This window comes from Idiotropiscis lumnitzeri, chromosome 5, assembly GCF_059441095.1.
Source record: "Idiotropiscis lumnitzeri isolate Australia: NSW breed Sydney's pygmy pipehorse chromosome 5, RoL_Ilum_1.0, whole genome shotgun sequence".
In the NCBI taxonomy this organism is placed as follows: Eukaryota; Metazoa; Chordata; class Actinopteri; order Syngnathiformes; family Syngnathidae; genus Idiotropiscis; species Idiotropiscis lumnitzeri.
In genome coordinates, this window is record NC_142395.1 from 18,261,628 (window position 1) to 18,531,892 (window position 270,265).

General features: G+C 41.0%; 8 protein-coding genes across 22 annotated transcripts; 3 read left to right on the plus strand and 5 right to left on the minus strand.

Annotated features, from left to right (window-relative positions):
• Window positions 1-2,968: 2,968 nt before the first annotated feature.
• On the minus strand, window positions 2,969-39,407 carry prmt3 (protein arginine methyltransferase 3). The gene is made up of 16 exons (XM_088296941.1): window positions 39,299-39,407; window positions 39,038-39,158; window positions 37,529-37,611; window positions 37,383-37,432; window positions 37,205-37,310; window positions 36,667-36,811; window positions 36,101-36,242; window positions 34,016-34,081; window positions 31,368-31,489; window positions 28,137-28,236; window positions 19,967-20,045; window positions 15,984-16,171; window positions 15,069-15,155; window positions 9,423-9,473; window positions 8,860-8,947; window positions 2,969-3,204 (listed from the first exon to the last, which is right to left on the minus strand). Exons 1-16 carry the CDS (start codon window positions 39,318-39,320, stop codon window positions 3,095-3,097), a joined length of 1,560 nt encoding a protein of 519 aa, XP_088153067.1. The 5' UTR covers window positions 39,321-39,407; the 3' UTR covers window positions 2,969-3,094.
• A 1,081-nt stretch (window positions 39,408-40,488) lies between these two features.
• Window positions 40,489-76,969, minus strand: htatip2 (HIV-1 Tat interactive protein 2). Of its 4 annotated transcripts, none has more exons than XM_088297340.1 (9): window positions 76,579-76,969; window positions 75,444-75,584; window positions 60,163-60,234; window positions 43,657-43,846; window positions 43,459-43,566; window positions 42,898-43,035; window positions 42,558-42,619; window positions 41,347-41,570; window positions 40,489-41,114 (listed from the first exon to the last, which is right to left on the minus strand). In XM_088297340.1, the coding sequence occupies exons 4-8, from the start codon at window positions 43,843-43,845 to the stop codon at window positions 41,354-41,356; spliced, it is 714 nt and encodes a 237-aa protein (XP_088153466.1). In that variant the 5' UTR covers window position 43,846; window positions 60,163-60,234; window positions 75,444-75,584; window positions 76,579-76,969; the 3' UTR covers window positions 40,489-41,114; window positions 41,347-41,353. The 4 variants fall into 4 exon arrangements, with proteins under 4 accessions (XP_088153466.1, XP_088153464.1, XP_088153465.1 ...); XM_088297338.1 differs by having other exon boundaries at window positions 76,574-76,969; XM_088297339.1 differs by lacking the exon at window positions 60,163-60,234 and having other exon boundaries at window positions 76,574-76,969.
• On the plus strand, window positions 73,143-77,231 carry dbx1a (developing brain homeobox 1a). Its single transcript, XM_088297335.1, has 4 exons — window positions 73,143-73,549; window positions 73,620-73,724; window positions 75,474-75,673; window positions 76,593-77,231. The coding sequence occupies exons 1-4, from the start codon at window positions 73,207-73,209 to the stop codon at window positions 76,869-76,871; spliced, it is 927 nt and encodes a 308-aa protein (XP_088153461.1). The 5' UTR covers window positions 73,143-73,206; the 3' UTR covers window positions 76,872-77,231.
• Window positions 77,232-77,306: 75 nt separating this feature from the next.
• Window positions 77,307-220,635, minus strand: nav2a (neuron navigator 2a). 8 transcript variants are annotated; one of them, XM_088297331.1, is made up of 41 exons: window positions 220,505-220,635; window positions 218,855-219,497; window positions 136,515-136,632; window positions 133,103-133,155; window positions 128,313-128,385; window positions 127,186-127,432; window positions 126,912-126,968; window positions 125,187-125,320; window positions 118,291-119,506; window positions 117,036-117,145; window positions 116,859-116,973; window positions 114,949-115,353; window positions 111,304-111,426; window positions 99,665-99,794; window positions 98,515-98,833; window positions 97,747-98,416; window positions 96,483-96,702; window positions 95,419-95,699; window positions 94,469-94,534; window positions 93,992-94,036; window positions 93,351-93,511; window positions 93,024-93,206; window positions 91,532-91,584; window positions 88,980-89,003; window positions 88,603-88,677; window positions 86,959-87,042; window positions 86,766-86,889; window positions 86,473-86,660; window positions 84,218-84,390; window positions 83,928-84,081; window positions 83,654-83,843; window positions 82,919-83,019; window positions 82,716-82,811; window positions 82,451-82,628; window positions 81,767-82,002; window positions 81,512-81,663; window positions 81,325-81,396; window positions 81,045-81,241; window positions 80,847-80,965; window positions 79,599-79,799; window positions 77,307-79,281 (listed from the first exon to the last, which is right to left on the minus strand). In XM_088297331.1, exons 2-41 carry the CDS (start codon window positions 218,933-218,935, stop codon window positions 79,156-79,158), a joined length of 7,350 nt encoding a protein of 2,449 aa, XP_088153457.1. In that variant the 5' UTR covers window positions 218,936-219,497; window positions 220,505-220,635; the 3' UTR covers window positions 77,307-79,155. The 8 variants fall into 8 exon arrangements, with proteins under 8 accessions (XP_088153457.1, XP_088153453.1, XP_088153452.1 ...); XM_088297327.1 differs by lacking the exons at window positions 218,855-219,497; window positions 220,505-220,635 and adding an exon at window positions 156,076-156,785 and having other exon boundaries at window positions 116,859-116,967; XM_088297326.1 differs by lacking the exons at window positions 218,855-219,497; window positions 220,505-220,635 and adding an exon at window positions 156,076-156,785.
• Window positions 220,636-222,939: 2,304 nt separating this feature from the next.
• Window positions 222,940-234,753, minus strand: LOC148337128 (ileal sodium/bile acid cotransporter-like). 5 transcript variants are annotated; one of them, XM_088297160.1, is made up of 8 exons: window positions 234,433-234,753; window positions 232,117-232,205; window positions 226,327-226,415; window positions 226,014-226,129; window positions 225,764-225,852; window positions 225,511-225,686; window positions 224,422-224,579; window positions 222,940-223,312 (listed from the first exon to the last, which is right to left on the minus strand). In XM_088297160.1, the coding sequence occupies exons 3-8, from the start codon at window positions 226,350-226,352 to the stop codon at window positions 223,179-223,181; spliced, it is 699 nt and encodes a 232-aa protein (XP_088153286.1). In that variant the 5' UTR covers window positions 226,353-226,415; window positions 232,117-232,205; window positions 234,433-234,753; the 3' UTR covers window positions 222,940-223,178. The 5 variants fall into 5 exon arrangements, 4 of the variants coding, with proteins under 4 accessions (XP_088153286.1, XP_088153284.1, XP_088153283.1 ...); XM_088297158.1 differs by having other exon boundaries at window positions 226,327-227,307; XM_088297157.1 differs by having other exon boundaries at window positions 226,327-227,312.
• On the plus strand, window positions 227,944-235,527 carry e2f8 (E2F transcription factor 8). The gene is made up of 14 exons (XM_088297156.1): window positions 227,944-228,074; window positions 228,160-228,229; window positions 229,436-229,681; window positions 229,774-229,927; window positions 230,037-230,351; window positions 230,479-230,640; window positions 230,730-230,867; window positions 231,044-231,262; window positions 231,344-231,416; window positions 232,384-232,885; window positions 233,571-233,837; window positions 233,916-234,048; window positions 234,442-234,761; window positions 234,863-235,527. The coding sequence occupies exons 3-14, from the start codon at window positions 229,511-229,513 to the stop codon at window positions 235,019-235,021; spliced, it is 2,613 nt and encodes an 870-aa protein (XP_088153282.1). The 5' UTR covers window positions 227,944-228,074; window positions 228,160-228,229; window positions 229,436-229,510; the 3' UTR covers window positions 235,022-235,527.
• A 953-nt stretch (window positions 235,528-236,480) lies between these two features.
• csrp3 (cysteine and glycine-rich protein 3 (cardiac LIM protein)) lies at window positions 236,481-240,716 on the plus strand. The gene is made up of 6 exons (XM_088296713.1): window positions 236,481-236,687; window positions 237,498-237,609; window positions 239,001-239,172; window positions 240,008-240,128; window positions 240,354-240,447; window positions 240,527-240,716. The coding sequence occupies exons 2-6, from the start codon at window positions 237,498-237,500 to the stop codon at window positions 240,589-240,591; spliced, it is 564 nt and encodes a 187-aa protein (XP_088152839.1). The 5' UTR covers window positions 236,481-236,687; the 3' UTR covers window positions 240,592-240,716.
• Window positions 240,717-241,846: 1,130 nt separating this feature from the next.
• On the minus strand, window positions 241,847-249,547 carry zdhhc13 (zDHHC palmitoyltransferase 13). Its single transcript, XM_088296712.1, has 17 exons — window positions 249,414-249,547; window positions 247,972-248,195; window positions 246,921-247,043; window positions 246,595-246,672; window positions 246,326-246,470; window positions 246,177-246,241; window positions 245,748-245,910; window positions 245,393-245,518; window positions 245,171-245,304; window positions 244,629-244,731; window positions 244,319-244,441; window positions 244,168-244,230; window positions 243,994-244,087; window positions 243,765-243,848; window positions 242,631-242,788; window positions 242,450-242,547; window positions 241,847-242,365 (listed from the first exon to the last, which is right to left on the minus strand). The coding sequence occupies exons 1-17, from the start codon at window positions 249,435-249,437 to the stop codon at window positions 242,227-242,229; spliced, it is 1,944 nt and encodes a 647-aa protein (XP_088152838.1). The 5' UTR covers window positions 249,438-249,547; the 3' UTR covers window positions 241,847-242,226.
• Window positions 249,548-270,265: the final 20,718 nt, after the last annotated feature.

Below are 270,265 nucleotides of genomic sequence, written 5' to 3' on the forward strand. Positions count from 1 at the left end.
GTGGGGGGTTGGAAAACATGAGGGTTGTACGAACGAACTCGACAAAACTGTTGAAATTGTCCAGTTTGGATCTCACTTTGTTAAATAAGTAAATGTGACAAAATTCCAAATTATCTTAAATCTGCGCGGAGATGAGCAGTGGAGTCAAGTCCGACTGCATGGCACATTTCAGCACTACCGACAGCGCAAAGAAAAGTCCAACACCGTGACAAAGTCAAAAGTGTTCAAAAAGAATGTGCAACCACACGCAAGGAGGGAAAAACAGGCAGTTTGGGAACACTTACCATTCCGCGGAGTTCTCCGAACAGGCTCAAAGTGTTGACGGTGGAAATGACGAGTGGTGCGAGCGAGCTGACTTGCTCGTGTGCGCGCCAAACCTGAGCGTGCACCGATTTTCTTTCTCCGACTCCGTGCGTCAGTGCAGAGCAAGGTGCCCTTGGCGGGACATTTTCTTGATAATAGCAGTTTGATAAATCATTTGGCCTCGTGGATTGGGAGTTTTTTTTAAGGGACACGCCGCGGCAAGAGGACAGGATGTGCGTGTACACGCGTGGATTCGACGCGTTTGTTACGCACGCAGCTATGATACGTGGACGCCAGGCGCGTGCATTTAAACGTGTCACAAGCACGTACATACGCGCACTCCACTATTGCCATGGTATTTTTCCGCGTACACGTGAATACGCATCTACGCTCACAGCATGAGGCGATGTGGTTCAAATTCTACATATAAAAAAAAGCTGCTTTATGAGGATGACTTATGAACACTAGTCATATATAGGACTAAATATATTGCTCCAAAACATGGAACTGTTTTTAAACACACTATAGGCCCCTTTCTGGGTCCAACGGCCACGTTTGTCAACTTTGGGGGGCTAAATATGGACAAGTCTTGTACAAGAGGGGTGGGGGTGGTATCCTAAATCAAGCTGAAAAAGTGGAGCTTGTGCGTAAGACTGACGAGGGAAAACTACTCGCTTAAATCCTTAAATGCTGCATTGCGCATGTAGTCTCCAAACGTTCGTTTAAACAAGGAACACAATTTTCATGAATAGCAAATCTTTCATTTTTTTGACTACGGATTTTTTTTAAACAACCGTCGTACATTTAACAAACATTATGTTGTAAAACCCTTCCTGTAGCAGCGTGGGATTTATTCGTTAATATCTCAGCTAAAATACATTTGTACCCGTGCACCGTTGCCTAGCGACCAAGTGAAGCTATTGTCGCAAACTAATGACGGGGAAAATAAAAACGGGGCATTTGTCTTGATAATCGTTGATATATTTAGACCTAATCGCTATTTAATCTGAAGTAGGATAGTGATTTGAATCACTGGCCTTCAAGATTATATATTTTAAAATTTTAAATTAAACTATTTGGGATTCCAATGCAGCACGGAACTGTCATCGATTTGAAATATATCAATATATTTTCATTTCCAATGATTAAGTTTACCCCGCCGAGTGCCCGAAGAAGGCTGGGATAGGCTCCAGCCCGCCCGCGACCCGCGTGAGGAGAAGCAGAACAGATAATGGAGGGAGGAATTAATTTAACATATCGTGCACAAAATACGACATGTTACAATAGATGAACCAAAATTTGTGTGAACAATTCTCAGTTGTTTGACACTGTCGCGTTTTAATAGCTTTAACCCAGCTATAATAAAGACAACATATAAGATACACGATTTCAACTTTACATTTCAACAACTTCAACAAACTTTTTTTTAAGTTTAGTAGTCTTACCTCTCATCGAACCACACATTATCTTTGTAAACTTTATCACATACGTTTTGATCACCCACTTGCATAGCGAACCACACCGGAGTCAAGATTTTCTTGCAATAGGCAAAGCGAAAACAAAAGCTCATAATCAACGAGCATGAGTAGAGGGAAAGTGGTTGTGGTATTTTATTACAAAAATAATTTTAAGACAGTGGCTTCACTCTGCTTGTTCTTTACATTTCACATTTAACACTGTTGGGTCGTTATGATAAATTGACGTGGAACCCAAAATGGAATTTTCAAAAGTCTATACCCTATTGCTCGGAATCGAAAAATCAGTTTATAGAAATTGCGACTTTTGCAAGCATTTCTAAACCCGCTTACGTTCGATGCGGTAACTGCAAGACTTTAATATGCGCACTGCGCTCCTTCCAAATCTGTCTCCGTTCCAGATAAGAGACTGGAATCGCTATATTAGCCTTGACTTTAATTACATTGTCAACTGGGAATAATTGTAATTGATTTGTGGCCTTCTAACACACACACACACACACACACACACGCGCGCCACACTATGTACACGCCTTACAAAACGGTTCACGTCTCAAAGCCCTATTTGCATTTATGTATAAATAATTGTTGCAAAAATATTTATTTAGAATTACCGAATGTGAACGAGTCAATATCTTTTGAGAATTACGAGGTGTTGCTTGACTACGTTTGGGTTGGTGCCGGTTAATTACACGTGCGTCTATAATTAATGGTTCACTCCCACTGTCGCGTGGGTGATAAGCAGCCGCATCCATCCGATGCGTCTGCAAACTAGTGATTCAGTGGTGGAGGTCACCCAGAGGCCCGCGACTCCCATCACCATCGTCATCATCACTCTCGGCTGACAGGGACCCTCACTTAAAACACTCTTTGCTCTGCTCTCCTCACAAAATGCAGACGACTAAAAGCGTGAAAAAGCTCTGACAACCTTTTTGGAATTGGAACGGTTTTCATCATTCAGGTGATGAACACATTTTATAATATCATCTATCAGAGAAATGTTGCATCATTCTGGTGGAATTTTACAGCTTCAATAACTTGCGCCAGGGGCAGAGCTTTGTGGGGGCCAGGAGTGGCAATGCCCACCCCGGTGGGCATGGCCCCTTGTGGGATTTGACCCATTTTATCAGTTTGTGAAAAAATATTCAAACGTTAATGTGAAAAACATTGACAAGGAGAATATTTTGATGTTAAGATACATTGTGTTCTTTATTACAAAAAAGTAAAACATCAGAAATGGCTGAATCCATTTTCAATTTCCATAGTAACAACGATAAAGTATCATTTGTTGTTTTCATCATTTCAGTTACATGACATCATTGCACGTTGTAGGTCAACTTCCGATCTCGGAGTTCAAAGGTGACCAACAGCGAACGGGGGTCCTTTTTGTTCTTGCGTAACGTGATCTTTCCTTGAAGCTCCTCCCCTACAAAAGTATGGGAACCATATTAGAAGACTTAGTTCATTTTCAATTGAACATTTAATTGTTAAAGTGGAAGTCAACCCCAAAAAATGTAACAAAACTATGTTCTATGCAGCCCCACTAGCCGAAACATGGCATTCTGATCATATATATATATATATATATATATATATATATATATATATATATATATATTGCTAATAAAAAAATATTAACAGCCCTGCGGCCATGCTGATCTTAGTCCTCTGCAGTATGAGCACAAATTCACTGCTCACAGGAAATATGATGTGCGTGTACAGCAAATGTGGTTTAATATATGTTAATAAGCACCACTGCCTTGTGCCTATATTTGTGCACGGACGCAGACCCTCCACGCGCTACGCTACACGCTTTTCGTCGCTGGAGGTTACAAGAGGACGTGGGGAGAAAATGCTGAGCGTGGAGATTTCGCCTGTGTTTGCCATCATTTCTGTCACGTCTCAGCCGTGCCATACCAATGCTCCTGTTACACAGTCCTTGCTGCTGGCGCCGCACTCTGGGTTTGTCACTTCACTGCAGAGAGTTTGAGCAGCTGTAGGAGTTAACCTTGCTTGACAAAAACTAAAAATAAAAATCACCAGTAATGTTATCTAGGAGAAGACTAAGAACAATTGCCCGATGAATAATTATTTTGACTATGGTGACCATCAGTGCATTTGAAAGAGGGTTGTTGTGCAGTATAATTGAATAACCATCCCTGTGGATGAAAATGCCCGTCAGCATGACTCTACAGGTTAAATGTACGTAAAGATCCACTGGACATTTCACATGAACTCCGAACATTTGGATTTTTTTCCCAAATTGATTTCTTGCTAAGACATACAATTCTCAATACTCATTGCCATCCAAAGATTTCTGCGTGCAATGAAGAGGACTTAGGTTGAGTAGCAGTACAAAATTATGTTATAGAATAAACATACATAAACTAGACCGCTTGAGAGAACAGTCCATTCGGAATTACACGCAAAACATTTTTGGGTTGAGTTTCCATTGACCATTTTAGCTTTTCTTTGGTTAACTGATTGTTAACTAACCAAGGACCAAAAACATCAATTGAGATCGATAGAGTTGCCAAACTTGTTCCGTACGTGTTATGTGCATGCACAAAACGGATTAACACCATGCGCATAACATCATATCAAAATCCATAAGAACACAAATCCATCATTCATCTGAAACTCAGTAGATGCAAGATGCAATGTTCTGCTTGTTTGGACTACAGAATCAAAGATGTGTCATTGTCTTATGGCCACTGCACTGTCATCTGACACCATCCACCCAATATACACCAAAAGGACACAAAAGCACACTTCTAACTCAGCATAATGGGTCCTAGTAATCACACCACCGGCTCCTTATCTAAAACCAACAGTCTCGAACTTGAGCCTTAAACTGGACAGTGTTTTTAATTAGACCGCCAAATTGGTGCTGTTGTGCTAGATTACTACAATGCACAATCCTCCATCACGTGTCTCCAGTTGCTCCATAATGCTGCTGCGCGCCTCTTGACTGGTACTTGTAAGAGGGAGCCCTGGCATCCCTTCACTGGCTCTCTGTAAATTTTAGAGTTCTTTTTAAGATTAATTTATTTGTTTTCAAATGGTCTCGCCCCGCCTCCACCTGCTCGGTGCCTCAGGTCTGCGGAGCAGATGCCATTCGAGGTACGGAGGACTAAGCGAAGGCTCAGAGGCGATCAAGCCTTTTCAGTTGGCTTTTCACACAGCATTGTGAAAAGTTGGTTTTTGGTTTTACAGTTTTGTGCTTTTTACTATCTTCATTAATTTGTTAAAATCGTTTGTCGTACTATGACTTCTTTTTGCTACATACGCAGTACTTTGTATACAGCGTGGTTGTTTTATAAATATCGCTTTATAAATATAATAGAGTTGACTCAAATGAAGATCAGAGTCATATTGTAGTTTCGACTCAAGTCCAATTGTACGTCCTTCGCCTCTACATTTTGAAGGAGCTCATGTGCATTCCAGCCGTCAGCTTGACTCAATGCTAAAGCTAAAAGACCACCACAGTTCAGATAAAGAGTCCTGGGAAGACTAGGTGGGACATGAAAGCATTCTTTGTCCAAGGTCAGTTGAATAGTGTACAGTATACCTGACAAGGACAAGAATAGAATTGAAATTGCACAAGTGACTCTTAAGCACATCGAAATAGTCCGCCGCCTTCACACAAGTGTCACAAACAAAACAAGTGTCTTTCTCTGGTTAACACAAAGTAGGTAAAACCATGAAAGAACGACCCTCCTCTTCAATAGCTGATCCGCACAAACACACCGGAGCATGACAAATGATTTGCTGTTTAATTTATTACGCTGCCAGCCAAAAGGATTTGCAGGGATGTTTGGTTCCAGCCTGCTGCATGCTCTCACTGGCGCTGGCGCCGACGCCTCGCACAGAAACACAGCCTGAGAGTTAATTACTGTTGCACTTGTAGCAAACGCATCAAAACAGATTCGCCTTCCGCCGTGATAAATCACCAGACAGTCGGTACAAACCGCCGGAATGTTTACGCCTGGCCCTTACTACAGCCAATCGGAGCTGAAGGCCATCGCAGCCAAAACACATAGGAGGTCACGACGTGTTTTTGTGTCGTATGTACACTCACGTCAACTTCAAGGTGACTTCAGGGACTTCCTTTTCCATCGCCAGAGCATTGCTCAGTATAGAACCACGCAGGAACTCTTTTGAATTTGAGTGTAAAAAAGAAGCAGTGTGTGTGTGTGTGTGTGTGTGTGTGTGTTATAAAGTATACCATGGACCCTATCAAGTGAACAGAGAATGCTGTTAAAAACTCAATTTCTGGTTTACGGCCCCTGGAGGAGGTTGAGGACCGTCTGGGTGGCGAGCTGGAGAGAACACATCAATAACCTGCTGCTCTCTCCCTTGCTCACCTACTACTGGGCTGATTCTCATCCGTCTATATGCATTCGCAAGGCAGACACTTTTTTTTAGGTACACCTGTACATTGGAATGTGATCAAGTCCAAATGCTTCATCAAAAATTCATTTTTATGAAATATACTGCACAGTTTTCATTGACGCAATCTAATTTAATGAGCGAAACTAAATGGGAATGTATTGCAGCATTGCGGATTTACAGTACGAGTAGCTACATCCACATTTACAAATTTGAGGATTTTACTTAAGACTCTGCATGCCATCGACGGCTGTGGGCGTTCCTCAAACAAGTAAAGAGTATGCCGCAAATCGCCATCAAACATGACATCATGGTGTTTCGTGCAAACACAATTTGACCTGATTTGCATTTCAAACATCGCCTAAAAAGAGGTTTGGCAATAAACCCATGTGAGCGCGTATAATTGGAAATGTTTTCGAGGGACGTGAATGTTGTCTTTACGTCGGAGTTCGTTCACTTTTGCAAATGTTCGGCCAATTGCATCCCTGAACGAATCCTGACTTGAACTCGCATTTTTCTACCTTTGCTAACAGGAGCTTTACCGCTATTATCAAGCGATACGGTCATAAGTACATTCAGTTACTAAATTAATTCAAAATTACTGCGCAACAAATACATTTTTTTTCACACATCGAAACTGCGAGACTCGCAATCCTATTTCTATATTTAAAAGAATAAGAAAAATCCTCCTCCAAAATGTAGCAAGGGCAGAAAAAGGCACTAAACGAGGGTGACACGACTTTGGAGCCCTCAGGCAGTGCCGCAGTAATAGCAAAAATGAATTCATAAAGCGTATTACTACTCAAGCTCGGTAAAGCCGTTGCCAATAATTGCAGCATCTGCAAATACAATTTGAGACACTGCCATGTGACGAACAAGTCCCACTAAAACCAAACTGTATAAAAACACGTCACATTTCTAAAATTGCTATTACGTTCGTGTGCAAACCAGATCGGGTTGTAAACCTTTCAATTCCAGTGCGTTCACAGACTGTCAAGCAAAACTGCATTCATAGATCATCATTTGACCAAATCGAATCGGTTCTGCTCTGCACATTCCTATTGCGGCATGGCGCGATCATATGGTCGTCCGCCGCCCTCACATTCAGCTTGCTGCGATCTGACCAATGAGAACAAGAGTCTCCAAGAGTGCTTGAAGTGCTCCAGAGGCTTTGGAGTTTTTATCACGGTGTTTGCTGCCAGAGCGTAGCCAAGGGCCAACGGACATGGAGTGTATGTGTTCCCCCACGGGTCATTTATTACAGTAGGCTCCATCAGATATCCAGTCAGTAAGTGGACAGTTTGTCCCCGCAGTCCATTCATCCCCACATCACCAGACACATCCGTGATTCCCATTTTGATAGAGTACACAGAACGCAAGAGCTTGTACGGTGGAGAAAATAACATACATACATAAAGACAATACTGGGCTCAAGCTATGATTTCCAGCAGTGTATCATGCTTGAAAAACAGGGTAGCAGTGGAAAGTAGCTGTTTTTTTTTTGGTAACCGCAATTGGAGTGAATCGGATTGCATTGGTATGTTTCTTAAATGTGCAGTCCATATAGGCCTGAGATGGAGATCCAAATCCCTCATATCAATGCCCCCCTACCCCAAAAAAATTGCGGCAAGTGACCACAGGGAACATGTTTTTTTTTTTGCCGTACAAGAATGAAGTCCAATTGCACATCCATAACAGTAGGTTGCAGCGGCGCTCTCCTTGTCACAGCAAATAGTATTAGTGCCACCGTAGAGTTGTACTTAAAACAATTTCATAGACAAATGACAGAATTAATTGTCACGGCAGAGAGTCGGAGTGGCGTGGAATTTTTCCCTGTCCTTGGGGTGAAATTATTTAAGAAGCACTGTCCTAGTTCAACTATATGGAAGCAAGAGTAAGTTAGGAGTGTGGAAAAAAAGAATAAAATTCAAAACAGTGTTTAACAATAGCTATAATGTAATGAATATTGATCTATAAATTCAACAATCATTTGCTTTTAGTATTTGTTTATTGCAGCAGCTGAAGGCAAGTTCAGGTATGTGGTACAAAAAATGTAATGGATGAATGGATTTGTTTACAACATTTGAATCCTTGCGTCCTAAAGTTGTGCACTTACAATTTTGGACCAAAAATCTTGATGGGTAATTATATGATCAAATTTGCTCTTCATAGCCAAACTGATGGCTCGGCTAATGATGAATTGTCATACCAATGCACAATATTTGTATATTGTATACAAGTCTTTTGTAAAAAAAAAAATAAAAAGAAATTAAGCGAGAGTTGAATAAAACCAAACAAATAAATGCATAAATAAATAAATAAACAAGAAGTCAAATTATAAAAAATAGACGACTGTTTGGAGTAATTTTTGTTTCTAATATTAACATGCGCCATTTTTCATTGGTCAGTAACAAAGCTCCTCTCTCTCAACGCGCCATGAATCAAGGCGTGCCAGCGGTTATCGGATGAGTTTCACATGCCGTCTCTGACAGCTGAATGTGATTTGTTTGGATCCCTTGCTGTCTCTCGCCGTGACAGATAACGAGTGTCAAGCAGTCTGAGGACATCACCAGCGGAGACGGATTACCTGACAGCACGCTGCCGAGCACCATTAAGGCCCCGATACCGTCGCACACACACACACACCGACGCAATTTCAAAACAATATCGGACAACGGTTCATACTAACCAGCCTGCACCGTGAACGGTCTCTCCAGTTGGAAGACTGTCTGTTTCCAGTGGGTCGCTGTGACCTGAGGACCCGTGGAGAACATCACCTGACCAAAACAGTAACGTTGAGCACTTTAGAATGGATACATTCAAAATTAAATTCAAATGAGAGAATGCAGAATAAAAAGTGTACTGAATACATTTTGATGGGACATGCAACGATACAATTCCAGTTCCAAATGGTTTGCTTACCATGTCAGGATGTATTGCGTACAACCTTTTGGAATTAATAAATTTATGAAAGGATATTTCACGGTCATTCATGAAGTGAATTGTCATGAGATTAACAACATGGAAACCGAGCCTCGAATTTCAGGCAGAACACAGTGAGCACTTGGAAGGTTAGATGAGCTTGACATTTTGTTTTCCAACTGGCCGCCTGTGCTGGATAAGTGCTTATATCAGCAATCGGCTCGGTTGCGCGTCGATTGCCGACAAACGCCTCGAGGAGGAGGAATAAGCCAAAGCGTGAACATAATTGACTTTCGGTTAAATGGCTTTCCTGTTGTCAACGCTGCTTACCTTGTTGCAGCAGCCTTTGTCAAAGAAAACGTCAAAGTAGCCGACGATTGCCTGCAATGAAATATGAGAGCCGAGTTAGAAGGTGTGCCATAAACACCTGGACACGAATGGGCTCACTGCAAAGGACTAAGAAGGTTGCTTTTTTTTTTTTTTTTTAAATGAGTAATGCAAAGCGCTGTTGATTACACGGTATACTTAATGCTCAACATTGACAGAATTTTGTAAATGTGTTACTGCGAACACTATGCTAGCAATTCTTCTTTTTTTTTTTTGTGTAAAATATCCTTCCTCTCAATTTCAACTTGGTTTCGCATTTGGGCTGAGTCAACAACATATCCCACGTGCTCCCTCTAACCTCATCAGAGAGGGTTGTCATCACACAAAAGAAATATGTTATGAAGTGGCGACCAACTCCGTGCTGGAAATATAGCTGACGATTTAAAAAAAAAAAAAAAAATCCATTTGAGAACATGAAATTAGCAAATGTTGCTATATTGACTGTAGTGCAAGCAATGGATGGGTTGCTAATACTGCACTTTTGACAAACTTAAGCTTTGGACTTGAACCGAGAAAAAAAACAAAGCAAGTCATTTAAATGAAAGGATTGCAGGATTTTGTGTAAACAACTACAACACAGAGGAGGGACAGTCCATGGGCAGACTGCCTTCAGATCGCCCCCCCCCCCAAAAAAATAAAATAAAAAATAAAAAACAACCCCCAGGATGATTTTGCTTCCATTTCTCCCCCCACTGGAGGAACAGAGGTACTCTATCAATCTCGGGAGCACACTTGTAGTGGCAATGATGCAGAACTAATAGCTTTTAATCCTGACACAGCTGACAACTTGGCGTCCAGCTTGCAGAGACAAAGAACTAAATCGATGCAGCAAAGAGAAGGGAGATTCCTATTTAAGGAGACTTTTTGTTGGTGTACAATGAAACAGTGCAGTAAACAACATCTATAGAGGAGTCTTTTTTTTTTTTTTCAAGATTCTGGCGAGAGTGGCAGCAGAAAAGGAGAAAATAGAAAAGAAGAGCATGTCACCTCAATACAATTAAGGCTTGTAATGAACGGAGCAGAGATGCTCAGAGCTGTGGTAATTGGGAAATTTGCTCTAATTAGTCGGCAGGCCGAGCGGATTCACTTCTCTCAAAACGGAGACGATCGTCACTTTGTAGATGACAACCTTTCATAAGCGAGATTGATTGTCACTTGCGTTGCGTAACTTTCAAACCGAAGTGAAAGACTGGGACTTTGCCGGGAGTTATTTGTTATATTGCTGTGACTGTGACTTTTTAAAATTTTTTTTTAACTAAAATGAAAAAGACGGATCTAATTCAGGAGTTGCCTAAAGCAGGGGTCTCCAACCATAGGGCCGCGGACCGGTGCCGGGCCACGGCCACTTGGAGGGGACCGCAGAGATGAAACAAAAAAAAAGCTTGCTATACTTTCGGTTAATTTATTATTTGAGGTTGAAAAATATTGTAAAGTCTTCCAAAGACACGACGTCAGACGTTGGTTTAGTTATCTCCCTTTTATTATTAAAAGAAAAAACGTTTTTAGTCAAAACTCACACTGAACTTCCTCTCAACGCGTGATGCATTCAGAAAACTCGGAAATAACATTTCTCAGCAAAACACACAAAACCCAATTCGTTACAATATTTTAGTTTGAAAAGTGACCGGCTTCCCTGCGTTACTTGGGACTTTTGACGCATGTCAAGATGCTAATTATCGTAGTCGCCCTACTCTGATTTTAAACCCACAAGCTAGCAAAAATTCATAAAAAACGGACCAATAGAACCTCCCATTTTTTTTAAGCAGCCAATTTGTCCTCCTATCACATCACTGTCATTAAAAAAATGCTCATTTACCAAAGTTGAAGGCAAGGAAGTAGTCATGCTTGTCACAAACACACCCGCGCACCAAAAACAGGACAACGCGCAATGAGTGCATTTCATTTTCATCAGTATTTCGCCCCGGGCCCCAAACGTGTCCGCGATAAGTGATGACAGTGGGCTTCGTGATGGCCCATGGAGGACGCTCTGCGACGCTGCGAGCGCTCCAGCCAAGTCTCTAGGAAGAGCGGAGGGAGAATTAATAATTATCATCAAGGATAACACCAACAGGGAGCAATTCATCATTGCTCCCCTTTCGCCTGGCTATGTGTCAGTTAGCCGAGTGGCCCGGCCAGATACTATTATACAACATTGGGGGGGCTAAGGGAGGAGGCATGCAGAGGAGGGGAAACGGAGGATTGCTGACGGGGACTTGGAGGGGTGGGGGGTGTGAGCGGAGAGGTCTAATGCACTTTTGATAGGGTTTACCCAGGCGTGGAGGCTTCAAGCATGACCACCTCACAAGCGCATTGGTGTGAATTACCTCCCGTGCACCTCCTGTGCCTCTCCTCTCTGCCTCCGCCAGATTGCTGTTGTTCCAGTGAGCTGGCGTTCGAACCGTCCTCGCCTGTACACTACCTCTCACCTGAGCTTCTCGCGTAGAATCTCCTCAGACAACACATAACTAAGTGCAACTGAACAGCTGGAGGTCTTCCTGTTTCCAGTGGTGCAAACGGGACTTTTGCTGGTTCCAAACACCAGAATATAATTTGTTTCTTACGCGCCTAAAAGTAACATCTTATTTGAAGACAAAGAAAGGAGATTTAAACTAAGGGTGAGCAACACATTTAGGGTTAAAAAAAAAAACAAACAAAAAAAGAAACAGACTAAATGGTATAAACGGGTTCGAATTGTCACTTTGAAGTTGAGGACATTTGACTTGCCTTTTGATATGAATTTATTTCTTGACATTGGCACCAATACTTTGTCTTATCCCAAATCTTTTTTTTGATCATCTACATGGCATAGATTCGTGTAAAGAAATGGACTGAAATGAAGCTATTTATTCTAACAACGTATTCGGACTACGAGACACACTTAAAATCCTTTAATTTGCCCAAAAATCGACAGTGAGCCTTATAATCGGGTGCGTATTGTGTGTGCATGTTGACTGGACGTGGAATGAAGTTTGATTTCTTTGATGTTCAAGTTTGTTTCCCTTAATGTGCAGTAATGCGCTTTAGAACACGGTGCGCCTTATATCGAATATGGAACTTTCCAAAACCAGACCTGTTCATTGAGGCTACCTACGCCTTATAATCCATCTTACAGTATGAAAAATACGGTACTTATTTTAACTTTTGGTTTAACGGATAACCGATACAGAGCTCAAGTCAACTAATTCTCAGAGACATTGTCATACAAAGGTGCAGTACAATTAACACATTGTTTTATTCTATATACAGCAACTAAAAAACTAACACGGACATTTTCGGCTTCTTGTACACCATGTGTGTGGCTTCACGGAATTTAAAACGAACAATAAACATAAGCATGTAAATGTAAAGACGGGTAAAGAAAGGGTGGCTGAAAAAAAAGAGAATGAGAGGATTTATCTTGCGTGTGAGCGGCACAGACGCAGGGGTTGTGCTGTTCATTTAATGCAAGGTTAGGCAGGCTGAGCTGATGAATGGACTGTCGACAGGAGAACAAAAGCAGGCGCTCCATCATAGGGCGAGAGGCACAGCAGCTCTCCCTCACCAATCCCCGAGCGCTGGTCCAGGAGCAGTTTACCCTTCACACATCCTAACCTTAACTACCACTGAAGATCTGCAGACAAGACTGACTCCAGATCGGTATCTTTATGACAACAGAGCAGCCAGCCCTCGTGCAGGTCAATAATCATCTGTAAATCCCAACACAAGCAGCTTTGATGCCGAAGGAGAGTAGAAAGGAACGATTTAGACTGCCGATAACTTCTTTACAGAATACCTGCATTATATAAGCTTGGCTTTGATTAAAAAAAATGGTCCCATCCCATTGTATCATAAAACATTCCAAAACACGGGCGCACTTTGCGCTCTAAATGAATGATTCTGCTTGGCAATATAAAAATCCAAGAGAAAAGCAATTTGCAACGAGAAAAAGGAGCCAAAAGAGGAAAAGGGATTCTCCTTATTTTGCAGCATTGCGTAAGACTTTGACGGATTGAAATAGAAACTATGTAAATAAAATTGTGTGTGTATTTATATATATATATATATATATATATATATATATATATATATATATATATATATATATATATATATATATATATATATATATATATTGTCTCTTCCGGGACTAAGGACAGCGCGATGCCTGTTTTTTTTTTTTTTTTTTAAAAAAAAAAAAAAAAAAAAAAATCTGTCTTGCGTGGCCTGCTTTGTGAACGTTTGGCACAAACCGCAGCTTTGACGACTTTGAAATCGCGTTGCCTGCGATCGCGATTTTGGTGCCAAAATGATCAATCATTTAGCCCTAATATATACATATACACATATACATACACAAACACACCCCCACACACTTCCCATTAGCAAACATACACACAATGTGCCCAGGCCAGATTGATTATCCGTTAAACCATTCCACCAAATTATGTAGCACTGCACCAAAACACAAAAGGTCTGCAACACTACTCGCGTCACAATGCAGAGCATCCCACGATATTAAAGTGAGGCGATTCTGCTGCAGGCTGCTCACAACACAGTGAAATGTGGCTTAGCCGTTGGAGGAAGTTCAGGTGAGGGATGCGGTGGCAGAGAAAATAGGCTCATAAAGCATTTCATACGCTTTTGTGTTTTTAGCCAACACTCACTGAGGACACAACTTTAATTGATGTGTTGCGGTTGACCTGCGCCTCAGCTTTTTGCTTCAAACTTTTCTTTTCTCCACTATTTCTATCTTTTTATTTTGAGAGTTGAAAACCGTTTCCTGTGCAAAGAAAAGCCACCACTGGCTGCTGTTTAATCTGACTAGAATAGTCAATGTGACTGTTCTCAGTGCACAAACGTGCACATGTTCAGAGAAGCCACAAGGAGAAGTGGACCTGGAAGAATATGCTTCAACCGGACTCTGCTTCATCTCAAAATGTGATCATGATATCTCCACCGCCAAGACCTGAACCAGAAGTCCTGACAGAATGCAGATAGAAGTCAGACTCGGGATGCTGCCTTAAGGGCACGTGAAGCATCAGCACTCAGGGCAACAAGAAGAGCGCTGGCTGCCGGCATCAAGAGGGCTCAATACTCTTATGCTCAGAAACTCCAGGGCCACGTCATTTCCATGACCCTCATGAGCATGCGGAAAGAAATAAAGCGATGTTTACCGAGTATGTCTCAGGCGAGTGCATTGGACAATGCGGTATAAACGCTTGCTTCAATTTCTTGCATTCTGCTTAATATAAATAAAGTTGTAAGGATTCACTGTTTGATCAACCCCCCAAAAACCCTTTAAATCACTGAATGGTTTTAGTTTTAATTAAATAAATGCTAATGGAATAAAAACCCAGTTGGGCTCTGACATCTGCAGACTCGGGTCAATTAGTGGAACCCAATTTTCAAAGTAAAAATGGTATTGGTATGGTCAAAATGTTGTCAACGAACGTTCACTTTGTAAGTTTTGTGAGATACTTCTTTTTATGTTGTGCTTTTGTTTTGTGTGATGCACTTTGATTAGCCTCGTGTAGGAAATGTGCAATATCAATAAAGCTGCTTTGCCTCAGTGTGTGATTGGCTCATTGTGTGCGTGTGCGTGTTTGTTACCGTGCAATCGGTGGTTTTGGTAATCTTCAAGCAAAAGTCGCACGTAAACTCCAGCTCTGACAGACACACTTTGTTGCAGTCGATTGTCTGTCAAGTGGGGAAAAAAAAAAGAAATATTCATGTTTTTGTATAGTCAGCTTTTTCGAGGGGGTTCGAGAGTGTTTTCAATGCGCACTTTACTATGATAAAATAATTACAAACAACAAGGAACATTCATAATAAAATTCCAGCGTTTAATTGGCACAGATTATGCATTGCGCCTTCATGAGGCAAAATGTAGGCCTCCGAAAATGAAAAGCACTGCAGAGCTCTCGTTCAGTGCAGCTTGAAATGGTTTCGAATTTAACTTTCCTCAATTTGTCCTACTTGTTCTCACTGAGGATAAAAAAAAGAAAGAAAAGTAATCAGGTTTGCAGAATATATAATTCCAAGAGCGGGCTCTCAATTTTACGGAGTAGCAGTCAGCCTTAATAGAATGTTATTGGATTGTATCAATGAGACGCAATGGATGAGAGTCGGCGTAATTTGGGGAGCGGGGCTGTCTATTTGTCACTGGAGGAGACAAACTATCGATTAGCGGATTCAAATTCCATTACATCAAGTTCGGCTCTCATTCATCACGTCCACACATGGGCGGAGGACATGCTACTTAGCAAACAGGCCAACCGGAGATGGAAAGGCAGAATGGTATTTGAGATGAGAGGAGGCGAGTGCACTGCAACACACTAAAGAGCTAACTATGTTTCTGAGTGGAACTGCTTTTGACTTTCTTTAATCTCAGCGCTCGACTTTCAGCATAGTGAGTGCTTTGTTCGCAACATGCTCGGGGTGGAGTATAAAAGTTTCTAGAGCACAAAATGGCCACTCCCATTCTAGTGCACCTTATACCCGTAATGCATTTTAAAAAATATTTACCTGTACGACTGTAGGTTCGGAGATGAGCGTGTCCGCATTCAACACTCGCACCGCAGCCTCCGGCACGACAACCTTCTTCATGCATGACATGTTGAAGCCGTACACGTCATCCCAGAATGCAATGCAGTCTTGGTGCTTCTGTTTATCTCCCACAGCTGCCAGGCTGATGTTACAAAGGTCTGGGTAGACTGAGGGAGACCAAAGGAACAAACAGTTGAAAAGACAAATGCTGATTCATTAGCAGTTGAAATTCAAAAGCAAGAAAAAGGGGAAGAAATGAGCATCTGGACCAAATATTTTCCTCTTCGTATTTCTCACAAGTCAGTCAATTAAGATAAACGACAGATTCATGAAGACCAAAAGGACAATCTTAAGAGTAGGCAAGCTTGATGTCATCAATTTTGAAGGTTTCCAACGCATTAAAGCACTAATTAGAGAACGCCTCAAAGTCCCGTGGGCGTGGTATGTTCCATCAATTTCCTAAAGCAAGTGCAATGTCAAAATACGCTTTGGCCTGGTTTTTGTCCTACTTACAAAGTCCATACGACGGCATGACATTACCGAACTCTGCCTATTTAAGGAGCAGTAGTTTGTATTAAACGTCTTTTAATGTGTTCTTACACATGATATATCGGTATGGTCTCGCTTCTGGGTGATAATGTTACAGCGATGAGGATGGCACTCCCACTGTGAACCGGCATTAGCCAAGAAAGAGGCCGAGGGCCAAACATACAGGGAAAAAAAAATAAATACAACTTCCTCATGTACGATATGCTGATTTGAGCCAACACTACAATGGCCCTAAAGTGTATAACTGAAAACAAAATGCCTTAAAGAGGAAACAATCACTCGAGTTACAGGAGTTTTTATGCATTTTTAGCCCTTCAAAAACTTCAAGAAAAAAAAACCCTCAAAGTACTTGGTAGTGACGTCTTAATTAAAACAATGGCTTGCTAGTTTTGGACAGAACCTTGTAATGTTGGTGTTAAGACAGCCAACGCTAAATTACAACTCAGTGACGCTAGATGTGCGCAATTTACAAGGTGAACCAAGATGAAAGCATTTTTTTTTTTCATTAGTCCCCCCTCCATCAACTGCCTTGAAAGATTATTGTACTAATTCTGTAATTAAACTGACTAAATTCAACGCCAAGATCGTCCTAGAAACGAGGTACACAACAAAAATGAGCAGAGTTAAGAAACAAAAAACAAAAAAAGCCACATATTGCCGTCTGTTCTGTGCTCTGCACTGGTTGCGTTACATTTGATGTCTTTTTATTCATAGAAAATCTAAAATATCCTCTGGTAATGATTATGCAGAAGTATGTTTTAATGCCCAGCTATTATAAGCTATAAGCCTTCATTTCTGTAGCCTTATAAAGAGGCTAATAAAGAGCTTTATGGGGGGGAAAAAATAATTGAGCAGGAAAAAAGCAGTGCAGACAACTTTGGCTTTAGGTGTCTATCTACATTTTCTATCATTTGAAAAATATCACCCGTGTGGTAGGCATGTTCAATTTATTTTGCCCGGCATATGGCTTGCCGTTCAGCCTCACATAACCTTCAATACATCGGGCCATAAATTGCGAGAATGAATGGTGACAGCGCAGCGATGGGCATGTCATGGTCTCTCATTATTAGCTGACGCCTTCTCATGACCATGCGAGTGTCACCATACCTAATGATGGCGTTTGCACTCCTGCAAACAAAGAAACATCGTTTTACTCCGATTACTGAAGCAAGTGAGTGATCATGAAGACCAGAGTGGGAGTAGGCTTTTGCTGATTTGGCAAAAGTTGGACAGGCTTTGCTGAAAAATGCAAAAAAAGTTGAGCATGCGAAAGTTGGGGGGGGGGTTACTGTACTGCAAATGCAAAGGGGGGGAGACTAAAAGGAAGGACCACACTGGTGTCCCCAGATTCATGGCTTTGACATCTGCGTCCTTCTCGACTCGCTGCTCTCAGCACATTTGTCATGCCCCCCCCCCCTACTACGCTTGCTCTCTTGAGCCCCCTCATTGGTCGGCTGTGAACGAGGAGATGGTGAGGGAGGGAGTGGGGTGAAAAACAGATCCCTTTTCCCAGGACACTGTGCTGCGCAAGGCATGCTGAGACGCGTAAGGGTGAAGGAAAGTTGAGTTCTGTGAGTTCTGTTCTGTATAAAATTGGATGCAATAAGAAGAAATGCCGGACCAAACCTTGTCTTACTAGCGAGGGCATATTGATTTGGGGAATAGCAAAGTCAAATGTTCGTGGTGCAGTAACAAAAACAAAATGTAACTGTAAATGTAATGGAACGTGTTGGCTACAGATCAAAAAGTACCGAAGCCTCAATGAGAGGCCATTAAAAATCCAGATATTTAAATTTATTGTCATTTGATAACTACATTAGATTCCAATTTTCTAATTCGATAGTCTCTAAAGCATTTTCTTTTGTTTACCAATGCACAACTTTCTGCGTTATGAATTATTTTAGCGGTGCAATAATTCATCAACTAATTGATAACTAAAAAAATGATCAAATAAATTGATAATTAAAATAATCTTTTAGAAATCTCGCTCCAAATCCTCTCATGTCAGTTTTTTGACAGTAAATATTGCCAGATTTACATAGTGCTCTATGCAAGCAGACTTTGTTTGGAATGAAAACAAAACTTTTGCAAACATCTGCTTTGATGTTCAATCAACATTTTTGTCATTTTCTAGACATCTAAAATACAAAATCAATCATATTTCAATTTTTTTTATGCTTTCTGCAACATTACAGGACATTTTAAGGGGGCAAAATTTTAGAAATGATTCACGTCAGTCACATCACAAAAGCAGGCATTTGAACAGGGGTGTGTAGACTTTTTATAACTACATGAAGTTAAGGGAATAAAATATTTGTTTTCCATAAGGCTACAGCACGCAGAAACAAATTGTCTATTCACAAGTTTTTAAACTAAAGCATTCAATGTCTTTCAAGTATGTTCCAGAACGGTTTGAGGAATTATGGGCACTCCAAAAATGTTACGGGGAGGAAAACAAAACAAAAAAAAGAATATTATAAAAATACTAAAAAAAAAAAAAATTAATTAAATGAAACATTTCTGATATTTTTCTTGAATCAAATAAAATTACATCAGTTCTGGAACTAATTATTGTTCATGCCATTTTTTTTTTAATTGTGTACATTAATTTTTTTTAGTTATATACATGAGGTTATAGACATTTGTCTATTCATATTGTTCATTTAAAGCCTAAACTATTGCAAGAAAAATGATGGCAGATAACCAAAAAACAAATGCCAGACTGTGAGCATGTTTCTCTTCCTTCCTTCCACAGAAGACATGAATTGAATAGCCACGAGTGGACATAATGATGGCCTTCACAATGCATTCCCAGTGGACTGAATTGTTCCCCTTCAGCTGTTTGGTGCAACTCCTATTAGTCTCAAACTGATTAGTGGGCGGGCTCATTATTGTGTACAAGTCATGCACGAGTGCATTTTCATACAGACATGAATAAAATCTAGAAGAAGTAATAAGGAAATTTTGAAGAATTGTCATGGCAGAATTTTTGCTTTTTAGTTTAAAATGGCTTGAATCCTACGTCGCAATGTTACCGTGACTACTTCTACTTCTTCCTCCATTTCTTCTACTTTCTTTTGGCGGTTGGCAAATACTTTTGGTGCTTTACCACCCCCTTCTACATGGACTAGCTATTTACAGCTATGGCCACAATGCAAAAAGCGATTCTAGTTAAGATAAGCCATTTTCAACTAAAAAGCTAAACTTTTCCATAGATAGAAGTGAATGTGTAGAAACAAAAAGGTGCTTGTTCGCTGCCGTCAACACAAAGAGCTACTGTTCATGGTTTCAGTTTTATGAAATAAAACCGAAAAAAAAAAAACAAATTTATTATTGACAAGGTTGACATAAAAATGCCTCACTTAAACAGTTTAAGATACGTGCATGTGTCTTATCATGTGTGTAAGGTCTACCTGAACCACCATCATCCAAATAGAGGTCTCTGGCCACCAAGACGGAGTCCAACATGGACTCAAATAGCAAAAAGTAACCCTGTGAAAGACAAAATAACAGGAATTAAAACCATGTCACACTCTCAGTACTAAAGCTCAAATATTTGCACACACAAAAAAGAGCTTCCACCATTTTGCTATAAACTGGGGTCAATGTGTTATTACCACATACCTATAAAAAAAAAAAAAATACATGTATGACTGAATATAGCGATGTAAATACTGAAAAATCCAGTAATTATTTGTACTTAGGAGCAATGGAAACCTGGATTCACTCTGACCATGAAAGCCACAACATTTCTCGACACCCAAATTTGACCCTGAGACGACGTACTGTTCTGCTCCAGCAGATAATACATTAAGCGTGGTATTATTTCATTAATGCTGAAATTGCGTTTTTGTCTACATCATGTCGCTTTCTGCAGACAAATGGATTTTTCTACCCGTTATCCCACTAACCAGCAGATTGGCCAACAATCTAATTCACTACATTATGTTTCAGTTCAATAATTGAGGTGCTCAGCCAAATGGAGAGGGAGTGGTTGGGAAACTTAGTCTGTTAACCAATTTAACTCATTTTGAAAGTTAAGTACGACAGCACAAGACTTGTAGCTTCTATTTAATTTCTTTCGTACCTCTGTGGAACATCATCCTTTCACATTATGCACAATAACAGCTTTTTGTACCTTTTTTTCCTCATTAATATTTCATGTTGTTGCATGAGCAGTAAATATTTTTAGCTATAGGCACCAACAAGTAGCAACCTCAAATTTTGTTGCATTGTAAACAATGACGGACGATTCGGATTCGGAGCAAAACAACCTTTTTTTTCTTCCCTTTTTAAGGCCATAAGGAAGAATATAATGATTAAATAAATTATATTGTTTAGTGAAAAAAGGCATCCCATTTATTGCTGTCTTTTTAAAATACTTTTAATAATTATTAATAATAATAATAATTTTAAACATGAATAAATTTTATTCCTGATTTCATGATAGTGGACCATCAATAATATTGAAAACTACATCTACTGGACTATTCCTTTTTTATGAGGGTACAAAAGAACAGGATTAGATGAGGGCCAGGACGGCAAACATGAACAGGACAGGACAAGTATTTGAGGGCGCGATCTGATGACAATGCTTTTTAATATGAGACGAAGAATGGCCGGACAAGAAGGGGAAGCTTAGAATTGCTTGGTTGGGGACAGCTAAATAGTACTCAACTGAGTTAAGCGATAGCAGCATTATTATTGAAAGGGGGAGGAACAAACAATGATTTATAACTGTGACCCACAATCCCCACCTTCAGCTTCAAGGTTCAAACTACGATGATGATGATGCAACCTGAAGCAACCAGAATGCTACATTTCTCGTTTGTCGATGCCGTCTTGGTCCCGATCCAAAGTCAGATACCCTCATTGTTGCTGACGACGGTCCACTCACTGACCTTAACGCTGTACCGTTTTTAAAACCCTCGCACAGCGTACACCGGCCTCATAATTTAGTGCCAATTTCACGGGACACTGCTTCACTTGAAGGAAAAGGGATATGAGACAGAGGCCTGTGAGAAGAGTCACACCTTTATGGTCAATGATGGGCCAGGATTACAGCCCCCACGACCTCCTACCTTCACAATGGTCCACACCCAACAAGTTTAGGAATTAAAAAATTAATTAGCGAGCGTTACAGCCACTTCATTACATATACTTGATGTACTTTACGTGTTGCATAATATGATTTGAGGTTGCAAACACACACACACACACGCATGAAGTGAAAGTAGCTAATGCGTGACTCCAGCAGCGTTGTGATGCTAATATGACAATGTGTGAAGCAAGAGCTAAGTTCACAAAGCCAGGGTTGCACGAGTGACATCCAGCAGTATAGCCACTTTGCATTTACATAAGAGACTAATGAAAACCCTAATGAGAATGGGCTGAAACAGCTTATACACATTAACAAAATTAGCATATAAAACACATCTCCCTGTGGCCTCACACACAGAGCTCAAGCACGTCTGAGGTTGCACCAACACAAAAATAAAAATAGCAAACACTCTTTTACAGATTTGGTACATTTGTCCGGATGCTTTTTCTGCCACAAACTCAACCTTGACACAGAAGGCTCTTAGTCTTCTACAGTATTCTTTTAAAACGCACCGGATTACTCTTTTCAACCAAGGTAAGTCAATGAGCCAGCAAAAACTACCAGGCCTCGGGGAAAACATCTGAGGTGATAGTGAAGGGTGAGGATCTTAAAAAAAAAATAAAAAAATACTAATTAAAAAGGCTATGTTGTGATTTTGGAGAAAAAAAAAAGATGCAGAAAGGCACAAGAGACTTGCATTATTTTTCTGGTACGGTTGTGACCTTTTGAAAACTTGGTTGTAGCGACGAAGACGTGTTACAAGAGACAATCTGCATCAGCACTTTGCACTCTCGTCTTCTGCATTCCAAACACATCTGCCTCAATTACTGCAGATCATCATCACTCACAGTCCCAGGAGTGCCGCCGTAAAATAAAGGAGAAGGCCTGCGTGCATGGATCTGTGTGTCTGGAAGTGTGTAAGGGAGGGCCGGCATGCTTCATTGAATAGAGGGCAGGACCTCCATGTCAGCGAGGCTCTTCGATAGGACTCTGTGGTCAGATGACACCAAATTAACATAAACATATCATACAAAGAACTGTGATAGATTCCGGGTGTAATCGCTTGGTAACTGAATATTGAACGGGTTCCAATAAGAGATTTAATTTCCGTTTGAATCCAAGCAAATGAGAAAGACGCACGGAAAATAGCGTTAGAGACATTTCATTTCCAGTATAGCCACAAGGAAATTAAAGTAGTATTGTATTATGAAATCAATGATATGGATTTAATGCTATACAGTAAAAGGTGAATAAAGTACTGTTTGTTTATTGAGGGAATTGCTTTTTCCACTTGAGTAATTTTAATTCAAGGTTAACTCCAAGAGTATGCAAATATGACCGATATAAAGTACCATATAATTTTTAGTTAACGAGGAGAGCAGCCATCTTATATCACAGATGCAGCATTATTTGCATGGGTTATACAGCAACTTGTTAGCTCATAAAACAATGAGGAGTTTGTTCCTGCAGCACGTTTTAGCTTGCCCAATGTACTGATTGGACGATTTGGATTTACAAAAAAAAAAAAAAAAAAAAAAAAAAAAAAGTGATCCGATACTACTAGTGACCCGTAAAAAAAACCCAATGTGTTTAATAACAATTCAAGCATCATAAAATAACTCAATTATCTTCGATTATTTCACGATGACGACAATATGAACTAAGACAATACAGACAAATTAAAATAAAATAATAAGATATTTTCTTTCTTATGTTGAGTTAAACCATAGCCAGAAAATACTTTCTACGAATTATATATATTTTCTTACTTATATTGAGCACACACTGGTAGTGACTTAAATAATGACACCCATTGAGCTCATTTAAAAGAAAATAATCTATCGTTACGGCGCCACAGCCATGTTGGTCTCGGCGAGGAACTGTCAGATGTACAGGGCAGCATTGTGAGGAGGTGCATTGTCACGGGAAAGCCGCCGTGAGCTGTTCTGCCACAACTCTTGCCTCTTCTCGAGCACTGAACGAATCAAACGCCACAAGATCCCGCTGCAGACATGCTGGTTGATCATTTGGTCATGATTGAAGTGGAAAACTCATAGTTTGGGCTTGAAATACATCTTGCGATAAAATTCTTGAAACTTTTGATGGACCGTGAATACAAGCTGCAATAAACCTTCTGAAGAGTCACAATCGATAAATCAACATTTTCCATAAGACACACTTATGAACCTATCAAGTGAGTGCGTGTGATGTGAGTGATTGACAGTGGGATCGACAAAAGAAGAGAATGACTGATGACTTCCATTCTCTTGCGAGGCAAGTAATGCGCTCAGTACCGATAATGAGGCTAAAGGAGGGACAGCAATTAATTTACCTGCTGACACACGCACACTCAACTGACTTGATGAATTGTGACATGTTGGAATTTGTGCATTTAAAGTTTTAGAGTTGCACTGTAACATTTGATCAAGAAGAGACGACTTAATCCTTCAAAATGACTGAATTTAACAATCAATTTTAGAATTAAAGGCCTTCCCCGGATTATTATGCAGAATTTGTACGACAATAGTTGGGTTTCTAAAGTCCCTGCACAGGAATATGGAGGATGGCGTAAACAGTGGATAATTTGCATAAGACAAAACCAATTATAAAAAGGCCGCTGTAATTCTTGATTTTGATTTCTTGTATTTTGATTTGAAGAATGACATAAAGGAAGCAAACTGGATTGGGTGGAAAAACAAGTGCCAGGTGTCTTATCTGATATAGAGTCTGACAGCGGCAAAACAGGAAGCAGAACTGACGGAAAAAAAGAGGTTGAGGTTTTCGTCAGGAGTGACCGAGTGGCGTAGAAATGAGGTCGCCGGAGGGACAGCAAAGCTGAGACGTATTGGTGACAAAAAGAAAAGAACAAAGGGGAAAAGGAGAAACATTTCACACGGTAAACCATGGTCAACTTTCCAACAAATGTGATACCCAGTAGAGCACAGACATCTGCCAAAGCCAAACATTCCTGTTTGTGGTAATGTCGCATCGGAATGGTCACCTGCCGGAAATTGTGGCGCCCAAATGGAATTGTAAAATATGCTCGGCATGCCCAATCGGAAAGACTGCAATGCATACAAACACTTTGCAAAATGACTCCAGTTGTGTCATTTCTTAGAAAAACATGAGCATAAACATTTATCACGAGAAAAGAGCATTACTTACAGGCATTCATTGATTCAAACAACTGTACTGATTACGCCTGTTCTCAATGTAGAACCAGCGATGTTTATTGTGCGTCAAACTGTTAGGTGCGCCATATAAATCAGGATGTTGAGCAATCCGCTCTTAATGCCTCGTGTATGCCTTGCACTTGAGTTGTTTTTATTCGAACATCTGTTCATTTTCCAACACAATGCGTTTAAAAAATGTTCGCCGAATTGATAAAATATCAGCAAACATTTAGTTCTGCAAGCGAGCAGGCCCATCGCCTGTGATTGATCTTGCCGTGAGTCTTTATTTCGTCTTTTGGGACCTCATGATCGCCACCAGCCCTCTGGCCTCTTATCTGATTCGTTTGTTTTTCAGCGATCAATGGTGTGAGTTATGAAATGACAGCGCTGCTCCTCAAAACAGTTTTTCAAACACGACCGAGACAGACAGACAGACAGACACTCATCTGCCTCCTCCTCCTCCATCACCATCACGAGTGACACGGCGCATTCATCACGCACCTCTGTCCATTAGTCCTGTTAACACTGTCCCCTTGTGCACATTAACGACACAGACAACTGGAAATGAACTGTACAATTCCCTTTGCGCCATAACTGACCGTCTTGACAAAATGGTCACATTATTTCACAACAGCCTGTGCCATTCGACTCTATAAAGCAACACAATCCTTTTTTTGGATGACAAAATCTTGTGTGAACGTTTGTCATAGCTGATAGCATCCACTCATCAAACCAACTTCATAAGTAATGTTGTCAACAAATCACCAGATTATATACACATGTTGTGAATCCAAAACGTAGATTATCGGCCAGGCCGCTATTTGGTATTTTGCCGATTTTGGGCAGCTGCCTTTTTTTTAACTTTCAAGGCCGATGAATTAAATCTATTTTGGCTCGCTGCAGGACACTTGTCGCTATCTCTCTCTGCTGTGCTGGTGGACCTGCCTGCAAAAGCAAATTGGCCAGCCCACAGCACCATGTGATTGGTTCTTTGTAGTAGCCAATCAGCAGTAAGCTGCCTGTTTGCTTTTTCACCACGAGTCACACGCACTACGGGAGACGTCCCGCGAGCAGAGGAAGTAAAGGCAACAGACTTTCCCAAAATTGTCATAAATGTCAGTCTACTACAACTCTCAATTAATAGAAAACTATTTGCAGTTATAAACTTTAAAGAGATGTTTGTTTTCATTGAACTATAAAACTGGGAGCTCTGTTCACTTTTTGTTAAACTTTTAAAACTAAGTTGTCGATTTTCTCAGATCTAAAAAAGCTTTAACCTGTTGTAAATGAAAGTACTAAAGTTGTTTAATAAACGTGCTTAAAGGCATTTAAACTAAGTCGAGTTTTGGAGTGTTTATTTTCAAAATTTTGACACCATTTTACTCCTTTTTTCCAACACATGAATATCTGTTTCAAATATCGGAAATTGGCCTCCCTGACTACCAATAATCTGTATCGTATCAACCCTGAAAAAAGCATATCGGTCTATCACTACCAAAAGGTTCCGGGAATGCTGTCACAAAAATATCTAGCCTTTCAAATGCAAAGTACAGCTTTTCCCTTTCAAAGTGGGCCAGATGATCAATGCACACATCTCTTAAGAGCTTCAAAAGAAAATAATCTTGTCATGCTTGACCCAACGATGTCCCTCAGTCATGTAGCTCGCTGCTCATTTTGACTAATAATAATTTCTGCCCTTGTGACAGCCAGTTGTGTCGTGCCAACACCAGTTATCTGATGATGTGTGAAGACGGCACCATTTGTCAGGACCAAAGTAAGAAAACAACAAATTACAAATTATGATGAGGTCAATTCGGGACCGTTTTCATTTTGGTGACCCTTGGGAGATTTGCACATTTTTCCAAATGGTTCTTACATTTTTCAGTGACTAATGAAAGAAATTTAATGATCAGTTTATCAGCAAGCTTTGCAGAAGCATGATAAAGATGCCGATCAGTGCTCGTGAGGACTGGAGTTGTGCACCACTGATCTACATTTACGAGTTGTGTTTATAATTAATGGCTACTCCATCATTGAAAACTCTCCTCACTGAGGTCATCCAAAATATTATTCAGTCCTTTAAAAAATCCAAGAAGTCCATCGAAGTCCATTCTAATTCTTTACATTTTGTAAAAGCAAACTAGACGGCAACCTTTGAAATCTTGTTGTCCCTGAGACCCGTCTACCACTGCAGCCTTGATGAGAAGTGACGAGAAGATTCTTCGATATATTAGCGCTCCGTGAGCCAGTGTCATTCGATATTATGCCCCCTATCCTTCACCGTTCCACGAGCGTGTCACTTGCCGACTTTCAATTTCCCCAGCGAAGAGGATGGGCAGGCTCTGGCTGACGACCCCTGATCGTGACCCTGGGGTTCCACGATGGATTGGGGGAGGGAGGTGGAGCGGACAGACAGATACAGGAGGCTCATGAATTAGGGATGACTTCAGCGGTGCGTTCAACTTTGGCCGCCCCCGCCTGTATCGCCATACAGAATCTCGCTGATAAATGGGCATCACGTCAAAATAAGACTGCTCGTGCTGGTTGGGTATTCAGAGGACGTTACGGTTTAAGTCCCATTTAAGGCATGTACTAAAAATGTAGAACAGATGTTGACACGTTGGGATTCCGGAGGTGTGGTTGATGGCAAAACAAACCAAGGTTGACTGGAGACTGGAGTAGCCTCAATTATTTGATTACTATAAATATTAGATTTCATGGACACGGTCATGCTAAAAAATAAAAAGGACCTTCCACCAGACAATTAAGAAGGTGAGAAATTTAGATAACGGTGATCGAGGGGGTCAGGCCCTCTTCTAAGCGATTTGTAACTGGATTAAGTCGATTGATTGATTTTTGGATAAGAGGGGTGTCTACAGGGTATTCAATTTACATGCTGTATGTTCACTTGCAAATGTGACAAGTCAACTAAGGCAGGAGTAGTTTACAATAAGTATATACAGTGATCCTTCGCACTTTTATGCTTCACTTTTCGATGCTTCAGTGTTTCAGGAATTTTTCGAACCTAAAAAAAAAAAAAAAAAGCGAAAACACAGCCATATTGCGGAAAGCCGAATTGATGAGTCGACACAAAGGCTTTGTGCTTCGGGCACTCATATGAGGCGCGTGATTGGTTAAGAGCCGCAAGATCGACCAATGAGAGCACGAGTGGATTTATCCCGTGCGCTGATTGGCACCCCAGCATCGACACAGGTTATTCGAATGTGCCGGTCAGTTCGTCAGAGTCGAGCCGCGGGGGGTTCCAGTCCTAATTAAACCCCAAAAAATTAGGCATTATTGTCCACTGACCATCCATTCCGAGATGATGATGTCCACTTTCTTCACAGGGAGGTTGACGTCTTCTATGCGGCCTTTGAGCAAAGTGATCTTGTCCTCTAGCTTGTTGGACCTACCGTAAAAAAAAAAAAATTGAAGCTTTAAAAAAACTTGCAACAAACTTGGCGACCAGTTCCAATATTAAACTCAAGAAACCCAAATCTCAAATGTCGACATATTTCATTACAAGGCTGCTTGCCTCTCTCACAGAGGGAAAGACTTTCTGCCCTCGGTTTGAGTGCAGTGGGATGGAATAGCAGCGAGCTACAGAATAAGTTCAGGGAGGTGGTCTAAGTTCTGCAGCATTGTTTTTTGTTTTCAAGAAAGATTGTTGGGGGGGGGGGGGGAACTTTGCATTAAGGGCAGCAAAACAAAATTGTGAGCAGATAAATGGATCGATGACTGCTGGGACATCGATTTTTAGGTTTAATTATTTTTTTTAAAGAATAATTTGAGTTATGCAAGGTCAAGTTACCAGAGTACGCCGACTGAACCAATTCAGACTGACTTTGTGGAGAAAGTGAACAGAACGAAGTCCAAATCGACCCAAGTGTTGGAAATTTCCACCCCAACCATGGCTGTATCATGGATGTAAAGTGAAAAAGTGCAATTGAGGGGGCCACATTATGAGGAAGGAACTGTATTTTCACCTGTCCCGTTTGAATGATCCCTGCCTTCAGTCCGGCCATTCTGGGTATCAATCTCTGTGAATATTCCATTATCATGACACCTAATGTTACAGAGGACAGAACAATTACTCATAGCGGCCCAGAGTGCATTTCTGTAGCAGCGATGCTTATCTTGAACTGTCTTCCCCCTCTCTACCTCTCTGCCCGGGCCACTATCACATCCTCACAGATTCCGGCACCCCCCCAAGCCCCCACAATGCCGTCTTCATAACAGGGAAACACTGTAAACTCATTATTGTGGTAATTTAGAGGACAATGTCAGGGCTCAGAAAAGAATCAGTGTCTGCCTTGTAGGGAAATGCATATGTGCCAGGGTGAGGCTAACGCAGACAAAGGTTGTGCATTTAATCTTTTAAATGTGAGGGATATTGGTTCCTGGGCAAGAACATGTGTTTTGACAGAAATTTACCAGAAAGCTTGAAGTAAAACTGGAATAAAGATTTAATGGTATCATTTTCAACTCGACCCTAAAGTCATCAATTCAAATTGAAAGACAAGTACACCAAGTCACGCTCGATCAGGGGGTGGGCAAACATTTTGATTGGCAGGTCACAATGGGTTCTAAAATTTGACAGAAGGGCCGGACCAGGAGCAGATAGATGGAGTGTTTTGGTAACCTCACCTCATCGGAGAAAAAAATAATACATTTAATTTGAAATGAAAGTCAACAAAAGCATTACAACAATATATATGTCTTTAGTCATTTAATTTTTTTCAGGTTCGGCGGGCCCGATTAAAACGCTTAACGGGCCACATGTGGCCCCCCCGGGCCATAGTTTGCTCACCTCTGTGCTAGATCCTTAAAAAAAATAAAAAATTATATTGTGCTTAGCAGGACCATGGGCAGGATGCAATCAGCGAAATGAGAAGCTTATTTTGGATGGTCGAGTTATTGCTTTAGTCAGCACAAAAGCTTATTGGTTCGGAAATTTGGACATTTTCCTGTGAGATCAATAGAGAGAAAATGCACAGAAAACAAAGACCGTGGTAAGTACATCTTGATGGACGGCCCGAGCCGCGCGGGGAGCAGAACTGGGCTGCGAAGTATGTTCCAAGTGTGGATGATTAATGTTTCCTAAAATTCACATGAGTTCATGTCGCTAGCTTTGTTCTTCATCCAAGAACAAAGTAGAAGAGATCCACCATTAAAGGTTGTCACAGATTGGTTGGGTCAGGCGCTTTTGGTCTTGAAAAATGTAAAATATACTGCTGTCTCCAATTCTCTAAAACACTTGTACCTCAATAAGAACAAAAAGGACTTAGCATCTCTTTGCTAGTCCAACAAGGTCAGAGCACAGCACATACGCGTCTAAATGGGTATTTTCTAGTCTTGAAAGCTTTTTCATCTCTGCAACAGTATCTAAAAATGATTTGTAGTAGCTATTGGACCAATGAAGTGGGTTGAAAAAACCCTGATATCTTTATAACTAGTTAACGTTACGTTTCAAACATCCACAAGGCACAGCATTTTATTGGACAATCCATCAATTCCAGCCATTAAAAAAAAACTATCCAGACATTATCCATTAACGAAGTGACTGTGAAGGAAGAAATTCAGCCTTTCATTTAAACTTCAGCCACGGCGAGGAGGCAGGAGATGGATGCTTCTGTGCAACCAACAGAAGCCACTTTAATTACAATCCTGATATTAGCAGCGAGGGGGAAGTGAGAGAGACATGCAGAAATAAGAGCGATTAAAGTCACAAGCAAAGCAGAACCTCTTTGCCATGCGTGTTCCTTAGAGGGCGGAGCTCGGTTTTCACCGCTGGCAAACCTGAGATGCACCCTGCATGCCAACTCTTACTCCCACAGCGAGCCAGTGGGCTGTAAAATTAAAATGTCCTTTTCCTTCAGCAAACCCTGTTGTTCTGCTTATAGGAAGCCCTTACATAACTGTGATAATGGCAGTCGTAAAGGCTTTTAAGTAAAAAATGTTATAAGAGGCAGAGGTGTGAAGAAGGACGGCGCCGTCTCTGGTGCGGCTAAATGGATTGGAAGAACCCAAGCATACGTTGGACACATGCAAATAACGACGCAATCTAAATGGGGTCATTCTCAAAAGATGTGTGGATGCAAGCCAATCTCAACGGCAGGAGCAAGCGAGGCAGAATCAGTCAGACCGCCAGTGTAAATAAATATATGAATAAAATAGGGGGCAAACTAAAGAGACCCAGAAGAAACACATCCACCTCACATAGGGGAGACACTCGTGAAGGCGGGAATATAACTCGCAATGGAAAACAAAAAATTGCTACCAAGCTAATCAACATACTGTCACTCAAGTTCTCTAATAAACCACTGACGAATTTGCAGGACTTGTTCATTTATTCTGAGGGTAAATGACACACAAAGTAAACTCCATTTAGAAATTAGGAAGACAATGAAATGCACTGGATTGTTTTTAGGGGTATCAGAGTACAGATGCACGTCACCAAGATACACAAGTTAACGACAATGTGAAAACGTTGAAGGGGTGTGTGTAATTGCTCAAAAAAACTGTAAAAATTCCTCTTACCTTACGATATCCATAGCTTGGTAGATCATTTCGGATTGGTCCACAGCAATGACGTGTTTGGCTCCAGCCCTGGCAGCAAACATCGATAATATGCAAGTCCCACAGCCGACATCTAAAACAACCTATTAAAAAGGAAAAAAAAAAAAAAAACAGTACTTTATAAATGCGAAAGAAAAGAATGCATAAACCCCAGCCTGTGTTATCAAGACTCGGCTGGCAAACGGTCAGATAAGGCACGGCAGGAAGAAAGATGCAACCCGGTCAGAGAACGAGAGCTGGCCATCAATCCTTCAGCCTTGCTTAGGATGTAGAGGCACGTATGTTGGTTGATATTGAACAGATCGGGTAGTTGTAAGGCTTTACAAACAACATGAAAAGTTAATGAGATGACAAGTAAAGATTTAAAAGGGGCACAACAATGTGTCGGTGTTCCTGTCACTCAGGGACAACAGGATGATATTCCGTCTCCGAGTATAAAGTCGACGTTGCACGCAAACTGCAAGAAGGGTATAGTTTATACTTCTTCCTACTCCCTTTCGAACATGTAATGTATGCATGCCCAAAATACTACCAATGGGTCAACCACTGTCTCTTTCTCTTGTAGCTCTCATTTGATGATTACGTAGTTCTGTTTGTGTTTGTTTGAATTTTTTGTTGATTTTCTTGTACTTTGAACATTTTTTTTCCATTTCACTTTTATTTTATGTTTGAAATAAATTAAAAAAAAAAAAAAAAGGTTCCAGGGGGAGGTTCCATGATAAACAATTCTATATATATTTATGGGATTCAGTGGTCTCTTTTGGAGGAAAACAAATCCCACAAAGACAAAAAGAATGAACAATTAATACAAATGTAGTGTAACGCCCTAACGCTACAATGGGTCACGTTTTTTTGAACCACTGTCATCAGATTTTTTTCTTTTATAAATCTGACCCCTAAAGCCACCCTTCCACTGCTATTGGCTTCTTAATCACATTTATTTGGGGGCTTCGGGCTAATTTGCTCACGTATGCCACCACTACGGTTAAATGCCTGCCACCAGCTGTAGTGAGCACGCACCCATCTGTACCTAACACTTCCTATCTGTGTCCCTATTTGAAGCGGCAGTGCCTGCAGGTATCCCGCTGCCTGCCGGCATGCGCCTCGAACGCAGCATAAACAACACCTCTGTGCTCACCACCAGCCACATTTCCGTGCACTCTACCAATACGATCTATGCGGCACTGTAAAAAGAAAACCCTCTTGTTTTCAATCTCCTCCTCTTTGCCAAACGCTCGGCTCTGACAGGAATAACGGATATTCCCCATCAACGCAACCTGCCTCTCACACTTCCACATACTTATCCCAGAGCTTTACCAGCAGTCCCCTATATAATGGATGGCCATGATATGGACCACCGCTTCCTGGGACTAACGGCAACCGTCTATATGGGGAAAGGGTTATGTGTTTTGTTAGTTGAAGCCTGCGTTTGTTATCAGCGCTCTGCAGTCGACATTTGAGTGCACTAATAAAGTCCCCCGTGGGTTTAAATCAGACACTATCGCGTTCAATGCTTTACCTGAAAAATGTGCGGTGTTGTTTGTGTTTAAAGATTGGCTGTGCTTTAACAAGCTAATCGGCACATTTGAACTCACAGGCACCTTGATGACAGTAATTGCACATTTATTCACATTACATTACCGAGAATTGCACATTTTCAGCAAGGGAATATTGCGCAAATATTGCGGGGAGACGGAGTGTTGGAACAAAGGCTTTCTTGTCACACATTCTCAGTTTGAGCAACTATTAATACGGTCCATTTCCACTTACAAATTGAGCTCACTGGTGTTTCATGTTGCAAGTTTCATGCCTCTGAGTTTAAATCTATTGGTGTTTCATGTTGCAAGTTTCATGCCTCCAAGTGCAAATCCATCTGTTCTGCAGCCCCCGCCCCCAAAAAAGATTTTTCAGGTAGAAAATAAAAATGTTTATCCCAAATATTTTTGTATAGTGTCCATTCTGTTTTAGACACAATGTTTTTTCTTACATCTTACAAGTAGTAGTTCCTCTAGTTTAATTTGACGTGATGCATTACAGCTAGCTTTGAAGGATGGCCGAGTGGCTGCCAGGATGGCCGAGTGGTCTAAGGCGCCGCGTTCCGGACCCAGTCTCCCCAGGAGGCCTGGGTTCGAATCTCGTGGCTGCCAGGATGGCCGAGTGGTCTAAGGCGCCGCGTTCAGGACCCAGTCTCCCCAGGAGGCCTGGGTTTGAATCTCGAATTTCCCCATTGTGGGACTAATAAAGGCATTATTATTATTAAATACTAACTTAATCCGAATGCTGTGTTTCGACCAGCGGAGGCACATAGAACATATTATAGTAAAGATATTTTGGGGGTTGACTTCCCCTTTAAGCCCATTAATATAATTGTTACATCTATCCTTGGATAGTATTCCAACTGGGGTAGGTTGCAACAACATATCGCTTGATATTTTACGTTAAATTACATAATCTGTGAAGGTGTAGTACAAGTTCAAGTGCATGGCATTTATAGCAGACAAATATGGGAAACCACATGGCAAAATTTGAGAACTGCAGCACAAAGAACCATCGAGTTAAACGTTCTCAAACAAACAGTGTTACTATGTACGCATGGAGAATCGGCTCACCTTGTCTCTGAACACTTCAGGGTTATTGTACATGAAGTCACGGTAACTCTCTGTGCGCACTTTGTCCTAAAAAAAAAAAAAAAGGAATGAAAAATCCTGCATTTAAATTTGAGTGAGGCATTGTTTGCATGCATGATTGTGTAATCTGCAGTGGATTATAAACTTCTCCAACTTGGGTAACTCCTCAATTTCACTTGGTTCACGATAGTTGTGAAAGTTGTCATTTTAAAGGTTCCAACTAAAGTGTCTACTTGTAAATTTATGTATCGCATGTTTTTAAGGGAAGAGTTTGGTCCAAATGTATTTTTCACTGTTCGATTAGTCAGTGTGAAAAAGAATAAAAGTGCAAACATCAGTGGCATTGGATTTCCTGGAAAAAAAAAAAAAAAAAAAAAAAAGGTTGACGTATCAAAACAACGCTGGACTGTTCATTTCGGACTTGTTTAGCGGTTTATTGTGCTACAAAAAGGCCTGATAACATTGTCGATATCATTCCTACTGTTGGGTTTTATGTTCTTCCTGGGAGAAAGGTGGGGGGAAAAAAACAAGACATTAACAGCGCAATGGCTGACAATGCAGTCAGCCTGCGAGCCTTCAATGCAACTTTTATTACAACACTAACAAAAGCCATTCTCACCAAAGTGTGTGGTGGCATGTGATAATCATTCTATGAAAATATTAGAACAAAACTTGCATAATTTGGGACAATAATCCCAGGGTTAGGTTGTCTGTCCATATTTGCCTTGTTGATCCACAACAGTTTTTCGCTTTTTTGAACAATAAAACTTGGACGATTGTTACCAAAATTCGTTTGCAATTTCATCAGATTTGAGGCGTGTCCAAAATGTTCCAGGACTGGTGTCACAAAAGATATATTTGGAATCCAAACTATAAACCACTCTTGTGCTCATGTATCACGACCTGACATGATGCACATAAAAGCACGTCAGGGGAAAAAGTTGGATCATTACAGAGAGCTGAGGTCAGTTACTGCCTAAACTCCAGGTTGATTACATTGCAGAGGAAGACATCATTTTACTTTAAAGTATGTTTTTCCTGACATACCTGCAATAAAATAGAAATCACCTGTCTGGCCAGGACAGACTAATTACACTGCCAATCAAATCTACAGAGCCGCAGTAACTTGTCTCTTGTGGGTAGGGCTATTACATATATTGTTCAATTAGAAACAAAAGTGTGATCTTATATATATATATATATATATATATATATATATATATATATATATATATATATTTTTTATCATTATACCCCTCAGCCAGAAAATTACGTATGCAGAATTCCATCTAAAACTGTAACTGCGCAAGGAAAACAATGTCCTAAAAAACGTATAAGATGGTTATAATGCAGATCATTGATAAGAGTCATGACAATGTCAAAAGAACCACAAGCACAATTGATAAATAAAAACTATACTACAGCACTTGAATGTCGATTTCCTACAAGCCCTTCTAGAGATTAGTGGTGTAGTTTAATTTCCTTTTAAACAAGCGTCTCTTAACAGCGCACTTTACCGAAACCTTTCATCTGAAACTAACCTCTTCTATTTATTACTAATTGGTAAATATCTATAAAACTGGGGGTAATCGAAAAGTTTTGGAAAGTAAGAAAAAGAATCACACCTGGTTTTTCTTACTTTCCTTAAGTCTCTCGCACCGCCTACACAGTGCGTCAGAGGCACGCATCAGTTTGACGTGCAACAAACATAAAACGTAAACCCGCTCTAAGGTCCAATCAGGATCGTCGCCCAGGATATGTGAAAGTACTGCAGTACGAAACAGGTCCACGCACAAAGACATACATCATAGCTGTCTACATTTGGGCACTTGGAGTGCTTAAGCAGGGTAAAAAAAATAAATAATTAAATGTAGCGGCAATGCTGTCTCACATGTCAGCTTATTGCTGACTTGCCACTTTGAATAAAAACGTCTCATCCAAAGCACGTATACTGAAAGATAGCGTACATGACACTTGAAAACGGCAGCCAAGTCACCCACTGCAGAGCGTGCTGTGCTGCAGCAAAGCGGCTCACAACATGTACGTGTATTCATTGCAAGCTCACACCTTGAGCATCTTCTCGTGAATGCCATAATGACCGTAGGAGCTGAAGTAGGCTTCATCCTCATCCTCACGAAGCTCGGCAACACTGCACAGGTTAGCGGGCCTTCCGGTTTCTGTGTTCAGCACCAAACCCTGGACGAGCAGCCTAAGAGTATGCAAGATAAATTTGAGTTTTATGTATCATATATTAGGACGCACAGCGAACGCAGTGAGCAGAAAGCACACTCAACCTTTAAAGCATACAGGACGTCGCGGTAAATGGAGCAGCTGAGATGCATTTATCTTCTCCCTGCCCCTTCCTCACTCTTTCTGTAATTTTCCTTAACTGCCCCCTCTTGCAGCACCCCCCCCCCCCCCACTTTACCCTCAGTGCGGCAGTGGAATTTTCCCTCCCTTTAAAACTTCTTCCACGTGGTAGCTTTGGCAGTTAAGGTATCTGATATTGTGTCCCCCTGCTGGTCGGTCTGGTGTATTGCAAACGTTACTCACATGGCCCGTCAGGCATCACACACAAGCATCAAAACAAATCTCTAAAATTAAAAAGTCTACAAACCCGAAACATGACTGACTTTAATTTTTGCAGATCTTCAAAGGATCGAGCAAGCGCCTCCTCAGCAGAAGACGTCCTCAGCAACAGTGCATAATTGGTGTCCGCCCCCAATGGCCTGCATGTTGATGCAACCGTGCCCTGGCGACCACACAGGTCCTCAGGGTCTGCAAAGAACAAATGATATTTTAAACTGTTGTGTTCCACCTTGTTTCAAGTCATCCTTTTACTTAAGTCTCATCATTTGGGATCAGTTCAAATCAATTCTGGTGGCTTAAAATGTTTTTATATCAGTACTGTACGGGATATACCAAAGTTCTAGAGTGGTACGTTGTACATCAGTGGCCAAGTATTTAGCACGTTCGGCTCAAAGTTCTGAGTGTGTGGAGTTTGTATGTTCTCTTGCTGACGCGTGCTGCTGGACATTTTCCTTTTTCAAGCGAGTAGTCTCCACATGCCAAAGATTTGCATGCTAGGTTAACCTTTTTCTGTACCACGTACATTTCGTAAAAAGTACAGCTGTAATTACAAAACAACAGACAGGGAAAAATAGTAAGTACCAGTTTGCAATAAGGGGTCATCCTGTATAACTGGCCGGAGGAAGTCTTCACTCTCCCACGGTAAGGGATCATCTGGCAGTCCCATGAGATGTGATGGCTCACATTTCTGAAAAAAATAAAAGTGTATTATGCACTGACCCAGTATTCAAATAATACATTCAGAGACATGAATACTCACTGTTGAGCGTATGAAGTTGATCAGCTTTATGTAACTGTAGTCGTCTAAATCTAACGGAAGAAGTTTTCAGTGAAACAATGTAATTAGAAGTTGGATATACATCGTTGAGCTTTCCGTTTATTCAGAGTCTTTCTGTGTGTACTTACTGTGTTTCTTGATTACATCGATAAGGTTCACGTGGTGCTCAACTGTGCAGTGCTGCAGGGTGTCAGGCACCGAATTTAATAATCTAGGGGGGGAAGGATGGCACACATTAACAGCCTAATAATAAAACACTGAATTTCTTTTGTAAGTTTTAATCAACCTGTTTTATTCTGAGTCCAAACAATCCATCCTAAACTGGCTTTCTTTAGGAAATGACTACAACTGCAAATGACTACTGGCCACTATTGGGCTATCATGAAACCAGAAAAGACACTTTTCTCATCGGGTGCTCGAAGCTAGACTAACTAACAGATGACTGCGTGCAGTCCCTCTGTGATCAACAAAATAAAATAAAATTAACTTCCTGAAAAATGCTGCAAGCAGACCACTGACAAAAACGTGTACCAAATGATCATTGAGCCCAGCGCCGCAAGCTACTACATTCGGATAGCATTCGAAATCAATTCTAAAAAGTGTTAGAAACTGTTCGGAATTGCTGTTAATATGAAGAGATACCAATTTTCTACACACTTCTGAAACAGATCTGTTCAAACAACCTTTAATGACACTACATTTTATTTCAAAAACTTAATGACAGTCATTTATGATGACAAACATTATTTTAATGATTATGACTTCCAAGAAATGCTGTAGAAATTTTCATTTGAAAAAGTACATGATTGTAGAGATTTCTAAAAATTGTGTTTTGTAGCGACATTTATGATTGCTACCTTGTTAAAGTCATTATGATCGGTGTCTTCTTGTTGATCACAGGTGTCAAACTAACGGTCAAGGGGCCAGATAGTGCCCGTGAAAAAAAAGTTCTTTATCTGACTATGTTTCTTCCAAAAATGTGAAAATGGCAAATTGTCTTCACTTTAAAAAAATAAAAGATATATTGCAATCATTTTTATTCCAATAACTCATTTTATAATAAATGTAATATTTGAACAAATGTCTCATTTAAAAAATATTTTATTATTATTCATCAATATGTTGGGTTTATGTCATATGAGGCTATAACATACTTTATGTTCAGTCATAGAAATTTAAATAGACTAACTACGATGTGGCCAGCAATAAAAATAAGTTTGATAATTGACATGAATGAATACAATCAATTATTAATAACATGAATACAGATAATTTGAGCAAATTACTTATTTCAGAAGTGTGTGTCAAACTGGTAGCCCTTTGCACATAGCTCACAAAGGTTGGTGCCCCCTGATGTGCACGATATAAAAATCGGAATATTTTAACTGAATGCAAACAATTCCAAAGCAAAATTAAAGTGTGGGCTACATTAGTAGAAAGCCATTTTTTCGTTTGCCTGTATATTTTTTTTAACAAAGTGCTGTAGCACATGTTTTGACGTTGACTAAGTATCACCCATGAAAATCGGTTGAGAAACGATCAAGAAATTATTTTCAATATGCATGCATTGCCTTTGTTGGGAAGGTTGCCGACGTATTAAACTCGTCGTCAGGGATGCCAGAGCGGATTGCCCTCACCTGTCACAAAACAAACAGGTAACCTGTTGACTGTCCTCGTCCATCCACTGCTCTTGGTCATCAGCGGAGTCGCTATCAGCGTCCGATAGCTCGGGCATGTCCTCGGCATCAGCACAAGGTTCTAATCAAATTCAAATGATGAAACTTTACTCGTTAAGAATTGCCACCCCTGTTTTCGTATGTAAAATTCGCAAGTAGCAGAAACCATTAGCTAGATCCTGTTATCATCTCGTATATGCATTGATCGTTTCAAAGACTCACGTGTGCCAGTGCATTCCGCCATGATGCCGTTTTGTTTCCCGATTACTTCCTGGTGACGTCACGCACACGAGGGTGACACTTCCGGAAAACACTTCACAATACATAAATGTACATTTTTGAAGTCCACACTGCTATTTAAATTCTTTTTGATTGAGGTAGATAATTATTTTAAACCGCTTAACGTAATAACAAATGAAAATGCAATTCCATAATCGATATACATTCCGAAATCTTTAAAATGCGGCTCACGGATATCCCTGCTTTGAAAGGTGATTTTTCCCCCCCCTCATTACTATTATACTTATTTAATTACAAAACTGCCTTTGTTATGTTGGTGTGCGTATATCTTAAACACGTGAATTGGATTGCCTGATTGTTATGTAGTGGATTGTCAATAAAAAAAACGCCACAAGATGTCGCTGCACACCCAAGATTTAATTCAATATAGAAAAGCCAAGCCATTTCTGTTATTTGAAGTTTGTTAGAAGAGTTATTTTATTCGTACTAGGTAAATATTGCACTGTGAAGAAAGGATGTGCAATTAATCGAAATTCTATTACGAGTGCGATTATTACGTTCAACGATTACAAAATTGGCATTGAAAAACAACTTATATAACGTTGTTAAATTAGTACTCATTTTACACTACCTAATATACTACCGCTAGTATACTTTACTTAAAAATTTGACCATTCTATTGAAATTGTTTATTTAAATGTTACAAAAGTTCTATAGCAATTTATGTAAATAGCAAATAAACTCCAATGCACAAGGAAACCATAGTCAAATGTATACATTTCTACCTTTTTTTTTACTTTGAAAAAACTAGTTTTATTAAAAAAACTGCCCGCAAGGAACTTACATATAGTGTTTCAAATAATTTGCTTTGTGTTAATATCGTTTACGTTTAAACATTGTTTTGCTCCCCACAAAATAATCATGATTTCAATTACTAATAATAATAACAATTACTAATTAATAATCGTGATTCATGTTTTTTTTTCCATAATTGAGCAGGCCAACTGTGAAGCATAGATACATGCTTAGTTAAAACTGTGTCAGTCAACAAAGCATGCAAATACCTTCTGTACATTTTTAATGTAAAAATATAAATATTTGTTAATTTCCTTCTACACAGCAAAGTAATACAAAGGACTTGTGGGAAGAATGGAGGAATTATTTCTCATCAGTTGAGTTCAATGCAGTTTACTGAAAAAGTTTAACATACAAAATGTGCAATATCAATGTTTTTTTTTTTGCAAACAACTCAAATTAACATTTCAAATTCACATAGACATTTGCTTAATATACTCATTGTCATCCTAAAGACTTGTGCCAACAGTGTTGTTTTTCGAACCCTTTCCGCTGTAACGTGTAACCAATTGAGTCACACGGGGGCGCTACAACATAAAAGACGAGCGACAAAATAGTTCATTCTCCTTACGAGGCAATTAGCATATAATAAAAAAAAATGGATTCAAAGTCAATACAAAAAAAAAAATAAACAGAAACAACATTCAATGAAAAATCATTGACCCAAGTCAATTATTTATATTTAAACCAAGACTACGCCAAACATTCAACACATGCGTGTAAGAAAGCAACGAGCATGTAAGGCAGTGGTTTTCACAATGTACGATGAGTGAAAAGTCTGGGTTAAAATCCTGGCACTTAATATGTTACATCAGGACATACAAATATACTTCCAGTTGCAAGAGTAAGTGAGAAATTTAATTAAAAAAAAAGACAATAATGACACCTTTAACATGATACGATGACCCTGAGCCATAACATGCCAGCTTCCGATGGCATCCACCTAAAAATGAGAAATTATAAATTGAATTTACTTCACAGTCATAAAATGTAAATGCCAAAATAGCATTGACTGGTGTCATTACAAAAAGCTGCAGTTGTAAATCCATCAACAGAAAAACAAATCCATTAGGAATAATATATTATTTGAAGTAAGTACACAAGGACCCAAGTCAACAAAAAGTTATTCCAATAGGTTTTAAAAAGTCACTCAGTTGTAAAAACACAAAACTCACTCTTGAGTTACTTCTTGTCACTCTTTCCCAGAGTGCTGATGGCTTTATTTTCCAAAATCTCAAGCTTGTGTTCAGGCTGAAGCACGGTGTTTGACACCATCGCCTTCGCCACAGTTTGGATGGGGATGGACATGGATGTGGAGCAAACAGCAGAGACGGCACTGAAGAACTGCCTGGCCAACCATTCGCTAGGACGACTTTCTTGTCGGTCCACCAGCAGTACCCTGTTGAAGATCATTACAACTATAAATAAGGCAGATTAGATATGTAACTGTTGCGGCTTTTGTGAACATTTGATGTGAAATTTCAGACCTCTGACAAAAGTTTGAAAGCCTAATAATTGCAAACTCCAGTTTCATTGAAATGAACAATTCTGGCGTCACACAATGGCAGCAATCATCATGAATGTCAAAGTGTCAACACAGACTGAATTGCAAAACTGAAAAACCACGACCCTCAAGGGCATGCTGCCACATGCAGAGCATACTGAACATTACTCGGTTAGTACGCGCCAACAATCCAAAATTGAAATATCCTCTCGGTGTGAAGACATTTTGTAAAATACAGTACAGGAAAATGTACCGCTCATTCTAAATGTGTCAATATTCCCAATCATGATTTTTTTTGTTTACATTCATGGAGAACATGCCTCGGAAGTTCCGAGCGGGATGTTGACAACTTTGTGTCAGCAGTCTTTAGTGAGACATGCGTCTCAAGGAAAAAAAACTAAACCCTCAGACACAAGTTGACACAATTAGGTTGCAGTCAATACCTGGAAAACACAGCTGAAAATGTATTACATAAAATGTTTTGTGCATTAAAAACAACTGCAATTCAGCCTTTTCCTAACTTGGACCTTCAAAATAAAACATGTTTTGGGTGAATTTTCTACTCAACTTGTCAATAGAAAAAGCAATAAGCTACTTTTGTTGTCAAACAAACATTTTCTTGAAAATGGATTTTTATTCACATTTGTTATGTTTATTATTTTGTGTAGCGTTAAACATACGTTCCTGTTACAGAAATAAATACAGTTAGTGCTCCTGCTCTATATTTGGTATTGACTGTTTTAATTGCAGTTTTACACCATTGTGATTAAATAGGATTGATTTCTCAAAGCAATTTCAAATCCTTAAATAAAACGACAGAATGCCGCTTTCCAAACATTATGCTTTTCTTGTTTTTTGTTTTTTTTCCACAAGATTACTTACCCAGGTCTGTAAACAGCATATCTGTCAAAATCCAATGCTTGTATGTCTGCTTCCACTTGTCCCTGAAACAAATCAATTGCTTTTAGTGCCGCTCCAAAGCATTGATTCTCAACTGTTGGCAAACTACCTACTGTAGCTAATTTGCAACCCACTTAAATAGACCTTATAAAAACAGGTGTATCATATTTTAACTACAGATTTTTGCTTCCTCCACGATCAAGCCAAAATGGCTGCGCAACCCACCATTTCAAAAGCATTGGTCTAACATCAGGCTTAATGGACATAAATCATATTTAAAGTAAATTAAAAAAAAAAAAAAATGCGCGTTAAGTAGAAGCACCTTCACTTTAAGGTAGAGGAAGTTGCTGCTCTTATCCGCTCCTCTTGAAGACTCGAGGTGGAATTGTGCGCAGCCTCCAGCTTTGGCGAGCTCAGCAGATTTCAAGACATAGTCATGATCAACTCGGATGAATCCTTGCTGAAATGAAACATACATACACATACACACATATATATATACATACACCAGACGAATTAGCAATACTAATAGTGATTGTTAAGCAGAGAAATGGTTCGATTTTAACGTTTAACATCATGGCCCTGAAGTTTGTGACTTGGCCCAAACTGCACAAGAAACAGGTTTATCATTCCGAATTTTCTGAGATCGGAATTAGAATTAGTCAGGCGAGCTATATTCAAACCCCATGTGTGAATAGTATTTAATTGTTCACATACAGTTGCCACTTGTTCTGATCATTGCATGTGATTCAAATATGGACACTTGGATATTTAGTGACTTATTCTAGTGTGTATCTTCCTCTCCACTTTGCGGTAATAGTAAAATTCCCCCATTGCGGGAGCAATAAAGGCATTCTCTTATCTGCTGTTTTTTTTAACTCACAGCCCCAGCTTTTGCTCTGGTTGTTCCCAGACAGCAGTAGCCAACATCGTGCCCCTGGAAAGCAGCAGCATAGTCCTCAAGTTTTTCAAAGTCCACCACTTCTTGAACCTGGAGGGAGAAAAGATTAAAAAAAAAGTGGAGAAAAATATTAATACCTCACCGAGGGGTGTCAAATGGCTTTACAGTTGGCCCACTGACCAGGTTTTCAAAGGCTTTGCCCTCAAACTTGAGTTGTCTTCTCCCAATGAGGGTAATCTTGGAGAAGATGTTGCGCTGCAGTAACTCATGAAGCAGCACCTTGCCAGTCTCCCCAGATGCCCCGAGGATGAAACAACTCTGATTCTTCTGCCTGAAATTTTCCTCCAGAGTTTTCATGTCTGACGTCATTCTGTATACAAAAAAACCAATGCTCTGACCATCATGCACATCTTCTTGTTGTTCACAAATCACATCGCACAGGAATGCATAAACATAAAAGAAGTTGTTGGTTCTATGAATGTATGCAATTGATCTGTATTTGATGCTGTTCATTTTTATTTATTTATTTTTTTACAGGACAAAAGAAACCAGCGGACTTTGTACTCAATCGGTTTAAGAACATATGCAAGATCCAAACTTAACACAATGCCTTTTCTGAAATAAGAAGAAAAAGGCCCAGACTGACAGAGAATTAATTAACATTGTGAATGTGGTTATATGGTTGGCCACTGTTATGTGCAGTTTTCTAAATTACTCAACCCCCATTGAAACCTTTTTCTTACCAGAACAATAATTTGCAATGAACCAATCGATCCGATTTTTATTATATTCACTATTATTATTATTTGTCCATCTATTAAATGTTTGTAAGTAAATGTTAAAAAAAAAAAATGAATAAAGAATTATTTTCCAATGGGGGTTGAATACATTTGAGCGGAAGCTACTTCAGGGAACGAAAATGAAATCAGTCCACAATTTTATGCGGGGCAGTTATATACTTCGACAAAACACAATAATGACTGCTTGTGTTTAAAAGAGCTGATTTTCCCTTACGTAAACTCACCATGAGTGTGCACATTTAGCTTTAGCACATATAGAACAGCACCACCGGTGTAAAGCAGCAACTTTACCTGGCGAGGTCAGTCGGCTCAGGGTCGTCTAACCCCTTGAAAACCAATGCGACGATGACGATCGAGAAGGCAAAGAAGCTTGTTGCTTTCCCTAAAGTGACGCCCAGCAGTCTGCTAAAAGGCATCACTCGGAACAAGGACGACACTGACAGAACACTTCCTAGTTGCCTTATCTTCCCTGTTCGCTGATTGGTTGCGGAATGCGGAAGAAGCCACTGTCACAGTTCTGCGTGGCGCTCTTTAAACGTGTTATTTATTTTTGTGCTCTACGTTGAGTCTTTTTCAATCTGTGCAGTGCAGCAATAAAGTAAAGATCGGTTGTCTTTTTTTCCCCTTGTACTTTGCAATGCGGAGCCGTCAGTAGTGAGTTTGTTAAATGAAACCTGAACAAAGACCTCATCATGTGTCAGTAGTATTTCAACAAGTAAACAAACCCCTCACACGTCATTCGCTTTCATCTCTACCACCGTAGTTTGACTGTGTGACGTCACTCGAATTTTTTTTTTGATACATTTTAATAGGTGAGTTGATTCAATAATAGACTTGGTGGTACTTCAAACATAGTTAATGTGATCAAAAAGGGAGTCTGGCCCCCTTTGAGGCAACTGATGTCTCCAAAGACACCATAATATATATATATATATATATATATATATATATATATATGTTAAAACATGTTTTTTCTCTATGACAATATACTGGAAGTATGTCTCCTTCAAGCCAGGTTCAATAACATTTAAGGTGGATGCCAGACTACAATGCAAGTACTTTTAAAACATGTTTTTTAAGTGTTGCAACAACTGTATCATAGTGTGTGACCTAAAGTCTTCAGAGTACGAATCAAACCCTCAAAAGGCCTTTCACTTTCCTCAGACCTTCGGGGGGTTTCATTAGGCAAAAGTTCCACACAAAGAAGGCAAGTCCAGTCACATGCAATGAATTCATCAACTCCACATGTTTGGAACACCCCTACCATTTGGAACACAAGGAATCGACCCAATCTAATAGAATATGATGGCGCCAGGGATGATCCTTTAAAGATGTCAGCAGTAAGAGACAGAAAGAAAAGAGGCCTTAAACTGGCACTCTGCTCAAATGAAATGTCGCGTCTTTGTTCCTGAGCCGCAGGTGCTAATTGGGCCTAGCGGTGGGGAGGAAAGCCGCTGCTGGGCTCCTGTCTGTCGCACCTGTCGGGTCATTGTCTCAAGCATTGATCGGACAGGAAGTCGCAGTAAGAAGGCTTATGGCTCACTGGGTACGAGGCAGAAACGTGGTTCAATTTCCTTTTTAGAGCCTCGCTGCTGGAGGTGGAAATACCAATGGTGGTCAGTGGTCAACCACGTTTGACCATTGTTGGTCTTTTACTAAAGGATTTATAGAATTCACGTTGCACCACTTCATTCATGGTTGTTTCTGGATTTTCTCAACTTTTCATGTACAGTTGACGAAAAGAATTCAGAGTTCACTTGCACACATCAGACACTAGACAGCTGTATTGATATGGCAGGGACGTGGCTTTTTATATTTAATCGTTAACATTTGTTAAAAATTGTCCAATAGCGTGCTTCTCTGGCCATTGGCACATTATAATTTGCATCTTTGGAGTGTATCATAAACAAAGGCCTGTAGTTGAATCACAATATGAAAATAAATTCTATTACATCATTTTAATGTTTGTTCGTTTGTGTTGTGAAAGCTGTAAATTACTCTTTTGTACATTTTAATAGATGTATATGTTATTTTATTTGGGGAAAAGCCTATATTAAAGTATCCATCCATTTTCCATAGTGCTTATCTACAATTAGAGTTGTGGGTGAGTTGGAGTTCATACTAGCTGACTCTGGGCGAACACCTTAGACTAGTCAGCAGCGGGGCTAAAGTAATGATTTCATAGGCATCAGGATATTTCACCCACAGTTTGATAAATGACTCGATTTGATGCATAAAGCAACTCACGTGTCGAAAATCCAGGCCCTTCCGCAGCATTAGCGATATTTCAAGCATTGCCAAATGATCACAGCGCATTTGGTGGACGACGTTTGCAACCTGTCAGTTGTGCAGTGATACCGTGTGTGATTATAGTCATGTAAATGTGTGCGGCACAAGGTCCACAATTTTAGGATTTATTAGAAGTATCATGGACGGCATGGTGAGTGACTGGTTAGCACGATGGCCTCACAGTTCAGAGGCGCAGGGTTCGATTCCGGCTCGGACCTTCCTGTGTGGAGTTTGCATGCCTGCGTGTAATCCGGTTTCTGCCCACATTCCAAAAACATGGATGGTAGGTTGATTGAACACTCTAAATTGGCACTAGGTGTGAGTGTGAGCATGAGCGCCCTCTGCGATTGGCTGGCAACCAGTTCAGGGTGTACCCCGCCTACTGCCCGACGACAGCTGGGATAGACTCCAGCACGCCCCTGACCTTCGTAACGAGAAGCGGAACAGATAATGGATGGATGGATAATAATATTTCAATTATATTAGGTCAGGTCATATTGTGAGTTTATGTGGCTGTATGTGGAATGGAGGCACAAAGTCTGGAAGTTGAAAGGGTTGATGCAGGGTTGATGTAAACCACAATTTGGGTTTTGACACAGAATCATAACAGACCACCGACCAATTGAGAAATATAAAACATTCCGATTTAAAATTCAATTTCGACTTTAGTTGTTCACCCCAAACTAAACAGTTAAACACAATCACTGTCAAGTTAACATTATGAATCAATGACTTTACGCTGTTGAGCATTTCCATAACTTTTCAATACACTTTTTTTTTTTTTTTATTCATTGCTTTTGGCATAAAACAATCCAGACAAACAGACAAGCCCGCCTACACGTGAGCGCACGCTGTACATGGCACACACGAAGACGTCGAGATCCAAACGCAGCTTAAGGTTTCACAGCGCTGTTCACAGACTCCGAAGTGTGATGCTAATGATGGTAATTAATCGAGCCTGACAGCACAATCTGCTGCCCATTGTCTCGCAATAAACAGCCTTACAGTCCACATGAGCCACAGAGGGGACAGCGCTTTGACAAGCAGCGAGAGCAGCAGACTGCGTCTTGGGTGGAGGGTCGCACCTCAGGGGACAGTCCTGATCCTCAAGTGGGGATTAACTCAATTAGAGAGGCCCCGCTTGATCAAGACAGCGAAGGATGCGGGCCTATATGAGGGATGTGTGTGTGTGTGTTTGTACGTTACTGTTGCCATTATTTGTTGCTGTGTGTTCTGATGCAGCTGGTGTCAAGAAGATGCCTTTTTTTCTTTTTTTTTTTTTGACTCTGACCCTCTGTGATATTTTATTGTCATGCATCTCAATAGTAATTAAGTTCCACCGCGGGTCATCATGCATTTGATACACGATCAATTAATGTTCAATGCACGGAGGGATCCGTTTTGCCTTCAGAAATAGAAAGTGATGTTTTCTATCAAGACAATGCAGCTTTGTCACAAAGACGTAGTTTTTAGTACAAATGCATGTTTGGCTGCTGCGGACACTGGAAACATTTTTTTTCTCAGAGAACAATACTTCCATGATAAGCATATTTTTTTGGTCAATCAATTAAACAAATCAATTAAGTGAACATTTTTTCAGAGATTAAATTTGTGTCTGGAAGCTACAATAGTAGCAGTATTGTGTCTTCCTCAGCTTTGTTCTCAGTTTAGACCTCCAGCCAAACACGGTATCAGTGGTGCTCAGCGCAGCTTTCTCGCTCAAAGGGCCGCGGCTAAGCAGTGATGAGACCTACTTTTCGTCCTCTGAGGAACAATGAGCTCATTAAAGGAGCAAACAGATTATATGTGTGTTTCTATAGGCTGCCCCAAAAAAAAGAGCCCGGGGGACCTGGCAGCTCCCAGCAGGTTGAGTTAAGAACACACTTGCTCATCTGGATAACCACCTGACTTCCTGGAATGCTGTCTGAGAATGTACCTTTAATAAAATTTGGATATGCAACTAAAAGAATTGTGACTAGTGTCAGACATGAAGAAAGCAAGAGTTGAATGTGGGACGTATATGAGAATGTGCATTTTTTTTTTTAGTGGAAGTGTAAAAAAAAAAAGAACATGCATAGTGATCAAATGTCCGCTGTACAGGACCACACAGAATTGAAAAGAAGCAACATGCAAATACAGTTAAGCACTGCCTTTCAAGGAAAAGTGACGAGATTCCAATAGAATTTACTGAAGTCCATCGTGTGGCGTTTTCCCAAAATGAATTGATTGACTCGTGTCAAAATGTGTTTTGATTTGTTGCACTGAAAGTGTCTTCTCAGTGGAATTCATTTTGAGTAATGCTGCCAAACGGCGTAATCTCAGTGGGATTCTGTCGTGGATTTGCCACCGTTTCATCACAATGGCTTTAAGTCAATCATGGTAACTACTTGTTACTCCCCTTTCTCTGTCAATCAGACCTCATTAAACGGATTTTTCATCCAGAAATATATTTTAGGAGTGTAATTACACACGACCACACACACTATTTTAAAGACCTCCATGGCTTCACAAAGTGCCCAAATTTTGGATCTGCTGTGATGTTCTGGTAAGCTTCTCAATAGATAGCAAGCGAAAGGAGGATGAAATGATCGTTACGATGGGACGTTCCCAGGAAGGCACCAAAGTTGAAACAGTTGAATCTGCATGTTCTTGTATGACGTAATAATAGCATAATGCAGCAAAGCCTCTTAGCGAAAACTCAAAGCCAAACAGAAATATCCATGATCAGATCTATTTGCGGTCTCAAATCTCCTCTTTGTGGAAGGAGCGGCGAGGCTTAATGACTCCTTTGAACTGGCGGCATCTTTAACAGAGTGGCTTTGGGAATGTCATCCAACTAACCTTTAAACTCGTTCCCACATCGAGCGAGAGTGAGCAACATGTAATACCCATCTTTCAATTTTTGTCTACCTCTAGTTGTTTGTTTTATCATTTTCTCCATCCCACATGCAAATATGGAGCTATTATGGCAATAAATGCAAAGACTATGTGAGCTGAAATGTGTTCAAGATTGGAAATTCTTTTTCTTTGTGGAGCAATTTTGCTAATCAATGACTTATTTTGAGGAGCACATTTCTAATTTTGAGGAACATTTACTTGCAGATTCATCCCAGGGACTCGGAGCAAGGGTTTTACTAGCCAATATTATTCTGACAATATAATTATTTTCATATATATATATATATATATATATAGAGAGAGAGAGAGAGAAACAAAGAGAGAGAAAGAGAGGAGAGAGGGAGAGAGAGAGAGAGAGAGATTTTCTTGCCATAGTAGAGACACTAATTTGCTTCCTATTTTGTCATGCACAATTGAATACATTCCACGATCAACCGAGCACTTACAGTAATTCCGCTCTCTCACAATTACGAGTCAATCTGAGGTTATTTTAGCAATTTGCATGGCTTTCCGCTTTCTTGTCAAAAGTGTCGGTTAATCGCCAACACAGAGGCAATAATCACAGATATAAGAGCGACTCTGCAACTTGTTTGTTGACTAGTAGCCAGTTGAAGCTCGTCGCTAGTTATCTGGTGCGGCATAAGTAACACACCGTTTGACTTGACCTCCGACTACCCGTGGTAGATGACGTGAGCCCAGGTGCGTGCGAGAAACTTTTTGGAACAGCCTCCGCGATGGATCAGTATTGTTATTCATTGTGTGAATTGCATATTTTCAGTCACGATATTAAACAAACAAAAAAAAGAATTGGCTTCAGAGACGGCACCATTATTACATCATTATGGAAAATATTTGTTTTTTGTCCTTAATGTGGACGGCAAATCATAGGCCTGCATTAAAATGCGCTTCACAACACCTCTCTAGTCATCATCTGCTAATTTGTGTATTGATGGGGGACAGACATGTCACGTTCATCCCACAGTCCGCGTCTCAGTGTGAAATCTCTCTGTTTTGCCTGCTCTTCCTCATTAAAGCCATTTGAGCCTGTGTCTGAGATGGAATGGGCAAGAAGGGAGATCATGTCAGATCATGACAGACCCACCACAGCACAGAGACCTCCCTGCTGATGAGCAAACACGACTACAAATGGCAGAGCCTGCCGGACAATCACTTGGTGAATGGAGGCTAATTAGCTGGAGGCTAATGCCAGTTTACTAACACCTGTATTAGCGCGCTCGCTCGGCAGGGAGTCGGAGATGGCCAATAAGCGCTAATCCCTCATAAACCCAAAGTACTCCTCCCTCGAGCTGACATTAGCATATCCTCCTGGTTGAGACAGCTGTTGCTGAAGCAAATGTGGAATGAGACATTATACTGTACATGAATTTAAGAACTCTTCCATTATTTGTTTACCTGTGTCTATTTGAAACAACACAATCTTCAAGCACGACCACTGTCCATTCCAACAGGTTCTACGTGCAATGAACCGGCAAAGTTGATGAGATCACATGAGAGATCTGGATGCAAATGAATACAAAATGCTGGATTTTAATTTATGATGGCATAGTCAGAGAGGTTTATTTGATTTATTTTTTTATTTGAGGCATCCCAAATGAAATATGAGAACCATGGCACGATGCGATGAACCAAGAACAAACACAATAATAATTTCCCAAGTGGACGGGCCTCATGGTAGTGATGGTTTCCCTCAGAGGGTGATTATGACTGTGAACCCATATAAATGTATGATCATCTTACGTCATCACATGGACACAACAATTTGATGGAAAGTCAGTTTGGCATTCAGAATCCAGTAAGTAATTGTTTGTTCAACAATTTTCAATTTATTTTAAAAGGGGAGGATGGTAACAAATAAATGGCAGTATCTCAGAGTGGCGAAAATGCGCTAAAAGCAGGAAGTTGACGCACATGATTTGCCACATAAAATGAGGTTGCGCGCCAGATCTGGCCCCCAGGGCCTTGAGTTTGACACCAGTGATCTAGATAAAAGCAGAATCATAGGACCCGCATGCCACACCACAACACACAAAAGGGCTCATGGGTACGTCTGTGTATGCACCGTGAGTCTCATTTCTGTTCTACTCTCGCGTTCCCATTCCCTCCGAAAGCACTGCCTGGGTGGTGTGGAGATTACACGTTCCCTGTGTGTGCATCAAGAAGAGTGCAAGGCCAATGTGTGTGTTAGGGATTAGCAAGCTTTAGCATTATCACCAGGACCGGACTGGCTACATTCCCTAACTCTACCAATAATTTGAAGGGAGGAGAAAGCAGCTGGACCATTAGCGCACAGTCTGTTTGCTCAGCCACCGGCCCTCTCTGATCCCCTAATTTCTTCCCCTGATTCCAAGAGGATCTCTGGCTTTTGTGACTGAGGGATGGCGAGATAAAGGATGCGACTGAGAGGCACATTGATTCAGAGATCACAGTCCTTGGAACATTCTTGCACACTTACCAAACTAATCAGTGTGTGTAAACAGAGTGAGACTTGTTAAGGGCTGCTGGTTGAAAAGTGCGGGGCACCGGGGTTGATTAGGAGGAGCTGTTCATGGACCACACTTGGTGTCTCCAGAGGCACTGAGCACTTGTTACTCTCTTGTAACTGAGAACGGAAACGCTGGTGGTTTTTGGTGATTTAGACAAGCAAATATGGTAAACGTGAAAAGACTTTTGGAATAAAGGTGATTTTAGCGATAGATATTCATCGATTAACACGTTTTCAAGAATGCCCAGTATTGCATCGGAAATTGTATTTGAGACTCCGGAGCTCTAGACTGTGAATATGAACAAATGAAATTGAAACAATAAATGCATTGCGACAATGTATTCTTACGTCGTCGCGCAAACTATTTCACCTCAAACATTGTGAAGTCAGCTCTCGGTCACTGAGAACCCTCCAGCTCAGGTTCTGAACCGAACAAAGAGATCACCATTTAACACTCCAGTCCTAAATCCTTTACATTGGCTTTCAGTCAGCCATAGAATGGATTTCAAAATTCTGCCACCGGACTATAAATTGCTGGATTGTGTAGGTCCTGATTACCTGAAAGGGGAAGTCAACCCAAAAATGCAAGACTTTCAGGTCTGCAGACTCCGGTCAGTTAGTGGAACCCAGAGTTCAAATCAAAAATGGTGATGCAAAATTTAGAAGTTATGCTGCAGAAGGAATGAGATGCCAATAGAAGTGTACCAAGTGTATATGATTTTAAATCCACGTTAAATACTTTGCTCATTTCCCATACCTATGATTAAGGGCTTTTAAAGTTTTTTATTTATTTTTTATTTTTTTTAAATCATGCTTTCCAAAATCTTGCACTTGGACTGTTCTTTACTTTGCTCTTAAATGTCATTTAAAGGCTTTTAAATGTTATACGTTTTATAACGTAAAAGCACATTAAGTTATGAAATGTGCTATAGAAATAAAGCTGCCTTGCCTTACAGGGAGATCAATAGACTCATGCACACCAGATGGTGACAACTGCGTGCAAATGTAAGTATAAGGAAGTTTTTCACCAGAAAACCTAAATCTTAAGCAAACTTGAGAGCCGTACCGGTTTGATGCGGGGGATGGCAAACATTTTGGCTTCCAGACAAGATGGTTTGAAGGATTTAATTGGGCTGTGGACAAAGAAAAATATGTAACAAAAGTCAGTTATTTGGAAATGATTTTGAAAGTGTTTATTGGTTTTGGATAGGAGATTTTTATTTCATTAGGATCGGGGATTAAATCAAATACAATCAAGGTTCTGGTGATATTATGAAGTAAAAAAAGTGCCAGTAGTGTGTTATATGCGGATATGAGTCATAAGAAATCATACATGAGGAAGTTGAAAAATTTCATACTATAACAGTAAAATAACACTTATCAGAAAATGACCTTTCCAAAATCCATGTTAAAATGCCATTCACTATTAAATGCAACATCACCTTGGACAAGAGGAAAGCCAATGTAAAATGTGTTTCCGCAAAGGGGTTTGTATTATAATAAGCCATCAATCATCAGATCTTAAGCCGTACCCCAAAGGAAAACTCTTCTTTAAGCACTCAGTAACTCAATGACGTCCTTATTTTAAGTGGACATCAGATCAGATGTCACTATTAATTCCCCATAGTCAGGACCTCTTCTAATACCCCTCACAGCCAATTAGGGCATATAATGGCAGCAAAGATACAATGACAGAGCAGAGGAGTTAAGAGAAGCTACACATGTGACCCTGCTAGTTGTCAATGGGGACAGGAGGGTAAGGTTGCAAATCAGTCCACATCCGTACGTGGGACTCTACTGGGGATTCCTGTCCAGCTCGGACTGAATGTGCATCTTATGATCCAGTAATGACTGCTTTGGTGCTAATCCGAGAGGCACCTGAGGGAATTCGGTGTCAGGCAAACTCGGACTAAAAGGAGCTTTGATAGGCAAAGTGGCTTGGTGGTGGCGACATGGAGGAACAGGTTCTAGCTAATAGGATATGTCACCACTGATGTGTAGACAAGCACCTGGCTACCCCACCTTCAACTACAACAAGAAAAAAGATGGAATTTTATATATATACATAATAGATAATATTACTGAGTGGAACATTAAAATGAAAAAGCCCAAATGGTGAAAAGTTCGGGAAGCGGTCTGTAGGAGGGTTTCCCCTCTTTATAGTTGCATAGTAAGTATGTAAATTAGTATATATTTAAATTCAATTAAGTGGGGTCCATGTTTGGAAAAAAAGACTTTAGTTAGACTAAGAAATTATGTATATTTTTCTGGGCCATCCTGAAAGAACAAAGCCTGACTTCATCATTTAATGTAACTAAAGTAAAAATAAGATAAATAAATATCTTATTTAAATTTTATTAATTCATTGTTGTTATCTGATAAATTTGAATGTTCACTTTTTTGGGGTTATTTTATTTTATTTTTTTAAGTATATGAAATAAGGCTCAAGAGCTTTCGGTCTCCGTGGGTGTGTCCGCTGCCTGCGGTGAAAACACAATGCACTCGATCTTCACCTGTCAATCAATTACGTTGATATTGTACGTGCTCAAATGGTGGTCAGTGCCATCCACTGTGTTAGCTTTGTGTAATAAGTGTTTAATTAACTGTCCTTGAAGAGTCTCTGTTATGAGTACACACATACGGACACAACACATAGTGAGGCAGTGACGTATTGGACCAACCGGGTCAATTAGTGGAACTCAGACTTCAAAACAAACATGGTGAAGCAGCATTTAGCTGTTACGAAACACACAAATTAAGTGAAATCAGCCCTCATACATATGACTAAGGACTTTTTTCCTGGCTCTTGCACTGCACATTATTTTCGTAATTGAATGTCTTTAACCTTTTTTTTTTTTTTTTTTAATAAATGCTTTTAAATGTTGCGTTTGTAATTATGTGAAGCACATTGAGTTATCTTCTGTATGAATTGCACGATATGCAGTAAAGAAACCTGCCATGGCTTGTTGGAGCAAGAACTTCAACAAAGCTAAGCACTACATTTGACCCATTCAAGCCAATAACACATGCATCACTGCACTCAGGTGAGCTGCATTTGAAAAATATTTCGCGATAATTTTAAAGGTGGTTAGTGCTGAATGGTCATTTTTAATAACAGAAGTTTTAAAAACAAATCTAGACAAATACAAAAAACTGCATTTTTATGTATACGAATTTCGACTAAAATCTTGAAAGAACAGGCAGAAATTAGTCAGCAAATCAGCAAGTATCCTAACTATAAAAAAATATATTAAAAAGTGCATCAGCCAGCCTGCTCCTTATTTAAAGACAATAGTTAAGTAGTCACATGTGTCTGCCCTGTTAAGACTGAGTCCAACAGTGACAAGATGGAGACTTGGACAATGATCATCTCTCATTGCTCTTTATCGATTGTTATAATCCTCTAAAGGGAGCACCAGTGCTGTCAGTGTGTGTGTGTGTGTGTGTGTGCGTGTGTGTGCATACACGTGTAAAGAGGGGCGTTGCTGCTGAGTTACGGGGTTTTATTCCGTCTGCTGGTCTTGTCAGCGACTGGCTGGTTGCGTGGTGAAGAATGATGAAGGCAGGTGGCGTGACTAAAGCGAGAACAGGACCAAATTGGGCGGATGCAAGTCTTTAGCATAGGGAGGAGGAGATGGACCAGGGGTGTCACCAGTCGCAAACAGCGCCGCGCACCACACCCACCCAACTGTTCCTCTTTCAGCACCCTTCTGCCCGTTTCTCCCTCTCTCCTTCGCTCACTCTCTCCATGGCTTTATTTCTGTCCTCTCCTCCTCTTTTCTTCTCCAAATGCATTATTAACAAAACGGTTTACAAACCCTGGCTGGTACATTATCCACGACCGCCTCCTGTGAGATTGATTTAGGCAAATGGATTCAGAAAGGGAAGAAGGGGGAGGCCGCGTGGAAAGGACGGAAAAGGGGGAAACCAAAAGGGGTGTGTGGCGGCTTTACAAATCCACCACATGGGCCACGTTGAATATTCCTTTTCACTTGCATTTTGAGCAGCCATACATTAAACGCTCATTATACAGCCTTTATGTGCAAGAGGAGCCTCCGTCTCTGGGAGGGCAAATCGGCTAAAGATGCACTATGATCTCCTTGCATATGCATGCATGGAGCATCTTTACAGGCTTTCAGATCGCTGTGCTATCACTATGACGGCGGGACTTTGAAAAAGGGCTGCTGCAATGCTCGCAGCCTTGACTTTGCCGCAAAACGAATGTCATGCTATAAAAAAAAAAAGAGTATTTTCACCCTCCTTTTTTTAGTGGTTAAAAATCAGAATAGAAGCGTCAGTTAGTAGCCATAAACTTGCTAGCAAAAAAAAAACGTGCCGCGTTGAAATCTCCATTTCATTTGACTTTTTAACTATATTATTTTACTTTCAACACCACTTTCACAAAACTCTCCCTTTTCCACGACAATAGAATCATTTTCTAGAGGTGTGTGTGCGCAAGGGGAGGGGGCAAAGGTTGACCTGGGCATCCCATCATGATAAATCACTGCTTAATGAGGAGTCTATTGTGTCTTCACATATTGTGTCGCCCTCCGCGGCCTCCCCTCCGCCGCCACCTCCTCCTTGTGTCCCTTCGAGCGCTACCTTTGGGTTGTTAAGCTGACACAGATAATGAACTGGCCGCTTTGAACTGTCCTCACAATATTGACTGGTTGCACACAGCAGATGTCTCCCTGGCAGAAAGCAACTGGTAAAAGCACATTAGGTTAACAAAGAGAGCTTTGCTTTGCAGGGGTGGGGAGTTGAGAGGAGGTGGCAGCGGGTTCGTGTGGGTGTGTTGCGAGGGATGGTGTGTGTGTGAGTGTTTGTGTGTGTGTGTGTGTGGGGGGGGGGGGCAGAGGGCAAGCTTCGGAGTTGACAGATCTGGGTGATTATATCAAAACAACACATTTGCCAATTATATGACAAAGAGTGGGCACGTTTCCAATGGGAATATCTGCGCTTTCATGGTGTTATGAGCGTGTGGCTCAACTACGTTTGTTTATTATTTAAATGCATAGAAAATGAATCTAGAGTTTTGAATTTTCAAAAAGAGCCCAGGTTTTAACAGAGAAACAGTATTTGGTAACTTTTAGAGGGTGTTTAAATTGAAGGTCACACGCAGTAGAATCAGAGCTGAAAATAAATCAATATCAATATGAAAACACTTATAGAGGTTGATTTTCCTCAACTTGTCATCTTAATTTTGTATGTGATTTTGTATGCTTTACAAATGCATATTTTATTAACACACTATTCGAGAAAATCCATTTTCAAATCAGTGCCATTAAAAAGCATTAAGACATATAAATATATACCTATATAAATATATAAATATATATGTATAAAAATACAAGAATATAAGAATATAAAAATATTTTACAAATGTCTACAGAACACCAATTAACATTCAAAATAAGAAAATAATGGGAAAATTAGGGGAAAATACCAGAAAAAAAGAAAAATCCAAAATATGAAAAAATATTGACAAATCTGTGACTGTGCAAATAAGCAGGTGCCAAATTGTGAACATGCATGGGTTGACTGCCGTTTTAAGTTGCAATATCACCACTTGATGGCAGACATATCTTGCAGTTGCGTTTACACTTGGCTGATACTGCCCTATACTACATCTAGAGTAGGACTAATATGACTTTTTTGTACAGGTTTGGAATGATATACCGGAAAAAAATAGCATTTCTATAATCCAGCCATTATCCAAGCTGCTTATCCTCGCCAGGCTAAAAAAAGTGTGAGTTGATTTTTGTGAAGAAAATGCACAAAATTACTTCTTGCATTTAGTGTTATCTTCTCCAGGAGTTTTGCGTCATCCATGAATGGTAATTGTTATACAAGACAGCCCTTTTGCGTGGGGAAAAAAAAAATCACTTTGCAGCTATTTTTTTTGTTTCATATCCTTTGCTGATTTGTTAGCATAGTGGGTCTGACGTACATTCATTGAAAAAAATAAATATATTAAGAGAAAGTACATTGCACGTAAGCTTGCATTTTATCCATATTTAAAATAAAATTTCTGTGATACATCTGGTTCGGAATAGCAGATAAAAAAATGTGGCCCACATCAGCATTTAAGTTAATCATCCCTGCATTAGAACATTAAGATTGCTTGAGTGTGTACCATAAAAAGTGTAAATTCAAGTCACTTAGTGTATTGGTTGCAATGGTTAAAATCCTAGCGCACATAATCAATTACCGGTGCTTGTATATTTTACAACATACATATAGTCGGAATTGCGATTTAAATTTAGGACCGATATGTTTATTATCTTTTCCCACATGAATATACGAAAAGATCCCATTCATTTCCACTTTCATTTGTATGAGGGTGAGTGCAATGCGGTCTGCGAGGCGACAAGCTTCTTTCTGCCAGAGGGACGGCTTTCTAATGGGTCAATAATAAGCCGTGACTAAACGTCCCCCCGAGGGGCAGCTTGGCCAGACATACGCTTGCAGAAAGCAGCAGAAAGGTATGAGCCACCAACACTGATTACCATATAATTGCAGCCATTGTATTTGACATGGAGAATTAGTAGCACGCTAGGTGGCTAACTGGCCTTTTATTCTGCCTCCGACGGGACAAAAACACACAGACGTACACAATGTACCAAGTTATCCGAATGCAAAACAAAATGCGGGCCGTTTCGATCGTTAATTTAAAAAACAATTGGAGAATATTTCATTAAATGGTGTATGAAGTTTCCGTATAGCAATAGAGCAAAAATGATCTTACAACACATTACGATCCGTAAAAAGCTTCAACGTAATGAATGGATTTCCCTCAATATAAGTTAAAGTCACAAGAAGCCGGTTTCTATTGAAACAAGATGTAGAGCACCCATTTAAACATAATCTGCCATGGTCAATTCGACACTCATCTACTTGAAAAAGTGCACACGCTGCCTGTGGTTGTGAGGTTGTGAGCTCTCCCCACAAGAAGTGACTCCTTGTCCTCTTTGCTTTTGAAGGATGGAACAATTTGATTTGGTTTGTGGCACGCAGCTTGTAAAGTTGAACAAGACCCGCCGCCACGGAGTCCCTTCACCCAACGTGTGGCTAAACGATCACTTCCCTGCATGCCTCACATCGCAACAAATCTCCTTTCATGATCACTTTTCACTCTTTGGGCTTTCTTGCCTGACTGGCTCTTTTCTAAACAGAGAGAGAGAATCCGAGCAAGAATTTCTTTTCCTCTGAAGGGTTTTGTGTGATGATGGCTGAGTGAGCGTCCATTATAGAAGGCCCAGACCACCACTGGATGACCCTGCTTGGAGTGACAAAACCCAATTGGTCACGGCCGCCAGCAGCTAATGGGCCAGAGAGGAATAGCCCTGGGTGGGTAATGACTGTATTCTGCGCTTTTCTCTTTTCGCCCTTCTGTTGCCCTCGTACCCCCACCTTAGCCCTTACGGCCACCAGCCCGTGCTCTGCCTGTACCACTTTGCATCCACCCCGCATGCCTCCCCTGGCCTTAGTGTCATTTACACTGCATGTTCACAAGGCTATTTGTCACAGCGTCTGAGTGGCCCACTCGACAACAGATGCTGTCGACAGATCAGGCGAAGGCAATCACAGGACCATATGCTTCAATGAGTCATGGCCCTTGACGGCACCGTCTCTGCCAACAGAAATTAGGACCTCACTTCAACTCAACTAAACAGTTGCATGAACGAGAGCTTAATGTGTGCTTGCAAAGGAGCCGCTCGGCTGTGTTTTGTATCATTAAAAAAAATCCCGACAAAAGCCTGTCACTCGTTCTTACGTGAAGCCAAATTCCATTGCGTTTTTGTTTTTAATACTCAGAGTCAAAAGAAATTACTAAGATGAATGATCAAACAAATATAATAGTACAGTATCATCAAGAAGTGTTTCCCAACCTTTATATTTGGCGTGAAGAAAAATCTCACAAGAAGACGACAATATTTTAAAATAAAACATGATCATGACTCAATTCATTTAAAAATGGTCCTACCGTTATTTTCAGACTATTTCACACTTTTTCTCATAGTGTTTCTCGTTCTGTGACATCTACTCAGGTGTAACTTTTATTTAGTCAAATTTGAGCTCAGGCTGGCACCCCGAGCCTTAATCGTGTTGATGACAGCGAACAAGTATAGATGGATCAAAAACTTCTCCCTCTCACAACAGAAAAGTTTTTCGTTTTAGATTAAAATATCTTACCTTAACTCGCATCCCGCTTTGCATTGTGGCCAAAGGGAGATCCTGGTTGCTTATCGCGCCTTTTGGTTGGTTCTGTGAATAGTAAATCATTGCTATGGTATATGCTGCATGTATTACCAAATCATTGGAAAACAATTATCATGCTCTTTTGCAAAAAAAATAATGAATTAAATAAATAAATAAATAATTTTATTTTATTTTATTTTCCCGGTATACATTGAACCCCTGCATAGCTATCCAAGATAGTTGAAAATCTATGAAAGCGACTATAATAATAATAATAATAAATAAGCCCTCCCACAAACTTTAATCACATTTAATTAAATCACACTTAATCTTGTTATCACAGCCTTGTAAAAAATCTTTCTTAACAGCACTGAAAGAGACATCGATTCCATTATTAATTGAAATGAAAGTTGATGACGTGGCCATATTCCCAAAGCTTGTTTGGGATGAGTTGGCAGCAGATAGAAGGGGTGGATGGAGCCAAAAGCAGGAGAAGAGGAGGAGGAGGAGGGTGATGGTGGGGAGGTCACAGCAGCTCTATTGAAGGCCTAAGACAACAGCACACAGAATGATAGACTCCTCAGGATTGTTTGTGCCTCACGAGCCATTCTCCCTCAATGGCACCCTTAATCGCACATGAGAGACTTTCACAGGTACCAGTGTGTGCGTGTATGTGTGTGTGAGTGAGTGCGCGCTGGAAGGGTGGAGCTCAGTGGTGGTGGTGTTGTATTTTAGAGATAAAGCCTCCTGGTCCTATGCTTGATTGCCCCGCTATAGACACTCTCTCCGTGGCTCTGAATGGCTCCCTTAGACAGCAGTGAATAAACTCTTACTCGGACGCTTCCATACATCACCCTCCACCCGGCTTCCCTGGCAGATCCTCCCCCTCCTCTCTTACTTTGAATTTTCCATAGAGTTGAGCACAAGCCTTCAAATCGTCTTCCCCCCCCAAAAAAGGTCCTCACACTTCTTTGGGAGTCCTTTTGCGAAACCTTTTCATGGTCACAAATTCATGACTCACAAATGCGTAGTGAGAATTTCCGTATTGCCACTGCAGTGTTGTTGCTCCCGCGTGTATGCTTGAGAACACAAATAAAACGGGAGATTTTGTGAGTTATATTAGATTTATATGAAATATCTATTTTTTCGGTCTTTTACAGCATGTGGTTGTCACTCACAACAATGCAGTTTCAAACACAGCCCGACATCAGAGCTGTTGTCGTTCAAATTTAATGGAGGGGTAATTCCCAAAGAATTTAACATTAATCCCTTCGGGGATGTGGCCAAAATGTTTTTTTTGTACTCCCTGTATATCCACACCATGCACATAATATTCGAGGAATGAAAAAAAAAAAAAGCAGTCTGTCAGTTTCCTTCCTTCTAGTTGGCATCTGAAAGAGATTCTGAGATGGCGATGCTTTTCTGACGAGCTTACCATTAGCCTGCATGTCGAAAGGCATTCCTTCGTAATGATGTGACTAATGTCAGCAGTTTCCTATTTAACAACTCTTAGTTCAACAGGATTAGCCTAAATAGTACTTCAGTCACACTGTTTTGGATTGTTTTCTTTAAAGGGGAAGTCAACACCCAAAAATTATTTGCAATAATATATTCAATGTGCCTTTAGTAGTCTAAACATATCATTCAGATTAATATAGTCTTAGTGGAAAATGAGTTCAGCAGCAAAATCTACCTGTTTTTAGACATCTCAAGGGGTGGCCATTTTGGCACTTTTGTTGAGTTGCGCAGGGCTCAGGCAACAACCAATCATGGCTGGGCCCTGCGTAACTGGGATGTCATTTTCAGTCAACAGCAAGTGGAAAAAATGGCCACCTCCAGAGATGGCTAACAGCGGGTGGATTTTGCTGCATTACTCATCTTCCACAAATGCAATATTAATCAGAATGCCGTGTTTCGACTAGTGGGACTGCACTAAATTTATGTTAAGACATTTTTTTGAGTTGACTTCCCCTTTAACATTCACTGCCATTGACGGGTATAGAAGCCAAATCATTCATTCATTTTCCAGAGGCTGGCAGTGAATGAGTTAAACACACTTTCTATTTTTCATGTAACAGTTGCGTGTCACAAGTCTTAAACACTAATAAATGAAACAATAATGGGTTTGTTTGTTTGATTTAAAACGTGAATTACCCTCAGTCTTTCCCCAACAATACACAATGCAAACTTGCGTTTCCATTCTTAAACCTTTCCTAGGACAGCCACTACCATACATTTACATTGTCTAAGCTTTATATGTAAAACCAAGTGAAAAAGGTTGGTGAATGTTGCCTCCTTCTGGTGCAGCCTAGTTGAAACCATTCAAATTCATCTTGCAGAGCGGAGTTGCAAAGCTTTGCATATTCCTCAGTCCTCAGGGACCTGAGCCCAGGCTGGCCTACCTTTGTGTGGCCCTCAGCCATGTGGACCTTGGGGAGTTTGTAGCTCTGATCAGGCCACTATTTAAACAAATGATACAAAAACAGCATTTACACTAACTTGGTTCTCCCCATCAGATTTACCTCCAAGCTGTTACCCTTCTGCTTCTATTGTGAACGCTAATTCCTCAAGTCTTAACATTACTTGGGTTTCCTTATTTACTAGATCACATTTATGATACATTTTCGGGGGGAAAAACTCACAGATGGTGGGGTATTGAAGTGTATTATTTTTTTAGGGGGTGAAATTTTATTGAGAGAAAGAAAGCCGGCAGATTAGTAGTTTTCCCCCTCAAACATTATTTTCTTTTTAATGGCATATTCGGGCACTTCAAAATCACCTCGGACAAAAGATCTAATATAGCCTCCCGTAAAAAAAAAAAGATACTTTGAGGCCCCGCGACCCTTGCCCTCATCACTGTTTCAATCATCTCATGCACTTGTGAGGAACTGTGGCTAAATTAGTCAGCTTAGAAACCCACGAGTGCCTTAATTAAAACTTCATCCTCGTTCCAAATCCTCTTCTGTTCTTAATTCTCTGCCACTCATCCATCCTCGGCCAGAGCTGCGTCTCATCCAGCAGACAGAAAGGGGGGGTGCATCGTTGACTTGCACTCCAACACTTTTACTTGATCATCGGCCTCAAAAGAAAGTCCTGCTTAGATACAATGACAGTGCAAATTAAAAGGAATGACTGTCCAAATGAAATCAAGCAAGGCAGGCCCATAGAGCTTGGCCCTCAATCGGAGCTAAGATCGCTCCCCGCTCACCCTCCCCTTCCCCTGAAACACTTCAAGACATTCTCATAAGCGAGAGGTGAGCACAGAGAATGAATGGAGGTTTTCTTCACAGTCCTCCTTGAGATGCTACTTCTTGCTAATTAACTGGGCCTCTTTTGTCCTGTCCTGTAAAGACGGAGAACCTCGGCGCGCTCAAAAGCGCTTTCTGAATCGGCGAACCCTCGCCAACTGTCTTCTGCTCTCATGCCCGCTTCAATCTCCTCTTTGTCACATGTTGCAATAGTGCATGAATTGATACCGCTTTTAATTAATTAGATCATTGTGCCTCATCAATGCCATTATTTCGACTCAGCTCTTGGAGTTCTTGGAGGGAAGCGGATGGTGATTATCAACATTCCTTTTTTGTACTTTACAGGCTTCTTTATATGAATTTTCATTTGAAAGCGGAGTAAAAACATTGGTTTCACAGAGTGTCTGTGAATGGGAATGCAGCTGTGAGGTACTCTGGCATTTCCAAATCCCTAAAATATAGCCCGAGTGATGAATGTACGTAGTAAAATTCGATTATATGTTTACTTCACACTCTGTGAATACAGTACAGTCGTTTCACAGCTCCATTTTTTTCTGACCTTGACCTTCTCAGAGTGCATGCGTGACTGCCGAGGATTTATATCAAAGAGAAGCCTTGAATTAACCACGCATCCCATCCTCCAACAACTGGTAGCTATAATTCATATTCCATCTGTTGCCATTTTGGACATTGTCGGAGATTTTGGACACATGTCGTAAAGCTAATCGGGTTTGGGCTCAGCGACTGTGACGATGAGATCTGCGTCTGTCGTGATCAATTAGTTGCCGTTCATCCACCAGTGAAGTCAAGCAGAAGGAAAAACGATGGGAAAAGGAATCTTCAATCTTTCTGGAAAAGGTTTGAAGTCAACCAAGTGGAACCCAAGCAGGTACCAGTGGCGTTAATAAGTCACACTCATGAAGCACTTTGTTCAAGGAAAGTGAAGGCAAGGCGAATCTTTCATCTTTGAATTGTATTCGACCACTTGCAAAATACTAATGACTCCCCTCAAATTTCTTAAGTGAAATTTTCACATTCTGTCTCCGCGGCTTGGTGGTTATCTTTGGAGTGGATTCTCTCAAACCATTGTTCTCTTCTTGACCTTAAATGTCCTCTCTACAGAGCAGAGGTCACGCAGCAATCGGTGACCTTTACCCTTGCCCGCTCTGTTGAGCTTTTGTACAAGAGCAAGTGCTCTGTTGGACTAGGCAGCTAAAAATAATATACTGAAAGTATTCTGGAATAAATATCTCTCAGTATTAAACAACTGTGAGTAGGAGAGGGTTCGAAATTCCCCGACAGTGATTTTCCAGAGCAGCTGTTTTGGGAGAAGAGGCCTTTCTGCATTTCTATTGCCGGGTTTACACAGAGCCACGGAATAAAAATACTCAATTTAAACACCTCAATCGGAATAAAAAGGCCGAATCTGAATGGACGTTTATTTGAATGTATTGGAGTGGTATGTTCCTTTTGCCAATTTGACCGAGGGTCATGTAAACAGTGGAATCGGAATAGCCAGGCTGCGTCCGGTCTGCGCATGCTCTGTCTTGACCTTAAATGCGTCGTGACATCATACACGCGCTGCGACGCGACAAGTGGTTTCATAGTACTGATAACTTGATTTTAATCAAGACACTGCTTTAATAAAAATGTTAAAACAATCATGAATACTGTGCCAAATAGATGAACGAAGTCCATCTTGATAAATCACGTGGCGTTTACATCGTGTTACGAGGCTGTAAAATGGCTGATTTGATTAACAGTGTGAAGGAAAAGATCACGTCACATCTAATCAGGTGATCAGAAATCTTCATTCGGAATGAAAAAAAAAAGTCGCCACGTAAACTCGATTTATAATAATCCTTAAACCCTTGTCATTATCTGTATCGCAAGAGTGATGGTTGAGAGAAATCAAGTACTACATTGACTCTGATCAGTCATTTCTTGCCCATTATGTTCCAAATAGTCTTGAGATCTGCGAGCTGAAAAAGGAGGTATCAGATGGAAGAAGACGAGAGAATGGGGCATCGGCTTGATGGTTGGTAGAATTGACAAGCCAAAAGGGGAGAGTTAAGACCTGTTCAAGCTGAGGGCACCTCACCTATGGCTTATTAGAGTCCCTATAAGGCAATGAGGGGATAAATTACAGGCCACAGTGAAAGAGATAATCAGCACAGGCCACTAGTCCATTATGTGGCATTCAAATGAAGTTTAGGACGGCTGCAGGAATCAGACCTGGGGGGTCTGCTGAGTGCAAAGTCAGTCACAACGCATTATTGCTGTTTGTCTGACCAAAGACCTCGATGGTCATCATGCCTCACAGAGTTTCAACAGGTTCAATGGACCAGCTGATGGTCCACATCCGGGTTGAGGAAAAACCCAAAATCGCTGTGTCGGCTCTGCTGCAAGGCTCCCAAAGAACGGCCAGCCACCTCTGAGACTCAACGACAACTATTTCTCAGCCTGAAACTGGCAATCAAAGAGCCATTACTGTACAATCGCTAATAACTGTGTGTGGTATTGCACTATGAAAATGTTGAGAAATGTAATTTTGAAGTGATACCAAGTAGAAGAAAAATATAACCTCGTCATTTTCAAAATCTGCAGTGAAGAGAAAGAACGGCTAATTTCAGGAATTAAAGGCAACTTGTTTTTTTTTTTGTACCCAGACATCTCTTTACTGGACCAGGAAAGTTGTGGTGCTGAATAAATGAGATGAGACATGCTGAGAAGTATGTAAAGTACCAGGGAAATAAGCGAGAGGATAGGGTCACCAATTTGGTCAAATTCTGAAAAAAAACGTTAATGTTCTGAATTTTTATTAGTAAGGATTTAGAACATTAGATTCTTTGTACTTTTTTTTTTTTTTTAAGATACTGGAACCCATTTTTCATGGAAAACTTGCAGCCCAGACACACCCAAGGCACTAAGATTTTTGTAAAGGCTGCTTCATTTCTTTATATTTACTGAACTTAGCTTACGCCCCAAAACGCCTTTTTAATTTCCGAATTACGGACTCGACTGTTGGAACAGTTGTATGATTTCAGTGATTGTCCAGCTACATCATTTTGCACAGAACAAAACACCAATCCAAATGCATCCTTTTTTCCTATTTTTTTTTTTTTAATGTAGAGATCTAGTTTTTTATGTTAATGTACTGTTCATAACTGCCAAAATCCGGTAAGTTACTTGAATGTGTTAAATGCCTATTCATGACCACATAAATGTTGTAGAAACCCTGCACACGACTTGTATTTGTACAAAAGCCAAATAGAGCGGTCCAGGTCAAAGGTCACTTTCTGCAAACCTGTGCCAACACGAAGCGAGAAGGTATACATGGAAATAAGCCAAATGTTTTGTTGTGGACCTTCGATTAAACACGAGAGGCCAAGTGCAAGAACTGTGCCCGGCCCTTTTTATGCTCAACTAGGAGCCTTTCGAATGCATGCAGACACACGCACACACGCACACACGCACACACACACACACACACACACACACACACACACAACAGCGCACGCAAACAGACACTTGTGCAGTAGGAGCAGCAGCAGCCGTGAAAAGATCACTGGTTTCCTGCTGTTATGCAAATGCATCAAAACGCTTGAGTGAGAATTATATATGAATCCAATGAGGCTTTCTCTCTCTTTTAGGAATGCTTAGCCACAAGTACTGAGAAGGCTCAATGGCAAGCGTCCGCTTCACTCCCTGGCCATGCGTATTATTCAGCTTGACGAGACGCAAACTGACATAAGCACCCGGGCTCACTTTCACCCACCGGCAATCCGATTATATGGCCAACACGGCATCAATGCTGCAGGGCCAACAGGCAGTGAAGTCCGTCAAGCATCCCCTCCTCCACCCAAGCGCCGTCTTTCCCCATTCATACCTCCTTCTTCAACTGCCCCGTACCGCTACCCCTCCTACACGCGCGCACACACACACCTTCAGACCCTAGTAGGCAAGCGACCACTGTTGTTTTTTTTTTTCATTGCCAAAGTTAGTTTCTTCCTCCGAAAAATACAAGTTGAAGCTCTGCTCATTTTAAGGAATTTACCCCCCCTGCACTCACGATCAATGGCACACACACACTCAGCTAAAGAATGCTCAAATCTTGCACACAAGCATATATTAAAACATCTTTCAAACATTTCCAGCTAACAAAGACAGTATTAGGCAGCTGCATGCGGTGGCCTCCTGAACCCTGTCTCAGGCCTGTTCATTCCATATTACTCAGATATATCTATATCAAATAAGTGCTGCAGGTTGGCCTGACGAGAGTCATGGCTAATGTCACCATGGGCCTTCGAAACTAAACCAGTCTTGACAACCACACAAGTCGGGCTTCTTGAACGTGTCGCGTAGTGACGCTTGGGTGCTCAGACGGGGCACCCGTTGAGCCAGCGGGTGTTTACATGACGCTATAGCCGAAAAAGGCTGCCCGCAGGTGCTGAAAGCGGGGGGGGGGTGCTGCTTGCAAATCGCCCTGCGCCCGTGAAACTAATGTAGAGATGAGATTAAACTTGCGGAGGGGCGCATTTGCATTTGGCAATTGATTCACACCGTGTCACTGTGGCAAATTGTGAGCATGTGTGTATGTGGGTGTGTGTGTGTTCGTGTGTGTGCAGTGCTCATCAAGGCACCTCACAAGGGCTTAATGGACTATCACTGTCGGATTATTGTTAAAACTAGAAGGCTTTCTTTAACATCAGCACACCTGACACAGACTCCTCCTGATTTTATGTGATTTGACGGAAGGGAATTTAAATATTCATATTGCATTCTATTGATTACATTATTGGAAGGTGAGGTTTAATGTTTGCTTCTCACTTCACAAGGATTTAGAGTCAGCGGACAACTATGCTTCCTCTGCACCCCTCTGTTTTGTCTGGTATTAATGAGCAATTAACTCTGCATACATGGTCATGGACAATGGTTTTGGTTGTCAGATTATGCTAATGATGGTGGATGTGCCTGCAGCGTGTGAATAGGGCCGGTTGTGGTCTCCCTCTGAGATGGGAAAATGATATGCAAACTGTAGCAACATGGATTAGGACACCGCTCAACATCTTTTCTGGTGATAACTATTTGACATCCTTCAAGTAGGGAATTATAATCCCACTTTGGGATTGAAAAGGGGAAACAAAATAAACAGTTATGCTTTGGTTGTTTGAGGGGAAAAAAAATGTAGCTCACAATAATGGCCGTCTGGAAAAGCCCAACTGAAATCAGTGAAGTTGGATGAGAGTGAAAGAAAAAAAAAAAAAAGTTCAACTCCCCTGGCCAAGTCAGAGAGAACAGGTGCAGCGTGAGTTCATACAGAGCGCTTTGTGCACTGACATGGCACCGGTCCATTTGGTGAGAAGGGGAGGGAGGGAGCATGTTTAATACAAAGTTAATATCAATTTAATGCTTGTCACTGCGCCTGGGAGTCTCGGGGCTTTGCTAATTCACTCGTGTTGTGAGAGGCTTTTGCGCCTCCTGCGCCAGATGCTGCGAGACCTTGGGCGCTGCCCGTGAAGCGAGGTGAAGACGCGGCCAAAACACCCCGAGTGGGAATCCATGTTAAGGTGAAACCAGGGGGACAAAATGGAATGAACCGAAAGAGAGATTTAGTTCACTTTGCGCAGCATTCGACAAAATCGAATCATTAAGTTTTGGGATCGAGATCCGAAATATGTTTCATTCTTCAAGGAACGTTTTCACATTTTCTGCTCGATGGCTAGATGGGCTATCATCTTGAAAAGTTGTTACATCATCCAGAAAAGTGTTTTCAATTGAAAAGATAAGTGTCTAACATGTTGGCGTAAACGAGCATTAATTAATGATGTAATAAGAGCCATCTTCCCTCCGCTTGGTCTATAAAAAGAAAAAACTGAGTACCACTTGTTTTTCTTAATTTCTTTTAGTATTGCTCAAAGTCAGAATGATGCCATTTGAAATGACTTTTGCGTCATGTCTGCGAATCACTTTTTTCCTACAAATTTAAACAGTTCAATCAACATCCACGGAGACATATGAGTCCACATTTTTTAATTGAATGCTATTTTATTTTACCGGTCAAATATCAACTAGTAGTGACAAATGAACAGCTTGAAACAAACCCACCAGGTGCCTTATTTGGAGAATGCTGAATCAAGCAATACTTTAAAAAGTGCCTTTTAATAAGTTTACGTATTTTAATGAATTCAAACATGTCCAAAGTGTGTGGGTGGGGTAAAACTAAATACTGACTGGTGTGGTGTCACAAGAGACTGCAACCAGTCAGCACAATCTGTCGCACCGCGGCCTGCTGAAAAGACGGGGGGAGTTCCCGCTCCTCGCTGCGCCCACGTCACCAATAAATAATGAAGGAATAATAAACAGTAACCACCTGTCGGACTCACAGCACAATGGGACGACCCATGGAGGGGCTCTCATGCATGGGTAACATACTCAGCCCTCTTTTCACTTAATGCAGCAGAAACACACACAACACAATAGTGCAGTTCATCTATTTACCAAACGAGACCAGCGGCCTTTTCTGCAAAAGAATGCAGCCGTCTGATGGAAAATATTGGTAAATTTATTCTATTTACCTGACGCCTTGTTTGGCACACTTGGACCTCAACCGGCTGAACTGTGAACAGACAGAAAATGTCGTCTTAGAGTGTCAAACATTTAAGTTTGTTTGTTGATCTCATTTTTAGCTAACAAGCTAGATGATTGTTCGAGCATTATGACCTCAGGGTCATTATACCAATGGTGAAATGTTAGCGGGGAAAACTTCTTGAGCTACACTTGTGCTATTGCTAATTCGTTTTTTCTAGTTTGTCCACCACTTATGCATTTTAAAAAAATGTATTGTGGTCAACAATTTATTAATCAGAGATGAAAGGAAACTATTCTAGATTTTTTTTTGGTACCAATTCTGAATTTGCCCTATTTCTTTTCGCTAGCACATCTGGTTTTATATAAATAAGAAGAAGAAGAAGAAGAAGAAGAGGAAAAAGAATAATAATAATACAATAAATATATAACAAAATAATATATGGAGTAATATTTATGAATTCAATGTCAGGAGCAGCAACAGGTGGATTTTTTTTCCTGAAACGTCAAAGCTACAAATCACAATGCGTGGTAAAATCCATATTGAGCAAGCTTCTATCGGTCAAATTTAAAAAAAAAAAAAAAAAAAGAAAAGAAAATATCCCTAAAAACTGGAGTGCTAGGGAAAAAAAAGAAATAACTTTTAAAAAAAAAAAGCGTCAAAGCTACATTTACGGGCACATAAAGCCTTCTCTGATTAAAATTTGGGGTTTACCAGCGTAATTATTATAATACACCATATATACACACGTTTTAATTGTCATGGGTCGTATATGATAAATTACCTTTGTGTTACTCAATTTTGAGTGAGGAGTCCCAATTAATTAGCTATTACGCTGTTTATTATTAATATAATTATCTCATTGCACTCTCTAATGAGATGTCTTCATGTATGACAGAAAGGTTTTTGTGAAATTACTCAATTTCATTATATCAGATCTATACAATTACTTAAAAAAATATGCATCTGGATCCAGAGGATTTTATTTTGTTCATCCACTAAGAGTAAATACAACGCACCATTTTTTTTTCAGTGAAAGGAAGAAGCACGCGACTGCAGAGTATGATAACGTCGTAGTATGAATTTCAATCTATGCATATGGTATCATATGGTTTCTTGCACGCACATTAGCATCACTGTCGGGAGCCATGTTTCGAAAGTCAGGCACTTATTCCAAGAAGAAATGATTCCTAGATTGAAGCTGATACGTCAGATTTGTGGGAGGTGGGCGTTAAGAAGAGTGGACTTGGTGGGCACTATAGGAGCTCGAGGCGTTGTTAATATGTCCGCGATGTGCTTTTAATGGCTCTAATTGAGCCTCGGGCAGCTGTTTCAAGAAAGCAGGTTGGACGAGGCAAGCCAGCAAAGCTCATAGAAATTCGTCTCGGTCAGGCCGGGCCGCCCATGCTTCCTGCTAACCATCTGCTTAGCTCGTACAAAAGGAGGATTTTGGGGAGCCAAGTAAAGGAATATGGGCTAATAAAAAAAAAAAAGGCTTTGAAGGGGTGCTCGCTTCTCGGAGGTGTCTGTGCTGCGCGTCGTGCGCGTGCACGCTGTTCAGGACGCGCCCCTGATAGGCGTTGAGTGACGTGCAAAGGATCATTTCACGGGGGGCGTTCCCTCGGAATGATTACACTGTTGGCCACTTTCAAAGTGACTGATGTTAGACCACTCGTCATTTATTTTGACTTGATCCTACTGACCGGTTACTGCTTTGTGTCACGTATGTTAGTCGCAGTATCAAGACTGATCTAAACTTCTATCTGAAAACATGCAATAAAAGTGTACCTTATTCACAGAATTTCATTTAAAATGAAAGCCGCCTTTATAATGGAGAAAGTATATTTGTATTCGATTTTTACGCACACGATGTATTGAAAATAATTATATTTTAAATCATAATTAAATTATTACATATTAATATTTGTACTATAATAATGTTTAAGTGAGAATTTAAGATAATACATTTTCTTGGTTTCCAGTAAGGAATATAAAATTAAAATGAACCTTTTTAATGTTAAAACCAAAATAATGAGACTTGTTATTGTGAAATGTTTTCCAATGGCAATTGTCATGCATTTTGTGTGCGTGCGGTGTATTTTTTTTGCGCCGATTTTTCGGACTAAAGCTGACAGAACACGGCGATCAGGCCCCAAGTGGCATTAATACGAGTTTTATTTGAGCGCTCAGCGTCCACTCATATGAATGCGTTTTAAATCAAATCACAGATGCACTTTTATTCAGCCGGTTAAAATAGCAGAACAAAACCGTCTTTAGAAATACTGCTTTTTTTCTCTTCTCTCTTGGAAGCGGGGAGAGGGAGGCAGAGAAAGGCCGTCCGAGGGGCGCCTCCTGCGCAGCTGAGGCTGACAGTTAAAGTTCATGCTCCTAACAGGATCAGCAGCGCACACTTCTCCTGTTGTGCGCGGCGAGCCGCGCCTGTGCACAAAGTGATATTTAACACATCTGTTAAAGCGTTTTGATAGCGGCAATCCCGTTAAGACATTATTCCATGACGAGGGCCAGATTGAGTGTTGAAAATCCCATGAAATCCTAAAAAAATCATTTGCATATTGAAAGCGTCTCGAGCGGGCATGTGGAACTCTTTTTTTTTCTGATGCAAAAATAGAAAACAACGAACACGTTTGTAATTAAATATTATGAGCGTCTGATTTATCTATTTTTATAACAGGTCATCGGGGAGCAGGTACCCTGTACGATCTGCAAAGCATTTTCCATTATGAATTAAACGTGAAAGGAGTTGAGTAATGAAAAGCCCACACATAATGAGACAATAAGTAAAGATTGGTCTTTAATTAGGCAGCTTGCCTCGAATCAACACAATACGGTGAAAGGAAAGTGGTCCATATGCAAAACTGATGAGTGGACCTCCTTTGTGGTGGCCGCATTGTGTCTTGCTTGCTTATGAAGTCGAATGCAATCATAAATTGCGCCGCCCGGCCAATGGCAATGCACGAGAAGGGGCTATGAAAGCGGCCCGTGAGGAGAACTTTGTTTGGCTCCATTGTTGAGCCTGTCAGGCCCGAGAGGGGTGGGCGTCGAGGGGGTGGTGGAGGGGGGTCTGCTGCTATAAAGCTCCAGCGCCCACAGCGAGGAGACCACAGAGGACTTTGCAGACACTCGACGACAATTTCCCCTCGCTAAGACACGCGGAGTACTCCTCAGGCACGAGTCGGGACCATGATGATCCCAAGCGTCATCGCGCCCCCCGCCCTCTACCCGGGCCTCTACCGGCCAGCGGCCGCCGCTCTCCCACTTCACCACAGCTTGCCCGCCGCTTTACCGACCCACTCTAGCTTCCTAGTAGAGGACCTACTGCGGATAAGCCGACCCGCCGCCTTCCTAAACCGGACGCCGCCAACCGCCGCCACCACCATATCGTTCGCGGACGCGCGCGTGGATCGAAGCTCGCCCACCAGCGCCGTCACGCGCGAGTCGTGCTCGCCCAAGACGTCAAGCAACAAGGACGCCACTTTCCTCAAGTTTGGAGTGAGCGCCATCCTTGCGCCGTCGCCAAAGACACGTAAGTTCTCCCCACGTCACAGCACGTCACGTGCACACCTCTTTCTAACTTGTGTCACGTCCCTCCACAGCATCCTCCCCGCCGACAGTCCACAGCATGCACTCAAAGAGCTTCCACGTCCCCTGCTTTGATGGAGCATTTCAACCCATGTTCAGGACGCCTTACTTACACGCAGGTATAATTTCACCCATCACCTTCTCCCCAGAATAGAAACACTGAGAGTATGAAAAAAATGCGTGCTTCTCGAATGGCCTCTGGCCCAGACCCACCCACCTCCTAATTAACCAATTATCCCTAATCGTCACGCTCTAAATTAGAGGCGGGGTGGCCAGTTACAGCCCCCTAGCTACCCATTGAGAGGCAGTTTTTTTTAGGGGTATTTTTTTCCCACACAGCCCGGGGGGCCACCGGGCCGCAGTAGCTGCCAACAAAAGTTTTTTTTCGGCACCGTGACCAATTTGGTCAGCCCCCACTGGGGTAAACCACCCACCCCGGAGAGTGACTTTTACCAGTCATGCACTAATTTCCCCATTAGGCACCATTGAGAGATTTCTATATTCTTACATGACCACAAAGAGCAGGGGTGTCAATGTCATTTTTGTCCAGGGTCACGTTGTAGTTATGGTTTCAACATTGTGAAGCTATTTAAATTTCCGGACAAATCGACAGATGACTAGTTTTGAAATTCTAAATCAAGAAAGAGTTTTTTTTTTTTTTTTTTTTTTTACATAGTTGGATAATTTATCTTTAAAAAGCGGTTGGGTTGTACTTGGCAAAAATGCTTTGTTAAATCTCTTCACATTTAAATAAAAAAAAATTCTACACATTATCTTCTACGTGCTAAACACAGTATTCTAAATAATAAATTTGCAGCAAAATCCATTTTATATATCTCAGGAGGTGGCCATTTTGCCGCTTGATTTGCTGTTGACTGAAAATGACATCATACTGACTAAGGGATCAGGTAACGACAAATCACAGCTCACCTGTTTTCTAGGTTTGATCAAATGCTGATATACTGTGATGTCATTTTTAGTCGACAGCAAGTGGACAAATGGCCGCTCTCTTTGAATGTTAAACATCAATTTGACATTTAGCGAGAAACAGTGAAAACATGCCTTGCTTACATTACACATACCCATATAAGGACATTGGGGGCCGAATGTGCCCCCTGGCCTTAAATTTGACACATGTGACAAAAAGCGTCAAGTGCGGTGAGGGTCCAATCAGAGCCAACATGTCATCTAGGTGCTTCTTGTTTTCAAAATTGCTTTAAAAAGTCCCTGCTGAGGATGTTTTTGCTTACAAAACTCCGCACTCTCTCATTTCCCTCTCCAACCAGCCAATGGCGAGGTGAGATGAAGAATAATCTCTTAGAAAAGTCTATAAAAGTCTTTCATTCAGACTAATCATAATGGCGACCGAGTCCCTTTTATGGGTTCGGCTGAATGGGCCAACAAAGAAACTCAGCGTCCTCAATAGCTTTTCGTGTTCATTTAATGAAAATGATTTGAGGGCACCAAGAAGAAGAAGAAGGAAAAAAAAAAAGCACCCCCCCTCTTTTTGGGCATCAATATTCTGGTATGCGAGTTGTGTTTAGTTTGAAAGTGTAAATCTCCCATTGTGGCCATAATATATGGCCTTCGCCGCCTGTCCAGAGTCTTTTCTGTGTTAGTTCATTACTACACAATTACCGTTCACGCTTTATTAACTCCTCTATCCGCCCACGCAGGCCTCCTTCAAGGATACGCTGCCTCTTTAACATACCAATGCTTCCAATGTGCTAATTAGTCACCTCGTGCCATTTCACTCCAAAAATCCAAGACCCAGTGCCAACACCCTCAATGACAACAACACACGGATATGTAATTAAATTAGTTGGTTTGGTATTTACCAGTTGTTTTTTTGGATGGTCTTCCCACAGCTTCTTCCTCCGTGCCAATCCCGGGAACCTTCTCGTGGCCGCTGGCTGCACGAGGGAAGCCCCGCAGAGGAATGCTCCGGAGGGCCGTTTTCTCCGACGTGCAGCGTAAAGCTTTGGAGAAGATGTTCCAAAAACAGAAGTACATTAGCAAGCCGGACAGAAAGAAGCTGGCCTCCAAACTCGGCCTGAAAGATTCACAGGTAAAAACATCTAAATATAAAACTAAATTGGAGATAGTAATGTTAGGCTATAGGTTTTACTTCTTCTTTTTTTATTTGATTGTTTTATATTCAAGGACTTTTTATTAAAATATTTACTCGAATCATGACCTTACTGTTTGTGATTGACTGACACTTTTGAGTTATGTCGCTCCTTATATCACCTTTGCATTTCTGTTGCTACCAACATTTCAGGATATAACAACATTTGGCCAATCCCTCCAAAAAACACAGAACAACAAATTTAGCTACTTTTAAAATTAGTTGGGGAACTTTTGAAAAGTAATTTCAATGCTAAAACACACTCTCAAAACACAAACACGGCCAGTGTTTATATTTGCAAAACTGCATTGTGAGCTGCAAAATTCACTTGAAGTGTTTAAATAGTTCACTAAGCGCAGTTAAAAACAAATGAATATAGTTAAATATGAATAAAGCAAACTTTTGTTTTGAATTTGCAAATAAAACGTGATAAAAAATAGGATAATATCAATGAAAATGTTTACAATTATTTTGTTGCTCACATCAGTCAATTGATGTCTTGTTAAATATAAGCTATGATTTGCTCAAAACTATGCATGTATAATTTACAAGTCTGCACATTTTCAAGTCAACTTTTAACAACATTCTTTAAAAGCTCTCTGCAATGATTCAATTAAATTGCACGGATAGCACATATAAGTTTAATTATTATTTATAGATAAATTGCATATATATTGAACGCATTTATTTAATACAATCGAACTGCACTGATTAATTGATACCACATTTTGAGAATCACGTGTTTCCGTAGTTACGGAATGACGTCATCGCGCACGCCAGCTTCATGATTTCTTTTTTTTTTTTTAGCAACAAATATCTTGCTACAAGCGTTAAACTCACCTTACGTCTTGGTCTGCAGGTGAAGATTTGGTTCCAGAATAGGCGGATGAAGTGGAGGAACTCGAAGGAGCGCGAGTTGCTCTCGTCCGGCGGCTGCCGCGAACAGACGCTGCCCACCAAGGCCAACCCGCACCCGGACCTCAGCGACGTGGTCAAGAAGTCCGAAGACGACGAAGAAGACGAGGAGGAGACTTTCGGCAGGCAGACGACGGGCTCCTGCGGCGTCTCGTCGCCGTCGCTCTCTAGCAAGCATTCGGACTTCTCAGAGTCAGACGAAGAGGAGATCACCGTGTCGTAGTGCTTCACGCTCGCAAGACTTTATTTTTCAGGAAACATTTGGAAGAAGATACCGTCCAGACTCACGACTTCACAGACGCCATTCAGTTAAAAAAAAAAAAAAAGTTCAACGCAAGCGCATGCGCACTGGACACGATCTGCTTCTGAGCTACCATTTGCTGTTTTTGCACAGCTTCGTTCAAATGTACAGTGTTTTGTACAATTTTTGTATGGAATTTTATGCCAGTTGAGTTTATTTTACCTTCTCCTTGAATAGAGTTGTTTATTGAAAAAAAAAGTAGCTATTTCATTAATAATTTATATGAATTTGTTTAATACGTATGTTGTATTATGTGGTGTATATATGTTCATTTGACTTTTTGTACAAATACCAAATAAACATGTTCACAATATACATTCTGGTGTGTTGTAAAAAAACAGGTGATATCAAATCCAATCATAAATAATCGTTTTTTTTATTGAACCACAATAACTTAAGACTAAGACAGTGATATCAGAATCTCAGCAATGACAAAAAGCACCACAGTGCTCAGATGTAAAGAGACTGTACACAAAATACTCCTTTTCAAATACTGTAACAAATCAGCTAGAAAAGTGTAGTCCAAAATGCTGAAATATCATTAACTATTTACAAAGTTAACAGTATGTTACATTGTAAAGAAGGCTAAACATTCATTGAGCTTGTAAGTAAAAAAAAACAAAAAAAACATCTGACAATAATAGTTCAATGCTGGAACAACATCAACACCTCTCAAGTCTCTTTTTGTGCTTACTAGGACCCAGACAAACACACACTCAGCAAATGGGCCCCAAAGGTGACGTGCCTCCATGCTGCACGCCACTCTCAGCAGTCAGCAGTGCACATTCAGCTTTTGGCTTCCACTCAAGATCCAGATGAATGTTGCATAGAATTGGTGACAAAAAACAAAGACATTGGATTGACGCTGTGCTGGGCTACATGACTTTTTTTTCTTTTTAACTGCTTGTCTAAACAACCATAAAAGGCAGCTGTGAGGTTTCAAAAGAATGTACGCTAGCCTCTTACATAATCTTTAAACCCCACATATTTATGCTCCAATCAGATATATCAATACATATAAACAAAGCAGCATATACACTTGCGTCCACACTGCCCTATATGTCTGATTATAATCAAAACTGTATGTGATCAAACAGGATGGGATGAGGTATAAAAATAGCAAACCCAAGCACTCCACATTAAGAACAGCAAGCATATTCTAAAATGTACTTTAGTGGTCTTTTCGTACTTCCACCAGCTTTTCATCAGCGGGCCAAGTATGCAAATCCAACTTTACTACCCATTCACTCCGTCTCTTCATTCACTCAGTATTGATGTTGATGAATTGTCGAGACTTCTCCTCCAAAACTTTGGGGGAAAAAAAAGTCGACTCATAGCCCTCGATGTTTACAGCCTTTGAAACATTTGTTGACAACAAAACAAAGTAAGGCATTTTGTTTTCCTTTTGTTTGAAGAGCACCAAGAGATCTATGTGCTTCGAGTGACCATGTAGATATTATGGTGACCAGAGCAAGAACTTGTGTGGAGGTAAAAGTGGAACTAAACAGAACATGCAAAAGGATTTTACAGTTAACATGGAATTAATGCAAAATTCTGTCCAATGATTTGGACATTAGGCCTATTTTACTCGGTTTTAATGTTTAATCTCATTACCTTATATATATTTATTCCCCCAGGTTTAATTCTTCTTAATATTTTGTTTTTGCTACGGTGTTTGCTGGCTTCTTTGCTACATCATCATCATCATCATGCACATAAAAATAATCACTGAATGAAAAAACGGAATTTAGTGGCGTTGTTGTGTCAAGTGTTGTGCAGCTGCAACGCTGGCCAGTAAACTTTTCGGAAGAGGAGCATTTGTCGCCACCTGCAGGCCAATTTAGTGTACTGCTGCCTGATGATGTAACGTGGTGCACAGAGATTCAATGAACTGATGGCTGGTGTTGATCGCGATGATGCCTCGAACATTGTCAGGCTGTGTGCTTTTGTTCTGTCCGACGTTGATGTCAAAAGCTCCTTCACAGAGGAGCCACGGGCCACAGTGGTGAAAAACAAAAATAAAACAACAGTGCAGCAAAAACGAGAGTTGCCTTTTGTCCTCTGAAACACCTTTATAAATATTTGGGTTGCCTGCACCCAAATTAAGGTGGCTGGATTTTCTGGCGTGATAAAACAAAGTTCTCACAGTGAGAGCAGTCTGTAGGTGAAGATCATCTTGAAGACAGATCACGAGGTCGCGACTGCGTCACAAGGTGGACTCCAATGACGAGTCAAGGATGTCGTCCTGGTGACTGTTGCTGTTGGAGTCGCTGTCGTAGCTCTGAGGACTTGACGAGGTCGCTGCCTCCTTCAGCCGCATCAGCATGTTCATCTAATAGAACATGTCCAAAGTTGCTATCACTGAGTTGTACAGTCTATAAAAACACTTGTGTTTTTTTCAGACATTAGGTACTATATATTTGCAAATACATTAGCAATATGTTAGGCATTTCGGTTGAGAAATCAGAATGAACCTAGAATGCACTCTAATCTTGTTAGAAAACAGCAAGTTCTGTATAACGTACTCAAACATCACAGTTGGACATGCGCTAGTCCTCAATTTTGAAAATTCATGATTGACTTCCTGCATGAAATCCCACGTGAAGTTTCCAACGTCGAAACTTCCTGGAAGTTTGCAACCTTACTCACCAGTGGGTCTGCGTCACTGTCGCTCTGAGGCGGCTCTTTCCTGACACCTTCTCTTAGGGCCGAATAGCCATCGAATCCGACGTCCTCTGGGCGCAGCTGCAGCAACGGGGGCCAATCAGCTGGAGCAGGCGTAGCCGACCACGGGTAGGTGTCAATCACCCAGGCGGCGGGGTCCTCCCACACAGCCCTCCGGCCGTACAACTGGAGAGAGGAAGAGCACAAAGCAGCATTACATTGACAACCAAAAGGAAAGTTTTGGATTCATCTTCATGATGATAGAAACAAGTCATTCACATTATTTTTGTTTTGTTTTTTGTTTCTCTGATGAAGTTGGTTTGGACAATTGGTACCTTGGAATCAGTGCCAGTACTCAATGGTCGACAGAAGTAAAACTGAAATTGACCAATATTTTCACCCATCCATTATCTAAGTAGCTTCTCCTCATATGGGGTGCCGGGGTGCTGGAGCCTATCCCAGGTATCTTCGGGCAGTAGGTGGGGTACACCCCTGACTGGTTGCCAGACAATTGCAGGGCACACAAAGACGGACAACCATGCTCACACTCATATCTTGAGACAATTTAGAGTGTTCAATTAACCTGACATGCATGTTTTTGGAATGTGGAGGAAACCAGAGTACCCAGAGAAAACCCACACAGGCATGGGGAGAACATGCAAGCTCCACACAGGAAGGCTGGAGCCGGAATCGAACCCTGCATCTCTGTACTGTGACGCCCTCAAAATATTTTCATCAACAATAAATTAAAATGAAAATACCTAGGAAAAAAAATAAGACTAACTGAAATTACATCTTACGTTTACAAAACTAAAACAAAATTACAGCAAAAACACACTCAATAGCTTACATAAGCTTTCAAGATTGATTTTAAATGCATTAATTTCAGTACTAATGTACATCATTTGTTCAAAAATTGTTAAAACTCATTTTTTTTTCATTCTTGCACGCAACGAATACTCAATATAGAAAAAAAACTAAAACGAATAATAACACTAATAAACTAAAACTATGCATTTTTGAAAAAAAAAAAAAACCCCAACAAACTAACAAGCTTGCGCTAAAAACAATTTAACAATAATCAAATTTTAAAACACTAAAATCTAAACAAAATAAAAACAAAAAAATAAGGAAAAATTTCAAACTATTTCAACCAATTGCTACCAATTATTTGTACTATTTCATGCATGGCGTGGTAATTTTAATTTAATAATAAATATGCATGCATGTTACCTGCAGACCCTCTCGAACAGCCTCCAGCATGTAAGGAATGATGGAGTAATTCCAGAGATCAGTGAACCAAACCCTGGATCCCTCCACATCAATCGGACACGACAGGAAGAGACGAGGACCTGTCACACACCGACATGCCGCCATAAGCATCGGGTCGCCTCTCAACTTCTCTTGCTGACAAATGAGTCCAGCTCTCACCTATGGTCACGTCTGAGGAGCTGTGCGTCTCCAGGAAACGATTGAGATGGTGCCACACCCTCGGGATCCAATCGATAATCTTCACCAGCTCCATATTGCGCGTTCGACTGCCAATTTCCATCTCAATCAGTTTCCTCCTCAGGAAGCGTCCCAGGAAGCCTTTGACTGGCTCCGTGTGGTTGGCGCACAACACCCACCTGATGATAAGACACGCCGATTAAGTCAATTTCCACGTCCTGCAGATGAATTATTTTCATGGCAGCCAGAAGTTAACATTCACCTGAAGTTGTGGTGAAGCTGCAAGTTGGGCGCAGATGACGTCGCTTGACTCATGGTGCCGATGATATACGGGCTGAAGGGAGACATAAAGCGCGTCATCTTCATGGCATGATGATATCAAGTTATTCTTGTGCTAGCATATTTAAGGCACTGGCGAAGCTGAGGGAGGGGTACGGCGTGTTACCAACCTGTGCTCGTGGCTGCTATTGAAGACGCCGTTGAAGATCTCGCTGAGGGAGCTGACATGGTGCAAATTGTCCAGGATGACCACTAGAGGGCTCTCCTCACCCACCACCCTGCTGCACTGCTCGGCTAATCCTGACAGATACTGCCGAAGCTCCTACAGGGCCAGCATTTCAGATATGTAATTTACATTTTAAAACGCCGATGGTACGGTTGCATGATGAATAAGTGAAATACATGTTCGATGTTTGTGTGTTCACCTTGCTGGATTTGTGGTCCACATTGAACGTGACGACAGCGTGAGGAGTTAGCGGTCGGCCCTCTAGAAGCAGCAAGTGTTGAGAAAGCTGATTGGCCAGATATGTCTTTCCTGTGCCGCTGGGCCCCGACAGGATGACCCTCCGGTGCTCCCTCAGCAGGGAAACGTAGCGTTGTAGCATCGGCTTTGGGATAAGGGTGTCAAACACCAGCGAGTCCACGCTGTCACTGCTCACACCTGCAGAGATGGACACAAAGTGGCACGATTTAGATCTACGTTATTGCATCATTGGTGCAGAAAACCTTAATAAATGCATTAAAAAACACCCGCTGCAACTCTTAACTGAAGTTTATAGACGCCAACCAGCAATGTGGAGGGAGCCAGCTAAATGGATTTTGATGTTGACAATTTTTCATCATTAATATATTAATTTTTACTTCCATCACTACCCGTGGAGGCACTTGTGGAGTTACTCTTGTGCATTTTAGGATGGCGCAAGAAGGTTATGTTGACTATGTTCCGCCACTGGTCAGCCATACCGGACAAGTGTCAATTGAAATCTAAATGATTGAACAGTCAAAATCAGGAAATTAGAAAAAAAAAAAAAATCCTATTTGGGCACTTGAATTTTCACAGTAAGGACACATGATTTCCAGATTGTTTTTTTGGGACCGCATTTTGATACCTTTGAGCTGGATGTTGATGGTGTTGCTGTCGCCCACCAGGTAGCCGCAAGGCAGCAGCTCGGGGGTGTGGGCGGCGCTCGTGCTCCGGGGCCTGTGGATATCTCCAATGTTGTATCGCTCCACGCTGTCTGAGTTTAGACCCAGCTGGCTTATCGGGTCCACATGGGTGATATACTCCTAGTAGCCAGAGGAGAGTAAGTAGAGCAAATTCTATCACCATATCTAATCATATTATCAGCCATTACTTTTGCCGTTGTTGCTTACTTTGAAAAGGCGCCGGACCACTCCATCCAGCACATCCCATTTGGTCTTACCGCTGACACCGATGCATCCTATCAGAAAGCTAGGACAGCGAGCCTCCTACCAAGAGAAACAGCCGTGTTGATTTAAAAACCAAAAGGCCAACAGCAGCTCCTCTGTTAGCGTATAAACAATCTGAACTGGTTCACGTTCCATCAATGTCTTACCTTCCCCCACAAACCGTCCTCGTCAAGGCTGACGACGATCTTTACGAGGCGACCCTCCTTCCTCATACCCCCTTCTCCACCTGTGTCATCCAGCAGCATGTCTGACAAGAACAGAGCAGCGGCTCAATTAAGATTCTGATCTCCCACTTTTATCGCAAGCCTCCCTAGAGTGTTCAATCAACCGTGTCTTTCTTGTACAGAATCTTGTGAGATTATTCCACTTAATCTGGCGTTAAAGTGATATATCACTCAAAGGCCAGGACGGTCGAATCCATCCATCCATTTTCTTTCTACTGTTTAATTGGTCGAAGGGAGAGGGGGGTTTTCCCAGCCCCAAAATAAGGCAAAATCTAATTCAGACCATAACTGAGGGTGAAGAAAATGCACACTGACTCACAGAATATAAAAGAGAGCAGAAGCGCCAATGGGCGTATTCTGGTGAGTGAACATCGGCAATTATCGTGGCAGCCATTTTGTTTTGTTGAGAGAGGATTCGCTTTGGGGTTCAAGTTCATTGTGATATTGCATTTGATTTTGACAAATAAACATGAAAATCATGAATCATCCAAACAAAAAGTGAAATGGAAATTAGTGCCAGTTGCTCTACAGGTGATGAACGAATGTGAAAATACATACAACATATCGGACAGACAAACATACTCAACGAAAGCCAGGTAAGAGCATTTAAAAAAAAAAAAAAAAACACCAGGTTCCACGATAACAAACATATCTTACCCAAACTGGTGGATTCACTGGTGGCCAGGTTCAGACTGTGCTGTGAGATCCCCACATTGGGTCCCGAGGTCTGTTGGCTGTGTGTGTGTGGGGGAGGAGATGAAGAGATGGAGGCTTGCGAACCCGTCCTGCTGCCTTGATTCTCCAGCTTCAAGCGATCATTCTCCGCCTTCAGCTTCTCAATCTCCAGCTGTAAACACGCACGAATAGGCACGTTGAACTTGGACACGGATGTGTGGCGATGAGTGATTTGTGCGTGTCTGCGCCCTCGAACCTGCATGCGGTTCATGGCCTCTCGTAGCTGGTCGAGCTGATGGGCGGAGCTGAGCGCCTCCAAGCGGATATCTGTCAGTTTCATCTCCTTCTCCCTGAGCTCACTCCGCAGCTGCATTACCGTCTCCGCCTCACTGTCCAAACACTCCGACAACCTGGGAGTGTTTTAAAAAAAAGTAAAAAGACACTTGAGGCACAAGACCTGAGAAGCTTCATTAAACAATAAATTTGCATTTCCTTTAAAAATTGATTTTTAGATTTGGTTTAAATAACACAAAGACGTGTTCATACAGCGAGGTGGAGTGTGTGTTCCTGAGCATGTGGTTGGTAGCGGTGGTGCCGTTGTGAGGCAGTTTAGGAGAAGAGGGCAGCGAAGAATCGGTCATCTCCTCGATGTCCGAGTGGGATGACGCCGATTTGGGAGATTTCTTCTTGCTGAAGGCCTGCTTGAAGGAGCTTCGCAACTGCAGGTACAAAAAATAAACAAAGAAGAAAAACAAAAGAAAAAGTGAGAGATAGAAATGCAGTTGGAGGCCTGGACACAGTCCAAAAACAAGAGCGGGGAGGAGGTGCAGGGTCATGCCAGGAAAAGCAGTGGAAATTGGCTGTGAAAAATTGCCAGTGAGTCAGAGACTGTGTTGACGAATGCTGTTTTTCTCAAAATAATTTTAAGAGGGACGGCATTGTTTGGTATTTGACTGAAAAATGGCGGTGGTTAGTTTCCTATCTTCTTTTGAGTAGGTTTATGTTAAGTGAAAAATCACCCTGGGATACTCTCATTCCTCTCACTTGCAAATGTAATTTGTTGATTCACTTCACTCAACTACATATTCGAAGAGTCACAACTTGTCAAACTTAGTTTTAAATGACTTTAAAAAGAACAATCACCATGAGCTACTTTCCTGAAAGTAACTGCGACACCTTATGATTTTATTAACAGACATTAAAAATGTAAGAACATTTGGAGTTGAATACAAAGTCGCATTTTTGTACACAATTTTTGATGAATTTTTGACTATTCATCCAGAAGTTTGTATTTCTAGTATGCCTCTGCGGAGATTTCTTTGTGTACTGTGACACAGTTAAGCTTAAGACCTTTTTCCCACTTGTTTTGGTATCTAAAGTATTTTTTTACTCATGCCACGTGCATTTTTTTTCACTTCTCAAGGACTCCTAACCCACCAAACAGATAACATCACATTTCTGAGAGCGGTAAAGTATCTCAGGGTGTTTTTTTTTTGTTTGTTTTCTTGAAAAGGGCTCCAAGTCCTACAAGAGGAGCGTGAGTAAAGGGTAGTGCTGAGGAGAGGAAAAAAGCTCGAGGGAAGTAGCAGTTGGCAAAGGGGGGGAAAAAAAGGAAACGGGTTAGTAACCTAAAAAAGGGGGGTTCGGCTGCTTTTAGTCATCAGGATGCACTACTCTTACCTCATAGACCTGCCGCATGAAGCGAAGCAAATGAAGACAGAGAGACAAAACAGCACAGGGTGCGCGAGTGTTAATGTGTTATGGCGAGACAAACATTCAAGCCATGTCGGGTCAAAAGCGGACATGGGGGGGAGGGCGCGGGGGGGTGTCTTTAAACATGAACTCTGACACACCTTCCTATGCAGCATCTGACATAAACACACAATGCATGAGCACCTGCATGGTGGAGCCCCCAGCAAGGTCTCAGGTAAGCTTACTACACAGACATAAAGGGTGGAGGGGTTGTTTATTATCACAGCAGGAAACGTGACACAAGCTCTCGTCTTTTAACACCAGCACAAAGCACCGTAAAGGTCCACCTACAGTTCGACAACATCATGATCGGGTTCTGACCACACAGGCGGCTAACACCACATACGATGTGATGACAGAAAAGGACATTTTAGAAGTTGCATACGTCATCGTCTCCGACTTGGCCTCCGGTGCATGAGAATGTCTTCAAGTATAACCAAGATGAAAGAATTATTCACTCATGACAAATTTGTCATTGTATAATCACTACTTAAAGAATAGTTGACCAAGAAACTTACACGAGAAGCATTTGCAACCGGGAAAAAATTAGCCATGCTCCAAAAGGTGGTGTGCTAATTTGTGTTAAATCTCATCCCCAAAAATCTAAACAAAAAAAAAAAAAACACTACAGCAACTTTTGGGGGCGGGGTTTAGTACTGATGTCATTTCTACATGTTAATGTCAATCAATTGCCCTTTTAAGATATTTCAAAACTTTTTTCAGATCTAACTACAGAGGTTGTTTTCTTACTCAGCTCGAATGAAACAGACAAGCAGTTATGAATAAAATGATGTTGAAAAAAGTCACATAAGCTAAATGTTTAGAAGAGATTTGACCTGCAAATGACCAAAAACCAAAAAAAAAAAATCAAATAGTTCTTAGATGAGTCACCTTTTCCCCAGTGAAAGATGTCTGAAGAGGAAAGCCAAACATGCAAGGCCAAGACACACAAAGACAAAAAGAATAAAACAAAACAAAACATGACATGTCTGCTAGGCTGCTTGTATAAATCCGATTCTCGGGGTCCTTCACATGTTGAATCGTCTTACCCAATTCTTCTTGTTTTTCTTCTTATTTTTAGCCTCGGCGTCCATGTTGGAGCCCACGCTGGAATGGCTGGTGGCACTGGCCACACTGCTGACACTATCGGAGGAGTGTTGCCGCCTGATTCGCAGGTCTGGTTGGTGCTGTTGTTGTAGTTGATGCTGCTGGTGGTGAAGGCTGCCATTACTGCCAGCTGAAGGAGAGCAACAATATCTATTCAAAGTGGCGTTCACACTATGCAAAGACAAATCTCTTATTGTATCTTTAGAACGGGAATATAACAGATGACCGTGCGTACTTGTCCTGTCCATTTTAGCCGCGAGCTCAGGGGTGTTTATGACGCCATTGATGGCGGCCTGAGCGACAGCGTTCTGCTTTTTCAGCAGCTCGATCGTCTTCCTCAGATCATTCAGCTCAGAGTCCTGTCGCATCAAACGAAAAATGTGGATTAAAACCCCAACTCTGCTGAGTTAAATGAAACCGTTCCCCACCTTTTGCTCAGCTGTCAAGGTGAGACTCTTCAACCTGATGGTCATGTTGCCCAAACTCTGCTCAAACGCCGCCACCAGGTGAGCCTGCAGGACAGTGACAAGTTAAAGCTGGTTTTGGCACGTCCACGTTAGGTATGTGAATTGGGTGGTGAGGTGGTGTGGATAATAAAGGAAACAACTTCGACCTATCCGATTCCCGTCAAATCTCTTCTAGGGTTGGTTGAGGATTGATCAAAAAAGAGCCCATTACGTTTGATTTCGAGTTGGATATATTATTTTGATTTGACTTTTTACATTTACATTAATTTCCTGGTGAAACAGGAATTAACAAAAAGGACAAAATCCATATATATTCAAGAGTGTGAGAAAAATGATGAGAGGACGGAGTCAAGAAGTGATCTCATGCCAACAGTATGACCGTGGGATAAAATCTAAAACAGCGATTATAAAATTAATTCGTTGAAAATGATAATGTGAGTTTGACATAAAAACCGTTTGGATGCATTTGTAAACCACACGTCTCACATGCACTGAATTTACATGGAATGACAGGAGCTGCTTTGATTGGCTTTGAATCAAGTTGGCTGTGATCACTTTCATGCTCACAACGGCGCAAACGCCTATTTAAAATTGTGCCACTCTATGAAAATACCAAAAGTGAGAAATCTCAACCTCGGGCTTGGCTCAAGACTCGCCCTGGGCACGGAAATACAACCTTTGGTATCTGCAGGATGACTAAAAGTGTGTGTGACCTGACTAGGGTGCTGACTGATATCTGATTCAAGAAGAGACTGCTGGAAACAAAGATGTTCTTAAAAGTCTTTGCTTTGGGGCATCGAGGCGTGTTCAGAAAATGTGTAATCTGTTTTTGGACATTTGAGCAAAGACTGTTTCTTAAGACCATGTACTCTATCGTGAATTACGGCGCCTCCAGCTAACGCTCACACATAAGTCGACCCGATGTAACCTCGCCGCTTTTCCCGACCGCCACACACACATAACTTGGACTTGTAAATCTTCAGGGCACATCTGGGCCAGTCACACAGCAGTGTGCTAGGACACAACTTTGCTGTAATCTAAGACCTTTGCCTTTGCTGCATATCTTTCATCCCCAGTTAAAGCGGCGACGTGCTCTGACTCAGGCGGCAGATAAGCGGTGAAGCATAGCGAGACTTGTGCAACATACACTGAAAAAAAAAACGTGTTGAATTTACTCAAACTTATCTTTGTCTTGTGGTTGCACGAAATAAGATCAACTGGATCCAGATACATTTTATAATTAGACTACTACTCAACTTAAAAAGTGTATTTGGATGCAGATGTTTTTATTGTGTGAAAGTGAGTACATTCAAAAGTCCTTTTTTTTTCTTCACTTTTTTTAGGATCTTAACATGTCAAAGATAATTATTACATTCAGGCAACACACACGCCATCAGTTTGAAGAACACGCCCACCTCTTTTGCTTTTCCACAACAATAAAACGTAAAAAACACTCATTAGCAGTCAAACTACAGCACGACTATTTTTGCAAAAGGAAATTCGTGCCTGACCAAATCTCGATCACAATCGCATTATTGGAAATATTTGTGGTGTGGGACATACGGTGAAACATGAGGTACAATGTGCATTTACACGTTCACTCACGTTGGCACTCAGCTGTGTTGTTAGGGCGGAAACTTTCTCCTGGGAGGCATCCAGCTCCCGCCGTAACTTGCGTATCTGTGAACATGGAAAAAAAAAAAATCTCTAATATAAAAAAACAAAACAGACATAAAAGCACTTGCAATTTGCACACATGTGTAAAAACTGCAGTGGTGATATATGACAGGGACCTCCAGCGTGGAGCAATGTGCATGAAGTGGTCTACACAGGTGTTCAGACAGGAACAGAAGTGCTTGTTACGTGGTCACTCTCAATGTAGACATGAAGTTGTGTAACAGGATACAACAGTGAGAATGTCCTCTAAATGTCCAACTATTAACCACGGATAATTAAAAAGAGGGAAAAACAGCTTTGCTCACCTCTGACTGAGACTTCTCCTCGTTCTGTGAAATGAGGCAAAAAAAAAAGACTCATTATGGGATGTTCTTTACTTGAAAACAAGTCAAAATCACATGGAAACTTGTGTTTTTTTTTCAGGTTGACATCATTACAAAGTCAAGGTTGTGCGGTGTACAATATCTGGAAAGCAGAGCTTTCGTCCTGAAGGCGTTTTGCTGACATATCGCGACACGAGAGCGTGCCCTATTGTTCCCATCGTAACAATATGACTTTGGAAGAATGACTAACTGCAGTCGAGGCTCACACGTACACAACACACCCTGCTGCTCTGCACCGAAACACAGAAACAAGCGACACCCATATTTACTGTACGTCCTCATAAACTCTAATTAGATTCCAAAAAGATATAGCGTTTAACATTCTTCACAACTTTATGCCAAAAGAAAAGACTACCTGTAAGCTTCATCATGATTTAATTCAACCAAAGCACAAAAAAAACAAAAAAAAACAAGACAAGGTTAATTGGCACATTTGACGAAGACAACTCTTGCTTTTAAAGTCATATTCAGTTGTGTGACCGGTTAGCTAACACGCTTGCGTGTTTAGGTAAATATTATCCAATATAATCTTGGCTGTCAAATCAGGACGTTTTATCAAAAACTAAATATAGATTTTGCAATTATTGGTTGCATTTTCCTGGGGCACATTTCAAAACCAGCGTTTACATTTTTCTTTAGACTTCACAATTTATACAGAAAATCTGGCTTGTTTGTTTCCACACGTCCAGTAACTTGAAAAAATATCGTGAAAATCGGGAAGGTTTGTAGATGAATCCTTATTTGTTATGAGTAATGATTTTTTTTCCCCTTCTGGCAACAGCCACCTACAATGACATTTTAAAATTCCAGAGAGTCTGGTCATGTGAAGTTCAGTGCGAGCACACACGCACGCACGCAAGCGCGCAAACGGAGCTGTCAATCAGGCACACATGATGTGCTGCTCCTCCATACGCAACACAACAGCCTGTCTGGCAAGGATTTTCACACACCAACGTTTTGATAAGCTTGTCAAACACAAACCGTCCTCCAAGCATCCCAGACTCAATTTCATCCACTCAAACAAACGTCTTCCCACCAAGAGCCCAAAAGATGACCTTCTCAACCCTACCGTTAGTTGAAAAGATGTGACCGTGCCTGTGAGGGAGAAAGTTGTCATCATTAGGCCGCCAGGCTGATTTCAACGCCGAACCTCAGGCTCGAGGGAAAGTACTCAAATGTGTGCTACACCTGCCCAGGTGAGTAAACCAGTCCGGAGAAGTAGGAGGGGGAGGGGCTACCTGGCGGAGCTACAACTCTGATTGGCCATAGTGTAAATGTAGGCCATCCCAGGCGAGTGTGTGCAGTTTGGGTGTTGTGGTCGGGTTAAGTGAATAACAAATACACGCACGCACATTATTTCATCATTTTTACAAACAAAAGACAAAAACACGTTGGTCTGGTTTTAACACTAACTGCTTACTGCACGCAACTGGCTGACACTGAGTCACTCGATGAATAATTGAAATGGGGAGAGCAAAACATTTTGGGAGTGACAGCCATGACTTGTGAGCAACTGTTAAAATGCAATGACAGTAACCTCTGGTGGGAGAAATCTGTAATAAGGATGTTAAGGTTGAAAATCGATTAAAACTACTTAAAATATGCATTGATGCAAAAAAAAAAAAAAAAGGAATCAAATTCGCAACGCTCTAGCATGTCTCTGCTGCATCCGCACATTGTCTTGTCGTGGTACGCTAACATATTGTAGAGTCTACTGTGGATTATGGCAAGAGTTGTCAGCGAATTGACGTTTATAAAAAAACAAAACACGGTTTTTATATACCCGTGGTGGACATCAAACAGCAAGAGAACATCGATCACGACCATGAACCGAGTGTTACGTTTATGAAATTGGACATCTCAGCAGTCAAACTAACACAACCTGATCCATTTGCCACAAGCCATTCATAAAAAAATAACCTACCTAGGTCATTAGAATATACTAATTTACAGTGCTAAACAAAATATGATCCTCCTAATCTTTAAAAGTTGCAGTGGACGGGTTCAGTTACAGACCACATTTTGAAGGTGTAAATTATGTTACTAGAGCACCAAAACAAAAAGTTTTGCATTCAGAATAAATAAAACAAAATTAAAACTCAATTGAGGTGATTATTCAGGTTTTTTTTTGGCACAGTGCATTTCCCTAATTAGAAAAAACATTTATTTCCTTTAGTATTTGTAGGTAGTCTCATCGAAATAGTGCAACTCAGCATCGTGTAAAGTAATTGGTTTCTTTTAAAACGTGCTAAACATTTACACACTTGCACCAAACATCAATGCATATTACGCTTGTGGATGGCTGCAGGGTCACACGAGCGCACAGAGACAAGCATGGCAGTGATTGAAAAAAAAATAAAATAAAAAAAATCTAATCAAATCAAAATGGGGAACTGGAAATCGAATCGGGACTTGAGTGAATCGTTACACCCCTAAATCTGTAATGCAACTAAAAATCTGGTTTGAATACTCACCGTGGAGTACATGGAGGAGGTGCTGGAGACCAGAGAGAGAGACGAGCCATGAACTGCGGAGACATGAACATAGAAAATAAAACTGAGAACAACTGTACATAGATGTGATTCCAAGCAGACAGCCGTTGAGTATAAACGAGCGCACCCAACTCTGCAGATCCTCCGGCCTGCCCCGGCACAAGTCACCTTCCCCTGACCATAAAAGATTCAAGATAAAACTCGGTGGCACAGCCTTGGCACTGGTGCGCAAATGACTCAGCTACACTTCAAAGTGTGCAGCCCACGAGCCAACCTCCTCCTGCTCGGAAGCCGATTAGACGGAACCGAGGGGTGATGTCATCGGCCATAGAAAGAAGCCCGGCAGGGCACTTTGGATTCAATCATTAACCTCTCAGTCGCAAACGATCTGGAGTTGCACTGCAACATGTACTGGATGTACACCAAATAGCAGATATGCTTCTAAATATTTCGTCTTATCAGACCAGATTGTTATTTTTTTTTTTTGTCCTTGCATAGTTCTTCCTACGCGACAGAGAACCCAAACAGACGTGAGTTGATTCCCAAGTGCTACGTTGTGGCTTCCACACAATTTCGGATACAGCCTATCACACGCCTACCTACGCTTCTACAGTGTTTTTTTTTTTTTTATAACTACATAGACACCACTGAAGGAAAACATGTATAATTTCATTGCAGGACAACATATCCACAGCTTCGGGAAAATATGGAACATCAGCCTGGGGGGGGGGGGGGGGGTGTATTTTCTTTTAATTTTTTAGGTAAGAGCATGTTTTTGGGTTGCACACAAACAGGATGGTGTTAGGTAGATGAGGGGACTTTTGTCCTGTCAATCTAGACAGCAAAAAGTCCAGTAATTCTACCCCTGCGACACGTACGTCTCCGGACACAACCGCACTTCCTTACACACAAAGAGGGAACGCTATGTTTCTTGTATCTCGTCGAGTCTCTCACGCCTCTCACTGTAATTGCAAAAGGAAGAGGAAACAATTACTACCGCGGCAACAATATAAAAGAGTTTTTCTCTTTGTTAATGTGCATTTATAATGGCACACTCATTTCCTTGTGATAGGTATCTACTTAGTGGCTGCAATGAGAAATATTATTTATACAACATTATTTTTTCATCCCATCAAGAGACCAGCTAAAAACAATGCTCCCAGTCTTTGTGTGTGTTTCCACCTCAGTCAGCCTGCAGGTCGACCCCGGCTGGATACTTTTCCCAATAAATAAGCTTATGAAAACAAAAAAGTAAGCCGATTAAAGCCGATTATGGCTTTTCTCAGGGCATAGGATTTTTCTTACAGAAGCAGTTGTAATCCGTCCTGCGGTTCTCAACACAAGTATTCATAATTGTTTTGGCACGGGTGGTGGGAAAATAAAACGAGATGGATGTATTGCGCTTTTTCAGCTAATTACAGAGTTTGTGGGTGACGCACACGCTGCACTCTTGACTATTTTGGAGTCCCCGTACCTTCTTCAAAGCCATCGCGGAAAGAGCCCGATCGGCTCATGGTGCGAGTCTTCTCATCCAAGGACATGCAAGAGTTTCTCAGGCGGTTGTCGCTACAAGGGTCAAAGGTGACATCCTGGTTGGTCAGGCTGTTGTTACGCAGGCCGGTCAGGTTGATCTGAGCTGTTGACGTCGGGCTTGATGCTGTGAGGATTCAATTGTAAGAAAAAAAAAAATTCGGTAAGAGAATGAAAACTTTGAATTTGGGTGTTGTGAGCACATGACTGTCTCTCATGGTATTTGTCAGGATTGGACTGCTCATCTGAGTAGTTACGTAGTGTGGCGTACCAAGCTGTCCAAAATTGAAGCGGGTGCCAGAGGGGGAGGTGAGGCTGGATCCAGGGGAAAAGGGGGAATTACTGGCTGATTCCTGCAGCCCACTGGTGGAGTGGGAACGTAGCCAATCACGGCCCTCCTCGTGGCCTCGCAGCTGAGGGGGCGGGCCGTACCTGCAACGAGTCCAAGATTAATGATGATGCAAGACAGGAGGACAATGAGGATTCTGTCGACTAATTTTGAAGCAGTTGATTTGATTTGGAATTTTTTTACATTTTTCGTCATTGCAACATTTTTTTCCCCCTCCAATGCAGCCAAGTTAGTCGCTGGAACCGGCAGATGAATTAGATCGGAACAAAGTATTATGACAAAAGGAACATGGATCCTTAGCGATGGGCAACCAACTGTGTGGGGGTGAAATAAGAAGCTTCCCAAATAAAACCTGTTAAATATGACATTAATATAACAAAGTGGCATTCCTCTTTGCAGAAGCACAACACAACCACGTGGGTGCCAAGTGCCAAACATAACCAAAAACAAGCCAAACGTTTGAGCACAAGCCCCAAGCAGTGAATGTGGACACAGGGAAACAGTACTGAAGACAAACTGGAGTGAAAAAGTGGAATATGTCCAGCAAGCAGGGGTGTCAGTACCTGAGTCCCTTCTTAGGCAGAGTGTTTCTGCCACAGAGTGGCCCACTGTAGGAGAGAAACACTTCAGACGGGAAAAGAAAGGGCAACATGCAGCTGCTTCTGTCCAACTAGACGTAATAAAGTTGACTACTTCTATCTCATTTTTCAGTAAGCAAGTAAATATACATTGTTTCTTTTACATTAACTGCCTAAAATTCATTACTTCATCGTGTGAACGTCACATACGATAAGGAATGCACCTCTGTATTCTCGCCACAAGGTGGCAGCATTTAACAATAAAGATCCGAGCAGACCACTCGACAAAATGCACAGACACACACAGCAGCTCTTTCAAATGACCAGACAACCACACAGAGCTGCACACTTCCACAGCTACGCTAAAACTCTACACAGATTCCTTCCTTTTTTGCATTTTAGTTGCTCTGACTACTTGTGGTGCCTCACAATAAGCCCAAATCAGCACACAGGTCCATTTACCTGTCCTGTTTCCGAGGCAGAGTGTTTCGGCTGAATTTAGGGCTAGCGGAGGGGGAGGAGAGGGGGCTGAGGGGAGATGGGGAGGAAAACGCACAACAGATACAGAGGAAGAAAGTTTAAGACAATTAAGCCCCCCAAAAACCCTCATAATCCTTTTAGAAAACAATTCAACTGTAAGACACTTGGACAGTGAAATTAATGAGAAAGCTGTGGGAAGAGGCTGATGTCACAACCTCAACGTTTTGCCTCCAGATGTTACTCGTTTCCTACTGACATACCTGACACGGAGCAGATTTAACTTCCTCTTCAATGACCACAATTACATTACTGAATACACACACCAAAGCACTTTGTCTCTCTGCTGGAGTGCAGGCAGAGGGCAAATGAAATGGGTCACTTCACCACTACAATTTGTTAAAAGTGCGGAAAACACGATTTGTTCATTTACTTCAAGAACGATACAAATAGACGTAAATATCAGGTGTGCAACATAAATCGGGGTAAATAGAAAAACGAGAAAAAAAAAATATACATTCAACAAGTACTTCATTTGTAAACTTGTACAATCTAATAAGAACCATAACAGAACCTAAATACCCCCCAAAAATATTACATTACAACGGTGTTGTCTTAATTGATGCCATCAAAGGGGTGCTAATTTAACATTTACGGTATATAATGATAGCATTATATTGAATTCTGATTCTAATGTTTTGGTTCCAATGTTTAGGTTATGTGACAATGACAATGCTGGTGTCATAAAAATCAATTCATTTTGGAATGACCAAAAATAATTGAATTAATGTCACTCTAAAAGACCGAAAACAGAAAATAGTATGGCTGCTACATTTTTAAACAGCATTTCATGTTTGACTCTGAGCAAGGATGTACCAGTCTGCATTTCTAAATGCAGCCGAAAAATGCATCCATTTTCACTCTTGCGCTCTCACCTTTCCATCTTGACGCTGCCGGTACGGCCCAAAGCGGACAGGGTGTCCTCCCTGTGGGTCCCGTGGCCTCCTCCTCCTCCCCCGGCACTGCCGAGGCTCATGTCAATGGATTCGCTGCTTGTGTGCATGCTGCTGACAGACGGGTAACCAACGCTGCCTGTTCCGCCGTGCCCACCCAGCGTGCTCTCCCGGCTTTGGGCAGATGAGCTGCTGAATGTTGTGCCCCATGTTAGACTGTTGGACGGGCCAGTGGACGAGTACACTGAGCCTGGACTGGAGGCCTGACACAGGAAAAAAGATTGTGTAAATTTCAGAAAAATAATGGTGCGAATACTATAAAAAAAAAAAAGTTCATTATGATTACGTAGAGATGATGACATTTGGAATTGCCATTTTTTTACATTTATGACGGCCACAGTTGACTCCAGGAGCTTCCACAAGCAGTGGTACTCGCGTTGCTGCAAAGCCCTTCACAAATATGTTTTATTTATGTATTACCATTTTAAATACAGGGATTAAAATTGTTACACACGGATTCCGTGAACAAACCAAAACCGACCCACCCAAAACCAGATGCTCACTAATCTCGTCACTTTATGATTCAGACAACTTCTGATGAAGCGTTATGAATCATGTAAGAATATTACAAAAGATGCATGTGCAAACTTGTCTCTTATACCTTTCAGGCAGTCAAATCAACGGCTACAATTTCCAACTAAAGTCATACCCAAGACAGTTTGGGAGATCATGTGAACAAACCCAGAAAACAGGTTAGCGGGGTTCCTGTGTGTGCCGCAATAACATGCTAGACAACGGGTTGACGACATGATTGTTTGAAATCAAGCTTGCTATAAAAAATAAAATAAAATAAAATAAAATAAATACATTTGGGTTGGTGTCATTGTGTAAATATTTTCTAGACAAATATGATATATTGTCATCTCTGGTGGCTGTGTGGTGACATGTGTTTAAAAAAAAAAAATAATAGCCACAGTAAATTTTCCACAGTTGTTGTCATGGTTGTCACTATTTAATAATCAATCTGGATTATATGGACAGCTCACCTGTTCACTGCCCAGCGTCCCTGTGCCGGAACCAGGTACTCTGCCCCCGAACATGGGGCCGATGGGCTCGCTGTCCACGCCTCCCATCCCCCCATCAGAGGATTCGACCATGGTGGTCACAGCATTCATGGTAGCATGAGGGTTGGAGATAACGGTGGAATTTTTCATGTTGTCTGCCGTGGTGACTGGAGCCTGTTTGCTGGACTTTCCACCAAACAACCTGTGGTGAAATAGAAACAAACGAGTACAGCAAATAAGTCAAACTCCCTTCCACTTCCATCGGACATCAACACATAAGGCGCGCGGTTATAAGGAGCACTGTCAATTTGAGGAAATTAAATGTGCCTTATAGTCCGAAAAATACAATGCCGGTGGTGGAGGCTTCAATTTTTCATCAGTGGTACTGGGTGGTTGGGGCACATAGGACCACACACTTCCGAAGGAGCATGACAAAAAATTCCATTTTAATTATGGGAAAAACACTGTAATCCCTTTTTTTTTTTTATTAATGGGGACCAGAACACCCTGTGATTTAAAAAAAAAAATATATATAAATACAAAATCCACAAAACATTGAGCCGCTAAAGAGAAGCACAAAGTGGCGAGGATTACTGTATTTAAATTTTCATAGGACATTTCAATACATGTATAAAAGATTCACTAACCTAACCCAACATTAAAGGTTTTGAAGCAAACAAAAAATGAAAATCAAAGGGGCCACTCGAGTGTGAGCAGCCAGTTTCCCATTCCTGACCTAATCAATATCAATAAGTTGAACTGCATTTTAAACCTTTCTTGCCCATAAACTATTAAGACAATTAAACCAAGTCTTACAAATCTTACTCCGATCTGAAACAGAGCCAGCACGGCGTCATTACTCTCGCCTGTCTGTGCTAATCCTGGGGTTAGAGTTAAAACGCAGGCTGCGAGGAGTGAGGCCGTGATGGGCAAGAACAGAAGCATGCAGCCTCTTTTGAAGAATTATCACTCCTTGACATTAATGAGGGCACAGTGATGAAGCAAGACTCCCATTACGCAGCACAACGCCCTCCTCGGACGCATCGCCAAGGCTTTGGAGGTTTGGCAGTTGATCACTTGAGCTCAAGCTGAGCCTCCCATTTAAAATGACCTCATTTGACCTTAATGGTTAGTGTGTGAGGGCATATGAAACACGTCCATTAGTACTCGCTTCGATGGCAAGAACACAAGTAGCACCCACTTAGCGTGTAGGCCGGCAAGCGGACTCGTTTGCATGAGCGCTAACCTGCGTAGTGTGGGCGACGAAACCTGCTGTCTTCCAGTTAGAGGAACAGTTGCCGATCCTCCGCTCTTGAAGTTGTCAATCTCCGAGACGCCCTTCTCCCGATCGGTCTGATTGGCCAGCAGACCTGCGGAACCGTTGGCCTTGGCGATGCTGATTGCATTTTTCCCATGTGATGTGACTGAGAGTACGGCGGCTTCAATGCTGCTGGTGGACGAGCGGTTTCCGTTGCGGGCAGCCGACCCCGAGCGGCCGGGCCTGGGGAGGCTGCGGTACTGAAGGGTGGAGCGGGCGCTCGCAGGGAGGAAGCCGTCATCGTGATGGCCAAGCAGAATCCCCCCATCCTGCCCACTTGCCTTCAATCCTACCAGTGAGCGTACCCCAGATTTGGGAATTTTCCCAAGAGTAGCGGAGCCACTGGTGACGGTGGCGCCGCTGGCGGTTACCATGGCTACCATGCCATGGGCCTGTTTCTTGAAGCCAAATGTGCTTGTTGGTGTGCGGGAGGCATGTGTCTGGGGCTCAGGAAGCATGTGTGTGAGGGAACTGGGTGTGGATGTGTGGCCGGATTGTTTCTTTGCTTCATCCGCAGCGTCAGAGGATGAGTGATTAAGGCCGTTAGAACGTGGAGAGAGACGTCCCTTTTCGGAAACCTTGACATCATCTGTTTTACCTGCAAGACACACGGATAGATGGCATCCTTTTTAAAGTAGCCAGAAAATGAGTTGTTCGGCTAAACATTGAACAAAATATCAACACGAACTATGTTACCTGAACTGTGAGTTTTAACCGTGACAGCGCTCGCAGAGCATGGGTTACTCGTGCTTTTGGTCCGGGGGGGTGTCACCCCCACCTGTGTCCTCACGCCTCTCCTCCAGGACCCCGTATGGGACACGGAAGCCGTCTTCCTTCCCGATCCGCCCTTGTCTGACTCATCGCATATGTCCGAGGGGTTGCGACGGCTCCACTTGGAGCCCGGCTCCATTTTGACTCCGCTGTCCGACCCCCCGTCTGGCCTCTTCACCTCGTCTCCTGACCAGGCCTGGTGCACCGCTGTGGACACCGAGTGCTTCTCGGCATCTGTCACAGGCTGAGATCGCACACGTGTGTGTATGTCAGATTTGTGTAATGAGAAGACAAGTTCAGCTTGTGCACATGTTGGTCTAAAAAAAATAAATGAAAAATCAAGTCTTCCATCACTTCAATCATTCCTCGCTTTGTTTCGCTGAACCATAAACGCTTCGAGTAAATAACTTAAAAATAAGTCTCAAAAGGACTTTTACAATTGACTATTTTTTTTTTTTACATGCAAATAATAATTTCAAAGTACCATGTGAAAAATAAAAGCTCACATTTGTATCTTTTAATGAGCAAAGCCACTTTGGTTTTCTGAGTGAGTCATTGAAAACACAGCAGACCCCAATGGCGAAGGTCTGTGCAGTTGATTATACTCATATTTATGACTTCACATGTTTTTTTTTTTTTAAAGTAGGTGAGTCAGTGCTCGACTAGAAATGTCATCCAATTTGACTGAAGTTGGCCTCCTCTCTGTAGTCTTTAAGTCGGTCGGACGCTGAATTACAGCTGTTTGAGGAATGACAGCTGCTTTCAAGCTGCTCCTGCTGTTGCCGAGGCAACACTATGAAAAAGCAGTAGGCTGCCGCCTTAAAAGACGATTAAAAACACACCGTGCACGGCATGAAGCCAATGTGAAATACGCATTTCCAGATGAGGCCGACTACATCAACCTGTCGTGAATAGTTTTGCTTTCTCTTCAAAGCCTTGAGAAATAAAATCACTTTGCCTGGCCGCGCAGTCATCAAAGTGGTAAAAGTTCATCTGCTTTAAATGATTTAATGCTAATGTCAACATTAGCCGGGTCACCCTGGCAGTTCAATTATATTGTTATGAAAAAAGTTACCTGTGTGCTGAGGCCCTTGCGCTGTTTTGCAGGCGTGTTGGCGTACGAGGAGATGGAGGAGCTTGTGTTGATGTCATCTGTGTCGATGTTGTCGCTGATGCCGCTGCTCACCGAGCTGCTGTCATCCCAACTGGACAAACAACACACAGGAAATGGAAATTCTTAAAGCAAATAAGTCCGAATATCAAGGCTGGAAGACATTTTTAGATTTAGATTTAGTTTTAAGAGAGCCTCTCGAGCAAAAGAACCATTTGTGTATTCATGAATTCATAATCTAACATATTTGGTTATACAATAATTGCAAAACAGGAGGGCGAAAAGAATCTGGTGGCTCTGACTGCCTGGAGATTCTTTCTTCTTTCTTTGTTTGCAATCTAAATGACCTCCGCTTGGGTGCGCACACACACACAATCATGCGCACTGGCTGAATAGGGTTGTCTATCACATGAACAAAGGCTCACTGGAGGGGTGACATCATGGTGTGCGTGTGTGTGGGTGTGTGTGTGTGTGTGGGGGGGGGGGGGGTTTTGGGGGTGTGACAAACTCAAACAGACCCATCTGAACAGAGCAAACACACAAGGAGTTGATGCAGAATAAATGCATAAATGCGTGGGTGTGTGTGTGTGTGTGGGGGTGTGTGTGTGTGTGTGTGTGTGTGCGTGCTTGTAATAGTTTGGATTCGGTGGGGAACAGGAAGTCAGGCTGGTTGGCAAACATGACTTTGAAAGAATCAGAGGGAGGCCGATGATAATGATGATGGCCATTGAAGAGTTGACAGCTCCGGAGAACACACACAGCTTTTTATTAGTAATACAAACCTCCAGAGTGATGATTCATAAACAATTCGGGCTGCAACTAATAATTATTTTTTATCGTCCATTAATCTTTCAATCTTTTTTTCCATTAATAAATAAATCGGACAAAGAAAAGTTGAGATTTCCATCCCATTATTAAAAACAGGACATTACTTCAAATTAAGAGCAGAAAATGCACAAACAGAATAAATTGATGCAGGAACTTGTTTTGGTCCATAACATATCAGAAAATATGCACAACATGTTGATCAGTACGAATTTTATTAAGTAAAAGCGGATGTTTACGGATGTCTTATTTTGATTAAACACTTTTGAACACGATTAAATAAGATCAGTCTGCTTTCATGAAGGACTCGAGAAATCAGATAAATATTTACTGGTGAGAGGCTAAAATCTGAGGATAAGGGCACATTTATGTGAGGCAGTCTAAATAGTTGTTGAATAATTGCAGATTAATATAATATAATGGATATATGTAAAACATTTTAAATTAAAAAGGCATATATATATATATATATATATATATATATATATATATATAAAAAAGCACGCACACACACACTATATTTTAAGGCAAAACATTAGGTGCTGTGAACAATAATTTGGGCCGACTGAATGCTTGGAAAAGGTGGTTTCACCAACAGGACACAGTAAATCAAAGAAGAGCAGAGCAGCAATTCAACAACCTTTGGAGTTGAAAGCTTCCATGTATGCTGAAAGGTGCTTAGAGATTTAAAGCGCCCACAGCAGCCACAGGGGAAAGTCCCACACAGCAGAATGAAAAAGACATACACAAACCCATAAAGATCAAAACACTTCCTCAACACGACTGAATCAAAGACATAGCTAGAAAGACATTCCCTCTACAAATGACTACAACTCTTCAAATTAAGTCCCCCCACCCCCACCCCTCATGCAGACACCCACACATCTACCTGTTTGGGGTGCCTTGGTTGCCGTGGGAACCAGAACGCTGCAGGAAAGTGTCAAGCTGGACAGAATGCTTCATGACTCCATGCCGCTGAGAGACAAAAGTCTCACACGCTCTTCCTGAGCTCCAAGTGTCTCTTGTGCTTCCTCTCTCTCTCTCTCTCTCTATCTCTCTCTCCCTGTCTCTCTCTCTCTCTCTCTGTCTCTCTAACCTTGGCTGTGTTCCTAGATGGGCCTCCTTTGTCACTTGCTGCAATGATGCTTCATCCCTCGGGCACTGTTTGTTTCCCTCTGGACTATCAGGGAGATACTGTTGGGGGGGGGGCAGCGAGGGGAAGGACCTGCCCTGTTGCTCGTAACATGAGCCTCCCCCAGGACTGTTAACCGGTTCACTGCTGAGGTCGTGCCACTAATAGAGAACCACGACACACGCACACAAACACAGACCAAGCCCTGAATAAGCCGCTTCAGCCAAATTCAAATCAGACGGCAACACAAGTCAAAGCCACATGATCACAGAGTGAAATTGGAGGACAATCCCCATCCCGCTGTTGCCTCACTACATTTTCCTGCTCTGGTTTATGTGTGTGTGTTCAACTGTGCAATTTCCCAGACAGATCCACCCTGACATCTCTAATTAGAGATCGGACTAAACGGCGTGGCTCAGCCCACAGCCTCCTGCTGGCGAAGCTGCCCGCCAGTTGACAAGCAACCAAGCTCTTTACGGCCAATCACGAGAGACTGGGGCATTAACTGCAAACTGCTACTGGGAGGAAGAAACACTGGGAAGAAGAGGAAATGTTCTTATTGCTTTTCCATGACATGAATTCAATGTACAAGTTTCCTGAAATCACTAAAACTAATTAGAATTCCTTGTGAACGCTCAAAGAAGTACAAACATAAAGGTATAATTTTTTTTCTTGTTCCGTTCATTTTTCTAATGGCAACGCTATCAGTTAAGAATTTTAAACTCTAATTGATGTAATCCCGTCTCAAAGGGCAACGCTCAGACTGCAAGGTAAGACGCCCAACTCAGATTTGTCTTTTTTGTGACTTGTAATGCGGATGCCCACAAAACATGACGCCGCGCGACGCAGTGTTTACAGAATTAAATTTGGCCCTGTGTATCCGTCTCTGTTATTTCAAGGATTTTATGCCCACGTATCTTGATGAATTCTAAATCAATTTATCGGCATTGACTGTCTCCCGTTTTTTTCCATCTTTTCCATGGCTTTTCGCGCCTGCTTTGTCAAACAATTGTGACGTTAGTCACCTTCCAATGACCTGACGAGAGTGACTGGAGCAGTACTGCAGTTGTATCGGATGCATATCCAAGTTCAGTACGTTCACATACAAAAGAAGCCTGAGTTGAATTTGAAAATTTACTGCTCCAGATATGAAACGTGTGCGTATGTTTTTTATTTTTTAGATTTAATCATTTTGATTGTTAAAACGTTTCTAACAGTGACAGAAGTTCTCAAAAGTCAAAAGCACGAAGAGTACATAATTGGAAGACAAAAAGTTCTGATGACGATTTTACTCTGTGTCTTTTTAGAATGTGTTCTGCTTTCCGCCACGGGTCAAAGATCAGCGGACAAACCTTGAAGTGAGGAGCAGAGTGGGGGAGGCAGCTTGCCAGCCAATAGGAGTGCCATCGTGTGTTCTGAGAAAAAGACTATTTGTTTAACTTTTGGGGTATGTTTGTGTCCCGACAGGCTGTGGCCGGTTGGTCGGCACTGGCGCATTGTAACTCCCCTCTTGAAAAACCTTGTCCGAATCTGGCACATGTACACAGGAACCCAAATATGTGCATGGCCACAACAGAGCTGCAGACCAGAAGTAAGGGGATTTCCTGTGTTGGAGAGGCCTCTGCTGGTCCAAACTGCAGCTGGCCTGCATCACCTCAGATAACCGTCTGTGTGTACCCTTGGACGGACAGCGTGACAGACGGACAGGTATAAATGCAGGCAGGCTGGCAGACAAGCGGGAGTGAAAATCAAGTTGACAGCTGGGTTGGATACATTCTACAGAAATGGCATCGAAACTGATAAGCCAGTATCCAGACGTCTGCCAAAACATATTTGTGCCAGCTGAGACTGGGATGAGGGAAACCATTTTTCTATCCTCATTATGGTCACGGGTAATTGGCGCTTATCCCAGCTGACGTCATCCAGAGAGCAGTTTTCTAGATTTTTGACTCGCATGTAGGGCTGAGTACCGATTAAAATTTCCCAAATTGATTTGATTCGATAAACAAGGGCTCGATTAGATTCGATTTTTGATTCATTATTTTTTTTCATTAATCAAATAAGTGTGGAAAAAAATTGTAAAATAATTTGCCATGTTGCAATATTGCAAAAACATTTCACGGTGTTTAGTTGAGGGACAAAAACAGAAAAGCATAAAACAATGCTGAGTGCAGCAAGGGGCATATTGTTTATATGCAAATGAGCATACTGAGACAAAAAAAAGTTTTCAGCATCTGAACCAAGCACACCTGGCAGCAGGTGTGATGTAACTGATTGGTCTCATGTTACTTTTTAATTCTTCACGCTTCAATTTGTACTTGCGTACGGAAGGAGTACGTTCAAGAGGCGAGTGAGGGACAGCTAAGATGCGACCCGACACATTCTGGGCCTGCGACCAGGAGGTGTGTGGAATGAAAATGGCGCAGACGTCCCCGCACTGACGAGAAACGACAGGATTGGACTTCACACTCAGGAATGTCTGATCCCATTGTCTCCCTCTCTTTGAGAAAAAAAACATTTGCTATCTGCCTTCATGAGCTCGAGACCCTCCGCTAGCTTCCCTTTCACGCAGACTTCCTTCTGTCTTTTGCGTTTGCTCTGTTTGCTGTGTCAACACACTCATATTCAAACGACTCGCCCCGATCCACATTATAAACAAACGCTCCGCACGTGATGTGCATAAAACCGAATACACATGCACAACACTGAATCCACTGCCACGACAACAAAGGGACATTTAAAAAGCCAACTGGTACTCATGGAATTCCGTGGACGCACACGTTTTACTTTAAAACGCAGTGCACTCAAAACAGTCAAAAGCCGCCTGATCGCGAGATCGCTGCACATCTGTGATCCATAGTTTCGGGACTCCTGAGGGTCGAACAATAAATAATAAGCAGTTGCACTGGTGTTTAGCTGCAAGATAAAAACAAACGTCGTTCTTTCATGCGCATCTGCTTTCCATGGTTCACAAATAAAAAACACTCTCACGTCTTGCGTTTTTTTGTATTAGAAAATATTGGTATCCACTAAATAAAGACCACTTGCAGTGAAGCGCGCAACAAGCAACAATGAGATTACAGGAGAAACAATTATTCGGTTTCTACTTGGTGATTTGGTTTAGATTCTAATTCTGGCTGGTGACTTGGATGCCAATCTAAAATTCTGGAAAAGGTGGTGCACATTCTTGGACAACCACAAAGTCATGGAGGTTTTCCAGTCAGGTTTCAAGAAAATGCATAGCACAGACTCCGCCCTGTTATGAGTTTTGAATGATATCCTCCTGGCAAACGACACTGGAGACTATGTGTGTCGTGTCTTGTTAAATCTAACTGCAGCGGTGGACCACAGTAGTTTTCTGGCTCGTTTACAGCACCAAGTGGGCATTAGTGGAAACGCTCTAGAGTGGTTTTGATGCTATTTGACTGGCAGGACCTTTTGCGTTCGCCTATGTTTCTCAGAGTCCCGCTCTGCCCTTCTGTCATATGGTGTTCCACAAGGTTCCATTTTGGGGCCCTTGCTGTTTTCATTGTACTCGCTGCCCCTTTTTTCCATCCTACGAAAACATGGAATTTCCTCCCATTGCTATGCGGATGACAGTCAGATCCATGTCCCGATGAGCAAAAAAGACGCTTTCTCCTTGAGACCACTTTTGTCCTGTCGAGAGGAAATCAAAATCTGGATGTCACTTAATTTCTTAAATGTCAATGAAAAGAAGACAGAAGTGATGGTGTTTGGTTCTAGTGGCCTTTCTACTTTCAACCCTGTTCCACGTGCTGCTGGAGGTACCGAGGACTTAGCACAGCCTCAGGGGGGATCGCGGCTCTTCTGTTGCCGGTCGAGCTTCCATTAAATGTGAGGCAAGCCCCCTCTCTTTCCACTTTGAAAACCCGTTTGAAGACTTTTTTATTCTCTGTTCTGCTGTTCTCCTGGTATCTATTGTTTGTGTTCTAATTTCCTGCTAATTTATATTACATCGTATGGAAAGCGCTTCGGTCCTACTAAGTCCTTTCTTGCAAAATTTCTTTCTCGATAGCCTCGTGCTCACTCTATGCCGATAATGTGGTTTGAGTGGGTGTGTGGGAGAATAGTTAACGTTTGACCTGGCAGCCTTTACTGCAATCCATATCTCGAAGACGACTGAAGGCCGCAGCGCTTCAGGCACACACATGAACATACAGAATAGAAAATGCAGCTTAAGGCCACTTAATTGGGATTCAAAAAAGTAAAAATGCTTGAGTTGCTACATTGAATCCAGGCAGACCGCAAACAACGACACGGACTGGCTGTTCGTATCTCAGAACAAATATTAACATTCAAACTCAATGACGTAGAGTTGACCAATATATAATTTAAAAAAATGGCATCAATCTGCAATGACTTGAATAGTCACCACAATATGTCACGCTGTGTGCGTCATCATCGATGTGAACGCAAAGTATAGAGCAAACACTCCAACAAACTAGCCTGATCCTTTTCACTGCGAAATATTTCATTTGCTTCATAAATGGAAATCTACCGACCCAGATAATTATACCAGAAAACAACCCGTAAAATGCTACCGACTTCACCACAGGGGTAGTTTTAAATCAACTATTTAGTAATGTCAGGTTTTAAAATGGGAAGACGGAGTGGTGCCAACGATACTGGTAAGCCAACACTGACTAACTCGTCTAGCATTATTAACCAAAAACTAATCTAGAGAAAGCAAACAACTGAGCTCAGCACACACCCACTCACTGCTGAACGGGGCACGAGTGAGCAAGGCCTCCTGAAACAGCAGCTGGGGTCTGTATTGACAGGTTGTTGCTATTTCCAAGTCGGGCCTGGAGGGAAAGCCACACATACTGCAGTTATAGTTGGACTCCTGACTCCTGTTCTACAGGGAACAGGTTTGCTCGCTCATTAAAACAAGACTAGAGGGAAGAACGAGGTAGGCAGACAGATCCAAACTAAGGGCAAGAAAATTCTCTGGTGTACAAGAAGATGGGAAGATGGAGAGGTAAGAGAGGACAGATAGGCAGAGTGGAAAGAAGGTCAGCCTCTCTCTTCCTGTACCTGAGGCCAACAGGAGACATCCGGTACTCAAGTCCAGACCAGAGAGTCAACAAACTGAGGGAAGGGGAGTGTGTGTCGAAATCAGATATGAGGTGAAGACAACTTGACCAGGCCATGTGAAGGAAGACCTTAAAACATATTCCTATCCAAGGTTTGCACAATGCTGCTTTAATTATGTACTTTTTAGATTCAGTACTGCTTTGGAATAGCAAAGGCCGGCATTTCTGTAATAACGCCACCCTGAACTCATATTTAATTGCTAATTTAAGACGCGAACAAACCGCTAGGATTACGGCTTACACCGTCATTGTATGACATGACAAGTCTACGGCGTTAGTGGCTACTACTGGCTAGCAGCTAGCTTAGCATTTGCAAAAAGTGCTAGCTCCCTCCACCCCTCATCACTGGTTGCCGGCCCGCAAAAGTTCTGAATTTGTATGAACTAGTCCGCGGCGGAAAATAAGCTGGTCACCACTACAGTACAGGTTTCCGGAAATAGAACAGTTTTTAGTTCATACAATGCACAAGATTTGGTTTTCACTTAAATACTTTGTGACCGCATGTTGACACAAAGGCGGAACATACAGTGAAAACTTCCGCCGAAGCCAAACATAACATATACTGCATAATCTTCCCGTATTCTGTTGTGGTAGATTGCGCTCCCCCAAGATAGAAGGCCAGATGAGCCAAGCGTATCAAAGACGCTTCATGCACTTGTAAACTTGCATTATGTAACTGATGATAATGTAAGACAGTCCAGACTGAGGAAATTATTCCCATTGCAAAGCGGGAAACATCTGCCAGACAAATGATATTGAAGAAACCATGTTTGCCATGTTTCCAATGTACTGGTTTCCTCCCTGCGCTCTTTTTGACATAATTGTAAGCAACATTGCCATAATTTACTACTGCAAGCAAAACAAAACATTGATTGGCAAGAACAATCTGATGACATCATCTGTAGATGATATTTGTATGGATATTTGTGCGAGATTCCGTTTACTCTAATACAAGTTGTTTTGCAGGTGTTGAGGATAAAAGCTCCACGAGGGTGAGGAAAGGGAGCTATTGGCAGGCAACCTGCACGTCTGACAATGAACCATCATTCAAGAATTATAAACAGCCGTCCTACAATAAAATGACATGTGGGCAGACATAATAATGCCAACACACCTCACCGCAATGTTAACATTTTCAGCGAAAATAGCTTTTGAACTTTGAGGCAGCTAATGTGGGACATTTAGGTTAGCCTAAACATCTGCAATTTGTTAGATCTACTCCTGAGTCAAGATGTTAAGCAGTTCTGATTGGTTATATCGGTGGTGCGTCTGGTGTTTTGCACATTTTGTTCATTATATGATCGTGTAATTTCTCATTTTTAGTTAAACTTCATACAGCAACAGCTAAGAAAAAACAGTTTCATGCCACACTCTTTTTTATCTGCTCAACAAAGAGCCCTCAAATCAGATGAGACCGTTATAGATTCCTCTTTCTCTCCAGCTGCACAGATAAATGACTCCCTCTTTCTCCCTGTTCTCGCCTGACGGCAGGACTGCCAATGGTTCTGCGCCTCCATCCAGATGTCACCTGTCTGATATATGAAGCGGCGATCTCACCGTTGTTTCTTCTGTGACACCTCACCCGCACTTGTCTTATCATCTGTTCTTTGTCTTTCAACTTGCCACTGCCTCTCTTATCTCTGAATTCAGCCACTTGGACATCATGGTCATGGCTGTTAGTGTATAACTAAATGCAACTTTATTTATATAGCACATTTCACAACAGCTGGAGCTGTAACAAAGCGCTTTCCTGATTTTGTGATATAAATTAGCAGGAAATTAGAACACAAACTAAAACACATATATAATAGCAACAAGAAGAACAGCGGCACGGCGACAGTCTTATTTTGAGTCAAAAGCTAAAGAATAAAAATGTGTCCTCAAACGAGGCTCGTCTAACATTTAATGGGAGGTCATTCAATAGGCAAGGACCGGCAACAGAAAAGGCACGATCCCTCCCAGAAGCTGCACTTTAGCTTCGGCACCTACAGCAGCATTTGGTCTGCAGAACTGAGGCAGCGGTCAGGTGTCTAGGAGTGGCGAGGCCATTTAAAGATTGAAAGACGAACAGAAGTATCTTAAAATGAACTCTAAAGTGCACGGAGCCAGTGAAGAGAAGCCAAAATTGGGGTTATGTGCACCAGTTGGAGGCGCTGAAGGAAGGACTGGCTGACTCCAAAGTAAAGTTGCTTCTCCAATTAATCGCTCATTACTGTTAACTCTAATCTGGACTGGCAATATATGTCTGGTTTGTGAGATCATCACAGCACAGAATATAGTCTGCTCTTATAAAAACAAGCAACGGTCTCCTCATGGCGGGAGACCTCAGGCTACTCTCCATACTCTTCCACCATCTCCCACACAATTCTTCAAAGGAGAGCAACATAAAAAGGCATACCTCATGAGTTTATACCTCTTCAGTCTTTCACATCCCAGCTTTTCCCTGTTACCACAGGTGTGCTCCAGGGCTCTTCCCCGGGGCCCCTCTAAATCATCATTTCAGTCCCTACTGTCATTTTCTTCCCATAAATATTACATTTTGACTGTTATGTGGATGATATCCAGCTCTATCTTTAGAGTAAGCACCATTTCACCATCCCATCTCTTTTTCCACTCTTGTTGGAAACTGATTAAACAATTTAATAGTTCTCCTCAGGTTTTTTTCATCTTTCCCATAAATCACTCAATAATCTCAGACTGGTTCAGAAGTCGGCTCACCAAAACCCCGTCCTTACGCCACACCCCCCTTTGAAAATCACCCAATTTACGGTGAAAGCCATCCATCACCTCTTCCCTCCATACTTGTCCAACTTGGTCCAAGTTGCCACCCCTTCCTTCCCCTCAGATCCTCCTCCTCTCTTCATCTCACTCTCTCTTCCACCGGCCACATTTTGGAAAACAATGTTTTACAATGTTAGTTAGTGTAAAATTTGTTATTCAACAACGCAAAAGTTACTTTGTGCGGTTGTGATAAGTGAACAGGATTCACAATCAAATGTTCCAGGTGCTGCTTCATTAGTCCACATTGGGCTTTCGTGTGAAAGCTTAAAGGGTTTTCAAACACTCTGCACTGCGAAGGCATGCCCTTTGAAGCCTGTGCCCTCCTCATCCAGGGGTCAACAAGGTCTTTGCCCCACTACCATAGCAACACCGGACACCTTTCCCCTCCCCCACATCGCGGGAGACCACATAAAAAAATTAAAAGGTTCCACACAAGTACCACACCTAGTCAGTAAATATGGGATGGAGAGACACGACACAGAAGCTCAGAACCTTCTTCACAACTACAAAACACGAACTGTAGGAAAAACTGAATTTCACAGTCCAACAATTTAAACTGGAGCGTTATATCCTTTATAACAGAAAACAGTCCATCTTTTGCTATCCTAGTTTCTGTTTAGAGTGCCAATGCATTCCCAAAGCTTCCAAATGAATCCGATTCCTGCAACAGATCAACACATTCATGCATTCTTTCAAGAGGGAAGAAAGGTAACCTCTTCGACTGCTGCTTTGGTTCATGATAGGGGGAGAGACCCCTCCCCTTAGCTTCTATGAAAACACACAGCTTGGTCAATTAGCCTTCACAGCAACATGAAAGCATAAATTTAACGAGTTAAAAAAAAACGTTAGTCTGACTTGTAGTTTTATACCATAATTGCTTTCTATGCCTTCCTCTTGTTATCACTTCTTAGATGAAGATGACAGAAAGATGAAGGCTGCATGAGAAGTCAGAGAAGCTCCTAGCAAGGAGGGCGGGCGAGATGAAAGGTGAGCTGTGGGCCACTTTGTGTTGTGGCTCAACCATGGACTGGAGGAGTTTACCGCCAAGTGTTTAAGTGTGCGTCCGTGTGTTTGTGTGTAGAAGGGTAAAAGGCAGCTCACAGGGCAGAGGTTAAAAGTCACAAAGACAGGAAATTAGCCACACCTGAGGATTTATAGAGAGGGGGAGGGGCAACTTGCAACACCTGAAACCATGACCAGAAAACATTGCCTTCGCCAGAATACAAAACAGTTTGTTTGGAAAAGTACATTATCAAGTACATTTAATAATAAACATTCTGTGTGGATGTTTTTCTCTTTTATTAATGCCTGTGATGTATGAAATGGCAGCGAGCTTAGTTGAGAACACAAACTGAAACCCAGGCCAGACTGCTGGCCTGACACAGCTTAAAAGTAACAACTCGCCTTAGCAGCACCTCGAAAGTTTAACCAATTACCACGGGTGATGACTTTGCACTGTCTAGACATCACTGTGTCGCTGCTAGGCAACCAGCAGAGACATCCCTCTTTGTGGTAAGACTAATCAAACTAACACAATTCTTGTGACTTGAGGAGCATCTCACAATCAGAATTAGAATGCCCTTTATAGTCGGCACTCAAATCAGCTGCTGGGTAGGTGGTTAAAAAAAATAGACAGGGTCCATCCTTGGCAGACCCCGTTTTAACAAGTCATATCTCAGTGCGAGAATCACGTTCTAAATATTATATGAACAAAAAGCAATCGGTCTGACGGGATGATGTCGACCTACCTGTCAGCATCTCCCTGGCCAGACGACGCGTTTCGATGCAACGTCTCTCGAACGGCGGACATGCTGTCAGGCAGTCGGTTTAAGCGCCGCGTGTAGAGTCCCAAACCTCCATCCGTCATGTAGCTGCAAAAGGCACACAAAATCCCATTCAACAGACTTTCAGAGTACACTTTGAAGACTTTGATGTGGGGTTGAGCATTCCAATTCTTCTTGTTTTCACTACTTATGTTACATTTGGGGCCTCAGCGACAGTAAAAAGAACAAACAGTCAAGTGAAGTGAATATACATTTCTCAAGTGGCTGGCAGAAAACAACAGTGGTCTGTCAATGAGATCTGGTCCATTTTGGAATATTTGAATGCAGCTAAAAATAAAAAAAAACGGTACAGTCAGCCCAACTGTAGATAATCAAGGCATTCATTTCATGTGAAGGATTTGAATTTGATCTTTTGGTTGTACAAGTTGGAGGGTGACCGTTAGCAGCGCTTACACAAACATTCCCACTCAAACTAAAACAACATTGACCCTACCCCCAAATATTGACCCATTTAGGAGACTCCTAATGGAGCTAAATATTGACCCATTTCTCCCAGGTGTAACTCAATAAAATGTTTGCTGATTTAAATCGACGCCTGACCGTTGGGTGGCTGAATGCTTTCTGTGTGGGACTGTGATGAGCTTGTTTTTACAGTTAAGTGAGGAGAAAAATAATCCCAGCGAGATTTTAAACACAAGAACCATTTCTGGTTCATCTCAGTGTGAGAGTACTCAACACGTACAGTACACAGATAAAATTAAAATACAGTCCGCATCTGAACTGCTCGGACAGAAATTAGACAACAAAGGATCGTATATCAAAGTCGATCCAAATAAACCATTTGCAGCAAACGTCAATCATAATTTCACATTTGTTGATTGAACAAAGTGAATCCAAATATTATTTCATTTAACCACTCCAATTTCTTATTATATGTAATTTTGCAACAGAGCATGACAATTTCTGAGTGCAAACAAACAGGTTTGTATTCCTTTTTGACTGCTGACAAAAAATATTACCTCGAGAAACAATAATAGGACACTAATATGAAAGCACACCACTTATTGTGCTGACTATTTGATCTTGGGAAAAAAAACATAATGCTCGAACATTAAGAATAATGTCAGCTACACAACCACATAAATACACGTACACGCGCGCACACACGCACACGCTTCTTCCAGGTCTCAGAAACCTGTTAACCTGTAACCGACTCCATGAGCAACGTGCCTAAACAAGACAGTTTATGGGCTGACTCAGCAGTACCTCTCCAAAACAAAGCTGTTAATTCAACACAAAGTAACCCAAGTTGGCATCATGATAATCAATACGCACCTTTCAGCCTCAAACATAGTTAGTCCAAATCAAGATAAACACGTCCAAGTTACTGTAATCTCCAAATCAAAAGTTGTGCCTGTTATGGATTCTGCCCTTCAATTCGATCTATCATTCTTTGCACAAACACAGCAGGTGAAGGCAAAGTGGCTCAGGGTGCTTTCACAAGTGAGTGCACAAGCGGCTAGTTCAACTCTGTGTGTCCATGTGCAGGCTGCGAGCTAAGTGTTGGTATGCAGCCACACATGCCCTGGTGTCTGTCTACGAAAGGTGGTGGGCGGGGGGTTGAGTGGGGGGGGGGCGGTGTGAGAGAGAGAGAGAGAGGGGGGGGGGGGGGGGGGAGGGGGTAAGGGATCATAGAGGTTGATCAAGCAACTTAGCCCTGAGCTAAAAAGGTTTATTTATTTATTTATTTATTTTTTTTGGTTGGGGGGGGGGCGTTCGTCAAAGGGCCAGAAAGAAGAGCTGGGAGGAGGGAGATGATTTATATGGAGTGTTATCAGTCAAGTTGTGTGCAATACACGATGTAGACAATACAAAATAAATTCAGGTATTCGTACTGTGCCTCTCACGGGCTGCTTTTACAATGCGTCGGGAGAAAAATAAATATTGGCTCATCTCTTTCCGTTAAGACACTGCAAATAATAGATTATCAAATTAATCTTTGTCTATTTTGATAATCGATTAATCGTTTAGAGATCTTTTAACTTAAAATTTTCCATTTCCTCTGAATTTTAGCCTATCAAAAGGAGATATTGATACATTTCTGTGGGCCAGAATGACAGCAGGTTGATTATTTTTGTGTTGAATCGAAAGAAGGCATTTGCAAACGTCAAATTGAAAAAGAAAATCAAAATTTTTAATAAAATAAAAGTAAAAAAATTTTTTTTTGACCTGATTCATCCATTAAACAAAAAAGTAATCAACACAATCAATTATTAAAATAATCATTAGTCGCTACAATGTTCTAAACTCTATAACATTTGTCCAGATGACTTACAATTTGAGGACAAGCATTATGTTATCGACAAAACTGCCACACACCGATTTGCTAAAACGTCTTCTTAGTTATTGTTCCTGTCCATACAAACTAAAATAGTCATAGGGCAGTATCGTAAATAATTTGCATCAGAATTGCACTTGAAGTATGTTACGAGGAAGGCACGAGTTATAAAGAGATATCCTGTACAGTCATAATCCAAAGGTTATCTCCTCCTTCCCGGGTAAACATGCCACCTCAGTGCAGAGGAACCAGTTAGTGGATGCTACCGTGCTTGTGAAATTGGTAACCGCTAAACAGCCTCCAGGCTGTAAGGGGGTGGCGGCATCCATCAGTCTGTGTCTATTCAAAGTGTCAAAGCCTCAAGGCAAAGCCACCCACCAAACAGACGCTCTGTACAGGTACACACATTGAGTTACCTGGTGCATGAAATGCACTTTATAAGTAAATCTGCCTTGAGACAAATAAACAGCGCACCAGTGAGCATCACTGCCATCAAAGAACAAAGGAGCGGGACAGCTTTGTAAAAAGTTATATATCTTTGGAAGCTATTGCAGCAGTGCACTCTGTAGTAGATTGTGAATTAGGTCTGTGCAGTCGCATTCACCACAGTTCATACGATTTGTTTTCTCCCGTCAAATGTCAACAATTGACTACAGTCATTTTTGACTGACAGATAGGTGCAGTATTCTTATACATGCCTGCCTGTTATCTTGGTTGCAACACCACTGTCAAGAATCAATAAAATTGGACACTATGTAGGCAAATTGTTTTCCCCCAATACATACGCATTGTCTTTCAAACACTTTTAAAATCATGTTCTCCAAAATAATATTCTTGCACTGTATATTCTCTTCTATTTTTCTTTTAAACGTATATATTTGTAACCATTGTGCTTTTAAAGATGTAAACAACATTGAGTATGAAATGAACTGTATAAATAAAGCAGCCTTGCCTTGTAACTCATTAACCTGCGCTGCTGTATTGAAATCTACCATTACTGGATATTTTTACAGCTGTGCTAGTAGTGTTAGTGGCTGCTTGTTCCAACACGGACACTTGACTTGAGGAAGATAAACAGTATGTCTGCCTTTTTTGGGGATTGGATACTTGTGGGATCTCAGTGATAAAGCATGAATGGATCTGTATCAGGTAGCAATTGGATCAGCAGGCAGAAACGGTGAGCAAAGTATATCACTGCCCCCTGCTGGCAACTGGTATAATCACACGCTTCTTTCGTCAGCAAGAATTTCTTCCTTTGTAAATCTACTCACCCACTCGTGACATCATCAGTGCGTGATGCATTCTTGCTCAGAACATCTCCATCGCTCATGTATCCAGTGACCTCCATGGCGAGCCCATCAAGGTCTACGTCCTCCCCGGGTCTATCGCCAAGGTCCCCGCCGCAGAGGCCCCCGCTCCGGCCAGCCAGCTGCCGTCTGAGGTGCCCTGGGTACAAGTAGCGTCCTGCTTGGCCACCTGCAACGCGGCCAGCGTATCCATTCCCTGTAGAAGGGGCATCACCCGCTTGAAGACGAGGGCTGGACTGACCCAGTCGCCACGAGGATAAGGAGGGCCTGGCGGAGGTCAGGCTGAATATGCTTCGCCCCCCTCCACTGCTGTTGCTGCCACTGCTGATGTCTGTGGTGACACTGCTGTCGAAAGTGGTTTCCAAGGTGCTGAGGAGGCAGTAGCAACGATTGAATAAAAATTGTTTTCGCAATGATAGACACATAATTTAATTTTTCCATACAGTATATAAATCCCACTGTATAAAGGTGCGACGGATTAATTAATGTATTAATTTTCCCACATTCCAAAGACATGCGTGGAAAATTAATGGGACACTCTAAATTGGCCCTCGATGTGATTGTGAGTGTAAATTGTTGTTCATCTATGTGTGTCCTGTGATTGGCTGGCAACCAGCCCAGGGTGTACATCGCCTATTGGACACTACTGTAAATGTTGGCAAAATACATGCCCTTAATATACAGTGTTTTATTTTATTTAATACATTTCTCAATGCATGTATAAAAAAAAAATCCACTATTCAACAACAGCATTTGAAGCAAACAACATAAAAAATAACCAGATACTTTGCTTTTTGCTTCCCAGTGCAAAGGGCTCTCTTAAAATAAAAATAAAAATGACCATTCAATGTGGCACAAAATCAATATTAAGAGCAAGAACTCATTTTGTGTATTTTATTTCACAAGAATGAATTCCCACAAATTTTAATATTATTGAGATTCATCCTGCATGTAATTCTAAATCTGAAAAAAATATTTAAGCCTACTCAAGCTGTAGCGCAGTGCAGCATAAGCATTGGTGCAAGCGCAACTAAGCCATGTCTGCCATCTTGTGGTGGATGGCGAAAAGACGACTTAAGTGGTTTAATAAACCCTAAATATTCGACAAAAATGCTGACAAACCTCTAACATACATTTTTATTGTATTTTGGGTTCCACAGTAGTTGACGAAGCATTAATATAAGTCTTGAAATAAATGACACACAATTTTCTAATTTTTGGAGATACAACTTCTTCCGCGTGTCCTTTCGGCGTGTCCCATTACGGGCCGCCACAGCGTGTCATTCTTTTGCCAGAATAGTTCTTAATTTCCGTGAATAGTTATATTGCTGTATCAGCTCCAATAACAACGTAACTCTTCCTTAGCTCGGGATCATGTCTGAGCTAAGTGGTCGAACTTTTTATATTCTCCAAAAACACTGTAAACCAAACCAGCACTAAACTCAATCTGGACAGCTGCGTCAACACAGAGATGTAAGGCCAGAGCAGAGGTCGAGAGTCTGCGGCAGAAAATGAGATTAGAGCTAAACCTTGAATCAAAGACAGCATGAAAGACATGCCTGGCGATCAAAGTCAAAGGTTCTTTCAGAAGAAGGCCGAAAGAACAGACACGAAAATCTAATACCTGTAAACCAGACAGTCTGTTGACCATGAAGTCAATCAGTCACTCCCTCAAACCCGTCACCTTACACGTAAGGCGCTGTTATTATTCAGAATACGATCAAGTGCATAATTGCACAATTAGTTTTTTTTTTTGTAATTGTCACCAGTAACTACAAAAAAAAAATACAATTGAATAAAAGCTTATTACTTATCCTAACAATACCCTGTAAACCTCGGATTTGTCACCTCATTAAAAACTCGCAGTGGCATACCTGTGTGTGACCTGAGTTCCTCGCAGGCTGGACATGGTCTCCTCCAAATTCTGCCGCAGGTCCGCAATGTTTTTAACAGTCCGCAACCGCCTTGTCTCTGGGTCTTCACCTGTAGCTAACAAGCACAGCACATCTAGATTCCAAAACAAAAGTGCTGCGGTGAAAGTGCTCACCAACCAGAAAGGTCCTCAACAGAGGGCTGGTTGTTCTTGCTGAAGTTAACATCGCCGCCTCTCGCTACTGAGCTGGACTCGTTACTCACGACTCCCTCGCCGTCAGTTTGGGATCTACGGGAACATGTGGAATCAAATGCACAAAATCTAGGATTCGGAATTACTGTGCATATGAGACGCCGGTATTTCACTAAAGAGGGATAAACCTGATTACGAAATAAATCTGCTGCGTTTCCCGTCTTGTGACCGGGGTCCAATATGAGACGCTTAGTCCCAAATGGCAGTCAAGTGTATCTCTGATTGATGCATCAAACCTTTGACTTTCACAAGCAGCTTAGGGGCTAATTATTCTTTCACTCGGGATGTTTGAATGACTTCATCACACATGGCTGCTAATCCCCCAAAGTGTGAAACCATCACAAAAATGGGATATAAAATGTGGAAGCCACACGAGTATTGATATTGTTCATTGTTGTTGTGACAATGAAGGTCAATAAATAGGATTCATGGATTGAATTAATTTCCAAAGAAAAGAAAAAAACATTTTCACTATAATGAGTTTTAGTTATGTACAGAGCTGGGCACTTGACCTGGGTAGCCTTCCGGCCTCGACCCTCCGGCCTCGACCTTCCGGCCTCGACCTTCCGGCCTCGACCCTCCGGCCTCGACCTTCCGGCCTCGACCCTCCGGCCTTATTCATAAAAATTGTCGGCCCCCATTTTGTCACTTGCAGTACACTGAAAATGACATCACAGTTGCTCAGGGCTCAGCTAATCACGGTTCAGTTTCAGGAAATAGGTGTGCCGTGATTGGTCGTGGAGCCCTGAGCAATTGGGATGTCATTTTCAGTGGACAGAAGTGACAAAATATTCATCAGAATGCCATGTTTGAACTATTGCAAAGATTTTTTGGGGGGGATTTGACTTCCCCTTCATCTAAAATAACCTTGGTCACACATTTGTGCACGAGCCTTTTGGGAGTACAAGGGTCAGAGTAATGGTGCTCAAGTTTTGTTGTCTCATTCATAAACAGCTTGTTCAAACCAACAAATCTTCTGAGTGAACGCAATAAATGGAATCTCAGTTCAGCTGAACCCAGCTGCACCACCCACCACGGCGCAAACCACCCGTTCCGTATCCAACTGTGTGTGCCAGCTAAAGTCCCAAAACTGCTAAGACCGCCAATGCTCATATTTACACATGCACCAGACTTAGCAGGACACAAATTTCGAGGCCAGAGTGTCCCTTGTATGAGCTCACCTGTACATGAAAGGTGCCACGGTGGCCATGTTGGGGTGGCTGTGGTGCTGTTGGGTCTGAGGTAGCTGCACGCTGACCGTGTTGCTGGCCGTGCTCTGTGTGTTGCTTCCTCCTAGCGCAGGTGTCGAGCCAGTCTTCCCTTCTGTAGCATGCAGGTTAGAGGTAGCACTTTTGCTGTCTTTTTCCGAATGACCTCGGTGCATGGCTGGACCAGCGCCGAGCCTCATGCTCCGTGGTCTCTCCCCGGCCTCTTTTGTCCCGACTGAAGAGGCTTTCCCCCCACTTCCTGGGATTTTGCCTCCTGGCTTTGGTATTCCGCTGTGTGCAGAGCTGGAGCTCTCCTTTTTGGCCACTTTACCCCCTTTCGGAATGAAGCTGGCAATTTTTGAGGTCTTTTTGTTCGAGCTGTCCATGTCTCCTCCAACAGGTGCAAGTTCCTCTTTCGGTTCCTCTCCCCTGAGTTCTGTCCTGTCCTGCATGGAGAGACGTTTCCCGACTTCCTTCCCTTTCTCTTTCTCCTTCCCCCGCTCCTTGTCCTTTTCAGGGCCTTTGGCGGAGCTCTTTTTGGCAGTCAGAGCCCTGCTGAAAGTGCGCTGGGCAATGCCTCTCAAGGCAATTTTGGGGCTGCTGGCAGTAGTGGCGACATTAGTACCTGCTGAGGGAGCGGCTCCATTAGAGGTTCCATTCATTCCGGGGCGGAGGTTACCGTCACCTACCTCAAGGGGGTCAGTGTTTGAGCCAGTCTCAGCTCTCTCCACCTGCCCGGCTACAAGCTGCATGCCGGGTGCAGCATTGTCACTCTGGGCACTTACTCCATTGGAGGAAGAGGAGGAGGAGGATTTAGAGCCTCCCTTGCTGTTAAAGAGCTTAAGCTTCTCTAGCATTGACTTTTGCGTGACAACTTTAGGAGGAGGTTCAGATCCCAAAGTAGCCTTGCAGGAGGTCTCCTTTTCCTGCTTTGTTGATTGCATGACAGACGGGGGGCTGCTAATGGAGGAGGGAGCTTGAGAGGCGTGCTTGGAGCTCATGGACTTGCTCCTCCAGGGTTTGCTGTTGCTGCTGGGGTGAGGAATGGCGGTTGAGGATGCTGAAGAGGTGGGCAGAATGAGGGCGGAGGTGGTGGGGATGCTGGTTGAGGAGCTGACAGTCACGGAAGGCAATGCCACATTCTCATTTGTTATCAGCGAAGGCTGTGAGGCCATGCCCTCCGAGGAATCTGAAAAAACAAACGTGTAACTCATAAATATAGACAGGTGGAGCTGTGGAGGATTTACATTGGAAGAATAAGTGCGGATGCGATCCTCACGAGACGAAACCAGATGCTGAAGGACAGTTTTATTTCACCCCACTCGTACTAGCCTTATAAGGTGTGGAGGTGCCCTGAGCTGGTGCTGCCAAATATGCCATTATTTTCCTTTGAGCAAGCCACCAAAACTGTTAACCCTCCCTTTACACTAACAATGACAGTATCCCATCACAAATTGTTTAAAAACACAATGAAGAGCAGTCTCAAGTGCTTTCAAGTCTGGCCAAGCAGGCTGAGTCGGAAAGCAGCCTTGCCGTCCCCTCACCAGGCTTGCACTTATATGGACTGCTTTTGTTAAGCATCTCTCCGTGCTCTGTTCGGTTTGCGCCCGATCATTTTAAAAATCTTAAGAAGATTAAAAGGACTTTCGGAAGAATGGAAAACTTTGAAATGAGTCGTGTTTATAGTGTAAACAAAGTCCAAAGTCCTGTCAACTGCTGTTGTAAATTTATCCTCTAGGAAAGAAAGATCTGCGTTACTGGATGTGGAGGGGGGGGACGGGGAGGGGGGGGGGAGGGGGGGCTACAACTCAGCTGCTCAACTTACCCACAACTGCCAGAATAAGAAAATAGCTGCAATCTCTTGGCTGAGACAACGAAGGTGTCCTGAGGCCTGCGCATGTCGTCGCTATGTGTGTGCAAAGCTGAGCTACGAGTGGCAGCAACATTTGAATATTCAAACACCAACGGAAAGCCAGAGAGAGGGAGTGCTGACTATAATCATTCAAAACAGCTGCAGCGCAGTATGCAGCAGGCTGTGGGTCTCGTTTGACGTGAATACAATTAAGTCAGCATTTGTACAGCGCACTAAACACTCGGCTTATTTCTTTACCTGCTCTTCACCTTACTCTCTTTTTATTTTTTACATTACTTTCATTCGCTCGAATTGGAAATAGGCACCCACTTAGAATCTTTCCCCCCATTGTCTGTTTAGCGTTTAGTGAGAACAGCCCAGAACAATGCAGCCATTAGGAAGTGTTTAGGGCCCAATTAGCCATGCTAGCAGTTAGCGTTAGTGAAAGTGGGTCAGGTTGCTAATCGGTGACATCCCACTGGAAGCAGCTGAATGAGAGGAGCACAAGCTGTGATTACGGAGCAGGCAGAGAGGAATACAAGGCAGTGGAAAGCCAGGTTCGGATGAGTGAAACTTTGATGTGGGTCAAATGGCTCGGTCTGCGCGCTCCATGAATGGGCTGATTTTGGAGCCGGAGTCACGGAGGAACTGTGGACATTGGGCGAAATGGCCGAAGCCAATGTCAAGGATCGCTCCAGTTAAGCAGCCAAGTATAGACAACAACACGCTTGGTCAAACGCGTATTGCATCAGAAACTGAAGCAAAAGTCAATGCCAGTGTGGATTAAAGTTTCCGGATAGGGGTCACGTGACACAAGACAACTATGGCAGTCGTGATGTGAATTATTCAATAAAATATTTGGTTGATCCCATAAAGTTTACTATCAATGGGAGGCCTAAGCAAGCTGTTTGTTTTGACAAACCAGCTTTCTATTACAAGCATAAATAAGTGTGAGGAAGCACTCGCCCGCGCCCCCCTAAAAAGAAAAACAAACAAAGAATAGCTCTAACATGCCCTAAGAATGTGTCTGTGACCTAATGACCCCGGGAAGCTTTGGGGCAAATGCTCGAAATAAACAGCTCACTGCGCAAAGACATGTTGAAAGAATTTCAACTCAACGGGTTGAATACAGCAATCATTAGAAATTAAAAGAAAGCATTCACATCCCAACATTTTGGGAAAGACGACATTTCAAAGCACCTTTCTCTGAGTACTTGTCTCACGCACTGTGTTTCCGTGTGTTAAAAGCATGTCATTTCATCTCAGGGTCAAAATGTGCATGCATGTGAATGTTATCTGTGAGGATTCACCGTGCTGTGTCCAGCGACTTCATACACTTGAATGTGTTTAATCTCCAAACCGTAACAAGGTTGGTGGCCTCGGAACAGTGACCAGTTGTTGTCAGCAATAAATGCATTAGTGTCAGCATCAGCTGACGTCAGTGGCGGCCCGGCTCCGCTCGCGGACGCGCTGGTCACTCCTGACAAACGGTAAACTACGGACTTTCAGTCATTTGCTGACCAACGCTGGTCAAAAAATTTCAGACACACTAATCACAAACAAGAAGCGGAGAAGATTTTTCACAAAATTAATCGATAAGAATAATCGACAACTAGTATATAATCAAGTTAATTGACAGCTATTTTGATCATCGTATAGAGTAATACATCTAAATTAAATTAATTCTCTAATCTCAACCTCCCCCTTAATTCTGTGATTTTAAAGGGGAAGTCAACCTAAGAATTTATTCGCAAAAAAAATTTCGAACTTCCTTCACTGGTTTAAACATGGCATTGTGATGCATATTGCATTTCTGGAATATAAGTTAAAATCCACCAGTTTTTACCCACCTCACGGAGCGGCCATTTTGTCAATTAAGTCGACTTAAAATGACATCACAGTTGCTCAGGGCTCAGCTAACGGCCAATCGTGGTTCAGCTTCAGAAAACAGGTGAGCCCTGATTGGTCGTTACCTGAGCCTTGAGCAACTGTGATGTCAATTTCAGTCGACAGAAGTTACAAAATGGCCGTCTCCTGAGATGACTAAAAAATGGGTAAAAATTATTTCACTGCTTAGCTCATATTCCGCGAATGCAATATTAATCATAATGCCATGTTTCGACTTCTGGGCCTGCATAGAACATATTCTTGTTAGAAACATTTTGGGTTGACTTCCCTTTTGAAGCAAAATACATTTGTATCCTATTAATCGAGGGACTAATTGAGTCTAAAAAAACTCGATAGTGACAGCCCCACCAGAGACATACAGGAAGTGAAAATAAAAGGAAGTGCAACAAGCCTTGCGTGTCCACTCTACAAGGAAAACTTCAAACAAGATTTTGGTGTGTCTGTGGAACATTCTTCCACACCAAATCCATCCAAGCAGAACTTCATGAACCCTGCTTGAATCACAAACTGACTGCAACACACAATTCTCCAAGCTAAAGTTGAAATCACAGCAAACTTAGAAGAAATTAAGACCCACTGAGTTATCCATCGCCGCCCCAAATCATTTGCAAACACAACCGCATTTGGACACGCATATCACAAGGCTTGAGATTGCAGGTGCTCGCTTGCTCATCACGATTCCAGATTCCTGCTCGCCCTCCCCCTCTGCTCAGTTATTGTGCCCCCAAAAGTGAGAGGGACAGGCAGCCTTTGTGTGAAGACGGAAAAACTTTGAAGAGCTTCTCCACATGAATAAACTCAAACAGTAGTGTTCCAGGCCATCAAGAAGGCTATTCATTGTGCACGGGAAACAGCTTGACAAATTAAGACACACGCACACGCATGCACAAATACATGAGCGCACATCAGCGTGCACTTACACGAACACAACACAAACTGCTCTTTGTCACCCAAGACTGTCACTTTGCGTTCATGCAGTGTGGCGAAGACTCGGACCGGCCACTTTCGCTTGTGTATAGCCACAAGGTAAGTGACTCTATTGTGGCGTCAGAGCCGATGACACGGAGCTGAAACGGACCCCCCAGTAACAAGCTGCAGGTGTCTGCATTAGCATCTTAACATGCAATATCTCATAACATCCATGTGCGGAGAATATACAGCTAGATTTTCTTTTTTCGTTTTAAACAAATATTTTGTTTCTCCCTCCCCCCCTATTTACATTTGTGAAAAGCATGCTCTTTCCACACATAAGTCACAAACATTTCAACAAACCAGTAAAACTGACTCAACCTGCTGCCAACGCTCCAAACTTAAGAACATCTGCCTCCCGAGCTTTTGGTAAGAATTTGAACTTTCTGCAAGTGTAAGTGAACCAACCTCATAAGTGCTGCAAGATGTCCAAGGAGAGCAGAGAGAGGATGGGCAGCAGAGTGCCAAACCATGGTTAGACATCCTCAGGCTGAGAGGGCTGACATGCGATGTTTAGGGGGGAGGGACTTGGCATGGTGTCAAAGTGGAGGAGCAAAGGGGTGGGGAGGGGGGGTCAAGCCCAACCAGTGATTACCATCCTACGCGCTGCCAATCAAAGCTGCTGCTCTCACAAACGCAGACATAAATTAATGGAAGATTTTCCACAACTTCAAAGTTTGATTTGAGATATTTCCACAGCCATTCTATTCTGCAATGTTTCTCACTCTAAAATGTTTGGATGACATGTTTCAGCTTCATAGCAAAGCAGCTACCTGCGCATTTAAAAAAAAAAAATTTTTTTATTAACAACTATGCATGTTGTGCCCTTTCTGTAAAAGCCTCCAACCAAGAATGTGTTCATAACCAGAAACCAGAATGAGGAAAACATTCACTAACTTTTTATGTCAATATACTGCACGATTACACAACACAATTTGACACATGTACAGACCAACATTATTCGAGTTCACGAAAACTAACCAAATAAATAAAATTAAAATAAAAAAAAATTCTATAACAAAATAAAAACCAAAAATGATTAAAAAAACAAAAAAAACAAAAAACAAACGAAAACTAACCGAAACTACATATTCCATTTAAAAAAACTAAAACTAACAATAATTGTAGCAAAAATGTACATATTCATCTTTGGCAATTAATGGGGTGATTTGAAATGTATTTATTTGGATATTACTGCACGGCTGTTAGCCGGAAGAAGAGAAAGTCGAATAGTTGTCAAGTGCAACGTCATCACGCAGCTGCTCGTCACTCCGAGGAGACGAGTTTGAATGCGGCTGACTTTGTCTCGAATGGCTCACCTGCTCTGACATTTAACTCAGCCCAAAATGCAACACAAGATAAAAAGTGGCATGCATGCATCTAACTTTAGAAGCGGTGTTATGCACTGCACTTATTGTAATTCAAAGTCGGTGGACTGTTACAAACCGTGCCCTGTATAATCAAAGCATTTTAAAATGATATTTTTGTTGAATTTTCCCTACCCGTTAGGTACCATGGTGTTGTTCTACACAAGTCAAATATATATTTTTAAAAATAAATCTAATACTAAAACTAACCCCAACTAAACTAAAACTAAGTGTTTTTGAAAAAAAAACTACAACTAATAAAAACTCAATAAAAAATTGCTATAATTAAAATTCCGAAAGTATAACCCTGGTTAAGAGACACCATCTTAACTTGACCTCATGTACAGCTAAATATTATATATTATGTACATGCATATTAGACACTTTCATTCACTGTGTTGGCCTTGTGTACAATCAGAAGCCCCGTCTAATGCAGGGTAATGCGTTTATACTGTTAACACTAACAGAGTCTATATAAAGCCTTGGCCTAGTGAGTAGCAAGGGAACCTATTTAAAGACGGGTCCAGCTGAATGAAAAACCACTCATTGCATATGCAGCAGCATAATATGTTAACCCGTGAACAAGTAAAGACGTTTGCAATCACACAATAACAGCAAAAGCAGAATATTCATGGGTGAAAGGATCTCATTTTCATGCTTGAGTTTTCTCGTGGCGTGCACTTAAATCAATATTGCAGTGTCATGACACGATCAGAGCGACTCAAAGCAAAAAGTGGACATGTCACTGCTTGTGGTTGAACGGTGACGCCTACCGTTGTTCAGCTGTGAGCTGGCTTTGGTCTTTTCATTGAAGGCCTGGCTGCGTCGGTTCCCAGCACAGCCGACCGGGCCTCGTGGAGTGATGTCACCGCCTGCAGTGGACACCCTCGCCGAGGGGCCGGGAAGTCTGACGAGGACCGAATGAGTATGAAAGAATGAGGTTAATTGGACAACAAGTTTGCAAATCTCATTATTTCTTTATAGTTGTGAGAACTGAGGCGATGCAAAACCGATAATTCAATAAATAAACTGTGATAATTTTATCAGATTTTTATATATGATGAATGGAAAAAAAACATATTTGCCTGCAAATGCAGAAAACTACACAGTTAAAAATCCCTCTAATTAAAAATTCAGGGAAGCATGTTGACTTTTTACAATTACCAATGTAGGAAATGACGCAAAAAGCAGTGCCTGTTTCAGAATCAAGCAAGAATTTTACATGGTGTATGTTTATTAGGGAAAAGTTTAATTTATAGAAAAATATAATTACAATTAGCTAGTACAATTGAAACATTTGATTATTTCTCTACACACAAAGAAAAAACAAGTTTTTATGACACATCCATATCAAAATGTAGGTGGCGCACTTATCTTCTAAATTATGCCAGCAAGAGCACACAAGAACTTAATGAAATGTTAATTCATCATGGCAATATCATTCTGACACTGTCAGGTTGATGCTGATAAGCGGTTTATACATATTAATAAAACTCATTTCCGTCTTGCCTTTCACTAGACAAAGATTGCGAGGTAATAAGCTTTATCATAAAAGGTGTCACGAGCAATCTGAAATCATTTAACGTGATCTACTGCAGGATGGAGCAATTGTTGTTTTTGTTTTTTTTGATGCATTAGATTATTTTTAATTCGGATTACATTTTACTACACAGCAAAAAACAATGATAATTTATAATAGTTTCTAAAAATTACAAATGTGTTGATAAAAATGTTACAGTGAATTACTTTAGAATGTGTTTGACGTCTTTAAGATGCTTTTAAAAATAAAACAGATTGAGAGCAAATACATCAAAATGAATTCATCTTTGTCTTGTAGTTTGAGATATGAACCACAAGATGGCGTAATTGCATGGGTAGAGGGAGCCGTTGGTTCAGGGTGCAGGTGCAATGCAAACTGAATGAGGGATGGGCAACATGCAAAACAAAACTAAAACAAAACTATTCCAATCGGGCCGAACATGCAGAGTCATTTGCCAATGCGACAACCGGAATCCGCTTTTGAATGACACACCCCATGGATGCACATTCCGAACAGTCTCTCTGTTAATTATTAACGCTGCATTATATAGGAGGGTGCTTGTGAACCCAACCACCCCCACACCAACCACCACAAGCACACACACGCAGACGCATAATTATTCAAGGGGTTATCTAAAGGTCTTCCACAGCCCATTTAACAGGCCGGCCAAATGAGGCATGCTGCTAGACAGACTGAGGAGTCCCAAAATGTTGCCCCGAGGTTCCACTTCCACCAGTTTAGCACTCGTACTCGTGCATTTTAGATGCCGCTGCTGGTAGAGACTGTCCTTCACCAGGGACAAGGAAATAAGAAAAAAAAAATCACACTGGGGGCAAAGGAATGCTCGTCTTAATTTGGAGGCAACAACCATGCTACGTTTTCCAGAAAGCGGTCAGATTAGGAGGTGAGGGAGGGGTTAAGAGAGGCTGAGCAAGGACACTGAAGAATGCAGGCTAACCTAGAAGTCTTTTTCTGACCAAGGGAAAACTTGAGTAGTTTACTCTGAGAGCCAATCCTAGAGGAGAAGAAAAGAGATATGCGAAAGAGGAAGAGAGGTCAGGTCCGCATTTGAAAAAAATGACAAGAAGTGTGAGCATGAAGAGAGTTCTGACAAAGTGATGGATTGGATAAAGACAGAGAAATTACACCCATTCACCCACTGAGAATACTACGATCACTACGTCACGCGAAGAGAATTTTGGATCGCACTGACGTGGCCCTCTAAGCCTCACCTGGACTGCATCTCGGCCTGTGCTGCTTTCTGGGCTGTGGGGGCAGGAGTCCCATGCGTAGACTGGCTGAGCTGAGGCGGGGCACTGCTCTGCTGGCTCAGGGGAGCGTGCGAGCTCCGAGGCTGGCCTGTAGGGGCGAGGGCGGGATGGGGGTTGTGCCTCTGGGACTGCTGCTGTTGCTGCTGTTTGAACCGGGACAGGCTGAAGAAGAGGCCGAGGATGGCTTTGAGATTGCCGTTACGGATCTCTGAGGGTCAGATGACAGAAAATGTGACGATGCTGCAAGATTTCATTTCGTAGATGCATTAAAAACAGTTCAGAAGTGGTCAGTGATCAGCATCATCTCAATTTGGAATGACCATACTATTTTACACGAGGCAGCCTCAACCAACATTAGCAGACAGAGTGGCTTGATCTAAAATCGCTGTGTTATTTTCCTGAATGATACCACTCCTAAAAGTGTCTATTGTTATTGCTGCATTGTAGATTTGTTGAATCATTTGAATACATTGACATCTAAGATTTATTCAGAATTAGTTATTGTTCATTAGTAAAAAACGAGAAAAGCAAAGGACCTAAACAACTACCCTGTGGCACACCACAATCAATTAATTTAACCTCTGACAAACTAAGAATGCCAGTTTTCTGCTTGCAAAATAACTCCCTAGCCATATGATTGCATTCTTAGTTAGATAGTACACAGTTCTTATGCAACAAAACTGGAGAAAACAAAAATGACGATTAAAAAATGCAAAAGGCAATGCTGTACTCATCTACCCAACTCAAAATGACTTCACTCTGGGCAGCATTGCGGCCCAATGGTTAGCACGTAAACTGAGATTTGGGATTGAAGCCTGGCTTCGGCCCTACTTTGTAGAATTTGCATATTCTTCGCAAAGTTTTTAGCTTCTAAATAAAAATCAATTAAAACCTGGGGGCTGCATTACCATTAAACTTTGATGCCAAGTAAGGGCTTCAAAATATCATCCTGCGGGCCGCAAATGGCCCCCGGGCCTCAGGGTGGAAACCCCTGCGCCAACTAATCCATTACAATCCATGAAAACAAACACTACCGAAAAGGGATGAATGCATCGGCAACTACAGCTACGTGTTCATGTCCAGCTTACCTTCTGCAGACAATCCCTGAGTGTTTACGCCTTTGGCTGCCAGGAAACTGAGGCAGACGTCAATGTTCTCAATCTGGAGACACACACATGCATAACTGTATGAAACTGCAAGCTGCATACTTTGATTTCAATGTGTACATTTTCACAGTCCCTTTTTTGTTTATTAGCACCTGGAAGGAACGATCGTCTCACATCCAATCACTTAGCAATTCAGAGAGCGGCAGTCACCGGCCAGAGGCAATCACAAAATGTGACTCTTAAACAGAAACTTTTCAAGAAACCATGTTCAAACCACTGCAGCAAACCAACTAAAGAATGGAGTGATGAAAAAATAACTCGCTGGCAAAGTAATGCGACTAGATGTTGTACACATATTCCTTAGTCTCTGCCAATGGGCAACTTCTGAAACTTTAGATTGGTTTAATTTCAAAATAAAAACACATATTTCAAAATGTATAAAAAAAATATATATATATATGACCACAGTAGATCCCATCATACATTTCTCGAAACTTATGGATTCAAATATTTGCAGATTTGTTCTGAATATTTTTCAAAGTAAAATTATTTTGGTGCTCGGCCAAACACTGAAAATCCATTTATAATGAACATTGAATTTTCACAATTCACGGGCCAGCCTGCAACATATCCCCCTACGAATAGCAAGGGGTCCACTAAACAGTGACGAAGCAAGCAGCAAAAACTACTGCAATAGCCAAATCATAAATTAACGCACACACACCCGCACCCACACGCACACACATTGCTGGCCGTTGTAATCACACAATGAACCATAAAACAAATACTGTAAGTGACAGCATGTAATCCTGGTGTGATCAAAGTTTACCAACTGTAGTTTTCACGAGTCAAAAAAAAAAAAAATAGAATAGACTTGCACAATACACTTTCAACTTATGCTCAAGTTGCGTGAGCAAATTGCCTGACGTCTGTAACATTTTAAGATGACTTACATTTTGCGTGTAGTCAGTGAGCATCTGATCTCTCTCTCTCTCTCTCTCTCTCTCTCTCTCTCTCTCTCTCTCTCTCTCTCTCTCTCTGTGTGTGTGTGTGTGACTGACTGTATAGCTGACCAGTCTGAACGCGTTATGCAAATAAACCTTTTTCTATCTTGCTGACCCAACACCAGAATCCAGGCCAACACCAATCCGGCAGCAGCAGCATGTGGCCGGCATGTCAGCAGGCTACGGAACAAGCATCTCTTCGCATCAACTCACCATTCACTGTGTGTGTAACACAAGCACACAGTGGTAGGAATGATGTTATGTGGAGCTCTGAAAGACTGTTGAGAGATGTTCAAGGGGATGTCAACCCCCAAAAATAATCATGCAATAATATGTATAATAGATGTGCCTTCACTCGTCTAAACATGGCATTCAGATTAATATTTCAGTTGTGGAATATGAGTTAGGCAGAAAATCCACCTGTTATTAGTCATCTCAAGGGGCTGCCATTTTGCTGAAAATGACATCAAGCAACTGAGCAACTGTGTTGTCATTTCTAGGCGACAGAAGTGACAAAATGGCCGCCCCAAAGATGTACAAAAATGGGTGGATTTTACGATTTAACTCACTAACCCACTAACAAAATATTAATTAGAATTCCATGTTTTGATGAGTGGGCTGCTGTGAAAATGTTCGCGTTAAGAAATATTTGGGGGCTTGACTTCCCCTTTAAGAAAAACGGTTTTCAGAAAAAAGGTTCTTTTTAGTCCAGATTAAAACATTTACTATAATCTCAATTTGGCTGACTGAGACCATGTACCCGACGATCTTTAAGGTCGACTTGTACTTGACAAAAAATTAATAATACTAAAACAAGATGTCAACATTTAAGATATTGCGACATCAACGCCTCCATTCCATTTCACTCCATCCACTGATCAGTGCTAAAAAAACAGACACAAGTAGTATGCCAACACATGGGTGGTTCACTAGTAGCCAGGATGAATTATCATTCACTCCCACACACAACATGAAGTACACCAAAAAAAAAAAAAAAAAAAAGGGAATGAGATACTTTGAAACACCTACCGGTATAAAAAGTATGAATGTCAAAGCTATGTAAGTGGAACAGTGACGAAAATTGGTTTTGTATCTCCCCTTGATACTTTTAAATCAGCATCAACCTGTAAAGTCCCTGTCATCACTTTTCAGCCATCACTGCTCTGACACCAGACAAGATAAAAAAAAAAAAACCTGCTTGTGTCGGCCAAAAAAAAAGTGTGCAGATTTAGAAAGACAGCGCACAGAAGCTAAACTCTGGTTCATTTACGTCAGCGTCACATTCCTCACCCTGACATAAAGTGAAACTCATTTATCTTCATTGCGGGTGTTTTTGTCTGTTTTTACATTTTATCAAGTCAAACAAAACAACACATTATGTTCAACCCACGTGTGTGGTTTTGGCTCAGTCCTGCACTGCTTTTCTTGCTTTCGAGGCTTGAAATAATTTGTTGCGCTGTCTCTTAGGTATACAATGCAAATAAATAAATAAATAAATAAAGCAGGTTGCAACTTTCACTCATTTATTAATACCGGCTTAAACCGTTAGATCCTTCTGCATTTCAATATTCATCCTACCATGTAATCCGACTTCCCAAATTCCAGAAACATACATGTTCGTTTCATTAAAAACTCCAAATTTCTCATCATTACCATGACCTGGATAGTGAGTAAGAATTATTGTTTGTCTAAATGCATCCTGTGACCAGTACAGGATGTGCCTTGCTTCTCTCCAAACATCACCTGCAACACGATTGAGGACAAGTGGTAATAAAATAATAATAATAATAATTCTCCGCTCATGGAAATGTCCCAATATTTTTGCTTTTATGGATTTTAATTTTTTTTCAGCACCGGCCTCGGGCAGAAGAATTAAACACTTACTGTGGGTGGCAAAGAAGCGACCCACGGATGGTGCTCCATTTAACCAAGATGTGACAATTGCAAAAACTTCACCATAACAATTATTTAGTGTACAAATGAGCTCAGAGTGAATCCGTTTATTCAATTAACTGAACATGATTCCATGTTTATTCATTTCGAGACAGAGATTAAGCGAAGTGTTGGTAATTGACAGTGGCTTTTAAAGCTTTTGAGAGCTCAAGCCCCAAAGCAATGATATCAAGTACAGCAATCGTGGCCTTCTGCACAGCGCCAATTACAGCTGCCAACGAAACCCTTGAGTTGAGCCTGTGTGCGTGCACGTGTTGGGTTCCCTCGATTTTTACAGTGGAGAGCTCTGAACCTAAATCAGACATTTGCATACAGACTGTGGTTAAAATTGTCCTCAACTTGCTTGACAAAACCCAAATCAAAAGAGGGCAAATGGAACGCTTACTGGTTACATCCAACAATCAAAATATCCGATCATGGATACTCCGAACGCATTCCCAGACTGACATAAGTACATAGTTGCAACTAAAAGTATGTTACAAAAAAAAAAAAACAAGTTGCTTACTGGTACATGAAGCATGAAAAGCCACCAAGCAATTTCTCAATGATCCTGGGGGGGTTCTATTGATGTCATATTTAACTCAAAGAGTCCAGCGGCCTCCTTATCTGAAATCTAGATCCTGATCGAGAGTTATCCACTCGCCCGTGTGCCACAGCGTTCTGTTTTTGCACAATCCTGCTAATTGTACATATCCTGTTATTTATTCTTGAATGTGTGAAAATGATTGGAGTTCAAAGGACATTGAAACGCATAAGATGGTGTTTGCCAACAACTTTTGCTCAGCTCTTTATGTATTAATTTGAGATAAGCGATATTCAGGAGTGCACGGCTCGTATGTGTTGTTGTCGTGTTTAATTACACGTTAGTTACACGGCCAGCTATCATCATTCAGGAGGGCCTTCATGGAAAGCGTCTTTAGCTTGAGGAACATTCTGCCTAGTTGAATATTTTAAATGATATTTCCACATTAAAAAGCAGGTTTGATTATCATCCAAAGTGAATAAGAGAAGACAATTCAATAGTGTATAACAAAAAAGGGGGCTTTATATAAGATGAACGAATGGATTATGTAAAAGAATTCAACTTCAGTGTTGATGTTAATTGCAATGACACAAAGGGATGGAATTCGGCTGTGACATACATAAATAGAACAACAAGTATATGAGCTCTTTGTTCCAGCTCCAGGATAACTATAGATCGGGTCACGTATGCGTGTGTGCGCATTACAATGACAAAAAGGGCAGAGGGATCAGCTGCGCTTTTTTCCCCCCTTTTCAGTTGTTAACTATGGAGGTGTGTGTGCATGTGAGCATGAGTGTGTTTGTGCTTGCCCCTCTCTGGTGCTTTGAGAGGCTTCAGTAGGCTGGCGGGTGGCCAAAAATAGCCCCCTCAGCTGGCACACTGGCCCAATTTATGACCCATCACATGCAGCCGAGGGCAGGTCTGCCTCGGGACTCCCGTATCATATCCCCCGCTGGGGACACAAAACTGCAAAAAGGCCGAAATCCGACTAGGAGCATCTTAAATGTCACTCCGCGCAAACTATAAAACTGTAGTCACGAGCATTCCTGCTGGGACTTGATCTACTAGAAACGGCAGGAATGTTCACTCCAGCGAGAACAAAACTAATCTCAACGCTACCTTCTTGTGTGAGCCTTGCCAACAACCTTGAAAAGCACAACGGATAACATTCATCAACCAATCCTAACCACTGCCAGCCACTGTGAAAGAGTCGTGTACTTTCACACAAACGCTCACACGCAAGCAGGTGAATTTCACCGTGCTCTGCCAAAACAAACGAAAGGATCACTTACCATCTGAGAGCGACTTTTGGGGCAGCCATTGATGTCATCAATCTTCTCATTGGCTGACGACAGACGGAAAGAAAGAGGAGGCAGAGACAGAGAAGTAAAAGGAGAGAATCAAAGCTGTGTTCAAGTGCTTGTAATTGTTTCTTTTATCCCTAGCAAAGATGTCCATGCGTCCCCTAGACGCTGTCTAGCCGAGTGAGGAGAGCAGAGGTGCTCCAGCTGATGACTGTGACCCCTCCTCGCCTCCCCCCCTGCCTGCTGGGACTTGAAACTCTATCTGGTCCCAGCAAATGTGAATGAGGCTGCTGAGGATGGGAGTGCTGCGCTGCCGCTTTCTCGGCGGGGGCGTGTGATGTCAGGGATTCCTCCTGTCCATTAAAAAGGCCCAGCCCACAGCAGCTGAGACGGACGGGGCCATCAGCTCAGCGTTGACAACTGTGCCAACAGCGCAGCATGCATGGGGGGGGCCACCAAAGAAAGCACGAACATGCCACCTACCCGGCGGAAGTATACGCTTTCCACCAGTCTTACGTGTGAATAGAGCGACCGTCCTTCATGTTCTGTAGACTGGCTTCAAATGTGGTTATTTTGTTGTTTGCTTAAAAATAGGGCTGAAAGATTTTAGGAAAAAAAAATTATTGCGATTTTCCTGACATTTATTGCGATTTTCTTCATAATGTTCAGTGACATTTACAAACATGACAGAAAAGGCCATTATACCATGAAAAACAATAAACGCCATTACTGTAATAATGCAAGGACACTAAAGAGGTTTTGTGAGGGGAGGCAGTTCTTTCTCAAGTTTTGGAAAATGACTTGCCGTCAAGTATAATTTTGTTTTTATGTGTAATTGCGTAATTGCGTAATTGAAAAAGCTGTTGGGCAACGACTTGTACAAATAAAGTCTGTATTGCTGCGACGCAAGCTAGCTTGGTACTTAGCATTTGAGCAGTGCCAAAATAACTTACTTCCGGGGGGTCTACGGGCGATAGCAGGACACTTTTTTTCATCACAATCTGTTATGATGCGGTATTGACACACAAGGCCCAAAATTTTGCCGCAGTCCAATTTAAATCAATTACTGTACGAAGACCTGTGCGATTGTTGAGATGCAATATGAATCTCCATTTCTTAAGATCTCATGATCACCAGATTCATGTATCTTCACATGTCTTCTTAGTCTAATGTAAACCAGTTGATAGACTGGTCCTAAAACATGCTTTTAACATTTAATACTCAATTTCTTTGCGCAGAAACACACGGGGGATGAAAGCTTGACTATCTCATCACTCACAGAATAAACTGCTACACTCTTTTAGATGCCCCCGTTTATAGACACTGACACAGTACATTTAGTGCTTCTCCTTAGTCAGCAAAAGACTGTTTGCTTTCATTTTGAGCGCAGTAAACACAGAACGTGAGCACAGCCTCGGGCCTCTTGGTGATGAGACGTGTGACTAATCGCATGATACGCGCCGAGCTCCTGTACGAATTCTATGTTAGCAAAGTGCAAACCAAAAACTCGTCACGTTCCTACCATGGAACAGGGCAAACTGTCAACTGTCACACTCAACAGCACGGTAGACTTTTGGAGCACACAAGTGAAAGATAACGATTACAAAGTCTCGTCAACAATAGCGCAGAGGAACTGAAAAATCTGCAGAGTAGGTTTGAAAATAAATATTTTAAATAGCTCAATAGGAGCCAAATCCACCTTAGGTATATCTTATGGGAGCTGTTCCAAAAACAAAAGACAGCTCCATTTTTCCCAGCATTGTGTGGTGTAAGGTTACGACAGCGGACAACAACAACAAGTGGGCAGTTGTTTTTAGTGGCTGTTGTGGAGATGGGCGGAGTTATCTTCACTAAATGTCATTAAATGTCTCTTGGTGAATTGAATTGTCTGAATTGGGCTCAATCCATTTGGGAAATCATCACTGATGAAGATTGATGGTGACCATCAATGACCATCAGATAACTTGAAACTTCCTGTTTTGATTGGCCATCATAGTTTAAGGTCCTACAAGCTGAGACAGAAATAGATTTGAGAGCTGAAGTCCAACAGATTCTTTCAGGATACAAAAAATGAATACAAGTAAACTAATCAGTATGTAAATGTAAATATTAATATTTTTACGAATGCACCAAGTTACAGTAAGAGGTTTGTACTAATTGCAGCATTGCTTCTTCCGAGAAAATAAAATCGAATTTTTGAATCGAAAATCAATCGAAGTGAATCATGAATTGAAAATCAAATTAGGCACTTATTTGACTCCTTTTCAATAACAGGGAATCCAGAAATGCAGACGGAACAACTGCATGTTGCTGTAATAGCAACGACTATATATTCTTGAAATCATCGGGATTGCTAAAACAAGAACAACAACAGGCAGACCCAGATCAAAATGATTTGTCATGCAAAGAGAAGCCTCGAAGCAAGCCACATAAAAACGCATGACGTAAACAGCGCGCACAATTCTCCGCACTCCTTGCGAGTCTGCTCAAACTCTTAAAAGAAGAATCACATGCAGACCCTCGCTAAAGAATGACACTCTTTCTTTTCTGTGTGGAATTGAGCTCAATAAATCATATTAAATATGCAATCAGTGCAACAGCTGTAAAATGCTGCGCTCCGGTCAGCTGGCGCTGGCCTACTTCAGACTGGATGCTGGCGGCAGACAAGATGACAGTCAACTGACAGATGCAGACATAGACGGGGGGGCGAAGGTCGAAAGAAGAATGCAACAACTCATTTTCGCAGACAGAAGCACCGTGTAAACACATCATGTTCATTCAAACAATGATAGATTTTAAAACGCTTCTACTGGTCTATAAATCACTAAATGCTTTGGGTCTTGAACACAAAAAGTAATGCTGACTGAAAATGAACCCAGTAAGGTTCTGAGATGTGTCATTTGGTTGAGTCCAGGTTTTAAAGCAAACATGGTGAAGCGGCATTTAGCTGTTATGCTGCATGCAAGTGGAAAAAGCTGCCAACAGGAGTTAAGTCAACCGTGAGTGAAAATGCTTAATACTTTTAGAAAGCTACTTTTGATTTCTTTAATTTGCATTTCAATATTTTGCTTGTAAATACGTTTCATTATTGTCAGTGTACGTTTTTGTAATAATTCTTCGTAAGATACTTGGATTCTCTCTGCTTTGCCTTTGAATGTCTTTAGCTGTGTGTAAACATTTTTAGATGTAGCTCTTTAGGGTGTACAAAGCACACTGAGTTACAGTGTGTATGAAATGTGATGAATAAATAAAACGGCCTTGCCTTGCGCCATCTCCAACTTTTCTTTGTGAAAAGAGAGGGCGTTAACCTTTAAAGGGCATCATTTCATCACGGCTTACAAATAGATTAAAACCAAATAAATCACATGTCTTCCAGCAATTCAAAAGTCGGCTCGCTTACCTACGACCTGTATGATCTCAGCGAGGAGCACTCCATCTGAAACATCCGTCTGAAGGTCCTTGATCAGACGCTTGTGTCCTGACTTGGCAAGGTAGTGGTTGGCCCAATCTGTGTAGATCTGCAGGCGGACACACAAGCGGCACAACTGTTCAAACGCTCCGTTATGAGCCGAGAAAAACAAACAGAAAGAACCCATACAGAGAGGGGCGCGACACCTTCAATGTCTATTAACTCTTGAAAACGACATTAGGTGTAAATGGTGGAAACAGTTTTATGATGCTAATAAAATAACTACATGGTTGAATCGAGCAGAGAGTAGCCGTCTCTCTTTTGTTTGGAGCCCGATCTGGCATATATTTGCGTGGTATTCAAATTGGGGCCATTGTGCTTAGCCAGGGCATTCATCTTGGAGCACACGGCGGCTGCTTTCAATGGGCCGCGCTGACATCACTCTCTGGGGACCAAAAGAGACCCGACACTGCTTGGGGGGAGGAGGGGAGGGGGCAAAGCAAGCATCTGAATAATCTGAATAGTGTCCTTCATAATTAGTCGCCAAATGTTCTAATTCCGTTGTTTTCCATCTATGGATGTAAGTTTTTTTTTCTAGATATTTTTTTTCCATAATTTTGGCAATTTTTAAAAACGGCAGTTTCGGCCATTTTTAAAAGTTTGACACATCGGCAAATCATCGTTAGAAAGAAAGTTCTTTTTTGTCAATGTATTACTCTGTTTTCGTGACCATCATTTTCTCCAAAGTGGAATGGGCGCCTCGTGTTTGTTATTGTGATTTTTCAAGACGGGGAGGCACCCCCCAGGTGAGTTACGCCACAATTTTTGAATGGAAGCTCAGGCTAAGTGTTAGCCGCTAATGTTTCTGCTTGCACTGTCAGAGCGTTTGCAAAAGCATCATTTCTGAGGAAATGCACGCTAATAGACTGACTGACTCTGAGAGGGAACGTGCCCAATCATAAAAGCACAACCGAACTCAGTTATGCTCCCGTTGCCTTTTTAAAAACATGCTAGCATGAATGCTAGCATACGTTTTAAGATGGCTTATGTTTTACCATGCCTGCGCCCAATAATACGGTGAGCCTTATGTATGTGTAAAATACAGGAATAGCACCCATAACTGAGACAGCGCTGATTAATTAATGAAAAATAAAATTTTGTCCAACAAAAGTACTCAAAGACTCAAATAGTGAATCCTGAAAAAAGTGGTATTCAGCATCCCTACTTTAAAATGACGACCAGTTATCAGATTATCCCATACAGGTTGAACTCGATTCCTCCCGCGAAACGCTCCCATGTCTCCGACGCCCTCGATGAACCTTAGCACAACCTAACATTTTCTGATTTCCTTCTGTAATTTAAGTCCACACAGCTGAATGAGTGCAACAATCAAAGGCCCATGCGGCCACAGAACATGCACAGCGATGCGTATGACACGATTGTGAGCCTTATTTTGCGCTGTTTACACTGTAAACAGAACCTGCTTTTCCCATCGTGTTACTCATCCGATGAATCAGTGCTGTGGCGAATGGCATGCAACAGGTGTGCACTTCAAAGCAGCTCACATGTTGCACGCACACACGCCTGTCTGGCTTTATTGAGGTACAAGACCACACGTTACACACGCAAGCCATCAGAACGACGTTTTAGTCGTAACAGCTTGTTAAAAACGACTGGAGTGGCATGCAGCGCAAGATAAATCCTTCACTGCAGGATTGAGCTCACTGCTTTCAATTCGCACACTCAAGCTTTTCATGAAGCAAAGGAAGTCCAGTGTTCACGAGCCATTGTGTGCGAGTCGGCTTCCTTTGAAGTAGGTTCAGGCCGGTAAATAGAGGGGTTGAGGTGTAATTAAAAACGAGGTGAAATGGCTAGATGGCAGTCGCTGAGGAAGAAAATAGAAGAGGGTCACATTGCCTAGGGGTGAGAAAAAGCATAGACTGGCCAACGGGTCTAAAAAAACAAAGAGGGAAGAGGGCAAGTCACAACATTTGTCAAGTATTGTCTACTTTGTGAGACGTGAGAGAAGCAGGATGTGAGATGTCTCTGGCAGGAGATGACGGAAAACATAGTGGAAGTATTACGTCATTTTTTTTACATTCATGGTTGAACACTTAATGACCACCAAGAGGAAATATGAATTGAACATAAGCCCATTAGGGATCGGAGGTCTGCCTACTCAGGTCAGCTAATGGAACAGAGTTTAAAAGCAAACATGGTGGAGCAGCATTGAGCTGTTATGCTGCAGGCAACTCTATAAACCAGTGGTGGGCAAACCTTTTGATTGGCGAGCCACAATGGGTTCTAAAATATGACAGAGGGGTCGGACCAGGAACAGATGGATGGAGTGTTTTGGTAACCTCACCTCATCGGAAAAAATAAATACATTTAATTTGAAATGAAAGTGAACAAAAGCATTACAACAATATGTATGTCTTTGGAAAACCACAGTATTTAGAAAATAAAACATTAGTAAGGTTGATTCACTCATTCAAACAGAAACATGCAAATCAACCTCACAACCAAGCAAACCCCCCGCTAACCCCGTTTGCTGAGTCACCGGGCAGTCGGTGTGAGACACAGAGACTCATGACGCATGCTTGGAGGCCCTTCACTGCGGGTCGGCCTGGCGGGAGCGAGGAAACCGAGGCAGCTCAGTCAAAGATTGCCCTTGAGTTGAAGGGCAGACTGACGCAAAAGTAGGAAAAGCGTCTTATTTAACTGCAAAATCAGTGCAGCAAAAATTGACGTCACTGCAAGCCACTACCACAAAGCACATTTAAAAATGAAGACCTCTCTATCAAAAGGTGACATTGTTAGAGCAGCCAAGTGCAAAATGTAACATTTCCACGAAACTTTGTCGCACCTGCACAAGGGCCTCAGAAGAAACCATTGAATTGTAATGCAGAGCCAAATGTCAAGTGACCCGTTAGGACAAGGAAACTTACCAGGCTGCCGCTTAAAGGCCTGGAGTCGAAACCACCGATTCACCACCAATGTTTTTTTTTAATAAATCAAATGAGTCTGACAAACATGTTGAGGGTTGCTCAGCCTTCACAGACATCTGCGCTTCACTGAAGGCAGAATGTTTGGTACAGCTCAAGTTTCGGATCTTCTCAAATTGTGGCCAGAAGGTGCATATGAATATTATAGCACACTTGTAGGCCCCGTGGAGCTTGTCTAACAATCAATGGAAGGTCATCCCAGAGAGAAGGACCGGCAACAGAGAAGGCCCGATCCCCTCTGAAGCTCCGCTTAGTCCTCGGCACCGCCTGCAGCATTTTATCGGCAAACCTGAGGCATGGAGGAGCTTGGAGAGGCACGCTGGGGCGAGGCCATTTAAAGATTTATAGACATAGAGAAGTATCTTAAAATTAACTTTAAAGTGCACTGGAAGCGAAGCAATGCTTGGGGTTCTGTGCTCCCTCTTCCGAGCTCCAGTTAAAAGGCGAGCAGCAGCATTTTGGATTAGTCGGAGGCGCTGGAGGGAGGACTGGCTGACTCCAAAGTAAAGTGCATTCCAGTAATCTAGCCGAGATAGAACGAAGGCATGGATTACTGTTTCAAAGTGCTGTCGAGAAAGATAGGGTTTCGCCTTAGCAAGCTGCTTAAGAGGAAGATGGATCAAACGACAGCACTGATTTGCCGATTTAATTGAAAATCACTGACTGATTTAAAACCCAAGTTGGAGATTGTTGGATTTCGATAAGAAGCCAGGCCTTCTGAACAATGACCAAACAAAGGATTTTTTTTGTCTTTGGTCCCATTTTAAATTCATCTACGTTGCTAGTAGCCTCATCAAAAGTCACGCCAAGTGTCTTTCAGGTCAGGCGTCCAAGTTTTGCAAACTCCCTTTCGATTGTTGCTAGCGCAACGTTAGCCTGCCAAGAGCAAAGTGGTAGCCGGCCAAATATTCCGACAAGAAGCCTACTTAAGTGACTCGAATGTTTAATGTCAGATTTGGCCTTCGTTTTCAACGGCCAATGTGCAACTCAGTTCAAGTCACCACCAATTCGGAAGTTGAGTTATTTTGTGGTTTCCTTCACTGCTGCATTACTGGATTATTGCGACTGTTTTCAAGCACTACACTCCTCTCTCGTGTTAAGAGCGCATATCTAGCAGGAAACCATTATGTTGATAAGTTTTGTGGCTAATAGTTTTACTAATTTCAAGGTCCAGTGGATTAGCTAAGAAGTTGCGCATTTAACACACCATTATGCAGCAATCTTCTAACATGAGAAGGAAGTAGACTGAAAAAAGCGGTTACTCCGGGCTTGCTCTCACGAGATGGCGAGCCAGGAAGTGTTCATTCAGCGACTCATTACTTTTCGGAGCAAATGCGCTTTAGAAACCGAACACAGACGCTCTTCCTCTCACCACCATTTGAACATTCACGAGCTTGAATCGGGTTCCATTTGAGTTTCCGTTACCTGCCGGCGTCAGATTGCTCCTATTAAAAAATTGGCTGCTCCCCAGCTGTCCCCACTCTCGATATTTCTATTTCAGGCTGACCCGTACGCTCTCTCTCGCGCTTTCAACTCCTTAATTGTTGTGAAGGCGAGCTAGCCTATCACGAAATTGTCTTAACTGAATATTCTTATTTCCGACTTTCAAATTTATAAATTATTTTAATAAATAAGTGAGCAATCCCTTCGGATAGGCTGATGACACACAAAAGCGTTCACTTGTAGCGTTCCCACCGACGCTCTGCCTTCAATTTGGCTTCCTTACCACTTTGTAGTTGTGGCAGAAGACGCGACTGCAGGTCCTGACCGGCACCTTGAGGCCATGGCAATCTGCCATGTGTCACCTGGATGAAGACAGGTTGAGGCAAAAACCACGGCTGCTCCAAGAGACATGAGTGCTTCCTCGTGAAGGTCAAGTGCAAGGAGTATATTTAGCACAGCGCCACGAAATCTCTCTCAGTGCTGCTGTTTTCGTTTCGTCATGTCTCGTCTTCACACCGTTTCATAGTTAACACTCACGCGCTCCAACACGCCAATCTCTCTCGCTCTCTCTCTCTCTCTCACTCTCTCTCTCTCTCTCTCTCTCTCTCTCTCTCTCTTTCTCTCTCTTTCTCTCCCCCTCTCTCTCACTCTCTCTCTCACTCTCTCGCTTTCTCTCTCTCTCTCTCTCTCTCTTTCTCTCTCTCTCTCCCTCCCTCCCCCCTCCAATACATCTTATTCAAATGACTAGGATTGTTTTAGGCATCTGCTGGACTTGCTGATGAGCTTATCATTTGAATCAGGTGTGTTGGATGAGGCAACCATTTAAAACAGGCAGGACAGTGGCCCCCGAGGCCCAGAGTTGACCATCTAAATCAAGTCATCCATCCAATGGTCATGAACAGTTAAATTCCACTCGTCAATTGTTAAACCTAGAGGTCATGTGTTACAAGTAAATGCTGCACACATGTGGAAGCCGCAGTGTCTTGTGAAAGTTGTCCATGCAACACTTGAGGAGCAAACTCATCACTGAATTGCTGCCAAATCAACACCGGGCTGCTAACATCAAACACCGTTGAAGATTACAACCTGGCGTAAAGCAAAGAGTGAAACTTCTATCATTGAACTCGATACGTTTCAAGATCATGTTTGTGTTCATTTTTTTCCATTCGAAAATGAGGGAATTCAAATTTAGGGTCAAACTGTTACCATCAGCAATTTTCAGTGTTTTTGTCAACTAATTGTCACGTCAGCCGTTTTGTACTGCAGTTCACAAACGTTTCGTTTCCGATTGGACAGGATTGTCATCACATTTTTCCTCTTTTCCATCAGTGACACCATTAGAAAAAAAAAATCAAAGAATTGTTTTTAATTTTGTGCTGTACAACCTCAAGGGTGTTTAACTTGAGCTCCGCAGGAGTCACATCATGAAGCAGGCAGCATCTCCTTTCTCAATACATGAAACACGTCTCATCTACTTTCCCACTAAGTCGCTGCTGCTTCTCTGTCCTCAGCAGGACGCAGCATGGTTTTCTCTGCGTGGGGCTTCTGTTTTCCATTGAACACACACATCCTTATGAAGTGGCTTCCGACCACAGAGAGCTCAAACCGTCATGTTACCGCTTGCTCTGACTTTGGCGCATGAAAAGCTGCGCGGCTTTGTGAGACATGGCGGTCAGAGTGGGCACATGGGAGACCTAACTTCTTGGCATTGCAATTTGGAATATGGGAAACATCTATCAGAAAGCTCAGAGACGAGGTTGAAAATAACTGCTGCGGTATGGAAAAGCATATCTCTTAAAATAGATGCACTTGCACCCGATACATAATTTCTTGATAGCTTCGGTTTCTCAATTTAGAGTCTTACAAAACTCCTGAATGAATATGATGTCCTCTGTTTTAGATTAGAAACACCAAGCGCTTTTTTTTTTTTCTTGTTAATTTTTTCTATTTTGGGTCACCAAAAGTCTGTTGTCATGCAAGCTGTATACAAGTACAACTAGAAGTAGAAGTCATCTGTAAATTGTCAGCAAGCTTTAAATAAAACCAGAATAGCTGAGTTGATTATAGTGACAAATTCTCTCATCATTATGGTGGTCATTATCTGAAATTTTTCAAATCGATTATTCTATCGATTAATCAGATAAAAAATGCTTTTTGCATTGAAGTGTATTACAAAACAATTTTTAACCAGTAAACAATTATTGTTTATTTGGTATTGTTTAGTGAGTTTAAAAAAAGCAACTAAACATCAATTAAACAATATCACACGAGAGGGATTGATAGTGTACTCATCATTTTTTTTTTTTTAAACTAATTCAGTTAGTGGTTCGGTCATTGTTTTCCTAAGTAAAAGCAGATGTGTGCTATTATCTTATTTTGACAAAATACAAACGATACTGAGTCTGCTTTAATGAAAGAGTACAGATATCAAATAATGATGAGAGGCTGAAATGGGAGTATTTGGACAATTGAAGTCAAACAACGGCACTAAACAATTCCCTGATTATATAAATAGTCGTCAATGAATTTGATAATCGATTCCTGTCGATTAATCGAGCCGCTTGGACACGCAGTTTAAAGGTCACAAGTAATTTTTCCTACACATTTCCCTCGACTTATGTCCTCAAAATGAGTCATCATCGACATCTGCATTGGTCACATGAGCACCATGACAGTCAATGATCAATAGGGCGGCATCGGAGCCGAAAGGATTATGGATATTGACTGCACTTCATAATAAAAAAGGAAGGTCATTTTAAATTTTGGAAGTGAGTCCACAGGTTCAAGTGTGCTGGCTTGTAAGCTCTTTGTCATGAACACACACGCACACACGCGCACACACACATACTGACCATACAGTCCACCAACCCTCCCTTCAGCCACGCCGTGCGGAAGGTTAGTGGTGTGTAATTAAAGCAGCCCTCTTATCAACTGATCTTTAGACTCTGGTAATAACCTGCTCGGCTTCCATCTCCTCTTCCTCTGTGGTCTCACAGGCAGATCCAGATAAGGACCATGTCTGAGGAACACACAGAGGGAGAGCGAGCGAGAAAAGAAATGTAAACTCAATTGGACATAGTCGCCATTAAACTTGCGATCGTACCAGTCAAACAGAGCAGCTATTGCAAATCCTTGCTTTCTCATCTACTCGCACCACAGGACAGCTTAACACCTGCCCTGCCCTGTTTTTATCACAGTGTAGCAGATCCTGCTCAATATTTAACAATGGTACAACATTGCACCGAGCAAAAAGCAAAGCAGTGCTTTTCTTTCAAATGCTTATAAAGGAAAATGCACAAACATCAAAGTGAACCACTTTCAGACACTTTTTTTTTTTATGGCACGACGACTGGCTATGGCATGCATGCAAGTTAGAAGCAAAGCTTGGAAGGTTTTGGGCTGGTGAAGTGAAAAGTTTTACTGATGTATCAACAACTTCCATTAAAAAGAAAAACTAATGCAAGGCGCCAGATCTGCAAATCATAATGTAAGCATACAATAAAATGACGGACCCCGACTAGAAAATGTCACGACTTGTTTGCGTAAAAAATTCAATGACAATCAAAATCACATCCCATAAAATGTTGAATTATTGCATTGAGTTAAGCATTCAGCCTACCAGTTTCATTGTAAGATTCTTTGATTCCAAGCGACACAGCATCAAACTCATGTTTCTTTCAGCTCCCTTCACACACGCACACACCTGCCTCACATGGAGGAAGACAGTAGCCGGGCCAAGCGGGCCCAAGCACCAACCATCACAGTGTGGTGCCAGCGCTTCATTCCAAGTGCTGAGCAAAAAAGCACCTCAGTCCGCAATGAGGGAAAGATTTGAAGATTTCAAAAGGGATCCAGTAGAAGGTTGCGGGTCTGAGCAAGGAACAATCATGAGCGAATGCACCTAAGGGAAAGGACTTCAGTGTTGGTTGCTGGAGGTGGGGAGTGGCTAAGCACCTACGGCTTCTCTCCACCCACTCCAGTCTGTGGAGGGAAAAAATAAATAGAAAAAGTGAAGGGCAAGAGGAGCGGTGTGGCCTCTGCTGCCACTCGGACAGTCGGCCAAAGCAAATTTACTCAAAGAGGAAGGAGGAGTGGATCCTTCATTCAGCACCGTGCCCCCCACCTCGCAGGACACCCACGGCAACACAATTGGACTACTGCTCTTCAATGGACCATTGCTCATATGGGAGGAGAAAGAAAGAAAGAGGGACAGACCTCTTAACCTCCTACTACCCCTCCCCCGGTGGACAAACCCCTCCAGGGCCAAAAAGTGAGAATCACGCCAAAAAAAAAAAAAAAAAAAAGGATTGGCGCACCCTTGATAACAGTGAAGAAACTGCACAGCCAGGATCACAGAAGCCAAACCTCAAAAACCTCGACAGTGTTTCCTTTCTATTTATTATTTCGTAAGCAGTCCCTTTGCTGTAGGTTGAAAAAGAGCCAAGATTTATTTTCTCTCACCAGAGACGCAGCGTCCCGCTCTCAGATCAGCCGTCACCCGCAACACACCGCAGCTGTGCCGACGCGTATTTAAGCGTATGTGAACAGGGAGCTCATAACCAAAGTATTTTCTCGATGTGTGAGTGTGTGTGTGTAAAACAGCATGGGGCGCCCTCCGTTTGAATGTATTCCAGCGCACACACACACATGTGCGCGCATGCACACCCTGCATGCTGCCAACCACAAATGACAAGCTGAATTTAAAATTTTGGGAAAGGCCCAAGATTCACTAGAAGTTCCCACACTAGGGGGACGCTTGATCACTTCCAGCAGGCTCAACCCAAAATGCGTTAAGCATCAGGAAGTCAACAATAATAGCGAAACCTTGAATAAAAGTTCAACCTGAAATGTGGAACGTTGCGTCCAACTAAAGATAGCAGACTGGAGAACCTTCACACGATCGATTACGTACCGCGCTCAAATTCACGCATTCATTCAACACACTTATGGATACAGTTTTAAGCTTTTAAAAAGTTTGTGACATAGGCCCAGGTTACAACACATGACAACCATTACGGACAACGGTAAAGGATGTTTGAAAATATCAACATATTAAAAAGCTTAATATCTTCTTGAGGTCCAGGGACTCTGTGCTACATTTCAACCATTTGGTAGTTACTGACAACCAGTTTTGTGCTGGTTAATGAAAAATAACTAATAAAACTAAATCAATTACTCTGCTGATTACTTTAACCAAAATGTAATGCGTTTGTAACTTTTTAGGTTTTTTTGAAAAAATATTCTTTAACGCTACAATTTATATGTCCTTACAGAATAGTTTATGGAACATAATACACTTTTGATTAACTCCATAGTTTCTATTAATTTGCATTTAAATCACACAAGTTTGCTTCGCATAATGGGCTAAACAAACTAACTAAACAAATTTGACTCAATAAAGTACAACCGAATTCACTTTTGCTCCTGCTGACTTTTTAAAAACGGACGCTAGCATGCACGCTAGCTTATGTTTTAGCGCACACATATGCTAAGCTAAGGTATGTTTTGACATGCCTGCGCCCAATTATACGGTGCACCCTATGTATTTGTTTAATACAGAAATAGCAACCGCGACTGGGACTGCCCCTCTAATACGGTGCGTCCTATGGTCGTGAAAAACTGTATTTTAAACAACACTTTATTTCAGTAAGACCAGCAAAACCTGAAAATATCACAAGAATTTGTGGGGGCTTAACTCTCCCTTCGAGTGTGTCCTCTGACTGCGGGTCAGCTTCAAGCTTTGTCAAGGCATGAATCTCCATGACTGCCCCACGACTGAATAAATCGATACACGCCAACGTTGCGTCTTACTCGTCTGTTTTACAGCGGCTTGCATTGCGCCCGTCAATCTGTTCTAAACAGGAAGTGATACACGGCAGCTGGCCAACATTGAATTAGGTTATCAAGTAACGGACAAACGCACCATATTGTCATGGTAACTGAGTTGCTCCATTCAAAAAGGAACGCATTAGAGCACATGTGTCAAACTTAAGGCCCGGGGGCCAGATCTGGCCCGCTAACTCATTTTATGTGGCCCTTGAATGGGAAATTATGTGTGTCAACTTCCTGCTTCCACCACATTTATTTCCCAACATTGAGATCGGAGATATTGCCATTTATTTGTCAGCAATCCTCCCCCTTTAAGATAAATAGAAAATCGTTCAACAAAAAATTATTTACTGGCTTCTGATTTCAAAACTCGCGATTCATCAGTTTGTCCCGGTACGTGGTAACGTCATAACGGCCCTCTGAGGAAACCATAACTATGATCTGGCTCATCCACAAAAATGAGTTTGACACCCCTGCATTAAAGTATTATTTAGTGTCAAAAGAAACTGTGTTATAGTAACACAGTATTAGTAATGAATTACTGCCCAACACTGCTGACAACATATTTTGACCTTGTTTTCTGGTAAATGACAAGTTAGAGGTCCAACAAAGTCTTCATCACCGTTGCAGTGCCAAATGTCCTAAGGACAGAGTAAGCTCAAGATAGGGTTTTATTTTCGGAAGTGAGGAAAATACAAATACAACAAGTAATTAATTACAAGACAAGGAAATACAATTGTACATACAAATGTATTCAGTCGTCGACACCAGATAAACACCAGTCCCCTATTGGCCCGGACCAGCGTTGATTTAAAGGCTCCAGAAGCACAAAATATGTCAGCGTTAAAGGTTTCTGTTTAACCGCTTTAGTACAGACTTGAACAAGCTCATTAAGCAGAGCCGCAGTGAATAGGACGGGAACGGTGCCTTTCACAGTCCCAGATACATCTTTGTGTTTCACCAACAAAAGGAGGGGATAACCCCGACGTGGAGGCGTCTTTGTTTTGGGGGGATCCCCTGCTCAGCTCTCCCAGGGAGTGTGGGTGTGCTGATAAGGGGGTTGGGGGTGGCCCTGCTGCCTGGCTGCTCGGCATATGGCCACGCAGAGGCCAAAGAGCAAAACACAAAAGCAAGCGGACGTGTTCACCGTCAAAGTGGACACTCACTGTGTTTTTGATTGACTTCCTCTTACTTAGATCAGATTTATTGTCACATGATGGTGATGGTACTCAAGTGGTCACATAAAGTAATGGATTAAAGAAGGTCTGTTTAAAAAAAAAAATGAATCAAACATGACTGCTAAAAAGTATACTTCAGATCAGAGTACAGTAAAGATTGTATGTTTAAAATCAAATTTTGAATCAATTTATTTAAGCTCCATCGTAATACAAATGAGCTGTCAAAAGTGCTTACTACAAAAACTTAATGAGCAAAAGACAACTTCCACATAAACATACCCAAATTAACAGCGCATTACTTTCACACGGTGCTTGCGAAAAAAATAAATAAATCATAATGCCCATTTAGTGTAATTGCTCACATCCATCAACACTCGGAATGACCTCCTCCTCCCCTGACCCAGAAACCTCAACAATGAACACATCATATTGTATTCTACGGACATCTGTGGTCCATGTAGGGCAGGAAAGCCCGAGGCAATATATGTACATTAGAGACATTGTAAAAGTTGCAGATTGAGGATATCGGGGGGTTCACTGCCCAGGGGACGTCATACACTCAATGAACAGCCATGGTAAGATCCGGTTGTCATGGCAATCGTGTTAAAGAAAATGTTCATCCTGAATGGAAGTGTAAATAAAATGAATCCCAACACCTTTTAATTGTTTTAATCAGTGGTACTCAAGGCTTTTTTTTTTTCCACTCGCTGCGCTGGTTGTCGTTGGCTGACTAATACAATGCTACAACGACAAACGCATACTAGAAGCAACTATAACGTGCATGAACGAACAACACGATAACAGCGGTATTTTGTAGATATTAAAATGAAAGATTAGCTACATTTTTATTTAACTGAATTTGCAGTATCTACCTGAAATGTGCCAACATAGAACTAGCGTATGAACAAATATAATTGACCGCAATGCTTCATTTATAAAAAAAAAAAAAAAACGCTTGCCGCATACTGTGCATAGTGGGTTTTGTACGTTGTCGTTTTTTGTACTCATTTTGCTAGCTGGAGGGTTTAATGTTAGCGTGACATGATCAAAACACTTGACATGAGTGAAGAGTCCATCATAAATGGATGGAACGGAGAAAAGCCAATCACTTTTCAAAATAAGAAAATTATCAGCCTCGAATAACAAATAAACTGGAAGTACTGCAATTTTTTTTCCTAGTCCAGAGTGGCCCGCGGCCCGGTGGTTGGGGACCACTTGTTTAAAATCACTGTCATGTTGAGTAATCGTCCACTCAATATACAATCAAAGTTGAATGTAATCATGAGCACTGACTACAAACTTGAGAGTAACTATTTGTTTCTTTTCCAGGTCAAAAGCTGTTCCAAACAAACAAAGAAACTTTTATTAACGCGCTTTGAAAATGTGTTTTTCGCTATTCCCAAGCGCGTCGCACACAATACTTAGTGCTTTGTTGCATCAAATCTCAACCGACAAACTGACATCACCGGTTCTCAGCTCACTCCAACTGCGGAGGTCATATCGGTTTACAAGTAGTCTCTTGGCCTGGGGTGACCTTGGCCACCGGCCTCTGGGGAGGATGACCTCAGCCGCCGAGCTATCCCGCCTTCGTTCACGCTGCCTCCCGCTTCCATACCGAGATGGATTTGATTGCGTTAGTTTAAGCGTCTCGGCAGTTCATTTCCCCGGTGGGCGCCTCTCACAATGACCCTCCTGTCTGCACCGAGGGGCTCCCTGCGCCAACTTAGAGCATGGAAAGCAGAGAAGGAGAGAAAGTGAAAGCGGGAAGGCACCTTGGAGTGGAGATCAATGAGAGGATGCTTGAGTCCGGAGAAGCAGATGCTGAAGCTTAATTAATATGGTTATGCTCAGCGATGACTTCACACAGGAAGGCGAGGGGACAACGACACAGGAAGTGGACTCGGATGGAGACGCATTAGGATGAGATGAGGTCACTGGAGCCAAATGTTATTGGATTGTTTGCATCCTTCAAATAAAGTGTAAATTGGATTATTGCCTTCATTTGAGTGAAGCACTCCACACTCCACTGTTTTTATAATTAAAAAGTCAATATATGTAAAAAGAAAAAAAAAATCACAGATTGCAGGGAAACAATTCTCTTATGAAGGCATGGCACAATTATCCCAAAATAAATCCATGAGTGCAAATCTGATTTATTGCCTCTGAGGTAAATCGAGATGCAACTGGATGAAACCACACATTTCCCAACAACTCTTTGTGAGAGACACTGGCCGGTCGATTTCTACGGTTGACGAAAAAGTCCATTTTGTCCTCACCATGTACAATGCATACTAATACAAATACGGTGGTGGTTCCTTATTTGCAAATTGAACACATTCTCTAACACACAACACTAATGTATCAGATCAGCTTTTCACATTGAAATGAATGCAAATGCCATGATTAATCCCTTTCAGCCTCACAAAAAAGATAAATAACTCCATAGAGTTAACAATTTGGGCCTCATGATTAATTAATTGATTGGTTTCTTCGAACGTACAAGTCTTGACCACCAGGGGCAGTATAATACCGACATACAACAGAGATGGTCACAATTGCTCAGTATCCAAACATAACATGAGCCGGAGAGGATAAAGAATATATGCCAGTGAGGATTGGAATATTTTCTGTGTCTGTGTCATATTTGCAGTGCTGATTGTAATTAAAATGCTTTGCTTGACTGGTTAGAACTCAAAGTATCAATGCTATTTGTTAGCCCATCTATGGCATTTTGCTTTGTACATTACTATTCAACTGCTGGACTTTCCAAAGGCAACATTATGTGCCAGTTTAATAAAACAATTGACTATCTACCATTAAAGAGGATCCAATACAGGACATTGGGACTCTGGCAGTCTGTTAAAAATGACACTCCAACAATGGAATCTCTATTAACTGTCAACCTTTGACTTGCTGCACTTTCTGAGGAGGCATATGTGTGGTCTTTTGTCGTGTTAATGTCATTTTAAAAATAAAAGCAGCAGACCCCCAAGTCAATCTGTCTTCCCCTGGGCAGAGATGAGAACATTAGCAATCCAATGCAGCACAGCAGTCGCAAAGCCATTCAATCTCAGCCTTCAAGAGGACCAAAGAGGCTATAAACAGTCCAGTGCCAAAACGGCTTTCATATTCCTGTTGAGTGTCATCTTTTTATCATCATGAGAGTTATTATACTGCATCTGCACATATTAAAAAAAAAACATTTTTAGTATCAAACACTGCTTTCTCCTTACATGCATTGCAAGGGGTGTCAATTCTACGCATATTTTAGTTGTTTACGGTCCGGCCCCGTCGCTACGCGGGGGTCAACTGTACTGAACTAAAGAGACACAGAAATTAGCAACCGTAAAGCATTTAAAGGATTAACGGATTATCTCAAGTACTTATCTTGTGTTTGGCGTTCGTTTCACCACAATTTAACTGATAGAATTGACCATTTTAGGTGTGGTTTAGAATGGGCTCCTTTTTAACAGATCATAATCACAGTTTTTTGCAGCTGTTCCGTTTATAGTTTTATTATAGCTTTAAAATAGCCGTTAAAATTCAAAATCATCCATATATATATATATATATATATTACTACAAATCGCTCAAATAGAAAAACTGTGATGGATCAAATATTTAAATATTTCAAGTGTCTGCCATGTTTTCACCAAATAATTAAATTTATAACAATTTACTTTGTTTAAAAAAATATGAGTTCACAAGTCACTGAATATGTACACCGAGGCGAACCTCTTCCCATGTGACATCCTGGCAAATTTAAATAATTTAAAGGAGTGGAATGGTAACGTAAGGCAATTACGCATCGCTAATAATGGAGGATGTTTTATTGATTGACCTCCGTCTCACTGTCATACAAAAAAAATTTATATGGCGGCTATAACGTGTAGGCTGTAGACCTGTCCGACCTGCTTCATTTATACAGCGATCACGTTTGGAAATAGCAAACAATGACCCCTTTCAGCTTCCCAATATATTTTATTAATGTTATTGTGAGTTTAATTTCAGCTTCCAGGCAAAGTTGAGGCTTCATTGTGACCCTAATAAAGAACATATTTACACAGGGGATGGTTTTTTCTGCAAAGATACTTATCAAGAAAGGAGCCCCTTATCAAGCTGTCACATGGCCAAATCATTCCATGTGGTAGTGTGTGTGTGTGTGTGTGTGTGCATGGGTGTGTGTGTGTGGGTGTGCGGGTGTGTGTATGTGTGTGTGTGCATGAGTGAGGGTACAAGCGTTTATTAATGATGCTGTGCTTGCAGGTGAGTTGACAGAGCTGAATGCTTCCTCACATATGTGCAAATATACAAATGTTTGTGTTGAATCTGATTTAAATAAACATTTTTTTCCTCAGAAATTGAAAAGAAATTAAACATATGAAACAACACAGTCGATAGGCAAAGAAGCAAGAAATAAATTGTTATCTTGAACAACCATGTTCAGCAAGTTTAGTATTCCGGTGCATAGAAAAACTAACACTAGAGGGCAGCAAAGCTGTAGTGCATTTTTGTATCTGGGAAAGAGGATTTCACACATGAAGCTAGAATGTAGGGTGGCCACCGAACTCAGAGTTGTGACGTGTTCACTTGCTTGTAAACACTGAGGGAATCCTGTCACAAGCTCTGGTGGCACCATGGATTAAGTGCGCCTTATACCTTACAGGTGTGGACAACATGTTGGTGTGTTTGGAGCCAAGTGGGCAGTCCAGCTGGAAGCACGCAGCACAGGCCTCCGTAACCACACCACTAATGCCTCCGCTGAGTACTGGCACGAACCATTGGGAAATTTTTAACAAATCCCTTTCTATTTTGCATTTCCCTTTTACTTTTAATATATCGCTATACATGGGCTATATTCGGTGGTTCTCAGTGAGTAAGCCTGAGAGCGTATTATGAGTGCCCAAAAAGAAACTTGCTGAAATGAGGTTCAGATTATATATGCTTTAAAAATCAAATCTTCCTGCAGTGTGCTCTGAATAAAGAAATATACTTCACTCAGCCCTTTGTTTGCAAGAGATTGGTGAATGCTGATCTTAGCCATTATTTCATATTGGAGCGCTTGGTACCTAAGCACCAAGCACGGCAGTAAAAAAAAAAAAAAAAAAAAAAAGGGAATATATATATATATATATATATATATATATATATATATATATAAATATTTATGTGTGTGTGTGTGTGCGCGTGGGTGTCAATTAACACTGAACGGTGAACCATGACCATCATATCTGTATATCTGTAACGTAACATTGGAGGCACGATATTATTCAACGTACGTCACCAATAAATCCGGACCCACGTGTTGGAAAAAAAGATAATAATAATAGTCATGAAGAGGAAGTGGTCCACAAATGACAGTCAAGTTCTTTTTTTAATCTCGGCAGTATGACATCCATTAAGATGAACTTGTTTGATTTGCTTTACCTGTTTTGAATGTGCACTTTCATTGATTTGGATTAGGTCACAGGTGAGCTGTCGTCCATCCCAACTGACCCTGGACTGGTTGCCAGCCAATAAGGGCACATGTAGAGCATTCACACTCATGAGTACACAATTTAGGGTCTTCAACTAACCTAATGCATGTCTTTGGAATATGGCAGGAAGATGCAAACTCCACTCAGTAAGGCCGCAGCTGACATTAACGCAAACATCACAACTGCTCAAATCAAGTGCACCATGCTGCTTTGCAGGCCAGCCCAAACTGCTTCAAACATATCGTTGACATTTTCAGGCAAGTTTTACCAAATTGACAAATGATTCGATGCGCGGCCCACTTGTGATTGTACTGTATCCACCACTACAGTGGGTGTTAAAAGCGTTTTCTGCTTCTTCTGCAACAGAATGACGCACAATGCACCCCCAAGCAGCTAAAAATGCTCAACTCACATACTGTAACTGATTGCTGCGTTATTGCCGCCCATCATGCCATCTGTCTATGACCATAAAGAAAATACATCATTTCTGCTCTTTGTTGCTCGGCTACAGTGATTAATACAAATATAGAATACGACGACAACAACAACACTGTATTGTGATTCTCTCAAGGGAAGGAAAAACAAACATTCACAACACAATCAGCAGCTCAGTGAGAAGCCGACTAGATGGATGGAAGTACATGATGCAATGTCAAAGGTTAACCCAGCCGAGGGTGAAAACGGCTGCTTTATCAGCACCATGGAGATGGAGAGAGGCGGTAAAGAGCGATAGAGAAAGAGAGACAGAGAGAGAGAGAGAGAGAGAGGGTCATTGAAAAATAGGTCAGCGAAAACGTGATTAGCCGTCAAAGAAGCGAAGAATCACTGCTCTCCCCTTGTTGTCATCACATGTTGGTCTCCTAAACAAAGCACAGCCGTGCTTACTGTACGTAAACATGCACTCGCTGGCTCGACAATCCACACTCACACTTCTATTCTCCTCCTCAATGCCTTACAAGGCTGCTGAGCCATCCCTTGTCCTTGCGGCCGCTTGTGTGGAGTTGCTAAGTGCAGCCAACATTTGACAAACACAGCAGAGTGCCCCGCGCTGACACATGCTGCCATCCTGGATTGTGGGGACACACACTGATAGCAGCCATGCTGGTGTTTACTTTGAATTTAATAAAAAAAAATTAAATAAATTTGGAGGGCAATATTTGCAGTTGTCCATGGAAACATTTTTATCGCATTGACAGAGAAGAACATCGTTAAAGGACGCTAAAATAGAAAAAGGAAGGTTTTTTTTTTTTAAATCATGGTAACAACGTCAATGTGAAATTATATCCATCCATCCATCCATCGATATCTAAGCCCCTTCTCCTCACGAGGCCTATCGACTCGGGACAGTAGGTCGGGTACACCCTGAACTGGTTGCCAGCCAATCGCAGGGCACAAAAAGACAAACAACCACTCGCGCTCCGAATCACACTTCAGGCCAATTTAAAGCGTTCCATCAATTTACCATGCATGTCTTTGTGGGAGGAATCAGGAGTACCCGGATAAAAGCCACAATGGCACAGGAAGAAGATACAAACTCCACACAGGGACGCTGGAGCTGTAATCGAACCATGCACCTCTGAACTGAGAGGCGGACGTGCTAACCAGTCGTGCACCGTGCCGCCCCGTGCAATTATTTCAGACTGCAATTATCCTGTGCAGGTACTGGAGCATAACAGTCACGATAAACAATTATTATTTTTTTTTAATTAACACTAATCTCCCATCCCATATTGTTAGCCTCAAAGCATAAAAGTTATTTTTAACTTGCTGTCACAATAGCAATAACAAACATTTGCGTGCTTCCTAAAATTTTTGTGACTGTATAAAAATGTGAGTGGAGATTCTTACTCATCTAGGTCACGGTTATCCGTCAAAAAAATTAAATGAGGCGAATAGAATCTTTTTGCTGTTTGAATTTATTTAGTTGTATCTTGCTTTCCAAAAATGACTTCTTTTTTTTTTATTATGAATTATTTTGTTTAGCCTAATAATTAGCAATAAGACTACTTGTCACAAGTACTCACTTTTGCCACGGGATATTACTCAATTTCAGTTCATCTGTCTGAAAAAAAAATACTGATTGATTCAAAATGTATTTAGTCATCCATCTATGCCAGCGACATATAGAGTCAGGCAGAAGGATAAAATGTTCTTAGATGGCAGAAGGCACAAAAAAAAAATCTGTGCTGCCACCTGTTGCCATTCCTGCAACAGAATAAGCCATGACTTCCTGCGATTATTTCATCTTTGAGCGCAATTAAACAAATTTCACACTGAGTGAGTCCATTTGTCAGTCAAGAGAAACGAGAGCATTATTATTGCGGTATTTACACTTTTTGTGTCATCGTTTATTTGATGAGAATTCTGTCACAAAAAATAGTTTTTTGTTTGCAGAACGCTGCGGTGAATAAAATGAACTTAACATTGTCGACATCATAAAGGGACACTGAAGAGCTGTTGCATTATAAATGGGTTTTATCTGAGGCATCCAAATAAGTGGGCCAGTGAAGGCATTGTGCTGGATGCAGTTGTTATTTGAATTCACATAATACGATTATGCAATCTCACTTTAAGAAAACAAATACATGAATTCCATTCAAATGTGAGATTTTGTCCTGACCTGAGCATTTCGCCTGATTTCTGAGATCGTCGCAGGGCCTCGCGGGCGTCCCGAGCCCAGCTGCTGGTTCAGAGATGGAATTTGGGTCTTGAGTGGCGCAGCAGACAAATTGAGAGCTGACGACCCGCTGGGGATTTGCGGGATAGGCAGCGCGCTGTGTACCGGTTTGGGGAGTCCTGACTTCATGTTAGAGGCCACGAGGATGGCTGGCATTTTATCCCCAGCTCCACTTGCGATGGTGACTGCAAAGTTGCCTTTGAAATGTCACACGTGACCTAGCAACTTTGTTAGCTCAACCGTCCCTTTATTGGCGAAGCATGCATCTGGATGTTGGCTCGGTCTGTCTAAATCGGGAGGGGAATGAGACCACCTGCTTCCCAAGTAGCTTTGGGTAGTTCCTTAGTTCATTCCTTAAATGTCAAATCTTGCTGAGTGGGGATTGTCTATATCCAGGAGAAATTCCCTTAAAGTCCAGAAAGGAAAATAAAAAAAAATCCAACTTCAAGCTCGGAGCAATCCAAATTCGACACAGTTGTTGAGTACAGTGATCGTCGCCGTCCATTTCTCTCCATTAATGAGCATCCTTAAAAGAGTGGTGGATCCTTCAAAAGGCAGAGCAGTACATCTGTTAGATTGCGGTGGAAAAGAGCTGACGGGCTGTGTAGCGCGGAGACGAGTCGAGGGAGCAGAGGCAGCGTGTGCTCGCTTGAGCGACTCCTCAGCCTATGACAACACAGGCTGGAACACGCTGGAGTTGACTGGCTCTCTCTCTCCCTGTCTGCTTGCCACTTCAGAGCAAGTGTGGCTTGCATGTGGACTGACATTTGTGAGGAGAGCAAAGACACACACACACACACAAACATGCGCACGCGCACCCCCCCCCCCCACACACACACTTGCTACCACATTCACTGCAAACCACACTTCAACTTTTTGCCATATTTGTTTTGGATAGAATTAAATGTTGCGCATTCTTGTTCATACAACAATGGACCTTATATCCTTCTGCCAATGTTAGTCTTCTTTGTAATACTGCTATTCTGTGATAACAAAATATATTTTATTTATGTATTTTATTTTATTAAAAGGTACAGCTAAATGCAAAGTCCAAATCCAAAGCAGCACAAAACTTCTTAATATGCCTTAACTTTTTTTCTCTCATTAAAAGTTTTTAACTTATTTTTACACCTACCGCCTTTCAAAAGTGTAGCAGGATTGAAACAAAGTCAGCGAATTGAAAGTTTCCACTTTAACATCGATTGTTCCGCCGTGAAATATGTTCTACCACTAATGAGGTTGGACATTGAAAATGGAATCAAGATATGCTATTTTTTAGCAGCAGTAAATTTATAGCAATTTCAAATCAACAAATGCTTCATAAAATTCAAAGAAATGTATTATTTTAAACCCGAGCACGAAACAATGTTGCAGGAGGGGGTGATGTGGTCAAAGCCAAGGACAATGACAAGGCGGTATGACAGTATGCACAACCATAAACACTTTAGATTACAAGATGTACAAACATTTTAAACACAGCCTGCAGTTGCGAAAATAGACACACGCACAACACTATAAAAAAGAAAAAGAAAATCAACGATAACACACAAAGCGCATAATTCAGTGCTGATAGTACAGGCGTAGACATATCTTTACCATTTTTTTTTCAGTTTTTAGCCAAATTTTATATTATATACACATGCACACACACATTAGATGTTAGCATTTACATAATTACGGATTATTGTAACTGGATTAGGATTAACATACTAAATGTATCATGTCTGAGATGTGAATGGATATGAGTGAAAGATGAGATAGCATCCGAAATCGGTTTATCTGATTTCCAGATCCGTTTTTCTAATTGCTGATGGAGGAAAAAAAAACAAGGGTCACACTGGAGAACTTTCTGAATATCTTAAAAGAACCATTTTGCATATTGCAAATTAATCCCTTCAGTGGCTGCGTTTACGTGGACAAAATTTCTTTCACCCAATCAGAGGTTGGATTAAGCGAATGATCTGATGCACTGTTTTCATGGACATTAACAATATTGAACCGGTTAGGACTCGTGTTCATGCATTACACTTTTGATCAGAACAAACTGTTTTTACAGTTGCAGACTGACCAAATATAGCGGAAATAGTAGTAAAAGAAGAAGAAACCATCGCAACTTCCATGTCTACTCTGTCCATTTCTACTATCATTTCACGTCTTTTTCCTGTTTAAGTTGTTTCGTCAATTTACGAAGCTGCCAATTGTGCTAGTTCAGTCTTACGCCCGCCATAACAATGTCCAGATATTTTGAGGGAAAACTTTACACAATAAACCTGATAAAATTGTTCATTGTATTAAATGCTACAGATCACACTTGAGGGGGCAAATGTGGACCTTTGAGTTCAATTCGATCAATAATCATCAACACTACAAGACTCATGAACTGAGGGCAATGCTTCTGGCGACTGGAACACGCACCCATATCCTGTGATTAACACGTGAACCGTCTGAAAGAATCACATAGGAAAGTACGTTAGCCGCCCACCAGTCTCACGTCGCTCGGAAAATGGAAAGTGGGAAAACACACGCAGCTTCATCACAGCAAGGGAAACTTCCATTATTTTCCCATGATCCACTGTAACGGTACCAAGCCTAACAAAATGACAACATAGTACTACGTGTGCAGGAAAGCAAAACAGCAGAATGTAATTTATGCAGGGATCTTTGAAGATATCTGGTGACAGTTCACTGTAGTCTATTAATAGAGACAGTTTAGCAGTAAATGGGCCTGCCGTTGACAATAGAAACGAGGACGCTCGGTGACTTTCTGCTACCCTGCTTCATGTTTATTCTGTATTCCCGCTTAGAATAATAAACATCTGTGTGGGGTGGATAGTGTGCGTGTGTGCTGCACTACGGTAACTATGGCGATATTGTCAACAGAGATTACACGGAGTATCAAATAATCCTGCATTAAAAGTTCTGAAAAGATTCGCCTTGAGTCATTTTGAGCCTCTTTCCTTTTTGGTATATGCTTGTTTCAGAGCTTTTAACGTGGGTGGGACAACACTGGAATAAAGGCCGATGCAACTGATGTGGTGGGACAATTAAATTTTTTGTTTATGTGTTGCACAAACTAAAATCACGCAACACAAGAAAATGCATGTTTTTATTAACTGAAGACTCGAAAGGGTCTTTACATGTAAATGTGTGCGTAAACGCTTGTTTGTCTATATGTGCCATAACGTTGGCTGACGGGCAGTCCAGGAGGGTTATAATAGTTAGGGAATTACATTTTTATTTCATGTTTGTAATTAGTTTTTTTTCAATTCAGGTAGTTTTCAGAGCTGCTTTTTAGTTTTTGTTTTAGTTTTTCTCAAAATTCTTCCTTTTAAATTTCTTTAGCTTTAGTTTTTTCATTTGTTATTATTTATTTCTTGAGTAAAATATCAAATAAAAGATGGAAAATATCATAAAAAGTATTTTGTAGTAAAAACTCAACATAAAATATTTGAAAAAGAACCATCCGCAAATTAAATACTGGTACTGTACGAGAGTCCATAGACTTAAGTGCGGTGCATAATACTGCTTCTCAAGTTAGATGCATCACGAAGATAACCTTAAATAAAGCTAGGATGGTCTCGCATTCCACCCCTTGTCTGCCAAGTTGCCAACTTCTAAAGTGCATTTGCGGCTTGTATTCTCATTGAGAGATTGGATAGCCAGATAGCTTGATCGATCGAGAGCTATCAGGCTGAGTGAGGTGACAAAAGTTTGGAAGCCACAAAAAAAATTGTCAACTTGTCGCAACCTTGTAATAGGACCACACCACCCAGACGACTGTTCGACCTTACGTTGGGTGGTGAACAGCAGTACTGAAAAAAAAAAAAAATAAATGAAATCAACCCCACCCAAAAAGCTCATGTATTAAAGTAACTGACATAAACAAAATTAATTATTTGTGTGATGCGTAACATTTTGTTTCAGTTAATTGTCATTAAAAAAAAAAATTTTTTTTTTTTCAATTTTAGTATAATACCCCTCCTATAACGCAAAAGTTCATCCAAAACAGTCTCCAGTTCAACCTCAAACCTAATGAGGATAAACCCTGCAGGAAATGGATTGATAGATGTTATTTATCAGCACGGCACAACAAACTAAATATTTGTTCAACCAAAACCTCTCTGACAGTGTCGATCAATTTATACTCAATGAGCTATTTATAAAGTGAGAATGGAATTAAACTACACACAGACGCGACTCTCAACTGTTTTTATTATCAAATGAGATCAAGAGGCGTCTGGGCAACACGCGCTGAGTTAACTTGAACAACTATGTGACATTTCCAGCGTGACAGCAAAGCATCTACAACTTGACCTACCCACACACTTCCAGTTGCACGCATTCTCTCTCACACACCTGCACGATTTTTCACGATAATGGATAATGGCAGTGCTCCACGTCTGAAGCGCAAGTCCGTGAAGCCCAGTAGGCCGTCGGCATGGCTTAAGTGCAAGTGATGCTAGTTCAAAATACGCATGATTCACCCAAACACATGAATAACACGGTGCAAGAGAGTAAGGTCTCCCTTTGCAGTGGAAAAATCAAGAAAGAAAAACACATAACCATGAAAAGATCGATTAAAAACTGTGACCTGACACCAGATACTGAAGAAAGAAGTGGTTGTTAGGTATTATGTGCTCAAACGGTTCACTAGTTATGAGGGTGTTGTGTGTACGCTTCTTCATGCGGGCAGGTTGGAAACATTAAAAATCGATCATACATTGAAAATCCACCATGAATGTGACCCAGAACCTGCACACCTCAATTGAAATGGAAAACAAAGGAACGTGAGAAGGGAAGTAAACGGAAGCCAATTAAAAAATTCTGAAGCACAAGTGTGTTACGCCCTCTTATAATGGAAATGTGGTTGTATTCGAGTAAAGAAATCCCATTCACACTCATGTTAGATGGGAGTCAGACAAAATTGCCACCATTTAAAGCACGTGTGTCAAACTCGAGGCCCGTGGGCCAGATCTGGCCCGCAACCTCATTTTATGTGGGCCGCAAAGGGCAAATCATGTGTCAACTTCCTGCTTCCAGCACATTATCTTCACTTTTAACAACATTGAGATATGAGATATTGCCATTTATTTGTTACCCCCCCCTTTTAAAATAATTTGAAGAATTGTTGAACAAACAATTATTGTGATTTCAAAACTGGCTTAGCATCAATTTGTTGCGTGCATGTGATAACGTAAGATGATCATACATTCATATGGGTTCACGGTCATAACGGCCCTCTGAGGGAAACCATAACTACAATGTCGCCCGTCCACAAAAATGAATTTCACACACCTAATTTAAAGTGTCTCAAATTGACACAAAATAAAGTGCTGATGTTCTTTAGGGTGTTTCAGACATTTTGAAGGGAGTCTGAAGGTTCTGTGCTTACTCCAACTGCTATTTGGAACCGTTCATAATTCCATCTACTTTAAGGACCCAGTTCCAGCTGAAGAAAAACAGATGATGCTGCCACTAACATGCTTCACTTTAGATATGGAGTTCGTTAGGAGATGAGCAGTGTTGTGTTAAAAGAGGGTGTGCACACTTGTGAAACCACATAATTTCAGTTATTACTTCCACTCTGAAAAAAACACAGAGAGTGGGAAAAGTCATGAAACAATTCATCTTGGTCTCCTTTTTGATATCACAAAAGTTCATTTCAACACTTTTGATAGGCACTGAAGTTGAAGGTAAAAGCTGATCTGACACAATGACCCCCCCTTTACCGAAATCGGCAAGTAAATTGTGGCACTTGAATAAAACTTTTAAATACCCAACGTGTTTATTTTCTTGAGTGTTTTTCTCCGGTCAACATGCACACAAACAAACACACACAAAAAGGAGACACAAGCGACAGCGGCACCCAAACAACTGTCTCTCTGCAGTAAATTGGGGTGACAGAAAACCTGGGAGGAATCCGAGTGGTGGCAGCTCTGAGTGTGCACATGCGTGTGCATGTGCGTGTGCGTGTGTCTCCACATGTGATCTGAAGACGTACTTTGTGTCACTATCGGTGAAATCAGTCTTCATGGAAAAGTGAAGCATAAAGATGAATCTGCCTTCCCGCCCACTGCTTAACACATTCTTCACTATCAGCCAACACTAATTATTATTTATTTCATTTTGCAAAGATCATGTTGGATACTGTACATGGCTCCTACTTGCAAGAGGATAAACCCCTCTTGCTTTTGTTTTGCCTCTTACTATATATATACTGTAGCAAAATCCACACTAATGAATACACCATGAGAGCACAAATAATAGCCTGAAACAAACATAGCTTCATCCAAGCCATCTGAAATATGCAAGCTTCCAATTGGCTAACAGAAGAGTGCGACATGACAAAATCATATTAAGGAAGGACGCAAAATATGTAATCCATTAGATGTATTTGTTTTTCCCAAAGTGACTCTTAGATGTGGAAGATATATGTCAGCTCCTGATGAGGGACCCTTTGTGACAGAAACACGCAAAGCAGTGCAGTGCTCGGAAAACATCACGGGGCAAGGAAGCAAAAGAAACAAAAGCATTTCTTACCTGCACCGTCAAAGGTCACATCACGGGACATGGGGGGGGGGGGGGTGAATGGGAAGAGGAAAAAGAAAGCACACAGAAGAGAAAAAGCTGTGAGCAAAAAGGAATAGCAACGAGAGATGGGAAAATGAAGCTTCAGATTTGCTTCATGAACCAGTTGTTGTATTTTGGAGTCCTGTAGATGGCACTGTTGGTTTAAATAAAAGGTTTAAAAAAAAAAAATGGCAATTCATTGTGCTGTCAGCCCAATGTTGAACAGAGAGGACTCCAAAAGTGCTCCAACTGGTTCATAAAGCAGATTTGAAGCTTCATTTGCCTATCACTAATAACAACGTACTTTGAACCATAATATGCACAACTTAGAATGGACATTAACGTAGCAGTGATTCTTAATTCTAAAAATAATTGAAGTAAAAATAAGCATGTATTAAACAGCTTCAAATAAAAGTTTTTGAGTTTAATTTCATTGCATTTTAACAAGAATCCGATGTGATTAGGGAGATTCAAAAAGATCAACAGGCATTGGGCGCAATTGTGATTTTGGCCCAAAATCGAGTGAAACCACCGAGGCAGCCACTGGTCGCGTTTACAGCCTGTTCATGCCTGCAGGGAACTGAAGCAAGAAATGCTGCCAAGTGCTGCCCACCCAGATGAGCGCCACTTACTCACAGCTTCCATTCAATAAATTCTCCTCCCTTGCACAATGACGTAAAGCCAATAAAACACAATTATAGCAGGGGAAATAAAAATAAACGTGATGTTACACACCTGCTGAAATGCCACGGTAGGAAACTGTTCAAGAATGAAAAAACACCATATTCAACAAGTAAGAGTCTTAAACAGAGCCAATTTGCTAGAGATGGGGAATTCCTTCTAAGGGTCCGTTTCCTTGCTGAATGGAATTTTATTTGGAGTTGTAAAAAAATAAATAAATCTTAAAAGCCTGAGAGCAAGTCGTTTGAATGTTCAAAGCTTGGTAAAGGGAATAAATCAGCTCTGAGATGCAAAATGGAAGCGCAATTAAAGCCTCTAATTGGGCAGATGTCGGGAATATGTCTCTATTCGAGGGGTGGCACCACAGGCTTGTGTATAATACAAACCTGTCAAGGCGTTTGAAAACTGAAGCCGGACCAAGTTTCATGGGGGAAAGGTGAATTGGGCCTGAATGTGAAGGCCCCACACATACAAATAAACCAGCGTAGAGAAACCAACAGAACAGCCAAAAACGCCACATTGCTATATTAATGCGCATTTTGGATTGGAAATAAAAGCAGATAAATATGAACTTTTGTAAAATTAAACGAGGGGGAACATTTCTAGGGGCACATCTCAATCCCAATTTCACTGACTCTCGACCATATTTGTGAATGCAGGCAGCTGGTGCCAGGAACCAAGTTACCTAGCAACCGTGGGATTTCAATGCTGTTTAATGCTTTCAATGAGGCGTTTTCTTTGGAATCAGTCTTAAAGCTAGAAGGGAAACTACTACACCCCCCAACACATAAAACCCAAAATTTGTAATTGGTTATAAAGAGATTGAGTGGTACAGTAGATACTCGCCACACCGACAGCAGTGAAAATTTCAAGAGAATCTTTTTAATAAAATCAGCCTTTTGCATTTTTAAAAGATTAGCTTTATTTGAATATCTCAGCGTGATCTCATTAATAAGAAAACATGATTATGAAACTCGAATAATCTGCATAATTTAATTGACTATAATTCCTGCCCATATTTTAATTACATTGACTCCGGCTACACACTTAACCGATGGCAATTTATCTCTCTCGCTGAGCGAGCGGCCGTGGGGTGATTTTGGTGGAGCAGATGCGCCTTTAAATGTACATCGACCGTTTCTGACAGCAGCAATCTGGAGATCAGATTAGAATGTGTGCTCCTTATCACACTAGGCAATCCTTTAAAGAGCTTAGTGAGTGGGTCCAGTCTGCCTCTGAACCAGCATGCTGGGTCAGGAAAGTACCCGTTCCATGTTGCCCACTCGTCGTCATCAGGCTAATCCTGTTTTCTGCAGCGTATTCATGCCAACCCGGCGGCAAGCAGCCCTCCGTCCGCTGCAAACACGGCGGCAAGGAGAGAGAAAGGAAGCAAGACAAAGAATGAATGAATGTCTGTGTGACAACACGGAGCAGCGAACGGGGCTGAAAAGAGCTGCTCAAGGTTACAAGCGCCGCAGATTTTTTTTTTTTCTTTTGGATTCATACACCTTTTCCAAGGCCACGTTGTATTGCTTCACAAGCTCTTTTGACATGAAATAAAGATTTCCCAACTTTTCAAAGCTGTGGTAAAATAGAAACATTCAAGGATGTTGAAGGACTTTTTCCTCATTATAAGACACTATTGTGCTGAAACAACAAAATCACCCACGATTGTATCAGTTTCATTAAAAATACAAAAGGAAACGGTTTTATGAATAAGGTTATGCACAACGATTTGATTTTATTCCTCAATTTAACAAGCTTTCAAGACTAGTTTGCTAGCTATCTTTTCAAATACAAGTAGTCTAAAGCTCTTTATCCAAAATTTTCAAAAGTCTGAAGCAGCCAGAAGTGATTGAAAAAATTGTAATAGCTAAATGCAGCATACTGGAGTTGTATATTTTATAGTTACTTTGTCTTTTAATCAAATACTTTCTCTTGAAAAATGCGAAATTTCCGGGGCACGTGTAATGTATATGCACATGTTTGTGCCTGTGAACTCGACTCGCTTTGACGACTGGCTGCTTGGTAGATACCGAACAAATCTTCAAAAAAGAGGCTTCACATATTTTTTTACAACTGCCAGGACAAGTTTACTAACAAACAGAATATAAAAAAAGAGAATCATGTTTTGTATTAAAAACAAGCAAACAAATTTGCCCGAGAAATGCCCCAGCTAGCTTAATGGTAACACAGCATGGAAAACGCTGTAGGTGCGCTAACGAATAGCATCAATGTCATATTACAATATTTACAGGCATATATTCTATTTCAATGACTTCAACTACTGATTCCTTATAAAAACTATTTATGATTTATTTTTTGCATTTTAAGCGATCAGATGCTCGTAGACGCTGCCGATTACCACCACAGATACTTAGTCATCGAGTAAGTATTCCTCGGCAGTAGTCGGCGCTATGGTGGGCAGTTTGATTCAATACGATTTCATTTGGACAAAGGTGATCAAAAAAAACCAAAAAACTTTCTAGTTGTATTGAACATTGTACGCCGTGCACATGTACCAAACATATGGGTACCTCACAAACAGGCCCAACCTGAGCCGTGTCTCCACCTGACAATGTGATTTCCCAGCACAGGACGTCGCGGGTTGTTCAACATGTGTGTCCTGACCACAGGAGTCACCTTAGAATAGCTCTCTTTCAGGAAGAGAAATAAATATCTATTCAGTGCGGGCCGGGATAGACACCAACTGGACTCATGCTCAGACATAATAACGTGGAGATGTAAAATTTTGTTAATGTAAAGAGACAGCACATCTAAATAATTATGCGGCTTGTTCTTTTGTGTCATTGGTTGGTGAGTCCTTGCGAGAACTTTTGTTACCATCAAAGCGGTCATGTGTTTATTATGACAGCTTGCAAGTTTGCAATATATTGGAAACATAAAGACCATAAGGACCAATTACATTGACTCTGGAGTAAACATTCACACCGGTTTCTGGTTAAAGAAGACAAGTTTAGGGAGGAGGGAAAAAGGCACACACATAGAAGGCTCACAAAAAACCCACATTTAATTGTCAAGAAAATATACTTCAATATCTTGGAAAACAACAGTTGTTGGAAGTAAAGTAAAAATACTCTGTTACTGTACTTAAGTTGTTATTTTTATTTCATTTTCTGATTAATTTATAGTATTACTTTGTTAGAATTTCAATCTCTGCATATGATGAAATAACATTAAAAAGATGTCAATTGAGAGAGGTAAAGTCAACCACAGTTGAGATCTTGATTGTCAGAGATCTTGGGCTCTTATAAGATGGAAAAACTGGGACAGCAGTGACATTAAGAGAATTAACAAGCACAGCAACAAAGCAAAAGATTATTGTTTGATGTCATCAGCTGCAAGAATGATTAGTGAATAGTTGTCCTGTAACAGCCTACAACTAGAAGTCACTGCCGTTTAAAAATCTAATCCAAAAAGAAAAAATTAGTATAAAAAAAACCAACAATATTTTTCACTTTTTTTGTTTATCAGACCGTTTACCACTTTTTTGTTACCCTGTTAAATCTCAACATATGGCAAAGCTATAGTAATACATTATTTTGACAGCATAAATGTTGAGCTAGTGCTAGCTAGCACTTGAATAACATGTGACCAGTCTTATGTGCAATTTTTTTTGGTCGTACCAATCTCTCAAAATGGGTACATGAGAGTAAAAATGTAACCACAGTTTACCAATTCTTCCAATTCTATTTCATTCGCGATGTAATTCATAACTTTGACAGCACAAATGATGAGCGAGCGCTAGCTAGCGCTAGAATAACAATGTGACCTGTTTTGAGTACAATCAAAAGGTTGTACCAAGTTAACAAAAATGGGTGCTTGATCGTAAAAACATGTTTGGCTTTTGCAATAAAGTTACTACCACTGCTTTTAATACAGTCTTTTAACACAAGTATCTATACTACAGTGTGTGAGTAATTTTGCCATTACTGGAAAGCAACTATGTCCATAAAAACAAAGAGCATTGACACAATTGAATGGACGGCGGCTCTGAGAGGAAGGAAACGAGGATGGAAAGAGAGAGGGACGAACATGCTGAGGAGAGGCTTTAGCTTGCTGCTTACAGCTGGGAGCCACCGAAGCCTAAAGCGTCCTTTTACAAGCCTCACCCATGTCAGATCACATCAGCGTCGCTGCCAGCTCTTTCTCCACTGCACACACACGTGCACACACACATTGCAAAACATCCACATCCAAGACCAAGCACAAAAACACGACAACCCTTGAAATGAGCCGACATGATGGGATTCTTATCCCACGGCCCCTGTGGTCCAATTTGTCAGCAGCCACTTAGAGAAGCGGCACACATGCACACACTACCCTTGAGTTAAACAGGGATGAAATGCAGGTAAACACGTTCGGCGGCTGGCGCTGAGTGATGGACGGCCCAAGGGAGTTTGCCGCAAATACCCACAATCATTGCCCCGGCACTGTTTTCAAGACATGTCTTCTTTTTTTTCTTCACCACAATGACCCAGTTTGACTCTGCCTCTTCTTTAACTCCGATAATAAAGGCTTAACTTTGCGGCAAACCACTGACTTTGACAACATCATAGAATTGTACAGTAAGTAACCGATACAATAATGCGTCACTTTTACAGCCGGACGTGTATATGAACAATAACCAGACTTTAAGAGCTTATAGAACATTCTGATTTTGATGTTCAAACATCCAGATATGTTTACTACGTACTCAAGATGAGACACTTTGAGGTTTCAAATTGCAGGTGGCAAAAGAATCGTACATTGTCACTTAGCATTAAAGGACGCGCTAAGTTATCACCATACTCTTTTTTTTTTTATTTTTTTTTTTTATTGCTTTCTATGCACAGTAATCAAATATTTACATAATTGTGACTATTGCGTTGGCATAGGACAGGGAGAGACTACAGCACATTCTAAATTAATGGCACAATTCATCGGCCTTAGGCAAGGAACTCCGTTCTAAAATGAGGAGGCCCCGATCATATTTGGAAGAGAATTTCTTTTTAATATATATGAAATAATACAAATGCATCTTAGAATCTTTAACTTAATCCAATATTCTACTTCCTAGACACAATTATACCTTTTTAGCCTTCGAAACGCCACAAGGCTCATAGGCTACTCTTTCTGCAAGAACAGTTTGCTACTGTAGTGTATTTTTATATCTACTATTATGAACATTTTAGTAATTCTCTTAAATAACTAAGAGGGAATTGGAGACTAAAGAAGTGACCAGTCTTTGTGTTGAAATTCCAATGTAAATGAGATACTGTCCAAGGGGGACAAAAGGCTTGACCAGTATTTAGGTGTGGAGCACTCGAGGTGATAGTAGCAGTCAGGATGGCACCAGAAGGCCACTTCAAAGCGCAACCACATCTGCTCTCACCGTAGGGGGCTTCGGGGGGCAAAATCGAAGACTAGTACAATGAAAATGCATATGCAACAAGGTAAAATTAGATATTCATGTCCGGTGTGGCTATTCCCTCTAAGAAGGAAAGGCGGAGAGAGGGGGGACCTTTCCCCTTTTCCTTTTTGGGGAGACTTCTTTGGACATCAGCATGTGACAGGAATAATATCTCATTCTAACCAAAATGGCTGTGTCAGAGAAGTTTTTTTCCATCACCAATTCTTGCCATGCTCGGCGACCTGTCCGGAGGGAAGACCCAGACCCACTCATCAACAACAAAATATACCACACTACAATATGAATAATGTAGCTGTGGAATTCAATATAATGCTAAGCACTGTGGTAACTCTTTGCAGTGGTGCACAACTGAATTGTATCCTAATTCGAGGTGATTCACCCTCATGTGTGTGTGTAAACAGAGTGAATATTGCGGTCATCACGGTGATGACAGCGTCAAGGGGCTGCAGTCTGAGAACGAGCTACATCTACTGATTCTCGGCAAGAAGCGGCTCTTCTGTAACTATTGGGATGCCCTTGCGTGGCAGTTGCAGCAAAGGAGGGAGGCGTGCAGCGATTTTAAATGAAGTCTTAGAAGAGCCACTCTAGTCCATGCAGTTTGAATAAATATATTTGGACAATAACATTCCTCTATCTCAACACTGGGCTGAGTTTCTAATGGATTGGTTCATTCAGAGGGGAAGCTGGGGACACACACAATCTTCTTTTCCTCCTCTCATTAATCCGCTCTGTAAGAAATCAATGGATTCATTGAAAATGAGGGAAGTATTTAAAATGAGTTTGAAGTGAGAAAAAAAAAAAAAAAAAAGATTCAGACTTTGAACTTCACTTTTCAGTAGGTATGGAAAGTTAGGACATAATTGGAAGTGCCCTGAAGTTTATTATTCATCATGAGGGAAGGCTGTCTCCTTGGCTGAACCATGCTTGCAAATGTTTCCTTCTCTAACTTCCAACTCTTTGGAAACGCCAAATGCCCAGAAAGCCACATCGTATTCCCACTGTTAACGTGACGGTTAACCTATCGGCTTTGCTTGGCTGCCCAGTGCATGCTCGCACAATCTTCAGACCCCTGACCCCGTCTATGACCCCGAATGGGATTAGACCTGTGCATAAAAATAAAGAACAAATGTCAGCTTCAATGTGGTTGACTTCTACTTTAATTGGCTGGTTTAGTGAGCCGGCTCAGCTGAACTACGGCTCGGGTCACTGTGTGTGTTGACATGAGGCTCCAATGGAAGACAATTTTTGTTATTATTGTCACAGGCTGTGGGAGGCAGGAGGGACATGGCCACCGGCAAGTCCGTGCGAATTTGATCTCTGTTTAACTTGGTGTCCACAGGCCAAGCATTCTGGAATTATGTGGATATCAAAGTGACACAGCATAGCAACTGGCCCAGTGCTAATCCTAAAACTCGATGGGACGTTGCAGTTTGGAAAATTGCTGTATATCCTTCTCAATTTGCTTCATCGCAAGAAGGTGATATTCGCGTGACCCCAGCGGCTGCTGCCCTAAAATTGTCCTTGAGTAGTGATTCGCAAAGTGCACAGAAAAGGACAAAAGCCAGGAAGATTTTCCAATATGGGTCAATGTGTTAATTTTCAAACTTTGCATAATCTTACGCGTCTTAAAATTTAAGGCAGTCATTTAAAAAAATATTTACCAATTCTTGTCTGGTTTTTTTTCACAGCACATCCTCTTGAATTTGCACACTTGGGAAAGTCGCTGTAGATGAGTAGATGCAATATTTTTAAATGGTTTTATAAGAATTACTGCTGTAGATTTGTACTTTTAAGTAAACAGTACCAGATTAAAAAATAGATAAAAAAAGTTGCCCTTAAAAAAAAATCAGGTTTGACTTTATTGTTTGATACAATTTGTTGGAATCATTACTCAAGTAATGTTTTCTTTTCCTCATATTTAAGTGTGGTGTTCATTTACAAACTGTGCAAAAACATTCATTGCCTTACAATAATAACATAAATTAGGAATAAAATATCTGCCTTTTTTTAAACTCCCATATGGGCCTATTTTCTTAGTGGTATTCGTTTTAAAAAGTTCTGCAGAAACAAGGAAGGAATTAACTACAATGAGATGACTGTAAAACCATGAAATTGCAATTTTTAATTTGGGCTTTGATCTTGACTTCTGTTGATTTCACTGAAGCGAGAATGTTCTTCATGGAAAATATTAGCACCATCCAAACATCTATTTCCTGCATCCTGTCAGATTAAAGATCATGTGTGTCTAACTATGGATGAGTCAATCAATCACAGGGGCCATAAAGACCCATAAATGCACGTTTACACACATTTAGAGTCTTAAATTAGTGTCACATGCATGTTTTGGGCAAAGTGTGAGGAAACCAGAAAACCAATGCAAGCATTGCAAGAACATTCAAAGTTCAAACCCCATGCAGAAAGAGTCAAACCCATTTGACTGTGAAGTGGACACAGTAGACACACGCCACTGTACCATTTTACAACATTGGTGGTAAAGGTCAAGTATTCAAAATTCAAAGAACCAATTTTTCACTGCACTATCTCTTTGTGAGTCTGTGGCATTTCATTGCAGCCGGCAGACAAAAACAACACGTCAACAAGTTTGTTTGCTGGTGTTACAATGTGCCAAAGTGATACAGAGGTTTTGACTGCTGTCAAAACTGCACTTCTTCAAAGATGAGGTGCTACTAAGATAAAAGTTTGTCGATTTATATAAACCGCCAGAAGACAAGAATCGTCTCTCAGTATAAAGCAGTGAGATTTTAGAGCTGTCTCATGTGTTTGTTTGCAGGGGGCTTGTTTGAGGAGAACTGCATTGACTATAAATGCGGAAGACTGAGTGCTCCAGTTTACAACGCGGGGACTTGTGATGGCGGGTTGTGATTGGCTAAGAACCAGAAGACGTCATTTCACTTTAATATGACGACACAAATCTAAAATGTTTGTTAGAGTCTATTATTTTATGTATTCGTATTTATTTGCATAGAAACCTGAATGGTTGTATATATATATATATATATACATATATATATATATATATATACATATATATATATACATATACATATATATATATACATATATATATATATATATATATACATATACATATATATATATACATATATATATATATATATACATATATATATATATATATACATATATATATATATATACATATATATATATATATATATACACATATATATATATATACATATATATATATATACACATATATATATATATACATATATATATATATATACACATATATATATATATATATATACACATATATATATATATATATATATATATATATATATACATATATATATATATATATACATATATATATATATATATATATATATATATTGCATGTGTGTGTAGAAAAGACCATACAAACGTGCATATAAAAAAATTATACCAACTACTGCACCACAATGTAGAGGTAAATCTATAACAGCTTTTCAGTGGGTTGACTAGGACTTCCATTATGCGGTTCTCTCACTTTTTCAATTGACCTGGCACATAAAGCCAAATGTCATGTGTCTAAATAGTGCTTCACACATTGGAGCATGAAGTGGACAAACGACTGACTGGCACTATGCCACCTCGGGACTCGAAGCAGCAGCCTCAGAGCATCAGTCAAGGCTGCTTTAAGCATCTGCATACTCAATTTCCTATCGTTGGGGCACAAATGTGAAGTGAATAATTGTGCGATGTTGGTCCTGAACAATGAACAAAATCAGAGCACAGAAATCTTCTTAATGAGCATGCTAGCCTGGGAATATATTATATAATCTGTGTGTCCAATCAAGTCTTTGTCATCCTTACAGTCCTCCGATATGACACAACCTATTCAATTTCCTTGGTCTATTTGACAAGTAAAAGGTCAGAAAACTTAACTTGCTGTTCCCCGTACTTCTAACTGCTTCATTATCTGTCCACTCTTCACAATATATTGAAGGCCATCACCTTTAGCATCTGCTGCAACAAGATGATTTACAATCATATTGCCCACAAGGCAACCTTTATTAGGCCCATTTAACTGACCTGATAGCTCATCCGTATCGGCATTAAAACTTAGAAACGTTTGTCATGACCACTAACACTGCTAACAGGATTCCTTCCGGTAATTTAGACAAGCTACAGGCTAACGCAATAGGTTGCTAATTGTCTCTATGCTAATTCAGTTGACAAGCCTTGTCTTAAAGCACAAGGATTAACAGTACGGACTCAATGGGCACAACATCGTGAAAGGAGACATCAGTGAAGTAGAAGGAGAGCAAAACTAACTTTGTGACTTTTATCACAATGTAAAAGTTTGGAGTCGTGCTCCCTCCGGACCTTGACTCTTTTTTTTCACACTCAATAATATGGTTTTAAATCATTTCCTTTTAACGGTTTCCTATCTATCCCTGAGAGACGATATGCTGTCAGAAGGAATAACCACAACTCGACATGATCACAACAACTCCTATGTTTATTAGGTGGATACTCAGTCCATAATACTTCCTGCACGCAAGCTAGCTGCATTAAACACTGTCAGTTGGTCTTTGCAGTAATCAACATCCTACATTTAATATAGAAAATGCAGTGAAGGATCCGCAGAGATGCTTTGTCTTTGACTCATGACTCTCATCAAAAAGCTATTCAATTTAGCAGCTATTTCTGATTCATATATATTAGAACATTGAATCAGGCTAAAATTGAATCAAAAGGAGCTAAGTGATAGAGACGTCACCATGTTTTCATGCCGCATTCAGGATCGCTGGTACATGACACGGTTAGCAGCTGAGAGGCGTGACTCAAATTTAATCAGCGTGTTTCTGTCCCTCAAGATATCTCAGAAAATAACCCCGTAATTACTATAATCAACATGGACGCTGGCTAAAATCATGCACGGCTTGTCTGAATGAATCTCAAACAAGAGATGAGTGAAAGAGAAATGTGTTCTGCAGCAAAAATAGTGTACTGTACATTTGTCGTTGTGTTCAGCATCCATGGATCTTTTTATGTTCATTTCACTTATTGTTTTTTTCCCCTTTGACCTCATTTCGTTCTACCAGTGCATGATTGAGGCCATTCGTCACTGTGCTGATAGGTGTGGGTGAGCAGGGTCTCTCTCAAGCCTCAGGCTGAATGAACCTTCCTCCACAGAGACTCTCGTGAATCCGAGCATAGGAACCAATCAGACAGCCCATTTTCCCCAACACTACTAACATTATTACACACGACACAGGCAATCTTATCGAGGTCAAAAGTGTCAACGCGTGAATGTGTCCATTTTTAAGGACAATTTTGATGCTTCTGTTGCCGGTGAAAATAATCGATCGCCGCAAAGGTCACCTAGCAACAAAGAACTCAACTATTGATGGTGGGGTGAAGCGATGCATCAAGAATTGTACACAGGTGAATCATAAATGAAAAACCAAGGCCAGTGAACATGTAGGCTCACAGTAAAGACTTCAAAGTGTCATTGAGTGAATTATGTGTATTAAAAAGCTTCCTCCATGATCATCATCTTATGTAAAAAGTAAAAACACTCTAAGAGACAGTGTGTTGGCTGCACGCAACAATCTTAACGCAAACACATGCATACGCATACACACACACCCTTGCTTGAGGGAGGAAGATCTCCTGCTCTTGGTCTCGGTCTGCTGTTTCCATGGCAACATGCTGGTATACCACTTCACAGCATATAAGAAAAAAAAACACACAAGAAAATGTCTATTTGTGCTCATTAGGTGCTCAGTGTGGTGGCAATAGACGGAATCTGTTCACTGCCTGAATATCTGTAACACATGTATCCACTTCAGGGCCAAATGAGAGCCGACGCTGGTCCTCGAGTCAGCGGCAAGACTCGCTATTACACGCAGGACTTTTTACAGTACAAGAATAAACATGCAATGGGGTAATACAAATGAGTCCGTAACACCACATATGCGCATGAAAGTGGCTTTTACAATATCACATCATAAAATATGCGCTATAAAACGGGAATATGCTTTGCACCTGGCCATTCAAAGACTGCATGCAGACGTTTCCAAGTTAACTAAGCGATATTTCAAGTGTACATGGGAAGAAGCCTTAATAGAGTTTGATGGAAAATTAAAAAAAAAAAAAAAAAACGTCTTCAGCAATAAACTTGTGGGGGGGGAAATTGCCTTACAATCAAACAATTTCTTTTTGGTTCGCCGCATGATCGCAATCATCAGGAGGAAACCTCAAATGCTCAACTGTCACACAACCCTGAAATATGTACTGATTTAAAGGGATACACATAGGTACATTAAAACACACAAAATAAAGTAAAATTATACATATTTGGGCATCAAATCCTTAAAGGGGAAGTCAACCCCAAAAAATTCATAAAAAGAAAGAGAATTATTGTGTTGACTTCCCCTTAAGCAGTAGAATCCACCGTTGTTGTCAATCTCAGTGGACAGACATTTTTCCAGTTGCTGTCAAGTGAAATCAACAGAAAGTGACAAAATGGCCGCCCCCCCAAGATCGCAAAAAACGGTTGGATTTTGCTGCTGAACTCATATTCCACAAACACAATATTAATCAGGATGCCATGTTTAGATGAGTGAAGGCACATAGAACATATTATCGCAAAGATTTTTGGGGGGTTGACTTCCCCTTTAATATCTCTCTCTTTAAATTACACTCTGATAATGAACACAAAAGCCCAAACACTTTACAAACACTTTAAACTGAATTGAATGCTGACTTTTCCTCAAAGAACGGCAACTTTGTGTTGTATATGGATGCGAACAAGTGGCTTACAAGTTTTATTTGAACCGAATGACGCACATGCTTGTGGTTGACAGAGCTAAAAGCAGCCGCAAATTCAGAAGTTTGGGGACCAGCAAAGGGTCCATACTAACTCATTTTAAAGAATTGGCTCAGTATTAATAATTCTGATGAATTTTTCAATCATATATTGAATCCCCACACAGCTGAAACTTCGCATACCAGTTGAATTTGATATGTTCAACTGTCAAGTACTGCGTTCCCCTTTAAGTGCACCACTTGCAAGTTGTTCCTTCTCATTGAGTTTTATTCTTAGCACTTAGACATGAACGATATATTCTGTTTGAAAGCTGATGACCTCTTCGTCAATATTTACTTTTCGCCATCACGCACCAGGGAGCCGCCTGCTTTGAATGCCAAACACACAGATAAGTCTTCCAGGAGTTCAGAGGACAGGAACGGAGTAACCCATACTTCCAGATGTGTTAAAATACACATGCAGACACCCAGAGGGTATAACAAGACTGCAATGAGTACTCTATAGCCACGTTAAGTCTGTGACGCAAAACAGAGCATTCCATGTCACATGTTCCTAAATCATCTACTCGAATCCAGTGAGGTACGATGGAGGGAAGCCACATGAAGGGAAACAACCGACGTCATTACTGCCGTTCCACGCAAGCTACAGTACATTCCAATCAGAACCATACAGCTAAACATCTGGCACTTTACACCCGCCACCTCCACTACTAATTAGCCGGTTTCCTTTCAAGAATATTACAAAAAGCACATCTTCCGTAAAAGACCAGTATTCTTTATTCCTCACTTGAAACTTGGCACTGTTTATGCTTTGAATGTTGCGTTTGTTCCCCTGGATGGTAGGAGCTTTCCTAAACAGTGGGGTTCCTAATATTCCTGTCGGTCAAATCCCAGCAATATTCTCCACTGTTTATGTGTCGTAGTATACACCGTTGCTATGACGACCAGCCTCACTAGGGGACTACTTAAACTGTAGTGGAAAACGAAGTCCCCGGCGCCTAAAGAGAGCCAGGATGGGACTCAACCAACTGGGGCAGCCTAATGGACAAACGGCAATAAAGAGTGCAGGCGGCGTTTGAAACAAATGCGAACTTAGGACTCATTTGATGAATTCAAATAGCAGAGGACAATGTGGTAAAAATAGGCTTGCATCTAATGATGCATCAAGACGGGGATGTGACAAGAGGAGAACTATGAATACCATGTGCACATTCAAGATAAACAAACTCAGCGTGCGCTACGAGAAACACAGGACATCAAACAATGGGGGCCCAGACGATTCCTATTCGGGTACAAAGTTGTACATGAACATCCATATTGATGCTTTCCTAGTCCACTGTGGCACAATAACTTACAGGACAGTATACTTGAAAGGAGCAGGCCTGCAAAAAGAGAGGACTGCTGGGTAAATAAGTGTCCATGTTGGATGTCCTGCATTAGAGGGGTCACCAGCAACACTCACCTATAAGACTTGTAAATTGAAGAATGACAAGGTAGTTCAAGGGGAGTTACTACTCTCTATTGTTGGACTTGTATGTTTTGAAGTAGTGAATCACCATGAAAAAAAGCACACAGGATGACTGTCTCGAGATGTTAGCCAGTAATCGACTGGGCCTCCTCAGGTGGTGTCGCATAGCACAGTACTAGGTGCGTCTTGCCTTGTAGGACCTGACTGCGGTGTTTGATAAGGTGAACACTATTCTGTCTCATTTGCAGCACCAGGTGGGAATTAGAGGTAGTGTTCTAGTTTGATCATATTTGGCAGGTAGTACTTTTTTTTCTTTTTTTTTAATTAGCCTTGGTTGCTCTCAGTCCCACTCTAACCCTCTGTCATATGGTGTTCCACAGGGTTCAATTTTGGGGCCCAACAAGTTTACGAGGACTAAGCGGCAGCTCAGAGGGTATCGAACTTTTTCCATTGCCAGTCCCTCTCTATGGAATGACCTCCCGTTAAATGTTATTAGTATCACAGTAACTCGGGTCGAACTCCACTTGCGAACACCATGTGACCAAACCCAGAAAACAGGTGAGCCGTAATGGTCGTTACTTGAGCCTTAATGCACTGCGATGTCGTTTTTAACCCACAACATATGGCAGCACAAGGCAAACTAGCCACCCACTGACATGGATAAACACGGGTAAATTTTTTCTACTCAATTTATTTGGGATGATTTCGAGGAAACTTGAAAAAAATCCCACAAACACACGCTATCTGGGAGAAAGTCTTCCCAGAGACTGCAAACGGGAACCACTTCTAGATATTTTCTACCATTTCCAAGCTTACCAACTTATATTGCTGCTCTCTGAGATAGTTCTACAGTTTTAAGCATGCCCCTAGTGCAAATGGCTCCAGGAAAATATTAGCTCAGTCTTTAGTTTAAGTAAGCCCGCTGACTGGGCATCATACAAGCATCCAAACATTTTGTGAATAAACATGTCGAAACAGCCTCTCTTTTGTTTAACCACAATACACCAGATTGCATTTGACATCTAACACAGAGTGGTATTTTCTTTTAATTAAATTAACAGTTTAGCTCAGCAAATTCACAGTAATTTAATCTTCTTTTTTCCCCTCCCAGGAAATGCCCTGAAATCCCTCACATGTCTCCAGCTTGCATGAGTAACAACCTCTACCATTTGCATAAATCTCTCGTTAATTAAGACATTAAATGGGATCTTCTACGGACACACTTGCATAAGCACACAGACGCTTCACGTATATTTATGTGCCCCCTTGAGCATGTGCCTCTGTAACACGATTAAAGCCTGCCTGGAGACATTCCACCATGGTGGCATTTCACAGTTTATTGTTCTCAATGACAAAACAAATTTACTGCTGCTGAACTGCTTTGTTTTGATCATATTCCTCAGAGCTGTGGTGCAAAATCACATTATTTAATTGGGATTATTATACATGCAACGTCAATATTAAGTGGAAAAGATTCTATGATAGTTTTTTTTTTTTTTTTATTGCAAAAATCCACAAGCTATGGCTGCATGTGAGCTTAGAACGGGATACATTGTCGGTGTTAAAATCTAAAGGTCAAACTAATAACTCTTGGACCTCATTAGACTGGTTTCTCTCTGAACCATTTGAACCATTTAACTGTTTCCTGCAGGATGAGAGGTCATGCTTCTCCATAAAGGCAGATGTTTGTTTGTTTGATTCAGTCAAACAGTTTTTAGAATGGAACTGGCAAACCACACACATTTTGTTTCATCAGGATTAAACATACAAGCTATAATTCGTTTTAAACTGTCTTTGTTTAAAAAAAAAAGGTTCATGGCAAATTAAATGATAACACACACAATCCAATTTCCTCCAATTTCTTGCTAATTTGAGAGACAGCTTCTAACCATCTGACGTCTGCAGTAACCATGAAAAGCCACTAGATGGGAGCAAATGTACTTAAAATACCCGAGCCTCGGTTCAGTCTAAAAATTGTGAATAATTGAGGCATATTATGGTACATTATAAAGCATATGCAAAATATATGCTAAAACATTGACAAATTAATAGAAAAGAAAGAAAAGGGCTGATGAAAGATGTCCATCCAAGTCTAAAAAAAATGCAACACAAATGTTTGTAGTAAAAAGAAATAAATAATGTAGAGAGCAGAAAGTCACTGAATCCACACCCACTCCCAAGACATCTGCTTCAGATTCAGAGCAGACAGACACGAGAAGGCATGGAATATTGGTTGAAAACACACACACACACACACACAGACACACGCACAAAGTGCGCTCTTGCAGCAAAGTCACCCCACAGAAAGAAGCATGGTTTGATACAAACAGGATCCTGAGAGATGCAACAAATGAAGAGACCCACGCGTTCATGCGGCCCATTACCTCATTCAAACACACACACACACACACACCCCGTCAGGAACGAGTGCCTCTTGTGTCATGTTCTAGAAAGGCAGGTCTTCTTCCGTGGGACAGAGCCAATTAGAGCGCCCTAGTGATGTTTTAAGTCCTGCACGCTTGGATAAGCCGGAGACAGGAAGAGTTAAGGGAGGATGGGAGAGTGCAAGAGGGAAGAACGGGTAATGGGATGCAGGGGAGATTCAAGGTAGTCTTGGAAACCTGAGTGGATGGCAGAGGGATTTTCGTCAGTTCTATACTCAAGCAAGAGCCTGTCCTTGTTATCCTGCGTTTAAGGGAGCTACTACTAAAGGGAACATTAAGTATAACGCCAGATGTAGCATGAAATTGTGAGGGTGTGTGTGTGTGTGTCTGTTTAAAGTGTAGCAAAATTAAACAACATGCTTTTGTGAAAACTGATATGTAAATAGTGCAGGGCCAAGTTTTCATATAAAATCATCGGCCTTTCATTTGAATAAACAAGATGATGTCTGCAAACAGAGCAGTAAATATAACACTGTATTATTAAAATAGATACATTTAAAAACATAAAAGTATTAAAGTAATGAAAAAAGAAGAAAACAGGTTCACAACGTGTGATTAAAATTTAAGTCACACACACAGTACAGGAAATCGTGTGCCTTAGAGAGGCGTGGCCTGGTGAGCGGTAGCAGCTGCAATCAGTTGGGTTGGCAGTTTTTCTACTCCATGCTCCTTGCAAGTGCTATCATTTCAAGTGTGCGTGAGTTTTCAGTAAACGGGGCGAAAGTCCATCCATACAAGTACCGACTTCGGTACACATCCCAACAGCAAACCGGAACAGCTGGCATCTCTGAATTTCACCCTGATGAAAGATCCTTCAACAGCACATTTTTTGTTTAGGGGGAAAAAAAGTAACTAGTTACATTTATGAATTCGCTATTCAGGTGCATGTAATTAGTTGCTATGACTAATAACATTTTCAAAGTAATTTGACCAACATTGTTCCTGATGATCCCAAAAAGATTTCCACCTTAGCTAGTTAGTTAGTTAATTAGTTAGTTAGTTAGTCAGATTAGAGAAATTGGGCCAAGACATGTTATCATCAGAATATTTACTAATTTAGCTTTTTGCTAACCCCCAAAAATTGCACGTTTTCATCCATTTACACTGCAATGACTACGATGTCACCCATTGTTCTGCAGCAAATTTGGTGTTATGAACATTTTTATTGTTGTTCTATAAATGACCGCTGTATAGTCCTACTGCGCCGATAGTCCATTATAAGAAGTCGTTTGGAATGTTATAGGGGGTTAATGTGGGCTCTCGTCAAGATACAGGACAGGTTAACTGTCGGTGGCTAAGCCGCCCCAGGGAATAAAAGGTCCGCCCTAATGAGACTATTACAGGTCCCTCAAGGCCTTGGGGAAGAAGGGCACAAAAGCGCGCCCTCACACACGTACACACACGCACACTGACGTATTTTATTGCATCCCAGAAACAGCAGCCAAACTGTTTGGAAGTGGCCAAGCTAAATTGTTGCTTAATGGTTATAGATTTTACTGCTTTGCTGCCATCTTCCTCGTACCCTTGTCCTCTCTTTACTTTTATTTGACACTTCTTTTCTTTGGCTTTCTTCTCCACACGCCGTCACCGTGATACTTTATCACCCACTCTGCTTGATTTACCACTGTGCCGTGCAAAAAACAAAAGGAGGAGCAACGCCAGTGCTTTTAACGGGAAGACAAATCGCCCTTTAAGCAGCCAAGATTTCAGACTGGCATTGATTGCTCACCACAATCACCCGATCGGTTGAAGCTGAGCACAGATACCGCTACAGTTTGTACACCCTATCGTATTAAGAAAAATGATGAAAAATTGATTGCTCTGCACGTGGTTACACAGAGCATCTTTCTCTTAATCAAGAAGTTATACAAAAACATTTTCAGCAGAGTGAACATGAATTGTGATTGAGATCAACACAAAAAAGTAAGAATGATAAAATACTTTCATGCAGGCAACTAAGGGAGAGTTGACAACAAGGAAGTTGTTCCCACTACCATTGAGCAATCAGTGACCTGGAGTATGAATCCACTTTCGTCATGCATTCACCTCATCATTCCATTCTTTCAGATATGGCCCCCCCGTCATGATCATGTTCATGTTCTTAATCCTGTGCTTGCCTGTCACACTGCAAAAATAATGAGTCATGAGATAGCCAAGGAAAGGCCAAAAAAAACACTTTTGAATAAAGAAAACACAATTGACCACTAATCGAACAGAAGAACCGATGGATTGTGATGATGTGAGATGCAAACTAAAAAAAGAATGTCGAAAAAGAAAAATGACTTCAGAGAATACAATCATCACTGCGCCTCTGCGCCGGTGCAGTCGCAATAACAGCCCCTGAGGTTCTATTCACTTTTCACTAATAAAACAAATCTCCACTCGTTTTATGTTTTTCATTTGAGCCCAGCTTGTGCAATAGGTTTCTTCCCATTTTCCTTTTTTTTCCTGGATGTTTACAGCTATTTTATTCCCTCCATGCAGCCATTTTCTGGTTTATTACCAGAGACTTACTTACTTCCCTGGGAGAATCCCCGCCACGCTGAATGGGATTACATAAAATTCCAAGAGCCATTTCTAAGTCTCCGAGTCATCTTTCAGGCTTATTTCCACAAAGAATAAATTTTTAAAAAAATGAAAAAAAATCTGTCCTTAGCTCATATTCCCATAAATCAGTTATTTGTAATAGTCCTTCTTAAAAGTCATTTAACTTCATTAACCTTTGCAAGCCTAATCAGGGCTCTACTCTCATCCACTTCCACCAAACTGATGTTTCCTGTCAATATTTCCACAAACGTGAACCTAATTTGAATTGTTTTCCCACTGATTGGTCAAGTGATTCATTCAGGTAACATTCCATCTCTCCAGCTGACAGGCCAGCCACTTGCCGAGTCCTCAACCAACAACCCCCCCCCCCGCTTTGTCTCCTTGTCTGCTGACAGCCAGCTGGACTGTAATGCTCACAATTGATTCTGTGGCCTTTCTGCACTGTAACAACACAAGGAGATAATAAATGGGGGCACGGGGAGGGGCTCAACATCGACTCGGAGACCCCAGCGGGCTGACCTATCCAGATGACATACGTAAGAGGCAGCAAAGGCAAGGACATAGATGTGGTAGGCTGCTCTAATGGACTGGTGGCAGAGCGTGCAATTCAGAGAATAACATTTAGAAAGTAGAAGGGCAACATGTTTTGAAAGATGTCTGTTCCTCAAAGTCGCAACAGTTAAGCTTGCATCAAAATGAAAGCAGAAAAGGGTAAATGGTGGCTTTGTAACATGTGCAGTGCTAAATATGAAATACAATTGAACAGAGAGTAATTATGCCCTGAATGTGTTCAAACAAACACAAAATTATCTGCCCTGTGAGTTTTTCAAAATGACCTCAAATTGAACCGCCACTGATTTTTGTTTAAAGTTCCTCACAGTCTAAGTTGTTGAATTTGGCAACAAAATCTGTCTACACCATTAAGACTTTCCTTTCTGACCCGAAGGTTAAACATCGATCGATAATCACACTCATTTTCTGTCAGGTGTCAACTCCTTCCGAATGAGAAAGTTGGAAATGTGAGGAGTGTGAGGGAGGCACCGAAGCAAGAAACAGAGTTGATATTCCATAACCTAACAGCCTTAGGTGAAGGCTTAAGTTCCACCTTTGACAGAATTGCTTATTAAAAGTGACATGAAGGAAAAAGTTAAAACAAACGTGTTTCGGCAGTAGACTTATCTCGAGAGCACACACCAAGAAAACGTTTAAATCCCTATTTTTTGTGCCCAACGCAAGTCTAGCGCAAAGTTTAACTGTGCACGTCGGTGGAGTTTTCAATCTTTTGGTATTTTCCGAAACATTGCGCAGATAGAATTGGGCGTAAGAGGATGCTGGCGTATGTTCATGTGTGGAAAATACAACAACAATACTAACGTGTTTGTAAATTAGCATAAAGCTAGTCAACTTGTTAGCTAATGATATTAGCTGTGATACCGTGTTCAAAGGACTTTGAAAGATCAAATGGCGGCAAATAAGAACACTTTGTATGTAATGACTAAAGACCTGTTAGCTAGCTGCTGAACAACATACGACACCTTCAGGAAGGGCAGAGCAGTGAGAAAACAAAACCTGTCACACAGTACATACATTACTGAAGTGTGGAACTGTTAACGTTGGGTAAACATTTTTGACTGCGCTATGTCCTTCAAACTTACAAACAAAGTTGTTTAAATGTACTTTAAAATTGTTTGAACGTATTGATGTGTCTACAGATTTTGATTACTAAAGAAATAATCAATAAGTACAGTTTATAGGCTTTGTGTTTGCGACAAAGGAAAAGCTCTTGGGAGTACAAAAATTCGTCCAAAATATGCATTAACTTTGGATTTTGCGAGTGATGCACCATTTTATCAGAACTGGAATTAAGATCACTCCCAGAAAAAAAAAATCAATCAAAACCTATTTTAGAGAGAATGGGACAAAAACATATTACATTAAAATTGTCGTTCTCACTTAGTGCTGCAGGTTAGTCTTCTAGCGGCTACACTGCTAAACAAGTCAAGCAAAAATCTCTCATATCCTATGGAACAGTTTTTACAATGAGGAATTGAAAAAACAATTCCCAACATTTGCACCAAAACAGAATAATTCTCCTTTGATTTGCCTAAAAAAAAAATAAATAAATAAATAAAAAATCTGCGGATTAAAGGCAACCAGTTGTTCAGGCAGGTAAACACTATAGCGCACTGATGGAACTAGCATGGAGAACAGCCCTCGTTATGTAGCGATTACCCACAAATGGAACGCGACGCGTCACTGCTCAGGCAGCACCTTTGTGACAACAATCGTGCTCTCTGGGGACCTGCGAGTCTGTCAAAGGCATAGCTGGCGACTCCCCCATCATTGCTGCAGCCAGAGGCGCAAGAAGGCAGTTCTCACCCATGCCAGGAGCATGTGCCCCCACCCCCAAAATCCTCCGAAGTAGCTATAAATCACCTGGCTTCCTGACAGCTGTGGTGAGAAAGAGGTCACCTTGGATAGCCTCTTCCCCAGAAGATATTTACCTCAAAACGCTTGCTTTTTTGTTTCCCCAACCTTTACCAGCCTCTCACAATCATTAAGTAATGGAGTTGAAAGACACAACAAGAAAAAAAAAATGGGATTGGAAGATAATGTCACTGATTGCTTTTCTAGGTTGCTGACAGGATGCGAACACTTGCCTGTCACTTAAAACATTTTTTTCCTCGATAACTTTTTAGATAATTAAATAGCACTCTGTCTGTGTTAATTGACTGAAAACAAAGAGTAAAAAGAACAATAAATAAATTGATTGTAGTGTACCTAATCTCATGGTTTCAAGTGTGGTATCATACAAACAGCTTGAAATAAAAGCTTGATTTGTATTGATGAAAGTATATCGCGGACATTAGCACAACCTTCTTTGCAGCGCGTCAGAATTTCTCCACAAAGTTTGCAGTAAACACATTAGCAATTTATGTCGATTTTATTCGGTGATCGTCAAAAGCAGGTTAAAAGGAATTCACACCGCTTTAAAAGTGCTAAAATATGTGTGAATATTCCATTGAAGCCAAAGCTCACTTTTTTCTTTTCAGGATGGATGACAAGTTCTGCTTCAGTGTGTGTGTGCGCGCGCGTGTGTGCGCGTGTGTCTGTCTGTCTGAAGCAAAGAGTACAGAGTCTGATAGTTTGGAGGAAGGAAAATAAATGCACATTTAGAAACCTGACACACATCGAGAAAACAAAGGCTGTATCAAGTTGAAAATACCTTTCTGAGGCTATTCTTAGATTGCGGGCCCCTTTGGACCATTTTACTTCATTCTTGGGAACTCGCAGTAACATTTCAAACATTTCTGCAGTCTTCGGTTTGCACAGCAACCGAGGAGCACGCTGATCATTTACCTGTGCGTGTTGTATTTATTATCTTGAAAAAACTGATAAATCCCCAACAGGATCACCATATAATTAAGTCCTTTATTTGACAGTGCACAGTGCAGCCATATTGCAACGCAATCAGACTTTTATATTCCCGGTGCGATTTCCTTGAGTAATTATATAGGCATTTGTGTGTGTAGCTTCTACTTCTTTACTGTAAAAACTAATTACTTCAAATGAAACCGCAGGCACTGCCATGTCAGAGCTTATTGGCTTCTAATGACTATAGCGCCTCCTCGCCAGCAGATCAGAGGATGAACCAGCACTGGAATAGCGGAATGAATTTTCCACGGAGCCCTTGCAGCAGGCCAAAGGCAAGAAAAGATGTCCATTGGCATTGCTACCAACGATGTATACATGGCGACTTTGACATTTAAGGCTTTCAACGCCTTCCCTGCTTGGACAAACATTATCAGAAGCATGGACCTACATTTACAACGTACATGATATGGTAATTATTTATTTCCAAAAGTCTTTTGTGTTCATTTCATAGCAGGTGTCTTGCCAGTTGTGGGTTAATATTTTTTGTCCAATTAGATTTGAGATTCGATGTTTAACTGCCAAAATATTATTTGTCATTTAATTTATTATAATTTTATTATTCATCAAACAATTTGCAAGTTGACCTTATTGATAACTTGTGCATAGTTGTCATGCAAGTTTTCTTTTCCTATTTGTGAATCGTTTGGACATGGAACAATAGGAAAGTAACTATATTGTTTGTTGCTCCAGGGACGTGTTTGAGAGTTGCACTGTTCATACTCATGCTCTCTTTACGTGGCAAGGCAAGTGCCGTCGGACATAATTGAGAAGCTGAGTCTGTTTGGTCGGCTGAATAGGAAGGTAAACTTTCCCCTGTAAGATTAAAGGTTAATATCTTGCTAATTTTGTGTCTATAGTTGTGGCAATAGTTAATATTTTCCGTTCTAATTGTCAGTTTCTGAAGTGACTTTTCTGCCAGCATTTGAAGCTCATTCCCCTCAGGATTATTGTGCAGTCGTCGAGGTATGTTTTGCTGTTAACAAATATGTTTAAACTTGATGGTGTTGCTGTGCTTTTCTTTTCATTATCTTTGTAAATATTGTATATTGCAGTTGTATATTTATATTTTTGTATGTTTTATAGTTTGACGGTGACAAATTAATAAATGTCAGCTGTGTAAGAAGATTCGAGACTGTGATGATTATCTGACGGGAGTGAAACGATGTGTCGCCGTGCAAATATTTGCCCAAAACACGCACACACACCTTGTGTTTTTTAACCAGTCCGATTTTAGGTTCATCACTCGTAGCCTTCATGAATTATCAGAGAGAGGTTAGCATTTTTCCATTCTCTGATTGGTTCAGGCATTTAGGCCTCTGATTGGTTGATCTTAAATTGCACAGCAAAGATTGATTTGAAGGGGAGATCGATGTCAGACTTCATTAAAAATTAATTTTCAAGAAAAAAATGGATTTTATGATATTAGGTCTCGCTTGAATCGGAAATTAATTTTTGGGGAGCAGTATGAATGAGTGAAACTGCTTACACAGACAGGCACGAACAAAGAAAGGATGTCTGATGCATCTTCATAATCATCTCTGGTGTGTATGAAGCATTTTATTTGAACTTTTTATATTGATGAATATTGATTGTGAACTGCTATATTGTAGTGTAGAGATTTGGAGTTGTTTGGAAGTGATGTACGGAAAAAAAGGTACATGTTCCTTGCTTATAAATATATATATGGGCGACATTACATGAATAAGTAAGCACTTCTCAGATTAATATTTAACATCGTCCTGTGCCTAATTATCGTTTAGGGAGATTTTTCCTTCCGCTGAACCTTTTCAGAGGGTTGATTGCCGGCATATTAGTGTAGTGAGAGTAATGAGTTAAGCCAGACACCTGTTGCATGATAAACGTTTGGACTGAGTCAACGACTTGCCACAGCCTCCATCTCTTCTTTACTGTAATGCAGTCAAGTTATATTTGGGGTTTTTGTATATTATATTGCAATGTGATGGTGTTATTAAGACGTGGATTAGGTCCCTTAAATTCCTACTGAAGGCCCAAAAAACACCAGCCGCCACTGCTTTTACGTAAGTGTAATTTTAATATCCAGCTCTACAGAAGCAAATTTAAAAATGTTTTAGACGGCAAATGTATTTAACATTATACTGCAAATGACAATCAAAAATTGGTTTCCAGTAGTAGTACTAGTACTCTAGTTTTCACGGAGCTATTCAGAGACAAACAACATTAGACATTGTGGTGAAATACATTTATTCTTCGTCAAGCCTTCATTTGACGAGCTGATTCACTTTGGTAAAAGGAAATTGAACAAAAGGGGCCGTCGACGCAGACGTGCAAAACTGTGTTTCACCACAAATACACGATGGAAGCCTCCGTTACCATGGAGATGGGGCACTCTGGACATATTGAGGATTTATTCGAAAAGCCTCCCTGAACGTATTATTCCCTCTAGACCCTGAAAGCAGGGATGCAGCCTGTCAATGCACACAAGCGCAGACATGTCCGATCGTGCGACGTCAAAGAGCTGGTTCCTACTAGTTTGTCGTTACTGGCTGTGCATTTGTCATGTTGCAAATGAACAACAAGAAGAAAGCTATAGAGCATGTATAGCAGTAATGCAGGATGACAGATGCTCGTAGTGAAGCCACAGGGACACAGTAATGGGTTTTCATCTGCGTGCCTCGGAGGGTTCTTGAATAGTGCCGGTGCCCACAGCGTGGACTGGTAATTGTATAGTTGCTCTAGGTAAACACTCGCCAACGTTTACAGCCGAGCAAACGTAATTCATGAACAAAAATAACTAAAAAGTCAAAGGCAATGCAGCACATTAGCTTTCACAAATGAACGATCGGTGCAATAACACACAAACGATTAAAACAAACACACAGACTGGAGTTACAAACAAATCTTTAGTAGTCAGCCAAAGTCTAAGTTTGATGCTCCACATTTGAGCAGCTAAAGGCAGTTTCTCTAAGATTTGACTCGGAGAGCAGTGAGGAGTTATGAAGCATGCAACCTTCAAGGCTTGCAGTGCTCAGACAGAAGATGTGACAATGGTAACTTGATGCTGAGGATATTTGATTGGATATAGAAACACTGGAAATAAATGATGAATTCAATCAAAGGGACCTCAGTTCCTCCCCCCCTGAAAAAAAAAATCCATACTGTGCTCCTCGGTAGGAGCTTAGTCTGTTATTCTCTCCCACTTCCTTAGGTTTTCCTCTTTCCATCCGTGTGCCGTCACACTTCCTGTTCTGTCTCCCTCTGTTGGCCATTCTTTTTTAATGTCTCTCGGACGGGGTATAACTGTTCAATTTTGTCGCACTTTGTGGTCAAATGAAGCTCAAGCTATTATGACATAATATGGGGATATATATTAGGGCTGGGTGATAAACCGAAGATTTACCGTTACCGAAATGTATTAGAATGACCGACATCATTTTGCCCATGTCGGTAAATTCGGTGCCTAAAAAAAAAAAAAAAGAAAAAGAAAAGTCTTTTCTGTCTGCGGCGATGTTCATGCCTCTTTAAGATGGCTCCAGCGCTTGTAGTCATGTGACTCATGCGCTGTATAAGAATGTAAACAGAAGACGCGTTCGTAGCTGGCGATTCAAATCCTGAAGCGGCTGACACGGCTGCAGACGAAGTAACGTTAGTTGAAATTGTTTCTGTCGCGCTTGTCCCGAAAATAAATTTGACATCTGTCGTTTGGAAATGTTTTGGGTTCCATTTATCACCACCCACAACACAACCATGCTGTTGACTTGGAGCTTGTGCTAAAAGGTCAAAGTGAGAAGCAAGGTTGGACAAGTGACAACAGCCCACTAACGGAGGCGACACCATACGAGAGAACGTCTCAGTGGTGGACGCGATAGCCTAGCACATAGCTAAAGATAGAGCTCCTCTAGTTACAGTGGAGCGCACAGGATTGAAACGCCTCATGAACGTAGCCGACAAGAGGTACCAAAAAATTTGCCGCAAACAGCACTTCCCGATATGGACAACATCGGGACGGGAGCTTAGACATGTCAAGCATTTTGCATCCGCATCCGACTTGTGGTCGAGTCGCAACATGGATCCCTGTTTGAGCCTGAATGTGCAGTACATAGACGACAAGTGGCGACTCCGCACCGGAGTACTCGAGACGGCACATTTTCCTGATGAAGCACACGCGTTTATTTGGCATTGGCATTCCATTGACATTTTTTTCATTTTGTTTACAGGCGACTAGCGCCTTTGCACATGGCATTATTTATATTGTTTACAAGATACCTTTACGCAAATCTAGGCCTTTGCAAATGGCATTACAGCATCTCGGCACAATATATTTACATAAAAAGATTTTGTGAGAGGTACCCTTTTTCTCCTGTTCTTTGTGACATTGTTCAAGTCATGCAAAGCATGCTATTTTGAATGTTTATTCAAATGATTTTTGTACTTCTATTTTTCATTGAAAGTAATGTGTACCAGTTGGTCAATAAAAAAAAAGCAGTTAATTTGCATTTCCTGCATTTATTTTGATTTTGTTCCTCAGGGGGAATTTATCGTGCATTTATCGTTATCGAGGTAAAATTGCCCAATTTATCGCGATATTGATTTTAGGTCATATCGCCCAGCCCTAATATATATCAATATTTTACTTGTGAGTTAAGTGTAGCAGTGCCTATAACACCAACTGTGCGTACTTACTTGCATTTGGCACCATAATAAGTCCATAATAAGGTAAGCGGATTCTATTAGTAAATTAGCCAGCTAATGATGTTTAAATAAGCCTCTGCCGTTAGCATCTCTCCTGCAGCGCGGCATGCACGGACGATTTTTTGGGGGGTCGATGTCCGACAATTTTTATGAATAAGGCCGGAGGGTTGAGGCCGGAAACGTACCGAGATCGCGGCAGCCGGGCGGGGGACTGACTGGCAAAAAAGGGTCAAGTGCCCAGGTCTGGCTGCTACAAAGAAACAACATACTGTTAAGAGTCCATGAGCCAACCACAAATCACTCAATTGATTCAGGATTTTAGGGAGGTTGTATTTTTAGCTGTTAATTGGTCAAATAAAAAATGTTGTATTTGAAACAAACATCTTGTTCTCTTTGTGATGAATTGTGTTATTTCTCTTTCTAAAGAATGACTTGCCAACACTGGCTGTCTCTCAAATATTTCTACTATTCCTTCTTTCATAATGTCCAAAGATTCATTAGAGATGATTACTTGATATGTAAATTGAAGGTGTCACTCTTCAAATTCATGGAAGCGGTGGGCCGTGTTAATCGAGATAAAATAAAAAAATGCTGAAAATAGAACTGATGGGTGGATGGGGAGGACATACAGTGTCACAAGTCATCATTCCAGGAAGTAAAATCAGTTTCTTCCTAGTTTCCCCTGAGGCATTTCCACATGAGAGCTCTTAATTCTCTCGTCGCTCGCAGACGTAGAGCACAGGAAGGCCGAGGCGCCCGGCCTCCGACATTTCAACGAACAAGTGAGAGCGTTTAAAGGCAGCAAATTGACATGCCCGTCCATTGCATCCAAGCAGTACAAAGGCCGTCTCCATCTCAGCGAGGGGCAGCAGTCAGAGGCTGACTTTGAGAAGCACGTGAACGGCTAAACTCCAGCAAGAATGCGCAGAGTTGAAAGAAAACATCCCCTTCACTTAAAAAGATCAAATATGGTTTTAAAGGACAAGTGAGCGATGACTTTGGAAGACAATGCACAGGGAAAACTGAGAGAATCAACGGCACAGCTGCAACCCATTTGTAAAGGCTTCAACTAACCTACGAATTTCATCCAATCCCCAATTTCCCTTTCACAACCCTCCCGTGTCCGTCCTCACTTGCACTCATCTGGTGGCACACTTTCACCTTTGAAGTCGCTTTGCATGCTGAATGTGTTTATTAGCTTTGCCACAGGTCTCTGGCAGCCAGGGGAGAACGTGAGGAATGGGGCATGAGGAGCTCGCACGGTGGGGGTCTGATTTATATTCAAGATCGCAGCGACACTGCACCTCCAGCAAAAGTAAAATGAAAGAGAAATCCCTCAAAACAAATGGTAGAGGAGACATCAGCACCACCGTGGGACACCACTTCTACGCTATCGTTGGGGCTGTGCAGGCATGCCTGCTATAGCCAGGAAAATGCGGGTGGGATGCGTGTCAGGCACAAGGGAGAGCCCGTTGCACTTCAAGGCACAGGCGGCTTTCAAATAAAATTAGCTTTGATATTCCACGAGTTTTATCAGCAAACATCTGAAAACATGCCATATAGTCTCACAACCATTGCACACTGGAGACTTTGAAAAAGTTAGACTCCGTGGCAAAACAGTGAAATTATGACTTGCGGGACTTCGGTGACTAGACGGACAAAGCGTTGGGTAAGTAAGGTAAATTGATGGCAGTGTCCATTACTCTGATTTGGATTCTTCTTAATTATCTTTGACCAGTTTATTCATGCGTTTAGAAAATCATGCGAGCCTTTTGATAATTTAATATAAGAGAAAAGTCACATGCCTGAGTGACTTTTAAAAACAAGAGTTTTGACAAGGATAACAATCAATTGACATTAATAATTCAGATTTAATCCAATGGAGGTTTTCAAAGAAGTATCTGATGTCGAGTGAAATTGAACAGCAATAACAATATAACACCGTAGTGCGCCTAGTCACAGAAAAACAGCACAGGTTTGAACAATAATTCATACATTATTCAACAGACAGAAAAGTGCACAGCTGCACAGTAAAACAGTGAAGTGACAAAACAAACAAAATTGTTACGTTAAAAAAAAAAATTCTTATTTACAAAAGGTCTTCTTCAGTCTTTGTGGAGGTGAATAAATACATTTAAAAAAAAAACAAGGAACAACATGTTAAGTTAAAGTCATCCAAGATTCAAAACTTGACAGGCAATCATTCATCTACAGCCACGATTTGCACTCCAATTGGTTTCCTTTTCTTACACTGTATTAAAATGTCTTCAAACTGTGGCACACACTTTATCTACTGTATATCTAACAGTTTCCGACGAGCTTCAGAGTAAGCCATTCAGCACTTCAAAGCCACCAGCTAACCTGCGCAGCACTCGGCGCCAGATAATTAAAGACATCATTTGCGTCATTTAATATTGATGTCCGATAATGAAGACATCACAGGCGTTAAGAGGACATTGCCACTTGCTCAAGCTCATCTGGTTCTTTTCATCTTTCATTTTTGTTCATACCTGAACATCCACAGTAGACACCAAATGAAATATTTAAAGTTTAATGAGGACCAGGGTGCATTTGCAAGGAGTGAAGGAATATGGCATTTGGGCAGCGGGGAGGGGGCAAATAAGATCACTGGAGACTTCATTGACTACTAATTGATTCCATTTGTGCATTTCTGGGGCTGATAGTACACAAAATGGCTCTTAATACAGTTGGACAGAAATAATCTTGACTCTCAACTGTTGAGAAAAATACATGACATTTTACAGTATAGAGTTGGGATCGTAGATAGAATTTAACCCAAGAAATTAGGTTAGTTGACTTTGCTTTACTTTTGCCATTAATTCACTGCCACATTCCCTTCGGAGTCAAACGCTAATTTGACGATTAAAGCGCCTGTAAACCAAAATATGGTGCAAGGGTCCGACTTGACAGTACATTAGCTGTGAGCTCTCGACAGACAGCCACGTTAGATAGTCAGATAGCGGTTTCTGATTGAGTGCTGCATAAAACACCGGTCAATGGTTCCATTATTTAGTCCAGTGGCGAGACGACTCTGCTGCTTCTGTTACTTAGGGAAAGATCTAAGAGATGCTGCATGGCACAGTCATGGTCGTGGCTCTGATTTATTCATTTTTTGTGGGAAGCGAGCATAAAAGATCTGTAGCTATGGTAGGCCTTTGGAAGACTCCATTTTTACTCTGGGGGGATTTCCTTCGCCTGTGACAAAGAAACAAATGGCCACCACTGAGCCTTCAGTTGTTTGGCAGGAAGAATAGAAGGACAACACCTCCCACTCCTGATTTGTATAAATGCAAGATCCTGAGTTGATCTTTATTATATGTCTAAAAGGGATCTAAGAGCTTCAAACGATGAAGGATTCCTTTCACCTGATGGTTATAAATTGAGACTGAGGTGCATCCCCATAATTTGAGATATCAATCTGTAAATTCCAAACATGAATGAGCTAGATTAAAAAAAAAAAGCAATACAGATGTAATCTATAAATAAGTGCTGCTTTACCTTAAAAAAAATGAAAAGCGACCGAAAAAAATTCAGTCGTTCTTTGTCTATCAATTCAAATTACCAAATAGTATATGATGACTTTAAGGATTGTAAGAAGCGATTTAAGAATAACGTAAAGCCTTTAAGTGTTAAAGGGGAAGTCAACACCCAAAAATGTTTTTAATATGTTCTATGCGCCTTCGCTAGTCTAAACATAGCATTCTGATTAATATCGTGTTTGAGGAATATGGGTTAAACAGCAAAATCCACTCGTTTTTAGCCATCTCAGTGGGCGGCCATTTTGACACATTTTGTCAACTGAAAATGACGTCACAGTTGCTCAGGACTCAGGTAACCACCAATTAGGGATCACCTGGTTTCAGAAGCTGCGCCATGACTGGTCGTTAGCTGAACCATGAACAACTGTGATGTCATTTTCAGTCGACAGAAGTGACAAAATGGCCGCCCCCTGAGATGAACAAAAATGGGTGGATTTTACTGCTTAACTCATATTCCACAAACACAATATTCCTCCCACATTCCCAAAACATGCATGTTGAGTTCATTGGAGACTCAAAATGTGCCCTACATTTGACTGGCAGCCAGTGGCGGCCATACTTCGCCTATTATCCAAAGTTAGATAGAACAGACTCTGGTTCACTGTTTACTCAAATCTGTCGTATTGAACAAGTTTGTCTTGTTGACACTCTTGGCCACTCTTATCTGGGGTTATTAAATGGGCATATCACTTGTAGTCTTGCTTTGAGCGTCATCTTGTCACCTCCAAGTGAAAGCCATTCTCTATCAGGCAGGGTAATGGGAATACGTTTGAGCTGAGAGGCCAGTCATCATCTTGGCGCTCCAGGCCAATGCCTCCCCATTTGCCTGTCACACGAGCTTCAGCTCATCACCATTAAAGGGCCCCGTCGTTTCACGCACGCTGCTTGTTCATTCCAGAATCCCACTGAGGGAAAGGAAGGCAAAAACCTGTCCAACTTCCTTAGATATCGCTAGTGCATATGTATGTATTTATGTGTATATATTTGGGCTGTCAAAGTTAATGTGTTAATGCCAGAGATTAATCGAAAAAAAAAATAATCCAGTTAAATATTTTGACTCAGTTAACTCTGCTTTATTTAGTTAAAAAATATTTTGCATGCTTTGCAAAGCCAAATTCAAACTGTAAATCTTTGGCACATCTCAGAACAAAACACCATGCTCAAGTTGCCACTGGGCCTTGCAAACCAACTGTGGGAGTGTTGGTGCTTGTGGGCACAACTAAATGGACTGTATAAATTTTGAGAATTTTTTCGAAGATAAATGCCTGTAAATGTAACTCAGGTTAGTTTGTATTTAAAGATAAAAAAAAGCTCTTTGAATTAAAATATACTTCATATTCAGTGATTTTACATCAATTACAAGATATTATTCAAGTAAACATCTGTTACAAATTTCGCAAAAAATAATAGTTGAAAAATGTTATTATGGATTTTATTTTTTCGATCAATTCGTAAAAAAAAAAATGTAATCGCTTAACAGGACTATATATTCATATATAATTTGTAGACCAGAGATATTGGTGCCATTCATTCTCGTACCGATTACTTTAGTTTTAAAAAAAAATGTCTGCGTGTTATGAAATGGAGCCAAAATTCAGCATATTATGACTTCCATTGTTTTGAAGTCCATCGTGACATGGCATTTCTCATGGTCATGGCTCTTGGACACGAACAGTGAAAATATTCCAGCATTTTTTTTGTCAGGTTAGAAAGAGATTGTGGCCAAAATTCTTGGTCATTCATCTTAGCAAAGACCACATGAGCTGAAACACAAAACCAGATAAATTAGGAAATTGATGGAATTCTCTGAGCAATACAAGACATTCCAAATTGTGGGCGAGACAGGATTAGTCCAAGATACACCTCCCACATGAGCAAATTAGCCTTTTTGCCAGCTATTTCCTCATCAGTCCTGCTGACAGCAAAGTCCCAGCTGCATTACTGTCAACCACACTATCAGTAACACTGCAGGGTGCTAATTGTCTGTGTCATCTCGAAATATAGCTCTGTGGAACCATTACACAAACACGCATGACCAAATATGCAGTATTTGAGCCAGTCACCTGGCTGCCAAAGGTCTCAGCAAATCCCTCAAGACACAGCCAGCAAACATCACTCAAACCAAAAGACATCTGCCATCACTGCCTGACATCTTGAGGATTGGTAAAACACAACAATCCACAACTGGACAAAAAAAAATGGCACACTATAAACACTGACGAGAAACTTATAGAGAAACTATCCAATCAATTTTCTAAACAGCCTGCAGCCTTTCCCAGTCGACTTTGTGTGAAGAACCGGATCAACTCTGCACCGGTCACCATTCAATTGCAAAACATCCAAATGAGAAAATGTCTTAAGGAAACAAATCCGGAGAGGTGTGTGAAAAGGTGTGACAGTCCAGAGTGGAAAGGACCGTCAAGGCCAAGATTACAACGCTAATCCAATGTTTGTCAGACACTCACACTGATCCTTTAATCCAGACTGCTAAAGCGTCTCCAGTCAGATGGAGTGCCAAAAAAACAGCCTTTCCCCCACCTGAACCCCCATTACACACACACACACACACACACAAAGATATGACGACCAGCTGCTGGCCTCAGATGTGCTGCAAATCTTCTTGTGTGACTATGTGTGTGTGCATTGAGGTAAATAAATATGCATATACATGCGTGCACACACAGATGGCCCAAAGTGTGAAAAACTACAAATCATGTCACAATATCCATTATCATAATAAATAAACACCCAGAATTGTTTTTTTTTTTAATCTGACTAGTGAACCATATTCTGGAGGAACAGAGATATTTGGATGCCAACACATCTGGCGTCTTTCTTCTCATTGTTTTACTGTACACCAGAGCATGCAAAGTCAGCACATGCTGCAAAGACTGGAAGGAGGAAGAAAATGAGGAGGTCATCTATCTGGAATAGCACAATAAGAGAAAAATTATTTAAGTATTTTGAGATCTGAATACATAATTTTTGTTGTTACATTAATATATTTGCACGCTTGTTCTCCAGAATTTAGAAATGCAATTCATGCATCCTGCCACCTTGACATATAAAACTGTATATAAAAAAACAAACCAAAAAAAAAAAAATCAAGGTTTTATCACGGAAAATCGAGAGGGGAACCCTGGGGCTCATAAGGAATATGTGCAATAAAAGGGAAGTTAGCCCGGTGAGCCGAGTGCAGCGCTGAGGCCGTAAACTCCATGCGGGTGATGTGCGCAATCAGCTGCATGACTGTAGTCGCAACTCCCTACCACACGTATGAAAGGAACATGTCTCAACTTCCAGTGGTTCGCAACAAAGGCTTTCAATCCCGTGCAAAGGACGTATGTGCCTCTGTGGCTCGAAATCTACATGAAATTCATTCTAAACGCATAGAGAATATATTCACCTTATTTGTAATGAGATTCTCCCTCCTGCTTGTTTCTTCTCCTTCTGGGGTGGCCAGAAATGCCACTCCTCATACTTTCCGTCGTTTCACATTTGCAGTAATTATAAACGGTGCATGGGACTCCACTGGCAGAGCTAGAGGGTGAGCTGCGGGGGCACTGCCCCACCCTGAAATATGATTGGACCACCCCCAGGTGCTCGGCCGGATTATTGATTTGGGTATATTTTCAGGGATAATTTTCCACATTCCGAGTCATTCTCCATAGAGAACATAATATGAATGTCTATTAGTGTTCTCAGGAGAATTTCTTAGGTTGGTAAAAAAACTGGGGGAGGGGTTTGCTGATGCCATGAGATAGTCTTGCCCCCCCCCACCTCCCCCCCCACGATAAAAGTCTAGCACTGTGTGTCTCCAAAACAAGTTGATGGTATGTGTACCTTGAGGCGAAAAATATCTTGGTCAAGTGGCATCTGTATTCAAATGACATCATGTCCAAATGACAAAACGACTTTTCTCCAAGGCGTTCTGAAAGAAACGTGCAGTATTCAATGATAGGCTAAATTTAACCAAGACGCTGGGTGTCACATTCCAGATACTTCCCTGCCTCCCTCCTTGCCACCTTTTCTTCAAAACAGCACTCATCAGCAGAGGGGAAGTCATCTGCTGTGGCAAATCTCCTCACTATGGCAACACAGCAACGGCAAAAATCTCATTTGCATTCCAAGCGTACAGGTATGTACATTTGTGCAGGTATCTATACTGGATGTACTTAAAAGCCGTCACCTTCACTTCTGGTGGGCTTACCGCCAGTGAATCGAGGATTTTGTGGTCAAAGATGTGGCCTGAGCTGCGTTATCAGCGACACCATGTGTCAATGCTGAATCAGCAAAATTTCAGTTTGGGTTTCCTAGCACCGCTGAAGGGGATATCACACTTAAGGCGGCGTATCGATTCAAATTTTCAAAATCGATTCGACTCGATACACAAGGGCCTGATTCGATTCGATTTTTGATTCACGTTGATTGATATTCGATACAGTACCAATTTTACTTTCGTATGGAAGGCATTCTCAGAAGAACCAATGCTGCAATTAGAACAAAATTGCTGTAACTTGGTATATTAGTTAAAATATTTGGAAGTTGTTCAAATAAATCAAAGGAATTTATTTATAGTGGCGTGTCCACACAAATATATCTGATAGTCTCCATATATTCCGTGTCTAACACAAGATTTATCCTATTCCTGGACATTTTCTCTTAATCAGAGTAAGACTGCGAGGCCCAACATGACCTTGCCATTTCCCCAGATTTTGTCCTTGGTTCCAAGTAGACATTTGAAGAAAAAGTATTGTGTCAATTAGATCGACTGAAAAAAATTAAGAGCACGACGCCGTGGGCAATGGCACTTTTTTATATGTGATATGGACACGCATGACTTTCAAATGTGAACAGCTTTTTTTTTTATTGTAGCCTTCGATGTTGTGCATTAACATATCAAACACGTGAAAAATAAACGCCCTTCCCCAATTCTCCATATCATCTGGTACCCCTTAACCCATTGGACCCCCCCCCCCCTCACACACACACACCAGGGTAAGAGACAGTTCACAGACAGACAGTTCCTGCTCCTCTTATCGCTTCCACCAAATTGTCATTCCCACTTTTGGCTTAACTGGTCCCACCACATACGAGATGCTAACCTGTCATATTTAATGAGGGTTCTATCGCATCAAAATGTTCTAGTATGGCTTGGCGGGGGGGAGGGGAAGCAATTGAGCACTGACAGCCCTTAGCTCATGATCGATGATGAATGGAGGATGAAGAAAACCAGAGGCTTCCTGATTTCTGCTGGGAATAGGCTCACTTCAGAAATTGCTGGGAATTGAAACTTGGCTCCAATTTAGAACTTAACACTCGCAGCCAGCAGCCGTTTGCTGGACTACTGCGGCAGAAAACATGCAGTACATTATAACGCTCATACGGTACACCACACAATTACAAATATTTACAAAGCAGGAAAATGTTAATGAGCTCTCACTGCGGCAAATTCTAACCAAATGAGTTCATAGTAACATTTTGCCAGCATCTTAAGATTCTTTCAAATGATTGCAAAGGTGCAGTGCCAAGCCTGAGGTATACCACCTGCTCTGACACCCCCCACCAGGAGCCACTTACTGTACCTCCCACACACTCGTGCAACCAGAGAGCGCTCGAGGGCATGGGGGTGAGGAAAAAAAAAAAAGCACAATCCGGGAAACACACTCTGATATGATCGGTCGCACACAATGACACCCTGAGGAGATTTTGAACAGCATATCATAACAAACACAGTTGCACTGTATAGACACGCTGACAACAGCCCGTGCCTTCACGTCACATTGAGTGCACGGTGTGCAGCTGGAGATGAAATATATCTAGAAGGCAGTGATGACAACATACAATTAACATGACAAGAGAGAAGACTGTCAGATGTGGTTTGAAGACAAGACACGTTCAAACAGAAAAATGAAAAGCGGAAAATCTTGAGCTTTGTGACAAAGTCAGAGAGTGAGATAAATGTAATATGGCTGACAAAACAAATGAGTTGGACTATATATGTGGACCGTGTGAGTAGGCAGACAGTTATTGAGATTTTAATTGGTTTTAGTATAGAAATTATTCTTCCATAAAAGTTGCAGTGACATTGTAAATAGAAAAAGGTGTCTTCAGGTGTCCAACAACTTAAATGAATAAAATGCAAGAAATAATCTAATTCAAACTACCCACTAACTAACTAACTAATTAACTAATCTTGGCACCTTCTGGTAATATGCGCAAGAGGGCAATATAATCGTGTCATGCAGAGACAAGCTGAATAATGTTTCGCAACTTCTGTAAGAGAGTTAAAACAGCAGCTATCAGTCGCTTTTCGCAGAGGATAAAGAATATGTGCCTGTGAGTCTTGTTATATTGTCTGTGTACATGTGCTGATGCACCATTTGTTTAAATATGTGTTGCATACAGTTCCATAACAATGCCAGATAGATGCTATTTGCTAGCATGTCTATGGTGTTTCCCATTAAGTGTTAGCATTAGCATTAAGCTAACAGACAAAGAGTCAACTATGCGGTTGTGTGAATAGTGAATGACAAATTCTATTTATTTCATGTGTGGTTTGACAGCAAAATGCAAGTGGCAACAAAAAGCCTGACGCCTCATTTTTTTTTTAACTTTATTGAAATGGTTAGTTTGTTCCATCTGCCAAACTGCGTCTAGCTGTAAAGAATGTTGACCTGAGATCACTGCCACCATACGGCGCTCATATCAAGGTTTTGATCAAGAGTAACAGTAAAAATGTAAAAATAAATACGCAGAACGACAGCGAGTGTATTGAAAAACTTCTAAGTCACGTCACTTGTACACAGCGTTTGAAGGCACCCAAGAAGATACACCGTTATTGCACGTGACGCAAATTACATTGGATGACAGTTTAGTGCAAAATCACAGAAAGATTGTATTGCATTTTTGTTTAACCTCCATCTAGGGGAGTGTTGGAGGGAATAGTTTTTACAACTGAAAGTATATTCTAGACTGCGACATGAGCAAAAAGACTCCCTCGGCCAATGTAATTGTGTGCATGCGCAGATCTCACTGACAACAAGATTACATTGTGCAGACTTGAGCATGAAAGCAAGACAATGCCTTGCCAGCGGAGCAGTGGCGTCACCTGCCCAGTGCAGAGCAGCCACTTACAGGGATCCCATGATAAATATATAATGGGGCAGCCCGTCAAGCAGGGAGGCAGGACACGAGTGAGAGATGAGGTTTTTATGACGCTGGTTTCATTATTCATGAAGAAGATGAGGTTTCGAGAACGCTTGGCTCATTGTTGGCTGGACTCCGTTCATTCACTATAATCACACATGCACACATTCATTGACTGCTGCTCAAAGAGTTTCTGCCAGGATGGGACTGAGACCCATCTTGACATGGTTACTGCTGCGAAAGGCCAGTAGACACCCAAAAAAGGTCGAAATGTGTGCGTCATAAATGAGTCGGTAAAAAGAAGCGATGTGGTGCTAAAATTCTCGGGCTGGATAGCTCGTGTCATCACATTAAAGGATCTAACAGGCGTTCCGCATTTAAATATTTTATTAGTCCCCCACCTATCACAACCAAAAGCGAGTGACAGCGCCTGATATAATTCATTTTTAAAGAGATTCTGAATTTTTACAGGAAAGGAATACAACAGATGCTAAACTTGAAAAAGATTTGTCAGGCCTCTGAACCTGCACTGCTTTTCAGGTGCGGCCTTTTAGGAAAAAGCAAAGAGAAAGAATGAAAGCAACACATAATCGGCAACTTGAGATGGACGTAAGGAAACAAAGAGGCGGTTGAATTCCAAACTAATGTTGAAAAAAAAATACAGGAGAGGAATGCTTTGAGAATTTACATTTCAAATGGCCTGCAAGCTGATTTCTAAAAAAAACTTTGTTTTAAGATGCAGGTTACCAAAATAATACAAATACATTTGTAATCTACAGTTAAGTAAAGCCTTTAAATTAATTCAATACATTTAACGCATGCCCGTTAATTGCAAATTTGCAAAGACTGAAACAGCACTTAAAATACAAAATAAAAAAAGAAATATAAAAATTTCTTGCTCATTGCATTTTGTAATGTAACTAAAAAAAAGAGGAAAACAGACAATACAGGTCCCCTGTTTTGGTTGCAATCACAGCATTTGGCTGTCTGCGCTCCCATGTCAGTTGAAATCATCTAAAAAAAGATTTTCTTCAAAGTGATCATTAGCATTGCAGCGACAAACGTTTGCGTTCTTGTATAAAATGAAGAACAACTGTGGTTCTACTTTAATGTTGAATACGTGTTTTGCACAAAGACTCGAAGCGCTAAACAGGAAACGTGTGATGGGGCTCTTCAACCAGCGCTATCGACGGCTTGATCTGCCTTCATCTCAATCTACCTTCCTATTCCAGCTCTCTGTAGAGTCTGGAAGAGATGGCATTAACACAACGTTGATATTCCGAGAAGGTTGCACCGTCTGGGTCACCACAATTACCCCGGGGAGGTAAAAAAGGCGACAAAGGGATAGATTAGAGGAGATACCAACGGATGAGAATTGAGGGTGAGGAGGGAAATCCAGGCCTAGATTTTACTCATCCAAGACCACTCAGTGTATGCACAAGGACAACACTTTTATTTTCCAAGCGCTCGCATTGTGTCTCAGAATAAAGCCTCTGTGCAGACACACACATCCATCCGCGTCTGAGATTGCGGAGGATGAATACATGATTTCTCTTGGGCGAGCAAGCAATGGCTGTGGTTTGCTCTAATGTGGCCTCTTTACTCCTACAAAAAAAACAAAAAAAAAACACATGGGCAGAGCCACTTTGTGGGAAACTAAATCAAAGACAAGCACATAAGTAATGGATGAGGCACTTCACAGAACTTCATATGTGACTTGTTCGATCACTATTTGCTGTTTGGGGTTGTTCTGGTAGTTCCTGTTTGATTAAATCAGAGGATGAAAAAGCCAGAGACCATCAAGAGTAAAAAAAAAATGGGAGTCAGATAAAAATAATAAAAAATATTATTTTACGCCATTTAATATTGGACCCACTTATAGGTAATAAACACACACTAAAATGTCCTCAAACAGCAATCCAAAAATCTAACCATTGCCTGCGTTCGTGTGCGTCAAATCTCATGCTGACTTTCAAAGGGGCCAGAACATGGCTAATTCATAAAAATGTTAAATCTTCAGCCAGGTGTCCGACCGACTCCCCTCCTGCCAGCTTGCCAGCATGTGGCCTGTTTGTGAGTGTGAAGTGGGTGTGTTTTAAAAACATTATGCTATTAGACCCTGTGTAAATCAGTGGAGTTGGGTAAGGGGCCTGGGGAGGCTGGGGGGCTTGTTCACAGCGAATGGCTCGCAGGAAATCAATGGTGGGGGAAACCGCTTCACAAACGTGAATGGCCCACAGAGATAGAGAGATGACCAAGGGAGTAAAAGGGGGGGGGGACATGAAACAGTCGAACGGTAATTTTCTGGGTGGGGGCGGGGGGTACAAGTAGTACAATAATTAAGGGACTTGGTGGGATTAGCTTTTATTTATTTCTAAAAAGATACATATTGCATACTCATGTGTAAAAGCATAAGTCTGAACAGCGCATGGCCAAAATCTGAAATCTTGATTCAAACTGGATATTGAACAGCATTGCACTGTGAATATTAATTATTAAACTAAATCAGACTCATCATGGATAATGAGCTGATTTGCCAGATGATAGCTGCGTTTATTGCTTCCTAAACAAAGAACATTGAATACTTAAATCCCGGCAGATGACAAAAAAATTTGAAATGCACATGCTAGTATGCATGAAATATAAGATGCACATCAAGAAATGAATCATCACGTTTTGCACATCCTGGCATAAGTGCACATATCACCACACAGGAAAGATGATGTACCTTTAAGAATTGACACTGACTGTTTACACCTTTTTCACTGATTAGTCTCTTATCGACTCAAGAGAGGGGGGGGGAAAAACGTGCAAATCAAGATTCCACAACTTGTCTGAGTGAGCCCATAAAAGGACAAAGGACTGAAGAAAAGAATCAATAAACAAAGGGTCTGATTTAGGAAATCAAGATTTGCCAGTTCCTATATATATATATATATATATATATATATATATATATATATATATATATATTCATTCAATAACAAATGCCATTGTCCATTAAAGCTTTGATGCCCATAATGCTTCATCAGTCAGACAATGAATAGGGTGTGTGAGAGTGTGTACGTTCCGTGTTTGACAGGAGAAGGAATACTAATGTAGATGAAAATGAAAAAAAAAAAAAAAAGCCGTGTCTTCCTAAACCATGGTCTTCACCTTCTTGAAGGCATTGTCTTCAGATTAGAGCAACATCATTGAAGAACCTGGTACATAGAAAAAGCAGGGGTCTGCTTACAAAAATGTTACAGATAAATGATTTGCAGTGGAGAGTTGGTGGGAGGTGGAGCATCCAATGTGGTTTCCTTCCTCGGGACGGTGTAACAAAATGTCATTGAGAAGCACCGGAAGAGCAGGAGAGTTAGTGTGACAAGTTCGGCACTTGGATTAAAAAGCCCCGCACCAGATTTGCACTGAACACGAGTATGGAGCCCTCTGTCTGGATGGCATGATTCCACCAAGTTTCTCGGCGTGATGACAACAATAATATTTTCAGTCCACTTTGCAGCAGTAATCTTCAGCATGTTTATGTGCTGTGGTTCATTCCTGAAATCCAGCCAGTGACATCTGTCACTTGCTCAAGTGCAAATTTGTCAGAGACGTCTGAAAATGTGCTCTCAAACAGATACATGAATCGAGTCAATCACAGACACACGCATGCACGCGTGCATATTGCATACCTGGGGTCTCTTGAGGTATTCCATGAGATGAGTAGCAGCAGAGTAGAAATCAATTTGGAACCTTCGCTTCCCGTGGCTTTTCCTCCCCACACTCTATTTGGCACGCCTCCCCTTATTTACATATCAATGTATCACTTATCTTTGGCAAAGGTCTTGCAGGCTGCTGTAGTGGACATGTGGAATGTGAAAATCCTCATTACTATTCAGATTTGGTGGTTTTGTCTAAGCAAGAGAAACACTGGCTATATTGCCACATTCTGTGAGTGAGTTTACATTGTCACGCAATGTTTTAAAATAACGATCAATGCCAGTTGTTTTAATCGGGAAAAAATAAACAAGTGCTCGTCCGAAACGTCGTAAAGTTGGAGCCGGAGTTGGGGCGTTTCAGGGGGGGGGGGCGTATTCAGCTGATGCAACATGTAGAATCGGGTCGGCCTGTCGGGTTAAATGAGCACTGTGATTGGCTGTTAGCTCGCGAATCAGTGCACCGGACAAGGACGGGAAATGTCGAAAGCGAAAAACTGTGAAAATTGAAGCTATTTCTCAAGAACAAAATGAACATTGCTCATTTTCACAACCCCTTGATGGACATAACGGCTGGTTGGACAGAACAGCACAAAGACGAAGTAATCACTCTCATTCATTATTCGACATCAGCGTCAAAGGCTACCATTGACTATCGCCCCCGATGGCATGGAGGGGTACTACTCCTCACAAATGCGCAGAAGAAGGTTCGGAGTAGTTGGTTCTCCGTTCTGACTTCAAGGCCAACGCGACGATAGTGACGAGGCCTTAACTCCCAAAATCCCTGATGAGTGCAGGAAATCGTCATCAAGCGTGCTTTGAAAACAAATCGCAGGACTTTCTTTACAACTTTACATACTATAAATGTAATCCTTCCATACCAATTTCGCCAAAGACCCTTCACTTGGATCAGCGTTGCACTAAAAAGCAGTCGCGATTCACAGCCATGTTATTCTCTCTCTGTCATCAACTCCAATTCCAGCTCTTGTGGTTTAAAGTTCAAAGCTTGAATTCTTTGGGTGAAACGTTCGTCGGATGACTCAAGAACTCGGGGTTGAACTCAGGTTCTCTTGCAACCGCTTGCCCCATGATTACATCACGGTGCTGCATTTAAATTTGGGGTGGGGGGAGGGACCAAAACACAAGCTACAAGATTCCCACAATGAATGAAAACAGCCCCGTAGTGTAAATATTTTCTTTTTTTTTTTTCACAAAAAAAGCATTTTACCAAAATATAATGACAGATGTGCTGATTATTATGTGCGCTCTCTGGTAAGTATCTTAGTGGTAAAAAGGCCAAATATTTTTCCACGCACCTGGACAGAATGAATAAAAGATTGCCTTAATGAAGTTGCCAAAATAAAAAGAACCTTCTTTGCCAGGCATCTGCTGCGCAAATATCTAATCATGACACAAAGTCAGGAGTAATGGAGGTTCATTAATTAGCGGGAGATCGGCAAGGGCAAAACAAATTGAAGAAACAATCTTTCGATTGCTAAATCTACCGAGCGGTTCAGATAATTTAATCTTACTTTACACGTTAAATAAGACATACTGTAGATTCAGGGCGTATTAGTTGAGGCATTAATGAAATATTTTTTAATTTTATAATATATATGCTTGTTATAACAAGCCTTTTTGATGTTGTGTTCACCGCAATGTGGGCTGATTTATAATCAATAAAACATACACTGAACTGATGGACTGAACGTGATGCAACGTCCATTTGAGCAGGTGGCTGAGAGAAAAAAAAGTGAGAGGAGTCAGAGGATGTTGGAGTAATCTTCATCCTCTTTGATGGATGTTCTTGGCTTTTTATTTATCTTCGACAGGCGACAGTGCCACTGAACATGAGTCATCGAGCTTTTTGGATTGGGGAACTAAAAAGCTAGCACTGGACATTGCTTGGACAATATGGTATGGTCACACCTGAATCGATTTTTCAACTATCACAATCTTCATAGCAAGTTTTGAATTTTTTAGTATTAGCAACAAAACTTAAAGTTCGTCCAAATGCATCAATGTAAAGAATTGTTTGCTATTATATATATGTAAAGAAGAATTTGCCATTTCTGGGGATATTGAGCATGAATGCTAGGTGATGACAAGAGCTCACGTTTGATGTAAAAAAAATCCAAATTATTGTGCAGAACGCTTTTATACTTTCACTGGTTGAAGTGGACGAGAGTAGTAATGCGCATTTGCATTTTGGTGGCGATAAGTCGACGTTTTAGACAACGGAACAGACAATTCGAGCAATATTACCTCGCTTGCGTCCCTGCTGCGATGTAGACGCTGAAACCGGAAAAAAATAAACCGAGATCCAAAAGTGGGTGAGACAATTTGTCATAAATCTCATTACCAAAAAAAACTTATCACAACAGAGTCTTTTTAGGGGGCGGGCATTTTAGTACTGATGTCATCCATACAAACCTATTACATGAGTGGCAAAGTTAATGTCAATCAAGCGTCCCTTTAAGGTCCAACCTCATGCCGAGAATTGATCGATGAGCGTCAATTCCAACCCAGAAGTTATCTTAACACTACTACTGATAGCATCATGTTCCAGTTCATTGCCACTTTCCTGTGTCCCAAGTCATTGTCTTTAATGAGACAACAGGGGATTGAAAGGAATACTGCATCCGACTCATATTCACACATCCTCACATTTCCAATGCTTATACGTCTCGCTCTGGAGGTGATGCATTTCTCACTGCATTTCAATGGGCTGTTTTCCATACGCCACGATGGGAGCGTTATCTCCCATCGCCCAACACTGAGATATGCCTTCGCCTTTATTGCATTTCCATGGAGCTGAGTGTTTCCCAGCCCCAGCATAGCCTTATCTCAGGCAGCTTGCGGTGATCCTTCACCGGGGCTTACACCTCTCATCAATTCTGCCCATCGCTCCACTGAACGGCACGCCTTTGATTGGCTGCCAGTTGGGGCCGCCGCATTGGAACTATGTTCCGATTGGCTCAACTGTGTTCTTCATTAGAGAAGACCTGGACGTCAGGCTGACCCCTGGAAGGTTCGAGTGCATGTTGTGATAAATGGATTTTACTTTCCCCCTCACATAAGCCGTTCATGTACACGTGTGCACATATGGACACACGTCTGCGCATGCTCCTAAAAACACAGCCCCAAGCTCTCTTGTGACTTGAGCATTATTCGAGAAAAGAGCTGCTTACGAGCCTGGACTCTTGATCTGATGATTTTTATGCAGAAGTGCCCACCAAAGGCCGAATTGAGGGGCGTCATGAGGCAAAGGCCTTCAATTTTGGCAAGGGCTGGTGAGCCCAATGTGACCTTGACTGAGGGTTCTCAACGGACCTAAACTCGGTCCCTTTTCAAAATTCTCTACAACACACATTCCTTTCCGGAATGCAGCTGTATTTAGGATTGGGCAAGGGCTGTGTGGTATGTACTCTGTGATTCCTAATGGCACTGAAATGGAGGTGCACTGAATGTAAGTGAATGTATGGATGCTGTGTGCAAAATTCTAAAAAAAAATATGTGTGTTGACCGGAATGTAAGAGGACACCGGACACTTTTAAATCGTTCATGCACAGCCCGAAACAACAGGAAAGGTTAACTTAAAGGGGAAGTCAGGAAAAAAAAAAAAGGTTGTAATAAATGTTCTATGCGCCTTCACTCGTAGAAACATGGCATTGTGATTAATATTGCATTTGTGGAATATGAGTTAAGCAGCAAAATCCTATTTTGGTCATTTTGTCACTTCTGTCGACTGAAAATGGCATCACAGTAGCTCAGGACCAATCACGACTTACCTGTTTTCTTTAATCTGAACAATGAATGATTGGTAATTAGCTGAGCCCGGAGCAACTGTGATGTCATTTTCAATCGACAACAAGTGGCAAAATAGCCCCCCCCCTGAGAAGTCTAAAAACAAGTAACTCCTATTCCACAAATTCAATATTATCGTGAGCCTGCATAGAACAAATTTTTGTGAAGAATATTTTGGGGTTGACTTCCCCTTTAAGACCTCCACTAAAACAACGATAAAAATTGAGCGAGACGGTTTGAGGGAGGCAAAGAAAATGGTTGTAAAAAATGGAAACAAGTTTACGTGGGAAAGTGGAATGATTCGATTCTGTTTGATTTGATGTTTAACACAGAAATCTAAATATACTGCATGTATAAATGTACTATAAAAACAGCATTTGTATTACGTGTGGAAATTATTTGCAACCCCTAAATTTGGACAAACAAAGCATCATGAAAACTGAAGGTAGAGCTACAAAGCATTTCATTGTCTGCGTGATTCGGTTGCAGCCAACAAAATACACAACATGTTTGCACACAAGACAACAACAACATGCTGCTGTTGCACTTTTCTGTGTGTGCAGGTGTGTGTTGAGTTTTATCTCCGTCTGCACAACGCATCAAGGGAGGCCGGCATCGGAGCCTTAGAGTCAGACAAAATCATTGTCGCCGTTATCGCCACAGCTACAGGAGGTCTTGTTTGTCAAAAGCTTCACTTTGCTGCTTCAGCCAACCTGTGCCACCCGCAACCAAGCTGCAGCGGCCGCTCCCTTCATAAGTCATCCGCAGTTCAGTGAGCTCACATGGGTGGATGTAGACGTGTTCAAGAGTTGTCTGTCAATAGTCAAAGTGGCTGGATAGAGACGTTCATGGGTGATTTAAATGAAAGTGGATGAATCAAACAATACTGAAGCGGATGGAACAATGGGACGCAAATCACAAAATGTAATGATTAAAAACTAACCAACCATGCAAGCACGTCACCATTTGCTCGTCTAAATATTGAATTAACAAAATAAAAACAAAAAGTTTGAATTGGGTGACAAAAAAAAAATAAATTTACATGTTTTGGCAGTTACTTATTTGAAGAAAAAATTGCTTCGGCATTTGTCTCCGCCTGACTAAACAAAACGGTAAATCACTAATTTGGTGTAGTGATTAATTACTCCAAAGGAGGGGAGGATGTTGGTTTTGATCAATAGCCGTGCAAACATTGAGCTTGACCAACACGCTAGACTGCATACCCGTTTATCTTAATTTTGACAACCATGAGAGATGCAGCACGTAAAAACAAAACTATCCAAAGAATATAAAATACATGTTATGAGGGTTTGTAATGGAAACATAAAGGAGCCATTATATCACTACGATTACTTCCCCGTGTGATCAGATGAGACTAGTGATTAAATTAACTCTAGATCCCGTATCTGTAATGTTTGTAGACGCTACTGTACATTGTGAAGAAAATTGCAAATATTAATCGCAATACTACAAAATTGCAATACCATTTTTTTTTTCCTAAAGTCGTTCAGCAAAATTCAGTTTGTGATCATACATAATATCACATGTCGATAATGAAGACCTTGGATTTTTACCTCATCACTGACCGGTCTTTATAATGTTGGGACTATGGAACTTATTTAACTGAGATTTTGAAGAGAACATTGGCAGCATGGATGAGCTCTGCCTTTCTAACCAACAACAAACCGCAAACGAGTACTACGATGTCTCACATGACAAATAAAAAAAAAAAAGGGAAAAGCAACCCTTAGTGATTGAATTTCTCAACAATCACAAAAAACTAGCGTAAGCGGTTCAGGCCGACGGAAAGGAGGAAGGTAATCTCTTGCCGGCCGACAGAAGATGCTAAAATTATCAATCAGACAGGAAGGAAAGACAAATTAGTCAGACTTCCTGGATAAATATTTGATCAGCGCAGCTCTGGATGCTATTGATTGGAGTTCTCATTCTCTCTTTTTATTGATCCCCACAGACTGTGATCACTGTTAATATAAAAACACACATCCACGCACCATTATAACCTCTGAATGTCAATTAGAATGAATTGTTAAAAGGCTTAAAAGCATTTCGTTTCACCGATGTGTTTTGTAATGAGATGGTGGTGAGGCTATAAGCACTATGATCTACTGATAGTTAAAAATAAAAAAAAAAAGTGATGTGTGTTGTGTGTGTCTCAGTGTGTGGTGTGAATAAGTAAACCTTATCAATATGCAGAGCTTTTCCGCCCAGACTCCCATTAACAGCTAAGGCTGCATGATGATGATGCCCTTTCAACACTTTGTTGGATGACCTGGACCTGAGCTTCCGAGGAACCAAATCAAACCCCGTTCAGAATTTCGGCATCTGATACAATCTTTTGAGGGACATGAGCAAGAAGGGTTAGTGGCAAATTCCATCACGGTAACCAACGTGATCAAGGCAAGGCTCATCGATGATACTTTACATTCCAGGCTCAGCGGTCGCATCGTCTACAGCAGGGGTATCAAACTCATTTTTGTAGACGGGGCGGGCCACATCATAGTTATGGCTTCCCTCAGAGGGCCGTTATGGCTGTGAACCCATATAAATGTATGATCACCTGATGTTATCACATACACACAACAATTTGATGGAAAGCCAGTTTAGAAATCAGAAGCCACTAAGTAATTTGTTTGTTCAACAATTTGTCAATTTATTTTAAAAGGGGAGAATTGGCAATATCTCATATCTCAATGTTGTTAAAAGTGAAGAAAATGAGCCAGAAACAGGAAGTTGACACGCATGATTTGCCCTTTGCGGGCCACGTCAATTGAGGTCATGGGCCAGATCTGGCCCCCGGGCCTCGAGTTTGACACATGTGGTCTACAGCCTGCTGAAAACGTCCACATCAAAATCACATCACTTGCAAGGTCAACATCAAAGGCTCAAACTATTTCCGAACAAGGACAATCAATTATATTCCGTTGACAAAAAGTCATCGCTTGGGAAAAAAAATGGTCGGGACAAGCATCAGTTTTGGTTTGGAAGGGTCGCAGTCAGTGATAACCTCGCAAAGACTGATTAATTTGTACTTCCCAAAGCACATCATGCTGATCCCCTTGATCTTCCAGTTCTCACATACATCTCAGAGATGGCGGAGGGGAACCAGGTGTTAGTCATCAAGTCTTTGACTTCAACATGAGGCCACAGTCTCGGCACGGCAGCTGTGTATATACCACACCTGGATCAATAACAGCAGAGGGCCTCTATTGATTATGTGCGTAACTGATACGAGACTGGGGGTTGCGATGAAGCTGCCCTGAATTAGAGTACACGCAACACAAGCACATGGTCACCCTGGCAAGTTGTCTTCTCTCTGATGGAAATCCTCACCGTCTGCACATTAAGAACACATCTCCAAGGTGAAAATACAGAAACATTATTTTAACGGCAAAGGTGGTGTTCGGGCCAGGCTGAGGAAGTCAAATGAAAGCCAGAGTAAAGCTTGAGACTTACATTTGACCAACTCGCTGTCAAACCCTTGCAACAGTTTCTCATTGCACCATCTCCGAGAAGACCTTGGACTAATTAGCAACACAGGGCACACATATTTACTGAGATGGTCTTGACAAGCAGGGTTGTCAAGGCTGTAGTGGAGATTACTCTATTGATTTCCCACTGCACACACGATGCAATATTCCTCTTGGTGGATAGAAAGAGCTGTAAACGTGATATACTGTATATTTGGACATACATAGGCATTAGCCACACATACACAACTATGTAGTTACTAAGGGATAGGTGCATACCAATACCAGGTATCGGTATTGGGCCAATGCGGGCCTTATTTAGAGGTATCGTTACTCATGAAGGAGGCCGATACAAGCAACCGATACTTATGGTTAGGGCTGCTGGATTATGAAAAAAATATTAAGCATGATTATTTAGGTAATAATTGAAGTCCCAATTATTCAAATGATCATTTATTTAATGGTATAAAATGGGAAAAGAAGAAAAAATATTCTGACAAACTAAAAAAAATTTTTTTGAAGCATTGTAATTAAGCAAGTTCAATTTTGGTCCAAACACATTTTAAAATGAGTAATTATTTTAAAATGTAAAAGCAAATATATAAAGTAAAGTACAGTTTCCTTGTATCAACAAGGATTGGAGTTTAGTTGTGATACACTTATAATTTGATCAAACATTTTAATAAATCTCTACAGTGCTCTATATAATATTATAAATTTTAAAATGAATACTATTTTAACAATGGTTTATGGAAATATGTATAGATATATATATATATTTTTTACGATTAGGCCAATATTGTAATCGTTGAGTGTAATAATCATAACATAATTTAAATTAATTGCACAGCCCTACTGACTGCCCCCCCCCCCAAAAAAAGAAAATCTGACATCAAACAAGTCCACCTTGTCAGTAGTTGGTGCTACATTGCCGCTGTTTGAAACATCTGCGTATCATCTTGTGTCAGAAAGGCAGGAAGGCTTTTGCTCACCATTTTCTGTCATTATGTTAAGTGAAATTTTATGTATCAAAAGTACTAGTGGTATCGGTACCTAGGTAGCAGTAAGCGCTCAAGAGTGAATCCTCAAACTGGAATCGGACAGAAATAAAGTGCTATTGAATAATTTAATCCTAATCCTTGTCGTACCATTATCAAGACAAATTCTGCCATTCATTTTAATTGATTGAGTTCTGGCCTCAGATAGAGACACATGAAAATCATGTGTTCTAATGCCAAGCTTAGCGGTCCCCGAGGAACCAAACGACTCAATTACAGCCCGTCTACAGAACCATCCTACAAAATAATGCAAGGGCAGCATCCGGACACAATTTGCAGAGCCCAGAATTATCTCCCGGGGTTCAACCTCAATATTGCTTGATCTATTGTGATACAAATGTCCAACATGCTATGATATAAAATAGAACAAAGAAATATGGCAAAACTGTCATATATTGATAAGTGATACCATCACTAGTGAACAAAATGTATTAAATGTTTGCTTTTATCCTGAAGCATAACACATTTGTAATCAAGTCGCCAACCCACTGGTGTCAGTATTGTAAAATAGTTATATTTATTCAAAACAGAATCAATCTGGAATAACTACAATTAAAGAAATATTTTTAAAAATGTCAGTGTTTACAAGCATAAAGAAGAAAATCAAGTTAGACACTATGTCCTGCAAACGCAGAAAAAAAAAAATCTGTATTCCTCTGATGCGCAAAGTTATAATTAGCGACTTCCCACCTTCATTTATTTGTAGAAGCTATTTATCATAAAACATTTCCCTGAATCCCTTCCAGCACACTGACTAGAAAGAAGATTCAGATGCAGAGAAGTGCCACAGTGGTGTCTCAGATGGAGGCAGGCTGGGGCAAGGTTTTTGAAATAAGAAATGATTGTCTGGTTCATGACTTCTTGTTGGAGTATGCAGACATTCACTCTGGTGGAAATTTCTTCAATGGATGGACGATTACTTATTCACAGAAGTGGGGGTAAGGCATGCAAATCAAGTTTGAAACCTTCAAGTCTCAAGCAAGTTCCAAAAACAAAAAAAAGAAACAGAGTCAAGTCCACCACCAGATTATGAGTCAAGTAATTACTTGAGTCAATCAAATCATAATTGGTCAAATTTTGCTCAGTAACAACAAATATTGGAGTGATAATCCACCTCCAAAAAAAAAAAAAAATAAATAAATTTTTTAAAAAAAAGAAGAAAATCCACTAATCCCAACAATAAAGAAGTGCATTTACTTTCTTTCCTAATCTATCATATAACTCACATTATTTTTAACCAAACGATACCATTTTAAGACTTTTTTTTGTCACCATTACTTGAACCTACAGGTAAAACTTGTACAACTCACAATCTGTACTGGACAGTACTGTACTGGTGGAAGGCACTTTTTAACAGTTTTTTACAGTCATGATCACATTGCAAAATGCTCTTTTCCCCATCTCGAAAGACTTTGAATCTTTGCGTGTGAATACGATGGCCATAGAGCTGAAGCACCTTCTCAACAGTTGCAATGACGCCGATTATGTCGACCGGCCTCTATGCAGAGATCACAATATTGTCTGAGTCAAGACAGCCGGACCATCACACACCCTGCTGGGTGCATTGCTCACGGCACCATTTCTCTCGGTGACACGGACGCATTCACAGAAACGGGAGGATAACATTTCAAACATCTGAAACTGCCAAGTAAGAAAAAGAAAAAATCCCCATCTCAAAATCGCATCCCATCAATGTTATTGTGAAAATCGAGTCATTTTAAACGCAAAGTGGCCTTACAATTAGTGCCTATGTTTTTAATGTTTTTGCCTTTGACATTTGTGAGGGGCAAGACTTAAAAAAGGCACGGGGAATCTTCAAAGTCAGAAAAGTTAGTTCTTCTTACCCCCACATGGTGCTAAAAACTTCTAAGAGTCAAAACTAACAAATTTAGATATTACCATATAAAATGCTTTATCTACACATAACTGGCAATTACAAAATATCACGGCGTCCTGCTTGAAAAAAAAAACTACTTCTTTTATCTCACCCATTCTAATGAGAGGAACTTGTTTTGAATTTTTTGTATCTGTCTCTTGGCGTGATTGTTATTGGTGTTATCTTTCACGACAAGGCAAACTTCCCCACTGGGGGATAAGAAAAATTAGTGCATTGTGGTAAAATGTCACACATCAGTGCTTTTGATTTTTTGGGGGGGAGTGTGGGGGGGCGTCTAGGGTCGTGGCTGCAATAGGTGATACCAATAAATGTGGTTTGAAAAACTAAATCTAAATACACAAAAGCATCCTAGCAGTCCCAGCCACCTGTCCTTCATCCTCCCTCAGGGTGCAGCGAGATGGTCATGGCCAGATGGCTTTTGAGGGCCAAGCGGCATCCCGACTGCAGCATCCTCCCCACCCCCAACTTCAGCGCTCCAACCGGGGTCCCACTTCCACCCACTGACCCTAGTCCTCAATCCAAACCCCCTGAACCCCCCAGCACTTGTCAGTGCTGCATGAATGGGCAAACATAGTCTTTGAGCAAAACAAATCCCCCCCGTCTCTCTTTGCAGCTGCCTGCTTTGCAAGAAATGCTTAGCAATTGCTTTAAGGAACTCCTGTTTGCTTGGGATAACCATGTTCATGCAATTGGGATTTGAACACAAATTGCCAATAACTCTTATCGTCACATAGAATATTTGCTTTCATGAGGAACACCGACAATTCGCTCGCGTGTATTGCACGTCAGTTTTAGAAAGGCTAAAAACACTCAGCCATCCTTCCGGAAAGACAATCCATCAAGCCCTTCTCAATGACAAATTGTCAGCCCCCACTACACTCTCCCCCTCTAGGCCACCAGCCAACGAAACACTGAAGCTGATAGATGTCCAAATTTGCTGGAAATTCTTGCTGGAAATGTACAAAGCAAATCTGTTCAAAGAGCGAACAAGAAGATGAAAGAATCAATAAGTGAAGACGAGGACATCTCCTTCAGGAAAAACGAAGAAATGGTAGGCACTTATGTTACCAGGAATTTTCCAAAATAAACTTAACTCTACCCCAGTGAGCATTTGCAAAAAACTAGTTTAAATCAATTTTAAATCCATTTCCGATTTGTTACATTCGTATTCACAACTGTATGAATATGTCCTCACATTTAAAAAATACATTCGCCAAAGAGTCAACAGCGCACACATTTACTGTACGTCTCATTATCCTCAACAGCCTCACCCAACCGTATAAAACAGCACTTAATGAACACTCAGTAATGACAAAAGGAAGCAATGCAATTTCTGTGGTTCTGATTGAACAATTAGTGTCGAATTTTCTCCCCCTCTAAATGAATGCATTTGCCATTTAACGTAAATATATAGTTTGGGCAGAATGCATGCTGAATCCCAATTCAGGAGTGCAATACAAAAATCAAATCGGTTCATTTCCGTAACCATCCAGCCCACGGTGTCTTTGTTACTCATCAAATAATGTCGAATCAAATTAACTTTTTAAAATGACTTATATGCAATATGCTGCATGGTTCAGTTGTCATAAGAGGAAACCTATTTTAACTTCCCAACATTCTATTGTTGAGATGATCTGAAAAGGTTTGAAGAGGCTAATGGACTATGAAGTGAGAATGTTGAATAATATCCCAAACCTTGAACCAATCCAGCGAGAGTTGTCAACGTTCTCCGCTGTCTTCGTACACCCACAATTGCTACTTAAATAAAATGAATGTGTGGCGCAGTGGAGATATGAGAACATAAACCTACAAAGTGAACAAAATCCAATTACCATGTGCTGGTGGCAGAATCACATATAGGATCTTGAACTCACGCAGCCAAGGTAATTGTCAAGGGATATGAAACCTTACAGCCCAGACACCCGTTGGTAATACTCCAACAATATAGAATCTGGCGCAACTACATTGGCTCTTTCAATTGACTTGACTCAGCTAATGTCCATAAAGAGGGAAGGTGAGTATTGGCTCAGTCCAATTCCCCGGAGAGTGGCTGGCCTCATCTCGTGTCTGATTCATGATGCTGACACTTTGAGGCAGCCACGAGGCTTGAAAAGGAATCGACACGTGCCGTTGCGGATAACTCATTGAGCATGCAAGAGGGGGGAAAAAAAAAAAAAAAAAACTCAATTTGTGAATGGAATTAGGGTTGGTCACCATAGCAACAACAAAGCAGTTTGGGTGGGATTACATAAATATCAAGCCTCGTAGAACACTCGACTGAAATGCCAAGTCCTTGTGTAGCGCTATGTGTCACTGCATCCGCGGAAGCTCAGATTTAAAAAAAAAAAAAAAAAAAGCAGCAGCTGGGATTTTGGTTGCACCAATTAATATTCATGTATACATAATCCCAGGTGACTAATTTAACACACCTGATTAAATCAATAATTTAAAAGGATGAATGTAAATAAACCCATTTTTAACGGAGACCCGATGCAAGTACCAACAGAGGGAAGGGAAACGATGAAAATTCCCCACATAGTTATCAAATTGTAAAAGGACCTTTTAAGTTTCAACAACATTAACGCAAAAAGGCCACACCCAAACGAGAATGTCCACCTTTAGAGGAGGACAAATATCCTCTAACTGCACACGAAGATGGGGAAAAAGAAAACTTTCAATTCTCCAGATGATTGTTACTTCAATCAGTCAAATATCCGCTAAGGACTCGAAGTAGTCACATACGCTGAAAAAAAAGGTGTATTGAATTTACTTCTATTCTATTAAAAAAAAAAAAATCATCTGGATCCAAATACATTTTTAACTAGAGTTATAGCCTACATCTAATCTGTTTAAAAAAAATGATCTGGAGCCAGGTGATTTGGTTTTGTGCAGCCACTTGACAAAATAAAATTTAATTGAATTAAATTCAACTTTTTCAATGACCCTTACTCTGATTTTTTTGTTGAATTTACCCAATTTTATTTTGTTAAGTGGCTGCACAAAACAAAATCACCTAAATCTAGATCCATTTTTAATGTACTTAAAATTGCATCCGGATCTAGATTGTTCTGTTTTGTGCAGCCACTTGACAAAATAAAATTGAGTCAATTGAATTCCTTACACTGAATTTTTTCGTTAAATTTTGTTCAATTTTATTTTGCAAGGGGCTGCACAAAATGAAATCATCTGAATCAAGATCCATTTCTTAAGTAGACTAGACATTATTGAAAAATGGATCTGGATCCTGATGATTTCATTTTGTGCGGCCACTTGACTAAATAAAATGGACTAAATTCAACATTTTCAATGATACCTACACACTGTTTTTATCGAATTCACTCAATTGGATTTTGTCAAGTGGTTGCATAAAATACAAACATCTGGATCCAGATCCATTTCTTAAGTAGACAAGACATCTATTTAAAAATGGGTCTGGATAGAAAATATTTTAGTTTGATGGAAATAAAATTGAGTAAATAAAAAAAAAAAATTTAAATAAAACACCAACGGTGTCCGTTAAAATCACCAAACAACAGAAATATTTTGTCTGAGGTTAACCCACAAACATTGGACATCACTGTTACCAGCAGCAGCAGCCGAACCCTGGCATGTGGAAAATGCCGAGCAAAGCTGAAAGGGAGAAAAGGAGCCACTCCATCCATCTTGGTGGCAGACGGCTCAAGTAATTCTACACAACCACAAAGCGTCAGAAGATGACCTCATAGATTCTTCATGCTTTCACCAGCCCTTTGGCTTGGAATTTGTCCTGTCATGCTTTCCCCACATTTGGCTTTCGGATTCATGTAGACTTCTTTGGAGAAGATATTTCTTCACAAATACATTCACTGTGTGGAAGCCATATTACATGCCACAGAAAATCTGTCACCCCCCCCCCCCCCCACCACCACCACCACCATCCTTAAGAAAGATCAGCATAAACTAAAAGTGTTTTTATTTTTCCTGTGGTTATACCCCACTGTAGAGGATAAAAGGAAAACTCACCCTCTTTTGGTCCTCCAAGCCATGCTGGACAGGTCTCCTCCTGGGGTGCTGTTTTGCACAAACCTCTGCCCCAGCCTCCATCTTCCCATAAGTGGGTGAATATTCACGCTGGTGAACAGCGGTATATCCAGCAGGTACAACAGGGATTGAAGTGAAATACCCACTCAAAGTATTTCAGTCCGTTTCCCACTTGATGTGTTGCAATGAGGTGTGAACATCGATCCAAAAAGTGGAAAAATAGTCTGTCCATCAACTTTGCTTCATCAAACAGGTGATAGCAAATCTCTGAGAGGTTCCCGCCTCAGACACAAGCCGTGACACACTCATAGCGTTTCTTCACGGCTTCTTGTTGCAGCTCTTGGCCTGGCCTGAAGCGAGCGTCACGGCATGCGATGGAAATCAGATACCAGCAGGGTCCTCCTCGCTTCCAAAACCACCACCACAGCCATAGAGATTTTGAAGGGTATTATTATCATAATCCTTTCTTTTGGACAACAGTCAGTTCATCATCCAGTGAGGAACACATGGGCCGGACTCAGATTATACACACTGCTTGGTTTTCCAAGTAGTATCCGCCAATTTATGAATAAGAACAGCAAAAGCGAAGAAAAGCAAGTGCCACTCTCAAAGGTCTGGTGTCCGTCTTGTGTAAAGAAAGAAAATAGGAAAAGCAAAATAATTACGCAACATCTCAAAAGAGCTGAACACAACCTTAATCAAAGGTCGACAATTCGTTCCAATCCTAAATCCCAAATTCTTGGGTTAATTAGTGGAGCGCAGTCGTTTCAAAATGTGAAGCACATTGAAATACGCAATTTAAATAAAGTTGCCTTGCCATTAATTTTAGCAATTTTGTGTCATGTAATCCTGCCTGCAGTGTGGTGGCCAAAATTGTTTGTAAGTTTTTGTCATTAGCACTAATTAGTTAGTTACTCGATTTTTAGGTCACTTACTGAGACATATGCGTCTAATTAAATGTTGAATAGTAACTTCTACATCAACACGTGACTGGCACTGATAGAGACTATTAATTATGTATCAGTTAGGTAGCCTTGTTGTCTTTCATCTCTTTACGTGGTGTGCATGATCTATTACATTAATTCTTATTGGCAACAGTCCATTTTGATTCAAGTCTTAAGATACATTTATCAAGGGGCTGGCCGCTTATGCCAAACTAGTGATTGCATTTGTCACACTAAGAACATTTTACATGCTGTGAAATACGTGGGCTTGCATCCTAACAAGGAACATACAAATTACATTAATTGTCTGTCAGTGGCTATTTAAGGCGAAAAGAAAATTAAAATGCCAGAGTCCCTCAGGTGTATCACATTTACACTTGACTAGATGCATATAAAAACATTTAGACGACTTTTGTCGGATGCATTTTTTCAACAATTTCAGGCAACGTGTCATGTGACAAGCGTCTCCTTAAAATACAGATTTTTTTTTTTTTAGAATTCGAGTGTTCCGATGTGTCGAAGGTTTGAGCTACACTGCAGCATCCCTGCAGAACATTCTGCGCCGATCATATAGTCTGGGCTGAGCTTTCTAGAAACTGCTAGTGAAAAAAAAGCATACATTTTGCAAACTACCGAGACAAACTAACACTAGACAACATCGCACGTTTCTCATAAAAATCACTCTTACCGTGAACTTCTCGGTTTGTTTCGTCCCCTCGTGGAGAAGGTGCCTAATGCTTGATGCTGTTCTGTTTCTTCCTCCGGTCTGTGAACGGAGCAACTGATGCATTGAAGTGCTGTCGGAAATTTTGAGTGACCAGGGCTGCAAAAACTTAGTACGTTCCTTTAGTTTGGATTTTGTTGACACGTTTACACTATCAAGATGGTTCCTTTGTATTATTATTTTTTTACATATGTTTATTGAACCCACTGATCATTTTTCTTATCCACATGTCCTCACGCGGGAGCCGGAGCTACGGACCGCAGCTACGTGGGTATTATTTTAAAAAATGTATAAATAAACTTTATTTATAAAGCCCATGGTGAGAATGAGAAACTTGCTTATTGTGCCTTAACAAAACAACTCGTTTCTCATCCGCTGCATGAAGATGCTACTTCTGTACGTATGAAGCCAACGTAAGACTTCTTATTTTCCAAGTATCCCTAAAGTACCCATCAGGGTCCCACACGCTTCCTCTCGCCCCTGTAAAATGACGTCACTTACTGCGTATTCTCTCACAACATCCACCAAGACGCCGGTTCGTTTCCATGGCGACTCGTCCCGGGCAGACGTTTGTCGCCACTTAGCGTCCAAATATAGAAAGTTAAAGGAGAATTCATAATCCCAAAGTAGCAAATAGAATAAAATTAAATTACGTACTAGTAACAGGGAGGTTTTGCTGAAATAGTTGCAATATTGAAAAGTTAGAAGTGGGCAAAGTTACCAGATCCATGTTCTCAATCTAGTGCTTGATCGTTTGAGGAATTGCTTTCAAAATATTTTAAATTCTCTTCTTTGGGATGTGATATTGGGAAGGGCACAAAAGGTTTCCCAGTTTCCCTGATCATCCACTAGATGACGTTATGACCACGTGCCTTTATCCATCCATTTCTGCAAATAATATACCTGTTGTTATATAATGGGGTGTGATATAGCATTCAACTTCCAGTATTTTTTCTTTCAAAGTAGCGTTTTCTTTCTCCACATTTTGTCTCTACAATTACGGTCCTGGGTGTCACCTTCTTCAGGTTTCGTGCCCTCCTCTTAGCAGGTGGTTGCTTAGAGAGAGTTACGTTTAGTAGTGACCAGAAGTGTCGCTTTGATCCACAGCCTAGGAAATTCACTAGTTGGTCACTTTAGTACTACAAAAGGCACAATCCAATGCATTAAACTGTGATCAACAGGGATAGTTGATCTGAGGTAATACGGCGATGGTCATGGACATTCCACTTAATTTTAAATACATTTGTTTTACTTTTTTACTACACAATGGTTCTTTACTAATGACAACAGTGCAGTGACAAACATATACAAATAAGACACAAATGAGGCATACTTCTGGCTGCATAGAATGCAGCCTTTTAATACACTCATATTTGCACAAGTCAATTCGTCACTGTCATTTTTTTGCAGAATTTTAAATTTTCAAATTTTGCTGACATCATACACTATAAGCTTTGGGTTTTACATTTCTGATCATTTTTAGTTTACGGAGAAATGGAAAACAACAAGTTTATAGCTTAATCCACATTGCTCAAGAAAAGAATAATCCGCCGAGTTAATATAATAAAGCCTGAAGTCAGCCATCGCTTTATTTACAAATATGAGGCACAACCGAGTCAAAGAACTGAAAAAGAAAACAATTTGGGAAATAAAGTCAACAGAGCCATAATCTCTTAACTGAGTGGTGTGTTGTCAAAGTGCTCTTCCTTTCCATTGTTATTCAGTCATTATTCAATTCAAAGGCCCTACTTTCGACACGTTAGTAGGGCTGGACAACTGCTAGGCGTCAAGCTATCTTGCGCCGCCACAGTATGGACTTCATCTGTACTTTATGCAAGTCCGTGCACAGCAGGAGCAACAAGTTGCGTGATGCGGATCATCCCCTCTGCTGTGACAAATAAACGACCCCACTAACAAGTAGCGTTTTAAATGAAATGGAAAACGGGGAGTCGCTAAGCGTGCTAATTGCTAAGGTGAAATACAGAGTCGGGAAAGACCCAAAATAAGTTCTTAAGTGTAAAGTCGACTTTTAACAGAAATCTGGTTTAGGGCGGCTATGAACAGAAATGTTGTATTTCATTCAATAAGTATCTAGACATAAAATAAGATGACGGCTACAATAGCAAATTAGAAAATGTTTACGGAGCGGAACACATAAACGGCTGACGTCATCATGACAAAGAGGTTCAACGTCAAACGTACATTAAATATTTATAATCTCATCAATAATGTTTGCACTATTTTGCATCACAGAGTACTGAGTTTCGAGATCTACACAATAATAGGTGTCAAAATTCTATATTTTAATCGATTTAGCTTTGCAAAGGGACAATGATTTTATTGACATAATTAGACATTTATGTACAAATAACATGCCCATTAGTATGAAATGTAAAACATTTTGGGCTTTAAAAAAATGCATTTTCATATGCATAATTCCACATAAATCCAAAGTTATATTTAAAGCAAAGTTGTTTTTAAAAACTCGAGAACGAACTGCCCCCCTCAAAAACCTCTTTAGTGTCTTTGCATTAGTACGGTAATAGCTTGTATTGTTTTTAATGCTATAATGGCATTTTCAGTCATATTTGTAAATGGCACTGTACATTGTGAAGAAAAATCACAATACAATTTTTCCCTAAAATTGTTCAGCTTTACATGATACTGTGTCTAGTTTGCTTGTTGTTGTTAAGTAGCCATCTTCCAGTTTAGGAGATTCACTGTTTGTTTCATCAGATCCCCGACCATGGTACCTTTTATAGACCTGGTATCCTGTGGAGTGAAATGCAAGAATTCTGAATCGATCGCCAGCTTCATCATATCATCTTTTCAATCACCTGAAATGTATCCAATACGGCAATTGAAAAATAAAGACTTAAGTTGTAAAAGATACAATCAATAGTACACGAGTTGTGACCAAAAAGAGGGCCGATCTAATAATTTTCCTGAGAAAACGTGATCAAGAACAGTGACCGTCAACAAAAGACTCACGTTTAATCCTTAACTGCCTTCTGGTCATGAATTGAAATTGCTTTGGCAATGTTAAATGTTTGATTGTTATTGTCTTGAACATTGACCATTGTCCACGGGCTCACTGCAGCTTAGGGGCCTCCCATATTTTCTGCTTATTTTATTGTACAACTGCAGAGCTGAGCAATGATAGCTCAACATAAAAGCCAACATGTATTTCCCCCATTTTCCAAATATATATGTACTATTTAAACAGAACAACTTGACTCATCTTTCTTGTGCTGCATTTATCTTTCCCGCTAACTCACCGTCCGGAAGCATGTCTCTGCCAGTTAATTAGTTATCCATTTGAACAGCCCTGACTGCTCTTAACTGGCATATGACGATTTCTTTCATTGTCATATTGAGCCGTAACTCCTGATTTATCACCTCCGCATGAAGCAAAACAAACAGGCAAAGTCTGTATGATGGGCCAGAAAAAAAGTTCTTAGCAACTGTGTTCTACATTCTGACATTTTCGAATTCCTCACAGATAATGAGTGTTCTCTATGCAATTTAATCCCCTATCGTAAGAATAAAATAAGACATCTGATTTTTAGAGAGTACTGTTATTCCTGGTATGCAATATAAATCGTTGTTTCCAGACTATATATATATATAAAATTGTAAAAGTGCCCCTAGGGCTCAAAAGACCTGATTATGATTCATAATCTAAAATGGTTTAAATGCTTCATTTGTTATTCTTGAATTAAAAACATTTCACTTTCTAACGAAGAGACAATTCATAGACAGATTCAGTTAACGGCAGAGTTCTTATCATGTCTTCTTTGCCCACATCATATCCTTAAGAAAAAAAAGCACTGCATCACAAACTTGCTAGTTTTAATATCCGGGCAATGCTTGTAGCTCACCTCCAATAAACAGGAGAGACGCCACCAGCTGAGAGACGCCATAGATAACGGGGAATGAAAACATGAGCTCCAGTTCAGCTGGGCTGAAGGACAGCTGGATAATGGTGTTACACAACGGGGTGTTCTGAAAGCCGGTCTCCACAGCAATTGTTCGACACCTGATGCAAAAAAAAAAAAACGTAACACAAACATAGTGCATTTTTTCAGCACTCTTTCTGTTTGTTTTCATTTATTTTATTTAATATTATTTTATTATTTATGTTTGCAACGGAGAGGGTAAGCACTCTAATCTCATTGTAAACTGAGTATTATGACAATAAAGGGCATTCTGATTGGGATTCTGGTGAATCCCAATATACAGATGCCTAGCAGGGGGGTAATAAGCATCCCCAGAATTACTCAGCTCCTCTCAGCTTGAGCAACTCCAGAGAGGAAGCGTGTCCAACCCCTCTCAAGGGGTCTGGTACCACAGCCCAAGCTGTGTGTGGAGGTGAGCCTGGCTATATCTAGTCTGAACTTCTCTGCCTCGCACACCATGTCCCAAGGGTTAGTTTCTGTAGCTGAGAATCGGACAGCCAATGTCCTTGCCTTTTGTCACCACCCGGCTCAGAGGGCACCTGACCCCTTTGACCTCTCCCACAGGTGGTGAGCCCTTTGGAATGGGGACCCACGTTTCTTATTCGGGCTGAGACCGTCCAGGCCCCATGGAGGCAGGCCGGGCCACCAGGCACTCACCTTCAGGCCTGGCTCCAGTTGGGGCCCCGGTGACCCTCGTCTGGGCAAGAGAAAATGAGATCCATATATTGTACTCATCACAAGGGATCTTTTACCCGTGCTTTGTCAGGCCCCTCACATAGGACATGTTTGCCATGGGTGACGCTGTCAGAGGCATAAAGCCCCAGACAACTTAGCTCATCGGATAATTGGGACATGCAAACCACGGTCAGGTGACGGCTCACGGAGGGGAACAAACAAATTATTGATTAGATTTGATAAATGCAACACTTATATATACACATGCTATAAACAGGTTTGCACATTGCTAAGGCAACATTTCGAAGTTGTTCATGTCATCAACTGCCACTTTACCTGTACCATGGTTGACCCACAAAGCGGGCCATGAGGAAACCTATTCCAAAACCAATAAAGGGGTAGAAGGTTCCGATTATCCAAAGGGAAGGGGCAATGTTCCAGGAAGACTGGTAAAGAATTTTCCCAACCACAACGATGATGATAAGGGAACCAAAGCCGAATACGGTCCCAAACTGGACAGAGCGCAAGACGGAGCACAGTAAATATCAATTTCCAGAATTATTTGGGCGACAGTAATGCAAATTCCTACCTTGAGGAGCTTGTTAGCGCAGGAGGGCCACCTGTGTTTAATATACACCCCTGCAGTGATTGGGAGAAGGATGGCCACAAGAGTGGTTCCTGAGGAAACACAAATTAATTTTGTTTTTAAGTCACTCACGGCTCACGTTCCATAGGACCAATTTATTACTCAAACCTAATATAGCATAAACGACTGCAATATCCCTTAGAAAGCATTTTCATATCTGTCTGCCAGTAATAATTGTGAGTCTTATATTTACCAATATTATCATATGGGATTTGGATGTCTGAAGAAGTCCAGATGGAAGTATATATGAGCAGACATAGTGGCATCATTCCCAAAGCCAGGATGGTGGAGCACGTTGTCATACTGATACTGAAGAGAAGGAAATCAACAGCCACAAACCAGAAAAGAGCGATTGTGATTGAGTTCTTGCCCAATAGTCAGTGCAACGAGAATTGCATATTGCCATGCAGGAATGTACATAATGGTGAGTTCATTTCAGTTGCTTTCATTTTGACAACATACCATGAACTCACTTTAGCTTTTCCAATAAAACAAACACCTCTTACCTTAAGTCCATGTCGCCATCGAGCATGACGCAGACAATATTGGAAGCGGAGCCTCCAGGACAACTTCCCAGAATAACGATGACAATGGCCTGAACAGGCATCACATTGAAGGCCACCGAGAAAGCAAATGCGAGAAAAGGCATAATGCCAAATTGGCAGAGGAAACCAATAACAATGCCCCAGGGTCTCTTCAGGTGCCCCCAAAGTTTTGGGGCCTCCACGGCGCAGCCCATGGTAAACATAATCAAAGCCAGCATGACAGTGAGCACAATGCTCAGCACTCGACTCAGTTTTGCATTGTAGTCACTAGGTGGAACAAGGCAGTCGGCACCGGAGCAGATTGTTGCCTCAGCGAAGCAGGCAGAAAGTGCTGCACTTCTTTCTGTGAATATAGACATATTGGAAATGTGGCAGCAGGAGAATAACCTGGCTGGGCAACTATGAAAGACTGGTCGCGTCCTTATCTAGCCTTTAGGTCTTTGAGTTTACTGGGTAGAATTTTTTATTGTTCTTTTGATTATCCAATAAGGTTATGGTGGTCAAAATATCCAGCCCACTGCTCTTTGCGCCTTGCTGGCTACTGACAAATAGTATTGGGCAGGAACCATTGTTATCTTTCAAAGGGTCAATGGTCATAACATCATAAAAGAATCATTTAGAATATGATTTAGAATGTGATTGCGGTATCATACTTTGAAATGCTCTTTGGTCTTTTCAAATGTTATTGACAATCAGGGTAATATATATATAAATCTTTGTGACTGCTGAAATCAAAAGAGACGATGCTTTTCCCCTGCTCTCTGAGCTGTCACCATATTGTTGTGGAGTGGTTTTTGTGGCCTTATGTGCCTGGCAGAGTCACACAGCGCTAGCAGCTCCGAGACGACATTTTCCCTTGCCCAGACGCAGGTCATTGGTGTCTCGCTCACGAGGTGGAGCTCAATGGTAGCACCTGGTAGTCCCCCTTTTCCCATGGGCGGCCTGTGCTAGGGGTCAAGAGAGCCAAAACAACAATTTAAATACAATATTTAAATCATTACAATATGATACACAAAATAGTAGCATAGCAATTCATATGCTGTATTTTAAAACTTGAAATGGATGAATCCCTTTCATTGTACTGTGTATGTTTTTCACTCGACAACTGCTTCCTCAATCTGAAAAGTTCTCACTTTAGTTTGCATGCTGTGATGAGTTGAGGTTTTCAAAATTTCCCCATGGGTGTGACAATTGTACAATTACAATTGAAATGATTTATAGCTCATAAGTTGTTTACTTGTTTTGCATACAGTATGAAAGTCCGGCGTGTCTGTAAGTCATTCATTAAAAATATTGATTCATATTGTTGATATTTTACTCATTCGTGTTAATAAACATAATTTGAAACATGTTTGTACACTTCGATCTTATTATATATATGAAAAAGTTGCGTAATGGCATAGTGTACATAATTTCCGTGTTAAATTATTTGATTCGTCTCGTACGCCGTATTAATGAAATATAGTTCCAAATCCATAGCTCTTATAAATCATTCGATTAATTGGACTACTTATAAATTTTATTTAAAATGAAAAAAAAAAGAACACAGTAGTTGTCACGTGACCCGCCGATGCTTCCACCACACAGGAAGGAAGCGTCGTCGGTACGCATGCGCGAACCGGCTGGGCCAGCCAAACGTTGAGCCAACCGCACAACTTTACTCCTTCGATGTACGTGATCAAGAAGTGGTGGCTGATTTGGGAGCTTCGGTTTGTTCAATCCCTCCCATTTGCCGCACATCTTTTTTTTATTTTAATGTACAAGTAGTCTTTAAAACATTTTTATTCATCTCAGAAGTCACGCTACCCAAGTATTCTATGACCTAGATGGGAACTTTCTTGTGACCAGGGTCTTGTAGGATTTGGTAAGTCTTCTACTGTTTTTTTTTTTACTTTATTTTATGGAACATTCGCTATTTGGTGGTTAGTTTTCAGCGGGAGCTGATCCAGACATGTATACCACTATACTAATCGACGTAATACCATGACCATTTCATTTTTAAAATCAAGCGCGTTTCACTTATTTCATAGCGGGAGCGAAAAACAACACGTCAGCGCGCGTTCGGAAAGACGTAGAGTTCGTAAGCACTACGACCGTCTTCTGCGTTAATTCATGCTGTAAACGACGCAGTCTTGACATTGTGGTGATATATCTTGAGCAGTATTTGGTGAAATAGTGCGAGTGTTTGTGCCTGTGAACACTGGATACTCATTCCGCGCCAAGGATTTCAAAAAATGTTTACCTGCGCGGGACGCCCGGTTCACTTCCTGTTTTGCGCGCTCTTATTGGCTCATTCGGACAAAAAGGGCGGGAGTGGCACTTTGATTCGACGGATGAACGTCACTTACGGACAACTTCAATCTGGTGTTGAGCAGTTTTTTTGAAAATATACTTTAAAAAATGAGTGAAAATGTGATATTTATTTGATTAATTTACTTAGAGTAAAGTAAATTCCACATACATACATTTATGTGTAGGACTCCATGCTTTTTGGTTTTCATTAATGATGTCAAATGTTATAGTTCTTCAATTGGGCATTTTGTGAAACAGAAAGCAATTAATACTATTTCTGCTATTATTGAGTCAAAGTTTTCATCTAAAATTTTTTGGAATTTCTGTGTTTTTTTTCCGCCCTAGCGTTATGTTCTTTGATCATAATGTAGATGCGTAAATGTGGTTCTCTTGTTTTCATTATAAACCGCATTTGTTAAATAAAGTTGTCAAAAAGTTTAGCATTGGACTTGGAATAACAATATGTAGACTAGAGGGATTTAATTAAGTGTTACATAATTTTTTATGAAATCAGACATGGAATTAAATGACTGTAATAGAGGGCGCTGTTCTTATACAGTCAAGATGAGTTCACACCTTTACAGTACAGTAAAGCAAGTAAAAAGGAAGTACATCAATATTGAGCTACTGCAATTCTCGAATATAAAATACTAGTTGAATTTGTTTGGGGTTGTATTTGGAGGGGAAATGAATTCCAAAGCCAGCACATGACACAAATCTGCAAGGATGAATAAGGTTGTATTAAAATATTAAATTTGCTTTTCTCTTTTATTCCAAGTTGGGTGATGGCTTTATAGGCCCTCTGGTTTTGTTGAATCCTTGCAAACCACGTGGGAAGTACACACATTTTATCATGGGCCCGCTCACAACTCCTAAAAAAGCAGGACAAGCAGGGTCTGTTGATCCATGGACACCAACTTCCAACCTCAAAATGCTCATCAGTGCTGCAAGTCCGGAAATTAGGAACCGGGAGAAGGAGCTGTGTCCGTGCCCTAAGTTGCATGAAGTTCTTGATTTGACACAGGTCTAGAATTTTATCATATCCAAATCAAATATACGCTCTGACAGACACCCATGTACCGTACTTCTCATCTATTTGCTGTTATTTTCTTGTAGGATGTTGAAAATGGAGATGAGTCTGAGAAAATGTTAAGCAGAAAAGAAAAGAGTTTGGGTTTGCTCTGCCATAAATTCCTCGCCCGCTGTCCAGATTGGCCAGATCCAGCCACCAATAATGAAATCTGCCTGGATGACGTGGCCACTGAACTCAGTATGTCAGCTTTGTGCATTAATATCTGTCTAGTAGATGCATATTATCATTATAAATTGCCCGCTGCATCTTTTCACGTTTTTTTTTTAAACTTTTTTCCTTGGCGCAGATGTAGAGCGTCGCCGCATTTATGACATCATGAACGTGCTTGAAAGCCTCCACATGGTGAGCCGTTCTGCAAAGAACCGCTATAGTTGGCACGGTCGGACCAATCTGGCCAAGACTCTGGCAATACTCAAGCAGGTGGGCGGGGAGCAACGATACTGCCAGCAGATGCAGCAGATCAAACAGCGCTTCCTGGATAAAGAATTTGACTTTGATGGCGACGACAAGGAAAACCAGGAGTTGATGCACTCGGAGAGCAGCGAACATGGACAAAAGGAGCTCTTTTTTGTCGAGCTTCCTGGAGTGGAGTTCAAAGCAGGTGAAGCCAAAGCAGTGCTTTGAAAGCACTATTATTATTATTATTATTATCATATTATTAAAATTATATTATTTTTTTAAATCCACCAAATCTTACAAGACGACAATCTGTTCATCTTTTCCCCTAGCGTCGGTTAATAGTCGGAAGGACAAATCTTTGAGAGTGATGAGCCAGAAGTTTGTCATGCTCTTCCTTGTTTCTAATCCTCCCGTTGTCAGTCTGGATGTGGCTGCCAAAATCTTGATTGGAGAAGACCCGAGTGCAGATCAGGATAAGAACAAATTCAAGAGTGAGTGTAAATCGACTGCCTCCATGGTCAAAATGAAGAGTTGACTGCGTTCTCAAAATGTGAATGTGTCATCAATGTTATTTTTACAGCTAAAGTGCGACGACTTTATGACATCGCGAATGTGCTGCGGAGCCTGAAGCTCATTGAAAAGGTCCATGTGACGGAAGAGAGAGGGAAGAAACCGGCCTTCAAATGGGTTGGCCCATATGAACTCCCTCAAGTGAAAGGTATGAAGAGACTTCATTGCTCGCCTTTGGATATGCACTAATTTTATGCAAATATAATGCATATATACATTTTTAACGTTATCATTAAATACAACAAACAATCTGAGGACTTTGGTTTTCAGAGAAGTACGATATATAATTTTACATGATTAAATATTAACGTTCAACTCTTTCAGATGTGACAAGTGGCACCTTCATGTGTCCACCCAATAAGACAAAGGTGCTGGAGTCCCACTCCTCTGTGGAAAACTGTGCCAAAAACCTCTTTGCGTCACCGCCTGGATCTAGACGAAGCTTCACGCGACACCCCTCTCTCATTAAGATGGCCAAGAGCATTCAGGATGACCGGCGCAAGATCAGCTCAGCCCCCAGTAGTCCTGCCAAAAGTGGCCCCGGTGAGACCTTTTTTTTTTTTTTTTTTAAACAATGCTGTTTTGATTTGTTGTGTATACTGATTTGTTTTTGCCCCCCCTAAGCTGACAGCGATTTCCCCAACAAAATGGCCCAACTTGCTGCAATTTGCAAGATTCAGCTTGACCAGGAGACAGTGTAAGTTCGGTTCTATATCTTGGGTGAAGGAAATTACTACATTGCGAGGGTGCTCAAAGCTTTTGTGCTTAATGGTCACATTTCATTTTTAAAATTCACAGATATGCCCGGTCACAAAGATAAGGGAGAGAAAAAAAAGATTAAAATTGTGTAGTAAATCTAAAATGGTTCATTTTAATGAAAACATAAATTATGTTCATTTTAAAGTTGTCTTGTTATTCTGAATTAATTCAATGTATTAACCAATTATTCATTTAATATTATTAAATATGTAGTATTGTTCCAAATCAATTAACAAATTACACTGGTCAGCCGCAAATTTTAATCAAGAGATGGGTTTGAGTGTGCCGAAATGCATTTTTGGCACCGATTAAAAAAAAAATGGCTTTGATTTTTATCTAGCGCATCAGAATTTTGAGAGATTTTCATTTTTTGGGGGGTGGGGGGGGTGGGGTTTAAGTTAGACCTGTAAAAGCTTGTGCAGTATGGATTTTTACCATGCGTTGTAATTAATAGCGCTGATGTTTCAGAAAAAAAAAATCACCTGTTGCTGAAGTTAACCCTTAATTCATAACTAGTAAACGTAGGACTATATTACATATGACAATTTGATGTGCTAGAGAAAATAGGGGGAAAAAAGTGTTGACTAGTGTTATACACGGATAAATGGTTTAAAAATGAGGAGATATACTTTAATTACCTTGTCTTAAAGAACTTCAACATCCACCCATCCATTATCTGTACAGCTTATCCTCATGAGGGTCATGGGCGTGCTGGAGCCAATCCCATCTTGAAAAAAACAAAATGATTTATTTGATCAAAATAATCTACGGTCTGTGGCATGTCATTTTCCCAGCCTTGACAAATAATCTAGATCTTAGGTTGAAATTCAAAATCCATTGTAGTACTCCCTGGTCTCACGTAATTTATTATTCACTTTTTGCATTTTTACCTACTTCTGTTCCAGTACCAGCGGCAACGAGCCAAAGGCAGTTGCCAATGAGGCAAACACGTTTGTGCGTCTCCAACCAACCACCCCCATCTCAGTGGAACCGCCTCAGGCATCATGCCTAATGCCAAACGAGGAGGCTGGAGGGCTCCCACATGTGCACGGCACCCCCCTGGCCTCCCAGGCTTCAGGCAGTGTTGCATACATCCCAGCGCAGTGCTCCCCCCTCATCCCCATCATTTTACCTCAGCAGCCGGGCGGCGGGCCCTACACTGTCTATTTGCACCCGTCGTCTCTCAGGCCCAACCCTCTGAATAGACCGCAGCCGACCAGTTACGCCGTGCGCTCCATGACCTTTGAGGAGAAGACTGGCCTGAGTCCCACTGTCACGTTAGCTGCGAAAAGCCAACCCACTTCAAGGGTGCAAGACGGGAGCCCCTTGTTGCTCAAACGGTTGTGTTCGGATTCAGCTGGAGAGAGCAGTCCTCCCAAAGCCAAACGGGCCGACTTCATCCTCAAGGTAAAGAGCATAATTGCATACATGTATGTCAAAACATACAGGTGGTCCTCAGTTCACGTTATTTTCCATACATGTATATAAACACATCTAAATATCGTGCTGAACCTATCAAATGGAAAACTAAAAACTGGACGCATTGGAGGGTAGTTCCTGACACAATTTTGCGAATATTAAACTATTTAGATTTTAAAATCACATTTTATGCTGTATGCTTTTTCCTCTGTCTCTCTGATGTCGTTGCCTTCCTTGACACTTCCAGGTTATACTCCTGAATGTAATTGAGCCTTGTGGAAATGTTGAGCTTGGTTTTTATTTAACCAATTCATAGAGAATCCAAAATTTCAGTACAACAGATTTACAAATGAAAATTGACAATTAATAATAGCATTTTAAAATATGATATTTTTCTGTATTCTTCTTTTACGTTCATCTATATTTATATAAAAGGATCCTATATTTAAAATATTCCGAACATGGGCCTTTTTCAGGTTATAAACTGCGCTCAATATGCATGACCTGTTTTTGCTCGGCGGCTGGCCCATGGTGGTGTCGGTCCTTTGCCCTGAAGTCAGCGAGGATAGGCTCCATCTCCCCCCGGCTATTTTAGACTATTCTACATTTTCTAACCTAAAATGTTCATTACAATTAATTTGCATTTCTTTCATTTCTCGTGGCTCACCCGCAGGATCCCTCCCCAAAGCAGTGCCGTGCCCCTCAAGCTCGTCTGAAGACCCTCCGCAGCTGTCAGCTGTCCAGCCGGCCCTCCCCCCGCGCCCTCCACCTGGACCCCGAGTTTATCAACACTCCCGGCAGCGCCGTGCTTGCGCAGACACTGGAGCAGAGTTTGGAGACCTTCCTGGACAGGGAGGACAAGGCGGTGACTTCGGATTGCGAGGCGGGTTTGACACCCGTCAGAGTTGCCCCGCGCACGCCCAGACAAATTAACACGGAGGTAACTGACCGCACGCACAAAAACGAGGGGGGAAAAAGCTATTTGAATGCAGATGAGTAATTTCTCTGCCCATGTCAGACTTTAGTGCCAGCTGGATACCTGATCCCACTCGCCCAGCAGCCGATTGTTACATACAAAGAAAATCAGGGCTCAGCAGCGGAAAGCAACAAGCCATCTACTCCTGCTTACGTGTACCGAACACCTACTGCAGGTCAATATCCATATCCGTCTATATATATTTTGGGGCACTTGGGAATAGTTGTAATTTACAATGAACAAAATGGGAAGCAGTGCACAAGTTTCTTCATGTTCCAATTAATTTGCTTTTAATTTGAAAAGACACTTTACTGTTAATGTCAACATAACATGAAACGCTGATGCCACTTTGTGGCAGATAAATCACCTCAACGCAAATGGACATGTTTCACACTCCTTTTAACTTCAAATAACATTAGAAATTACATTCAACACAAAGTACTTATGTGAATAACTTAATCTGGTCACTTAAAAATGACAGTACAAACAGTAGAGCCAAAAGATTTGGTCAAATGTAGTTAATAAAAAAAGCAAGGCGCAAGAATACTAAATGTTTTACCTCAAACAGGTTCCAGACCACCCCCAATCCAGGAAGTAACTCCCACCAGCTTCCATCTTCACGGGCCCGCTGTAGCTACCTCTCCACACCTGACCCAGCAGGCCCAACGCCTCCACAGCCCCAGTCCCGCTATCCTCAACTTCACCCTGCAGAACCTGGGTCTGATATCGGGCTCCAGTCCGGGAAGCACATTCGCCTCACCGCAAACCCCCGAGCGGTCAAACACCGTGCTCAGCCCTCTGGCTCTGCAGCAGCGAGGGATGGTTTTCATCAAGCCAGTGGTGGTTCAGCAGCCCTCGCACCCAGTGGCTCTAATCAGTGTTCACCAGGTACACACAGCTGCTTGTAATGCCGACTAATTGATAGCCAATTTAACAAGATTAATGAAGCCAACCCAACGTGAAAATTGTTTGTTTTCTCCTTGTTGTAGCCTTTAATGACTACCCCCAAAGGAACGGGACTCCCCCAGCACAGCTTCTTCCACTCCTCTCTGGCTTCTGCAGTGGCCTCCCCCAGCGGACAGTCGGCCCCTAAAACTGCTCACATCCCTCAAAGGAAACTCAATGTCAACAGTGAAGAAACGCTCTGATGTGTGTATGATGTGTTGGTGGGAGAGTGGGCTGTTTTCTGGTTTATTTTCTCCAATTCTTTGTTTACCATTTTGCAATACTCTGGGGGGGGGGGACTAAAAATTTGTGAAGGAGTGCAAATGAGATTTTAAAGCCATTCAGCTCAGTACATGCCAGTTAAGAACATTTTTCTTGCTTTTGTTTTTCAGTGGTTCCAATTTATATGGTGTGAGTTTTTTTTTAAATAATTTCTTCATTGCTAAAAATGACAGACGTTGGTGTCAGTGCAGCCCACCCGCCTAAATCAGATGGCTGCTTTTTGTTTTGACTGAGAATGTTGAAGAAAGCCTTGTTAATTGAACGTCATGTAAAAAAATGAGAAAAACCTTTGCACATATGTACATGTTTACAGATCCCCTTTCACAGTGGAATTAATGAGTATGTGAATATTTCTGCAGACTTTTTTTGTAAACAATCAAACATTTTTATGATTTACTTAATTTATACACAAAAATAATTTCTGATATCCTGCTATATAAGAAATGTTAAATAATGTAAAAGAAAAACAAAAAACAATTCTAAATTCATGAGACTTGTCTGTGTCATTTTTATTGTGTATAAAATATCAAGTTGCAGTGGTGTGCGGGAAACAAGAATTCAAATACATTATGTCTCAGATCAGAGGTCTCAAACTCAATTTTATGTGGGGGTGTTTGTTGTGAGCCTTAGTTGTAGCTTGGCAGCGCCCCACTAACAGTGGAAGCAGCAAAATTTCCTGCGGACCAAAAATGCGCCACCGACCGCAAGTTTGAGACCACTATGTCAGCTCTTTTACTTTTTTTTTTACTTTGTTTTATAATCCAATTTCAGCAGTCCAACAATTTTTCACAATGAAGTACAATTTCTAAGGCAATCAATTCCTTGTTTCAGCTGCGGCATCATAGTGGGCTAATTCGCACGTCTGCCTCACAGTCAAGGTCTTGGATTAGAATCTCAGCTCCCCGCCAGAGTGGAATCTCCATTTTTATTGCTGTGCTTATGGGAGTTTTTTTTGGGTACTTCCCAAATTCTCAAAACATTCATGTTAGGGTGAGTGAAGATACTAAATTTACTAAATTGTCAACAAGTGTGACTACCCAAAGTCAGCTGTTAGAGATGTCAAAAGATGATCTCACTCAACGACTTAAAAAAAAGAAAAGGTCCCATTTAATGATTCCTCTGTCGTTTCACTGCCATTGACGGGTATAGAAGCCAAAAAGATGTTTCTCACTATACTGACTATCAGTTTACAGGTTTATAATTCAATCTTAACTCGGTCTGAATATCAAGTTTCCCACTTCGATGAATACGCTCAAAGTCATTAAAAGCTTCTGGTGTTAAAATAGCAGTGCGGCATCACACGGTCATCAGTCAATTCCGCACTGTGAGTGTCCACGGTTTATTGTGTGGAGGTAATCCCTAAACCTGCATGCAGCTGTGAGTCCGGGCTCCTGTTTCGCTCTGCAACAAATGTTTGCTTGGTGAACGGTCAAGTGATGAAGGGTCAGAGGGGCTTGGCTCACTCACAAGTTATTTCCGGAGGTTACTTTGTTTGAGGCGTCACTGCAGATGGCGGGATGGGTCTTATTTAAGCCAGCCTGGAACATACGAGACCACTGCGGGAAAGAAGCACGGACGTGAAGCAAGGTAAGTTCGCATTTACTTCATATAACACATCTATTACTGTTTTTTTTTTCTTCTTTTTGAATATCGAGATATTGGCTTCTGATTGGCTAAGTGCTGATAGGAGCGGACACTAGCAGCCTATTCATTGGCAAATGACATTTCATGGACATTGCATATATTTTGTCTGGTATTTCTTTTGTTAGGACATGATTGATAAGTAAATAAAACCGTATGTGAGTTAATTCATTGGTGTTTTTTATTAAATGTCAATGTCAATATTTTCTGCGATGCTGGTATTACTGTCACCCTCTGACATATTCAGTAACATATTAAGTGGATTTACAAAAAGAAGGGACAAAAAATGTTAACTAAAGCATGAGAAGTTTCATTTCTCGAAAAGTGCTGTAAAGATTGGTGATAGTATTCGTATGTGCGTAAGTCAAAAGCTCAATCCCCGATTGACCTTTTGTATGCTTCTGACTACGTGGCAACCGTTTTAGGAAAGGCCCTTTTCTGTTCCAGCATGAGTGTGCCCCAGCACACAAAAGCCCCCAAAAGCCTGGTTGGACGAGAGCCCTGACCTAAAGCCCATCAAACACAATCGGAATTGGAATTGGATTGTGGGCCAGGCCCATTTGCCAGCCACACACCAAAATCTTGTAGAACGTTTTCTCAAAAAAGCCCACAGACTTTTTCCTCATACTTTCGTACAAGCATTTTATTTGTACATTAAAGTTTTATTTAGACCTAAACCACATCCACCCAAACCGTCCACTGGCATTTATCATATTTCATGTAGTGGGTGTGTTGTTGTTTTTGTTTTCATCTTAGATGCCAAACTGGGGCGGCGGTGCAAAGTGTGCAGCTTGTGAGAAGACTGTCTATCATGCAGAGGAGATCCAATGTAATGGGAGGAGCTTCCATAAAACCTGCTTCATGTGCAGTAAGAACACTTTGGCTTTCCTCTTGCTCACTCTCCTTATCATATGAATATCAAGAATATATTCATGACAGCACGAAACATGAAGGAGCACAAAACACTTTTAAACTGATCAATTTTCCGCCAGCCAATTTTTAAGAAAGGCCAAGAGCGATATTTGTCAAAATACAGACTAGCTTGTCAACACCAAAAAAACAGAGATGGCTTTACGTGTCCCTAAATGTGTTTTTGACGCTGATTTTAAGAAAAAAACGTTTTTTTTCTAGCACAACAGTTTTTTTTTAGTATTTTCTTTCTTTATTAAGTTTGACTTATAAAAACTTGCGCAATATGTTTTTTACCATGTGTTGGAATTCATAACTAATAACTTTCAGAAATAAATCTACCTGTTGCTTTATTCATAAATATTACTATCATATTATTATTGTTATTATTATTATTATTAGTCGTCGTAGTAGTACTATTATGCAAACTTTATGTGCTAAACAATAAAATCAAGGACATATTAGAAATCTGCAAACAAATCATCTAGAAAAGTTTACTTGTATTTGTGATTTAAAAAAAAAGTTTAAAAAATATTTTGACCAGTCTAATCAGCCCAGCCAATCATAGCAAGATGTCCGTCACACCAAATGCGCAAGAACAAATATAAAGCCTGACTGAAATGGAAGCGATCCGATATAGTACTAAAGTCATGATGCCGCCATGTTTGGGGGATCACATGACCATCTGCAGCTGTCCAGTCTTCATATACTTGATCATATTTGTTTATCTGCTCACGATTCAGTTGCAATCACCGACTGTGATGACTAGTTTGTTCCATTGGGATGTCTGAAAGGCTTCCGAGATAAGCCCGTCCCTCTGCGCGTTGTTGGTCTTTTCTCCAAGCTTCGGATCACACTTGCATCTCTTACTATGAATAGAAATGAAACGCATCTAAGTATGTGTAATGACTCTGCTGACTGATAAAACTTGCTTGGTGCTGGCTTTGTTTAACCATCACTCCAGTTAGGCACCCACGGCCAGAACCACTCACACTGATTTAATAGTCAGCCATGATGTAAAATTATTCTTTTATCATGACTTTTTCCTGATTTTGTGTTCTTCGTTTTACCACAATAATACTTTTGTCCTAACAGTGCTGGGTGAACCCATCCAAATATCAGTAAAATCAATACCAAATGGTATCAATATAATATAAACGTATTTAAGTAAACAAATTACAGAAAACAAATTTAATGATAGGATTGTAATTCTGAGAATTTCATCCAGATATTGACAATGTATGGGGGAAAGTAGTACTTTCCTCTTTATCAATAAATGTTGTCCTCATATTGTTATGACTTTTACGAGTAAGTTGACTATCTGATATTGTCTCTGTTTGATCTGCACAGTGTGCTGCAGGAAGGGACTGGACAGCACCACAGTAGCCGCACACGAATCTGAGATCTACTGCAAATCTTGCTACGGCAAGAAATATGGGCCAAAGGGTTACGGATACGGGCAAGGGGCTGGAGCTCTGAGCTCCGATCCTGTTGGACGGCACATCAAAATGCAGCCTGAAGAGTATGATCACACTGAATTCAAACCTGGGTTGCAATAGTTTGGAATTTCTCATCATAGTTTTTTAATTTAGTTTTGACTTCTGCTTTGTTTATTATTCAGTTAGTTTCATTTAGTTTTGAAAGCACATTTGTTCATCTTGATAGTACATATTTTTTGAAAACGCTTAGTTTTAGTATTAGTTTAGGTTTTTTTTTTTTAATTTGTAGAGTATAAAAAAACCAATTCTCACACAAGTGATCTTGGTTCTTCTGTAACTACGGCCGTTAAGCAATACTAAAATAAATACGTTTAAAATAAAGCCAGAAAGCTCATATATGACATTAACTGGCAAAATTGAAAACGAATGACATTTCCAATTCACATAATTATAGTTGGTTTTAGTTTTATAAATGTAAGATGTAATTTAAATAAGTTTTTTTTTAAGTATTTTTGGTTTTATTTCCTTGGTGAAAATTTAGAAATGTTGTTTTAGTTTGTTTTGTCAGATTCCGACTGAATGACATGAGTAGGAGTTCGACTCGTGGCTTGTTACTCCAGTTCAGTCACACATTCAAAAAACATTCTAGGTTGATTGGAAATTGTGCTCGGTCCATACGTGTGACCCTCAAAGTATATGCTACGGATGATATCGTAGCTACGGAAGACCCAAGGTCACTTGTTTGAGAATTGTAGTTTACACAATGCACTTTTTTGCTCCCCAAAAATACTCCATGTATAAAAAACTAAAACTAAATCTCCAACTAAAAATTAAGCTAAAACAAAGTATTCAAATGTAAATAAATATTGGAAAAACGGAGCCAAATTTCACATGTGCCACTATTTTCTTACTTTCTAGGCCTAAACCACGGCAAACTTCCACAAGCCCCTCTTCGTTTTCCCAGTTTGGAGGCTCTGACCGCTGCCCTCGCTGCTCCAAAGCCGTCTATGCAGCAGAGAAGGTGATGAGCGGAGGAAAGGTAAGGACGAATGCAAATTTGCAAAATTGAAATACAGTATACCGTCATCTCTCTCTGACTGTGTTCGCTCACCATTATCGGGTCTCGCCAGATGAACTTGTTTGCATGCAAAATGATTTTAATGACTTCTGGGCCAAATGTCATCGCTATACAATGTGTGTGTGAAAGAATGTCATTAATTTAGAGTGTGTGTCCTATTTACTAACAACTTGCATGTGTCTGCAGCCTTGGCATAAAACGTGCTTCCGCTGTGCCATGTGTGGTAAAAGTCTGGAGTCGACCACAGTGACTGACAAGGATGGAGAGATCTACTGTAAAGGTACAAAGCCTTCAATCCAAAATAGGCAGAATAAGGAAAAAAACCTCATCATACATTAATTCTTGATTTTTCTTCTCAGTGTGCTATGCCAAAAACTTTGGGCCTAAAGGATTTGGACTGGGCAATGCCGCCATGTTGAACTGAACATTGTTTGGAAGTCCAGAAGGATGAAATAGCCTTAAATCAACATTGTTATACGAGAACAATGGCAATGGAGACATTGACTTTGCTCTAGTTTATGTTTGTAATAAACCATATTTGTACCCAAACTTTCATCTATGCATTTTCTATAGCGCTTGTTCACCTTAGATCGAGGGTGAGCAAGAGCTTTTCCCAGCTGACTTCGGGCAAAAAGTCTTGTTTGAAGTGTAATTTGTCATGCCATCCTCAGATATATGAGGGAAGTCTGGCCATCAAAACAAGAGAAATGATTAGACTGAAATAATTTATTTTCAGGAGAAAAGTTAAATATTCCACTGCATTATTTGTATGCAAGATCATAAAACTAAAGGTCACCAAAACAAATGATTACCTCAAGAAGACACTTTAAAAAGGCAGCAGTTAACTGAGTATAGCTTAATGATTTAGCAAGGGCTATTTTGTTTTCATGAGTAGGCTTGTACTATAAAATTGTATTGTATTATGTAACTATATAGTGTGTTACAACTTAGACTACACAATGAGAAAGTGACTAACATGGAAACAGCAGGAGACTGTGAACACCAGAGGTCATTTAATTAGGAATGGATTTTCCTCTCATTGGGTCATTTTACAGAAAAACAAAAAAAGACAAGAGTTATAAATATGCCGAAAACAGGAATAATCAAAAGAGCACCTGTGAGTACCATCCACAAGCAACAAACAAACATTTCACAACACAAACATTAAAGTGCGATCTTGGCAGACAACTAGCCAAGTAATTAGATTACTTGCACTGTTCAAGTTTGATACAGCCAGCAATTATGAAAGGCACGAGTCCTTTAAGGGGGAAGTCAAAAATGATTCTCCTTTAAAAAGAGCGGCGAATAAAAGACAGACTGGTAAAGAAAGTTCCTTGCATTCAAGTCACCAATCACGGAGGAACAGTCGGAGTTGGCAGCCAATCACAGACAAGCACCAGATCACATGGATGTGCATACGCAAGCAAATGGACAGATTCAAAGCAGGAAAATGTATTTTAAAAAAAAAAAAAAAAAAGGTTTCAAACGAACGCATGATCCAGCATACAAACACACAAATTTAATGCGAGATTTTGCAACGAGTGCTCATTTTTTTTCCTTGTCACGCTGTCGACCATTTCTGGTGTTGGACAACTTGGAAGAAGTTAAAAGTAGTAGTAAAGTTTGACAGTCTTACAAACTTCCAGGTTCTGTGGAATTCCACACAAAGAGCCCACACCTAAGAATACACAAGTTGCTTTATTGAAGTATTATAGTGGTCTTTAATTATGAAACACATGCGGTTCTTATAAAACAGACTTAGCACGTAGAAAGATATTTACTCTGCGAGATCACGTTTAAAAAATAAGCTTGAGACGTGTGAAACTCAAATATGAATAATTTGTACATTTCTGCAATACTTTTGCAAGTGATTCGTTTGACTTCCACAGGTCAAAAAGGCAGCAGCAGGCTGTACAAAAAATAGCAACACATTTCTTAGTTTTTTTTTTTATCCACTGGAGTGGTTTCGCTTCACAATGAGCCTTTCGGAGAATTAGAAAAATAAATAATTACACTGTGCTTTTTGGTCCGACGCCACCGGTAATGTCTCCCCTGAGCGTTAAACCATGTCCGTGTGTCTGAACAGGCGCTGGTCCCAACCTGGCGGGAACTGCTGCGTCCAGTCGATGATGGCCGGTTTGAAGAGGCCGCAGCACCGCAGGTGGAAGAAGGACACCAGGTTCCTCACAACACCCAAACTATAACGAGACGGCATGTATTAATGGACACAAAACCAACTTGGTCAAAATCCGTGAATAGTGACATCACTTATGATAACTCACTTGTACGGATTTTGGGACAAGGACAAGGATTGTCCCAGTTTTCTCGCGTGCATCATCAAGCTCATCCTCTCGGCAGTGGTCAGTCCGAGGAAAGCGATCTGGACCGCAAGGGATGAGCGGCCGTGAATTGAGATGGATGGATTTCCGCAACGACACCTCGGCACACTGACGACCGGCTCACCTGGTAGAGCTGCAGGATCAGAAGGAAGCTGGACCAGCAGGTGTGGTACAAAGCCAGCAAGAAGACGCACAGTAACCACGGAGAGCAGTTGACCACAGCAAAGGCCACGGCCACCAGACCCTTCTCCTCAGGGTGTGGCATGCAATGTGTTGACCAGTCTGGAAATGGAAACGCAAAGGTCATTTGCGTCCAGGATAAACTTGCTGACACAGTAATCAACTGTATTTTCACGGTTCACTGAAAACCTCACCTACTGGCGGTTTGCGTTTGTTTTAAACGCCCTAAAGTGATGCCAAAGCACTTAGTATTAGCATGAGCTTTTCTAGGTATGGAGTATTTGTTGGATGCAAGATAATAAAAAAAAAAAGAAAAAAGTTAAAAGTTAAATATTGTGTAATCCAGTAGCATAAACTAAAATTCTCAAACGGCTGATCTTCTACTGTACAGACATAAAGCAATACCAAAATAAATTCATTTAAAATGAACCGAGACGCTCACGTAAGATAATTATTGTTAATAAATACAAGCTGTAGTTTCAGTTGTTTTGGATTTTTGTAAAATAATTTTTGTTCATGGAATAAAAGCAAAAATGCATTTTTTTTTCTAGTTTAGTTTTATTATTCTGTTAGTTTTAGTAAACTATTCTAACCTCATCAGGGAGGAACTATGATTAATCTGGGTTGCGAGTGCAAGAAGCTGTGAGTCTTTGTTGCATGTACATGCGCACTTGCGTTGCATTTTTTTTCGAAAAATCAAAACATCTGTAAGCCGTTGCTACTACAAGAGTCAACGGCAGGCAGTGACAACACACAAGTAAAAATAATAAAGAAATACAAATATTAACATGCATAGTTGGTCTTGGTTGACTCTGCCCAACTGATTTAAATAAGTGTAAGCTTGGCGTTACTCCTTTGTCAATTATTTACTCATGTACTGACACCACATTTACCTGTCAGTGTCAGTTTTCTTTTTTTGGTGTTTGGTGGTTGGTACCCAAAGGGTACAAAAAAGATGCGTAACTGCGGTGTCTTTCCAAATTTTTGTCAATAGAACCGCAACAAAAGTGAACTGTATTGCTCGGTGAAAACAAGATTCGCAAGTGTGACATTGCGTTTGTGAAGTGCAGTGACTCACACACGAGACAACCGTAGAACATCCAGACGCCCATGAGCAAGAGCGAGAGCAGGAAGAGGACGAAGTAAAAATGGTTCCTGGCACCTGCAACAAAACAAAAGCTTTCTGTCAAACGGAATTCACTTAAGAGCCTACATTAACCTCAACCGCACTCAGAGAGAACAAAGGCAGATACTTTTTGATTATGGAGTTTTTCCAAAACCTTCCATGAGGCAAAAGTGTGCAGTACCTATGCAAGTGTTGGTCCAGACAGAATGATGATCCTGCTTGGCTACACATGCATCACATCTCGGACAGTGGCTCGCTCGAACTGGTTTCTTAATCTGAGAGAAATTCAAAGAATTGAAAACAGTTACAGACCGTCACCAAGATAGATACCAAGATCTTTTGCTGGAAATATCACCATGCAGGAAGTGCAGAATATACTCGGGTCCAGACAGCCGGCCTCAGCCAACAACAACACATTCTGTCGAGGCAAAGAAACAAAACACTATCGGTCCTGAACAATTTTCCCTGACGATAGCATCATCAACAACAACAAAAAATAGACTGACCATTTTCTTCTCCTCTTCAGTCGCCTTTACAAAGCCAGGGTCAGTCTTGCAGGCACGGAGGTAGTAGTAGAGCAGAGCAGTGGCGTTAACCGTGAAAAGAACCTGGACTGTGGCGCTGTGACCATGTGGGCATCCATGTTAAGAAACATTCAATCAACCCAGGAAGCTAAAATTAAGAGCATGCTGGCTGGCTAGCATACGAGATATGATGAAAATACATTTATATTCCAAGGGTGCTAAGATAACTTGACATACAGCGAAGCCGGCATACATTCGACAGCATCTGAGTGGACTCCTCCAACCAAAGGATATCTGGTAGGAACCAGAGGCACCAAGTAACAAGCATCCAGAAGATGGAGGCCATGAGCGTTGTAGCTGGGATAAGGGACTGAAAGACTGCACTGGGGAAATTCCTGACAAGACAGAAAAAAATTAGAAGCGCTGCTACATACAGGTGCGATACATAATTTCTCTTTATACACCGATAGCACCAGAAATATGTATAAGACAAAAGCAATTGATGATATGTTAATCACATTTGTTTTAGGTACTCAGTGTTTATAAAAATATTGTTTATGTCACGTACCCCGTTGATCGGATACACAGACTCAATGAAACGGCAGGATAAAGGACGGTAAAAACATCCTTTGCCATTTCCTCAATTTGTGCATTTAAAAAACGTTTGGTTATTTGGTTCACGCAACTAATACTGCCCATATTGAGCTGGATTAAATAATAATAAAAAAAATAACTACAATATATCCTCTCAGATTTCTCTATTAGTTTGTTGTAATTGTCAGAGACTTAATGGACACCCTTTAAAATATTTCTCCATAGCAAATACGTCCGAACCTTGAGGCCAAACTGACTGCACCAACCACACATCCCAGCAGGATCCCTTTGAGCAACCAGGAGTCTGAATTCATATCCAATATGGCAGCCAAACAGCCGAACATGGCAGTGGAGAGCAAAAACTGAAGAAACACCTGCAAGGGTGAAAAATGAGCCTTAATGTCTGTGAAAAGTCAGAGCAGTATGCTTGAAAGACGTGTTTGTTTTGACGCGTCAGCGTACTTTGTATTTGGTGACAATTCGTAAACAGCGCGAATTGGCGCGCATCCTCTCCTGTTGGACTTGGTTGAGCATGTAGATGAGCAGGGGGCTGTGCACCTGGTGGGCCAGCTCGAGAGGTGTGTGGCCCTGAGAGGGGGATAAAAAAAAAAAGGGAACAGCAATATGCAACATCAATCAAAAACATCAGATGAAAGATGGCTGCTTGTGACACGTGCATTCACTTTCACAAAGCAAACACATCGTTGAAAGAACACCACGGTGCGGAAAAGCCCTTTGACGACCAAAAATCTAATTTCCACCCTCCGCCATCAGAGAGAATTTACTGTACAATGGATGACTTCCGTGTGGTGCTCACGTTGATGTTTTCCAGATCCAAGCTGGCTCCGGCCTCCAGCAGGACGCTTGCGGAGTCGACGTTGCCCGCCAGCACGGCACAGTGAAGTGGAGTGTTCCTGTTTACTTTGTCCACGGCGCTAACAGAAGCGTTGTTTTTGATTAAGAAGTTTGTGGGCTCAGGCCTGCAATACCAAAAACAAGAGCGCTTTACTTTTCATCTCCATATCAGGCACGTTGAATTAGCAGACACTTCTCAGCAGCAAACTCATCTAGAAGTAGTGGACTTAAGTATTTGGACACTCAACATTATTCATCTATCTATCTATCCTCAGGTGACTTTGGGCTTGAGGCTGGTACACTCCGGAACGGACATCAGCCAATCGCAGGGCACATGTACAGAAACAACCATTTCACCTCTGGACAGTCTAAGTCTTTAGTCGAAGCGTACCCAATAATCTTTTGGGCTGCTAGCATCAGAGGCGTCTGTCCATTGCAGTCAGGGCCGTCAACTTCCTGGAAGGCGAACAGCAAAAAGTCAAACCATAGGAGAGGGAAACAAAAGAGGCTAGTTAACCAACATATCACGCAGGTGCTGACCTGTCCCTTGGCCATAAGATAAGCTGCTATGGCCATGTGCTGGAAGAGGATGGCGAGGTGAAGAGCACGATAACCTTCCCCGTCGGCAATGGAGGGATCTGCTCCATACCTTATCAGCTGAATGACCATCGGCAAGTGGCCCTGCCTGATCATACAAACACAAAGAGTGCTTTATTGCAGAAAGTCTGAGCGGTCTCCAAACTGGACAAAATGCTACAATTAGCGTATTACTAATATTGACTGATATTAGATTCAAATGGTGTTGTCACCTTATGGCCCAATGAAGAGGTGTAGAGTTGAGGTCTCCTCCCAGCTGGTCAACTATTGCACCTTTGGAAATGTAATACCTACAATAACGAAAAAAAAAAAAAAAACACAAGAAAATACACATTACAAGGGTTTTAATTGACATAACGGATCTATTATGAGTGCCATGTATCCATGTTACCAAACTCTCTGCTACAAACTAAGAATAAACAGTCACATTGACGTGCCCACTGATTTGGAATCTGTGATTAAATTATTTTAAACAACATGCCGGCTCAACAGAGTCCCCCTCCCTCCCGAAAAAAAAAATGGCAATTGCACATCTTACTTCACCAGCTCCAAGCGATTGTTGATGGACGCCCAATGCAAGAGCGACACGTTCTCTTTGTCCAACTGCCTGACATCGTATCCAGCTTCCACCAACTCCTTACAACGATCCAAGATGCCAAATCTGCGGGAAGTACACAGAGTAGTCATCAACCCCAAAAAAACAACCAAAAAAAATCACTAATAACTCAAGAACAGAAACATATGAGTCTCTGTTCTTTATTAAGCACGCCAAGGCATCCTTATTTATGTCATGCATTTCATACACAAGGTAACTGAACGTAGTTCACATCATTGAAAAAATACAACTTCCTTCAAAGCGAACCCATTGGCAACATACGATAAATCTTAACACTTTTGATAATTTGCACTGTGATAGGAATTTCATCGCTCAAGTGTACACTATAAATATGGGGGGGGGGGGGATTTGCATAGATTTTTACATTTATGTACAATGAACAACAACAATCAACATATGTTTGGTTATAAAAAAATGTTTTTTTTTATATATCAAGTATATATTTGACATTTTCTCCAAACCAAGCTTCTGGGCAATATTTACCAAGTACAATAAAATTTACAAACGTGACAGAAAATTACATCACACCATCAAAACATTATAAAGCTATTACCACAAGAAGAAACCTGAGTGGACATTGGGCTTAGCACACAGAAAGGTGTGGCTCAGCAGAGAATTTCTCTCATACTTCCTGATTCCCACAAGAGGCGGCCTTTGCGCTGCTTTGCTCCATTTAGCTTGAGTGCAAGAGTTGACTTTTTTGTGTACTTTTACACATTCATCAGTGTTAAGTACACTTAGCCCCAAAATAAAAAATCTCATTATAACATTATATATATTATATAACATTATAACATTATATATATTATATAACATTATATACCTATTACTCATAAACAACTGAACTTGAAGAGGTGGTGGTGGTGAGTGTGTGTTTCCTACGTGAATTGAGTGTTAATTCTTCTAACTGAAGTAAAAACAAAATGTAAACATGCTCACAATTATGTAATTAATAGTATGTCAAAAGTCTTACTGTGATGCCTTCACTATGTCCCAGCTGCTGCTGTCATCCAGGTGTGACCGTTTCCTTGGCTGTAGACTAAGGTCCAAAACTTCATCTGCATTATTGCCAAATTGTCCGTGAAAAGAGGGTACAAACGGGAGCCCCATCCCCCCAAACGCAGCAGCTCTCGGCCCATGACTGTGAGAATGACCTGAATGTCCATGGTGACAGTTGTCATGTGAATGACCGTGACTCTGCAACAATCCAAACACAAAATAAATGAGCAAAATTATGCAATCTGCTTCATTGCAACGGCAAAGAAATACGTTATTTCCAAACCACTTTGCCCCAGAGTTAACTTAACCATACAATTGAGGTAGGTGTTGTAATTTGCTGCACTGAACAAAAACGCATGACTCACAGGTGAGCCTTGGTTACCACTTTATTTATCAGAGGTCCAGTAATATTTGTTGCATTAATTTATTTTTTTCCCCCTGAAATGCATTCTTCAAAAAAATTTATATTTTAAAAATGTATTTCTTATTAAATAACCTAGATTATAACCTAGTTAATTCGTACATTTGGTGGAGGCAATAAAATAAATAGTCCAAAAGATCATTACCTGCAACTAGATTAAAAGTGATAAGCTTGTTGCACATGACTCTGACTGTCAGGTTTAAAAAGGTCCTGACGCCTTCATTAGACTGAATTAAATGCAGAGAACCAGAGGAATAACCAGGGAAGGTTTTGTCTTTTCTCCATCGCGATGGGAGGAGAAGCCAGGAAGTGAAGTAGACGTCTTGCCAGTTCACTCTCCCGCACTCTCACTGACTTCTTCGCCCATCCCTCTGGACTTTATTCAGAGAAAAACGAAACCTATGGAAAGTGAAACCCAAACAAGCGTGTGGGTGTGCGCATGTGTGCTGAAGCAATGATGTGCGTGTCTGTGAGTGTGTGTGTAATTCTCATTGTTACAAATAGTGTATAAAAAACATGATTAAAAATACACAAACTATTTACATACTCTCACACTGACACTCATCAAGAATGTGACATGAGGCTTTGACAAGACAAACTTGCAGGAAACACTACGTACTTGACTACGTTATCAGATCATTAAGTATGAGGAAAATGCCTCCTGTACTGATTACACGTTTGCCACTGTCAGCCCCCTCTAATACCTCAACCAAAATATCCAACCTGCAAGGGGGGGGGGGGCAACAGAAGCAATGATGCACATGTGATCACAAAAAGGGAGAAATGGCAGCAAACTAGCTAGCAGACTGTTTACTACTAGCACGAGGCTAGCGACCTTAAGCTAACAGTAGAGTGAAAGGAACAGGTTAGTCCGCCTTAAAGCAACTTGCTGACTCACCGATAATAACAAACTGACAATAAATTAAAAAGTGTCAAAACAGTGACTTCGGAAAGAAAATACAATGTGATTCATATTTCACACAAAAAAGACTCACATCACCACCCTTGCTCCAATCCATTTTGTTGTGAAGGAATCAGGGAAAGTTCCTGCTCATGGAAAGGCAAGAGTTAAAATTCCACTTCCGGTATGCGTCTTTCGGAATAAAGTACAAATGTCATGATTTTCATGTTTTCAAGGTCATATTTCCGAATACGTGCGGCAATCACTACAATAATTGGCACTAAAAGAAATACAATTGAATTCAGTTTAGAAAACGCCAATATCATCACAAGTAATAGTAAATCTTTTTCGATGCACTTTATTTTGAAAGTAATAAAACTTGCGTTTTTGCCGCGTTGTACCACCACCACCAAATACAGCCCCCCCCCAAACATCTTTCTCCTTTGTTTTATAGGAAAACTTCAAGGGTGTAGTCATTTAACAGAATGCAAATATGTCCAAGATGTGTCTGGGTGACTTTGTCATCATTTATTTTCTGTGCGTGTTACCGCTGGTTTTCGATTCCCGTCAAATGTGTCGATATCACTTACCCTTACACAAATTAAATGACATTAAGTTATTAAAATATGTAAATAAAACTGTAAATAAAAACAAACAAAAGTGTATTGAGCTGTAAATGTGATAGGTAATTATCATTTAACAGATTTTGCGTAATCACAGTGCTGATTGTGGGGCTCGTATATCTGCATTTCCACATGATGAACAGGTGATGGCGCTATAATTCAATGAATGGAGACAAATGAATCCACTGAGCATTTTGCAGCGAAACCCTCGGATGTTTACGGAATACTGTTTCTACTGCGGCCACGTAACTCAAATTTGCATTCATCTGTGACTAACCTACGCTAACGCAATATTAATAATCACACTGCATTATGCTCTGTACAGATAGCGTGCGTAGAGCCGATTGGGGTAGAGGTGGGAGGGATTCGGTGCAACAAAGCCTTTTTGAGGCCGGGGTGTTAAAATACTGTTTCAAACGAGTACTGTATGATATACCCCCCCCTTTGTAGCTCGTTCAAGAAGGACACGGTAATAAATAAATAAAACAAAAATCAACACTCTAAAATGTTAAGTGCACTGGGATTCATTTTAAATGGTGGGAATCCTTCTTCTCATCTCGCCATTTTTGATAACCAATCCCAATTGACTGGGAGAGAGGCAAATTACACCGTGGACTGGTCGTTAGCTAATCGCGGAGAATGCAGTAATTCCAATCGCATTATCAATGCGACTCAGTGATCCTTTTTTTTTTAAATCGATTTTTTATTGACTCTCTTTGTGCGAGGAATTAGAAATAGTTACTTCATATCCTCATATACTCCAATATTGTAGTTTTTCTTAAAATAACATGAAATTAATTTTCTGTTATCATTCACGTGCAAGCACACACACGTATAAGCGCGCGCACACGCACACAGGATAAGCAGTCAGAGGCAATTGAAAATAGAGGAAGGAGGGTCATCCAGAAAAAACATGTAAGGGGATATTGTACAATGGAGAGGAGCTCCCATTTAAGACTTTGTGATTAAATAATGTTTATGAGGCCCCATTCACACTTCCAATTTAACACATGTGTACACTTACTCAACAACATATCTACTTCAACATTTCTAGCCTATTTCAGAAAACAAAAGTCTCAAACTGGAGACATTTACAGGAAATGCAAAAGACTGCTAGTCGGTCAAAGCTACCTGCGACCTCATGGTGAGAGTCTTTCTGAAGCTGTAGGCAGCACAAACTTCAAGGCAAGGGGATTTAAAAGGCAAAGAAAAAAACCCAAAAAAAGATTCAAAAGAAGCAACAGTGTGAGTGAAAGTAAATGAATAAAAAAAATTATGAGTAGAAACTATATTACACAGTTAGTGATCACAATAATATTAAAGACAGCAGCTGTGACCAAAAATATCCTAAATTGTTTTGACGCACAGCTGGTAGGAATTCAAAAAATGTGTACATTTCTCACTAAATCCAACAGCTGACTGTTTGGTCCTAATGAGATTTTTTTTGGTTCCACTAATATGCACTGTTCACAGAACACTTAACTCAGACTCTCCTGAGATATAAACGTATGAAAGTGAGAAGACCAGGGCTGATGCAAGTTAATTATGATAATCAAGCGTGTGTGTGTGCGTGTGTGTCTGTGTGCTCTGGATGTTTGGGCGTGCGTCTATTGGGCTGAATGCTGCAGAACTGGCAGCTGTTTCATAGAAAGAGATAAAAAAAATGAGTCAGAAGCTAGTTTTCTCTTTGTTGTTATCAGATTTCTGCAAAGGTTCATCTCTATACACAACGAATTCTGTGCAAGTTTAGCTAATTCCCCTGTAACATTAATTTTTGTTTTGAGGAGCAAAATCAATACACTTCCGATATTCACAATTCATTTCTGCGATTGTCTTCAGTTGAGTAATTTTTGTCTGTTCCTACAGAAGAACATCTGAGTTTCAAAGGTGATGAGTGGGTGTAATGTACATAATGGGGACAGAAGAGGGACTTTAACTAAATGTTTACCAAAGTTGAATGAATTTGTCGAGAACATGCCCAGCCCATCTCCCAGAGTTACACCTTGGACTCTTTATGATGTGATCAATATTAAATGCCTATATACTGTAGGTGTATTTTCAAATCAAGATGACTGCATATTCCTGTTTAAGGTATTAAGAAGGGACATATTATGAAGAACGTACTTCTTACATATAAATAGGTGGTCCGTTCTGAATTTTATCGTCACAATTGACAACTTAACGTAATAACCGCCCCCACACCAAGTTTCTCCAGACATGGCTTGGCAGTTAGGCCTGGTAAAGCGTCTAGCCGCTGTACTATACAGAAGCATGTTCAAGATTTTAGGAAGGCTGAACTGCAGTGACATTCACAGATTGATAATCAGGCACTTGACAGACAGTTAACAAGTGTGCTGAGAAATTAGTTCACGATTTCTCTACCTCAGATCCATTTGTTCAGGGTAGTCTACCCTAAGAAATCAAAAGTTCAAACACTTGAAGAACATTGTTGTTAACGTGGTTATTTTCCAACATTTCACATTTCTGCTCACCCTATGTTACTGTTTCTTCATTGCTTTCACACATAAGGAGTTCAATGGCAGCGTCACAGTCGGAATTATTTGGTTGAAGGGTATAGGTCACAAACTAAAAAATAAACGCTGCTTGACCCCTTTAGTTGTCTGCATGGCAAGACTAATTAGATGGGGGGGGCATGGTTGTAATCAAGTAGCTTGAGGCTGTTGTTTTTAAAGACAGTTTCAGACACACTGTACAAGCAAATCAGAGTGAATATGAGCAGTTACACTCGGGTGGGACTGTGGACCTGCAAGGCCAGAGTTGATAAATGGCGATAGATAAAGGAAGCTAAATTATGTCCTGGGTGAAGACACTCAGATTGTCGGTCAGAGTTCAGGGAGGACAAGAGCTTCATCATCGGGGTTCAGGGACAGAGCCAAATTACAAGATAGGATTATTTTGTGCCTTCATAGGGCGGTCAAAGAGAGAGAGAGAGAGAGAGAGAGAGGATCGGTGGGGAGATATTACATAGTGAGCCCTGGTTGATTTGGAATCCAGGCGGCTGCAGTAAAATCAGTTGAGCTTGGCCAAAGGAATGAAAAAGGTGAATCCAATTTTGTACTTCTTCTTCTTTCCTATGTGCGCTTCACTTTGATGATACAGTGGAACTTACAAATTGCCTCAAAAAGTGTTGGTAGAATGTGCCTCAAAAGTAACATCACGCTTCTCATCAAATCAATTCAAATCGGGATTAACTCCAGTGGTGTCTGTTTTTTGTTTTTGTGTAAAACCAAAGACCGCTAATAAGCTTGCCAACAATGGCTCACAATTAAAATAAATACTAATATTTGAATTAAAATCACACCCAATCATGTCGATTATAAAATGCCGATACCAACGCAATACAACAATGTCGATAACATCAAATCTACCAGAAAGCTGCGGCAGAAAGTAACAACCACAACATTTGGTCACATTATTGTTCTGCCATCGCCTTACTTTCACTAAAATTGTTTTAACATGTGCTTAACCTCTATTCATACTTGCATGACAGCATGTCAAAACGATGATAAACAATTACAGTACCTATAGAGTTAAAGGTTTTATGATGGTGACTGTTTTTTGGCTTTAAAAATGTACACATACCAATTATATTATACAAGCAGTAGAGCAAACATTTTATGCGGTTATTTACTTTAATGAGACTGTGGTGTTCAAAACAAAACCTTGAATATCTGCCCCATCCTAGTTTATCTCATCATTTTGTAAAGTCTAAAATGAGAAATGGATTTGGCATCTGTCAAAAACTGGTTTTCATGGTGTTTGAGGACCCAAAGCGGCAAGGCAAGGGGCAGGAATCATCTAATAAAAAATATTTTCCAAATAACAAAAAGCAAAAAAATATGTGTAATGACCCAAAAAAAAAAAAAAAAAAGGGAAATTAACAAAAGCTCCCTCCCAAAAAGATGCAACAAATCAACACTGGGAACCTAAAATGACAAGGGTACATGACAACCCACAGGAAGAGCAGCAACAACAATGAACTGAGACAGAAAGAAACCAAAGAACTAAATACAAGCAGACTAACGAGACAACAAGGAACACCTGGACAAGATACAAGTGGCTGAAGGAGCTGATTGGTCGACACAAAGGACTCGGTTGACAAGAACAGGTGGAAACACTGACCTAATGACCAAGACATGAAAAAGGCACCCAAGGAAAAAAATAAAATAAAATAAAATAAAATAAAATTCAGTCTAATCAAATCAACGCAGAACATGCAAGCATTTTTCAACCATGAGCTACTCCAAAGGAATTGTGGTCCCTTCATGTCAGCACTGATGGTGAAGCCTCAGAAGTCATTCGAACATTTGTAAACTGGACGTTATCATGCTGAAGAGAACTTTAGCATGACCTTGGGGATCCAACCAACAAACCAAGTTGCTAGAAAACTACTCGGAAGGAACAATTTTGCCCATTTGAAGGGATCAAACCCCAATTGAATAATCCGACTATCTTAAGGCCTCGAGGCAAGACTGTTTTTGCTCGACCTAATATTTGCCCACTTTTTGCATCTGAAAGACATTTGGTTTGATGAGTTGACACTCGCATCCACAACTCTTGTACCAACCTTCACACAGGATATTGAACTGGTCCTTCCTTCCTGCAAAGCCTTGGCCAAGAATTTCATACTGGTTTAAATGTGCTCCCCTTTAGCCTCTGGGCTTTTAGCTGTCCCATTACTCAGTGGACGTCAGCCATTTGGGTCACGTCTCATCCTTGTTCTGTCACATGAATGCATGAAAATCTTCTCTTGACTTCTCCATCATCAAGCTTCGCAACATATTCCAAGCATGTGACATTCTGCAGGCAGAGCAGCCTCCTGCTAATGGAAAATTGATTAGTTCTGGACTTGTGATTTCTCCGGTGACTATGAAAGATGGTACGATGGTGGCTTCATTGCAAATCCTGTGAGAATATCAGATTTTCAAATTCCACTAATCAGTCTAAGCAGTGAGTTGGAAGACTTGAAAGGTTCCTTGGAGTTTGGTGACATTTTCTCAGAAATCAGTCGAGTTAGAGATTCATTTGAAGTCATTTACATTTCAGCATATGGTATGTGTGCCGAATCTACAGTCACTTTGCCGTTATTATGAAGAAAGCATCCACATGACTTTACCCATGATGTGTGCTTTATGTGTTTGGTATAATTTGCATGAGAGTATCGTCACGTGTGGCCTTGAAAGTGGGCTACGGAGGTTAGGCACTCTGTACTCTCAGTCTTCCAGAGAACGGCCTCTCTGTGTAGCAGTGCCAGGGCGGCGCAGAACAGAGAGGAAAGGGGGGTTGGGGCTGCTAGGGGTGGGGTCAGGGCGAGTTGGCGAGGGATGGACATCCCAACAACAAAGGGCAGTGGGGGTGATAATCCCACCTAATGCCCCCTGTCTGCACCATGTCTGCAGTGGCAGATTGAGTGCACTCATGCAAAAGGTTACTTGGGTGATCAAGTGCTCTTGTCGGGAGGGGCGGGGTTGGGCGTCGCAGGCCACATGTCTTCGGTGGCCTCCGCGGGCCGTCGTCCGTGAGGATCAGGAGAGGCGGTGATGTTCTCCAGCAGCTGATTCAGCAGAGGCAGGCCCTGTGTGTCGTTGGCGGTCATGCATTATGCAAGAGGTCCCGCGCTGTCTCGTCATGGACTGCTGCACTCCGGGACAGCGCGCAGGGGTCAGTCACGGGCGAGAGCGACCACATATTCAGGAATGGCATCGACTTTTTGAAATTATTTACCATCTTTCGGTATGCTTACATGATACTTACTCTCATAAGACCTGTAAATGTTACGCTAAAAAATGCATACCAGGCGAGTAATTTGTTTGAAAGTAACACAATATTCATGCCCACCTGGGTCTTATCCAGAAAGCACCTAATATGCATGTGCATCTCGACCATTTTGACATGTAACCTCGTCAGAGTTGGCATCGTAATGAAAACGGTGTGTACTTGAAAAACACTTAAACCGTTTCTGGTACGTTTTCTGTACTATGGTAAACTCTCGCCCAAAGTCAGTTGGCATCACCCAAGAGTATCGTCTACAGAACATGATGGATGCATGGATTGCTGTAGGTATACTTCATTTACCGTCATTTATTTCCTGCCACCCACATGAAGGAGACCTGAGTACCTGAAGTCATGCAGTCGGTTTTCAATTAATTTCACTTTCAGAAACATGTTCAATGGTGGCGATGATAAAATAAATTCAAGAGTCCTTCAAATGACTAATTTAAATCCAATTAAGTGAGGCCAACTCGGTTCCATTTATCTGTCAATACACTCTTAAGCAGTCATGTACCCACTCGAGAAAAGCAACAAGTTCCAATAGCTCATAAAGCAGTTGAAGATGAACTTTGAGTGCAACGTTCGCTTGAAAACACGCAAAATCCTTGATATAGATGTAGTGGGCTCATTAACGTCATTGCTTTGGATGAGAAAAAGAAAATTATTTACAGCGCGCTGCATTTTAGCGAGCTTAGGTTGAGGCTAACTTGAAGATGTTCTTGAAGTGTAATTTACAGTATAAGCACAACATCCATCCATTTTCTGTACCGCTTATCCTGTTTAGGGTCACAGGTGAGCTGGAGCCAATCCCAGCTGACTTAGGGCAAAAGGCAAATACCCTGGACACACTCACAAGCACATTGAGAGACAACTATTCACACGTGACCAGCAGACTGAGTGGGAAATGAACCCTGTTGGCACGAAAGTCCGGCTAGTGTACCACTAATGCCGTCTGTGACGTGCTGAATAACAGAGAAGCTTTAGTAAACATATGCTGAATTTGGGATCATGTTTAAGTTGCCCAACTATCACATAAATAAATTAAAGATGATCATGTTAAGGTCAGCATCAAAGTGTGCTGAGTCATTTAGGTGTACTGCCTGTGAAAAGTAATCCGACGGCTCTTGCTAGCCTATATGGGGCATTTGAGTGCTTACTAGCGCTGATACCGTTAGCTCGCGCATGCTAGCGCTGGAGCTGCAACGGGTGGCGGACAATACAGTGTCAGCGTAATTGTGTTGTGCACCCTTAAGTAGCAATTGAATGTTATTTCAGGGCATCATTGTGTTGTTGTTGGTAACAACAAACGGCCACAAACAAACTTAAATCCGCCGTTGCATCGCGACATGCAGCCGGGAAAAATTTCAAAATAAAAGCAAACCAGCAAAGACATTGATGTCTTTATATATATATTTTGGCAAGGTAAAGGCCTCAACACACCAATCCGCCGTCGGCTGTCGGAAAGTCAGTACACAGCGTCTGTTTGATGTAGCTCGTAACTTCGTACACTCTGAGCCATTGTTGAAGCGTCTGAGAGGAAGTGTTTGTCCAATTCAGCATGTAGAATCGGGTCGGGCTGTCGGGTTGAATAATCAGCGAGATTTTCTGCGTTACTGTCCTAATTGTTGCCGCGGTTAGCTTGACTACCATGGTTAGCTTAGATCCTACAGCTTGGCAGTGTACACGGAAATAAGCGGGTACTCGTGGCGAGAAAAAATGCCTCGAGCATTTGAATCGAGGTACCGAATTACTCGAGGACTTGTTTCAGCTCTATCAAGCCTACTGTATACAATACACCTTTTTAGAATGCGAATCAAACCTAAGCAAAAGTAAAAATAAGGAAATATTTCCAGCGCGAATATCGGTCACTGGTTCAAGCATGGCTACTGAGTTCTTGATGACAAGCTCCTCTCCAGCAACGCTAGTCCACCAGGTAGCATGCTGCTGCTCTTTATGTCGGATCGAAAGTGCTTGAGGTGAACGTGTTTGTGGCTGTCGCACCTCTGACAAAGGGAGCCATACATAACACAGAGTAATAGAGGAGGACAAGCCAATCAATAGCCCGAGAGGCCGTTTGACCCACGCTTTAAAATGACAAATCTCCCGACTTGCATCACGGAGATTGTCTCTGCTTTGCACTGCAGCCAAAAGTGGCCTTGGAGGGACAGCTTGCCAAAAGAATAAGAATAGACATCGTGTCCCAAAGGTGATGTCAACGTATGTATGTGTGGCAAGACTACGGGTTGGGTATCGATTCAAATTTCCAAAATCGATTTGATTTGACACACAAAGGCCCGATTTGATTACATTTTCGATTCATGATTCACTTTGATTTTCGATTCAATCAAGGATTTCACGCAGCCCGACGCACCTGACAATTTGGTGGCTTACCATATATATTACATTTCATTTCCAACGAAAGAAATAATTAATTTATAATCAAAAGTGTCAACACTAACAACAATGATGCAGATTAGAAACAACCTTTTGGCTAATTCTGGCATACTTACCTAAATGTTTATTTATATGTACTGTCCCGGATACAAATAAAACAAGAATAAATAAATAAAAAAAGAAAATGGTCAGAATTTTGAAACAATGAGCGCAGGTAGTGTCATGCGATTTTAGTTATTTGGCAGATAACTTTGGTGTGGTGGATGTTATCATATTTCTTTTTTGTTTTTGTTTTTTCACACCACTCGCTTTGTAAAAGAATGGGAGGAGCCACTTTCAGCTACGTTCACGCCCCGATGGTACCAAGCCCGTTTTTGAAAATACAAAAACTTAGCCTAGCCAGCCCCTGCGTGGATTTAGACCACTCCTTTTGCCAAATTTGTCGAGTCCTTTTCTTAAAAAAAAAAATCCAAACCAGAACTTGACTTAATTTAATGACTACAACCTCACTTATTTTTAAATAATCATCTGTTTGCAGGCTGATAAAGCACACATGTACACATCTTCCTCACATATTCACCTTTTGTTTGCATTTTGTCTTTTTCTGTAAGACCCTCAAGATAAAATTACTATTACTTCTCTCCTCAATGCAGTGTGCATGTGGTCTGCGTTCCCGTTCTCCTTTCTCATTTCTTCCAACCTGCCCGAGCACACACACTGTCGCCTCTGTTATCATGAGCTTGTGCTATTTGTCTTCAAGTGACCTGTCCTGTAGATTAGTCTGGCCTCTGTCAGGCAGCAACCTCTTAGTCACGTAAATGTGTGTGTGTGGGTGTGTGGGTGTGCGTGTGCCTTCCTGAAGGACAACCAACTCGATGGCAACAAGTAAAGGAAGAAGAGACATAATGTATTCAGAAAGGTGCAAATGTTTGGTGACTTTCAATACGACCTGAGAGTTTCATTCATTTGCGACATTTTGATGATAACGAGTGATTCCGATAAGGATGCCAAAGGCAATTCGTCGTGATCTTAATCCATTTGGAAAAAATATGAAACATAACCACTCACCGTTTCCAATTTGCAGCAGAGGCCACGTTCTTGCTTGAATACAATTTGTATCCTTACTGTGGCCAACAAGTACATGCTGAGATGTTTATTCTGGATTGTTTTATTGCACATTTCAGATTCCGTTTTTTATTTTAGAAAACTGACCCATGCTGAGGTGAATACAACTCATTTGTGCGCAATGTGCAATGAAAAAAAAAGTGTTGGCTCACTAATTGGCAATTTCAAGCTACTACTAAACTTTATAGTTTTTATTTGTGGTTGTAACACTGTGGTTTAAAATTCAGAATGACTCGCTCGCAGAAATAAACCGCTCACCAAAAAATGTCCTCGGTTGTTTAATTTCACACTTGATGGGTTGGCAGGGCCTCCGGAGAGCCGAGTGTTTGCATACAAACAAATAAAAAAAAAAGTACAATTTCTATTTTATGTCCTCTAAGATTATTCTCAAACAATTTCAAGAATCTATTTTCCTTCAAAAATACAAAAATATAATTAATAATCATCAATGTGTCATGTGATCACACAGTTTCTAATATTGCCGCCTCTTCTTTTGCGAGCATTTAAAAGCACATCTCATTTTGTTTTGTAAAAGGGTTGTTTTAGTACAGTGAGGACCACAGATGGCCGCGATCTTTACATTGATTGGCCAAACAAGACAGAACCACAGCCATTGATTGCAAAATCCACTATTAATGACTTTGCTGAGCCGAGCACACACAATGTTTTCAATTCACAGTCACAAGAGTCAGAAGAATAAACATGCGCCAAGACTGGCTGCTCCGAGCGAGTTACATTTCAAATGTCTTATTTGAAGAAGAATTACAGGTTTATCGCGTGCAAAAAGATGTGGTGGTGTAAATGCATATACCATGCCAGAGTCCTGCTGTGTAATTTTGTACTGGGAAGGGGGGGGGGGGGGGGGGGGTGTGAAGGTGGCGGGCCGGATGGGGGCTCATTCATCAAGTCATTACGGGAGGTGGCTCTTGTGGTATTTCTGCCTGTCCATCAGTAGAGGAGGATGGGGAGACGTTCCCAGAGGAGGACACAAGCCCCCCCCCCCCCCTCCCCTTCCATCTTTCTTCATCTGTTCCCCTCCTCGTCTTCCTCCCCCCACCCGATGCCCCTGCCCTGTTTTTCTTCTGACAGCTCACCTTCTGACTGCTATTACCCTCCCCTCCCTCCTCTCCTCCATCATGCATTATCTGCCCCTTTCCTACATCTTCCATCTCTCCATTTTCCGCCCCTCCCCTTTTCGCACGCGCCGTCCTCCCTGCGCATTCCCGCTACTACCCCGACTCTCTTCTTTTTTACATTTCTCCCGGGAGGCCCTGACTCTCAGATGTCCCTCGCGTGCCAAAAATTACTATTGACATTTCAATTCAGTGGACTGCTCTCTGCTGATGCCTTATAGCAGGAGGACATTTACATGTCAATGGGCCAGACAAAAGGGAGGCCGAGCGTGCCCATCTCCATGTCCTGAAGACAGTCGCTGTAACTCCAAATTTATGGCTTCACCGGTGATGAGAAACCTTTTGCGTCTTCTCTATAGATGAGTAAATGTCTTATTAAAATTACCTTGCAGTGACGCAACAGGACCTGTCTGTGAATACTCCATTAGTGGATCGATGCGCTGCGATGTCAGTAAAGCACAAAAAGATCAATTACAGAATGCCACTTTCATGCGAGGGATATCAAAAAGTATAAAACAGCTTTTGAGTCATTCAACAATTGTTCTCGTGAACAAAGTTGTTCTTGAGCACTTTTCAAACATAATTCTATCCTGTCATTTTTGACTGAGAACAAGAAAATCGAATGTTTGTTTTGCGGCTTCACTCACTCAGTCGATACAAATGATGACATTTCTTCAAGCTTCTGATGAAAAGCGTTGACATAGACTCCGTTTCTTTCAACGTGGAGGGAGGAAAAATAAAACATAGCAGTTTATCTATGGATGTGGATGAATGGCGCTTTTATTCTCTGCTCTTTCTGTGCCTCCATTTTGGGGATTGAGTTTCTTGCGGCCAATTTTACACATTCCACCATTCCAGAGTGCGGTGGTGAGTTGGGGGGGGGCAATGAAGGCTCGCGTCGTTTTAGTTGCACTTGGTGTTAACTGCAAAACAGTGTGTCTTATTCATAACAACAACAAATAAAAAAGCATGTCAGAACGTTTCAAGCCAGCAAGCAAGTGAACAAATGACGTTCCTAATCGCAGCATAAGGACAGTTCTGCAATTTTATTTTACATAGAAAGTGAACCTCAGGGCTCTATTTTTTGTGAGCAGTGCAAGTCAGGCGGGGCGAGGTGCAAAAATCTGCCTGGAGGCGGATTAGACCGGGTGTTGGTATTTTTGCATACCCGAGCAAGCCTGCGTATTTTAAAATCAGGTGATTTCTATTTCGGCATTGAGAAAACACGTTATGAAAACACCTGGAATTTGTTTTAAATATGAAAAAAAACCCCACACCCAATAAATCTCCTTTTATGTCTCATACCATCACCCTCTTAAATAATTGCCCAAGTTATTTTTTTCAGAAAACACGAAAAATGGAACCACATTCTGATGATCTTATACCTATTTCATTCCAGGCATAGAATTACATTTTGTCGAAATATAACTTTCGACATAATTTTTTTTTTTGTTATTGTGCATCTTGACGCAGTTTCCGGCATAACGGCTTCACTTGATAAAGTGTATTAGACATAATCAGTATCGAGATGAATATCATACTGTATGCATGTATGCCTGAGTATAATAATGTAGATGATATGTTTCTCTGGAGAGGTTTGCATCTTCACTTGTAAAAGGCTTGAGCTCCGGTACCACCACCTGACGAGTCCCACAGTGCCGAGGCTCCCCTCTCACTGTAATTATCTTCACGGAGCTGCATCGCATATGTAATAGCCCCGTTTGGACAAGACTGGCGGCTACTCAAGGGAGGAAAAAAAAAGGCCTCGCAGCATTGATCTGCCCTTCTGCATTTAGCTTTAGCATGGGTTAAATGTTTAGCTTTAATTGGGACCAAATTCATGCAGGGGTTAGTGTAATTACGCCACAGTCAATCCCCATTCCTCCTTAGCGCTATCGAGCAGCTGCTCACTTCAATGAAAGTATGTGTCAAATTGTGGAAGAGGAGCTGCTGTGTAAGTGTGTGCAACTTCCTGCTTGTGCAAATTATTTAAATCGATACACACAGGAAGGAAACGTTTAAAAGACCAAGCAGTTGGAAGGCAGCAAGCGTACCAAAATTCCTCCTCAACGCTGCCTATCAATGAAACAAATTGCCAATCCTGATATGACGTCTCTCTGGCGTTCTTCCTTTATCACTTACATAATTAGAATAAGAATGCAGTTTTGTGTACTAAAAAGTTCCAATCTGCTATATTCAGTGCCACAAGAGTTCCCTGTCCTTTTACTAGCAGGCATTTTTCAGCCCGGAGGACTAGATAGAGACAACAAACACATCATGTAATAATAATCAAAAAATATTTGAAAGGTTGGTAGGTAAGAGTTGGTCATTTAGAAATATTTCTGTGTGTAATGAATGTTATTTAATTTATGACGTTCATATTTTTAATTGAACTTCTGAAATGAGCGTTTCTACTTTATTCCAATTTATTGAGATACTCTCGTATGAGAACTGAAATAGCTACGTGAGACCTTGAGGGACAACTATGTCAGATGTTAGAAAAGAGTTGAAAAAAATTGCCAACCAATCTGAGTATTTTCTTGCATGCACAGCCCTGTCGTAATAACGTTTGAAAAAAATGGCCTTAAATAGGATTTGGCATCGCTGAATGACCTTCAAAGTGTTCACTAATCTGTTTAATGTTGTCATGAATTTGCCACTTTAACGTCACATCTTAGAAGATATTCCTTCATTTGACTTCTTTCAATATTCAATGAGTACCAATTTATTAGAAGACCTTTCAGCAGCAAGGGTTCGGCATTTGATGTTTTTTTTTTTTGAAATCACAGTCCAATTCAGCAAAGTCAATTCTTATGCAGCATAAGAATATATTCCCCTTTTCAACTCACTAGAAAGCCAAAAAGCATGATTTCCTCCGTGTATTATACTTTATTTTAGATTCTTAATGATTGCAATAACGTGTGGCTTATTTGACACACTGTGCCGCAGGAAAAGCAAAATGGGGCAAACGCGCCATTGTTGCCGATGACTGAGATCAGGTGGTCGCGCAAATGAGCCTCATCTTGATGTTTTGTTGGAACAGTGTTGCAGTAATTGTGATTGTTGTACCATGTGCTTGTTTCATCATGGCGGTCCCTTGACACACACACACACACACACACACACACGTGAGGGTGAACACACACGTGCACGCGAGCACGCACACACACTGGCAAGCGGCAGAGAAGTCTTTCCACGCTGGTGGATGGAAATTTTTTTATTGTCTTCTCTGTTTTTACTGTGTGGATTTCAGAAGGGTGAGTCAGAGTTCCTCTCACATGTACAGTGCCCTCCCAAATTATTGCCATCCCTGGTTCAGATATGTTGAACGCCTGAAATATTTTCATTGCACATCTCATGCTGTAAATTGAAAAAATGGTTCACCAGACACAGAATTAAGATCCTCCCATGTCCATCTCAGTCCCCAAACTTCAACCCCATATATATATATATACATATATATATATATATATATATATTTCACGAGTGCATGAACATTTACTCGTATTTTTGGGGGAGTTTTGCAGGTTCTTATATGTCTTTTACAGACACTTAGTGCTTGATTGGTTTTCCACTCTTGGGCATGTGAACTAAGCTGCAGAAAATATGAAGTAAGTAGATTATGTTTGATGATCCACACCTCATTTCTTTCAGGATTAGCAACTCCTGACTGACTGGGTTTATGTATTTTTAATATAGAGTTGAATGATTCAGCCTAGTGACAGAAATGTTGTGTTAGAAATCTTGAACTCACCATAACTGCTCAACAGTTTTCATATTTAGAAATATGTGTCTGATGAGCGCCTGCTGGCTGTAGTAAATATCAAGGAACTATTTGTTAAGGAGGTGTAGTGCTTCACTTATCTAACATGCACGGAGCCAGCATGGCTTCAGTTCCCACTCAGTAAAGGAATAATATTGTTGCCTGGGTCAATCGTAAAGTGCAATGTAACTGTGTGCATAGTAGGAGTGACTTTCTTTTGGTATTTTCAGAGACGGGCGACATTAAAATGGGTGTTTGCGCCGGTGTGGGAGTGAATGCAACTAGATTATTTCCGGGCCAAATTAAAATTCAGCGCAGGAAAGGCAAGCGGTCTACATGATGGATATACTGGATTCACTGAAATCTGTGCAGGAGATTGGCGTACACAAAGTATGTTTATAAGGAACTGTAAGAAGATCCTCCATTTGCGGATGATGTAAAGTTGGCCGCTGGGAAGTGGGCACTGACTAGCACTGAAGAGATGACATTTGCTTGTCCCACATTTTAATTAACAGGTATGGATCAACAAGTCACAAGTTATTAGGCACAAATAAGATCATAGAAATGAATGACCCGAGTCAGCACGAGAACCTCAACCTTTTGTCGGCAAGCAGGGGGGAGCAATTAGTTGACTTTTTCTATTCATGAATGAGAGTGTTGCACAGCAACCGGAACAATGACGAGTGCCACTCCAACTGTCTGCATTATCCAAAAATATGCTCTAAATTCCTCTTCTGGCTTTCATCATGTGCTTTTCAACAACATCACAATTATCAAAGATTTAATTATCAAGTGAGCAGAGTCAACTTGACCTTTGCTGCACATTCAAAATTGCTGCACGTCATTCATATTTTCCCTCCGTTTGCCTTCTTTGTCCCATCTTACAACAAGCAAGATCACGGCAAACCCGTTAATTAATTACCTGAATTCAAAGATACATTGTCTCTTGCACATTTGGATGGAGAGAAGCCCGCGACAGTTAACATGTCTGATGAGCGTTGCAGCTTTGCTCAATAGCGATCGGCACCGACGCGGATATCCCCGCCGTCTCCTTTGTGCGAACAGACAATAATTACACAGACGGACATTCAATTAAAGGAGGCCGTGCACCTACATGGCTTGTCTCACACACACACACACAAAAGAAGCACAGTTAATTAAATGATTCAACTGGGGTCTCAAGGCCACGTCGCAGTTAGACCCACAGGGAGGAAACGCTACGGGCGAGCTCCGTCTTCACAGGTAAATATAACAGAGGAGCCAATTAATAAAACATTTTCTTGGTTTGTGTTTAGAGAACAGGTCTTTTTTAATTAGCCTAATTCATACGCATTCGACGAATCAAATGACCTAGCCGGCTGCCGGGGGATGAATATGATTATGAAAAGAATCAAGTGTTTTCCCGATGAAGGCCATGTCAGGGCATGTAAATAAGTTCTTTTGACGACAAGAGGACTGTTGTGTCAACACATTCTAATTTAGTGTCAAGGTTTGCGGAAGGAAAATGCTAATACAGAGAACTGCTGCCACAAGTGCAGAATTCGAAAACAAAAGATATAGCATATAGCAACAAAATTAACTCCAACGAGATAGTGACAGCAAAGATCTGAACTCAAATGAAATGAAGCCTTTATTAGTCCCGTAAAATATTGGAAAAATATCTGCACACGTTTGCAACATCAGGAAATTGGAATAAGCTGCATGAGGGAACCAGTGCACGCTGTTTTTCAAATGATTATGATTTTAAATAATTCTTAAAAAAAAAATAAATAAGAAATTCTGATCAGCATTCAACACGGCCCCAGATATCATTTAAGCTTTCACGATGATGGGCATGCAGAAGGAAAAACGTATGGTGTGGCTGCCACCATCCCCAGACCTCAACCCTATTAAGAACCAGTGCAACATCCTTAGAAAGAAGACTTATGAAAATGTCACAAACAGCAACTCTAAAGAGGAAATTGAAGCATTGTTGCAAAAGTTAGACAATCCAATTTCAACAAATTAGAGATTATTTAATGACACTTTGATAATGTGTAACTTGTTTGGCTCTGTTTTTTTTTTTTTGGTGGTCAAAATGGCATTTGTTTAAACTTAAAATGATTGCGATGTTACAAAGCAAATCTGACTGGTTTAAAAACACACTTCATTTTTTTAAAGTCCGGCATACTACTATGGAACATTGTATTATGAGTAATTTAGCAAAAAAAAAAAAATCATCATGGTGCTTTTGTTGTAAATATTTAATGCATTTATTGCTGTAAAAATAAATACGATAACGTACAAGCAAATGGCAAGTACATGAATAAATAAGATACGAGCGAGAATATGAACAGCAGCAGTAATGTTTCTTTCACAACTATCAAATTGTGATTAAAGACCCACCCGCAGGAACCAAATATGTAAATAGCGATCATTATGACATTAGCATTAAATGTGATGAAGATCTTTTGCTTTATTCACTTAAAGGACACTCAAATTGAAATTCACTGCGTGGAGTAGATAGGAGAAGGGTGTCTGGACAAACAACAGTAACATTGGGGTTATCATACTCAATTAAGCTGCTATCAGTGAGATGGAAGCGCATCGTCCGTCACTGGAAGGCAGAGGTGGCGAGCGACAAGAGGCGACGCTTCATTTCGAGTGAGTGCTCTGAACTCGCAGGGCCAACACTGTGGCGTGTGTTCCAACTCCAACAGGTGGAGTGTGTCGGGGTGATCCTGTGAGTGTGTGTGCGCGCCAGTGGGGGTTTGAGTCACTGAGCTACGGGCAGAAAGACTGGCGCCAAATGAGCGTTTCACAGGAATTCCTCAGGATTAAATGCAAAGGCCTCCGCAGATACTCTTTCACTGTTAGATCTTTGCAGCTTTACTGTCATGAGTGGCTGCTCTGTGCGATACTTTAACCCGTGTGTATCCAGTTGCTATTAATGATATAGTGGAATGCACGTTTTGTATAATAGCCCATGTAGATTTTGTGGCGTTGTTTACTTACATTGGAGTCGGTCTACAAATGAGATACCAAGCAGCCGCAGGATGATGACTGCTATCAAATATTCTAGTTAATCACAATTTAAATAATTGTAATTAATTCTGGACGCATTGAATTTAAACACAACTTTTCCTTTTATATTTAGTTATTTGGTCAAATCAAATCAGCAGTCAAAAGAAAATCCGAATATAAGTTAAGCAAAGACCAGAAGGTGTAAACTGAAGACAAAGCTTTTGTTTTCGGCCCTTTTGAGATTGTATCAAGCTGGCACACTCACAAATTTTTTGTGTACATACACTTGTACTTACTTACGTACATACATACACCTTATAGTTATTATTTACACATTTTATATCCATCCACATAAACTGTGCATGAACATATCTACAATTATAATTCGTTTTACATTGTATAGCTATTATAAATTGTACATATTGGAAATTCCACATTTAAATTTAAAAATGTAGAATTTGAGTTGTGTTTTTTCATTGTAGTTTGCAGTACTTCACTATACTTAGAGAAGAGTAGAATATTTCTAATACTTCTGACAGCATCAATTCAAATAGAACATTATTGTCATTTGGAAGACAGGATATTTAAAGCAGCTTTTGTTTTGGATATAATTCTATTGTGCAAGTGAATTCACTTATTGTTGTTTAACAAATTTATGCAAAACATTGTTTCCTGATGGGAAAAAAACACACAGTAGCTTTTTGCAGTGGCTGGAAGGCACGCTCATCTAACACCGTATTTACTGTTATTTCACGGATTGTCTTGTAAATTTGACCGACAAGGGTTGTTGCAACAAATATTTAATATCATCAACTTTATCAGGTGACGTGTGTACTAATTTGAGTTATTTACTGCCTTGAGGGACCTTCTGTAAACAAACAATGACAAAAAAACAAGTACTTGAAAATAAATAATATTTGTATAATATCGCTGAACCGCAACATTTCCACATCAGTTTCTAGCCTCCAGTTGATGATGTTTTCCAAACTCCGTCCCTCTCCCGGTGACCTTTTGACCAATCCTGTGTGTTCGTTGTCATCACTGGCGCTGGCTGAGCTACACCAAGCCGACAGAGCCGTGACGCGTCCTCCATCTGCCACTCAGCATGTCCTGCTGAGGGACTCCCTCTTTTGCTCCTATTAATACACGCGTCGTGTAAGAAAGGCCTCCACTGAATGAATCCGCTTCAAGACATTAATGAGACATTAATGAAGTATTGACCTCTGAGCTGCAATGCTGTTCGCTCAGTCTGTTTGCCTGCTGATGTACAAGCGCTGCTCAACAGGCGGCTTAGTTTCTTGTTTTTACGGCCGCAGATTTTGACACGTGGATGCAAGAGCTGTTGGATTTATTGGCGTCTAAAACCATTCCAGATTAGTTTCTGATTATGGTACCAAATGTATTGAAGCAGCGCAAGACGGCCTGGACTCTGGACTGATATACTTCTCCCCCAAACTTGGAATGATTGAACTGGCCAAAAGGAGAGAGACCAAAATCAAGAGAGAGAACATTAATATAGTTTCAAGAATAGTGCAAGAAACAATAAATCCATTTAATTCCTGTTCATGTTTTGTGGCATAAAGCAAGTAGGTGCAATGTAACTTTTCTTTTTCATAAGAAATGTCAAGAGAATACAAAAGAGGAGAATAGAGTAAGCTATTATTTGTGCCACAGTGGAGCTGTTCAGGATTTACAGCAACAGACAGGGATGATAGAATCTCAAAGAACGTCAAAATATCACAATGTTTACGACACAAGAGAATTGAGGCTACTTTTGTGATAAGAAATTGTTGCAGGGTCAAACTGTCACCATCATAAAACTTGTACATGACATTTTGAAGACATTTTTAACGTTCTCTCATCCAAGCCACAACGACAATTACCACTTGCACAATGCAATGATATTGCATATAAACGAAACTGATTTGGAATCAACACCCAAAAAAAAAAATCATCTGGAAAAATTTACTTGCATCACTTGCTGCAACAATTTGTTGACCAGTGTTATTATTGTTGTCTAAAGTCAGAACATTTGATACAGCGCTTGATTAAAATCATTATTAAACTCATTTGTTTTACCTACAGTAGAGTGAAACATGTTTTATTTGTTACTCTTTAGCCGTCAACCCTTCTATTAAGTTGATATGATTATTAATTATTTTACTAGTTTAAGGAGGAAGTCAACACGTCAAAATTAGTTGTAATAAAATGTTCTAGGCACCTTTATTCATCTATACATGGCATTCTGATTAATATTGTGTTTACGGAATATGCGTTAAGCAGCAAAATTCACTCGTTTTAAGCCATCTCAAGGGGGCGGCCATTTTGCCACTTCTGTCGACTGAAAATGACATCACAGTTGCGCAGGGATCAGATAATGACCAATCACGGCTCATCTGTTTTCTGAAGTTGAGCCATGGTGGTTGTTGGTCGAGCCCTCAGCAACTGTGATGTCATTTTGAGTTGACAGAAGTGACAAAATGGCCGCCCTCAGAGATGGATAAACATAGGTGGATTTTAGTACTTAACGGCTACATTTCAAATGCATCATTTAATACTATGTGTCAACAACTGTGAATCTTATCAAGTATTGTAGAAGTGTTAAAGGTATTTACTACATTCCTCACTGATTGATTCTCTTCCGTTACAATCTTACATAGAAGTTAATTAAAGACTGAGACAAACTTAATGGAAATGTACTCATTTTATATTGGAATTGAAATTGTCAGGTAAACAATGTTCCAAAATTGTGAATAATAAGTCAGGGGGGGTCCATTAATTTTAATTACAGTTATTTTCTAAATAACAACTAAATAGAAAGAGCACGAATGTGGCAGGAAATCAATGTCACAATGATGCTTTTGTCAGCGGCAATGTAAAGGCGCGAAGAAAGTACTCATCCTTTGCCGCCATTCAACGGCGATCCACTTGTGATAATCACATATTGTTGGAGGGGTCAGGGGTCAATTCACTCCAAGTTCAATCAGCGCTCCTTTAGAAGTCGTAACGTAAGGAGAGGTGACGGCGTCAATTCAATCTGCGGCGGAATAATTAATTTGGAAAATAATTAGCAAAGCTGCATCATTAGCCGGTGAACTTTCCATTTAATTAA

Bases quoted from the DNA above. Each gene is read 5' to 3' on its own strand.
- csrp3 (XM_088296713.1), top strand. From the start codon at position 237,498: ATGCCAAACTGGGGCGGCGGTGCAAAGTGTGCAGCTTGTGAGAAGACT. The intron at 237,610-239,000 runs GTAAGAACACTT...TGATCTGCACAG, and splicing joins TAAAACCTGCTTCATGTGCA to TGTGCTGCAGGAAGGGACTG. The intron at 240,129-240,353 runs GTAAGGACGAAT...ATGTGTCTGCAG, and splicing joins AGGTGATGAGCGGAGGAAAG to CCTTGGCATAAAACGTGCTT.
- nav2a (XM_088297326.1), bottom strand. From the start codon at position 156,288: ATGCCAGCCATCCTCGTGGCCTCTAACATGAAGTCAGGACTCCCCAAA. The intron at 94,037-94,468 runs GTAAATGGACCT...TCTCTCCTACAG, and splicing joins CTGCCTCGGAAACAGGACAG to TGGGCCACTCTGTGGCAGAA. The intron at 79,282-79,598 runs GTGAGTAAGGTT...ATGTTCTATTAG, and splicing joins ACAGTGACGCAGACCCACTG to ATGAACATGCTGATGCGGCT.
- prmt3 (XM_088296941.1), bottom strand. From the start codon at position 39,320: ATGGCGGAATGCACTGGCACAC. The intron at 31,490-34,015 runs GTGAGCCGATTC...CCTTTTTAATAG, and splicing joins CTGAAGTGTTCAGAGACAAG to GTTGTTTTAGATGTCGGCTG. The intron at 3,205-8,859 runs GTTAGTATGAAC...ATACTTTTGTAG, and splicing joins ACCGTTCACGGTGCAGGCTG to GGGAGGAGCTTCAAGGAAAG.
- dbx1a (XM_088297335.1), top strand. From the start codon at position 73,207: ATGATGATCCCAAGCGTCATCGCGCCCCCCGCCCTCTACCCGGGCCTC. The intron at 73,725-75,473 runs GTATAATTTCAC...GTCTTCCCACAG, and splicing joins GACGCCTTACTTACACGCAG to CTTCTTCCTCCGTGCCAATC. The intron at 75,674-76,592 runs GTAAAAACATCT...CTTGGTCTGCAG, and splicing joins TCGGCCTGAAAGATTCACAG to GTGAAGATTTGGTTCCAGAA.
- htatip2 (XM_088297337.1), bottom strand. From the start codon at position 44,692: ATGCCTTTTAGCAGACTGCTGGGCGTCACTTTAGGGAAAGCAACAAGC. The intron at 43,567-43,656 runs GTCAGTGGGCCA...TTCTCCCTCCAG, and splicing joins GCAAAGCCTTTGAAAACCTG to GTTCAAGAAGTGGTGGACTT. The intron at 41,571-42,557 runs GTAAGTAATCTT...GATCTTCAACAG, and splicing joins TATGCTGTTTACAGACCTGG to GGTACTGCTGGTGGACCGAC.
- LOC148337128 (XM_088297158.1), bottom strand. From the start codon at position 226,724: ATGTCTATATTCACAGAAAGAAGTGCAGCACTTTCTGCCTGCTTCGCT. The intron at 225,687-225,763 runs GTAGGAATTTGC...CGCTCTGTCCAG, and splicing joins GCGCTAACAAGCTCCTCAAG to TTTGGGACCGTATTCGGCTT. The intron at 223,313-224,421 runs GTGAGCTACAAG...TTCACTCCACAG, and splicing joins GTCTCTCCTGTTTATTGGAG to GATACCAGGTCTATAAAAGG.
- e2f8 (XM_088297156.1), top strand. From the start codon at position 229,511: ATGGGCCCGCTCACAACTCCTAAAAAAGCAGGACAAGCAGGGTCTGTT. The intron at 230,868-231,043 runs GTATGAAGAGAC...CAACTCTTTCAG, and splicing joins TGAACTCCCTCAAGTGAAAG to ATGTGACAAGTGGCACCTTC. The intron at 231,263-231,343 runs GTGAGACCTTTT...GCCCCCCCTAAG, and splicing joins TCCTGCCAAAAGTGGCCCCG to CTGACAGCGATTTCCCCAAC.
- zdhhc13 (XM_088296712.1), bottom strand. From the start codon at position 249,437: ATGGATTGGAGCAAGGGTGGTGAT. The intron at 244,442-244,628 runs ATCCTTTGGTTG...GGATGCCCACAT, and splicing joins GCCTCTGGTTCCTACCAGAT to GGTCACAGCGCCACAGTCCA. The intron at 242,366-242,449 runs GTGAGTTATCAT...GTCTCGTTATAG, and splicing joins TTGTCCCAAAATCCGTACAA to TTTGGGTGTTGTGAGGAACC.